The sequence below is a fragment of the Cupressus sempervirens genome, chromosome 3 (assembly GCF_028749045.1).
Source record: "Cupressus sempervirens isolate cs-2001-9-10 chromosome 3, ASM2874904v1, whole genome shotgun sequence".
Taxonomy (NCBI): domain Eukaryota; kingdom Viridiplantae; phylum Streptophyta; class Pinopsida; order Cupressales; family Cupressaceae; genus Cupressus; species Cupressus sempervirens.
Genome location: NC_143120.1, coordinates 593,797,390 through 594,085,747, shown reverse-complemented (window position 1 = coordinate 594,085,747; position 288,358 = coordinate 593,797,390). Strand labels below are relative to the sequence as shown.

General features: G+C 35.8%; 2 protein-coding genes across 2 annotated transcripts; one reads left to right on the top strand and one right to left on the bottom strand.

Moving 5' to 3' along the window:
* The first annotated feature begins 62,399 nt into the window (after positions 1-62,399).
* LOC149568067 (inner membrane protein PPF-1, chloroplastic-like) lies at positions 62,400-276,862 on the top strand. Its single transcript, XM_089821069.1, has 11 exons — positions 62,400-63,038; positions 87,452-87,562; positions 129,985-130,059; positions 152,862-152,922; positions 175,291-175,364; positions 175,511-175,615; positions 195,094-195,201; positions 226,086-226,189; positions 271,412-271,615; positions 271,700-271,934; positions 276,140-276,862. The coding sequence occupies exons 1-11, from the start codon at positions 62,721-62,723 to the stop codon at positions 276,245-276,247; spliced, it is 1,503 nt and encodes a 500-aa protein (XP_089677195.1). The 5' UTR covers positions 62,400-62,720; the 3' UTR covers positions 276,248-276,862.
* Positions 132,516-134,333, bottom strand: LOC149568068 (uncharacterized). The gene is made up of 5 exons (XM_089821070.1): positions 134,112-134,333; positions 133,844-133,996; positions 133,302-133,702; positions 132,800-133,205; positions 132,516-132,665 (listed from the first exon to the last, which is right to left on the bottom strand). The coding sequence occupies exons 1-4, from the start codon at positions 134,323-134,325 to the stop codon at positions 133,098-133,100; spliced, it is 876 nt and encodes a 291-aa protein (XP_089677196.1). The 5' UTR covers positions 134,326-134,333; the 3' UTR covers positions 132,516-132,665; positions 132,800-133,097.
* Positions 276,863-288,358: the final 11,496 nt, after the last annotated feature.

Sequence of the window (288,358 nt, the reverse complement as noted above, 5' to 3'; positions counted from 1 at the left end):
CTATAGTCTTTATATATATATATGAAAATAAAATGTAAAGATGATGTAGTGCAAGGTACAAGAATCCCCAAAGGAGATGTCCTAGCCCCTAGCAAATAACCATGCAGTAGAAACACAACAACAAGAAGCAATAAGGTAAGATCTGATACCAAATCACAAACATTTATTCATATATATAACTAATTACATGCAATATGTTTGGTTGTAAGGCCTTCTGGGTTAGGGCCAAATACAAACAATAATTACAAAACAATTAGTTCTACAAGATCCAACTTACAAACCCAATCCTAGCTAGTCCAAATTCACAACTAGATAAGAACACCAAGAAGAATCCACACTTGTACCCTCAAGTCCACCAAGGAATCCTTTGATTTCTAAGTTGCAGCCCTAGCTCTTCAAAACTTGCATCTCTACTTCATTCCCAAAATTGAATCACCAAAAGACTCAAGAAGACCCTTATTTATACTTGCCAAAATGGCTTATAGAACATTCTAGAACATAAAAAACAAGAAGGTCAACCCAACAATGGTCAAGACACATCCCAAGGCAAGATTCCATCATAAATGTCATGATTGAAATAAATCCTATAAGTTGGCTCACACCAAAAATTCAAAAATTACATCCAAAATGCTAACACTTAGCATAAATAGGAAAACTTGGAACATGAAAAGTCACTCGGCACATGAAGAGTCACTAAGCACATGAAGAATCACTCAACACACACTATAGAACTTCGCACACACTACAGAGCAAGATGGGATAACACACTAACCCAAGTGTTAACATGACGTGGGATAACCTGAACTCGGCTTAAACTACAAAATTACTAGCACTCAGTGATTGCAACAACTTGGTAGTAACTATAACTCAACAACAACTGCCAAAATGACCACAAATGAGTAGGATAACACATCAATCCAAGGATGCTCCTGCATCAGACACCCAAGGTTCAAGAAGATGTTCTAGGAGCTAGAAGAACATCTTCTAGGATTCAACACATAAATCATGAACTGGTTCTTCCCATACATGTCCTCTAGGTCTTCAACTTGCATACTCTTTCCCTTATTTTTCTTCCTTTTCACATCCACCATAGGGGTTCCATAGGTCTAGTTTCCATGCTGATCTCTAATCTCGGAATTTTCCAACTCAACTCAGCTACCAATACTTAGGTTCCTCCTATCAAGCTCTTCATTCTGCAAAGAAATCACAGAAAACTTCCTGGCACCTTTCTCAATAGTAAACACATTCTTGACACAATCATGCATAACCTTGTAATTATACTGCCAAGGTCCACCAAGTAACACATGAAAACTGTTCATATCCACAATATCACACAACACTTGATCCTTATACTACCCAATCTGGAAATTAGCAAGGCATTGCTCCTTCACTTCCAAAGCATGCTCACCTTGTAACCAATCAGTCCAGTAAGGATAAGGATGTTTCACTCTCTTCAAACCAAGTTTTTGAACCATCTCTTCAGCAACAAGGTTATCAATACTACCACCATCCATAATCACCTTGCAGATTTTGCCACTAGACTTACAAAAAATCCTCAGCAAACTAGTCCTTTGACAAGAATCCAATGTTCTTTGACCCACCAATACTCATTGAGCCAGTAAATTCTCTCCTTGCTCAGGTTGACTGTCTTGGACTTCAACCTCACTCACAAAAATAATTGCCTTACCAATTGGACATTCAAAAGATCTATACCCTTCTTTGCCACATTTGAAACAATTACCTTTGAATACACCTCCACTTATCCTCCCTTTTTGATCAACAAGTTTTGGTTCACCTTCTACACTTGGTTTTGTATGCGTGAAATGTGGTCTCAATTGTAACACACACACTTCAACATGGTCATGTATGTGGATTCATCCCAAGATGAACATGAGATTGTTCACTCAAAATAGATCCAGCAAGGTGACCTGTTGCCTTCTATCTAGAAGGATTTTACTTGTTTAATATCCTTAGGTTTGAGATGTAGGGAATGAAACCCTCTAAGAATGAAGGATTTAAGAATGTAACTAGTCTATATGAGAATGCAATGTAGTCTAAATGTGTTGTGCAATTAAGCTAAGAACTTGTAAAATAAACTAGATTAACCGTATGCATTTTTAAGAACTAAATGAGATTAAGCTAAGAATGTAAACATATGAGAATATGTGAGCTAAAACGAGTATGAAATGTAGCAAAAATTTGATATCAATAAAAAATCAACCCCTTTAATGAGGAATTGGGGGTTTCTTAAATAGAATTCCTAAAATCTTTCAATGGTTAAGATCAACTCAGATGGACGGTCAGGATTGAAGCACAGTTTTAGTTATAGTAGAAGATTCCAAATTTAGATGGAGTTAACTGCCTCATATCCTGAGTGTAAGAAATAGTTAACTTAGATAGACTTCAGTGTGAGAGTAAGTGATTTGGATCACTTCTAATTTGATCAGTAGTTAACTAGGGCTTTCCATTTTGAACTGAAGAGTAGAATTAGGAAATATATTTTATTTAATAAAGTGAGATATGACCTCATAAATACCTTTTCCATTTAATTAAATAATTTCATTCAATTAATTAGAATAGGCATATTTATTAAATTAAATAAATTCAATTCCTTAGTATATTAGCCTTAGGTGATAATTTAATTTAATAAAGTATAAATACTTTAGATTAAATTAAATTTAAATCAAATGGGTTCAATGCAACTAATATGAGTAAATGCTATAGGAATTAAATAATAAGTATAATGAATGTAGATTAGGGTTTTCTACATCTGACAATTAAGTCAAGTAGTGAATGTCAGAACAAGAATTTGCCTAATGAAATAAGACTTTAGCATTGATCAGATAGGCTGGAATTGGTATAATGGAAATGAGCCAATTTTGGAGTATTACATTTTGCCCCTCTTTGAATGAATGTGTGAGCAACATGTTCAATTCAAAGAAAATTAGAAAGTATGATGCGCAGATCAAGAAATGAGATTGGTTCTGAAATTGATTCCACAAAGACCAATTGATAAGCTTTTAAGGACCATCTCCAGAATGGAGCTTAATCCCAAGGAATCCAAGTAGAGCACCTAGATACCTATATTGATAAGCATTTTAAAGATTATCTCTAGAACAGAGCTTAACCTTTAAGAATCCAAACAAAACGTCTGGATACCCAAGATTTGATAGCATTTAAAAGATTATCTCCAAAATGGAGCTTAATCTTTAAGGATCCAGATAGAACACCTAGATACCTAAGAGTGATAAGTATTTAAAAGATTATCTCTAAAATGAAGCTTAACCTTTAAGGATCCAAATAGAATGTCTGGATACTCAAGATTTGATAGCATTTAAAAGATTATCTATAGAATAGAGCTTAATCTTTAAGGATCTAGATAGAACACCTAGATACCTGAGATTGATAAGAGATCAAGATCGAATTATAAGTCATAGAATCATCCCCAAAATGAGGCTTGATCCTTAGGAATCAAGGTTTAGATTGTTTCAATCCCTATAATCAACCAATGACACAATGAAATAGATGAAAAAGATGCCAAAAAGAGGGAAACAAGATGCCCCTAGTGATGAGATGCCCCAAGTGATGAGGACATAAGACGAGAACAAGATGCCCCAAGCAATGAGACTCAGAATGAGTTCAAGTTTAGTTCAATGATGTAATCATCCTACCCCCTCGAGAGTGAAATCGAAAGATGACACACTAGAAATATGATGTGAAGCAGTAGATAGAGCTATGAAGGAAATCGAAGATTTAGTAGAATATAGAAGAAATTAGAACGATCAGAAGAAAATTTTGTGTCAATCTAGCATGATTTCGAGGTCCAAAAGATGAAGTTTGACCAAAAAGTTGACCATAATTGACCTTGGTTGACTTGAGTTGACTATTTCCAAAATTAATTTCAAAAATATGAAAAGTTTCAAACTAAAAAAATTCCATGAATCTCAAAATATTAGAAAAATTTAGGTTGCACAAGCATTGAATCGCATCGAGCCTAAAAAATTTAAAACACAATTTTTAGGCACTTAGGTGTGTTAGATTTTGAATTTGATCCTAAAAATGGATCCAGAGTAGTCAAATTAGCAGGGGTGATTTTCACACAAATCAAAGCACTTTGATAAATTAAGTCAACACTTATATAAGGGCCCAAGGGGTCATTTTCAAATCACTTATGCATTTTGTCTTTTGTGACTAGGAGCTCTGAGAGGAAGATGGCAGTGAACATGCGAGATCATCATTTTGAGCACTCTCAATAACATAGTCGGCCGACGGACTACGGACCTCTAGTGAGTCATCAATATCCCAACTTTGTACTTTCATTTTTATGTAGTTTGAGGTCATTTTTTTCATTTTTTGCATTTTTTTCAACTTGGTCAATTAGTCTTTGTGTGAGACTATCCTTTCTCACACGAAGATTAGTTGCTTCTCACATGAAAAAACACACATCAAGTGTTTTCTCACACATGTCAGTGGAAGTGCTCATGCAAGAGGCACCCACTTCTTACATGAAGAATGAGAAATTCCTCTACATCTTCATTCACGAGATCTTTATTTCTCACATGAGATTTTGATTTCTTGCACGAAGAAGTTAATTCTTGTGCAAAGACATGAAATCTTGTGTGAGATCTTTCTATTTCATGCAAAATCCAGTGATAGAAAAATGCAAATTTTTTAATTTTTTGCATTTTAACTTGAAATTTGTAGTTGTTTCTTCATCATTTTGTTGTATTGACCGAGTACTAATTATTTTCTTGTCATTGGTGGTTGTGTATGCAGGAGACCTTTGACAATGTCTCATTTAGATCCCACTATTCACCATATGGAGCTTTGTTGTGAAGTCTCAATGATGCTAATAGGGCACATATCGCCTGATTGGGTCTATCTTCACCATGCCAGTTCCTAGAAGTGCTGGTGAATCATGGTCTGCTTACTGCCTTGGTCAAGCATTTCCATTCAGAGATGAACACCTTCCATCTACTAGTGGGAGAGATGACGATCACCCTAGAGGACATCTACCGGATACTACATATCCCATTCCATGGGGCAAGGGTGTTATATGATGTGGTGCCCCGAGCAAGAACAGAGGCATTATCTACCATTTTTGGGAGGCAATTAGCAAGTGGACAAGCCATCACTTGGGATGAGCTAGTACACACTTATGGGCTGACACACAGATTGTTGGTAGTGTTAGTAATCTTCCTTAGTTATTTTCTAATGCTAGACAAGGGATAGTATGGATTGGAGTGTGGTTGGGGGGTTATGTTACAACAAATGTTGGATGCCCTAGAGATATTTGGGTGGGGTCAGTGCATGCTTGCACACATGTTTCACAAGATGCATGAGATAGTCTTCCATGGGAAGAATATTATGGCCACTGGGGTGTATGTGCTATAGATTTGGGTATGAGAGCATTTACTAATGTGCAGACCCATTCATGAGAATGCTCATGAGCCGATGGAGCCATATATCTACAAATATCGAGGACACATTACCCATGTTGTCCTAGGCAAGAGTGAGCACTGGATGACTCATCTTGATGAAGTGGTCTCTGTTGTATAGCAGCCATAGCAAGAGATAGAGGATTGGGATGATGCTCCTAAGGAGCTAGGCTGGACGTTCTACTCACAACCACTGTTGGGAAAGATGTCACAGATTATTGAGAGGTTCACTATTTCATGGGTGTGGCGGCAGTACGGCCAACCATGGGATATCTTACAAGAATATTGTGCCTACACTAGACTAGCAAAGAACATAGAGTGGGAATGGCCACCATGACTAGATCCAAGTAGATCCATGATAGATGTGCACAACTTGATTGTGACATAGTGGGATATCTCCCAGAGATAGCAGATGCAAGGATGACACCTGCATATCAGGCTCATTTGATCAATCGCCCATTCCTAAGATTCATAGATCCCTTGGGGATGGCTGCACAAGCTCCCTAGTGACAGGCACCATAGCAAAAGGAGGCACCTCAACAATAGCAACAATCACAGCCACAACCGTAGATTTGACATAGGCCTCAGTAGGTGTAGATCCCCCCACAATAGATGGGATCTAACACAAGTGTTGGAAGTAGTGGGAGAAAGCAGGGTCAGCAATGGAGGCTGGGGACTGAAGAGCGGGCATCGTAATAGCAAGCACCTTAGCAATAGGCCCCTGATTTATTAGACGAGGAGATGTTAGACCAGCCTATGATGGGGACATAGGACATTGTGCAGTGCTACCAAGAGTGGATTCATTAGGCCTCCCATTAGTTTGGAGATTTGCAAGTATAGGTAGCTGTCAAAGATGCACAACTTGCAGAGTGGGATCAAGAGATCGACCAATGGAGAGAGTGAGATCAGACTGCTAAGATGCTATAGGATGAGGTCTATTTATAGGTGGCCCAAGTATCCTATTACTTCACAACATACTCAACAATGGTGCTCGATGAGGCTCTACAAGTGCCTTGATTCTCGTAGTATGCTCATGAGTCTGAGGGTGCACAACCTCCCGCCAGGCCTGACATGCCACCACCTCCTCCTCCACCTACTCCACCAAGGGGCAAGGGTATAGAACAAAGTTAGATGTTGTATTCATTACTCTCAATTTTGATATCTGGTTATGTATTGATTGGTGTGCTAGCACCATTTTGTATTACTTTGATCAGCAGTGCTCAAGTAGCACCCATTTTTTGTAGTGACACATTTTTTATATATATACAAGATTTTGAGTTGAGTATCACTATGTACGTGTCATTGTTTGTGTCTACTTTTCCTTCATGTACATGAGATATCAACACGATGATTATAGGATGCATGTGTTGTGTTATGGATGCATATGTACTTTGATGTGATGTGATGTGACTATGTAGTGTAGATAATATGAGTATATGGATGCAAAGCATATGGAAATGAACTAACATCTCATGTAGTATTGTGTGTTTTTCCTTAATAGTGATAGGTATTCCATCAAGGAGCATGAACAAATGAATCAAATGCTTGTGCAGCCATGGAGAATCAGAACACATTTGAAGAGACCCCCAATCCCCCATCATGAAGAATACAAATAGAATCGTAACTGAATTGCATGCTTATGAAAGTGAATTATGTAATGCAAGACTATATTAAATGCAACCCTAAGTCTAGTTACTGAGCCTCGACAATTTATCATCACTGGACATAAACGAAGCTCATATATCCTACAGTTACCATTGACTTTGCAATCATAGAAATATGAATAGGACATACATCATAAGTTTGTTGGGATTAAATATAAGCATTCGAGGCACAAGAAGCCAAAATGACTAGAACATTTTTCCCTTTTAATATAGCAAGTTAACATAAGCATCAAAGCATAAATGCTAGGATGACCAGAATGTTGCTTGCATGCAGACATGCCAAACACATGGAAAATCCTTTTTATGCTAAGTAATTGGTAAGTAGTATGTCCACAACAGCCTTTGCATCTGTAACCTAGGAAAAAAATGCATCATATATACTCGTAGTGACCTGTACATTCACTTAGTAGGATGAGTATTAGATATTACTGTAGGATAAAGAATTCACTTCAATAGACAAGGAGAAGCACCAAACTTATTGATTTGTCCAATTAAGAGGAGTCAAGGTACACATGGCCATCCAACACAAGATAAAGGCTCTTATAGTGGACACCCCTCTTTCATGAATGTTTCAGATGTTTTGGAACTAAACCACAAACAGAAAACAAAGAAAAGATCATTCCCCCAGTCCTTACTTCTCTAGTCGATAAGGACATCATCGAGTTGTTCCAGGGGACATGAGAAAGCAAAAGCAAAGAAAATAAAGAAAAGCTCAATATATCCAAAGAATTTCAGCATTATGAGTTCAATGTTTCATGCTATAGTAGTGTTACTGTCCAAAACATGAATGGAGTAAATCTCTTCAGTAAGGTTCACAATAGTAGGCAAACACAGTCAAAACGACTGGTGACTGAAGTCAAGGAGAAATCTTTGAGATGAAGATCCTAAAAAAAGGACTGAGTGACAGTAGCCACACATAGTCAAAATGACTAGTGACTGACATGAGAGATCTTCCATGAGAGGATCCAAAATGTAACATGAGCAATAGTAGGTAGACACAGCTGAAACAACTAGTGACTATTGCAAAAGAGATTCTACGAGGAGAATCTTAACAAAGGAGTGGCACCCACGACAGTAGGTAGACATAGTTGAGACAACTGGTGATTGTCGCACAAGGGATTCTATGAGGAGAATTTCGAAAAGAGTGACACTAGTGACAATAGGCAGACACAATTGAAACAACTGGTGGCTATTGTGAAAAAGACTCTATACCACTATAGGGTGTTGCCCCTAAGTCGTGACAAGATGTAATCTGTGGATACATGAGCAAATATAGGGACTAAAGCAAGAAAGCAAAAGCATGAAAGCGACTGTACAATAAGCTAGAAGATGCACTGCAAGATGGAGCATTGGGACCAAGAGGTGTCTATTAATTAGGTTTTCACCTTCTTGGTAGAGCTTCTCTTTTTTTGCTACCATGATGCATGTTTCCAAGTTTTCACCAATGGCACTTTTTTTGTTTTTCAATTTTTTTGTTTTTTTTTGGATTTTTCAATTTTTATGGTGTTACCAAGGCACCTATTGCTAGGTTTTCACTAGGGTAACCATTTTTTTCAGGACTTTTTTAGATTTTTATGATTTTTTTCAAGACATACAGATATGTAGGAAGAGCTACTTATATCAAATCAACTATAAAACTGCTTTAGGTGGAGAGTGTTGATAGGTTCCTTGAGCACTTCTCCTTCAGTTGTGGAAATTTGATAGGTGTTAGATCCATATATTGTAGTAATGATGTAAGGATCAAGCTAGTTTGGTTCAAACTTCCCTTTTTGAACTTGTTGCTATTGATTCTTAGGGTTCTCTCTCAAGACGAGATCACCCAGGTGGAAGTCACATGGCCTGACCTTCTGATTGTAGCTTCTTAACATTCATTGTTGATATGCTCAAAGATGATCACATGCCACTTGTCAACAATCATCCAATAACACTAGCTTTTGAAGCTGAGCTATCCTATAGTCATCATTAATAATAAGACCCTTCATAGAGATTCTCAAGGTAGGAATCTTAACTTCTATAGGGAGCACAACATCTGCTCCATACACCAAAGCAAAGGGAGTCATGCTCATTGGAGTTCTAATGCTTGTCTTTTATGCCCATAAGGTTGGATTAAGCTAGAGATGTTAGTCTCTCCCTAATTTGCTAACTATGTGATGAAGAATTTTGAGGATCGCCTTATTGGATGCCTCAGCCTAGCCATTACCCTAGGGGTAATAAACAGAAGACCAATGTTGTGTGATTTTGAATTTCTTGCATAATTCCTTGAGGTCTTTGTTCTTGAATTGTCCTCCATTGTCAGTAATGATTAAGGACGGTATACCATATCTACAGATGATGTAGTTTGTGATAAAAAGAGCTATAGTTTTTCCATTGGTGACTGTTAGAGGTACTACCTCTACCCACTTCATGAAGTAATCTGTAGCTGTGATAATGAACTTATGTCCACTAGAAGAGGTTGGGTGAATCTGACCCACCAAGTTGAAGGCCCAATGTTGAAATGGCCATGTTGTAGTAGAGGGAATTAGCTCTCTAGCTGGAGCATGGATTAGGTTCCCACATAGCTGACACTTCTTGCAGGATCTAGTGTACTTGATAGCTTCTTGCTCCATTTTAGAACAATAATAACTAGCTCTAAGGAGTTTGTGAGCTAGTGTTAGGCCATTTGAGTGAGATCTACAAATGCCCTTATAAACATCAATTAGTGCGTGTTTGAACTCTTCAAGTTCTAAACACCTAAGGAGTGTTCTATCTAGACCTCTCCTATACAGATCATCAACAATAATGGCATAATGTAAAGCATTATAGATTAGATAATGTTTCTCATTCTAGGTCAGACCTTTTTGAATGATTTTATTATGGAGATAGGAATAGATGTGATGGTAGTAGGATGACTCTTGTCCTACAATAGAATAGATCATCCTAGAATCAAGGGTGTCTTAGGCTGGGTAGTGTAACGCTTCCACCAAGAACTCATGTTAGAGATCATTTTTAGGCATCTGTAGCAGGGAGGCCAAAGTAGCTATGGCATTAGCCACTTTATTATCTACTTATGGAACCTGTTGGAAGGTAATGTGTGCAAAATACCTTCAAGTCATCAACCATGTGCTTGTACATAATTAGTTTCTCATCCTTTATTTGGTACACATGATTACCCTAATTGATGACAAGCTGAGAGTCACCAAAGATGTCTAATTGATCCACTCTCCATTTAGCTACAATTTTCATGCCATTGATCAAAGCCTCATATTCAGCAATGTTGTTTGTACAAGGAAATAGAATCTTGTATGCTTTGGGCAATGAATATCTCTATGGTGTTATAAAGAGTAATCTAGCACTAGATCCTTATTGTGTGAAGAACCCATCAAAGAACATGACCCATGTTTGGTGTGTGAATGTCAAGATTGACTAATCAGGGAAATCAATGTTTATTGGCAAGAGACTCTGCATAGAGGCATCAACTAGCTAATCTAAAATTGCCTATCCCTTGATAGCTTTGCGTTCAGCATATTGGATGTTAAACTCACTATCATAACCCATTTAGCCAATCTTCCTGTGAGAGCTGCCTTATTGAGGAGGTACTTTAGTGGATCTATTTTAGCTACAAGTCACGTAGTGTGGGAAAGCATGTAGTGTCTCAACATCTGGGAAGCAAAGACAACTACCAAGCAAGCTTTCTCAATGATGTTGTAGTTCCTCTCATAAGAGATCAGTGTGTGACTCAAGTAGTAGATAGCTCTCTCTTTGTTTTCATTGTCTTCTTGAGCCAATAGGATTCCCAGAGACATTTTAGTTGCTAAAATTTATAAAATCAAAGGCTTCTCATGGATAGGAGGCATCAGGATTTTTGAATTGACAAGATATTGTTTGATCTATGTTAAGCTTTGCTCACAATCTTGGCTCCAATTGAATTTCACACCCTTATGCAAGGTCTTTGTGAAGGGTTGTGATCTATCCACCAACTGTGAGATAAACTTACAAATAGATTGGAGCCTTCATTGTAGACCTCTCATCTAACTGATGTTCTGAGGTGGTTGCATGTCCATTATTGCTTGTACTTTCTCCAAATCCACCTCAATTCCTTTTGCAGAGATTATGTATCCCAAAAACTTTCCTAATGTGACACCATATGTGCATTTCTTAGGGTTGAGTTGCAAGCTGAATTTTTCCATGCAATCTAGGATGGGTCCTAAATCTTGCAGATGAGTATTTTTTTTGGTGCTTTTGACGAAGGTATCATCCACATAGTCCTCCATGGTCTTATGCATCATGTCATGGAAAATTGTAGTTACTGCTCATTGATAGGATGCTCCAGCATTTTTCAAGCCAAATGGCATTACATTCCAGAAAAAGGTCCCCCATGTACATGTGAAAGCAATTTTCTCCTGGTCTTTTGGTGTAATTTTTATCTGATTGTAACAAGAAAACCCATCCATAAGTGAGTACATCTCATAGGCTGTTGTTATGTCCACTATCATATCAATATTGGGAAGCAAAAAATCATCTTTAGGACATGCCATGTTGAGATCACAAAAGTTAGTACAAACCCTGATAGATTTATCATGCTTGGAGACTAGAATGATATTGGATATCCATTCAACATAATCAATTGCATGGATCAAACCAGCTTTTAGAAGCTTCTCTAGTTCTACTTTGACGAGCAATGTAACGTGAGGATGCATTTCTCGAAGTTTTTGTTTAACTAGTTTGATGCCTAGTGCTATGGACAAGTGATGCCTGATAAGATTAGGATCCAGTCCTAGCATGTCAAATTATGTCCAATCAAAATTTATCTTATTTTCTCTAAAAAAGACAATGAACTCTTCCTTTTCTTCAGGTGATAATGGCTATGCCAGATGTATCATATAAGGATTTTCTTCTGTACCCAGGTTAATTGGTTGTGTTGGCTCTATCAATACTAATGATCTCTCCTAAAAGTGACTTGGAAGTGCATCAAATATGTCATCCATAGGTGCCTCAGAGAGCTTTTCACCATTGGATACGTCTTTTATTTTTACTTTTTTGGGTTTTGACACTACCACAATGTAGTTTTCACCATCAAACCTTTTGCATTTTTTATTTTTAATGGTATGACTGAGATATTTGATGTTAGCTTCATTCATGTTGATGCTCTACTCATTGTTGGAAGACGTTACAAGTTCGATAGCATTTAGGTAGCAGGAAAGAGCATAATCATTTTGGAACTAGGACTTCACTAGATGTCTTAGGGTTCCAATCTATAAGCTCAGGATGTGTGAGTGAAAGAGTAGTGGCTGGTTCAATTGTGTTCATGGTATAGTCATTAAGTGCTTGGACCAGCAATTCAAGACCTACAATGACTTTTTCCATAGATGTGTTTGAATGCCTCTGAGTACTAATGTCAACAATTGACAACTCTAGGACACTAGTGGGATTAGGCCCATCTGACCTAACCTTAGACATTTCCCCCACTTCAATTTGGTTTTCATAGACATGCACTTGGTCAATGTCTATATTAGTAGTCACTTCTAAAAGAGATTCAAACTCATATTCCTTAGAATCAGTGCTACATGGTGAGAGACTATAGAACTCCCCAATAGTGATAGGGACATACTCGCCTTCATCATCTAAGTTCTTACACAAATAATCAATACATAATGACTAACTAGACTCTCCCTTTTCTGAATGATCTTTGGGTTGCTCAGTATTGTCCTTAGAAGAATCCTTAGTATCATCCATAGTGCTAAAACGTGACACAAAGTCATCTAGCTTAGCAAAGAATTTAGTGAGATCATGAGGAATAGGATAAGGATAGGGATCCTCATCATCAAATTGTTCCTCTTGAGTGTCTGACTCAGCTTGTGACTCATTTCTAGATGAACTTTCAAGCTCTGGTATGAATTTATTAGGTCCCAAATGAAAATGAACCTTCTTAAATCCTAAGCTAGTTGTATCGTTGTTGCTTGAAGTTGTTGCCTTGATAGGATCAATTAGACCATTGTTATTACGCCCAATAGGGCTAGTTCCCTTGTAACCAAAATGCTTCATAAGCATAAGACCAGGTCCATATTTCTTATGAGTGATTTCTTGAGCTTGCTCTATTAAGTCTATTAGAGCCTCTTGTCTATAAAGCCCTACAGTAATGGATCTATTTTCACTTTCATCCTCTAAGGGAACTATAGCCTTGACAAAAGTGTCATTATACTTAGTCTGAGGTGTCAACATGAATAACTTCTTTACCTCGAAGGGTCTCCCATAATGATGAGGAGACTCTAGAAGAGATGTTAATGATAGCACTAGTTCAATATGATACTCTCCCATGCCAATTTCATTCAATTTAAATAACTGCTCAATTTGATAATTAGTGGATTCTCGATTAGTAGGAACAAAAGTTTTAGCAACTTTGAGCATATTATAGGTATAGCTAGTAGTGGCAGGAATAGTAACTTCAGAGCCATGAAATGGGAATTTGATGCATTGGTGATATGTGGATGGCACAACACACATCTCATGTATCCATGGTCATCCTAACTAAATGTTGTAAGCCAAGGGAATGTCAAGCACCTGATAGGTGACATCCCTTTCTACATGACCGACACGAATGGGTAAGACCATAAGATCTAGACACTTTCATTCCACTTCATCATATGCTTTGATGATGATCTTGCATCAAGAATCAATAGAGTCCTTAGAATAATTCAATTGTCTAAGCATAGAAGTAAAGACAATGTTTAGGCCAGCATCATTATCGATGAGTACTTGACGAACACATGTCTAATGGATCATAACCTCGATGTGTAGAGGTTGATTGTGCGGGTGACTCAATGAGTTATCATCCTCCTTAGAGAAGGTCATAAGATAAGGTGAGGTCAGGTGACCTGCCATGGATTGAAATCACTCAAGATCAAGATCTTGAGAAACATTTTCCTCAGTGAGGGCTTTGTTTAGAGTCTACCTAAGAGCAAGTGAGATATCAAGCAGCTCATAGATAGGTATCTAAGCATTAGTTTGTCTTAGTTGATCAATAACACTATAACTAGTTACCATTGAGTTTGTTGTGAGTTTTGCACCTTTGCCAAATAGACCAGCAAGGGCTTTGTCTTTATGTCATTCAAGATCAGGAGTAGAAGGCACAGGGCCTTTGAGCACCAACTTGGCGCGAGAACAAGTAATAGCATTAGCATAGTGTTGTGAAGGTGTGTTATCTATTGTATTGGAAGTAGAGCCCCTCAAGACAAATGGTGTCTTGGGTTTGTCATTATCTTGTTTGCCCTTAATGGTAATGACATCATAGTATTTAGAATCCATAGGTTCAACCACGTTAATCACGTTTTCATCATTAGAATATGCATAATTGACCTTGTTGTTGGGTTTTGGTTTTGACGTCTCTCCTTTTTCATAGGCTAGGAAAGGCTCTTTGAATGCCTTGTGATCTAAGTTTTTGTCATGTCCATCTACCACAAGTTCACCAAGATCAATCATGTCCTAGAATTTAGGGCACAAGTTTATGCAGTTGGTAGTTTTGTGTCCCTTATTTTGGTGATACTTACAGAATTAGGTTTCATTCCACCATGGTGCATGTAGTTGTAGATCATAGGGACAAGGGTTGTCCATTGGTGAAATAAGCTTGTGTTGTAGAAATGTTTTGTAAACCACATCCAAAGGTTCACCCAAGGGTGTATACTCTCACTTAGGGAATTTGGCCCATGAGTTTCTCAATTTGTTCCCAGATATCTTGTTGTTAGGCAGAGGCTTTTCAACATTTTTGGCCACATTGAGGCCATCTGTGAGATTAAATGCTACCTTAGCAGGTTTGGGAGTGACATTATCAACAACTCCATCATGTACAATTTCTTGGTTCTTGTTGACATATTTGGTTTTATCCCTATTGGAGGTGGAACCTTATTTTGTGTCCTTCTGAAGAGTGAGTTCACCTTTCTTGACCATAAATTCCTTGATGCGGATAGCCTATGTGATCATGTCTTCAAAGGTACGTGGACCTTGAATTTGGACTCTATATTTGAAATCAAGTAGGAGATTATCAGTAAAGATGTCAAGCTTTTTTGTTTCTAAAATTTTGTGTAAATACTTAATGTAAAGTTTCTCCACCGTTGGAGGAATGTGAGAAAAGGTTCTCCAACTTTCTACTTAAGGTTGCATAGATCTTGAATGTTGATAGGGTGTTGAATGTTATGAGAATACTATTGGACAAATAAGTTTGAAATTTTATCAAACATCTTGATACTAGGAGGTAAGTGTGAGAATCAATCCAAAGCCTAACCACCTAGGCTTCTGGGGAATAAATGCATGAGCTATGTTTGATCGTGTATAAATTCCATAGGCAAGGTGCCAAATTCTCACAAGTGATCTTGGGGATAAGTGATGCCAAAGTACTTGTCATACTTAGGTATCTCTATGCCTCATGGGAAAGGAGGCATGTTTATACTCTTGTCAAATGGAAATGGACAAAGAGTGTCTAATGTGTACATTTTTGTAGGTTTCTCTTTCTCATGCATCATCTAAGCTAGTTGGTCTTGCATAATTTTCAATTGTTTTTGGAGTTTGGAATTCTTGGTTTCTTCTTTAGGCGTGATGATGGTTTCCACATTGAAATGAGAGGGTAGCTTAGCTCCCTCTTGGGCAAGTTTGAGAAAGTACTTTCCTTTCTCTTCATTGAGTAGGATTCCCATGAACTTTTGAAAGTTTTTGTCTCTTCAACATTTAATTATGTTTAGAGAGTATTTCCACCTCTTCCTATTCCTCATTGGTGTCATGGTCTTTCTCTTTCTCTTTGTCATTCCTAGGTGGTTCTTGATGTCTACTGTGACTACCATGTTCAGGTTCATGATTAGTCATTATAGGAACGTGTTCACTTTTAGTATGTTTTGTTTTGAAAGGTCCTTTAAAAAAGAAGTCAAACATTATGTTTGGAGATACATGACCTTTACCTATCTCAGGATCCTCTTGATACAAAGGATTCCTAGTTTGTTGCAAGTTTATGGAAAATGTTCATTGAACTCGAGGTGACCTGATAGGTGAGGGAGATTGTGAAGATGCCTCACTAGAAAAATAGGATGCAAGCTTTGCAATAAAATGTAAGCAACCTATATCATGATTACAACCCCTAGCATGACCTTTCCTAAGTCTAAGAGGATAAAACATGTTGCCGCTCCTTGTTGCAATAGTCATAGACAAGGACAAAAAGCAAGAACCTGGACAAGGACCGTATTAAAACTCACAATAGGACAAGACAAAAATGTTGTATACTAAGGCACAAGTAGTCTAATTTGAAGGCTAGAATAGCCAAAGGTTATGACTAATGTAATGTGAAGTATGAAAAGCACTAAAGAACAATAATCTAGAGAACTAAAGGACAAGACTAGTCAAAATGTGGATTACAAATCTTTAGTTAAGCTAAATGACACTGTTTGGGACTATGTACAAATAGAGAAGAGACAACTTAATGTAGGAAAAAGATTGAATGTAGGTCACAGATTGGTTGAATAAGCTAATTTGATAATTTTAGAGCAAGGTCTCGCGTGAAGATTCTCTGTGAGCTACGTGAGAAAGTTTACTAGGTTGTGCGAAGACTTAAAACAACAATTTAAATTCGCATGAATAGCTCATGCAAAGAAGTGATAGAACCAACAAAGATAGTTGGCAAGATCTTGTGTGGGCATATGCAAGTTCTCATGCAAAGACCTAAACTGGCTCACATGAAAATATGAATTCTCGCGCAAGGAAATGCAAGACTGTACACGCAAATTAGGACCAGATTAACAATAGCATTGGGTCTTGAAGAGATTTCTTGACTGTTTGGATAGATTGGACAAACTAGTTGGACTGATTTGTTGGATACACAACAAGGTTAACTATGAAAATTTCTTGGACATTGTTTAAGTTTCAACTAAGGAAAAGTGTTTTTAAACAAGACATTGGGAAGCAATTGGTAGTTGAATACAATCTAGCTGAAGGCAAAGTAACTCAGAGGGACAGGGGATTCTTGACTCTTTAGTTTGTTTTATCAGGTTTGGACATGTTGAAGACTTGATAACAAACACACTTTATCCCTAGAAATAGAAAATAGTACAGAAGGAAAAACCTTTGTCCCACATCTTATGAGCATGTGTGTACCTCACATAGCTGTGTCACCCCCTAGAGGGTGCTTTTGTTTTTGGTATATTCAAAGGATTCAATAGTATACGTTGAATGAGCACCCTTGTGGTAGGGGACAAGTGCATACCACTTTCCAACATCTGATAGCATGCCTATGGTGAGTTCTATAGGAGAGATTCTTCCCCCTCCTTGCACAAAGATTATGCCTCCTTTCAGAGGTGAACCGGGTGGCTTCTAACTACAAGGTTTTTACTTGGCTTCCATTCATATTAATTTTTGGTGGCTCCATAATCGAAGTTGAGACCAACAGCCCACACCAACATCTGAGAGTGCACACACTTGCTTAGCAAGATTGAGGCCGACGCTGGCCAGTGCAATAGACAAAGCTTCCCCTTGATATGCGATATCAAGAATCAAGGGAAAGAAATTAATCCAGCTTTAGAGTCTTTCACTCTACAAAGCATCTTGATTATAATGAGTTGGAATCTCCAACAAAAGGAGTGTGCTCACTTGGGTCGTTCTTAGAGGTTGGATCACTCCGATAGGCCCTCTAAAGGATTGACTCAGACTGGTGGTCTTGATTTAAGGGTCTAAGTTTCTGATTTCCCTCAAGGGGCAAGAGCATAATCCTCTACCTTATTTCCTCACCCAAACAGATAGAACAGATTAATTACCCACTTATCTTAATCAATCCACACTCATCCTTCCTAAAGATTTTGATTCCCTTAAAAAGGAAACCATCATCTCATCATAGAAAAGAATAAGCACTAGAGAACCACTAAGCCACTTGACTCCTCAGAATGTCATCTTTTAGAGGCATCTAGGTTGTTGATGCACCCTTGGTCATGACCTCCAAGTGGTGAAGAGCACAATCCCCTATTCTTTCATCTTGCACCCTAAGAAGTTCACAAGCTCTATTTAGAATAGTTTGAAAAATAGGAAAGAAAACACATTATTTTATGGGTTTCAAATGTATTCTTCAACAAATGTGCCTTCGATAATCATCCTACAAGCAAATAGTTAGTCCATGTTTGAGTGGGTTTTATAAGGAATCTTTGACAAATCGTCTTGCAAACAATAGTTAAGCTAAAAAAAATCAGAGGAACAAAACAACACAGATCCCAAGAAAAACACGTTAATGAAATGAGATAAACAACATGTTAAAAGTACTGAAATTGAAGCTGTTGTTTTAAGATCTCATGCAAAATTTTGCACAGAACTGTGCAAAATTCTTTTCTGACTAGTGTGAAGAAATGATGTGTCACACAAAGACTTGCACAATGGGGCACTTTCTAATGCAAAAAGGAAATAATCTTCATACGAGAACTCAAATCTTCAAATGAGAATGGATTATCTCACGTGAAAATCTGAAGAACTATATAGAACAATATGGATAGAGAGTTAAAATATCATTAAAAAAATGCAGAGGAGGCCAGAGAAATTGATTTTCTTGGCCCCACGGTGGGTGCCAAAAATGTATGTGTGGAATGTGGCCTCAATTGTAACATACACACTTCAACATGGTCATGTATGTGGATTCATCCCGAGATGAACATTAGATTGTTCACTTGAAATAGATCCAACAATGCAACTTGTTGCCTTCTATCTAGAAGGATTTTGCCTCTTTAATATCCTTAGATTTGAGGTGTAGGGAACCAGACCCTCTAAGAATGAAGGATTTAAAAATGTAACTAGTTTATATGAGAATGCAATGTAGTCTAAATGTGTTGTACAATTAAGCTAAGAACCTGTAAAATAAACTAGATTAACCATATGCATTTTTAAGAACTAGATGAGATTAAGCTAAGAATGTAATTATGAGAATATATGAGCTAAAACGAGTATGAAATGCAGCAACAATTCGATATCAATCAAATATCAACCCCTTTAATGAGGAATTGGGGGTTTCTTAAATAGAATTCTTGAAATCCTTCGACAGTTAAGATCAACTCAGATCGACAGTCAGGATTGAAACATAGTTTCAATTATAGTGGAAGATTCCAAAATTAGATGGAGTTAACTACCTCAGATCCTGAGTGCAAGAAACAGTTAACTCAGATAGACTTCAGTGTGAGAGCAAGTGATTTGGATCACTTCTAAATTGATCAGTAGTTAACTAGGACTTTCCATTTTGAACTGAAGAGTATAATTAGGAAAGATATTTAATTTAATAAACTAAGATATGACCTCATAAATACCTTTTCCATTTAATTAAATAATTTCATTCAATTAATTAGAATAGGCATATTTATTAAATTAAATAAATTCAATTCCTTAGTATATTAGCCTTAGGTGATAATTTAATTTAATAAAGTATAAATACTTTAGACTAAATTAAATTTAAATCAAATAGGTTCAATGCGACTAATATGAGTAAATACTATAGGAATTAAATAATAAGTATGATGAATGTAGATTAGGGTTTTCTACATCTAACAATTAAGTCAAGTAGCGAATGTCAGAACAAGAATTTGCCTAATGAAATAAGACTGTAGCATTGATCAGATAGGCCAGAATTGGTATAATGGAAATGAGCCAATTTTGGGGTATTACAGGTTTAGTTTGTGCTAAGCTATCTTGCTTCTCCTTTCCTCAAGGGTTACCTTGATTCTTCCTCTTGAGCTTCTCATCTGCTCTCAAAGTATACTGATAAGCATCCTTGACGAAAGAAATATTTAGCATACCAATCTCATCTTGAATATTGAATCTCAAACCATCAATGTACTACGCTACCTTTTCCTTTGACAATTCTCTATGCCCAGACCAAATAGTCAACTTGTAGAACTCCCCAGTATAATCCTTCACAGTCATATCTTTTTGCTTCAGATTCTACAACCTCTTAAATAACTCAAGTTCATAATCAAGAGGAATGAACTTAGCCTTTAACTTAGCCACCATCAAACTCCACCTACTGATCTTCATTTCACCTTCCTATTCTCTATCCCTTTATAGTTCCTTCCACCAAAGAGTAGCATGTCCCTTCAACTTAGTTTGTGCCAACCTCACTCTGACTAGATCCTAAATATCCTCAAGCTAAAAGTAGTCTTCCAATTCACCAATCCAATCAATCGGGTCTTTAGGATTCAAAGTACCTAAAAAATTAGAAACCTCCATCTTATCCTTCAACTTCAATTGAGATCAAAGTCAAGCAAATGACCAGCCCTAATTCCAATAGGTCTCTCCAAATGATCAGTTCTATCATCGCTACTCAATCTAGCAACTATAAAGTCTTCAGCAACTTCCTCGTAACTACCTTTAGTACCCACATGTCTAGGCATGCCACCTAAAGCACTCACGATTTTAGAAATCATGTCACTCTTCATATATGCTATTTGAGATTTGAAATTGGCTTTAGCCTCCTCCATCTCAAATCTAAAATATACTTCTTCTCTAAGATACATTCTTCTATAGCATCACTAAGACCATCAATCACCCTAGGGTCCAATCTTCTTGGAGGCATCTTCCAAGGTTTTCACAAACCCCAAGCAATAGATCCACAAATCTAGAAGATCAATCAGCTCTGCCAAATCAACCTTCTCTAACCCATGATCCTAGTGCAAACTACCTCAGCTTCAGTGATCTATCTACATGCTCAAGAATAACCTTCTATTGGAATTATGATGTATTTGTCATTAGTACAAACACTTATTCAATTTTGAATGATTATCTAGCTCATCACTTAGTCTATAGTGTATACTGAGCATTCAGTGGTTAACTTGTAAGTTTAGCAGGTAAACAATTCTCACCGAGCATTCTAGAGAATACTGAGTGAATGAGAAGTTCAGCAGTGATTACCGACTATGAAAGGTAAACGAAGGATGCAGTGTTTGCCAAGTGAAAAGGGTAAATGAAGGATGCAGTGTTTACTGAGTGAAAAAGGTAAACGAAGGACTCAGTGTTTATCGAGTGAAGAAGGTAAACGAAGGACTCAGTTTTTATCGAGTAAAGCAAGGTAAATGAAGAAGTTAGTTTCTACCGAGTGACACTATATCTACTATGTCACCAATGGTTACCGAGTTCCAAGTAATGTTGTGTGGCTAGTATGAACCGAGCCTCTACTTCTACCGAGTGCATGATGATGTCGAGTAACATAGTGGATGTCGTGTATTAGAAGGTCACCAAGTCAGCTTGAGGAACCCGAGTTTTCTACCATCTGGCCCATTCTAAAATATTTTGTTCACTTATTTTTGGCCGACCTTGCAATTGTAAATATTGGAATGGTATATATGTAATGTATGATATCATTTGTAGTATGGATGGATATGAATATGAAAAAAAAAGAGTAATGTTTGCATGTGAAGAAGGTATTGCTATATTTTGAGAATAGTGAAAGCGAATCAGCAGCAGAGTAAAAGGAATACAACAAGGTCAACATAGGAGCAGAAAAGTTATATCTATCACATCAGGTGATCAGTGCAAAAAGGGATCTTATCAACAAATAGTTGTAAGCAAATCCACTGCTTCATCCTAACAGGTGAATTAGTTTATAAATCCTTTAACAGGGTAGACTTAATAGTCCTTTTGTAAATCTCCTAACAGAGTGCATACTTCACTGTATGTTTGCAAATCCTCTAACAAGGTGGATCTAGCAGTCCTACTTGCTCCTAACAGGGCAGATCACCAGAAGTGATCATTGTAAGCCTTAATAGGCCAACTTTATGTTGCAGTATTGAAGTTCTGTGGGCACCATCAACACCCCAGTTTTACTTTCTAATTGGAAGGTTTATGGGTCACCAAATCATTGTGTTCATATGTTATGAATGTTTATCTTTCCATGCATACAGTAAATTAAATAAATAAATGGTTAATGCTTTCAGTGCTGAAATGATTTAAAGTTTTCAAAGTTACTGATTCACCCCTCCCCTCTCAGTAACTTAGCTAGTCTTGATTATTTACAACACCTTCACTCTGATACCATCTAATGTAGTGCAAGGCAGGAGAATCCCCAAAGGAGATGTGCTAGCCCCCAACAAATAACTACGAATCAGAAACATAACAACAAGAAGCAATAAGGTAAGATCTGATACCAAATCACAAATCTTTATTCATAGATATAACTAATTACATGCAATATGCCCAACTGTAAGGCCTTTTAGGTTAGGGCCAAATACAAACAACAATTACAAAGCAATCAGTTCTGCAAGATCCCACAAGATCCAACTTACAAATCCAATCCTAGCTTTTCCAAATACATAACTTGATAAGAACATCAAGAAGAATCCACACTTGTACCCTCAGGTCCACCAAGCAATCCTCTAGTTTCTAAGTTGTAGCCCTAGCTCTTCAAAATTTACATCTCTACTTCATTCCCAAATTTGAATCACCAAAAGACTAAGATCCTTATTTATACTTGCCAAAATGGCTTATAGAACATTCTAGAATGTAAAAAATAGGAAGGTTGACCCAAAAATGGTCAGTACATGTCAGAAGGTAAGATCTCATCATAAATGTTGCGATCGAAATAAATCATGTAAGTCAGTTCACAGCAAAAATGAAAAAATCATGTCCAAAATGCTGACACTCGGCATAAATAGGAAAACTCAACACATGAAGAGTCACTTGGCACATAAAGAGTCACTCAACACACACTATGGAACTTGACATACACTGCAAAGTGAGATGGGATAACATGCTAACTCAAGTGCTAACATGACATGGGATAACCTGAACTCGACTTAAACTACAAAATTACTAGCACATGGCAATTGCAGCAACTTGGCAATGATTGTAACTTGGCAACAACTACTAGAATAACCATAGATGAGCTAGATAACACGTCAATCCAAGGATGCTCCTACATCAAAAGTAGATGCAAAGAATATAATGCAAACTAAAATCCTTTTTTGTTGACATTTGATATTTCAATGGGCATGGTATTTTTTTGGGCTCTAGTTATTTTACTATAATCGTAAATTTACTTTCTAAATTTGTGTGAATCATAATTTCACTTTCTAGTAAGTACTTACTAGTTGGTAGTAGTACATAGTACAAACTACACATGCCACATGTGATAGGAATTAATGTATGTAGTAATGGATTTTTGGGAAATGTTTCTAAAATCATTTCATATCTCCAACATACATGTGTAACAAGCAACATCCATTTACAAACTATCCTCCATCAGACAATAATATATCAATGGCTCAAAATTTATTTTGGGCCAAACATCTGGAATGAAGCCTCGACCTTGTTCAAGTCTCCAGAATGGTGACACATTTCCTTCTAGCTTGTACCACTTGTAATGAATAGTACATACATGTCTTTGTCACTATTAGTGGCATTCCCTCTTCCATCAGCTTTGCACACATAACAACTTTTTTGGCACGAACTTGCATTTATGTTGAAGTTTTGTGAAGATTTAATTATTATTTTTTAAAAACTCAAAGCCAAACAGACAAATATGTAGGGAGTTAGGACCATTTCTCAACCACTTGACTTATTTATAGGCAATTAAGTTGCTTCTTTTGTGATTGCTCATCTTATTTTTGGTAGTCAATAGTATGGTAATAGGTATATACTTTTAGTGCTCATTCAATTCTAGTATACTTTACATAGTGAGTAGTCTAGTAGAGTGGTAGGCCTTGCTCTGTAGTCAAGATGGCCACTCCAATTTGCCTGACATGCAAATTGAAAGAGGAATAGAAGGCCTTTTTAGTAAATTCCCTGCTAAAAACCTCTTGTCAATCTACAATGAAGTTGTCCTTGCTACAACTACTACTGTGAACTTAATTATTAATGCTATGAAAATATTTCTAGGGTGTCAATTTTTGGAGAATTAGAATAGGTACTGTGTCAACACTAACATTACATCCCATTTTCTAGCCTCTCTGGTTGACCTCAAAGAAGCAAGGGTCAACATTTTGTTGCTCCTAAGGAAGACTTTTAAAGAAAAATACTTGAGTGATGACATTGATATTGTTGCTCATGTAAAATTAGGGGCGGGGATCCCTTGGGTGGGTGAATTCCATAAGCTTTTGGAACCTGGCCAAAATGTGGCCCTACAACCATTTCTGTTGGGCTTGACTACTACACAGTTGAAGCACCATAAGAAATGGGCATGAATTGGCTTGGATTTTCTTTGAAAATGGTATAACCCAGATCAAGTAGCATAAGACAACCCATGGCTAGAAGAATTCACAACCTTAGTTTGATCTTGTGCTTTCTACAATGACTAGTACAATAGTACTACGATTTTCCCCTAAAGTTTGGTTTCACTTTCCATTTTGTTTTATCAAATTACAATCACTATACATGCCTCTAGAGGCTCTAGGCTCTACTTCAAATTGTAATATTCAAGTAACAATGAATATCAATGAAATTTTTGGAGTTCCATATAAAATTCTATTTCAATCTTATGCTTACTTATGTAATATTTTTTCGTTTTCCAATTTTTCTATTAAATTGTTAAGAAACAAAATATAACATTTAACATTGAATTAAAATTAACTTATTGAGGTTTCACATTTAATAATCAATTTAATTGATAGTTACTTTTACAATTAGATTTAACAATTAAATTTAAAGTATCATTGAAAAACTATTTCATTTTTAAAATTAGAAATATTCTAATATATTTAAGAACTATGTTACTAATATTATAAAGTCAAAGGTCATGTCATGATGACTATTGGATGAACAAAGATCAATGAGTTCAGATGATTTTTAGGCTAAATTTGGCAACAGTCGACTAGCTTTTCCAAAAGCCCGAAAAGAAGACATATGACAAACATGATCAAGTGTAAAACCACTATACACATAGTAGCACAAGTTAGATCAATGACCAAAGATGTTTTCGAGAAAATATGGGGCATGCTCAACCTGTTTTATAAATGCAACCAAAAAAAGACACATGTCATCTCTAGTCTATAATAACTAATAAATATGCTATATAAATATATTTTCCTTACAATAGACAATAGTACACTAATATAAATATTTTTCTAAATTTCAATTAATTTAATTTAAAAAAATAATAATTATTGCTTTTATATTTGATAGAAAATTAATATAAATATAAATGATTCACATATTTGTAAAGAAAATTAATTTTAAAACTATGTAACAAATGCTTTTTATTTTTTATTTTTGTTAATTAGATGGTGATTTTAATATCTATTCCAAGTAATTATGTATAAATCTTAGTATTTGTAGTGCTATTTTTTTTTTTGGTCGATAATAAGAGTTTATTGAAAGATAAAATTGGGTTAACCATGGCCTGAACTAGTAACAAAGAGGGAATACATTCAACCGAGAAAAGCAAAACAACTAGAAGAACCATAAACTAAAACAAGGGTCTGGAACTATGTCTTTCCTTTACCCCAAGACTGAGACTGGAGAATCATCTCAAATGGCTCCTTAACCCCCCGCCTCTCCTTTTTGCCCTTTACAACCTGCCATCCATCCTCCACCATTTCAACTTTCTTCTACCATGTTGAGTCCATCTGTGAAGGAAAGGCACCTTCATTATCCTTTCTTAGTAATGTCTCTTGAGCATTAGCCTTTTCATAGTTCTTTCACTTCGCCCATCCTTCTAGTGTATCTGTGCCTACATAAGTGTATTGCATGCCCATTCCTCCCTCTGTTGATATGTTTCTATTCAATTTTGGAGGCTCATTCATGGTTGTTGTAAGTAACATTTTTGGAGATTCTGTAACAACTTGGGAAAAACTCTTTTGAATCTCACCTCCTCCCACATTCTTCACAACTGTGTAGTGTTGATCCTCGCTATCTTTCCACCAAGATGCTTCCCATTGAATTCTCATTTTTGAAGCCATATGTCCACTTAATGACATCTCCTACATCTAAATTGAATGCCTTCATAATCCAAGGGTTGATTCTAGCAACCATTTGAAGTTTTGACCTCAATTTTTGCTGGTAGCTCACTTGAAATACTCATTTCAACTAAAACCTGGGCATAGGTGGAATGTAAAAGGTTTGAGTAACCTTCATCAACCATTAAAAATTCATCTAACGTATTCCCAGTAACTTCCAAACATGAATTAAACCATAAATGTAAAGGAAAATAGGGAAGCCTTACCCATATTGGGACTTTATCAAAACCTTCTGTATCCGGCTAGAAATTTGGGTGCCATGGTTTTAGCATAAGGGAATTTTAATCTTCCCAACACCAAAAATGCTCACACAGAACCACTTTTCTATCTTGGATGTTCTCAAACACTACAATAAAAAACCCCTTAGCTGCAGGGTAAATCTGGACTATTGTTGTTGACAGGGGTCCCCAATTCTCTGAAATCCATTTGTGCAACTCACTCAAGCTTGGCCACAACCCATTTAACCTACCTATTAATTCATACTTAGAAAATATTGAAACATTGTGCATAACTTCCTCATCTGCATCTGTGTCTAAAACTACAGACAAACCTCCTTCTTTTTGTTGCATTGGTGGTCTTCTATGGCGATCATTGTTTTCCACTCCCACAAACCCTTCTCCCTCTTTGCTTCCTCTAGCTCTATCATCATTAAAACCACCCCTATCAGCATTAAAAAAGGTCACATTTCTGTCTTTACTACCTTTGCCACTGAAAAAATTGTTGTTTTTATTGCTACCGCCATTAAAAACCCCTGCCCTTCCTCGATCACCATTACCTCCATTGATGTTTCCCTTACCACTCTGATCATGGGTAATCTTAAAATCCTATACAACTTTTTTCCACCATGCACTCCAAAATTTGCATTGTAAAGCCTAGTCCCTCCATTGATTAAGGTCCTATGTCCACCATTTTGAAGAAGCGCCTGTTTTACGGTAGCATTTGTATCTCTATCCTTCGCAAGAGTAAAACCAGCCCCTATCTTTGCTTGTGAACCACTTACCAATCCATTGATGTCCTTTGCCTTGTTTAATTGCATTTTCTAGAATGTCTTTATCCATCACCATGCAACGCGTAGGTAGGAGAAACCCTAGGCACAGTAGTAGCAATAGAAATAGTTGGGAGCGCCTTTTTTTTGTAGTGCTATTATTTGTGACAATTAAAATTCTCCTATTTTTCTAGGTCAAATGCTAAATTTTATAAATGAACATTAATAATTATAATTTCAACTTTATAGAAAAATATTAATTCTATCAACCATACCTACGAAAAAATATGTCTATCAATTATATGTATTCACAAAAAATATATTATAATTTTGAAAATTAAAATTATTTTCTTTGCCGCCTTCTTTTATAAGAGCTTCATTTATGTATGGATTGTCATTATCAATAATTAAACTATGTATATATATTTAAGCTATGAGTATGTGGCAATTTGATTTTTATTTATTAGGATTGATAGGTAATTTACATTATATTTCCAATGTAGGATTTGATCATATATTTCTTGTTAATAGAATTTGTAAACTATTATATAATTTTCCAAGATTTAACAATTAAAAATATTTATATTCATTATTGGTATATAAAATCTAAAAAGTCTTAGTAGAAATCTTCTTCTTTCGCATTCATATGAACAAATGACTCCTATCAGCTAATCATTGAGTGTACATAAAAGCACAACTGCTAGTTATAATTTAATATGATGATGCAAGTGTTAATATAATAAAGGGGATGCCACCACTACCATTGGGTGAGCAAGGATCAATGGCTTAAGATATATTTTGGGCCGATTTGGGCAGCACTTAACTCGTTTTCCCAAATCACTCTGGAAAGAAGACACATGGCATACATGTAATACTAGTGACTATTCAATAATCATTTTGACATGGACGATGGATATCATACTAACATGGGAGATAGCGAATCAACTAACCACCTTTCAATCAACTTAGATCAACGACTCCAAATAAATTTCAAGATGATTTCAACAACAGTCGACTTTTATTCACATATTCCTCAAGAAGAGGACATGTGGCATATGTAACATAATATCTATTGCAGCATTTGCATCCTTTACAATGATACACATCATTTGATCAACAAAGATTAAATGTCCCTAGTCGTATTTTAGGCCAATTTTGGCTAGAGTAGTCTTGCTTTCTCAAAAATCATAGAAAGTTGACACAGGCCATAAAGAAGACACATGGCATTGACATAGACCATAGTGTAGTAATGGAACATGTAAAGATTGATAGCTAACACTGTTGGAGCATCAAAGATTGACAACTTAAAATTTATTTCAAGCCAAATTTGGCTACCTTCAATTTTGTTTCAAAATTTCCCCCAAAAAGAAGTCTTCAGAAAGAAGTCTTCATAAATTAGCGATAACTATTAGAGTTAATCCTAAATTATATTGTAACGGTCGTACATTTATGGTTTCACAAATAATTATAATAGCAATTGTCCACTATGCAATGTACGTTAGAATTAATATCAAACATTCTCAAGTAATTTTCTTTTGTGCATACAATAAGGTTTAGTTTTCATTATTCAAATTTGGATTTCTATTGTGTGCACAAATTACCAATCCAAGGACCAAGATTCAATAAAAGCATTGGAGTTGTGAGCATCAGAAACCTAGTCTTCTTTGACAACTCCTAACATCACATAAAATAGTTATCAATTATAATTTCAACTTTCCAAGTAAGAACTAAGATCCTGATTCCTAAACACATTTTTTACTAATAGTTTAGTAACTAGTATCGACTATAAAATTAAGGGTTTAATTTCCAATTTATCGTGCATTATAAGCCTAAATTGTTTACTTTTTAGCAGACATTTAACTTGAAAAGTCAAAAATTACAAATATAATTTAGGGTTTAATTGTTATTCATGTCTGTAAATTGTAATGTGTTTATGTATAGTTCTGTAAATTTTTCAATGATGAAAAAAACATACAAAAGGAGTGGCACTAACAGTGGAATTGTAACCCAAATGAAAATACAGGGGAACCAGAAACTAGTTTTTGGCATGTAGAAACTTGTTAAAATGTTAGGTTTTACTAATGAACTCCATGATATTTTGGATCCTATTATCTATGGAAGGAGTATTAAGGCAATCAGATATGCAATTGAAGATAAGTGGAATGATGCACAAAAAGAATCAAAATATATTAAATCAAACACCATGATAGGGACCTTTGTAAACAAAGTTACAATGTGGACTGGCGGAATTGCCTGCTTGGGGTTCCCTCAACTATTCCCTTGTCCAAAATTTATAATAGTTTGTGCTGAAAACTATGATGAAAACAAAAAGGCAATTGTGAATTGAAACACACGAGAGGTAAATTTGTCTATCACATAGAGTGAACTTGGTAGACTATTGGACCTAGGGTTTGAAGAACAAAACCCAACTCACATTGACCTAGAAAAATTGGTAGAAACAGATGACAAGTTAGGTTCAAATAAAAAATATTGTTATATCAGAGGGTTAGCAGACACATTCAATCTACCTCATGATCATAAAGCTCCTTACAAATTGGATATTTTTTCATAGCGGGTTCAAGATATTGTATCTTAGTTATCAATGTGTTTAGGTTTGGAAAGTAATGAGAAAGTAGGTGCCGATGTTTTTGAAATGATTTTTGATATTCATTGTCTAAAATAACTTGTAAGATATAATTATACTGGGCACATTGTACATTACATGAATAAAAAATTGTTAACGATTAAAAGAGGGGAAGACCACTATCACAGAAGAAATTTAGATACATGACCTACTTGTGTTATCTTTTGTTATCAAAGCATCATCAAATTTTTGAAACAAACAAGCTTCAACTTAATTTTGGTAAACCAATATTTGAATGGACAACTATGATTAGGATGGATGATCCCCAAGGGAACTACAACCATTTTATAGATTTCTTTTTGACACCACTTTAACATAAAATTATAGGCACTTCAATGCCTAAATTGTTTGTGTCTTCTAAACGATTAATTCAACTATGAAGTCAAATTCAATTGGTTGACTGGTACTTTATGGAAGATTGTATCGTATTAAGATTTTATGGTTGAGTTGTAGAACCCTACAAACTTCCTATACATGTGACAAAGAGGATATTTTCATTGGAATATGTATGGCAGATGAAAGAACAGATGTATTGGTTCATATTTAGCAAAAGAAAACCATTTTTCCTTCCTTTCCTGTTGGATGCAGAGGATTCACATTTGAGAGGAGAGCATTCAGTGTGGTAGAAGAATTTTTTGCAATTTTTAAATTCGATGTTGCCAGGCATTGATAGTATGACCCACTTAACATAATTGGTACAAAGCTTGTACAAAATGGGAACTTTACAAGAAAATGTTAACATGAGAGTGTGTCATTGATGGAAAAGTTTAAAATAATGAACTCATGGGAAGAGGTCAAAATAGAGATGGAAAAATGCTCGAGTGAAAAAAATATTTTAATATATGAATTTCTAGCACAAATTAAAGAATTGCATAGACAGAAAGAAAAAGTGCAGCCTATGACATCCTACAATTTCTACCAAAAAATGGATCATCCAAGTAAAAAACATCTTCTAGATGCCATAAATCATGATTGTGCTGCTGTAAAGTGGTGCTGATCAAAAATTAATGCATTTTGGGAGAATCTCAGCAAACCAAACACCTCTACAAATTTTGAAGACTTGCATGAGGATGAAACATTAGGAAATTATGGGATAATGAGCATCCAGATGCAGTAGCAGCACAACATGATGCAATTGATAAAGGCAATGAGTATGAGGATTGTAAGGATCCTTCATCCATGGTCATAAGCATTGCCACTGAATCAACTGCTCCAAGTAGTTGTACATTTGATTCAATAGCAATTGGACAATATGTTGTACTTAATTAGCAAACAAGGGGAAAATACGGTATAGGGCCAAATATGATAGAAAAAATGTGGTCATAAACCAAAAATTGGAGATGAATCAAATGACCCATCAAGTTCAAAAAAAGGTGAACCCAACAAATTTTTCATCCTAGTTGGATATATAGCCTCCCAAGTTGTTTCCTCTGTGGCTAAAATTTGACAAGATCGCTATCCCTAGAGTTGAAGGTCACTATGCAAAGAAGCAAAAGGTTTGAGATACTAATACTGGTACAATGCCAATCTCAACTCCCTCAACACAAAGCCTTCAAAATAGTACAAAAACTTGTCATGTCCTAATTTTAACAAGGCAAAACACAACCAACAAATTTTATTTTTTTAAGGTGAACTAAAGATAATATGGGTAAATCTATACTTGTTATGAACATTCTATCAAATTATAGAGTTTCTGAAAAATAATTCATGTTTCCTTGAGGGTATAAAAGATACTAATTCAATCATTGAGTTTAGAGATGATAAATTTAGTTGGTGTAAGGGAATTTTTTTTCATTTGAGATCATGTAAATCAAGTTTTCACAGGAGGTCGATCATTGACTGAATAACTAGGTATGACATAATAGCTAGGCAATGTTATCATAGCGGAATTCACATCCTATCCTCAAAGTGAGACATATGTAAGTATGAAACGCAAATTCTATGTCAATGTTATTATAATGGTTCCATAGTTGCTTTTGTGAAGATGTTTGATAATTGTCCCAGGGAAATGACCTTCACTTGTTACATTCTATATCCCATTTTGATCCTAAATTATTATGGTAGGACATTTTCGATGAAAGTCTTGCACTATGTCCTTTAACCACTCCAACCAACTAGGTGTATTTTTACCACTAAGTATTTTGAATTGTTTATCCTTTATTCATTTTCCAATTTCTATGTTGTGTTATGAATTACTAATCTTATTATTATCAAGAAAACATACCCTTTAAAAAAATAAGGTAATATGCAAATTCAATTAAGAATTACGATTCTTAGCTTATTCCTCCAAATAATAATTTTATCTTTCAAACTAGAAAACATTACTTAATTACCAACTACTTAATCATGACTAATACATATACCTACCAATCCATTAATATCTATATATAAAATAGTTACTTTATAATTACTAAATAAATCCTACAATTCAATGTATATTCACTACAAATCAATTAATATATATTTTTTACAATCTATGCCGACTTTTATTCTAGTTAATATGATATAGGTATAACTATTTAGTGAAATCCTTATGGTTATTCTTTATTAACTCCAACTAAATTGATGCCCTTTGACTAGGTAATTCCATCAACGGATAATTATTTTATATCCCAATTTTCTATAACATGTAACTCACAAATAATCTTAATAATTTGATACATGTATTAAATATCATCGAATGATATACATATTAATCAATAATTTTACATGTTTTATCTAATATATTATTTTTCATGTCATACTTTACCTTTACCTTTAAGATGTAATACACTTTTTTTGTATAGCATCCTATGCTCATTGACCTAGTTGGTGGGGGAAATTAATTATAATGTCTAAAAGTAAATAGATATATTATTTTTATTTTTATTTTTAATATCTATTCCAACATAATCGTTATACATACTACTCTTTTTTATTTTATTTTATTTTTTGTTATTTATATATTATTATTACTCTAAATTATTTTACCTATTAATTAATTATAGAAAGAAACTATCATAGGATACTAAATCTACTATCCCAAAGCCAAGTCTTTTCCCTACTAACACATGGGTTTAAAATAATAATTTGGCTTCAGCATTACCAACCACCTATTTCTTTATGTCATGTCTACTCCTAACTACTACTTACTAAATTCTACTTTACTTCCTAATAAACTTGTACTTAATCCATACATAATTAACTTAATTATCACCTAATCATAACTTTATTTGCTTAAGTTTAATACTTAACTATCCCTATGTCCTAACATCTACCCTTAACATAAACTACACATGCCCACAACCCAATTTAATCATTATTTTCAAATCTTTGCTTCCCCAATTTGAATTCCTATGTCATGGGGTCATGTGCCCACTTTATCCTCTCTCCAATAGTGTTTAGACATAGGTTTCATTAACTTCTCCAAATGCACCTAGTTGAAAAAGGTTTTGTCAACTATGTTCCCAAGGTATACATCTGACATGGACCACTTTCCATCATCAATCTACTCCTCCCACTTCCCCAAATTCCTATCTCCTCCTCCCAAGGCATGGTATGCTAGATAGAAGTCAAAACATAACCTTTGTGTTTTTCTTAATTTACTAGGTGCCTATATAATGGGTCTGTCTCATGTCAGAATAAACAAAAAGGGTCTCCATCATTCCTTTCACATGAGCCAAGGTGGGGCTAAAGAAATTTTCCTAGTGGGGACCACTGCTCCACCCCTTTTCATGTTAAACATGTTATCTCTTCCCTTGTGAAGGTGACAACTAGGTTTGTATATTTTCTTAGGTGGTTTTTTTATTTAGTTTCATTTTATTTTCATGATGGATTTAGGGAGTACTAATAAGTCTAGGGGTGAGTTCAAGGTTTTTATTTTTCTTTCATAATCTTTGATATGACATAGTTCTAATATATATATATATATATATTTGTGTTGTTTTCTAAAATAGTGACACAAGGGTCACAAGTCCTTTCTTACAAATGATTTAGGACTAGATGTTTATTATTGTTTGAGTCTTTCTCTAAGCTAAGATATTTTCCTCTTATTATTTTATGCACAAAGTTCTCAGTATATTCTCTTATTATTTTATTGGTCTATAATCTTGGGGAGGGAATTATTTTCTTTCCCCATACATTTTCCACAGGCATAATATACACCTACAGGATTGTTTCCTTATGCATTTGGACTATGTATTCTTTTCAAGCCAATTTTTCTTTTAATCCTACCATATAATTTTAGTGAATATGTTTGATGATGTGATGATGTTATCTAATGTAGGAATTAATTAGAATTTTGAATCCAATGGAACTAATTTTCATACACACAAAATGAACTATCAAATATGATAACTTTCTTCCATTGTATTGAATGTAAAACATATACACTTACAATGCAATCATCTATGTTTTGAATTAAATCTACTATATCAAAGAGAACATAACCACTATGAAATATTTCCACCAAATGATTTACAATTAACATAAGAATAAGGATCTCATTACATAACTTCTTCATAATACATCAAACCACATATTATGAAGCTCATAATGAATATTTCCTTGCAAAGGCTACTTTGTTCAATTTTCTCAACTTCACAACTTTAACAGCACACAATACTATGAAATTTTCATTTTTAAATCACGTTGAAACAAAATTGAGACGTAAAATCACCACACATTTTTTGATAACATGTGAAGATTGGTCCCTCTACACACTTGATTTTTCAACATTGTCAAGGGTGAAACCCTAATATCTTCAAGGAACCCGTCTTCACAAAACCTACAACCACACACAAAATTGGAACCATGGAGGCTCACCTCCCATCCTAGTAGGGGAAACAAGATTCAAACCGAGTTTCATTCCAATCTTACAATTATATGAACATCACATTACAAACTTGAACAATCTCATCCCAAGGGTATTTCACAAAGGTTTATGAATGGAACCTTGAACATAGGGTGAAGGTGTGCTTTCAAAAAGGAGACTTTCCATATCATACCATATCTGCAATAAATAAATTTTATTTTTTTATGCCCTCTCAAGGATTTTCACAAATCAACAAATCTCATGCCTTTTTAGGGCTTTCCACAACCTCCTCCAAACATACTACCCACAGCTATAGCTTCCTTGAAGCCCATACTCCTTTAACTTCCTTTCTACACCATCTTTCCCTTATCACCCCCAAAGCAAGATATGAATGAATATGGCATACAATGGAGCCCATACTCCAAGGTTCTCAACTATATTTCAAGCCCAATTAAGCCCTTCACCCTAGCCTTCTCTTCCCTTCCTAAGGGGTGAGTGAAGCCCTCACACCCATAAAAATACTTGACATTCAAATCCAAACAAGGAGATTCAAGAAATAAAATCAATAAATTTCATGAAAAAACAATGCACAATCACACCACCACAACACAATACAAAAATCCACAATTCAAGATTCACATCACATTGCATGAACCCATAAGAAATTCTCCATACTTGCAGATTCATTATGCAATACTAAAAGAAAAGAAAAGGTCATGGTTTGAACTCCAACCTTGGTCCAAGCTAAAGGCAATGATAGTTGTTGTAGAGCTCCCTTAATCTCCCTCCAAAACCCAAAATGTCTCTAAATTTAGAGAGTGGGTGAACAACCCACTAATTTGACCAAGACTCTCTAATAAGGCCTTCCCACTAACTATTTTAGCAAAGACATCAAGCCACTTCCTCTTAAAAACTTGTCTCCCTCTAAATTTGTTATATTTGACTTAGTGGAAGCATGGGAGAAAACACATGTGACAACTCCAATTTCGAACTGATGAAAGAATGCATGGGTAAAGGGGCCCCCTAGGTTGTCTAGGTAGTAGCATGGTCAATTTTGGGTCCCTAACATGTTATATTATCATATGAGTAACTTATTTTCACATAAAAGACACTTTGGAACCACCAAATGACCCCTTCAAACCCTAGCCAAGTCCAAATTCGAATTTCCTTTGATTGTGACCCATCCTACCCCTTGTCAAGTGGGTTTACTTACTCATTAATAAGGTAATCAATTTTAGGGTAAATTGCCACCATGACCAAAACCCTAAATGACATGCCATTACACACAAAATTCACAAGTGTCAAGTGACACATAAAAGCACATTCCACGTCACCACGACATGTTCCTCATGCATCTTTATGATTAAATATTTCCACATACAAGAAAACTTACATTTATGAAATAAAATACATCACAATGAGGCTTTTGAATCTTCCAAAGATTCACCTTGGTTAAACTATATTCACATAGGTTTGGATCTTGTTTCCCCAAAATTTTCATGGTTCCCCTTCTTGCACATTAAACTCAAGCATCAGTAGTCCAAGCAGGTCATATAAAATATATATATATATATATATATATATATATATATATATATATATATATATATATATATATATATATATATATATATATATATATATATATATATATATATATATATATATATATATATATATATATGTATGTATAATTTCAAATTTTACGTAATCCATATTAACATAATTCCATTAAATTTCCTTTCCTAATCATTTCAAATATGTAAGGCCCACACCCATACCCTATTATAAACCATAAGGAATGCATGTGATTAGGAGTTAAATTAGGTCATGATTGACATTTTTGATTTATGAGATTCTATTAGGGATGAATATAGATTTTGAATATTATAAGTTTAATACCTTATTCAATAATATGAGGTTAATGAGATAAGACCACATAAAATGAGACTCAATATGTTCAAGCTGAGAACTTGGTCAAGGAATTCAAGGTATGATCTACTAGAAAAATAGGAAAGAAGAATTAACATTTACTCTCATGAGAAACAACAAGGAATGTAGATTATAATGACAACAAAACCATAAAGGTTGTATTTGAGGATTGGTTCTAAACCATGATGACATAATTATGAAAGTATTCTAATAACCTGAGAAATTGACCCTAGGGACACACACCTCATAATGTGATAAAAGGATACTAGTTAATATGTTTGCATATTAGTGATTTTCACTTATGACATATTCCAGGATCCATTTAATTGTTTTAATGATTCAATAAATATGACTTTAGTGTTTCACTATTATGATAGAGAGGATTGTGATGATATTTAGAATGTTAATTTGGTTACGTTAAATTAAGATAAATGTTGATACACATATTTTGATATTTCAATGTTTGAATATTTATGGAAATTATTAGAAAGGGGAAACAATTATGTGGATTATTCTGCACCTATATACATGTACTTCTATGTTATTTTCATTGGACTACTGACGTTTAAGTTGAGTGTGTAGGAAAAGTTGAACCATGGAAATTATTTAGGAAAATTAGGTTCAAACCTTTGTGAACATGGTAAAGCCAAGGTGAATCTTTGGAAGATTCAAAACCTCATTGTATTGTGTTTATTTCATAATTTGATGATGCATGGGTGTAGTAAATTTAGAAATCATGAATAATTAGAGACATGTTATTTTGTAGTGCAAAGTATCTTATTGTGTGTCATTTGCATTCATGTTGTCTATGGGTACATGGCATGTCATATAGGTCTTTGGGCATGAAGTCACTTAACCTAAATCTAATCCCCATTATGAATTCAAGTGAACCCACTTGGGACAGTGCTAGGATGAGTCACCTTCATGATGGAATTCAAATTCAAATGTGATAGGAACTTTAGAGGGCCTAAAAGTGGTTCCCAAGCATTATTTTTTGTGAAAATAAGTCACCCACATGGTAGTATTATAGGTTGGGGGTCTAAATATAACCATGAGTTAGTCTAGGGGACTTAGAAGACCCTCTAAACTAGTCCATTTCAAGCCAATTCAAAAATCAAAGTGTCACATGACTTCTTTCCTCACCCCTCCACTTGGTTAAGTTCCTATTGGTAGAAAGGTACAAGGGGGTAGGAAGGGTAGGTGGAAATGAAGGTGGAGGTCTTTTTAGGGAGCTTGTGTCAAATTAGTTTTTTTTCACCCACTCTCTAATTGTAGAGACACTTAGGGTTTTTGGAGAAAAACTTAGAAGCCAAGGAGGGAAAAAGCTCTTCATCACCATTCATCAGCCATTAGCTTGGAAGGAGGTTAGTGTTTCATGCCAAGGTTTTTTTTTGTCTCATCTCATAGAAGTTGAAATATGGAACTTGTGATAGTGTTCTTGTAGGAATTATGTGATTTGCATATGGTGTATGTTGTAGATGTTTGTGCATGTAAATGAGCATGTTGGATTCACTTGCATTTGGTTTTGTTTTCTTTTAATTGTTGTGATGGATTGAATGTTGTGTTGGGTGTGAAGGCTTCACTCACCCTTGGGAGGGAAGATAAGCCTTGGGGTGAAGGGGTTAGTTGGGCTCAACATTGAAGTTGAGAAATCCTCCTCTTGGAGAGGGGAGAGTTTTCATGGAGTATGGGCTCCATTGAAGCCATATACCTTTCTATTGTTCCATGGGAGGTATAAGTGAGGATATGTGAAGAAGAGTAAGAGCTAATAGCCTTGTTGAGGCATGTGATTATTGATAGCCTTGTTGTGGCATGATTCTTGAAAGCCTTATTGGCATATTGTAATTACAAGATTTGTTGTTCATAAGGATACGTCATTCTCCTCCTTAAAGAGCCCACCTTCACCCAATGTTTATGATTCCATTTTTGAATTATTGTGCAAACCTTGGTTGGGGTTGTAAATGTGTTGTGAGATTCCTGTATCCATGTTGGTGCTTGGGTTATGATGTTGTTGGAATGTATCCCGACTGAGCCTTGTTTCCCCTAGCTCGATGGGTGGCCTCCTTGAGGCATAGGTTGGGAGGTGAGCCTCCATGGTTCTCCATTTTTATCTCTCAATTTTAGGTCTTATTTGATGTTCTTGGAAACTTGGATTTCTTTTAGTCTTTCCATTTGCATGGGAGAAGAAGACATTATTGTATTCGTGTTGAGATAGAGAGCAAATTTCATCTTGTTATGTGGATGTAATTGTAATTTAAGAGTAATATTGTTGTCTTATTTATTGTCAATGGAGAGGTTTGGAATCATCTAAATTTAGTTAAAAATATTTCCATTGTATAAATTTTGATATGGTGATTTCACCACCGTATGATCATGTTTGTTAAGTGTGTTGGATGGAAGCTTGAGAGTATCATGGAAGAGAAATTCATTGTATTGATGTTGTAGTTTCATTATCTTGGATATGAGTGTATTGAAGAGAAGAGTTAAGCATCATTATAGATATTAGTAAAATGTAAATATAACTACCTTTCTATTATTCCATTATTCTCCATTCTCATAGGAATAAGTCGATGCATTCTATGATCAATCTTGATTCATATATATAAGTGTAGAATATTCATTCGATAGATAATGGAATTGTATTTATTTATAGTCATGATATGGATATCCATCGTGGAATTAGAATACTTGATGTTTCTTGAGTTGCATGCAAAAGATTTCCAAGTTGAATTTAATATCATAGAAGAAATTGTAATGATAGGAAGTTTATCTTTGTTGAATGTTTTTATCATCTCAGCTCTATTGTATAGTAGTTGTATATGCATATTCAAAATTGAATCTTTGCATGAGAATACAATATTAATTCTTGAGTCAATAGTTTCTAAACTTCATTATTCATAGATAAGAATAATCAGTTAATTTCATATATGATCCTATCATGATATACACATATATATACATACACACACACACACACACACACACACACACATATATATCCTTGTATTGAGTCTATGGATCAATTGATTAAATAAATTCATCAGTCTAGACTATACATAGTATATTGAGTAACTCCAAATTATCATTGAAATAACATATCAAGAATACCTTAGACTATAGGGCTAGAAAATCAAATGGTTGACATAAATGCATAAGTGTATAAGAAATAAACTTGTTGTAGGTGCCCATTCAACTCTCTGGATTTTGTATGGGGATGCAGAATATAGTCCTAGGTCTATTGTAGACCAATAAAATATTCAAGGAATATCCTCATAATCCTTTGCAAGGCATTAATAAATTAAGTAAACTAAAGGAGACAAGACATAAGTCCAAATCCCCTTCAAAGGAAAGAGAAAAGTACTTAAACAATAATAAAAAGGAATTATATGGTCCTAGGTGCCCTCACCTCCTTGTCAACTTTTGGGTGCATGTACAAATGTTGTCATTGTTCTGACATTGGTCAAAACCTCCATCCCTAGGCATCCATCTTTTTAAAAGGTTAAAAATAATAATGTTACAGTAATGTTGAAGTGGTCCCCCTTCCTACCAAGCACCTTCATCTTGGGCAATGGAAATGCATGTTTCAAAATCCTAGGTGCCAAGAATGGAGGGAGACCCATGTAAAACAAAAAAAATTAACTTTGCAAAACATGAGGGACACATACCATGTTGGAGGAGACTTGGTTTATTTTTTCTACTAATGTCTTGTCCCTGCCACATGTCAAGGACCCTTCCCTAGACAAGCTTTCCCCTTTAACCCTTACTTGGCACCTATAAAGTGGAACATGGGAATGCACCCAACTTAGTGGGGACCACCTTGGGCTTGTAACGTCGCCTAGAAGAAGGAGGAAAATGTAGGGGGTAAATTTTAGTAAGATGTTTGAGATTGTATTTAGTATAGTTTAGATTTAGTATAAGCAATATTAATGTCATGTGTATGGGATCAAGGTTAGTGCATTAGGATAGGTAAAATGTAGGAAATTAGGGTGGGATTAGATATGATAGTTGCTTGGATTAGGAATATATAGATATTTTAATAGTTATTTTAATATATCTATATATACTTCATTTATGATGTTATGCATAGCAAAAGAAAAAAAAAAATTTATATATATATATATCAATTGTTATTTCCCACATAGTTTTTTTTTTTTAAATATATATATATATATATAATAAATAAGGTATATAACAAATATAAAAGTAAATTAAATGTTATTCTTATATTCATGTAAATTCTTGAGTTGGATACTTGGGATTTTAGAGATCTTTAAGAAGGTAATGTGATTTTATCATTTTAACAAAATGGATTCATAAGCAAAATTTAAATTAATTACATCAATACATATTGACTAGGGTTTTCATGCAATATTAGAGATTAAATAATAAAGATGTTTGATAATTAATACATGAGAATATATTTAATTGATTATTCCATATGAAACTTTGCATTGAACTCAATCTTATACATGGATGATGTCAAGTAAACTAGGGAGAGATTTCAGTGGGTAATGGGGGATAGCTATTAGGGAGATTGGAATTATATAATTTTTAAATACATGTATTTGACTAATAATAGGTTACATATATTGAGAAAATGTATGTATGGATCATGCTTTTTAATATGTATATACATATAGAAGCCTTATATCAATGATTCCTCCTACAATTTTAGCAAAACATGTCTTGTAGATCATATTGGAAGTTCCTTACCGACACTAATAATGATTAGTTATTTAATTTTTAATATTTAATATATGTTACATGATGTTGAATAAATTTAGAGAATTTATCGATAACACCTAGGGCTTAGTTCGCTTAGTGAGCATAAGCATGACATCAAGCTTGATTAGGTGTATTCAACTGCTAATTCAATCACTCTATATTCAATGTAATGCCAATTCAACTCATCATATCAATGTAATGTTCTGTTATACGTATTCATTTAAAAAAAAATTAGTTGTGTTTGGCTTGGAAATTGTGGGCATGACAAAATAAATCATTCAAAATGTTAAAATATCAAAATTCACATAACCTAAATCATCATAATCAAATTAATATTTATCTGCATATTACATTAAATCATAATCATTATAATCAAATTAACATTTATTTGCATATCACATTAAATCATAATCATCATAATCAAATTAACATTTATCTGCATATCACATTAAATCATAATCATCATAATCAAATTAACATTTATCTGCATATCACATTAAATCATAATCATCATAATCAAATTAACATTTTTTATCACAACATAATCTAATTCTATCCTATCATAAAGTTACATCCATATGTGTTTGATCATTCCACTCACAATATCAAGTTCATAATACATATAATAGATGCAGAACACTACTATAAATGTCAAATTTAATAGATAAAACAAGTCATTGTCCTTCTAAGTCTTGAATAATGTCAAAATATCCAAATCCTAAATATCAAGATGCAAGTAACATACCCCCAATTTAAACATTACATTACAATCATTTCTGCAAGTCAACTTCTATCAAAGCAATTGAAAAAGGATAGTATAGGAAGGAAATCATTAATTATATCATTTAGGTCTTAATGTGCAGACATAAGTGTGGATCATCAAAATGCAGATATTAAAATAACATAACCCCATAGTCTCAAAAGTATATTAAAACATCAAATTAGAAGTATCATAATGCAATTATGTCATCTATACTATGACAGACTAGGTGAGGCCTCACATCCTCCCCCCCTAGGCATGAACCTCCTCCTGGAGTTCATAAAAAAGATACAAGTATTGTGCCCTCCTATGTGGTGCGTACTCCCTTGAAGTTATCACCTTGTTAAATAAATCCCATCAAACCTAATCCAATTATATGATCCATAGTATGAGGTTCTATCAGGCTCAAATGAGGATGGTTTTCAATGCTAATTGCTAGTCTAACTCCACTCATGGCCCCAACAGTTGTGACCTAGTGCTCTACCTAGTCGTTATCAAATACTGTAAGTACTCTGTGGGGCCTACCCATATTCCTCCTTGCAACCCCATGCTAGTCACTTGTTGTCAGGCCTTGTGGGCACTCTCTTGCTATATGACCCATACCACCACAAGTATAACATGGTCCACGAGTCAGAATCTGAATTCCTTGCTATCTAGATTGTTGTTGACCTCCAATCCTACTGGATTCCCTAAGTCCACCCCCAAAGTATTTTTGAACCCTAATTGGGTGTGCATAGGGGACTTGTGTCCTCTAATATCACCTATAACCTTGTGACTACCTTTGTTTGGGCTTAGAGCCCTGGTAACCTTGTTCTGGCTACAATGCTACAGGTAGAAGTCTTTGTTGTATTATCCTAATAAGGTTTTGGATGGCATTAAGGAGGTCTTGGTTAAGATTCTGAGGCTGCTCTGGTAGAGGTGTTTAGATCTCTTGCTCTTCCTTAGTTTGTGCTACATGTGCAGCTCTAGGGCCTCTAGCCCTTCGTCAACCATTGTGATAAGCACAAGCATCCTACACAAAATAAAAGTTGCTTAAGTTGAAACGTAATGGGTTAGGTTCCTAGTGTTGTAACCAATTGCTCTAATACCATAATGTCATGCCCTAATTTTAACAAAGCAAAACATAACCAACAAATTTTTTTTTTTTGAAAGGTGAACTAAAGATAATATGTGTAGATCTATACTTGTTATGAACATTCTATCGAACTATGAAGTGTCTGGAAAATAATTCACGTTTCCTTGAGGGTGTAGAAGATACTACTTCGATCATCGAGTTAAGAGATGATAAAGTTAGTTGGTGTAAGGGAATTTATTTCCATTTGAAATCATGTACATCAAGTTTTCATGGGAGGCTGATCATTAACTAAATAACTAGGTATGACATGATAGCTAGGCAATGTTATCATATAATAATTCACATCCTATCCTTGAAGTGAGACATATGTAAGTATGAAACACAAATTCTGCATCAATGTTATTATAATGGTTCCATAGTTGCTTTTGTGAAGATGTTTGATAATTGCCCTAGGTAAATGACCTTCACTTGTTACATTCTATGTTCCATTTTGATCCTAGATTATTATGGTAGGACATTTTCGATGAAAGTCTTGCACTATGTCCTTTAACCACTCCAACCAACTAGATGTTTTTTTACCACTAAGTATTTTGAACTGTTTATCATTTATTCATTTTCCAATTTCTATGATGTGTTATGATTTACCAATCTTTTATTATTATCAGGAAAACATACCCTTTAAAAAAATAAGGTAATATGAAAATTCAATTAAGAATTACGATTATTAGCTTATTCCTCCAAATAATAATTTTATGTTTCAAACTAGAAAACATTACTTAATTACCAACTACTTAATCATGACTAATACATATACCTACCAATCCATTAATATCTATATATAAAATAGTTGCTTTATAATTACTAAATAAATCCTACAAATTAATTAATCTATATTTGTTACAATCTATGCCCGACTTTTGTTCTAGTTAATATGATATAGGTATAGCTATGTAGTGAAATCCTTATGGTTATTCTTTATTAACTCCAACTAAATTGATGTCCTTTGACTAGGTAATTCCATCAATGAATAATTATTTTATACCCCAATTTCTGTTACTCTCAAATAATCCTAATACTTTAATACATGTTTTAAATATCATCGAATGATATACATATTAATCAATAATTTTACATGTTCTATCTAATATATTATTTTTCATGTCATACTTTACCTTTACCTTTAAGACGTAATACACTTTTTTTTGTATAGCATGCTACACTCATTGACCTAGTTGGTGGAGAAAATTATTATAACATCTTAACATAAATAAAATGTTTTTTTTTTTGAATATTTATTCCAACATAATCATTATACGTACTACTCTTGTTTATTTATTCTTTTTTATTAGTATTTATATATTATTATTATTCTAAACTTTTTTACCTATTAATTATAAAAAGAAACCATCATAGGTTCCTAAATCTACTATCCCAAAGCCAAGTCTTTTCCCTACTAATGCATGGCTTTAAAATAATAATCTAACTTCAACATTACAAACCGCCTATTTATTTATGACATGTCTACTCCTGACTACTACTTACTAACTTCTAATTTACTTCCTAATAAACTTGTACTTAATCTATACATAATTGACTTAATTATCACCTAATCATAACTTTATTTGCTTAAGTTTAATACTTAACTATCCCTATGTCCTAACATCTACCCTTAACATAAACTCCACATGCCCACAACCCAATTTAATCATTATTTTCGAATCTCTGCTTCCCCAATTTGAATTCCTATGTCAGGGGGTCACGTGCCCACTTTATCCTCTCTCCAATGGTGTTTAGACATAGGTTTCATTAACTTCTCCAAATGCACCTAGTTGAAAAAGGTTTTGTCAACTATGATCCCAAGGTATACATTTGGCATGGACCACTTTCCATCATCAATCTACTCCTCCTACTTCCCCAAATGATTATCTCCTCTTCCCAAGGCGTGGTATGTTGGATAAAAATCAAAACATAATCTTTGCACTTTTCTCAATTTACTAGGTGCCTATATAATGGGTTTGTCTCATGTCAGAATGAACAAAAATGGTCTCCATCATTCCTTTCACATGATCCAAGGTGGGGCTAAAGAAATTTTCCTAGTGGGGACCACTGCTCCCCCCTTTTCACGTTAAACATGTTATCCCTTCCCTTGTGAAGGTGACGCCTAAATTTGTATATTTTCTTAGGTGTTTTTTTTTAATTTAGTTTTATTTTATTTTCATGATGGATCTAGGGAGTACTACTAGGTCTAGGGGTGAGTTCTAGGTTTATTTATTTTTCATAATCTTTGTGATGCAAGAGCATCCTGGGTGTAAGGGCAATCTTGCATCACCCAAAAAATATTTTATTTTCAGCCTTTTCTATTTTAATAAGGGCTAGTAGACAAGATGGTTGCTATTTATGGGAACTTACTTTCTTTAGTAAGTTTTTCATATGAGCTTAGAATGTTCTCATGTTCTACAGGAAGGTTCATTTTAGAGTTGTAAGCCTACCATTAAAATCTCATTGCTCAAGCATAAGTATCAAAGAAGTTATTGCAGATTTTTGGTGGAAAAATTTGTAGAAAAATCTTCAAGCTCACCATTCAAGGCCTTAGAGTTCCCGAATGAGGTCCACAAACTAAATAGAAGGGTGTTAGTGCCCTTCCAAGCCTGTAGATCAAGAGCTGGCATTTTTGAAAAGTGGTTATAATAGCCAATCGAAGCAATGGTTCATGAGTTATGACCTTCGGAAGTTGGGCTACTGAAATTTCTAAAATAATTTGTCAAAGTTGTATTTGGCTAACTCTGTGTATTGTTAGGGTCTGTCAACCCTAGGTATTAAGTTTAAGCATCTAGGACCTTCCCGAGCGGCATAAAATTGCCTATTTAAGAAAAGCTCGAAGATTGTCTAGGACAGCTCTGAGTGATAGTTCACAGCATTGTCTTGCAAATTATTGTAATGAAGGCACCCATTTGGGTTAGCATATTGTAATTGAGAATTCTATAATTCCACACTTGTGGCAATAATAAGAAGTTCATATTTTGTTCTTGCATTTGTTGTTGTTTCTTTGTTCCTGTTATGAGTTTATGGTATTAAGGGGAGTCCCCTACATCACTTTGATGTGACATAGTTCTAATATATATATATATATACACGCACGCACACACACACACACACATTTGTGTTGTTTTCTAAAATAGTGACACAAGGGTCACGAGATTAATAAGAGTCATTTGTTACAAATGATTTAGGACTAGATGTTTATTATTGTTTGAGTCTTTCTCTAAGCTAAGATAGTTTACTATTATTATTTTATGCATAAGATTCTTAGTATATTCTCTTATTATTTTTTTGGTCTATAATCTTGGGGAAGGAATTATTTTCTTTCCCCATACATTTTCTAGAGGCATAATATACACCTACAAGATTGTTTCCTTATGCATTTGGACTATGCATTCTTTTCAAGCCAATTTTTCTTTTAATACTACCATAGAATTTTAGTGAATGTGTTTGATGATGTGATGGTGTTATCTAACATAGGAATTCATTAGAATTTGGAATCCAAATGAACTAATTTTCATACACATAAAATGAACTATCAAATATGATAACTGTCTTCCATTATATTGAATGCATAACATATACACTTACAATGCAATCATCTATTATTTTGAATTAAATCTACTATATCAGAGAGAACATAACCGCTATGAAATATTTCCACCAAATGATTTACAATTAACATAAGAAGAAGGATACTCCAAACATCAAAAGGAGGCTTTCCACAACCTCCTCCAAACATACTACCCACAGCTATAGCTTCCTTGAAGCCCATACTTCTTTAACTTACTTTCTACATCATCTTTCCCTTATCACCCCCAAAGCATGATATGAATGAATATGGCATACAATGGGGCCCATACTCCAAGGTTCTCAACTATATTTCAAGCCTAATTAAGCGCTTCACCCTAGACTTCTCTTCCCTTCCTAAAGGGTGAGTGAAGCCCTCACATCCATAACAACACTTGACATTCAAATCCAAACAAGGAGATTCAAGAAAGAAAATCAAGAAATTTCATGAAAAAACAATACACAATCATACCACCACAACACAATACCAAAATCCACAATTCAAGATTCACATCACGTTACGTGAACCCATAAAAAATTCTCCATACTTGCAGATTCATTATGCAATACTAAAAGGAAAGGAAAGGTCATGGTTTGAACTCCAACCTTGGTCCAAGCTAAAGGCAATGATAGTTGTTGTAGAGCTCCCTTAATCTCCCTCCAAAACCCTAACTATCTCTAAACTTAGAGAGTGGGTGAGCAACCCACTAATTTGATGAAGGCTCTCTAATAAGGCCTTCCCACTAACTATTTTAGCAAGGACATCAAGCCACTTCCTCTTACAAACTTGTCTCCCCCTAAATTTTCTATATTTTACTTAGTGGAAACATGGGAGAAAACACATGTGACAACTCCAATTTCGAATTGATGGAAGAATGCATGGGTAAAGGGGGCCCCTAAGTTGTGTAGGCAGTAGCATGGTCAATTTTGGGTCCCTAACATGCTATATTATCATATGGGTAACTTATTTTCACATAAAATACATTTTGGGACCACCTAATGACCCCTCAAAACCCTAGACAAGTCCAAATTCGAATTTCCTTTGATTGTGACCCATCCTACCCCTTGTCAAGTGGGTTTACTTACTCATTAACAAGGTAATCAGTTTTACGATAAATTGCCACCATGACCAAAACCCTAAATGACATGCCATTACACACAAAATTCACAAGTGTCAAGTGATACATAAAATCACATTCCACATCACCATGACATGTTCCTAATGCATCTTTATGATTAAAAATTTCCACATACAAGTAAAGTTACATTTACAAAATAAAATACATCGCAACGAGGCTTTTGAATCTTCCAAAGATTTGCCTTGGTTAAATTGTATTCACATAGGTTTGGATTTTGTTTCCCCAAAATTTCCATGGTTCCCCTTCCTACACATTCAACTCGAGCATTAGTAGTCCAAGGAGGCCATATAAAATATATATGCATATAATTTCAAATGTTATGTAATCCATATTAACATAAATCCATTAAATTTCCTTTCCTAATCATTTCAAATAAATCATTCAAAATGTTAAAATATCAAAATCCACATATCCTAAATCATCATAATCAAATTAATATTTATTTGCATATTACATTAAATCATAATCATTATAATCAAATTAACATTTATCTACATATCACATTAAATCATAGTCATCATAATCAAATTAACATTTATCTGCATATCACATTAAAGCATAATTATCATAATCAAATTAATATTTTGCATCACAACATAATCTAATTCTATCCTATCATAAAGTTGCATCCATATGTGTTTGATCATTCCATTCACAATATCAGGTTCATAATACATATCATAGATGCTATACACTATTGTAAATGTCAAATTCAATAGATAAAATAAGCCATTGTCCTTCTAAGTCTTGAATAATGTCAAAATATCCAAATCCCAAATATCAAAATGCAAGTAACATACCCCCAATTTAAACATTACATTACAAGAATTTATACAATTTAGCTTCTATCAAAGCAATTGAAAAAGGTTAGTACAAGAATGAAATCATTAATTATATCATTTAGGTCTTAATGTGCAGACATAAGTGTGGATCATCAAAATGAAGATATTAAAATAACATAACCGAGACTATCAAAACATCAAATTAGAAGTATCATAATGCAATTATGTCATCGATACTATGACGGATCGAGTAAGGCCTCACAAAACTCTACTTGTTAGTGGCAGCAGGGTAAGATTAGGAAGGGGTGATGTCGTTGGTATTGGCAATCCTTAAAATGCAATTATTACGACCTCATGCATTGGTGGAGACAAGTACAATGTTGCAAGTGCTCTTTCTCCTTTCAAGCATCATATTACATCAGCAGATCCAAATTTTGAATTCAATAATTTTGTATCTAATTTTCAAAAAACCACAAAGATGAATAGAAAACATAATAAGGCATTCAAGAAGGATGTACTTAAGGTGGTTTGATCTCAAGAACCTCCATCAAGTAGAATATTTCCAACATATAACACCAATAAAGAAAAGATGGAGTTTATAATTTTGCTTGCCCCCCACAGCTAGATAATAATCCACTAGAGTGAGATAAATCCATCATATTTTCATGTTAGCACACTGCCTAAGGATTTCTCCAAAGTACAAAATGTGGAAAAAGTCAGTGTAGCAAAAAAAACCAATTATATGGTCTACAGTTCACTATTCAAGGTGAAGAGAGAGAAAAAAGGGCTAGAGAAGGCAATTGAAAAGTTAAAAGAAGACCTAGAAAATGCATAGGCAAAGGAGAAAGCAACAAATAGTAGGTGCAAAGAAATAGAGAAAAGGATTACAAGTTCTTCCTCTCAAGGACCAAGTGCACAACCTTAGCCAGAAAATATGGAGGTAGAAATAAAAAATTTGAAGGAAAAATTGAAAGAAAGCAATAAAAAACTATCTGATGTAAATGTAGAGAGAGAAGCAAAACTTGAGATGTTGAAGGAATAATTGGAATGGAGCAATAAGAAACTTAGTGATACTCTGAACCATGTTAATATGGAAGTCGATGAAAAACTCAAAGAACTCAGGGAGAAATTGTAATAAACAAATAAAAAACTTGAGGATGAAAGAGCATTTGTACTAGATATTTTCAAAAAGTTGGAGTCTAGTGGACATACGATCAGTAACATAAATAATGAATTGGACAATGAGAAGGAAAAATCAAAACAATGGTAAGAGAAAGTAGAGGAAATAAAGAAACAAACTAAAAATCAGTTGTCACAAATGGTGCAAGAGGTACAGAAGGCTAATAAAACAATCAAAACCTTGCAGAACAACTTGTCTAAGTCAAATGAAAAAATAAAAAAATTCAGTCAAGCTAACTAAAGAAAAAATGTGGGGGAAATTATGGAAAATACCGATAGGTTGTGTGATTGGTTTGAATTGCATCAAAGTTTTTGAGCTATTTGTGGGAGCATCAAAGAGAAAATTGAGAAGAACAATGGCCTTTTTTAGCTTGAGAAAACTACAAGATAGATTATACACATAATCAACACATATAGTGATAGGTATTTGGCCAGCCAAAGAGTTCATGACTGTGTTAGTGCATCAGTAAAGACATCAGCTATCATTCAAAAATGCTAGAGTATAAGGGAAGGAGAGGAATATTTGAACTCAATTGACAGAAACTCACCAAGATGGATGATAGAGCAAAATTAATGATAAGTCTTGGTTTGCCTACTTCTTTCTCTAGTAATTCATCAACAACATTCATTAGTAGGGAAGGTTACCAAAAAGAGTTGGAGGCCAAAATGATGTTTGAAGTAGTCAAGTTTCCTCAGGATTCAACTCTTGAAGGCATTTTGAATTACATCAAACCATTCGCAAATTTGAATGCACTATTGAATGTAGCATTGCTTTCAAGTAAATCTTCCAAATATGGAAGTCTAACGAAGTCTGAGCAAACCAAAGCCATATGTGTAGTCGAGTGGAATTGCAGTCACTCAATTTTGATCTCACTGTTGAAAGCTATTTATTTTTTATGATTCATGTAGTATACTTGCTTCCATCTCACTCCTTATCAATGTGTCAACCTCAAACAACTAGATTTTTTTCTTTTCTTTTTCCTAGTTCTATGAAAATATGTGCAACTACCTGAACTTGTTACTAACCTTAAATCTATTGGTTTTAATTATTTTCTTTTATCCATCTCAAACTTATTGACATTGAATTTGATTGTTTAAATACATGTAAGCATTTCTATTAGAATCATCCATAATTCATGTTTACTTGCATATGTTGCCGCCCACTACTATAGTTTATCACTTGTTGATTTGAAGTTGTAGGAATCATGTGCATTGGGTTGTTTAACACTTGTTTTATAAATTCACTTGCTAGATGAAATTTAGGTTTTATTTAAAGAACTGAACTCTGTGAATCAACGATTTTTGAACTTTGCAACTCAAAAAATCTTGAAGATAGATGGGGGAATCAATTTTGTTGCCATGTTGTGTGTGAAAATAATAATAAAAAAAAAATTTAACCACAAGGAAATTTTTGTACATGACAATTACAAGTTTTGTCTTATGGATATTCTACAAAAATATTATATTCAACTATACATGTGGTCAATTTGGCACAATTGATAAATAATTGTTTTGACTAGAAATAGTGGGTCATTGTTTGGACCATGATTATAGTTCTAACTAGCAATTTGGGGTCAGTAATTTAGAATAAATTTAGGAAAAACTTGCAGATGTGTTAAATAGGCATCACATTTCAAGTGTAATGTAAAAACATAATCATGCATCTATGATTTGATTTTCCATAAATCTATCATTTTATTTGGAAGTGAATCTAATTTTCTTTTCTTTTAATGTAGATGTGATTTCTATTGGTCCATTTTTTACAAAATTGATTACTTTTGTTGAAAAGTGTGAAGTATTATGCCACAAAAAGAACATGGAAAACCTACTTAAAAAGGCTCACTGAGTACCTTAGGGTTTTTATTGAGAAACTTAAAGGCATAATTTGGACCACCAAAAAGTTGTGTACATACAAAATGTTAGATGAAGTGTAGCTTGAATCATAAATTTTACTATTTAGTGGTGGATGTTTTTGGTAGCCCTGACATGAAAGATTACAGGTCTTGCTACTTTGGTGCATTGACATGCCAAATCTTCAATGGAAAAAGTAACAATCAACATGTGATGCACCATAAGTGGGATCAAGGAATAGGTTTGGACTAGGTGTCACAGGAATAACTTAATATTGGAAATTTAGTTTTGACTTATGGATTTTATCGAATGCAAGATTTTCAAGAATCTTGCTTCAAGATTTGTAAGACTAAAATATTCTATAGTAAAAAACTAAAAGAAAAGATGCAATGATTGAAAGTCATTGTCAAATTATAGGCATGAATATTATATGGGTTATCAGTATCACCTGTAAAAATCATAAGCAATGGATAAACAAAACTCGGACTCTAGGAAGACATTACAACTTGCAAAAACCTCATAAAAATATAATAGAGTTTATGAATAAATTGCACTAATGAAATATTAATGAGAAGCTTTCTGGGCCACTAGTGTCCTTGTTATAATGTCATGGTCTATTACGAAAATCACTCTAGACCATTTAAAATTTTCTTTTCAGACTAAACACTTTTAGAACTATTGATAGAGAAATAAGGGTGAGTGCTTTCCAAATGAAAGGATACAAATGAATATGATTGTAAGATATTGATTTCCATTGATGTAGATTTATACAGAGTTGTAAGGATATTAATTATAACTCATGCCAACTGTACAAATTAAAGATACTTAATTAACACTATAGGGTTTGTGTTATCATCCACATCATAAGAATTTAAATATTATTGAAAATTGAACTTCAAAAAAATATCAATTTAAATTTTTGTATAGCTATTTGAAATAATAAAAAATTACTAATCATTAACAAAATGAAACAAAAAAGAAGAATACTTGAGCACATGAATTATAATGTGAGACTTACAACATTCCTCCACAGTTCATTCTCAATGATGTAGGGCATCGAATGCAACCCCATTGTATCTGCACAAAAAGAAGTTGTGGCTAGTCACTGACCAACACATGGTCTCCATAATTTATTCATTTACATAAACACATTATCTACATAATTTTTCAATGTAGAAAATTTACTTCCATGCTTGAAACCCTAACTAGTAGGCCTTTAGAAGAAGAGTCCTTCAAGGCCATTGTATTATGCCCTATTGCATTTATAGCAATGGCTATTTTAATCTGCACATTTTCAAACAACAAATGTACAATAAAACATGTATTTTCAATAATCAATTAAATTGAAACTTCTATTAAACATTGCCCCATTACCATCACAATGTGGAGCCAATCGAGGCGAGAAATGTAACTTGTATGAACAAAAAATAAGAGGAAAAATTTCCAAAATCAATGTAGCTAAAAATTGTTTACAACTCTAAACCATCCATCAAAAAAAAAATTTGTTTACAAATCACCATAGTGAGAAATTCAGCAACACTTCCCATTAAATTCTCAAGGTCATCAAATGATGAACATAACAAGGGAAAGAGAATTCAACATCAATAGATTCGACAAGGTGGGAAAGTTTCATGTTGACTTCTTGGAGAACATATGATCCATCGGGTTGTCATGGGCACATCTTGGTGAAGTCAAATGTTGGCAAGCCATCTAGACAAAGGGCTAAGAGTTGCATTTGGTGATTGCATTATATAATTTAGATTATAGTCTATGATGTGAATCTAGGTCTGATCCTTGTGAAAATCAAAGAACTATTATGGATATAGAAGGGTTGATATTTTAGAACATGCTTTTATAGTATAATTGAGAAGAACAATAATTTAATTAATGAATATTTTATTACATAAAATGGAATAACTTTGATTATAATCAATGGTTTTTGAATGGAAAGATAAATTATTTTTAGTTTATTTTATAATATGATTATAAATAAATAAGAATCATTATAAAGATGAAAGGTTATATGGATTTTAGGATGGTTTAATCTTTTAATGTATAATCATAAGACTTTATGTTAAACTAAAGAAAAATAATGATATTATGAGAAAAATAGTGTTAGTCTAAGTGAGAAAGATGATATAATATATTAATTGCAATAAGTTCAAAACATTAAATATTTTTTGACATGATACATCACATGATGAATGACACTTCCCATGCAATTTTTAATTAGCTTGATCTCTTGGAACCCTCTATAAAAAAATTCAAACGTATTGTCTTGAGAAGTATAATTGGATAAGAGAATTTAAGGATAGTGCATGTGTGTGACAAAAAGATGAAACAATATTTGTTATGATAATGCCATCAATGTTGTATTTTTTGAGTTAAATTCGTTGAATCCTAGTTCATGGGTAGTTTTTCACAAGAATTTGTCTCTCATGATAATAGATAGAACACTTAAAACTCATTGGATCTAGGTAATGCTCACAAAGGTGAAGCACCGAGGCTTTCTAGAAGGTCATCCATCTCAATACTACTCCAAATCAAGTGTGCTAAACCCTAAAATCTCCCCAAAAATTAAGACAAATCTGTGTCAAAACACCAAATTTACAAAACCTTTACCAAGTGTTATGCCTTGCTGAATCAATTGTTATAAAGTTATTAGAATTTTTTTAATATATAATAATATTTATTTTATTATAATTTACATTTTTGTACAATAATTATATCTTAAATTGTTCTCCCCTTCTCCCTCTTCCTATTCTATCTTTTCCTCTTTTTCTAAGTTGCCATTATCTCTCCCTCTATACATCTTGATTTATCTATCTCTATTTTTTATTTGTTAGTCTCTTTATCTATTTGATCTTTATATTTGTTTCCCTTGACACCTCTCTTCTATCTATTTATATCTCATTTATATGTTTTAATGTATTCCCTTCTTTCGATCCCCTTTCTCTCCCCTTTTTAATCTTCCTTAACATGACTTTGATTATATATGTTTATTACATTTCTGTTCAACTAGATTATACCAAGATTGGCTAGTATGATCGAATCAATAATTCAATCTCTTTACATAAGTTGTAATTAAATTTTAAAAAAATATCTTAGCCTTTTATTCTAATTAATTTTACCAAGATAATGATTCAATTAATTTTAGTGGGGATTTAGAATACCAAATACATCCTAAATATAAAACAATTAAAAGTATAACATCAAAATCTTTTGATAAATCTCATAATAGGTTAGGATATTTACTACCTTTAATGTTCAATATACTTACGAAAAATACCTAGCATGTGATATAGTGAATGTTTGGAATTTAATTGTTAATTCTCAAATGCTTTAACTTTGAATATATATTTTGAGGTGTGGTTAAATCAATCTAGGAATGAATTGGAATTACTTCTTTAGAGCTTGGTTATGAAATGTTTAATAGTTTTTTGCTTGGTTTTATCCTTTCCTCTATTTCCCTTTTCATTTGGATATTAGTATCTTATCCCCTTTTGTAAGAAAGATGTTTATTGTCTTGCAAATGCTTGGTAGAGCTTTTCTTCATGGCTAGACTCTTGTTGCTCTTTGTTTGATCCTCACCTTCTCTATCACTCCATTTTCCTAGAACTTTCTATGTTACAAAAGTGTTTAAAATCATGTATAATTAGGATCATTAGAGGTCTATACACATTGGGGCATGCCCCTTTTATATCTATATAATATAGGACTTTGGTTTTGGGCTAGACTAGAGGTTTTCTTTCTCGTTCTTTCCTACTAGTGCCCATTTGAATAGAGTAATTTGTAACTTCTTATTTATTCATCTAATGTAATACAAAGGCTTTGACCATTTACTAATTTTTTTAAAAAATTAAAAAAATCACATCTCTTTAAATTGTAAGTTATAATTAAATTTAGTTCCAAATTCCTCTAATCTATTACAAAATGTAGTTATAATATTGTTGTTATATTTGAAAATGTATAGATTTCATAATTAATAATTGTTTGCATACATTTCAAAAATTTACATTTGACCTCCAAATTATAGTCGTTGTAGGACTTACATTATCCTTGAGATTATATAAATTAAAATATAAAATATTAACTAACTACAAAAAAATGTCATATATGGATCTAATTGATTCACTATACATTATATCAAAAGCTTCCAACAAAAAAATTAAATTTAAATGTTACACGCAAAACATTAAAGCAAAACTAATAGAAAAACTCACAGTCTTAAATCTATAAAAAGGTTACAGAATGTATTAATATGATAAAAAATGCATCGATCATTCATTTAGTTATTTGTTTGGGTGACTAATTATTAGTGACCAATTATTTACTCATTTATTTAGTCACTTATATTTGTCTAGCCCTTTGATTTTACCTGATAACCAAATTAGTCATTTATTTAGTCACCAATGCTGATAAATTATAAAATATTACTAGAATCTGATCACTTATCATCATGCGACTAAATTTTTTAGTCTTGTGACTAAAATTTTTAGTCACATAATCATTTACTTTCCAAAATTCTACTAGTGGTAGACCTATTAGAATAAATAATGTCATGAGAAATGAAATTATGCATTATAAGTGCAACAACTTTGACATATTGCAAGAGATTATACATGAATCAATTAGGACCTAGATATGGAAACAATGTGATAGCATGTCAAATTTGCAACAATTTGGGTCATAAAACTTGTGTAGGATGAACAAAATGAAAATCTCAAACAATGTGAGAAACAACATAAGAACACCAAATTTTAGAAGGAATATGAACAATGTCAGGAGGAACTAGAATGTAAATGATAGTCAAAAGAGAAATGTGAAAGAGCATGTAGAAAACTTCAATGAAACATTTGTTAAGAAAAAGTCACCAGCAAGCTCACAAGTTTGGGTAGAGAAGAAGACAAGTGACACACTTGAAAACAAGTTGGTGATTGTTGCTGACAAATTTGTATCTATTTGAGTAACTTATTTTATATCAAATAAAGGATAGTTATAATCACAACACTATTTACCCTCTGCATGATTGAGTTAAGGTTCATGCAATTAATATGAGGTAGATATGGATGTAAGGAAGCTATTATAAAGGTTATGATAGAGTTTCAAAAGACTTCAGAAGAAAAAATAAGGTTAGATAATTCTGAACCTAGATAAGAGGAAGGAAGACAAATGTTAGGGGGAGCTACTCCTACTACCTCAATAGTAACAACACAGAAGAAGGAAGCTACAATAATGGGAGAAGTAGAAGCCAACAAAAAATAGAAGCAACAACATCATAAACACCATAAATTAAAATTGGTATTAACACAATAAATATTGACAACACCAATATTATTGTTGATGCATTAGAAGATCCATTTTAGGATTATGGGGCTAGTGTTGGTAATTAGGTAGGATACATGATATCTGATGAAGATAAGAAGGATGTAAAAGAAGAAAAGAAGGTAGATTCAAAAGTTTGACTTGTCTATAGTTTTTGACTCACCTTTATCATTAATGTCAAAGGGGGAGTGTTTGTATGGAAAAATGCATATGTAATATGTAAAAGGAGATATAAGGTAGAGTATTGAGTAAGGGGGAGTAATATTGTAATTAGGAGATATAAGGATATAATGATGGTATAAATAGATAATGATCTACATTTTTGTTTTTAATAGCCATGCGAAGTACTTCACAAAATTTGGATTTTTGAGTTTTTGGGACTTAGCCAACTTTCCCATATGTTGCCATCAATGCCAAGGGGGGAGATTGTTGGCAACTTGGCTAGGTAGATAGTTTGGAGTTGCCATTTATAGAAACATATAGTCTATATTAAGTGGGTAGATCATGAAGTTTTGTTTTGAAGAAGTTATCTTTGAAAAGTGTCTAAGTATCATACAATTTATTTGTTAATACATACATAGTTTTGGTCAGCACGGTTCACACACAAAGTTTTTCCATGTGTGCAGTTAGCTGGTGATGATATAGAGTGCTAAGATTTTGTACCCAAGTGTGAGAGTCTTGATGAGTAGTAAGTACAAAGATATGGATGATTTAGTGATATTATGTATGCATAGGCAAAACAAAACAAAGTTAATAGAAGATGTATTTTATGTTAAGGAATTATTTTATTTAGCAAAACAATCACTGAACTAATTAGGGACAACATCCTAGACGTTAACCTAAGTGAGCAAAAACCATTTTAGCATTTTCAAACACATGTGAAGACATGAAAGCCAATAAAACAAAATAATATGGTATAAATGACAATTTTGAAATTGAAGTTTAGTGTGGTTATTGTGATAACTATGCTATCATTTTGTGATGCGAATTTGATGATTAAGAGGACTAAGAGGAAGTATATGAAAAAGATTGTATGGTGAGCTACAAAGGTCAAATCAGATATTGAGGATATCAACATTGGCAAGAGGTTTTTGTATCTATACCTTTTGTGTACAAGATATTATTGTATAACATGTTTGGGCAGTAGGCTTATCTTGCATACATTTTGTAATTGTAATAACAACTCCTAATAGGGTTGAGGCTTCTAACAAGCCCTAGTCCTCTAACAAGGATCAAGACATTATACATATGTAATAGACTTCTAATAGTGTAAATATCTTTCACAAGATACTTTTGATTAGTGGATCATTTTCTGGGTGCCATTCCTATCGAGGTTTTACCTTGGCCAAGGTTTCCCTAGTTGACAAATAATGGTGTTATGAGTTGAATTGTGAAATTTTTATGTTTACTTTTCAATCTATTCACATTTGCATGTTTTAAAGTTATAAAAGATATCCATAGTTGGGAAAAAGTTTGTAAAATATTGATTCACCCCCTCCCCCCTCTCAATATTTCCTATTTATAACATGGTCGATGGAAACACACCTTGTGGGGGTTTGGGGGAACTACCTCCAATGGAATCAATAGGTAGCTCCTCTTGTCAGGGTTTGGGTGTAAAGCACCCAATAGAATAGAGGGACATCTCCCTTGGCACGATCCTTGTCACAATATGATGGGGATGGGGGTGTTGAGGATGGTCCCCTATTATTAAGCACAAATAAGGGTTTTAAGACTTCCCAAAACTTTAATATGAATGTCATTTACATAATTTTACCACCTCTTTCTATTTTTTGTTGGAGATTCAACTATAAACAACTAGAGATTATTAGGCTTTCCTAAAATAATTTTGAGACTAAGTCTGTGGAACTTGCTGGGGTATTGCCAATGCTGATGTTTTTGACATCTTTGTAGTGTTTGGATAGAAGTGACGAGACACCCCCTACATCCCTATGGAACAATGGTATTTATTTAAATGAAAATTTAATGTGGGTTTTTAGATGTATTTTTTATGCTTTTTTTAAATAAAAAAATATTAGAACTTTTTGCTAGGAAATCATACTTCTTTTGTATGATATTTTGTATGTATATTTTTTACTATGAAATTGCGCAGAGTTTGAAACAAATTGAGCATTATTTTCTTTAGAAATGCACTAGAGATCTTGAAAGAACATCACACTAGTTTTGCAACATGTTTTGTAGGCTTGAAAGGGATTTTCTAGATTTTTTTTTGACAAAATTGTGGTTAAATTTTTTTTTTTTTGTTCTCTGCATGAAGGTACGTGATTGCTTTGTAAGCCATTTTATAGGGAATTTCATAAATAAAAAATGGGCATTTTTTTCTATTCGTTCTCCCGTACAATTTGAGTTTTTATAGCTAGTGACAAATTTCAAGTACTTTTTCTCTAATTTAACAAAGAAATAGTGAATGATAAATTTTTATAGACAAATTTGCATGCTTTTAGAGAATGGATATTTAGTTTGACAATAGGTATTTTTAGTGTGTGTATAACTTTATCTCTCATTTTATAAACAATTTTCCCAAAAAATTCAAGATGTTTGCTTTCAATTTTTTGACATTTTCCCAAACATGTGGGGGGCTAGGATTTATAAAGGTTTTTTTTAATTGATAAGAAGGCCCAAGCTAAACCTTTAATTAATTAATTATATGGTTCCTTTGATTAATCAGGGAGTTCTTAATCCATTTACTTAGTTCATGAATAATTTAGAGACATTCCCCTATTTGCATCATTAAGACTTCCTAGATTTCATTCTTGATTTGATAATGACCTTTGTAATGTTGATATATACTTTTTATGTTTTTGTCTTTCCTTTGTTACTACATATTTCCTTGTCCGTCTCCTTAAAATGGCTTGCAAACATTACTTCTTGACCAAGATTTTTTTTTTAGATTAACTAATTGAAAGATTTAATTGTATAAGGCCACCATCAAATTACTAGAGAAAGTATTTTAACAAGAAATCAAGACCATATATATTTAAGAAAAAAAGGACTATAACTATAATCTTCGTTGTATCCTTATTAAAACATTTTTGTTGTCCTTAATTATATCTTGCTATGTATGAGCTATCCTTGATTAATGTCTTAATTGGTGATTGCTTTAGAAAGAGTTACTGTCAAATGTATTCTTGTAGCTAGATAGTATATTTTTGAACTGATTAATAGAGGTATCTTTAAATTATTGTTTTAAGGTTATACATTTAGGATGACTTAATTATATTCTAGGAGAGAATCCTCACCATCTACTCCTTTGATGATTAATATATCTGATTCTTTATTTCCTTCTCGATATATATGTTTACTACTAATTTATTCAAATTGATCAACTATCTTTAACATGTCTTCAAGTTTAACATTTAATATCCAATTAGGAGTATTTCTTTTCCTTAATGCGTTTAGAATAATTTATGATTCCTCTTCAATGACTAAATTTCTAATGTCCATTTCCAACATAAGTTTTAGACCTTCGATCAAGGCCTCTAATTTCGATAGATTATTAGAGAGTACCCCTAAGGGCTTGGCTTGTTTAATCATCCAAGAACCTCTGTTAGAATGTATAATACATCCTAATCTAACAGGCCCTATATTTCCTCTTAAGGCCCCATCAAAATTAAGTTTTTCCCAACCTATTCGAGGGGGTTCCCATTTGCAATCCGCCTTGGCTTGATTATTTGCTTTTGAATAGATCAAAGGTGGGTTAGTAAGCTTAAACTAGTTTTTGCGCATTTTTCCATCCCATTAAGAGAAATAGCCTTCTTCCTTATGCAAATTTTTTAGGTTATTATTTTCTACCTCTATAATGCATGCTTCCACTTTACTAAGAATGGAGGTTAAATCCAAACTTTTGTTAGTGAAAATTCTTCTATTCCTCTCCATATTTCCCATATATTTTTTTCCAAAAAAGTTTTACCCTTTTAGAAAACTCCTCATTTTCTGTATTTTTTGATTGTGGGAGGGATGGCCAAGCTACCAACATATCACTCTGAGTATTTTTATGGTACATTTGTTCCAAAGTATCTAATTATTTTACACAGAAATTATATGTTCACTCATCATACAACTTGCTTATTTACACAAACAACCAGAGTTATACATAACAATATCAATTATATAAACAAAAAGAGAAACAAGACCAAAATGACTACTATCAACAATAATAGAGAAAATAAAAAGGGACCATACCCTAAGCCTCCTTCCTCTTGCATGTCTTTGTCAACATTATCCTTGCCTGATCTTCTAAAAGGAACTTAAAGAAGTTCCTCATAATTACCATCTTCATTGTCATTCACACTAAGCACATCCTTTCAGAGCAAACACATGGTGGTAGCTGAGCTATGCATCATGTTCAGAGCAAAATGAGAGACATCCTAGAAAGTTTTTTTGATATCATCAATATCTTTTGTAGTTCTTTCTATCTCCTCCCAAATAGTCTTAGAAATGTCACACTTTATAGCAAATATGCAACCTACCCTTATCCATATTGGTTGATATGGTCCTATCCTCCACAACCACATTTTGGGCAATATTGAGAGGTTCAGTTTTAAGGTTCTCCGATACATGGGAATAACCACTAGCATTAATTGAGCACATCTCTTCAATCATTTCCCCCCTTTTATCATTATTTCTCTCTCCCCCCTTTTGAGTTTGACTCCTCGTTTAGGTTGTTAGCCTTCTTAGCTTAAAACATATTTTAATGTTTATAAAATCTACAAGAGAAAATAAACAACTTACATATAAATTGGTAGGTCAAATAAATAATGTCACCAACATACACAATTAGTTTAGATAAATAATTTAGCGTTAAAAACAATACAATCAGAAAATGTCGCTCAAGAATGTTGAGAATTGATTCATCACAATGATAGAATTATATGCGTCAATCAAATAAGTACCTCAACATTTAGAAATCAATTATGTTTTATTTATATTTACACTTATAATCTTATTATTGAGCTTATAGTCTTAATATTGAGCTTGCATGCACACTTGGACTTGTGCTTATCAAAATGATTTGCTAACTATTTTATTGTTGGAATTTGCTTAACCAAAAGTAATGTTGTTTATTATACATATATTTCTATAACGTGTGATCATGTTCTCTCTAGTTAGATCCTCAATAGAATGAGTTAACAAATTTGAAATAAGAAGTACTCATGTAATGAACATAATATAATGTATATATGTAATGCTATTATAAAAACTTTTATAATACTCGTAAATTCTCTATAATAAATACTTTTCACTACATAGTTGTATCGGTATAGCAATATTACAATTTGATTTGCTGTAAAAAACATCTCTACTTATCAATTGATGGACTTTAGAGCCTTTCTAATGAATGGTTCATAAGGCAGAAAACTAAGTGAGTTTAGCCATAGAAGAAACTTGGTAGTCAAGCACACTCAAACTGGATAGTACTAAGATAGATGACCAACTGAAATAGTACTGTGCTGACTGTTGAAAAATATCTCGTATTTATCAATTAAAAAATTAATTATTTTAAAATATAATATCTTACAAAATATATCTATACAAATATACCGCTTGACCACTGCCTAATTATTCCAATTTATTTTTTTCGGAGAAGCCAGCAGGTCTCCTTTTTAATTTATTTTTATAGATTTTCTGAACAGCAATTGACAACCAACCATAGCTTGATAGCACGCACGCAGTCTCGTATGCAGTTAGGATCAAGAGAAATATAAAACCCCTGAAAGTAGCTACAAACAGAATTGCAGCACATTTTCCAAAGTAAGCTTCCAATTTGTCTATCCTCAGACCATTTCAAGGACATTTTCAATTGATTGTCTAAAGATATGCAGATACCATTGAAGACTCTGTAAGTTCCTGTATTTGAAGAGGGGGAAGAGTTGTAATCGAAGATGAATGCAGGCGTGTGTTCATACTGCTACACACATGGCCCTTCTATATCCAGAAGATGCATACTTCAATCTCACACTTGGAGCTCGAGGAAGTCGCGGGTTGTGAGAGTGAGTTCGAGTCTCCACCAGGTGCCTCAATTTGTGGCCTCTGCAGCGGTGCAGGGCTTCATCAACAGAGCAGAGGCCTTACTTTACACGCTCGCCGATTCAGCTGTAGCAACCTCCACCGACGCCTCCACTGCCACCGCTACTGAAGTTCAAAAGCAGAGCGGGGACTGGTTTACGGGGATTACGAATGTACTCGAAGGTTTCTTAAAGGTACCTTCTGTCCATTGTCCATGCTTTTCTTCTTCTTCTTAATATCTGCTTTTAGACTTGCTTGCTACGCCGAGGGAGTTTACCTTTTCCAGTCGCGGGATAACAACTTAAGCTACAACTTATTAGGAAGAGCTTTGGCAAATAGTTACACATTGAAATAATTTCGTTTTCAAAATTGAGGTTTCGAAGGGATTTGCCAAAGCTATTTTTGATTGCCAGACTAAGAGTCTATTTAGTTAATTTATACATTTTTAGTTTCGCTATTTCTAACGCGTTACTTTACTTAGCATCAGGGAATCCAAATTTCGTTTCCTTTATGAAGCATGACTTATGTTGGATAAATATGTCCAAGGCAGGTTTTTTAAGAAGAGCCTTTCATTTTTATTCTTTTTAATTTATCACACAACACACAACACCTCTGCGCAATGTGAGTACTGGTGAAAAGGGAGATCCTAACACATCAAACTGGAGTTTTCACTAAAATACCTGTTCTTGATTGACTGCGTTTATTTTTGTTCTTTTAATTTTTCAGATCACACAACACACAAACTCATCTGAGCAATTTTATTACTGGTGAGAAGGGAGATCCTAACGCATCAAACTGGAATTTTGCACTCAAATACCCCTTCCGATTGACTGTGTTTATTTTGTTCTTCCACCTTCGGTATCCTTACCAATCTTGAAATTTTGGCGCGTGGATTTTTTTAATGGAAGTTGTCTGCACTTCCCAATTTGAATGCGCTTTCTAGGTATCGGGGTTTTGATGCTGTAGACTATGTAGAAATATTTAACTTCGAAAAAAAGTCCCTGTTGCCTGGACCCAATGTAAGGCTTGTTGCATGTCAAGTCACCCTTTGACCTTTGGAGATGTTCCCCATTCCCGTTCATATGTCTTTTATGATGATGGTTGAAGTACCGTTGAACTATTGGTAATGTGCATGGTTGGTGGAAGCTTTAAATAAATTGTAAATCTCACGTGCGCAGGCATTTATTTATAAATACATATCTTGGGCCAAAAACTTTGATCCACTTTTTTGTGAGCTTGTCAATGCTTTCATGTTTTCTGTTTATTGTTTTATATAACAATTAGGGAATTGAAATTGAATAGTCACTCCTTGGAATTGATTTCAAGGCTATTGATGTAATGGTAAATTGGAACTTGAGGGGGGCCTACGGAATGTTTATGAGAACCTGAGTTCTTCTTATCTGTATCTTGTTCTACAATCAATCTAGAACTTCTCTAACTTGATACCTTATCAACTTAATTTCACTTTTTCATGTTTTATACTGGTAGATACCTGGGAGTTGCAATTGTGTGTTGTTCATCATTTCCTTTTTGTCATGAGCATCTGATCACTGTCTGAGCTCTGTGAGCTTAGTTATAGAATTCCTGCAAATAGGTATGGTTTCCTGGTCACTAGCCTAGACTGGCCTTTGGCAACTGTTGTGTGTTTTGTGCTTGAGAATGTTTCTGCAGCCAAGGTTTGAATGGGTATCCTATATGTGTGAATGAATTTTTTTGGCTTGAACCTCAACACCTTTAAATTGATGCTTCTACGTAGCCAAATTTTACGTGACTTTTAATATCTGCTGTTGCAGTGAAACTTGAATTGAAGTTCTAGCCCCTGTAATTTAGCTGCTTTCATGCCTGGGGTTATAACCAGGAGTTTCTGGTTTACATGCAGCCAAGAACTCAACATAGACACTTGGTTTTTTGAGGCTTTCTTGGAACACACATTTTCTGGTACTGTGGATAATTCATAACCAGGGCTTTCTGGAATAACATTTACTAGTCAGGAATAAATTGAAACAAGATGAATAGGTTTCTCTTCAATGAGGGAGTGAAAATATCCATTAGGAACACAAACAATATGATGTCTGTTTTTTTTTCTGATTCCCACAGCTTATTGTCTTTAAATGGCTGGTGACAAATGAAATCTGAAATGCAAACACATGCATCTACAAACTGTGTCATTGCCTGAACAATTATGCTACTTGTATAAAAAATATCAATATAAAGATGACAGTCTCCATATTATTATAAATTTTTTTTCCATTCATGAAGTACATTCTGTAATATTATTGACATCATCAGGAAATCTTGAGAATATTTATATAGCTGCAACAATTATAAATTTTTATCTGGAGAAATATTGGATTGGGTCCTAGGTAGATAATTGTGCAAACTGATCCTATTTTATATTAGCATTTAATTCCTACCTTTTAGTGTGGTATAAAATGTCACAATGTGTACCTACAATAGAATTGTACTTCAAATTTGAGGAGAAGCTTCCTTTCAAAAGAGTGAGGGAAAGGATTAAGTTCCCTTTCACACAACATAATTTTTATTTTATTTTGATGGAGGGTTCAGATCTGCAAGGCAACCCAGCGAAGCACGAAGCCTGCGAGGCAACCCAGCAAGGCAACACAACATAATTTTAAACATAGAACCTAAGGGGTTTTTAAGCTTTTAGATCAATTTAATGAAGGTAAAGGTTGCCTATAAATTGTATTTTTATTAACTGGGAAGAAAAATATTTGTCTTATTATCTAATATGCCATCTACTTCGTCCCAAAGCATGTCATGAAATTGATGGATAGTATAAGTGAATTTTTTTCTTTTGACCTCAAATTCATTTTCAGTCTGCCCAAATAATTGTCAACTTAAGAAGATACATGTTTGATTCCCAATCCTTCCTGCACGATACACTTCAAGTCACGTGGGCATTTGTTACAGAAGTTTTTCAAGTTAAATCTAGCTGTCTCACTACTGACGAATGTAGAGTCCATAGAACTCATGCATTTTTGTATGTCATTGTAACGACAACCAATGCACTTTATAAGCTTGTTGCAGATACTTCATAAAAATGACGTCATGGCTCAGTTACCTTGGCAATGTTCAGGATAATATGTGAAGCTCAAACATAGAGATATATGTGAAGGTTGGGAATTGAATGAACTAATTTTCCCAATGAAAAATTATAGTCTTGACCATAGTTGGAAAACTCTCACTTGACAACAACTCACCAAACCCCTAAAAGTTTTTTCGGGAAAAAATCGGCCAATTAAAAAAAAAACTCGGGAACCTAAAAAAATGGCTAAAATTTAATTAAAAAAACATTTTTTTTACAAATTTCAATGAAAAGATATATTTAACGATTTAATTAAAGAGAACACAAAAGAAACAAGCAGAGTTAAGATATATATAAATGCATAGTGGGTACAAAATCGCATTCTTATGCAGAATGCTGATGGCAGGAAGCAAAACAGTAAATAGTTTCTGTCAAAACAGAAGTAAATACTAAATAGTTTATGTTTCAAAGGCACAGTGGGGATGAGGCTACATGCTACAAAAGCTTAATGATTCAACCTGCACTGTTTCTATAATTATCTTTTGACTTTCTGAAGTCCCACTTAAGAAATTGTGTGTTTCAATCACAAAGAAATGACAACAGAGAAAACAAACAAGGCACAAATTTGCAATAGTTTGATCATAACTCCTTCCAAAACAAAACATCCAAGATGTCCTTGACTTCTTTCAATTGATGAAGTTATTTGCGTGTGGGTTAATTATCAACAGATTATGATTGCAGCTAAAAGTAGAAACATTTCTTGGCTGTGTTAATTTTTGCTTTCATGGAGTCCATCTACAATATAGGCAGCTTACACCATGAAATGGAAAACAACTGACTGCACATCAACCTGGTAGAATAATAACTCAGAGAATCATGCAGATGAGTTTTAATAAAAAAATCGTGAGTTTTCTATAAAAACCTGCCGAAAAATTGGTGAGTAATCTGCGATTTTTTGGGTGCAGCCGAGTTTTGAAATTGGTGATTAGTTTCGCCAAAAAATCACTGGGCTATAAAACTCGGCAATTTCTTACTAATCACAGATTTTTCTGTGAGTGTGCGAACTATGGTCTTGACATGCTATGACATATGCACATGATGGTCATCCACCTTGCTCACTGGACGCATAAGAAAAATACCATTTACTTTTCTATAATGTTTGAAAGACTTGATGTGTTCCAATTTTGGACATTTGTTGATATGACCATTTGGGTGAGGCTCAATAGTGGCCAACTCTATGAATATCTTGCTTTGTGCCGTAAGTTATTAACACAAGAGGTCATCTTGAGTTCATGAGTTCGCTCAAATTTTGTCAATTGCTGTGCAAGCACTTGCTGATTCATGTTGCCGAATTAGAGGGTTCTTTATCTTATTTAGTACCTATGATTGATAGTTGCATTTTTTGTCCTCCTTAAAATTAACATCAAAATTGACCCCTTTTGCTCAAGATATAGGACACATTAGTAACCCATAGATGGACGGATCTCCGTTAAATGGATGATTTTCCTTTGAATTATGGAGGTACTGTCTGGGGGGTGAATCAGTATTTCACAAACTTTTGCCCAAAATTGGATATCTTTAACAAACTTATAACTTGCTTAAGAAAGTAAACTAATTATGCTGAATAGTTACACCATATTTTGTTAACTAGGGAAACCTTGGCCAAGGGAAAACCCCAGTGGGGATGGTATCCACAAAACGATCCATTAATCAAAAGCATTTTGTGAAATATATTGACCTTGTTAGGAGTCTATTACATCTGTATAGTGTCTCGGTCCTTGTTAGAGGACTAGGCCTTGCTAGAAGCCTCAAACCTGTTAGGAGTTGTTATTACAAATTACAAATATATGCAAGATGAGCCACTGTCCAAACATGCAATACACTTAAGTTCTTCAATACTAGAGATAGATTTGGAAACTTCTTCACTGCTGCTGATATCTACAATATCTGATATTTGCCTTTGCTGCCCTTCACAATCTTTTATCACAATTTACACCGCTCTGATCATACACCATAATTTGCATCACAAGACATAATATTATACACTTACAAGTTTGCACTACTTCATATCCAAAATCTTCTCCTTTATACCTTATTTCTTTAACTGTTGGCCTTCATCTCTTTGCACACTTTCCAAAACACAAAATTAATTGGATATCGTCCCTAATTAGTTAAGTAATTATTTTGATGAACAAAATAATTGCTTAAGCCAAAATATTCATTTCCTTAAGTCTGCCCTTTTCTATCTTTTCAACATTGTTACTGTAAAATCGAAATATCTCTATCCGTACTGACCATATTGTACTGCACTCTTGTACGTGTCATCCTAACATACTGTACTTCCTCTAGGTAAGTGTGCACGTGCCAGAAATGCCTTCGTGAATTGTGCTGACCAAAAAGGTTCTTGTGCTATAAATGACGTCACATCTTGTTAACCTAGCCAAATTGCCAACAATCTCCCCCTTTGGCATTGATGGCAACATATGGGAAAATTGGCGAAGTTCCAAATCTTGTAACATTAATTATATGGCCATCACAAAATTTTCAAAAACTGTGGATCATCATTATTTATACCATCTTTTCCTTATATCTCCTAATTACAATATAACTTCCCCTTTGATTATAATCCTTCAGTCTATTACAATTTCTTTACTACTCCCCCAAGAGTTACCTCTACTGCATTTAAATCTGAATATACAAATTTCTCAAATGATGTCTTAGCTTTAAGACATTCTTCTAATTGCTTCTGTATATTATCGATCTTCAATGTCAAACGTTCTCTCAATAATGAGAACCTCTCGATGATTCTTTCTCTTTTCATCTCAGTAGACTTATATCATTATAACTCTTTGCAATTCTCATCTCTAAGACTTCAATCTTCTTCTGAGGCTACTAAAGCTCATTTGCTAGGTTCTGTAGCTCTTTTTGCTTCTCACATAGCTCATTCACATCTCTGATGAAATTTTATGATATGGTGCACTGTCCATACAATGCCCTCCCTTATATTGCACATCTTCTTAACTCTTATATGTAAGAGTCAAGTGCTGCAAAGTCATTTCTAATATTCTTGCACATTGTGTCAAACAACTGTGCACCATGCTTGACTTGTGCTTGTGTTGCTGCTATTTTTGATAACTGTATAACTTCATTATCGAAAGCCTTAATCAACTCCTTAGCTTTTTCTTGAGGATCTGCCTCTGTTATTCTCTTGGACACAATACTTAGTAGTTTCTCAAAGGCCTCTAAAGTGTCTTGAAGACTCTTAACCTTCTTATTCTTTTCAAATAATTTACTTAGGGATGATATCAGTCCAATCTTATCATCATCATCACTAGATAAACTTTCTAATGCTGATTCCAATGGGACTTGGATTTCATTTGGGTTTCTAATAGGATATCTGCCTCATGTCGAAATATGACTTTGGCAATCACAATTTGTGTGTGTTTTAGTTGTGGCAAAAACGTTGATTCCTGCATGATTATTTTCCAATAATTTTAAATTTTCTCTTCTTGCTTTTGTTTCTCTGTTTTCTCTTCCTCTTCTTCATGCTTATTTTCCTCCTCTTTCACATCTTTCTTTTCTTTTCTACTTTCTTTTTTTCTTCTTCTTCTTTCTTCTTTTTTTCATCCATCTTCAAAACTGGCATAGTCCACCAAATTGTCAACAATAGAAGGACCATAGTCCTTGAATGAATCTTCTGCTGTGTCCAAGGTGATGTTTGTACTATCTATTTGCATAGTATCTGTATAAATTGTTACTTGTAGAAATTGTGATCAGTAGAATGTTCTTTTTCCTAGAACCTTCTAAAGTTGGAGGAGAGGACTTCTGCTAAGAAGACTACTGTGAATGACACTTGCCTTTATCCTTCTGAAAGGATTTAGTAGCAAAGGCTTGCTCTGTGGAGGTGAAGGTGGACCCGCTACCGAACTATTTTTTGCACCGGTCTTGCTGAAGTAGAAGTGTGCAGAGATTTGTGAACTTCAGATGAACATTAGTAGAAATGATGTTGAGAGTCTCGATAAAATGCTCGTAGGACTTGGGTAAACTTCTGAGAGTTATGAACACAGTGTTCTCTTCCTCCATCTTGTGTTCAATAGCAAGCAACTGATCATAGATTTCCTGAATCCTATTCAGGTTTTCTTGGAGCGATGTTCACTCATCTATGATAATAGAAAATAGAGTGTTCATGAGAAAAAAGGCTATGTTTTTGTCAGAAGTCTCATGAAGTTTCTTGAGATGTGCCCATATCTTGGCAGCTCTTTTGTGGAATGGAATCTAAGGGAGAGCTGATCATCAACTATGGATAATTTGAGAAGCATCACCACCTCTTGATTATTTAGAGCCCATGTATTCTGATTAGTACCAACTACAGTCGGACGCTTTGAAACACCTAGATTAATCTGATTAGTATCTTGATATTCAAAGATTGCTAGTATATGCTACTTCCATGTGCTATGATTCCAACCACTGAATTTTGAATTGCCCTAAAGAAAAATGTTAGTCAGAGATGCCATAACACGTTTTTCAATGAAAAGTGTGAAAATTTGTGAAGGCATGTACTTTGAGACAAAAATTGGAAGACCCAGAAAAAATGAAGGGGTACCTAGTAGAGAGATTGAAAATCCCTGAAAGAATATGTTGTCGGATTTTGGGTTTGCTGGCTCAAAATCGAGGCAAGAAAATTGAGGCACCTAGAAAAATTTGACAACCTAGTTGAGTTTTTGAAAAACCCACCAAGGATCTATAACCAAACAAATTTTCGAGCCAAAAAATTAGGGTTTTCAAACAAAACACTAGTCGGCAGCCATGGAAGAAAAAGACTTGCAGAAAAATGGAGTTTTCTGGTAAAAGACAATCATTTTTTCCACAAAGGGGCGTTGATGTACATACACCATTGGATATGACAGATTCGACACCAAAAAACGGTGTTACAGGCATGTGCATAAGAAAAACGGCTACAACAATCATCTACAAAAAAGCGGCGCACAATCTTGTTGAGAGATGTTTGCAACCAAAACAGTGGGTCGTGGTTGCAAAATAATGATGGTAGAAGTCCGCGGTTGAAGACCAAATCACTGTAGTAGGTTGCGTTTTGAAGACCACTTCCAGATTTTGCAAAAACCGCAATTTTCTTCACAAACAAATTTCTCAAAATGGAAACCCTATACAAGTTGTAGAGAAAGTTGCTGAAATAATTTCAAATTTTTTTAGGAAATTATTTCGAAAGGAATTAAAAATTAAAACTTTAAAGTATTGGCTCTGATACCATATTACGAAGTAATTGGTAAAATACTTGCTTATTATTAACAATGATCAATAGATCAATATATCCAAAAAGAATGAACGATGTTTCCATAGGAAATGATCATAAATAATAGAAACATTCTATTCTAGCTGATGGAAAACTTACAGATAACTACAGGTTAACTAAATATTAGAAACATTTTAATATTTACAATAGACTACAAATAGATAACCATTAAATAGTAATAGAAGCTATCTATTATCATAATAAATACGGCTAGGCCTCAGAGTTAGTTGTTAATAGTATTCCCATACTTGCACTAGTGATTTGTCTGGAAAAGGCCTTAGTGACGCTGCTATGTATACCTAATAGGTTCTCATGTAGAATTTGAGTTGTAGGAACTTGTGAATGCTGCTCTCACAAGGCCTCACTAATTACCTTAGCCCAAGAGATTTGTTTGTGCTTCTATCTCAATATCATGATGTATCTATACATCTATGTCTCAAAAACAATAGACTCCCACAAACCTATGATTCAGCTGAAGAGGGTAATTATGTCACTACTTTCCTATTTGAAGTCATTGTGGAACATGGGCAATTGGGATTAACAAGTTCCCTTTTGTAGAAGCAACTTTTCACTGATGTGCTTTATGCATTCCTTAGTTTATTGGTTATAATGGTCAAGAGTCTTCTCCATTGTTATGTGTGCATATATTGGTGCACTAGGAACCTTGAAGATTTTGTCAATGGTTTCCGCATCCCATTGGATGACAAATTTACCATCAGCATCCTTGATGGTTCTCAATTTTTTGTCAAAGTGAGATACACAAGGACAAACTCAGGTTCTAGGGCAGCCCTTGGAAAGGTGGATACCAAATGTATGATTATTTATTAACAATTGTATATCATTATCTTTTGCATTTGTAACTAGCCTCACAAGAAATTTAGACATATTAACATGTTTCTACCTCCATATCCTTGATCTCATCAATGGGAGGGGTCACTTGAGTAGGTGCAATTGCATTTCTATATTTGTCATAGTTGAACTTAATCTACTTGTTGGTGGGAGAGTGGCTCTTTTGGCAATACGCAAGAAGTTGCAAACTCCAAAAAATTATAACATCTTCTATTATAGGGGAGGTCATGGAATGCTCTTCAAGATAAGAAAGATGCAAAGTAGAAGCCACACTCGGGCAAAACAAACTTGGAAGAACAATAATGGGAATGACTACAAAATGATACCAGTAATGAATTTCAGATCTTGGTAAGTACATTGCAAGTTGGGGAAAACATGGGTATTTCATTTGCAATGGGAAGATATTGTTGCACTTTACATATACATGGGAAGTATGCAACTTCCACTTGTATTCAGGTCTCAAAGACCCAATTTCAAGTGATTTTTTAATACATTTAAACCCAAATTCGGGTTTTTGGAAGATCATTTGCAAGTGAAGGGAAGTACCTTATTTTTGGCAAGTATAAAATATGCCTCAGAAGGCCAAATTTGGGTTTTGGAAGATCAATTACAAATTTGGGAAGAATCATTCGTATCACACCCAAAACCCGAAATCAATATGATTGCATAAATCGGGTCTTACAAGACATGTTACAAGTTTGGAATGCTAGATTTAGCCCAGAAATCAGATTAGCAATAGTAACAATAAAAGATGCAAGAGACACACAACATTATCCTAGGAAAATCCTTCTAGAGTGGAGTGAAAAACCGAGCCACACAACAAAATAATTCCCCATATTGATCATAAAATGTTCTAAGTGTACACCAACTTTTGCTTGAAGCGATATATATATATATATATATATATATATATATATATATATATATATATATATGTAACATAAAGAGAGACTCTTTACATACAATTGAAGGTCTCTTCAATAACACTTTATTGCAAACACAATTCCCATGCCTTAACGCATGATGAAAGACATGTCTTTATATTTAATATTATAATTATCATAAATGTCCTTTTCGGCCTAAAAGGTGTGACTATAGTGGAATTAACATGCAAAGATAAAGATTTCTATTGCAGCTTTAAACTCCAACACTCTTAGAAATCTTTAGATGAACAATTACTCAAAGCTGCAACCAAATGTTAATGATAAAACCTAATCACATAGATCCTATAAAATTTCATGGAATCACTCAACATAAAAAGCTGCAAGAAACACAACCAGCTTTCATGAAGTTGTCATCGAATCTCTCAATATGACACTAAGAGAATAATTTACTCATTGTTAATAATCATGGAATCACTCAACATGATAGATTTGTAAGAATCTCAGTTAAGCTTTTAATCATGGATTCTCTCCACAGGTATTGTGATGGACTCACTCCACATGATATCCAATTCCCATCACAGATTCTATCCATGTGATATCATCATGGATTCTCTCCACATGATTATCACTCCCAGAGAAAAAGAGTTATCATAGCCCATTCTTACAATCTCAATTATTCACAGAAGAATAGGCATAACATAACAAGACTTAGTTCCACTTAAGTCTCAAATTTTACAAATATTACAATCATATATGAGAAAGAAGGGGATTCCATAAGCACTCCCTTTTAATTATGAAGCCTCCCTCTTTATGGAGCCCAAAATTCTAGTCTCCATTTTTATCGTGAAGAGTGAGTAAATATAAATTTGGAGACAGAAGGGATTTAGAGATTTATGTTCATATGCAAGGGAAGTTGACAGAGGCTCCTATGCAACACTATCACTACAATTTGACAACAATTTTCATAAAATATATTGAGCATTGTAGACAAAAAGACAACTTTCAGATTGCTAAAGAAAATGGTATATACAATGATAATCATGATATGCATATCATGACTTTAATAGCAATTGATTATAGAAGAAACAATGTGGTACAAAGGACAAACTAATTCCTTTGTTAAGTTCCATAGATACAAGGAACAAAGAAAGTATACACAAAGTTCGAGTGGAGATTAGTGGCAGCATTAAGTTGTAATAAAAATGTAGTTTTCAAAGATAATAATACATACGATGACAGAGAGAGTGAAACCAGTAAGAATCGAATGTATCAAAGTAATAGTTGCCATGAGTTTGTGGCACAATATAATGAGAGCTAACACAAAATAGAAGAGGACTATGAATATAGGAAATTATTGATGGCGGTCCGCAACAACAAATCATTGTATGTGTCCAGATCGAAGCAAGCAATATAAGATAATATAAAAGGTTAAGTTTGTGCCTAGAGGCAACCAAATCGATGCAGGAGTATGGAAGACAATCAATTCATAAGCAGCTCCAGTATACATGAATTTTGTTTCATATACTACTAATCTGTATCTAATGATACTTCATACCTCTCGCAGGTATGAATAAAAATACGGAGGAGTTCCAGCTCAAATGCAAAGTGCAAACAGTATGGAGCGAAAGGCATAAATTTGATTGCTTTTGAGGGAAATGAACATCATGGAATATCTAGTGACAATGATAAAGAATTTTCAAAACACAAAAGGACACACGAATTTTGCACATCAAGGGTCTCTCGTCAACACCGGATACTCATAAGAGGTGTATACGCGTGGAAAATTGTTACAGTAGATAAGCTTGAAGAAATTAAAAGGACGGCAATGCATTTTCTTCACTGAGAAATTCGTGTTTTATTTTTGCCCATAAGAAAGAAATGATTAATTATTATTCAAATATATTAGTTGTGATTCATTTAGCAAGCAGCCGTTTGTATTATAAACAAGGCTTAAGGTATATTATTTCGTTATTTTTTATGAAGGGGTGTGATGTTTTGTAAAGACACTCGATATCCCTCCAAAAGCTATAAATATAGATGTCAAAACAATTGACAAGATATATACTATATTCAATATATTATGCATTTGATGTATTATATTCTTTCATTGGTAAAGAAATGATTTTTTGAACCAAGCCCGTGGATTGTGCATTATTAAATAAATTTTTATGCGATTTTGGAATTGAAATGCATTGGATGGATCATCCGTAAGTAGCGTCTCTATCTACAATTTTTATTTCGAGCACAATCTGTAATCTTGTCTATTTTTATTTGCATTAGGGTTTAAAATATAATTAAGTTGTGTCCTTTATAAATATTTTTATTAATTTCTATAAACATTTTAATATTCGAATAAGTGGATTGGGTCATTATTGCATTTTAAACTAGATAAACATAGATATTGTGAAATATTTAATTATTTTCGTATTTATGTCTAGTTTGTCTCCATATCACAAGAGCTAAAGTGCATCCTAGACTAGTTTAAAATTGCGTTCCTATAATTGATCTATTGCGTCTGAATTGTTAAAATTGTTTATAGTTTAAATACATTGAACATTATTAAGTTGTACATTTCAACTTGTAATATTGACTTTGATGACCCATTTAATTAAGCATTGGTCTTTATATTACTCTTGATTTATAATCCATATGTTGGCAATTGTTTCATTTCTTTCCATTGAGGAATTAATATATTCATTTGTTGTGTTCATTCTTTATTTAAAACATTATCACATTTATTTATTAATTCATAATTTTCAAGTTTAAAGTTTTTCTATAATTCTTTCCGTTAGGAAAACTTTTAATACATTCATGTTCTAATCAATCTGCTATAAGCGTCTTGAATCTAAGTGTTTTGTCTAGGATCAAGTACACCCACCTTGGTTTTGTAGAGCTAGAAGTGCAGGGGATTGAGATCACATTGATCAGTCTCTTCAAGTTGGCCATAACTGGTTGGATATCCCAGCATCAAGTTGGCAAGACTCGTAGGATTCCAATCTGCAGTTTTAGGAATCAACAGATTGGCGACTCTACTAGGGAAGAGTTGCAAAAAAAACCCTAAGAGTTTCTGATTGTAGACTAGTAAGAGTTAGGTTCTATTTAATTTGTTAAAATATTTGAAATTCTAAATTGATAATTTTTTACGGTGCATTTAATTTCCTTGAAGATTTCAAACTCTCGGAATTATTTTATAAATCTTAAATTGCTTTATAAAGATTTGATCATGTAGAAGCATTGTATGTTTTCTTTTAAGCTTTTTCTACGCATTCAATCTTTGGTGACATATACTCTACTGGAAGGAAGAACTCAGATTCTTGAAGATTATACATTTCCTCCATTTGGAGTTGGCGACTCTATTGTATTTTGATTGGTACTTTAACAAAAGGAGTGCTCAGGACATTAGTGACAATGCTGAGGGAGAGGATTTAGAAAGAAATGGTAGATGGTATTTCAAATGTATTGATCATTTCAAATAAAGCCTTTTGTTCTAGATGGCATTAGGCCATTGGATTTCAGCAATTTTGATTATGAACCTAGCAAGTTATCTCTAAAGCTTTCACAATTGTTACTAAAGTTCCATGGAGAATGGGATGAATCGACAATATGACATTTGGGTGCATTGTATAGATTTATAGAAGACTATGAGATTTCTGCGGAAGATCGGGTAATGAAATTGTTTGCCAGGACTTTGAAGGACAATGCAAGACAGGCATATGAATCATTACCCACACAATGCATCTCATCCTGGAAACAATTTGAACAATGGTTCCTATATGAATTTCATGATACAAGTGAGGAAGATGACGTGTGTTATAAACAAGATGAAAATCAAAGCTGCAACATAGAAGAGAATTCTGAACAAAATTGTCAAATTGAGAATCTCACCGAAGGACCTAGATGTAAAGCTTCTTCTTTAGATATGAGATCAAGCTATTAAAGATGAAGCAATAAAGATGAAGCAAAAGATACTAAGGTAATACAAGAACATAATGATGTTTCAGATCCAAAGGTAGAAGAAATCGAAGAACAATTCGATGAGACCAGTAAGGAATTAGATTGTGAAGAAAAATGGAAATGATGAAGAGGATTCTCTCAATGTGGATGAGATTTCGACCTTGTTAGACATGGAATATTAGAAGTATGTTGAAAAGGGTGGTCAAATTTTTCTTCCCGTACACAAAGAAAATCAGATTGATGAGACAGTAGATGTGTTCTACGAGACATTCAATGGACAAGAAAATCCAGTCATCTTGTCAAAAGCATATCACTTTCATGAGGAGGAAACCAATGAACCAGAAGGATCATACACTTCTCAAGAGTATGGCATATTTGTTGAAGATGTGCATTGTGGTCTAAGTATAGAAAGAGATTTATTTGGATACAATTTTAAAGAATTTTCAGATCCCATATATGATGAATTAGCAGAAAGGAATGAAGAATATAGCTCTTGTACACTTCTCCATCTTGAGGAAAATGTGAGCATTCATGAAGAGGCAGAAAGTGCATCCGAGAATGATTTCAAAATCATTTCAAGCCTGTCATGTGGTGAAGTGATAGAGAATCATGTCAAAGTATTTTGTGGAGATGAAATAGAACATCAGGAGAAAATGTCGGATGAAGGATCTCATGGAAATATTCCCAAGCACTCTATATTCTCGAGTCCATTGTTTGAAGAAGATTTTTTATATCAAATATATCAGCACTATGATAACATTTCTAAGGATGATTTAGAAATGAAAATCATAGCATAAATGGAGAAATATATTCAGAAGAAGACCCATTTTCCAATCCATTTAATGATCAATATTTGCATTTAGATTGTGAAGATGAGATGGAATCGAATGTACATAATGAGGACATGTTGGAAGTTAGTCCTGAAATTTTTTCAAATATCTCAATTGATTAGATTCTTGACAAAACAAAAGTAATAATGCTTAAATATGGGTTATATTCAAAATTTTCTTGTGAGGAGAATCGTTCGGAATGTGGAGCAAATTGTGTGCAAAAGGAAAATCAGACAAAGTTGACTTGTTCTAATGAAAGTATGACTGATTATATACATATGAACCTTCCATTCAGCAAGGATCACAACACACTTAATGACTTCTCAACAACAAAATAAAAGTCAAATACCAAGGATTGCATTCACGAAGCAGAGATGGTGAGTATTGTCCATGAAGATGATATATTTGATACAAGTAAGAAGTATGAGCAGCCTACTAAGGTAAGTATCCCTGAAGATTTTATGGTAATATTTGTTAAGAATATGCTTAGGGAAATGTGTTTAAATTTTCATCCTAATTCTTTTGAGGATTTTTCTTCCATGTGCATTGGTCAAATGAGAGAACCAAGAGACCATATGTTAGGATCAAATGACAATGAAATTTATTTCTTTTCAAATGATCTTGTTGATGAAGCAACGATAAGATTAAGATTTAATGTTACACAAGTGATGAAGGAAAAGCACATACTGTGCAATGATTTCTTTATAACATTTGTTAATGAATCAGATTTTACTAAGGAACAATGTGACACCCTGTTTAGGAGATCCACAGTGTTACATGATCAAAACTGAGTGTTCGATAGAGGAAAGGATTCATGTTCATTTTTTTGGGTCTTGGGGCCACCCAATTTCACTGTGCATCATGCTAAGCATGGATGTTCAGTCTACTCCTCTAGAGACAGCTGGAATTCTCACTATGCCCACAAGGGGCATATGTCCCCAACAAGAGCCACTGATGGAGCCCTAAATTCTAGTCTCCATTTTTTATCTTGAAGAGTGAGTAAATATAAATTTGGAGACAGAAGGGATTCAAAGATTTATGTTCATATGCAAGGGAAGATGATAGAGGCTCCTATGGAACGCTATCACTGCAATTTGACAATAATTTCCAGAAAATATATTGAGCATTGTAGACACAAAGACAACTTTCAGATTGCTAAAGAAAATGGTATATACAATGATAATCATGATATGCATATCATTGACTTTAATAGCAATTGATTATAGAAGAAACAATCTAGTACAGAGGACAAACTAATTCCTTCATTAAGCTCCATAGATATAAGGAACAAAGAAAGTATGCACAAAGTTCGAGTGGAGATTAGCGGCGACATTAAATTGTAATAAAAATGGAGTTTTCAAGGATAATAATACATATGATGACAGAGAGAGTGAAACTAGTAAGAATCGAATGTATCAAAGTAATAGTTGCCATCTAATTCATTGCATTGCTTCCTTGGTGAAAATGTGCTATAGTCATGAGTTTGACTTTTAACTTTTGTCCATTTTCTAAACTTCATATCTTCCTATTTATTATTATGAACTTTGACAGAAATATATATTGTTATTATGAGCTTCGATATTATCTGTATTTGGTAGGATACTAGTATAATTGTTAGGATACTAGTATAATCGTTCAAATGAATTAAATATCAAAGTATCGACCAATCAGCCTTAACAATTAATTAGTCACCTTTTTAAAAGTCAAAGCATCCACCAATAAGTATGAAAATATATTGGTTGATTTTTAAATAATAATACTTTAACAAATACTTAAAATAATATTTTTTGCCTTATTTATTTTTATTTTTAAAATGTGTGTATGATAAAACTACCTTTTTCCTTAAACTTATCCCTTCCACTTTAAATAAGACAAAGGATAAAATAAGATTAAACATTCACCACAAGGTTTAGAAATATCTTTTAAATTTTCTTCTAGAGTCTTCCAATTAGCACTATTTTGGAGCCTTTCAATTATTAACAATACATGCATACACTTTCTTTGCTCATTAATTCTCTATTTTATCAACAATTTTTTTTAGGCCCACTCTGAATAAGACAAAAATCTTTCACATATTCCTTTATAGTCTTCCAATTAACAATATTTTGGAGTCTTCCAATTATTAACAATATTTGCATATGCTTTTTCTCATTAATTCTCTATTTTTTCAACAAATATTTTGAGGCCTACTCTAAATAAGACAAAGGAAAATAAGATTATAAATGTACCACATGATTTAGAAAAATCTTTTACATATTCCTCTAGAGTCTTCCAATTAGCACTATTTCTGGAGTCCTCTAATTATTAACAATATATGCATACACTTTTTCTCTGCTCATTAGTTTTTTTTAATCAACAAGCATTTTTTAAGGCAATATGATTTCAGACGCATGCACTTCTTTTTGCTCATTAATTATCTATTTTATCAACAACCATTTTAGAGGCAGTGTGATTTTAGAGGCGATATGAGTTTAAAATGACAATTTTAGAGGTGATGTTGTAAACCTGCAACCATAGTTTTAATTAGCTTATTTCTATTAGTATTTTATGGCAAATGTAGCTTATTTATTCAGACAAATTAATAGGTGTTTCTGAAAACAAACCTAACTAAAATTGAGTAGATTGTAAATCATAGGTGATGATAAGAGTCTTCAACAAATATGGAATCCATGGACAGATTTTTGAACTGAAAATAAGAGACAAAATGCATTTAATTGGATTTGGGACTGTTTTTTCTAATCAATATGAGAAGATTATGTCAACGTGAGTCTTTGCTGGCTTGTTTCTAATAAATATTGCATTGTTTTGCTATTGTTGGATTCTGTGCTCTATAATAATTAATCTAAGTTATTTTGGTCTTTATTCCAAATTTTGGTGCTATTACGTTCTTGCAAGTGAATATTTGCCTCTTCCTTTAGAGTTGTGATTTGTTTTAAAATGTTATGTGATAATTTCAATGTATGAAGATTACCAATGAATTAAGGACAAAATCTGTTTTCAAATCTTTCTTTTAATTTCTTTTGGAAATTCTACATCGTAGTATTGTCTATTGATTGATAGACTCGTAATTAATATTATGCTCACAATTTGATCATTTATTTTCATGTTTGACATTTGCTTTAATAATATCTAACACTTTGACTAAAACCTAATTAAACATGGGCATGAACTTAGACGTTGTGTGTCCTTGTTCAATTTGCAACTTGAACTTGTAACATTGAGGGGGACAAACAAGATTGATGCAATTTACAAGTGAGGGGAAGAACTAGTGGTAATCACAACTGGCAATTTGTTAATAGGAAACTGAACTGCACTGCTTTTGGGAACATAATATGAGCACAAAGGGCACTAGAGAATTTTCATTATGGCTTTGAAACTTTGCAATATCATTTTTAAAACCCAAAATGGACATATCTTTTTAGTGAAGCACAAAGAGAAAATTCTCAACTGATTACAAGGGCAAAAACCATCCATATCTTTGCAGAATGAAAAACAATGAATTTTTAAAACTAGAAAATGCCAGCAAAAAAAACATTTCTGAATATCTTGCCAAAACCAGCTAAAAACAAAAAGATTAATGATTCAAAACCTAAAACAAGAAATCTGAAGAAAGACATAATGTTCTTCATTGCAGTGACATTACAAAACTCAAACAAATACATCCAAAATGTTTTTGAAGAAAATGCACCTGAATAAACAGGATTGCAGATTGTGATATTGCTATTAGGATTTAACTATGCAATTTTTGAGTCAAACTCGTTGACCCATGTTTCATGAACAGTGGTTCACACAAACCCATCTCTCATGAGAATGAATGAAACGCTTTGCAGTCAATGGATCTAGGTGATGCTCACAGAGGTGAGGCATCGAGACTCCCTGGGAGGTCACCTATCCTAGTACTACTCCAACTTGAGTATGCTTAACTACAGAGCAGATGTTAGAATACCCAAAAATGTATACAAAATACACGTCTTCTTTGAGAAACTCTCCCCACACATTTATAAAATGCCATAAAAGAGTTATAGACCAAATACAAATCAATTTCTAAATAAATGCATTCCTCCAGTTTGAATTGAGCCATGGAGAGAAGTGGGAAATCTCAGGCTGGAATACATGGAAAAAACTCCAGTTTGGGCTGTGAAAAGTAGATTGCAAGTGCTTGAAATCAGAAAGAAACACTCAATTTCATATTTTTTGGTTTTATAAAGTTCAATGCGAAGTACAAGTCTTTTTTTAGGGTAAACTTGCAATGCAGGGTTTCAAAGCTGTTTTTCCTTAAAAAAAAAATTTAGGACAAAGACATATGAAAGGGGATTTCTGGTTTTGCAAGACAACTTACAAGTTAAAAAGAAGTAAATAAAAAGATGGCAAACCTGTACTTCAGGCTTTATGAGCCAACTTACAATTTTTTAAACACAACAAAAGACTTAAAATACGAAATTCAAATTCTAAGGTTCTGTATACAAGTTTTATTTAAAAGCATATAAGTTTAAAACATGTGAACTTACATTTCGGGTTTCATGACCTGCTTTTGCATGTATATAATTTATATGACTTAATATCTTTGCTCATTATTTCGAACTTGTAATACCCCTTTGAAGACCCAAAGTAAGGTTACAAACTAAAGAAAACCAACATTTGAACTCAATATTTGACAAAGTAAAGTTGAAAGGTCAAGACCAAGATGCCATGCAACTTAATGCTTATGAGTTTTGAGCTCATAAAGCGTGTCTTAGAGATTAAAGCTACAATTTTAGCTCAAAATTCGTAGGGGCTGCTCTATTTTTTTGAAATCAAAATTGGAGACAACATATCTAACCTATATAAATCCTAAAACCCTACAAACAAATGGAGCACAAATGACCTAAGGAAACACAAATTTTGTAATCTGAAGAACTCTCCTGTTGATCTGCTGGACTTGTTAACTAGTCCTTGATTTTAATGGTCCTCGAGTGGTTTTCTATCTGGGCAACTCATCTTATTATGTAGTTGTGAAGTGTGAAGCACCACAACTGGTGCAAGTTGGAAAACATCTAGGGAAAATCCCATGGCATCGCCATTAGGATGCAGGTAGCCTAGCAGGGTAATACAATATCGGCCAAAAGTGGGCTATCCGAGAGCAAAAGCTCCCACAAATAGCCTATCTGGCCATTGGTGTAGACTGGTCCTAGGCTAACATTTTAACCAGTACTTCTATTACAAACTAAAGAACACCAACATTTGAACTCAATATTTGACAAAGTAAAGTTGAAAGGTCAAGACCAAGATGCCATGCAACTTAATGCTTATGAGTTTTGACCTCATACAGTGTGTCTTAGAGATTAAAGCACAATTTTAGCTCAAAATTCATAGGGGCTGCTCTATTTTTTTGAAATCAAAATTGGAGACACCATATCTAACCTATATAAACCCTAAAACCTTACAAACAAATGGGGCACAAATGATTGAAGGAAACACAAATTTTGTAATCCAAAGAACTCTCCTGTCGATCTCCTGGACTTGTCAACCAGTCCTTGATTTAAATGGTCCTCAAGTGGTTTTCTATCTGGGCAACTCATCTTATTATATAGCTGTGAAGAGTAAAGCACCACAACTGGTGCAAGCTGGAAAACATCTAGGGAAACTCCCATGACATCGCCATTAGGAAGTAGGTAGCCTAGCAGGGTAATACAATATCGCCAAAAGTGGGCTATTCGAGAGCAAAAGCTCCCACAAATAGCCGATCTGGCCATTGGTGTAGATTGGTCCTAAGCTAACATTTTAACCAGTACTTTATTGACTATACCAATAGTCAGAATTAAATGCAATATACAACAGATACAATACCATAATGTAGATGAAATGATTTCTTATATTGATTCCAAAATTGTCCGTCTGTTGCTTGGATCAGTCCATATATATTATTCCTGTTGGTTAAGTAAGCCAACAGACACACCCTTTCGCCACAACTAGCTACCAAACTCCCTTACTAACAAGTTTTAGCATTAAGTATACTAATGATTCATTATCGACCTACATTATCCCCCCTAAAAGTAGTCGTTGTATACTAATGATTTACTATTGACCTACATTATCCCCCCCCAGAAGAAGTCGTCTTCTAGACGACTACGACAAAAATGAGCTAATCAATTCCCAACTTCTGCTAAGAAGAAGGTTACATGGACATCCCTAGAATGGTGGCTTGTCGTTGCTACTGTCTCAGAGTCAGAATTTTTAGGTCCCTTTTAGTGGCTAGCTGCTTTGCTCGTTCTGTTTGTAGTAACTTGTGGGCATCCGTTCTATCTTTCTTTGCCTTGGCTAGTTTTTTTTTGCTTGTCCATCTTTCTCCAGTTCTCACTCTGTTGTTTAACTTTTGTATTTTTGTTTCTAGGAGAGCCCGTTCTTTGATCTCTGTTACCACCCTTTTTGCCTGCTATAGCTCCATGTAAGTGGTTTTCAATGTTCCCTCCATCTATGGTAATATATGTATGAGGAGTGGCTGTTTTGTGTATGTCTGTACTACCTAGGATATCTTCCATTTCTCTATCTCCCAGGCCCTTCCGGTTCCTCCTCCAAGAAGTGTGCTGAAATCCTCATTCACTCTACATAAATTTTAGTAATGATTGTGCTACCTTTATGACCACTCCCATGTCTAACTCCTTTTCCTTTTTGACTATCTCCTGGGTAGCCTATATTATGACATTTTCTTCCGCTAGGAATCTCTCTGTTGTATCTTCAAATGATAGTACCCTACTTACTATCGTTCCTTCTTCCCCACCTTCTGGATGTTTGCTTTCTGCTTCCATTTTGTCTTCCCCTTCGATTTGGTGATCTTGTTGCTCTTTCCGTACATCTCCCATCCTCATCAAAGTAGGTGAGGGTAGGGGTACTTCTTTTACTCCCATCTAGAATTTTTGTAATAGCTTGTTTGTTCCATCCATCCTACCCTCCTCCCCTCCTTGTCTAGGGCTATTCTCTTGATGGCTGGTTGGGATCTGCTCCTGCTGTGTCCTCGTTTTACTAGTCTCAGCAGGTGTAGGTGATTACTAGGGCAATCGATTGAGCCGTTACTTTTCCCTGTGAAGTGATGAACTTGATGGTGTGTGGTGCCTTTTTCTGTGATTTGATATCCACTACCTTGGTGCATAGTATCTGCTTTATTGGGACTAAGTGTGCTACTAAGGAAACCTATGATGTCTTAAATGTTATCCTTTTGGCTCCCCAATCAGAGAATGTTGGTCATCTTCCTGTCTTGTTAGATCCATTCTGTGTCGTATGACTGACCTTTGCTATCGTACAATCCACTTCCTCTATGGGTTTTGTTCGGATGCCGCTTTCTTCTGATGTAGTTTGAGTGCCTTCTTCCAATGCCATACGGGTATCACCTTCTTTCCTACAGATGCCTTCTTCATTATAGCTGTACGTATATCACCCTCTTTTGTAAGGATGCTAACCTCCCTCTGTCGTATGAGCATCCCTCCTATCTTCTGACATATGACTGTGCCCCTCATTGTAAATTGCACGACTGGCTTCTTCCTTTACCTTTGTGCTTTGGATTGCCTTCTCTCCATGGAGCTCAATTATTTGTTCTAGTACGGCTCTAGGCAGGGGTCTCTCTTCAATTGGTGGGAATGTGACATCTCTGGGTGTTCCTCTAAGAGTGTTTCTTGTTATATTTGGCAGCCGAAATTTGTTCTCTTGAGAGTTTGAAGACGTGTCTTCCATAATAGTATCTTTGGCCGATGTCTCTTCTTCATCAGAGCTTTCTTCTTCTTCCTCAGTACTCTGTGTATTGATGGAAACTTATCACCTTACTCTTTTGTTCCTTGGTTCACCAATTCCAGTGCTTAATGTGTTAAGGTGTAGCCAGCAGCTCATTGTAAGTCTATAGGGTTCCACATTGTTTGCTAGAACAAATGTCCACCAATGCTCTGGAGTTATTGATGTGCAGAGGGCCTTCAAGAACATGGCCATGGCATGGTGGGGCATGTAGAAGGTTTGGTGCCTTAGTTCTAGAAATTCTTTCATTCTTTTTCAAAGAATTTGAGCCCAATTATAATTTTTTTCCATATTCAGTCCATTTACCAAGAGTAGCATCCATATGGCTGTACCCAAGGTTTGATTCCCTCCTATGAGCTTGCTTTTGACCAAATCAACGATGCATCTCCATCATACATTAGCTGTAAAGGTGTTTTTCCAAATCCTTGCTGTTATTCTTACTCAATATGCTTTCCCATTCTTTTTTTGTAAGGTCATCTCTACGAATCAGCTCAAGCCATTTTTTTGTTTTCTTTTGTTGTCATTTTGGATGGAGTTGTTGCTAAGTCTTGCCCTTTGTTTGGGATTCCAAATTCTTTGCTCACTTCTTTTGGGGAATGAGAAATTGTAACAGTTTGCAGAAAGTATTGGATTACAGATTTGTGCCCTTTATTATCATACCCAACAATCATTGTTCTAAGCATGGGCTTAAACTCTTTTAAATCAAAAATAGGTATAAAGATAATCCTATCTACCTCTGCTTTTCATAATGCAGCCTTCAACACATGGTCATCTTCAACCTTCGCCCACCATGCTCCACACTCGCTTCTAGAAACATTTTCAAATACGATGCATGCCCTTTCCCTTCCCTTTCTTCTTGGTGGAAGCCATGTGTTTTATTTGCAACCTGTTATTCCCTCTTTCTAGAGTGGGAATTGGTCTCTGGCTTTGCCTACTGAGACTTTCTAACCAACTTAGCCTATGAGGACTATGGTAGGCTGATCTGAACCACCAACCATGGTGAGCTAAAATGGGGACATTACAATTTCAGGAATAATCATGTAAAGAGAAAGGGCTGTCCATTACTTTTTATGTCTTATAGGAAGGGCCTTTTGGCCAATACCATCTTTCAGGGAGACCTCTTATTTGAGCAGAGTCTTCCAATTGCTATATACACATTACATGCATATCCTTTTCTTTATACACTTTTTATGGAACTTCTATAGTCAAAAGGTCCCTTGGGTGGTTATTTATTCCTTAAATCATTAAGCGCTTTACTTTGGATTGATCTTTGTGACAACCTTGGGCTAGCTTAATGATGGATGGTAAGGTGGGAAATGTTTTGGACTCTGAGACTTCCAAGCCATAGCATCAAGAGGTGGATGATTAATATCTGGTATACTCCTGTTCGAAGGTTCATAAGAAAAAAACCAATTCAATGGTGTGTACAGTGTATAGTATATCTTTTGTGATGATCATGATTTTTTTAGGATTTTAATATTTAGTTATTGGAAAATGTCAAGTTGCCAACTACATGTTGTCACAGTCAAATTGCTTTCTTCCATTGAAGAGTATGTTTCCAGAAGAAATTGGACCCTCCAGAGCATTCTTTGGGGAGGGACTGGGTCCACAAATCTAATAGAGAAGGCAGCAACTTGGTCTGTGTGAAGACTTGTCTAAGTTGAATACCCTTTTGTATAGACTGACCATGATCAACTACTGTTAAGATTTTTACTCTTTTGCTCAGTGCTATTATCTTTATTTGTCAGTTGCTTTCTATCTACCTTGTTACAGAAAGGTTTTCTAATTTTCCCTTCACTAATGCTCTTCTTTGGGAGAGTTTTAATTTCTTTTCCAGGTATCTGAAGTAGTAATTATTTTGTTTCCAACACTTCACAGAAGTCTTGAATTATTTTGAACTTGATGCACACTTTTATGAGTCAGATATGTTGGTTCTTGTACTTGAGTATCTCTGAAATGTAGTTTGTTTTTGCAGGTTCTCAAGGATGGACTTGAATCTATTCATGTTCCTTATGCATATGGATTTGCAATTATTCTGCTTACTGTTCTTGTAAAAGCAGCTACGTTTCCTTTAAGTAAACAGCAGGTATGATCCTGGATAACTTGACATTTGAAGTCAGCACATTTTCCATTGCAACATGACATTCAGATAAATAGGTTGTTAAGTTCCTTAGAATCTCTACCAAAATTCCTTTGCACATGCTTTCAACTTTTTTTCTTTTTAATGCTGTCAATTTTATTAATCATAGTACGATATGGGAGCTAAATATTATATAATTTGATTGAGACTGCACTTCTTTTTTATAGATCTATGGAAGTATCTTGATCTTCCTCGTTAATTTAAGGTACTAGTATTGTTTATTATTTACTATTCTTGTCATACTGAATTTGTGATCACTGTGTCAGTAATTCTTTGTTCTTGAGGCTAGAGCCCTGGAGCAGTTTCAATATGAGAAAAAAATCGAAGATGGGCTTATTGTCATTTAGCATCTTGTTTTTCATGGATGATATGGCCAAAGCTTAATGATTCCAAGACAAGATTAAATTTTAATAGTTTGCACTTAGAAGTTATATCAGATGTACCCTAAAAAGCTAAGTCGCTAGTTTGGGGTTCAGGTTCAAGTTTGGGTTTTAAGAACCAGTTTGCTGGTACAACAAAATTTTGAAATATATTTTGGGTTTGTTATTGCAAAAGCATGTAATATGCACACACACACACACATGCATATATTATCAACACTGTCAAGAGGTTTTTTGTATCTAGATCTTTGTGTACAAAATATATCATTGTATACGCATATTTGAGTAGTGGGCTCATCTTGCTCCTTTAGTAATTGTAATACCAACTCCTAACAGGGTTGAGGCTTCTAACGAGGCGTAGTCCTCTAACAAGGACATATACACTATACGAATGTAATAGACTCCTACTAGGGTCAATATCTTTCACAAGATAATCTTGATTAGTGGATCATTTTGTGGGTACCATCCCCACCGGGGTTTTCCTTTGGCCAGGGTTCCCCCAGTTAACAAATAATGGTGTTATGAGTTGCTTTGTGGTACCATTATGTTTACTTTTGAGTTTGATTGCATATGCATGTTTAAAGATTGTTAAAGATATCCAGAGTTGGGCAAAAGTTTGTGAAATTCAGAAATACTGATTTAACCCCCTGCGGTCGCCTCCCTTGCCCCTCCCCCCCGACAACCTTCCCTTAAGATTTCCTATTTCTAACAAGATCACTATTACTTTGAAGATAAGTGAATAACTTTTACCAAATAGTTAGGCGATTCTTCAAATTAAGAAATTAATAGATCTTTCGACAAATGGAAAGTAGACTTTAAAATATTTGGTACCGTAAGAGCTAAAAAAATTCCTTTTTCTTGCAAGAGAATTTTAGGCAGCTAGTAGATTGCCATCTAAAATGAGTAGTCTTGGTCATAAAATTCTTTCAAGTAGTCATTTAAGATTTTGAACTTCCAATCAACAAGACAAGGTATTAAGGAAATCGATGCCATGTTATGTTCTAGAATTTGAATCAAATTTATATCTAAGAAGAGATGCTGAATGTAATCTGGGATGCAAAAGAGTAAACAAGCTTGAATGTTATGCACCCAATTTGATGGTAGAGCATTCTAAGAAGCTAATAGATCCTTTGTGATCAAAACTGGAAGATGATAGAGCACCTTGAGAAGCTAATAGATTCTTTGTGATATTGGAAGATCCATGTCCCGGGAATAATCTAAAGGACTGCAACAATTGTTTGCTTGATATGTTTTAGTAATGGTGTATTTCTTTTTGGTTTATGGTTTAGGTTTGTTGGTTTGTCAAATTTATATCTGATGATTGGTATGTTTATAAAATAAAAAATATTAAAAAATACCAGTGTACCTCGATGTTGCATTCCACCCCCTCAAATCTCTAGCATTCTCAGAATAGGGACACATCGAGGACATGGGGACGACGTTCAGGCGTCATCAATGCAGGGTTGTCCTGATGTCCCTAGAGCAGTCAAGAGGACACAACAACATCCCTCAACTCATATGGGGATGCACACGCATCCCTTGTCACGATAGAAATAAAAAATGCAATTTTCAAAAGAAACAAGACATTTTTAACATGTTTTTGAGTTTTGTTGTTAGTTGCACTTGTTTTGATATCATTCTACTCAATGTAATCATCCTTATGATTAGATACCCTGTAACGCCCTGCCAAGGGATCCAAAGAATTAACCTAAAGTTTCACTGAGTTTGGTAGCTTTTTTTTTTTTTTTTTAAACATGAAAGATAAACCATACACATAGTAACAGAAGCAATAACAAACATTCAACTGAGAGTAAACATAAACATACATAACAGGTTACATTCCTTAGGGATCCCTTAACATTGAATCACTGTTAAATTAACTAATATTAATTCCATCTAATACCACATCCACATGAAATAATAATGAAAAGTCCAACGTTTTTAAACAATATACTCTTGTTCCAAATGTCCCTTAGTAAATTACATATCAGAAAGCTCAATCATCCACTGTACATGCCACAGGGTATGAAGGCTTAAAAGAATATACATGCTAAAATAAAGTACATCATCCTATTTTAATCCATGACGCAAGTGCAATAAAGTAAATGAACCAAATACCATACATGATACATCATCATAGAAGATATAAACATCCATCGTAACAGATAACCATAATTCATAACACATAATTAACTAAGTGCACAGTTCCTTCCAACCGTAAATAGCATCATTAGACCATCGTGGGCCCTAGCCATCCCTCCGCGTGTAACATCCCAAATCACCGAAGAGATCATCGGTATTATCATAGTAGGAATGTCACTCCTAAAACATACAACATTATGTGTAGAAAGAAATCTAACATGCAAATTAAAAACATAAGATAAGTAAATAACATCATCTAACATATGGTAATCATCAATATAAGGATACGTGTCCACCATCATAATCCATGAACAGAATGAAGATAGATGCCAACAAAGAATGCATCAGCCACGGTGTCTCAGACGGATCTCAAATGGTAAGAGTGAAAAAGTACTACCACCCGACCGCGTGAAACCTAAATGGCCCACTCCCACCGTGCTGAGGAGATAATCTCAAGTCCCAAACAGGTTATCAAATCACATAGCACAAATACTTTCTAAGTCCAGGAATCCTAAAAGTATACTAACTCAAAGGTTCCAACACAAACTGACCTCTAATGCGACAGGCACAACAAAGACATGTAAGAAACCTACTATGCAAGCGAGAAAGTGTCATCGCACGGATCACACTAGAGTTACCTTGGTAGTCTCTCTATAGACCCCAGCCCCTTATCACCCTATGTGGCCACTAGTATCCTCTCATATTGACGAGGCATACTACAGAATGCAAGGTCGCAACCAACTGTTCTCTCTATTCTCATCCTAGTCTGTACTAGCACTCGAGGCATGGGCGAGAACAAACAATTATCTTATTAGGTTCATTTAAGTTAGTATTAAGTGTAATGTTTTCACTTATTAAAACAACCTACAATGAGTTACCCTGGCAGCCACTTAGGGCCCCGACCCCCATTGCAAGCCACTCCCCGACACTACAAGTAGATAACCTATCCTAAGCTCATGGAATCATAAATCACAAAATCACCACAGTCCTATACAAGCGACTGAAAAAATACCAAAAGATAATCCACAATAAGAGTATCAAATATCCATGAGCAATTGAAAAACATCCATAGATAATCATGACTATAACAGTTCTCTATTGGCAACTGAAGGTATCACTGATAATCACAATATCCATTGGTTCTCAACAAGCAACCAAAAAGTATCTCAAAGTCATACTGATCGAAGACTCCAAAAAGGTCGAGTCCAAACATGTCACAACATGACATCATCAAGATCAGATAAACAATTCAATCCCATAAAGTGACTGGAAAGTAATCCAAATACAATTGATCGATAACTCATAAAAAGGTTACATAAATCACAGCTTACACAAAAAGACTGAAGACAATATCAATCAGCATGCCATCACATAACCATGGTTGAGTTTAAAAGATCGAGATCAAAAGACATCATCATGACATCACAATCATAACCCCTGAGCCTCTGGTAGACATCTTAGAACTGGTCAACAATCTAGTCAACCCAAAAACCCAAAACAAATAGCATAGAGAAAACACAAAATGCAAGCACATGTTTTGGTTTGCTAAAATTACATAGTTGAATTAAGTGTGGAGGTCTCAGTTTTCGTTTTCAAATTTAGATCTCGAGTGGAGAAATTGTACATTGTTACCTAACCCATGTATAGGTTTTGATGGATTAAAGTTTTTCCCCCATAGCTCTTAGACTCAATTTTCTAATTGATATATTGTTTATACAAACGTTATTTGAAAATGACCCCCATCGAATTCCAATAGGACACATTGTAGATTTTAATATGAATAATTACCAATTCTTTTCATTAATATCTTTCCTTCATAATTCAAGTCAATTAAATAATTAAATTAAATCTACATCGTTAGACTATAATATTACAAAATAATTAATTATTAAAAGAAATAATCTATTAATACAATTCATTTATCAAATATAATAATTATTAATTATTAATAACATATATACATATATATATATATACATACATACATATATATATATATTTAAAAACTATTAATATTTAATAATAATAATAATAATATTTTAAAAACATTATAAAAATTGAAATGTAAAAATTCTATTTTGCAACACAATAATTTTTTCTTTTAAAACAAAACACATAACTCACAATATACATATGTTATAACCGCTGTCGCGGCACGCAGTACCCTGCGGTGACAGCGGGTACAGAGTACCTGCTGTCGACGTAGTACTTGCGACGCAGGTACTCTGCGTTCATTGCAGACGGGGTACGGGCTTGCCATCTCAATTTTATTTTGTTTAAATTTTTTTTTAATAAAAAAAAAAAGTTTTTCAATAAACATTTTTGAACAATTTCATTAAAACGCTTTTTCCAAAAGTGAACTCGCATTTTATAAATGTTTTCCATTCTGTGTTTTTTTAAAATAATATGTAGCGCGTTTTTTTCAATAAACATATATATATATATATATATATATATATATATATATATATGCAGATTTAAAAGCATATATGCATATTTTAAAAAGGAAACATTTACAATAACGCTTGCAAATATAACATAATTTTTAAACAAATAGGGCTTTTTCAATTTTATAAATAAAAAACTCTCCCTTTAATGATTGATCTCTAGATTTACCCATTAATCCTTCTAATAGGTTTGCCTATAAACTTTTAAACCCTAGTCCATAGAATTCTCAGATCTACGCATGTAGGGGTTTCTCATACGACAATTTAGATATCCAATGACAAAATTGCATATAACTAGAACATTCACGCATAGAATCCTAAGAAAGCATTCAGAAGACACGAAGTGCAAGAAGCAAAATATCACATGCAAAAATCACAAGTGTCTACCTGGACATTGATGCTAAATCACTTCTCCTCAGAATCCGCAGAGCAAGCTTCTTCCTTCTCCAACATTCTTGGGTACTCCAAACACGCTCCCCGAGCTTCTAGGAGTGCCTAAATATAAAGGACTCTTAGGAAGCACCTAGAATGTCTCTAGAAACAACCAGAAGATGAGATAAGCGTTGACAACTAAGCACAAGCTTTTTCCAACCTTCTAGATGTGTCACAAGGTTGTAGACACCATGTGCTTAATTTGTGCACTAACTCCTGTGTTGTAGACATATGTGCAATCAAGAGGTGTGTTTACTCCTAGGTAGACTTATAACTTTTATTTTAATTCTTTTATTATTATTTATTTATTATTTTATTATTATCTTTTTATTATTATTATTAATTTTAATTTCTTTTATTTAATTCTTTTTTCAATTAATTTCCCATTTAATTAATTAAAATCAAAATATCTAAAGATCATGATATTATATTAATTTTCCCCAAAATAATTAAATTATTAATTAAATCTTTTAATTTTAGACTTAATTAATAGAAAATTCACCATAGACCTCCAAGATAAAATATGAAAACCCATCATAGAACAATCCATACAAAATCAGTTTAAAGGGTTAAAATCACAAATTACATCATCCGACGCATTCGGAAGGTAAAACATCTCAGATACTTGTCCTACCTTTCTAGGACAAATGGTTTAAGGGCTTAGGATTTGGACTTGAGAATTTATCTCCCCTCTCTTACCATTGAGATAGTGCGATAGGGTACGCTCATCCTGGCAATTCAGGGAAGTCGATACCCGGTACTTGCAACCTGCATAAAAATTCATGCATGTACATACAATATATATATATATATATATATATATATATATATATATATATATGCTAAGTTAAACAGACAATGGCAGGAAGTGGTGCATCGTGTAGATCTCGACTAGCAGGTGACTACGACTCCCTTCCTTAACCACATCAGAAACGCCATACAATAAGAGAACAAACACGCACACGATACACATGCAAGTATGGGGTAAGTATCCATAAGAAAACACATATGATAATGAACCATCTAACTAATCATCATCAATAACTGGAAATAATGTAATAATCGTCATGCATATATGAAATGTAGAGTCTAAGTAATCTCATCAAATATCAACTGAATCCATAGCACAATATCTGATAGTATCAAAACAATGCTACTAACCATCAACATAAAACTAGTCTAACATAGTTCGACCATGATAGCAACAATGTATCTGGAAAAATGTAAATGAGGGCAGGCACTGAATACTCATATGAAATATCCTAGTAGGATTTTTCCCAATCTGTATCACAGTAATTCTCAGAATGTGAATAGATGACTCATGCAATAAACTTTCAGATTAAAACAACAAATTCTCATATAGAAGACCTCCAAAATAACTATTGTATTATGATTGTCAGCAATACAATATCATAACCAGTAAATCCATACAAATTTCTCAAAGATATGTTATTGCATTATATATCAACAATGCAGCAACAAACATCAAGTCCAATCTTAAATATAGAAACACAATCAGTTTGGAAATAAACAATAAAGTGCACTTGTAATCTCAAATGTGAATTCTGATTTGAATCCATCACAGATGATGAATTAGGGCTATGCCCAATCCAGTAGAGGTGGCCTGAAGGTTTGCGTCCTCAAGTCTGAAAATGGAAGATATAAACTCTCCCAATATTTCTCCAAGAGAATCTCAAAATCTCCAAACAAATAGTAATCCAAGCGTAGCTGGAAATGAATGAGACTTCCTCTTTTAAATCTCAACAGTAACTCTTCAACTGCCTTTTGTCTTTTTGTCTTATTCCCCCTTTTGTCACGTTGGCCTACTTTATAATATTAAATTGACATTGTTTTAATTATTTAAATTATATTCTCATAAGTCAACTTAATTTTACATGAACATGTCCTCAATTTCTTAATGTCCTAGAAAGGGGACATTAAAGTCCTCCCTTCTCGAGATTGCTTGCCCTCAAGTGATCATTAGTCCATGACCAATACTTGGATCCCATATCCATTTGTTAGCATCTCGGTAGCCCATACTGGTAACTTTGAAGTCAAGACCTGCAATGTTTTGATTCCAAAAATGAGAATGTAACCTGTCTATCACTATGATCCCTCAATCCCATGCCAATATATGAATCTCTGTTGTGACCGTAGGATGCACAATTGTGATCACAAATCTCCAACTTTTTAGCATTACATCATGATCCACAAAATGCAAAACATACATCTTGTTAACGCTTGGATGCCAAACCAACTTGTCAACTCAATCTTGGGAGTAGAACTAGGTGTCATTCAACCTAGAATCGTCCAGAATCAGCCAACTGAACGAGAAGATCATCCCTACAAAACCAAAAACATATCTAATATGTAGGAAGTTCAACTCATAAAACCCCCACAAGCTGCTGCTATAATATGAAACCTGAATAGAAACCAACTCATGAGGTATGCGCTTCAATAGGAAATCAAACTGGAACTCACTATTTTCTAAAAGTTGAGCCAAATCTGAAAATATAACAACAGATTGAGTGTAGAAACCACTGATAGTTGGAGTATGCATAAAGATAAAATCATTAGCTAATAAATAAATAGCAACCATATCATGAAGACTTGGTAATATGTCTCTCGATAATCGATAGGAACTATTAGTATACATGAAGGTTAATTCTGAATTTTCAGCATCTCCATGAGCACCATTATTCAAATCAGCACCTCCATCTGTGAAATGAACACCATCAAGTTAATTCTCTGAATCTTTTTTACTTGTTACATCCCTATCCACATGACATTGTGTAGATATATAACTGCTGTCATAAAAATCAAAGTTCTCGTTGTTCATTTCTTGCTGGTCCTTAAAGTCTTCCTCAACATAGTGAGCCTCATGTAGATAGGGTGAAGTTGGAATACTAAGTTTACCTTCATCCTCACCAAAGGTACTGATCCCTTCTACAATGTGTATGAGATCTGTGGTTCTATGATCATGTCCATCGTCTATGCGAGTGGCTGTTGTAGAATTCTGATTTTCAGCCTGTTGTAATGAGTATTGTATCATACATAGTTAAGAGGCATAACTCATCTATCTCCTCTCTATCTTCAACATGTTTGATTACCATGTCCCTGTCTTTGAGTAACTTCAAATAGTTTGATTTCATTCTTTCCGATGCCATCTTAAGACTGTGAAGGATTGCACTATTGGTTCCATGTGTTATTCTCTTCTCCTTTTCAATAACTTCCCACATGATTTCTTCAATGTTTTTATGAGAGTTATCAAAATGCACTAAGGTTGCAATGACCATATCATTTGTTACGTTCAACTTATTTTCCAAGTTATGCGCTCCAAAATCATCAACTGAAAATGGAATTTATGGTTGATCCTCCAAATCAGCCCCTATAGAAACTTCATCTTGCTCGACTTCTTCAATACTAGATTTAATTTCATTTTCAGCTGCACCATTTTCAAGATTTCCCTCTGTCATTATATGGAGCAACAAGAGCTGTTATTTTGAGGATTTCACTAAGACAAGTAGCAACCACTACCCTTATCTCTTCACAAGGATGCTCCATTAACCTGTGCTGGATTAAGGCAACCATTGACAACTGTAAGGCCCAAATTAATAGCCTCCTATCAGACTGATCCATTTTTTGGATAAATATGAATTGACTTCTTCCAACTTAGCAAGAAGCTCGTCCATGTGTTATTCTCTTCTCCTTTTCAATAACTTCCCACATGATTTCTTCAATGTTTTTATGAGAGTTATCAAAATGCACTAAGGTTGCAGTGACCATATCATTTGTTACGTTCAACTTATTTTCCAAATTATGCGCTCCAAAATCATCAACTGAAAATGGAATTTATGGTTGATCCTCCAAATCAGCCCCCATAGAAACTTCATCTTGCTCGACTTCTTCAATACTAGATTTAATTTCATTTTCAGCTGCACCATTTTCAAGATTTCCCTCTGTCATTATATGGAGCAACAAGAGCTGTTATTTTGAGGATTTCACTAAGACAAGTAGCAACCACTACCCTTACCTCTTCACAAGGATGCTCCATTAACCTGTGCTGGATTAAGGCAACCATTGACGACTGTAAGGCCCAAATTAATAGCCTCCAATCAGACTGATCCATTTTTGGATAAATATGAATTGACTTCTTCCAACTTAGCAAGAAGCTCGTCCATGTGTTATTCTCTTCTCCTTTTCAATAACTTGCCACATGATTTCTTCAATGTTTTTATGAGAGTTATCAAAATGCACTAAGGTTGCAATGACCATATCATTTGTTACGTTCAACTTATTTTCCAAATTATGCACTCCAAAATCATCAACTGAAAATGGAATTTATGGTTGATCCTCCAAATCAGCCCCTATAGAAACTTCATCTTGCTCGACTTCTTCAATACTAGATTTAATTTCATTTTCAGCTGCACAATTTTTAAGATTTTCCTCTGTCATTATATGGAGCAACAAGAGCTGTTATTTTGAGGATTTCACTAAGACAAGTAGCAACCACTACCCTTACCTCTTCACAAGGATGCTCCATTAACCTGTGCTGGATTAAGGCAACCATTGACGACTGTAAGGCCCAAATTAATAGCCTCCAATCAGACTCATCCATTTTGGATAAATATGAATTGACTTCTTCCAACTTAGCAAGAAGCTTGTCAAGTGATCTCATAGACTCCAATTGCAATCCACTGATATACAGACCATTCCCCAGTTCTTTTTCTCTGCAAATCTCTTAACTACTCATGATGAAAGTGTCATTAAACTTTCTGGAGAAAAAACCAGATTTTTGATTGTTTGAATTATCTATTTTTCAACTAAATTTTGATTCAACATAAATGATAAATTCAAGTTTCAGACATTTGATCAAACATTTAGCATGAAGTTAGCTTTCAGGATACCATCAACTTCTCTGAACATTTTGTCAAAAATTAAGGTACAAAGTCTGCTATATGATTTTTGATTGGCAGTACTGCTTCTTGAACCCAAATACTCAGTGAAGCACAGAGCAATGAAACAATGGTTCAAGCAAGTCTGAATATGGAGGAAGTTGATCATTAATACCTCAACATAATGCAGTTCTGAGGAAAAGTTTTAGACTTGTATATAGATTTGCATCAAGCCATAGATTGATTCTTGAGCTCAAACTCTAACAAGAGGACGCTTTCTTGCTGTTAAAACTCACCGTTGACCCAAATTTGCACCCCTGTTATTGAGCCTTTGCTTATCAATAGTCTTCTTAATGTTATATTTGAAACAATTCTAGTTTGTTCTTTCCATGACAAGTAAAAAGGAATTGCTTGTGCTGAGGAAGAGGGAGAGTCTTTCCAACTGCAGCGCAAGAATTTTTGGACTGGATATGTAGTTACTTGATACTCGCGGCTATCTCTCTTGTCACAAGTCAGACAACTCCTGTTCGGCAAAACAAAACGTTGAGACTGTGGGATATTCATCTTCCCACAATACCTATTATGCAGCTTGCTGAGTGACCGTGCAAGTACAATGATACATGTCGACTTCACTAATTAGCTTTAAACAGTTCCCCAAACAATCAACATTCTGTATAGATGCTAGAGATAGTCATCAGAGCTCCCTGGAGATCAACTCCTTAACACACACTAACTCTGATGTGTGAGACTTAAGCAAAATAGTAGATTGGCTTTCGTATAAATTATTTTGCTAGATTCTGATATCACCAAATAGAAGAATATGTGACCAAAGCTCTTATTGCTTCCCTATTACGAAAATTGGACTTTGTAATGTCCCCATCTTTTTAGCCTCTCACTAGAGTTCTTAGCCTTTACATTCTCCGAAGGCTAAGTGGAGAAATAAGGAGAAATTGATTAAATTAGTTTCTTATAAAGTCATTAAATAAATTAAAATTAAAAGATGACTTTATAATTAAGAATTTTAAGTAAAAGTGACTAAAGTTAATTAAATAAATTAAAAGAATCTTCTAGAAGGAGTAATTAAATATTATTTTATTTCTAGAAGGAGGTCCATCTATTGGAGGAAAAAAATAAATAGGGAGGGCAGCCTCATTGTTGAGCATCGAATGTGTTACCATCTACTCCTCTGAATAACTTGTGGAGCCAAGGGTTTCTGCAGTTGCTACATTGATCGTTGGGAACGAACACTCCCATTGATTTGCATAATTGAGGTGGTGAAATATCTTCCGAAGGGTTGTGACTGTTGGAGAAGACAAATCAGTCTTTTCATTGTGCCAAATTTGTGGCCTAGGGCCGGATTTGTGGAGTAAGGAATAAGTTGGATATTGCTACAGTAATTTTGCCACAATACCGCTGCTACAATATCGCTGGTACATACTGCTGCTACAGTGACGCTGCTACAGTGCCGTCGCTATAGTGGTTTGCTACAGGAAAATTCATATTTTTGGAGCAATTTCAAGTTTTTATCTACTACATTTTGCATTGTTTGAGAGTAGATATTTAGGGCATTGGTAGGGTTTGTAAAATCTGTTGTAATTTATATCAAAGTTTTATATCAGAATTTGTTGCCCTAATGGCTTATTGAAGTAGATGCATATTTTCCTATTTGTAATTAGTGTTATACAAAAACAATTGCATCTTCATTGTTAGATGTTTGGTGTGTTCTTTGCAAGCATATCTATTAAAGTTTGGCATTTAGAAAGCAATTAGAATTTAGAGATGCAATGTATCTCTTGCTTGCAAAGTGTTTGACGAAATGTCAAACAAGTGAATTAGAGAAGACTGTGTTTGATGAAGTTATAACCTGTTGGGGTTATTACATTGGTATCAGAGCTTGCTTGCAGAGTGTTTGACAAAATGTCAAACAACTGAATTATAAAAGAATTTGCTATTTGTTGAAGTTATAACTAGTTGGGGTTATTACAGTGGTATCAGAGTTGGCTTGCAAAGTGTTTGACGAAATGTCAAACAACTGAAGTATAAAAGAATTTGGTGTTTGAAGAAGTTATAACCGGTTGGGGTTATTACATTGGTATCAAAGCTGGCTTGCAAAGTGTTTGACAAAATGTCAAACAACTGAATTAGAGAAGAATTTGATATTTGATGAAGTTATAACCAGTTGGGGTTATTACAGATTTGCCAACTCACAGGGTCTCAATTGGATTTTTCATGATCTCGTATGAAAATTTTGTGCTTAGGACATGGAAGATAGATGTTTCCTTCTGCACAAGGGTAATGTAACCTCCAATCATTGATTGATTATTCTACTGCTTTCAACGGACAATTCTCTAAGAAACTTCTGTGTATATTCTGGGCGTTACCAACGACACTTGGCTCGAGCACTATAATATTCCTATCTTTGCCAAGTCTATCTATCAAAACTAAATTAATATTTTATCATAAATATTATCGCCACATTTTAGATAAGGCATCCAGTACACAATGACAATCTCTGTAGCTACCGAATTCCAATCTATCCACGACAATGAATAGCCTTAGGCAATTAGGGAAAATTGAATACTTTCTAGTAAGAACTTCACACCTCACAAGATCTTAGGCCCATTATTATGGAGGATCCCCCGTTGTTAACAATAGCTATGCCACTAGGCCATGGTTCAACCCAGAGTGTTCGTCCATTATATAAGTGTTCTTACATTATATTTAAAGATTGGTTCACTTAACTATGTCGCCTCCCTCATCAAATCTACTGCTCCAACTTGTGCAAAGGAATATCGAAGATTGCAAGGAGACATTTCAAGTAACGGTTTTTGTTTGTCACTACTCTCATATTGGAATTAACACTGCCCAATTATACCTTGGAATACACCAAATACGACAACTTAGATGTTGCTGTACCTCTTGTTGGAATACAATCTCCTTCGCATTTGTTTTTCAAATTATGCGACAACCACTACGTAATCTCCACTAATCTCCAGACTAAGATTGTATCATTTTGAATAACGTTTGCAAGCAATATAGATTTTTCAACATTGAAGAGACCTCCTTGTTTGCCTATTTAATGTAGAGGAGCTGTTATCATGTAGAGTATTGTGTGTTAACTGGATAAATAGTTCCCAAATGTTATTTATGAAAACTATTATGAATTCACCACAGTGTATATCATTCAATCCGATTTTAAGCTTTTTGCGGAACGGTTGCATATAGTCTCCGCAAATATTACAAAATTCTAATTTCTCCACAAATGTTTAAATTAGAAATTCAATGTGCACAAGACACAATATGATTTAGTTGCTTGCTAGTTTGTGACTTTATAATTTATAAAGTCAGATATATAAATATTTGAAGCAACCTAAACAACAAATCTGGAGTACTTTGCAAACTAAGTTGTATTTAATTTCTACCTTAGATTATCTAGTCCCATGCAAATATAATCTTAGGCCGGCTAGCCGTGAATGTTTTTCCCTTCAAAATATCCCCAGAGAATAGTGTTGCTCAAAACTTACTATTAAGATATATTGTACTTCTTCGATGGCTTATCTTATAAAATCTGCATTAACATTTTTATTTAGCTTCGAATGACATTCAGACATATAGTCACTTCAACTTAAGATATTATAAGTGAATTTCATTACCAATAATATTCACATGTTCTTGGCGCTTGGGTAGAGATGGGTCTTGCTATAAACTTGGAGCTTTTCCACCACAAATGAATCTTCCTCGCAAAATCATGACAAGCAATGAAACTCTGCCAATATAGTTCTGTATCAAATATTTGTTTCCACAAAAATTGACTTTTATAGCAATTTGCAAGACTCCGGAAAATAATCTATTCTGCAAAACAATGAAATCTACAACAGAAATGAAACTTTTGTTATGTTCATTATTTTTCTCTCCATAGTCCATGCAACTTTATCGTACTCAACCTCTATTTGCCTCTAATAAAGTTTTTCTGACTATACCCAACAGGATGGTAGGTTCGATGCTTACTACTGAAATATCCCAGTAGGATATTTTCCCCAATTTGTATTTCACAGTAATTCGCAGATTTTAAAACAAATGACTCATGCAATAAACTTTTAGATTAAAACAACAAATGCTCGTATAGAAGACCTCCAAAATTACTAATGCATTATGATTTTCAGCAATACAATATCATAACTAGTAAATCCATACAAATATCTCAAAGATATACTATTGCATTATACATCAGCAATGTAGTAACAAACATCAAGTCCAATCTTAAATATAGAAACATAGTCAAATTGGAAATAAACAATAAAGTGCACCTCTAGTCTGAAATGTGAATTCTGGTTTGAATCCACCATGGATGATGAATCGAGCCTATGTCTAATCCACCGGAGATGGTTTGAAGATTTACGTCCTCAAATCTGAAATTGGCAGATGTAAACTCTCCCCATGTTTCTCCAAGAGAAATCCAAATTCTCCAAACAAACAATAATCCAAGCATAGCTGAAATTGAGTGAGACTTCCTCTTTTAATGCTCAATAGTAACTCTTCAGCTGTCTTCTGTCTTTTTCTTTTATCACCGTTTTGTCCCTTTGACCCTGTTTTTAATAGTAAATTGACCCCTCTTTATTATGTTCTCATAAATCAACATAATATTACATGAACATGTCCTTAATTTCTTTTAGACCCAAAAAGGGGACATCACATCACATTTTTGATATCTATTATAGAATAAAACTCTTCTATTTGCTGATTCGACTATTTAAAATTATATTGTTCGCTATTCAGTGTTCAACATTCAATGCAATGCTCAAGTATTTAGTAATTCTAATTTACTAATTTACTATCATACATTGTTATACATCTTTTTATTACTAGCATTTTAAGCACCACACATATAGTATATAGTATGTATACCCACCAACCCCCCCTAGCGCGGCCATCTTGAAATGGAGGACCCCTCTATCCCCCCTACTTGGAAACTTGCCCCCCATTTTGACGTCCCCTTGTCCCTTAGGACAGTTTGACTATGAAAGATAACCAATTATACATGAAAAAAGTAAGGAGGATTGCAAATACATGGTAGTGGTCACAATCATAGTTTAAAAATTCGGTATCAACAATATCTCGACAGACCCAAATTTTTTAAAAATCTTGGAATTGGCAAAAATGCTGTGGAAATTTCGGCAATAAATCGAAACTTTTATCGAACATTTGAAAATGTACAAATTTTAAAAATATTCTTAAAAGCGCATACATACACCAATTTTTTCACGACCATATATCAATAATATATAAATGATTTGAGATATCCACCCACATCCTAGTCATTTGCCTCTATCTCAAACTCAACTAGCTGCTCATTTGTCAATAAAGGTTCACCCACATCTGCATCTGCATCTGCCTCCTCAACATTAGGAGGAGCAATCCAATCTACTGAATATGGATCAATGTCATCAAGTTGAGTGCTTCATATGAAGCTTGCCCTTTCACCTTCTTCTTGTGCAAGAGAAGGTTGTACTTCTATAGTCACTTTTGACTCAATCAATTGGATTTCTTTGTGTGTATGTTTTGAAAAGTACTCCAATTTCTCTCGTAGCCAAAAACACTACAAGGTGTGATAAAATTCAGATGACAAGCTATTGAAGATTAGGCATTGTGACACCATAATCTTCCCACCACAAATCTGCAAGGATTAAAAAAAACCATTTATGATGTGGTAAAACTTCCAATAAACTTCATGAGCGAAACAAATGGTATGATAATTAAACACATGTTCTTTTTTACCTGTCTACAAGGTGTATCTCCTATGTTTGCAATCAAGAGAAGAAAACAATGGCCCCTCTTCCCTCTTGTAGCTCTTCAACTCATCAAGTATGAGGTCTAGGAGGTCTGTATCAACAACCAATCTTCGAATACATGTGTCCAAACCTATTTGAACCTCTGCATCATATATCAAATATAATGTCAGATTACTATTTAGGGTATCAAATACTACTATATCATTATGACAAACACCATCTAGGGCATCAATTACCACTGTATTATCCCTTTCTTTCCTATTGCTAATTATGACAATAATATAAAGTTAAAAGATACGTTCATTTTCGTTATTCATGTAAAAGAAGGTTGGTTATAACATCCATCAAGTAGGCATATCTCAAGCATACAGATATATTTGATGTTCAATTCAAATATTAATTGATCTGACTTTTTTTTAAAATACATTAAAGAGGAACTGATTCTCTAAGCAGTGAAGGGAATAATTGATTAAAAGATACTAATCAATTTAACATATCCTCAACTTATAATTTCAAATATCATAAAAGTAAAATACGTATTACTGACTGATATTTGATTGCATAACCTATCTCTCTTTTGTGCATGTGTTGGCGTCTGGTGGAGAGGAGAAGCATTGTCAGGGGCTTAACCTCCCAAATGCCGACCCTTAATATCGTCACACAATCTCATCTGAGAAAGGCACTCCCTACCCGGAAATAGACATGGAACACCTTGTCTAGCCACTGAGTATCCTGGTACTAGAGTATCAATCCCATTGCTCGACTAGGCATCAAGATCTAAACATTGGACTACCATGAGTTGACTCTTGTTAATTAAATATCTTTTTCTTTTAAGCTTACGATTACTATTATTAATAGTTCCTTACTTTTCATGCATAAATGATTCCGTGGTTTAATGATTTCCAACTCATCATTCATCTCAACCAAGATGACCCGCCTGGATGAACTTTCTGGTTGTATGCATAAGTGTTCTTACTGAATTATAGTCACAGTCAATTTCATTTGCCCCTTCTGAACTCATCAGAGATTCATGAAGTATGTTCTATTGCATTTTATTATGCTTGTTACCCTTATCTCAGGGACATATGAGTAGACATCCCTGTATAAGGTGTATTTCACAGATTTGGCTAAACAAAATCAGAGTATCATTATGAGATTTATTATAAATGAAGATTGCTAGCATTTGGCTATAACTCATCATTTAAACTGATGGATGTATCTTTCCGTGGATGTTAGTTTGATATGAATCAAAGTTGCCATCAAATTAGCATTCAAATTCAATATCAGAGCTTTAAGAAAAGGGGTCATATTCATTTACACACTCACCCATCCGGTGGCTACCTTATTCTCATGATCATACCACTCAAGCCATGAAATAAGGGAGTAGCTTCAAATTTAGATGCATATATTTCAGACTTCACATCAAAAGATTCAAACATGAAAAATACAAAACATGACTTGGAAATGTGCTTTGCCTGGAGTTAGATTTTTATAGCTTGCTGCGTGTTTTGTCAATACAACTTTCCAATGGCCCTACATGGGGGTCTGTATGAACTCAAAATGGAAGGAGAATTCGTGTTTAAAAGATGTAAGAACTTAGGCTATGGCTCTGAGGAATAACAATGAAAAATAGAAGGTCATCCATGCTTGAGAAGGTTATCCCTTGCAAAAATATAAACTCAGTAAACACTTGCGAGAAGAAAAAGGGCGCTTTCTAGGTAGCGGAGAGAGGAATAAATAAAACATCTGCACACGTTCTTAGTTACAAGAAAGGGGTGGCGGTGAGAGTTGCAAAGAAAACAAGAAGTCATTGGCACAGATATTTAAAATGGCCATCTCAAATAATAAGGCCTGATGGAAAATAATAATATAGAAATATAAAAGGTGGCCACACATGAAATAATATTAAACCATAGCCAAGGTGAAAGAAATAATAATATTGTCTTAGCATATAACATCATGGTATCTATAGATACCTATATATGTATATATGTGTACATGCATAAACCCTAACCATATATTTCTTGCATATACGCTAAATATCAAGTATGCATATACATCCTTATATATAAAACTGGTTTATGTATATACACATATACATGTATGCCATATATAGATACTTAGATATCATGATGTTGATATGATAAGACATGCTTATACACCAGGAGGCTCCAACCAACAACACAATTACGAAGGTACAACTTGCTCAAATTTCGATTTATGCTTAGTTAACGTGTAATGTGTCATGTTAGTTAACCGTTCAGATGAATTTGGAAAAATGAATATCCTAGAAATTTAGAATGATTGTCATATTTTTATTATTTTAGATTATTGGAAATATGTTTTAGATTAAGGTAAAAACAGGTTTTGAGGGGACCTGAAACCCCTTACAGCTAGCAGAAAAGATATACGATAAAAGTTTCCTAGGTTTTACAAGGACTTGGAACCTAGAGGTCACAAACACATCAAAAAACCAGGTTTTACAAGGACCTAGAACCTACAAATTAACGAACAAAGTTCAAAGCTAGGTTTTACAAGGACGTGGAACCTAATAGAGTATCAGAAAAACAAAAGTTGGAAACGAAATAGAAACATGAAAACCATGACCAACAATCCAACCAACAATCAGAGCTTGCAACTAAGCTAACTCTTTGATCACCTTAGCTAATCCCTTACCAGCCACCATAGTACCTTGAAGGATATCCTCCATAGCTGAACCCAGAGCAACAACAATAATTTTCTTCGTACTTTGCCTAGTTCTCTTACTAGGGCCACCAGATAGCTTAACTGCAATAGGGGAAATGATTTCCTCATTACTTCTTTTACCAATGCTTGTAGTAACAACACACAAACTCGAGGTAACCATGTCCATCCTTTGATTGCTCTCCTTAACCAGATGGTGTAATTCCATTTCGTAGGCCTTTAACTTCTCAGGGATATTACCCACCTAATTCTCCAACTGGATTCTCTTTGTTTTTTCTTCATACAGTTCACTCTGGAGCTCTCCCATTTTTTTCTTGAGAACAATGATTTCATTATAGAGCCAAGAATCAACCTGGAGAGAGGCATCAACTTTCAATTTAGCCTTATGGAGGAAAGACAACTTCACCGTGTTATTGTTGTCTTCATTGGCCTCATCATCACACATTTTCTCCGAATTAATAGTCACATCCTGGGTATCATCTAGTAAACTGATTGACTTTGTTTAAACCCTCCTGAGCCATATTATCCTTCTGGTTCTCCTTGTTCGAATTCTGCTCTCTAATCACAAGGGCATCATCCTCAACATTCTTTTCCTTTTCCAAGTACACTAGGAGCTTAACCTCATTAGTATCCATTTGAGTAGGCATAGGCCCTTCACTTTGAGTTGTGACATTTTGGTCCTCATTTTGGCCTGAGGGTATTAAATGCAACCTAGTCTCCATTTTCCCCTCATTACTGCTTTCACCATCATCTTTCGCCAAAGAGACTCCCCAACTACTAGAATACTTGTCCAAGTCGGAGTTGAGATCACCAGTTTCTGTTTCGCCCTCATCTTCTTCACTTCTCTTAGAATCCATAGCTTCCTCATTAACCTTTCGAGTATTATCAGCCTTAATCTCCTTCTTTTTACCTTTACTATCACTAGGACCCTCCTTAGGTTTCACATTATAGCTTTAAATTTTTTTAGCACTTATTTTGTCAAGAGGCTCTTTCCCAAGAGAATTCCTCTTCTTTTCCACTGCAGGTGAAAGATTCACTGCATTTCTTCTACAATAATTTTCAATTAACAAAATAAGACCTTCATGGAGCACGGGCTTGGTTTCTTTCTTTCTATGGGCGTGGAGGCTATTTAGCAAAGAAAACTTCAAGTAAAAGGGAAAGGACAACCTAACCTTATACTGAAAATGGTTCAAAAACCCAAAATGGAATTTATGAACCCTTTTTGATCTTCCATCCATAATAAAATACTCACAAACACAAGATAAAACTTCTTGCCATATTACCTTAATCTGATCTAGCTCATAGAAGTCCCCGTCCTTCATAAGCTTTTTTTCCTCCTCTTCATTTTTGGGAAACTTCTTGAATGCCGCATTTGATATACTAGTTTCCTTCTTTAAATTTCAGACCCTCCATAGGTAGACCAATAATCTTAGCAATGAACTCCTCTGTTAATTCCATTGTAACACCATGAAGAGTAACCCTCTTTGTGAACCAGTTCTTGAAGAAATAATAAGTTATGTGGGGTTTAAAGCCATGCAACTTCTCAATATACGCAGTCACCTTACCCTTCTGGAGTATATCCCACACTGTGCTTTGAGCTTTCCATTCTTTACAGCCAGAAGGCTTTTGCTTCCTCGGCTCCCCACTCATAATGCACGTAGCTCTGATAATTCTGCAAAAAATGGTAAACAGTCACAGAAGATGAGTTATCTTTTTACTCAGAGAAACTTTCCGCCTAGATTACGTGCCCTGTCCTATTGGTAATTATGAAAAGGTACTCCTTCGAGAAACAATAATACTCCATATTAAAGCCACCACTTGCCATATTAATCCATAAAATCTCACATAATCTTTTCTTCAATTGCATTAGTTATGTCATAATTAATGATCGCCATTAGCTCCCTTTCCCTTGCTGAGGTTGTCACTCCACGTCAGCTTCTCATTTGCATTCACTGCTTCATTAGCAATCTAGTCAGCCGCTTTATTTCCCTCTTGGTAATTATGAGATATAATAACATTATCAAATTTACTAATCAGATTTTAAATTTCCAGAATACTCCCTTCAATATTTCATGTCACCATGTTCTTGTTATTCAACATATTAATAATATAAGAAATCCCCTTCCAGCCATAAATTCCACTAATCAGTTTCCAGGATTCCCTTCAGCTGATCCATCAAAGTTAGCTTTCATCCATCCCAAGGGAGGGAAACTCCATATCACACCCTCTCTGTGCTCTTTGTGTTTCATTTTTATTTCCTATTATTTTCTTAGGGTTACAAATATTCACATCATCAATTTTTTTAATTTTGAGATATAAAATTTTCTTTGATAGCTAAAAATTCTGTGGTTCCTTTCTTTCCAGACACCCCAACATAGATGAGGAAGAGAGATGCTCCACAGGAAGCCAATATTAGAGCTTTTAACAGGACATTTCCCATTCTGAAAGCATTCAACGAGATTACTAGGCTGAACCCACAATATATTCTAGTACTGGAGGAGGGATTCCCAAACATTTTGGCTGAAACTACAATTGATGAAAAGGTAGTTAATATCTTTAGTTTCCATCTTACATAAACTGCATCTGTTCACTAAATAAATAACCCTTTTTTGGAGATTATCTAGAGTAAGAATTTTATTCTGAAGGGTAGTCTAGAAGAAAATATTAATTTTAGGAAGAAGTCCTTTCATCCAAGCTTTGGCCCACAAGGGGGATTGTCCTTTACATCAGATCTAAACATAGAAGATATCTTGAATTACCACCAGATTCTATTCCCCAAATCACAGTATCCTCCATGTCAGGATAAAGATTACAGGAGTTGAGAGAAATTTGAATATTGTTAAAACTGTGACAAATCTCAGCAGTATTCACCCAACCATTATTTGTCCAGTGGTTACCCACAAAAACTCCAAAAGCCTGTTTACATCTTTCGATAGGAGTGTTATCATCAAAGTCATCCAGCAATGGATGATCCAATAACCATACATCTTCCCAAAAGCTAACCTTTCTTCCATTCCCAACTTTCCACTGACAACCTTTATTCATAATATGTTTAGTACCTTGAACTGCACCCCAAATAGCACAGAGGAATTAGAGATATTTGGGTAGGACAAAAAATTAGATATCAATGGAACATTATAAAGATACCTATATTTCTAGATAGAACTCAATTCTTTATCATTTTGGTACGCTCTTCATCCTTGTTTAGCCAAAAGGGCTTTATTCATACTTCTAATTGATCTGATACCCAGACCTCCTCCAATCTTAGGTTTACAAACCTTTTCCTAGGTTATCAAAGCCACTCTCTTTCTTTCTTCAGTACCTGACCATAAAGAGTTTCTTTGAATATTATCAATACCATCTGCAAATTTAGCTGGAATTTTGAAAAGGCTAGGAGCATAGGTAGGGAGACTTTGAAGACAAGCCTTTATTAAAGTCACCTTGCCTGCTTGACTCAACATGTTTCCTTTCCATCCAGCTAATTTCTTATTGAATTTCTCCACTAGATCCTCCCAAAAAGATTCAGAAGGGCTAAACCCCAATGGGAGACCAAGGTATGTGCTAGGAAAGGATCTTATAGACCATGCCAAGATGTTTGCAATTTTCCGTTGCCTATGAACATGAGTGTTAATAAAAAAGTAGAGAACTTTTAATTCCAGTTAACCAATTGCCTTGTGACTATAGAATATAAGTTAAGAGCCTTTTTAAGACTCTTGGCCTCCCTTACATCAGCTTTACCTATGAAATTAGTATCATCCACAAATTGTTCATGAGAACAGAATAGAAGTTGGGAAGTTGGCCTCACACCTTGAATTTCCGCTTTCAAAAAAAGCCTGCCAATATACCTACCAAGACAATCAGCCATAATCGTAAAAATAATAGGAGATATAGGATCACCTTGTCTCAATCCGCATGAACGTTTAAAAAAGTAAGAACTCCCATTAACTAAGAGATCCAGAGAAGAGGTAGTAACAAGCTGCATTATAATCTTCACACATTGTGCACTAAGACCAAAGGTTAGTAAAACCTTTTGGAGAAAACTCTAGTCAACTCTATCATATGCTTTCGCTATGTCCACCATCACAAAACCTTGAGAGTTAGACAGAGATAAAGAATGAATGTTTTCATGAACAACAATAATAGAATTCAGAATTTGCCTTCCAGGGATGAAGCCATTCTATTGATCAGAAATCAAATTAGGAAGGATAGTCAACAAACACAGGGTTAGAACTTTAGAAATAATTTTATAGATCAAATTACATAGGCTAATAGACCTGAAATGTTCAGGGGAATCAGCACCTTGCTTCTTTGGAATTAGACAAAGAAAAGTAGAATTGATCTTCTTTAGCATTCTTTTAGCCCCAAAGAATTCTTTCACTGCATCACAATCATCTTTACCAACAACTTCCCAAAGTTTTTGGAAGAAAAACATTGGAAAACTATCTGGACTAGGGGATTTGTCTCCATCAAAGGAATAGACAACTTTATAAATTTCATCCCCAGAAGGAATAGCTATCATCATTTTGTTTTGCTCATTAGTAATAACTTGAGGAATAGTTTCAAGGAGCTCCATCTGTTTAGTGTCATCAACATTTGAGTCAATAGAGAGGAGGGATGAGAAATAGGAAACCATCTCTCTAGTTATATCATTTTCATTTGTGATTTTATCCCTTCCCCTAGTAAGACTAGAAATTTGATTCTTAGCCCTATGTTTCATAGTAAGATGATTTTTTTTTGTATTTCAATCATCGTCTTCAAGCCAGATGGACCTTGATCTTTGCCTCCAAAAGGTTTCTTCTTTAGAAATAATATTATGGCAATTTGCCAACTTTTCATTCTCTTCCTTTACCAACTCCTTCGAGTAACCATCAGACTGGATTCTATCTTGGATAATCTGTAGCTCCACTTTCAGATTAGCTTTACTCTCAAAGATATCACCAAAAAAACTCTTGTTCCATTCTTTAACCCTTTTTTTCACGTTCTTAAGTTTATTAGCAACATCGAAAAGAGCAAAACCATCTATTTGGATATTCCACCAAGTTTTCAAAATAGAGACAAAGTTTGGATGCTGCATCCACATTTTCTCGAATCTAAAAGGGAAATTCTTCCTTGCTTGAATAGGCTCAGCTTTGAACAGAAGTAGGAAGTGGTCAGAAGCAATCTTCTGAATAGCAGAAAGGGCACAAACAAAATCATTTGTCTATTCTAGAGATAAAAAGACTTTGTCCAGATGGGTTTGAATACAATCATCGCTAATTCTTTTATTGCTCCAGGTAAAATCAATTCCTTGGAGGTCCATATCCATTAATCCTTCTCTATTAATGAAATCCATAAGATCTAATCTTCCTTCCAAATGGCCTAGATTAACTCCTTTTTTTCATGTTCATAGAGAGGAACATTAAAATCCCCAAGCAAAATCCATTTACCATTATAATCTAAACTCTTAAGCTTAGATAAAGAGTCCCAAAACTTTTTTCTCGCATTTTTATTGTTAGGAGCATATATATTAACCAAATATGAGTAGGTTCCTAGAGATAAATTCTTGATCTTGACCGCAATAAAGTGCTTATTAGCATCCATTAGAGTTCCGAAGAACATTGAGTTCTTCCACATGACCAAGGTGCCTCCTGAGGCTCCTTCAAAACTATTGGCTAGAAGACCATAGTTATTAAAAGATTTCAAACTTTCAGCTTTTCCTTTCTCCATTTTCGTTTCCTAGATCACCATAATATCAAGTTTGTGATCCTAGACAAAATTTCTAGCTACATCTAATTTATGGATGCTATTCACCACCCTTATGTTCCCTGATATAATCTTCATTGTTTTTTAGGGTTAAAGTCCAAAATAGTCGCTTGCTTTCCATCAACTATATTCTGCATGCTTTCTATTTCTCTCTTGTTTTTGGTAGTCTTCCTACCTGTTTTTCCTGGGGTTCCAACATCCGGCTTTAAGTTTGGTTACCCTATCTCCAATTTACTTCTTCGAGTAGGTACTCTTGACAACAAGACAAGTGTTGTTTTCTTCTCAACCTTCTTTCTTTGTCCCATCTTCTGTTTTGATTCTTCCTTACTAGCTTTCTGTTCCATATGGTTAGGAGAACTAGGTTCAAAAACAGTCAAGGAAATCTCTTCAAAAAGAGGTTTTGATAGAGGGAGATTTCCTCCATCTAGAGAGTCCTCCACATAGTTATTCAGAATATCTTCTATATCTCCTTTCCCTTCCTCTTGGATTTCTCTTTCCTCAAACTCTCCTTGCCCATCCACATTTCCCAGATCCTCATCATTATTCTAATAAATAACCATCTGGTTCTATATCCTTTCTGATTCCTCACGTTCCTGTGGAGAGGTTAAAATATCTTCTTCTTCATTCATTGTCTTACTTCCTTCATCATCCTGCATCCCCCTATTATCATCTTTAGGTTGATAGTTAAGGATTTCTTTAGTTTGTTTTCCTTTAGATAAAGACTCTTTAGTTAATTCTTTAGGTTTCCATACCCTTTTTGGAGCCTTCTTTTACATAGTCACCACCTTTTTCTTGGTTTTTAGTTTTAGTGTACCATTTTTTGCCCAATGACCCATCTTCTTACAGACAAAACAAGCATTAAGGAGATCTTCAAAAACAATCTCTTGTGCCCACTTCCCCAATTTTGAGTTAATCTCCACCTTTTGTGGTAGATTCTTTAGATGCGCAACTTTAACGTAGATCCTAGCAAACAAAAGTTTAGATCTAGATGCAGTCATATTATCAATAGCAATTAACTCTCCAAAGGATCTAGCTATCCCTTTATAAATATCTTCATGCTAGAACTCTAGAGGGAGTCCTGGGAGTCTTACCCACACAGGGCTGGTGGGAAAGAACGCATTTGAAAGATCCATATTAGGTTCCCATATTTTGATTGTTAGGGAACTGTTGCCAACTAACCATGGTCCACCACATAAAACCATATTCAGATCCTCCTTGCATGTAAATAAAAAGGAGAAAAAACCTTCACACATTATAACAATGTCAACCTGAACCCGAAGGGCCCATTTCCTTATAATCATATTTCTTAAGGTTTCAATATCTAGTCAGGTCCCCAGAAATTTCCCAACTAGGGTTAAATCCATAGAAGAAATAGAAAAATCAACTATCGGGAACAAAAATTTGGATCTCACCTTTTTCCCAACATGATTTTGAAGTAATAGGGGGAAAGGTTGACTTACCTCTTGGTCTTTTCCCAAAGAGAGAAGACCACTTTCTTTGTCCAAATTCATCTATATCCTTCTTTTTCTCCCCATCACGTGAACCCTCGATATCTTGACAAACCACAGGGGAAGGGCCCCCTTTTATGATATTCTCGAGTGGGTCCCTTTGAGGAGCTAGGATAGAGGACAGAGGATAAGACTGAAAAATGTCAATTTCCCCATGCCTTCTCGAACCAAAATCCGGCAGAACTTTGTCTTCTTCTTGCTCTTGGAATCCGCCCAAAGTATCATACCCAATATTTCCATTACTAGTATCCGCATCCACATGCCTTGCAATTCCATTGCCAATCCCTACAACCAAATTCCCACCCAAAACTTCTACCATTCTCGTGTTATGACCATTTATTGGAAATACTTTATTACCTGGAACCATTTCCATTTTGCAAGAGCATGGGGATGAGGGGAAGTGTTGCTAAAATGAGAGTTAGGAAAGGGACATCCAAATCCACCGACAGATCAATAGGTACGAATTTAACCACCTAGACCTAGACAATCAAGAAAGTATAGGGACTACCATGAACTAGGCAGATAAACAAATAAGAACATTATAGAGAACTTAAGTAAGAATATTACCTTCATTGTGTATTATCTCTATGTACCTTGCAACCTATCATATCTTAATATAGTAATATCTCACCTATACTCATACTTGAATGGGTATGAAATATGTACATATGTATGCATATTTGTCATTAGTGTATACATATATATATGTATATACTATATACCTACATATCATAATTACTCAAGCAAGCATGAATATACGTAGGAACGATATTATTATACTAAGGCATGGGTTAGGCGTGTGTTGCCACCTTTATTTTAAATATTCTCATGAGTTTGATTATTTAATTATTTTGATTGGAGCGACCACCTGTTGTGTATCCGCCACCTTATGGCATTGGGCCATGATATTCTTTTTGATATTTTGAAATTAAAAGTCTTTGACCGTTCTTGGCATAACTGAGCCACCGCGGATGGCGTATACTTGTTCCTTATGTGATCTGTTCTTGCCACAAGGGCACATATGGACAATACTCATTGCTTTTAGCATTTCTCAATGTTTCAATTTGTTGTTACACCTTTTGTGCTCTCAGTTCAAACTTCATTGGGAGTGATCAATAGTGAATATTATTTGCCAAGCAAAAGCTGCGAGTCAAGTTTGCGACTCACATTGAGCTCCATTGGCATCATGGGTGTTGGCTTTTTGAGATTGTTATACTATGGTCCGCACTGAATTTGTTAGGTCATGCCTTGTTTACCACCACATTTTCTCTACCGTATTTGTCTTTTTTTCTTAGTAGTGTTGTCCATTTATAAATTACAAATTTAGAATCAGATGTGATAAGTATTTTCCATCATGAACTTTCTGTTTCATCGATATGCTTTGTTTGAAATAATTGTTGTGTGCATTTGCATATGATTTGATTGAGCAAATACCATACAGAGATATAATCAATATATTCCCGAGATGTAATATTTCTCTTATGAATGAAATCAAAGAAAGAAAAGCATAACAACTTAAGATGCTATAGGCCATGAATTGGCATAAAGCATGGCAAAGGATTAAGTGCTCATAAAACCAGCAACTATATTATACATCTCCCAAGTAAAAAGGACCTTCAAGGTTGAGCCAAGGGGAGTGAATGGTGGGAAGAATCCCTGCGATGAAAAGGAGGATATAGTTAGTATAATTTTTAAATCAACATAAAGATAGCTCATGGAAGTTATTGTAATCTTTTTTTAGGCATATAAGTTGCCCATCCAAAATCCTTGACCAAGGTAGTTAATTGTGTGTTGCCAACATGATCACTAGAGGTCAGGATGCTAGTAGTTGTAAGATAGGCTATCTAGAATGTGTCCACAATCTCGACAATTGTCTAGTTGACACTCTCACCAAGATGCTCAGTGGCTAGATAAAGGTGCCTCAAGCCAAGTCCCAGAGTAGGGAGGGCCTTTTTCGTTGGAGATTGTGTGGGGATGCTAAGGGTCCGTGGTTGGGAGGTTGAGCCCATGGCAATGCTTCTGCTCTCTTCCAGATGCCAAGGTTTTTACAACTCAATGTCATCAACTAATTCCTTTTTGGTAATCGTTTATTTCATGTTCCATTTATAGTTCTTGTTAACATATGCTGGTTACCATATAACATTACAGAATGTAAATTGCAACGAAATGGTAGTTAATAATCAAATGTCATGTGAATGGATAGTTAGATGTTTGATAATGTCTAATTATTGAAATTAGAGAATATATTTAGCACATATTTTTCCTTTTCATGTGAAGAAGTTGAGTAACTGATTTAATTGTATTTCTTTCACGTGGTTCAGAATGGGATTGGATTTTGTTAAAAAGAATGATGCCAAAATGTTGTAATATTCCAGTTGGATATTTTCTCTAATTTTTCCTGTATACTAATTTTAAGAAAATAATGAATATCTTTTGCAAATAAACTCAGTTAAATAAATGAGAAATGGATCGTTAAATGCTTATTAAAGGACCTCAAAACACATAGTATTTTACATCAGCAATCAATAAGCAAATATCAAAACTCCAATTTTAAATATAGTTACACAATTAGATTCGAAAACAACAACAAAATGCACCTGTAGGCTTAGATGATGAATTCTGATGTGAATCCACCATAGATGATGAATTGGGGCTACGTCCAATCCACCTAGAAAATTCTGAAAGTTTCCATGCCCAGGCTTCAACAAAAGAAAGCCAATAGCTCCCCAAAGTTTTCCAAGAGAAACCAGAAAATCAATCTCAAATCCAAGTATACCCAAAATGATCTCCTCATCCTTTTTATATGCTCAACACAATGACCCTTTAGTTTCCTTCTCTTGTCCTTTCATCTTTTTCCTTCTTTGTCACCTTTGACCCACTTTATAATATTCATTTGACCAGTTTTATAAATTTGCATTAAGCTCCCTTAAGCCAAAATTAATATTTTATGAATTTGACTTTATAATTCCTAATGTTCCAAAAATGGAAGATTACAACCCTCCCTCCTCAAGATTGCTTGCCCTCAAGCAATCAGTACCAAAATTCCATTTAAATCTGCAAGTAGTTCTACAACCCAATCTGAAAACCCATCTTACCACACTTCATAGTTGGTAGATTAGCCCCCTTTTAGAATAGTAGGGGATTCTCAATGGCGCCTTACTATTCTATGGGCTAGGAAATGGGGTGAGGTCAGCACTATAATCTCCTTATTCTAGCTTATTCAATTATAGTTGGGGTAGCATTAGTGATTCTATGGAAGTTTAGCTGCCTACTATGAAGACAGGTGCTCAAATGCAACTTATCCATCAGCTAGATCCCCAAATCCCATATCAATCTATGAAGTGCTGCTGCATCTATAGGCTGTGCGACTCTGATCATAACTGCATCAAATTTCAAACTTTAGAGTATCACAATATAATCCATCCAATGCAAAACAAGCACTCTGCTATCACCTGGATCCAAAACCAACCTGTCAACACAATCCTAGGTGTAGGGGATTCTCAATGGCGCCTTACTATTCTATGGGCTAGGAAATGGGGTGAGGTCAGCACTATAATCTCCTTATTCTAGCTTATTCAATTATAGTTGGGGTAGCATTAGTGATTCTATGGAAGTTTAGCTGCCTACTATGAAGACAGGTGCTCAAATGCAACTTATCCATCAGCTAGATCCCCGAATCCCATATCAATCTATGAAGTGCTGCCTCATCTATAGGCTGTGCGACTCTGATCATAACTGCATCAAATTTCAAACTTTAGAGTATCACAATATAATCCATCCAATGCAAAACAAGCACTCTGCTATCACCTGGATCCAAAACCAACCTGTCAACACAATCCTAGGTGTAGGGGATTCTCAATGGCGCCTTACTATTCTATGGGCTAGGAAATGGGGTGAGGTCAGCACTATAATCTCCTTATTCTAGCTTATTCAATTATAGTTGGGGTAGCATTAGTGATTCTATGGAAGTTTAGCTGCCTACTATGAAGACAGGTGCTCAAATGCAACTTATCCATCAGCTAGATCCCCGAATCCCATATCAATCTATGAAGTGCTGCTGCATCTATAGGCTGTGCGACTCTGATCATAACTGCATCAAATTTCAAACTTTAGAGTATCACAATATAATCCATCCAATGCAAAACAAGCACTCTGCTATCACCTGGATCCAAAACCAACCTGTCAACACAATCCTAGGTGTAGAAATAGGTGTCTATCAACTTAGCATCATCCTGAATGAGCCATTTGGACAAAGAGTTTATCCCACCAAAACCAAAAACATCCAGTATGTAGGAAGCCCAACTCTAAGATCCCCACCCGCTGCTACTAAAATCGGAGTTGGGAATAGAAATGGTACGCCTATTGTCATTTTGCTTTTGTATCAGAAAGAAAATCGTCTCATGAGGGATGTGCCTCCAGAGGAGATCAATCTGCAACTCACTACCATCTGAAAGTTGGGCCTGATCTGAAACTGTAATAGCAGACCAAAGGTAGCAACCACTTATGGACAATTCTGAATTTTCAGTACCACCACCAGTATAATCACTCGAATCAACAACTCTATCAACAAAATGATCATCATCACTTATAGATTTCAAAGTAAAATTACTTGGTTCATCTTCATTCGCACCAAGAGTCCGAATCCCTTCTACCATTTTAAAGGTTTCCTTGGCTTTAGAATTAAGACTATCTTCCATAGGAGTGGCTATCACAGAAATCTGATTTTCAGCTTGGTATAAGGAGTAGTGTCATACTCAATTGAAGGCAAAGTTCATCTTTCTTTCTTTCTTTATCTTCTACATATTTGATGGCCATATCTCTATCTTTGAGTAGCTTCGAATAATATGTTCTCATTCTTCCCAATGCCCCCTCTAGAGTGTGAAGAAATGCACTTTTAATTCCATTCATTATTTCCTTCTCCTTTTGATCACTTTTAACTTCCCACATGTTTTCTTCGATGTTTTTGTGGGTGGTATCAAAATGCACTAAGGCTGTGATGATCATACAATTTGATACTTTCAGCTTGTCCTCCAAATTATATGCTCCAACATCATCATCTAGAAATGAAATTTCTGATTGGTCCTTTAAATCAACTCCTATTGTAACATCATCTTACTCTAGTTCTTGAATGCTAGATTCATCTACCTTTTCAGCTGCACCAACTTCATAATTTTCCTCCATCTCCAAATGTATTGTCTCAACTATTATGTCATTGTCTTCACATAATTCATTCTCATGGAGAGATTCAGTTTCAGCCTTATGATTACCATAATGGTTGTCAATAAAAACTTCCTATTTACCAAATAAGACACTAGTACAAATCTTACCATCATCCGTATCAGGTTCCCTCTCATGATCTTCATTATGTTGAAGCTGGACCAACAAATCCTCAACTTCTTCAATGCTGATTTGCACATCTTGAGCTGTCGCTTCTTGCTTGTTATCCCCACAAATATGACAAAGTGACCAAATACGCTTGCAAGTAAAATGGATCTTCTCTTTCCTCATTTGGTTCTTGCTCATTTTCAAAGATCCTTCAACCGGTATTTCTTTTAAATGTTAACTCACGTTCAGCGTAAATTTATTGAACATGTCAAACTCATTGTCAATTAGTTCCTTCACAAGCTCATAAGCAATAGGTGAGATTATGTTCTCCCTTCTCCACATAGCCGACAAATCTGATTTTAATTGCTTACATATGTTATCGTTCTCATCAAGGATTAATGACATGATGGTTTTAATGCAAGTCCTCACATTATCTGAATGATGTTTTCTAAATTCTTTTAAGAGACATAAAAATAATCGACGAATCATCTCCTCACAACCAAGATCCAACATGGGAATGAAGAATCTGATTTTTGCCATGAGTTCTAGAATCTTTACCTTCTTACCAGAAGTAATGCCTTTGTCATCATGTAACTCAGATAGGCTGTCCACAATCTGCTGTAATACCTTATGCAATGTGTTATCATTATAAGGAGTAGTAGGAGCTATAATTTAGATGATTTCACTAAGAGAACTAGCAACCATTACCCTCACCTCTTCACACAGATGCTCCATTAACCTGAGCTAGATTAAGGCAGCCATTGATGGTTGTAAGGCCCAATTTAGTAGCCTCCAATCAGACTGATCCATTTTTCGCTAAATACAAATCAACTTCTTCCATTTTAGCGAGAAGCCTGTCGAGTGATCTCATGGATTCCAATCACACTCCACTGATATACAGACCATTCCCTATTTCTTTTCCTTTTGCATATCTCTTAGTTATTCATCATCAAATGTTTCATTGAATTCTTGGGAGAAAACATTGTTCTTCAACTTTTTTATTGTCTTCTAATCGAACTCTACCAAATCTGATGTAGACTATAGGTAATTAAAACCTTACCTAGTTGTTGAATGCAACTAGATAAGATAAGATAATGATATTAATGTCCAACAAAAGACCAACAAAAGGTCTATGGGACTGCAGGAATACAACAATGAGGCTGACAGCAGTAAGAGCACACAAAGGTCTTCGAAAAATAAATACAAACAACAAGAGAAAGCAAACAGAGAACTAGAGAGGAGGCCAAGAGAGAGACTAGGAGTCCTTTTTAGGCGAAAATAAACCAGTCACTGAATGATAAGCATGCCGAAGAGTAAAGGCCCTGCTCTGTTTGTGGCCACTCATAGAGTGTCACTGGTGCAAATAATCGGTCCGGGATCTAACACATTTGGAATGCCTAGTAGATCTAGTGGAGCTAGAAGGCCTTTTCACACCACACAAAGGGGATAATGGCGTGAGAAAGACAGTAATGAGCTGAGTAGATGAGTGCCGATGCGGAAATAGTGACTGGATCGTGCTATCACGGAGCATAGTGGCCTCCCGAAGATAAAGTGCAAGACAATGCTGATCATGGTAGCTGAAGAAATCATAGAGCGAGAAGCATTCCTAGAACAGACAGAAAATCTCCCTCTAGTTTCATAATAAATGGGGCAACAAAAAATGAAGTGGGTCTCATTCTCCACCTCACCCAAAGTACAAAGCCCAGATCCACTCCCCACTGTCGATATGATGGTCAGTCTGAACCCGAAGATGGTGGGAACCAACTCTAAAAGACCCCAAAGAGATAGGCAAAGCGTGAGACCACCTTTGAGAAAGATAGCTAGGATGAACAATAATGCCATCAGATATCTCCAAAAATTGCTTCGTGCAAAAGGACATCTGTGGGCATAACCCACCAGGACGGTTAACCTAGGTAGTGGTAATGTACTGTCTATAGATGTCAAGTTTGACATGCTCATTGAACTCTTGCCTAAAGGGGAGAAGATGAATCGGGGCATCCAGTGAGAACTGAAAGGTGGGGAGGCGATCAATATCAATCCCAAGCGAACCGAGTAGAGAAGAGGCCTGTGCATGCCAACAATGTGTGCAAGAACCAGACTCAGCACTTGCAATAGACAGACGAACAATAAGCTAAATAGGAATACCGATCACAATCACTAGCATGATCCGCAAAACCATGAAGATGATGGAGGAACTAAACCAAATAAAAAATGGCCGCAAGACTGAAAGGATGAGCGCCGAACTCAACAAGAATGAGACTATGAGGATTGAATCTGTGACATCTAATAATGCGCCTCAAAAATAAAGTCTGAACCCGCTCAGTCAAGGCCCAATTAGAACCAAGAAGAGATGGGCCCCAAACCACAGAACCATAGAGAATAATAGGCCTCACAAGGGAGTCCAAGAGAGATAACTTAGACGAGGTATCCTGAAAGTGGCGCCTGAAACATTGTTTCTCAAGCAAAGCAAGAGAACCTATACCCTTATTAACTCTGGGGTGAATAGCTGGCCTCATATTGAATCGCGGTGCAGAAAACTTAACCCCCAGATAAGTATAGAATGTAGTGATCTTGATCTCCTGACCCTGAAAAAAAAAGTGGAGATGGAAAGTCTTTAAACAATTAAAGATCATGATTCGAGTCTTACTTAAGTTAACCACAAGCTATCGCAGATCATAGAAGGAAGCCAAGCCATCAAGAAGCCTCTGTAAACTATCTAGAGAGGAAGCAAGAAGAACCACATCATCGGCAAAAAGAAGGATGGAGATCAAAACTTGATGAAGATTACAACCATCACTAGGGAGCGAAGACCTCTATAGGAAATCCTTGAGCTCATTAATATATAACCCAAACAATGTAGGAGAGAGAGCCCTGCTTAACCCCAATGGTGCTATGGATCGGATCTGAGAAACCCTCGAGAGTCTTAAATCTGCCAACCACAGTCTCATATAGTCCCATAATAGCGGTGCGTAACATCTCAGATATGCCAATCTCCCTAAGCCTCTCAAACAAAGCCACCCTAAGAACAGAATCAAATGCTTTGTGAAAATCGACAAAGCAACAATAAATCTTCTCCGATCTATGTCTAGCCTCCTCAATAATAGCACGTAGAGTGAAGATGTGATCCATAGTCTGATAGTCTGCTCTGAAACCAGCTTGCCCTTTAGCCCTGCAACCAATCCTGTCTAGCTCACCAGATAGCATAGTATTAAGGGTTGTTGCATATAGTTTGGCAAATGTGTGTCCAATCATGATGGTTCTATAGTTCCTCGGATCAGAGACCGGGCTAGTCTTCTGAATAGGATAAATCAAATGCTAGGACTAGGAAGTCGAAAAACCAGTGTGAACCACTCTATTAAAAAGAATAGAGAGATAGGGTCCTAGAACTAAGGCACCAAACTTAAAAAGTTCAGCCTGAAAACCTTCCTCATCTGTAGCTCTTCTACACTTCATGGATTTGATGGCCTCAAAAATGTGGGAAGGGGTGAACAAGCGGTCAAAGGGAGGCGAAATGTGATGGATAGAAGGCTGCACTGAAATGTCAACCTGCGATAACCCACTCAAGAAAACCAACGACAGAACACGAGTACACTCCGACATCGGACGCCCGCAAAATCACTAGTTACAGGAGCCATAAAGAACGACAGATATAGTGGTGGACGAGGTCGCAGACGGAATGGTTGTCGCAGACGAGGTCATGGTATAGAAAGAGAAATTCTCAAGGAAAGGGTTCCCTACCAATTTTGGTTCAATGGCTTTCCTTTGTGACTGTAATTGAAGTAGTGATTGTTCAATGTTTAATCACTGTATTCTAATTTAGTCAATCAATAAGACTCCATATACTTCTATAGCATTGCTATAGATATGAATTTTAAACAAAAGTACTAAATAAGATTAATGATCTTGCCTCGCTATAACTTGTAAGAGATAGTCAAATCAGATTCTTTGCACCTTACTCCACAAGATAATTCCTAGTAAATAGGTTTAGTTTCTACCCACATCTTCCTTTGACTTCTTGTGGGCACTGTTTTTTTCTAAATTGAGGCTATCACTCTTTTCTTATGCCAAATATATCCTGTCTCTTTTAAGCCTACCAATTCCCAAGCGCTCTTATATTTGCTTTATTGTATGATTATGTGCCTTGAGTTGTTAGAGCTTAAACTTATTCCTGCCACTACCTGTAAGAGTTCATGGCATCAACCAACTCATAGAAACATTTACGGTGAATACAATAATTTATTGCTTCAAACATTTCTTACATGCTCCAAGACCTCCCAATTGCCTTGTCCCTTAATAATTTGTAAAACTTAATTATGTCAATGAGAAATTTGATAATTAACCATGATTGTATGATGTTGTGTTCTGACCATCACTGTCTAACTGACTCTTTTTGATTTTTGACAGACCACGTATGTGACAAAGGAAACTGTTGTTTCACGACTAAAGCTGTAATGTCAGACCACACCAATAGAAAAGCTCCATTCTCCCAAGGGACTATTATAGCATATTCATTTAATTTGCATCCACTACTAATCGAGCCATATAAATGTAATTTCCATAGCACTTTATTTTTATGTGATTACTTCACTACCTCCGCTATGTTTATAACTTAATTGATCCTCAATTTTAATGTTTACTCTTGCATCAAATGTTTTGCGGTAACATTAGATTTTGGAACAAATAATAACTTTCCATGAGAAACAAATATTAACCCACATTTGTGCTCCTAGAAATATTGGAAAGCAGTGCCAAATATATGAATACAACAATTTACCGATAGTCTACCCTCTAGAAATTTTGTAACGGCAAATGCGTTTTCTTAGGTGGTGTTTCAATACTCGACTTGACACTCTCGAAGGGAATTCCTATCACCGGCCTCTAGCTCATAAAAAGGTTCCAAGCTAGAGTTATTTGACTGATTATATTCTCTGTTATTCATTAGAGAACTACTCATGACAATTTTTAATAATGTTACCATTTATATGTCCTCATTCCTTAGTTGCAAAATAGAATTTGAGTGCTTCGAGTTTTGACAATGGGTTGTTCTCCCAACATATTAGATAGGGCTAGTTGTGTCTTTTAGTGATAATATTGAGACCATCTCTTCTCTCAAAACACTCCCTGCACCTTTTGTCTGTTCTACAATTTTCATCATAAGTGTTTATGCTGAGAATCACATGTCAATGCCTTCATTGTTTTCATCGGACACACTTTTGGTGTTAGTGTTATCTCTTTACACGACTCCTATGCCATTCCAACTACTCTAGTCATGATTCTCGACCATAACCAACAACATGATGATGTCTTACCCAGCTCCAACAATTAACTACCAACACCTTCTATTACGTAGTTTGTTAAGGAGGCTCGTTTAATGATTATTACTTGTTCTCTCTAGTTTTGTTATTAGTGTACGATGAACACTACAACAATTACTTGATGCCAATACATGCTTGGGAGAATGAAATAGTATACCATTCACGATACCAATTTGAATCTTTCTGAGAAAACTATTGATGTTAGCACTTATATAAAATGCTGTTATTATGCCTCATGGGCATCATCATCCCATCCAGAAGTCTTCTCCCACGAGCATGCAAATACTTGTATGCTTTAATTACAAATATTTCTGCCTTACTTTGTTAGAATGGCTGATTAAATATACTATAATCTGCCTGTGAAGGAAGAGCCCTTGAAATCTAAAAGCTCCAGACTAGATAAATAAAGGCCCACAAATTTATCACGAAGGCTTTGGCGTTGATAGTTTCAATATCCACCTTCCTCTCCTGCACTAATATTGGGTGAACCTTATTTTCTTGAATATTAATCACCGTAGCTTGAGCCTTAACAAGTTTGGCTAATTGATAACTGTAATAGACATCAAATTTTGGTAGTCCCCATACAGGTATCATTTCGATATATTAGTTTAGATTATGCTTACTCTTCATATTTTACCTTTAACACTCTGAGTGCAATATTGAAAAATTAAATCTCAAACCATAAACAATACTTAACTCTTAGTATGATTTCTGATGACTTCACCATTTGTAGATTCTGTAATTTTTATTTTTGCACAAACTCCATAGGCTAACAAGATCAATGTTCTGATACCACTGTAATATCCTAGTGGGATATTGTAATTTTTCCTCTCAAATAATATTCAGAAAATAACATGTATCTTTTGCAAATAAACCTAGTAAAATAAACGAGCAATGAACCAGTAAATACTCATTAAAAGACCTCAAAATACGTTATTGCATTTTACATCAGCAAACAATAACTAAATATAAAAAATCCAATCTTAAATATAGTTGGATTGTCAGATTGGAAAGAAACAATAAAGTGCACTTGTAGACTTAGATGTGAATTCTGATGTAAATTCACCACAGATGATGAATCAGGGCTACGTTCAATCCACCTAGAAAGTTCTAAAGGTTTCTGTACTCGGGCTTCAACAAGAGAAGCTTCCCAAACTTCTGCGAGAGAAACCAAGAAATTAATCTCAAATCCAAGCATACCCAAAATGAACTCCTCATCCTTCTTTTATGCTCAAAATGATGACCCTTCAATTTCCTTCTCTTGTCCTTTCATCTTTTTGTTTGTTTGTCTTCATTGATCCACTTTATAACATTAATCTGACCCATCTTATAAATTTGGATGAAGCTCCCTTAGGCCAAAATTAATATTTTGTGAATTTGACAATAGAATTCCTAATATCCCAAAAAGGGGACATTACAAATGTTTACTCCCTATAGTGAGTGAATTCATAGGATAAAGAATAATGTAAACATAACACAATAAATACAATAACTCAAGTAAGACAAACAATTGGCAGAAAGATATATCATTTTATTCTAAGTGTAAAGTTTGTACAATGCTAGTATGAACTGGTTTCAAGTCAGATATAATGTAATGTCCCTTCTTTGGGGACATTAGAATTATTAAGAAGGAACGAATTAACAATATTAAATTTGACTATGTAAGTTGGAGACTTATTATTAAAGGTCAAATTGATAATTCCATATGGTCACAAGAGGAGGAGGAGGAATAAGATGATTTATCAGAGAGAAGTTGAAGAGTCACAAGGAAAAGGACGAAGGCCAGAGGGTAGTCGAAGAGTCTTAGTTTGTGTATTAAAAGGGGAAAATGACTCAGGGTTGGGCATGCTTGATTTTATTATTCAGTTCAGTTTTCTCTCTTGTGGGAGTCTCAGAAAGCTACAGCTTTCAGCTGGTTGGAGGACATAGCCCCTCGTGCTAGCAGATAGTGGACGCAAACCCATTGTCCCAGGAAACATCATTTTAGGTGTTTCATTCGCGGTTACAGGTTCTTATTCCAACGTTCCAATCTGATTGTTAAATCTGTATTTAGGATTGGTTTTTTGTACTAGTTATTGTATTGCTGTTGTATAATGCAATAACGCGTTTAGGAGTGTTGGACTACTGGTTTTATCTTACTGATTTGTAATGTATTTTTATATGCTTGAATCATTAATATCATTTTGAGGCAGACAGATTTATTTAAGAAATACTGGTTTCCTATTGTTGTTCGTATTACATCTGCCTATGCATGCATTCTGAGTATTATATTCAAGAAAGAGGTGGTCAAATATCTACCTGGGTTATTGTTTGTACTTTACAATGCTGGTATGGGTCATTACACATAAATAATGTTCGACAGCAACTGACAACCTTTCAGAACTTGTTACACTGCCAATACTACTTAAATAACAAAGTATTATTTAATTACTTGCAGTAGATTTTCCGTCTACAAGTCCCATAAGGCATAGCTCAAAGTTGATGATTCGCCGAGAAGGAAACTCAAAAGATTGACACCAAATGTGCTTAATGGTGAAGCCATAATGGTCTCAATATCATGATATTAGCCTATAGAGACCTGAGCAATAGACTAATCATTGAAAGCACTGAAACCAAGGAAGGTGCGAAAATGGGGACATTACATCAACCCATTGCTCTTCTTTTGCATAGCTTCGGTTATTTGGGTGTTTCACCTTGATTATGTTCCAGACATTCCGAAACATTAGGATTGTAAATTTTGTTTCAATCTTGGGTATTTTGACATGTTTCTTTGTTGTCTATCTATGACCATGTTTACTGCCCTCTTTGTTCTTACTTTAATTTGACCGCTGAACTTGGTTCAAAATTTGAAAGCACTTTGATTTTAAAAGACAGGAAGGGTGCTAAAAGATAATTATTTATTTTAAGACAATGAATGTTCTCATCATTTAATTTGGTCAAATGGATCTTCCATTTAAAGTTTCTTGTTACTGGAACACTTTTTATGAATATCTTTGTCTGTGAAAAAGCATACATTGTTTTTTTCACATCCGCAATGGCTTGCTTAAAAAGAAAACTATTTTTCATTTTAGTTCATGGTGAATCACCTTACGGTATTCTCTCTGACTGTTACATGCCTTCCACAGTTTTGAATCATTCAATTATAAGGAGGTCATTGGCACCCTTTGCTCACAACTTTAAGAAATCTTGACAATATCTGTAGTGAGAGATCGAGAATTGTATGAAAGTGATGGCTGCAGGCCACAGTGCACGTATATCTCCTTAACTATATGGCGTTGCTATTTGCATGTTTCTCCCCTCAACGTCATAAATGTGATTAATAGAATGAAATGCCTGAAGTTTCATGTTAATACTGTCCTAGCCAAGAAAAATAATGGCAACAGATAGGGTCTTACTTCTCATGGGTGTTATCCACATTTGATCAAATCAGCTGGTCTGAAGGGCCATACACAATTCTCAAGTTTTTCAAGCAATCAACAACCAAAGTGATGAAGAAGAATCCCCTGTGAAAAATAATGGCAACAGATAGGGTCTTGCATCTCATGGGAGGGATCTATTCAGATGGTCTGAAGGGCCACACACAATTCTGAAGTTTTTCAAGTAATTGGCAGCCAAAGTGGTGGGGAATAGTCCCCTGCTAACAGGTAGTGAATAAGCCACATCGCTACTCTTTTTGGGATCTTCAAATGCCAAAAGTGCATGGAGTTGTTAGTGAGGAAATGGGCTTACCATTTTTTAGTAAGGGAAATGGCCTAGGACATCAAGACCGACCTATGCTTTCAGAACCATGTCTTCTTTGCAGGAAGTAATTCAGAACCATGGCTTCTTTGGTTGGATACTAAAATCTCATCAAGAGCATCTGCAAACCTAGAAAGGAATCTGGCCATAATTTCTGTCAAAAAAATTCTGCGGGCAGCTGCCCGAACAAGGATGTTTGGAGTTGCCAGATTGACAATAAAAGCAGCAGCTCTGTTACAGGTAGTGAGCACTTGTGTTCAATATTGCATTCTATTATGGTTCCTTATCTTCCCAAATGTATTTGTCGGCCAGAAAAGTTTCTGAGGTGACTTTTCTAAGTTCTTCATTGTCTTAAGTCCTATTCTTCTCACCCTCTTTCCACTTGCTTCATCTTCAACTGAACTACTCATTGCATTTTCATCTTCACCACTCTGTCATCTTTATCTTCAATGAATCAATGCCCTAGGAGGAGAGGTGACTCAGATACCACATGATGGACAATGGAAGAGAAAAATAATACTGTATTGTATAAACCAAGTTATCCCTAGAGGAGCATATTTATTCCACAGAACCTGTTAAACCAATGTAATGCAAGCACTTTTGATACCAATATTATAATTAGATATTAAAATTCTGATGTGTTTCTCGCTCTTGTTTACCATTGTAAGAACTTTAGTATGGTACATGTTTTCTTTTACAATGCAATACTATAAGTCTTCTGAGCTATCATTTGAGGCAAATTCAAGGACAACAGATGTGTGATTTTGTAAATCTGTTAGTAGACATACTTTAGAGTTTGCCGATCATCATGACATGATAGAAAGGTACACGACTATCTGACATACTATATAGAGATCCCAGAGAGAAGACACTACAAGTAGGATCAACTACCTCCACTTGAGCTTCCTGATTTACAGAGATTAAGATTACGTCAAGTACACCTTTATTCCATGACAATTATAAACTCTTACTAGCTTATATAACTTGTAGCAGAGACTTACAACTGTAAAAGGATGGAAACAGTGTCCAAAATTTAAAAACAGAAGGATGGAAAGAAGTAAGAATTGTATTTTCCTTACTTCAAGTGTAAACAGTGTAAATGGGTAAATTTCATGAAGTTAATGCTTGGTATAATATTTTGAAAGAACCATATGCTGTCCAAGATTTTTATTGAGCTAAAATGGATTCAATCAGAAACAAGCAATGTGCAAGAACCAATGAATGGGATATAATTCTTATACCCTGACATTGAGAAGGAGGCTGTCTGTGTACGGTTGTTTAAGGGTAGGATGATCATATTCCATTAAGAAATAAAAATTTATCAAACATGTGTGCCGTTTGGTAGTCATAGATATGTGTGTTATTTAGCATGCATTGCCATGTAGATACCAACTTCAGTTTGGTCAGTAGCACTGCAAGGTAGAGTGAAAGAGAATGATAGCTTATCCTGTTGGCCAGTGTGCATTTTTCATCACAGGAGTGTTTAGATCCTCCTGGGTTGACCTCCTTTTAGGATCAAGATGGTCATTTTAACTTATGATAAATGAGGAAATATAATTCTGGAAATTTGTGTCATATCTGTTTTCTACGTTATCTGTTCAAGTTGAAGCATCCAGTTTCGTATCTTTCAAGAGCCAGCATTCCTGAGGGTTTATATACCATATCACATGCTCATTTGCTGATTTTAAACCTTAGTTTGAATAAAATATGTTGTGTAACTATTTTCACTCTAACAAGTTTGTGCATGTATATGCATCTATTCTTTCTTTCTCTTGTTTTGTTTCTCCAACAAACTACAATTCTTATTTAAAATTGATGGAAACAATGTATGGATTTTTTCTTGATTTTTCTGGTCCTGTCCATTGGAATTGAACTTTCTCCTCATTTGTGTTGTAAAAACAAGACACCTTTTGATTTAACTTTGTGGAGTTGTGCATGTATTTGGATTTTAGGTTGAATCAACAATGGCGATTCAGAATCTGCAGCCCAAAATAAAAGCCATTCAACAGAAGTATGCTGGGAATCAGGTTTTTTTTTACACTTTCTAATCATTTGACTATTTACGTCGTAATATACTGACAACATGGAACAAACATACTTCGCTATTTTGTAAAAGCAATCCATGCATTCATTTTCAATAAAGAATTTATTAAAAAGATGTTAGAAATGAAGTAGCACATGACAGAAACCACTTGGTAAATTTATTGAGCCTGTGCATTTATTTTGTATTTTTAACATATTTTAGGTTTTGTGTTGTTGTCCTGCTTATTTTTTACTTGTCTTAAGAAGTTGCAGCCACTGCTTTGTCTAAGTACTCCCACAGATTGTGGATGTATGAAGAAAATAATGACTTTATGAACCAATATTTGTGTTGTCTATGTGTTTTATACTCATTTTTATTCGAGATGACAATTATTTACAATTTGAACTTTTGATTTGATGGTCATTTTACTATCAGATAAAGTGACTTCCTTTGATGGAAGTTAATTGTTGACAAGGAGATGCCTCTTTGAATTGCGCCATTATTTTTCTGGAAAAGAAATATTTCCAAATTTCTGATGATTGAAATTCATTTTAAAGTAATCCTTTCAGAGCTTGATGCTGCCGTCATTTTCTACAGATTGATGTCTTATAGTTCTATGGATATCCTGTGGTGAATGGGATAAACATCACTATAATTTTGTAATATTTTCCACAGATTTGTGATTAGTATTAGATGGATTGAAGAAGAGGTAGAAACTACATTGCAGAGTGGCTTACTATATATGCTAGAGAATTAAACTTTAACCCTTACAATTAACTGTCCCACAACAACATAACCGATGAACAAAAAATTGCAAATGATAGTATGAACAAAACAATGCTAACAACATTTAGACTGTATATGCATTATTACTAATCTGATAACGCCTGTTAAATTTTGAACTAGAATAGCATAACTTAAAGAACAGTTATCTAAAAAACACAATGAACAGATAGACGCAAATATTTACTCTGGGAAAACCCTCCACTTGAGGGTGAAAACCCCAGCCACACAATTCTTTATTGAATAATAACAGAGTCCAAAACAATGCTCACAATCTCTAGAGTCTGCACACTCTAAAAGTAATAATTAATACTCTCCTTACAAATTAATGAGTCCGCAACTGAAGAATTAACTGCTTAATGTATGCTACATACAGAAATAATCATGAACACATTCATACTATCTTCTGCGAACTATACTTAAACCTAAATGACTCAACATAAAACAATAGTAACCTCCTGCCAAAAACCGTGATCTCAGAATTGTTGCTTAGACTCCAAAGAACATTAATACATCTGCACAAAGAAGAATGACTCACACACCCTTTTTCTTGTACCCTTTTTCTTGCGTATGCCAAGAATACATGTCACCGAAAAGAAAAAGTGATGCTACAGGAAACACTTAAGCTCCAAAAGTGGTCATGCTTCATAGCATTAGTCACATACACATCACTTACAATATTGCTGGCTCTTCAATTACCAGCAGTTACAATATCACTGGCTCTTCAAAAACCAACAGTGACACACGCATAAGCCTTTTGACTGCTGATGGTGATGATTAATCAACGAAACGTGAATTGGAATCGGATCGGAATTGGCAAGGCCGAATCGAATCGTGAATCGGCAATGAATCGGCGATGAATCGGCAAATTTGAAAAAACCCTTTAAATTTAAAGATTTTAACAATTTAAAACTTATTTCATGCACCCTTTATTGAATATAACTTAAGCACACTATAACATCATCAAATAGAAGTTAAAACTTAACATACATAAACATGGAACATAAAATCCATCACATATGTAACTGTGTTATCTAAAATGTAAATTGTAGGCTAGCTGAAGTAAATAGAAATCAAATGATCATAATGATTTAAATAATAGAATGTATGTAAGATGATCCATAAGACATCAAATCATAAATTTATGTAAGAATCTAAGATGAAGATCCATGAAAGTTTGAAACATATGTCTATCAATGATTCAGTATCAATATCTGTAAACAAAATATAAAAACAAGGCTCCAGCTCAAGCCTCAGGCTCATAGTCATCATCATCCTCAACATCATCCTCAAGCTCGGCTACAGCCTCAGCCTCAGCCTCTGAGTATCCAGTTTGCCTAGTAGCAAGGCGTCTAATGTAGGTCCTAGAGGATTGTCGAGCCATATCTCCCGCATATAAGATGGGCTCACAAATGTCGCTAGGGCCTGTGTCTGTGCGTGCACGTGTGCGTCTACCAATGCTTGAAGAACGTGCTCTAGTTGCCTCAGCCTCTATATCCACCTGGTCAATCCACGCACGGTCTTCCTCAGTGAAGACTGGATCTACAACCTCTGTGAGCCACTCTGATTCTGGATCAATCTCCTCCAGAATGATCGGATAGGAGTCAGTGCCCAAAATCTGTCTGATCCTAAGACGAAGGTTGTAATGAACGAAGACAAGATCATTCAACCTCTGCACTGTCAACCTGTTTCTCCTCTTCGAGTGGATGTGCTCGAACATGGACCAACTGCGCTCACATCCAGAAGCACTGCTTGGCTGACTCAGAATACAAATGGCAATTTTTTGAAGTTTTGGGGTTGTGGCCCCAAACATTTGCCACCATCTATCTGAAATAAGGGAAAATAAAAATAATTAGTCTTATTTACAAATTACAAATTACAAGTTAACTCTAAAATTACATAATCAACTTTAAGTTTAGAATCTAGATTCATGAACATTGAATATATTATTTAATTTTTACCTAGCTGTATTGTTTCCCGAGCATCTATGGCTACCCTGCTAGAGAAAAGTGGCCCTTCTTTATTATTGAACTTATCAAGCTCAATAATTGCAGCACTGCTATCCTCATCAGTACTCAACCTCTGGATCACTGTATATAATCCGGTGAGAACCTCCTCATCCGCCTTGAAGTCAGGACGGAAACAAAATGCCGAATTCAAAAAGTAAGCTGCTGCATGGATGGGTTTGTGGAGCTGATTCTGCCATCTCCTATCAATGATGTCCCAAATAGGGGCATACTTCTCCTGCACTCCTGCATACTAAGCTCTAATGGCCTCCTTGGCCCTATCCATGCCCTCATATATGTAGCCCATAGAGGGCTTCTCCCCATCAGCAGTTCGTAGGAGAGATACAAGGGGCTTAGTGGCCTACATATAAAGTAAAACAAAAATTTGAGTCAAAACTTAAACATAGAATAATTCAATAATATAACTTAAGGTAATGTTAAATTGCAATAAAATTACCTTAAGGATTTCTCTAGCAGGTTTCCAAAAACCATCATCATCAAATATGCAATCCACCACATCTATCCCTGCAGTGGTCGTAGCATAGGAAGATGAAATCCACTCCCGCCCAACAAAAATGCTCCTCAAATCATCCTTTGATGTCAACAAGGACTGCAAGGTGATGAAATTCGAGGCAAACCTCGTGATCCCTGGACGAGCTAACTCTTTGTCTCCTGTGTACTTCCTCATTGTGCTAAGGACAAATGAATGATTATAAATAAACTTGCATATGTTTTTTGCCCTTTCCACACATGACTTGACCCACTCAAGTTTGCCAATTTCCTCCAACATGAGGTCAAGGCAGTGTGCTGCACAAGGGGACCAAAATATGGTGGGGTGCCTCTCCATCAAAAGTTTGCCTACAACAATTTCAAGATAATTAGAAATTCAAATTTCAAACATGTTAGAACTTAGGAAACTTAGAAATTCTAAGCTAGAATTAGAAAAAGTTCAAAATTCATATAAATTTATTTTCAAAACTTAAAAAGTTAAAAGTTTACCTGCAGCAACATAACTTGCTGCATTATCCGTCACCACTTGCACCACATGTTGTTCCCCCACCTCTGCTATAACTTCCTCAATAACCTCACATAAGTATGTGGCGTTTTTTACATGAGCAGAAGCATCAATGGATTTGAGGAACATGGTATATCCTACAAGTAACAAAACAACGAATTATAATTACTATTAGCAATCAACAAATCAAAATTTGAAATAGTCAATCACGATTCAAAATTATGTATGTAGGAAAGTAGAATGATCAATCACCTCCACAGGATACAAGAAAATTGAGGAGTGTTCTTCCCCTCCTATCTGTCCAACCATCAGTCATGATGGTGCAACCCTTTTCGATCCACTCCTTTCGGTTGTCCTCAAGCTCATGCCTCATATCCTCAACCATTTCCTCCAGGAGGTATCCACTCAACTCAGCCTCAGTTGGGGCTTTAAACCCCGGACCACAAATTGTAACTGCATCTATCATGTTCTGCCAATAAGGAGTCTTGTCACAAATAGATAATGATATTGATTAGAAATTTAGATGTCAAAAACTAAAATCATAAAACAAGTAGATATAATTAAAGTTTTACTTTTACTTTTAACTTTAACTTTGAAGATAACAAAGAAAAAAGAATCAATTACCTGGCTGCAATAAATGGAATGTTGCAAAAGTACCAGAATTTGCAAATCTCTTTTCTGGCAGCATCATGAATCTCCTTGTTCAAACCCATGCCCTCAAGCGTGGGTTGGGAGCCAGGAGTAGTGCGGGGCACAAAGTAACTATCCATTCTGTTTTTCCGCACTCTAGGCCGCAATAGGTTGGTGTTGGACTCTGTCTGAGTATGAGACCGACTACCACTAACACTCACATGAGCACTAGCACTAGGATGAAAAGGAGGCCTAGAAGAACCCTCTCCAACACAACCTACGGATGCGGAAGCTGATGCAGATGCACTTGCAGATGTAGATGCGGTTGCGGATGTGGGAGCACGGGAGCCAATACCTCTTAACCCTTCAAGTTGCATTTTCTTAGTCAACTTGTCTTGTTCAATTTTTTCTCATGCCACTAAACAAGAGCGTTTTGCCTCAGTGGTTTGATGAGTGCAAACTGTGACATCATGGCCAGGTATGCCAGCAATGTGGTATTTCAATCTATAGATACTTCCCGAATTTATTTTTTCTTTGCAAAATATACATTTTGTTTGATATTTGGTTCTCCCAGGAAACTCTTCATTATATTTCCAGCATTCATCTTTTTTACCCATTGTGGAAATTGGAAAATGAAAGCAAAGGGCTGCTGCAATAAAAAAATTCATGTAAAAAATCAAAGTTTGCAACTAATAAACAAAAACTACAAAACAACAAACCCTAGTTTGCAATTTAGTAAAAATAAAAAACATTCAAGATTTGCAAATGAACACTAAAAAAATTTAACAAAAAATGCATACTACACTAACATGCAAAAAAAAAACCAACACTTACCTCTTGCAAATGAGTTGAGGAGTGTTGATATTGACTCCTTAATGCTCCCAATGCAATTTATGGCCTCCCCAGATGGACTTCTGATCTCTTTGGTGCTCTTCCTTCTTGCCAGTTGGAAACCTATGGATTCTCTTTTCTCTTCTTCTCTCTCACTCTTCCTCTCTTCTACTCATACTAAGCAAATAGAAGGCTCTTTAGGGTTATAACAAAGAGGAAAGTCAACTTAGAAAGCAAATAAAACATGTGTTTTTTAAAAAAAATTGAACTTTCTATCCTTGTTGCCGCGGCCGATTTTTGGAGATTCACGATGGCGATTTTGGCGATTTTTGCCATGAATCGTCGATTTTGGCGATTCAAGCGATTCACAGGAAAAAATCGCCACCAGCGATTTCCGATTCCAAAAAAATCGTGAGCCATGAATCTTATCGTGATTTCGGCGATTTCATGGCGATTTTTGGAACTATGTGATTAATTATGGTCGACAATGAGCGGGACCTTTTATATAGAAAATGAATCAGGAAGGAAGACGCTTGGCTTACCAACATCCATGCAAGTCGAGTCCATCAGCCATGCACACACATGGTTTTCCAATGACTCCAAACTGATGTGACTTCAAGTTCATGTTTCATGGTCAGATTCTCTTTCCCCAATTTTGCAATCAAACTTGATTCGTTGTTTGATTTAGATTCCTTGATCTGTTCAGCTATGTCCTTCTTCTCAATCCTTGAGGCATTAATCTGATCTTTGAGTTTCTTGATGTAATCTTGTGCATCCTTCAGCTTCATCTTTAATCTTTCTTTTTCTTCATTATCTCTATCCAGATCTTGAAGTGATGCTTCAATGTCACCTTGAAAATTATCCGTATCCATGAGGATTCTCGTCAAGTTGTGAAACTACTTCTGAGGAACTAAGCTCTAATACCAATTGTTAGGAATAGGCAATACTGGGGGGAGACTGAATCAGTAGTGCAACACTTTTATACCAATTTATTATTTCAAAACTTAACCTTATGCATCCACAAAGAGCAATACTGAAAAGTAGAACACATAGCAGTAAAATGCTCATAACACCATGATTGTTTTCAAGGAAACCTTGGCCAAGGGAAAACCCTATTGGGGATGGTACCCACAACTGTGTACTTATATAAAAATACTCTGTTAGGAGTTTTGACCCTATTAGGAGTGGGTAAATACATTTAGTACATCAGTCCTTGTTAGAGGACTAGACGTTGTTAGAGGTCTCAATCCTATTAGCAGTTTTATTTCAATAGGAGCTCACCACTCAATACGGACTCACTGTCCAATATACAAGAGATAGTAATTACAATACTAAAATGACTGTCCTGACATCACAATATTGGATTAGTCCTTTATGTAGCTCGCATCTGATCTAATCAATCACCAAATCTCACATTTAATTACTTGTACAGCATCATTGCATCGTCATAACATCATATACAAAGTTTGCATATCATCATCATACCTAGCATCCAAAAACTAATTCTTTTATATACCTTTCCAACTTTTTTTCTCAATCGGCCTTCAAAATCGTTTTTTACAAAATGTGTAGCACATTAACCAAAACTGAATATTAGAAACTGCTATCCAAGGGTTAACATCTAGGATATCTTCCCTTCAATGCCAAGTAATTGAATTGACAAGGCAATTCAATTCCTAGGCTAATTTTCCCATTTACTAAGACTTATACAGAACTCTATGATATCAACCAGTTAACATATTATCCATCCAAAATGTGTGCCAACCACTGTCTGAACTCAAGCAAAGATACTTATATCATATACAGACTTTATCCTACCAATATTCAAAATTGTGGCCAAATAGAAGTAATATCCTGTGGTCGCTGATCAAAACTGTCCAACTGTACTGTCTTCCTGTATAATACTTAGTCATTTTCTTGATTATCCATAACCAAAACTGATCATTAAAGTGGGCGACTTTACCAATGAATATGTTGCTATCAATGACAACATCTATTCCTTGAATTCTGTTCACTTGCCAACAATACACACACACCCGCTTGTGTGTATTATTTCATTAATATCTGATTTTCTGTGTATTGTGCAACCCATTAGATTGGTTTGGAATAACTTCTTCTTGTCTTGTTGGAAAATCTGAATGTGCTATCATTTCAGTTGCTAGTTTATATGGTTCACTGTCACAACCTTTGGTTCATAATCAAACAAGTAAACCAAAAAAAAATGGAACAAGGGCAACCATTACAGTCTTTCTCCAAAATGCAATTACTACACCATTCTTTGACAATTCAAGTGTCCAAGTGTTCCTGACTGTTGAGAATGTTAGCTTCATGGAAATTGAATCGAATATAATATATGGAATTTGATGTCTGATGATAAATCTGTATATTAAAATCTGACTACACACACACACACACACACACACACACACACACACACACACACACACACACACACACACACATATATATATATACAAATCTTTATAACTTTATAATATTATTATATTCTGAAATTACCGATCACATGTTATATTCTTATCACTAATGCCAATCATTACTATCGGGCATTGTATGATTGCCAAGGATATTGTTAACTATCGGTGTTACTTATAATAACTCACTGATCATTTTGGGTATCATTGAATGTTAAATGAATTGGTGCCTTCATAAGTTATATGGTTTATGCATTGAAGCATGACCACGTAGGGTCATACCCCTACGTGATCATGTTCCAATGTATATATAAGATCACATGTTATATTCTTCTCACTAATGCCGATCATTAGTAACGGGCATTGCATGATTGCCAAGGATATTGTTAAGTATTGGTGTTACTTATAATAACTCTCCGATCATTTTGGGTATCATTGAATGTTAAATGAATTGTTGCCTTCATAAGTTATATGGTATATGCATTGAAGCATGACCACATAGGGTCATACCCCTACATGATCATGTTCCGATGTATATATAATATACATTTAATCTGCTGAGATAGATCAATCACAATCGGCAATATTATCTCAGTCAATAAATCAGAACTGCACACACACACACACACACACACACACACACACACACACACACACACACACACACTTGAATTAAATCTGCTCCAATACTATAGAAGGAAAGTCTGGACACATCTACAAAAAATAATTATCAGTACAAGATATATATAACAGAACTCAGAAACAAAGTTCTGGATTGTTCAGAATCTAGTTAGTCTCCTCCAATAAACGATCTTAAAATTTACATGGTATCAGAAACTAATTGGTAGATAGGCTGCTAAAGCTAAATTTAAATTAAAAGGGAAAATCATGTCAAACAATGTTATAGTCAAGGATAGACTTGAAGGAGCAACAAACTTTTTCTCATGGAAAATTCAAATTATAACAATCCTTGAAGAATTGGAATTAGAATCATTCATTGAATCATATATGAAAATGAGGCAAAAAAAGCCACTTGGAAAATATTAAATAATAAAGCCAGGAAAATCATTGTTGATTCAGTAAAATGTCATATTTTTTCCCCTATATCAAATCTCAAGAAAGCATTTGAAGTATTTAAAACAATTAAGGATACATTTGAGATCGACAACTCAAGTCGATTGCTTACATTAAAAAATCAATTGATAAATGCAAAAATGAATAAAGGAGAGTCAATCTCTTCCTACTTTGGAAGAATTTCCAAAATATAGAATCAACTATCTTCTATTAGAAATAAAGTAGAAGATCAAGAATTATCAATAATAGCACTTAGAGGATTACCTATATCTTGGGAAGCATTCATCTAGGTCGTTAGCAGACCTTCAATACTAGCTTTTGATCAACTGAAAAATGATTACACCTCAAAAGAATCAAGACTAATTTCTAGAGGGATCATTTCAAATCAAGAGAGAGAAAATCAAGAGGGAGAAAATTAAGCTCTTTCTTCAGTCTCTAATAACAAAGGAAAGAAGAGAAAAATGATAAAAGAAAAGGAAATAATAATTACAAAAGAAATGATATCTCCAAAGTTCAATATTATAAGTGTGAGAAATTTGGACATACCTTCAGAAATTGTCCAGAAAGGGAAAGAATTCTAGCTTCCTTAGTAAAAACAAAAAAGGATGAAAATCTGTTATTCTACTTAGCCAAGGTCACCGAGAGACGGGGAGACTTTGAGGTCTCCGGTACTGGTACTGGTACCGGTACGGCAATTTTTCAAATAGGAGACGGGGGTACTTGGAGACGGCAATTTTTTTTTTTTTTTAAATAAATTTTTAATAGTTTAAACTTAAAGAGTCTAATACTAAAAGTAAATACAAAATTTCAAAATTTCAAAATAGTAATACCGTAAGACTAAAAGACCAAAGTAAATAATAAATTAATAATACTAGTGTTGTAACTTGTCACATTAAAAATTAAAATAGATTCATAGAGTCAAACTGTCAAAGATTATAATAATAATAAGCGGTCAGTTACAGAAGTACATTACTGAAATAGATTTTAAAACCTGACAAATTGGCATTGCTACAAAAAATTTGTGAAAATTATTGAATTATTCAACATCAATGCATGCATAGAGACACACTTAGGACTTCTATTTTCTAACTAAGAGTTAGGATTGCTTAGTTTAAAAGGGAGTAAATCATTTTGTAATAGTGTTTTTTTTCCAGTTACACAGATTCAACTAACAAAGATTCCTATATTGGTACTAGGATATTGCCAACAACAGATAAACAGGTACGAATAACAAATACGACTTATACATCAAACTGAAACATGATATCCTCTTTAATAAAAAAAAAAGAAAAAAAAGAAAAAAAAAAAGAAACATGATATCCTCTTGAAAAAATAGAAATATGGGACCAAATACATTCATGTTAACATACATAAAACCTCTAGTCTATCACTGTTATCGCTAAGTCTTTATCAGCAAATAGATGCTTGGTTTTCATGAGGAATAATACTATTATCAAGCATTTGCATATCAGATTTCTGTAACATACGTAATACTATCTTCTAATGCACTAACAACAGTTTTTGCACCCTAATTCCTCAGCCGCATAAATTTATGTGATTTGGGATCTTTACTGCAATCCTATACAGCTTCCAATATGTTGTCTTAGACTTGTATCGTGTTCCTGTAGGTCACGTACATCATGAAGCAGTTGTTATGGAATTCATATAGTACCTTAGATTTTTGCATTAAAAACATTTAAATGAGGGCTAAAATATATAAAATTATATAATATTATATTTAAAATTTATATTTTATCAGGAGACTTCGGGGAGACTTCACTTTTTGGATTAGGAGACGGGGAGACTTCAGGAGACTTCGTCATGAAGTCTCCAACCTTTTTTGAGGTCTTCGGAGATGCGAAAAGTCTCCGAGACACGTCTCGGTCTCCGAGACACGTCTCGGTCTCCGAGACGCCACTTTTAGGGGGGAGACGGGTCTCTTGGTAACCATGTACTTAGCTCTACCGAGATGAAATCCAATGAAAATGTGTGGATAATAGATAGCGGTGCTTCCCGCCACATAACAAGATTTAGAGATAAGTTTGAAACTTTTGGAAATTATGTCGTTGAATGAGTCACCATTGGAGATAACTCTACTAATCCAGTAAAAGAAATTGGGACTTGTTCTATACAACTAAGAACTGGGGTTATTCTAAAATTGAAACATGTTCTTTTCCTATGTTACCCAGGGACACGTTTCCAGCCCTAAGCCTTGAGGTTTGGAAACCATCCCCGTTTCGGGGACTTGGGGACGACTGAAAATGTTTCCAAGCTGTCCCCACCCAAGTAAGAAAATCAGAAACCCGTCCCTGAAACTTCAGAAATGGTCAACGTGTTTCCAGAGGGTGTTGACTATCTCGGGGACTCCGTAGCTGTTTCCCATCCATCCTGGGACCACTTGAAGTTTCTGATTTTAAAATAAAATTCAACTTAAAAAAAAATATTAATAAATGGTGATTTTCTGCCCATTCGCTGGCACCATATTAAAATAATAAAATATGTTAGTATAACCCATATTGCAAGATTTTTTTTTTTTGGAAGCCATTACAAACTTAGCATCCAACTATGACTGAAAATTAAAGCTTCAACTTTTGTTCAACAAACCAAACTTGAAAATGATTGTAAATCAGACTTCTATTTGATATTCATATTGCAGACCTGGAAATGATTGGTGCTGGGTTGAGGAATACTTAGATTGTTTTCACCTTTGATAATGCTCTAATAGTAGCAATAATTGCCCGAAAATGAATTGTTGTAGCTGATTACTGCCCAAACAAGATGGTTTCTACCTGTCTAGGAAAATTTTGCACAACAAATTCGGTTTTCCTCCAAAACCCACAAGAAAGGGCTCTAAAGTGTAATCTATGGCTGATTGATTTTCTCATTTGATGTCATCCTATGTTCCAATTCTTAGATGATGATTCAATTTTATGCTATGTTCAATGCTGATTTGATGAATGAAAATGATAATTTTAAACTATGTTGCTATGATGAATGTGACAATGTTATGTAATTCTGAAATTCATGAATATATATATATATGTATGTATGTATGTATGTATGTATGTATATAGCCGTCCCCTGTCGTCCCTTATTTCAGCCAAAAAGAACTGTCTCGAAAACCTGTTTCCTCGTCCCCTCATCCTAGAAACTCGGGGGTAACATAGTTCTTTTCATACCTGACATAAAAAGGAATCTGGTATCCATCTATGGACTTGTTGACGAAGGGTTCCAAGTCACCTTTAATGAAGACAAAGTGTTGTACTGTACTAATCTCAAGAATGCTATCACCATAGGGACTAGCAATGGATTCTTATATAAATTATATAACATTCAAAAGAAAGCCTTAAGTCTCGAAGTGACAAATCCTAATGAAATATGGTATAGAAGGCTTAGACATAGTGGATTCAATGCACTACCAAATGTAGAAAAAAATCACCATAGGGACACCTAACTTAAATTCAAACCATATAGGCATTTGTAAAGGATGTGCTCTAAGAAAGAATGTAAAAAGACCGTTTCCTATTAGCTAACACAAGTCTAAATCAGTTCTGGAACTAGTTCACACTGATTTACGTGGACCTATGACAACACTTTCTCTAGGAGTATTCTCATACTGCATAATATTTATTGATGATTTCTCTAGGAAAATCCGGATATACTTTCTAAAGGTCAAAGAGTCAAATGAGGTTCTTTTAAAATTTAAAGAGTTCAAAGCATTTGTGGAAAATCAAACGTCAAAAAGAATAAAAACTCTAAGGTCAAACAATGGAGGTGAATATACCTATGAAAATTTCAAAGATTTTTGCACCTCTGTTTGGATTAAGAGGGATTACCTTGTACCTTATAATCCTCAATAGAATGGGGTAGCAGAAAGAAAAATAGAACCATTGTTGAAGCAGCAAAAGCCGTGCTTCATGATCATAATTTACACTTCTCATTCTAGGTAGAGGCTACTAATACTATTGTATATATTCAAAATAGATGCCTGCACTCTATCCGAGAAAATATAACTCCTGAAGAAGTTTTTATAGGAATCAAACCCGACTTAAGTCATCTCAGAATGTTTGGTTGCCCTGTTTACATTCACATACCTAAAGAAAAGGCAATCAAGTTAGAACCATCCGAGAAGAAAGGGATATTTGTTGGGTAACTGAGAACTCCAAAGGTTATAGAGTCTATGCACTTGGGCAGAGATCAGTTGAAACCAATAGAGATGTGAAATTTGAAGAAAACATTGCTTTAAAACTATCAACAAGTACAGAAGATGAGCCCATCACAAACTTGATGAAGATTTACAAATTGAAAATTAGAGGGAGAACATATCAGAGGAGATGTAAAAATAGAGACATCTCTAATATCAAGAAAAGGCCTTTACGAGCAAGGAAAATAATTGAAGAAAATGATGTTGAGCCAGATGAAATTTGCAGGGAGAGCAGGAAAACCATAAATAAATCTTGTTATACTATACTAGTAATCGAGCTTACTAAATTTAAACCATCAACTATCGAAGAAGCCCTAACTTTTCAAGCTTGGAAAGATGCCATGGTCGAAGAATATCAATCCATATTACAAAATGATGTTTGAGATATTATACCTAGGCCTAAAGACAAATTAGTTGTTTCATCCAAGTGGTTATACAAAATCAAATATGCTTCAGATGGTAGTATTCAAAATCATAAAACAAGATTTGTTGCTCGAGGTTTCTCTGAAAAGGTAGGCATTGATTATGAGGAAACTTTTTCTTCAGTTGCTTGATACACTTTTGTAAGAACAATTATTGCAATTGCAGCATCCAAAGGATGAAAGATACATCAAATGGATGTCAAAACCACATTCCTGAATGTTGTCATTAATGAGGAAGTATATATTGAACAAGTTGAAAGTTTTGTTACAAAAGATAAGAATCTATATGTATGTAACCTAAAGAAATCTCTTTATGGCCTTAAATAAGCACCACGAGCTTGGTATGAAATGATAGATAGCTACCTCTCTAAACTAGGATACTCCAAAAATGAAGCTGATCCTAACATATATTTCAAAATATCTAATGGTGATATGTTAATGCTTGTTTTATATGTTGATGATCTTTTGATAGTAGGTGAAGATCACTTATTTGAAAGATGCAAACAAGATCTTATAGCCGAATTTGAAATGAAGGATCTATACCTACGACACTATTTTTTGGGTCCAGAAGTATGTCAAAAGAAAGATTATATTTTTCTAAACCAAGGGCAAGTACACCCTTGACATCTTGGCTAGATTTGGAATGATGGACAACAAACCTTTAGCAACTCGATGGAAACAAATCTACACAAGCTAAAAGAAGCTGTAAATTCACGTGGCACTATTGGTCTTGGGTTGAAGTACATAAATGTTGAGAACAAACTTGAAGGTTATACTGATTTTGATTGGGTTGGTTGCTCCATAAACCGCAAGAGTACTATAGGATGTTGCTTTAGTCTTCGATCAATGATGATATCATGGTTCAGTAGAAAACAACCTATAGTTGCCTTGAGTTCCACCGAAGCTGAATATATGGCAGCCTCCATGGGAGCTTGCGAAGTAGTATGACTGAGAAAGCTATTATTTGGACTCTTTGGAAAGCAACTAGATCCCACAGTGATTCATTGTGATAACCAATGCTGCATCAAACTTTCTGCTAATCCGGTTTTCCACAATCGCTCAAAGCACATCGAGACTCCATACCATTACATAAGAGACATGGTTGACATAAATGTTATCAAGCTGATTTATATCAGCACTAATGAGCAAAATGCTAACATTTTCACCAAGCCTCTTGCAAGGTTGAAAATAGAGTACTTCAGAGGTAAACTTGGTATGACAAATTTGTAAATTGTAAATACTTTTGTAATTTATTATATTTATGAATAATTGAAAATTAGATTGTTTTCAAATTTGTTCTATGAAAGGTGACAATCTTTCATATGTGTGAGTTCACTATAGTAGGGTGATGACCTTATCAATAGTTGATCTATCTCCTAACACCAAAATGTGTTGGAGCACAGTGTTATCATTGTTCTTCGGGCCGGATTTTGCCAGATACCATATCTTGATTGACCACATTTAAGTGGTGTTTAATCTTGTATTATTTCTTCGTCAATTTCCCTCCTTGCTAAAGAGGGAGTGTTGAGAATGTTAGCTTCATAGAAATTGAAGTGAATATAATATATGGAATTTTATATGTTTGATGATAAATCTGTTTATTAAAATCTGGCTATACACACATAGATATATCCATCTACATACTTATATATACAAATCTTTATAATATTATTATATTTTGAAGTTACTGATCACATGTTATATTCTTATCACTAATGTTGATCATTAGGATCGGGCATTGTATGATTGCCAAGGATATTGTTAAATATCAGTGTTACTTATAATAACTCACCGATCATTTTGGGTATCATCGAATGTTAAATGAATTGGTGCCTTCATAAGTTATATGGTATATGCATTGACGCATGACCATGTAGGGTCACACCCCTACGTGATCATGTTACAATGTATATATAATATACATTGAATCTGCTGAGATAGATCAATCACAATTGACAATATTATCTCAGTCAATAAATCAAAACTTCACCAATATATATACTTGAATTAAATTTGCTCCAATACTATAGAAGGAAAGTCTGGACACATCTACAAATTATTATAAGTAGTACAAGATATATATAAAAGAACTTAGAAGCAAAGTTGTGGATTGTTCAAAATCTAGTTAGTCTCCTCCAATAAACATTCTTAAAATTTACATTGATAAATCTAGTTCATCACGCTTTCACCTATCACAGTGAGATTTTAGTGACCTCTATTGTCCTACAATTTTTCACCACAAAATGTTGGTAACAACATGAAACTTTTTCAAGCTAGTTTCACGTCTCTCTAAGTTGAATTTGATATTTAATTACTTAATAGTGATTGATCAATCAACTTCAATTCGTATATCAAATTGTTTTACTGAAGGATTTTGTCAAGTCTTTTTCATTTTGCTTTTTGTCAAACCTTTGCTTGATTTTTGAGACCTTCATTGTCCTTTTCTATGCTTTTGAGTCCGCGTTTGTTGGTTTTTAGTTCTTTGGTTTTGCTCAAGTTATGGCTTTCGATTTTCCCTTCGATTTGATCTAAGCTAGAGTGTAATTGGAGTTGTCAGTCAAGAGATATGGTTGTTTTAGTGCCTCAAAAATGGACCTTTTTGATGCAACAACCTGAATTAAAAATATTTGATTTAAACACAAGAAATAAATAGCTATAGTAATTTTTTTTCATTTTTCCAAGAAATGTGAATTGGGTACCAAATGTAACAAAATAATTATACTTGTTTATTTTAAGAAAATATTTTAATTTTCTTTTGTTATTACCTTGGACTTGTTAGCAAAGACTTCATCTCTTGTTGCCCTACCCTATTAGCAAGGGTATTTTGAAGTTTGAAATGACTATGTTGAATTAAAATTAAATTAAATTTGGCATTCACTTTTTGAAAAATATAACTTAAATTCACTTTATGTTATGTTTTTAAGTTACTTTATCATTAAAATTTTCACTTAAAGTAACTATAATGCACCTTTTGTTATAATATTAAGTTGAGTTACTTTTTGATTTTCACTTAAAGTGACTATATTAACTATATAGTTCAGTTTAATTTTTGATATTTAAATCAAATGCTCATTTAGATGTTACTTTTGAAATGATATTTATATGTTATATTTTTAATATGATATATAAATATGGTTTATGTCCCATTAAAGTAACATTGTAATGAAATTAAATTGATATATGTTCATTTAACCACTTTAAGTTATCAAAAGTGGACATTTTACATGTCACTGCATATAAAGTTCAATTTAAAGCATAAGGTCATCAAAAGTTGACCTTTTTGGTGTCAGTACACCAAAAATGCAAGCGTTCACTTGAAATGTGTCATTGCATCAAAAACATGAGCTTTCACTTAAAATATGCAGTCCACTGCAAAAGGTGTGATTTTAACCAAATGCATATTTTGAAATGTGTCATACCTCCCAAAAAGTGCGATTTTCCTTATGGGGAGTTTTTAAAATATGCATTCCATCATAAAAGGTGCGATTTTAATCAAAAACATATTTTAAAACATGTTATGCCTCCTAAAAGGTTCGATATACACTAAAACTCATGTATTTGCTCCCAAGAAACCCAATTTTGGAAGAACACATGCAATAACCCCCCAAGAACCTGATTTTGAAGATTGTGAGAGATTTATTTGATTGTTTTTCATGAGATCTTCTCTAATAGGGTCATTTTTGCCCATCAGTGGATTTTCTAACATAAAAAATGGATTCATCTTGCTTAAAAATGTTTTTCTAAGTTCTATCGAAGGGCACGTTTTTGGTGAAAACTCCAAATAAATCCATTTTTGGCCACGTTTTTGCTCAAGGAGGAATCAATTTAGCATATTTTGGAGTTTGCATTACATCTTGGTACATGTTTTGGTGTTAAACAATCAAAACATTTGATCTCATACCTTGGAGAAAAACATTTTTTTTAACCAAAAACGTGCCATATGCATGCAACCCAAAAATGTTGGATTTTGGACTAAGAATAGGGCACGTTTTGGCATCTTCCACCTAAAATGCCTTGTTTGCTAGCTTCTCCCATTCGAATTTGCAAGGTTTGAAAGAGTCCAAGTGCTTTTGAAGAAATTTTCAACATTGGAGCATCTTTTCCCACCATTTTTGGCACTTAATCTTCATGTAAGTGGGCTTATTCTTTCTTGCTATTTAACTTGTGTTTATCTTACTGATTTTATGAATTTATTGCTTGATGATTGCCACTTGTTGAAATTGATACCATGGAAAGTGCATTTTTCCTATAAAAATGAAGAAATTGTTGATTTTCATGTTTTTGGTTTTCCCCAAACTCCAAATTCGAAATTTTGTGTTGAAGTGTTTTGCATATTGACATGTTTGAGTCACTTTCCAAAGTTATGTTTTTCTTTGAAGTTTTTGTGTTTTGTGCGCTTGCTTTCCAGTTTTCTCTACTTTGGAGAAGTTACAAGTTGTTACAAGTTCTTTCCCAAGAACTTCTTGTTGTTTCACTTTATGCAAAAGCATTATCACATTTCACTTCCATCTTCCATGTCACAACACTTCACATCTCATTCAACAAATGCGATTACATATTTTCCATCTCATTCACCATCTGCACATGTATGTAATCACATTTTCCGCTTCCATTTTTACTCATCTCACTTTCTGCATCCACTTGCTCAACATGATTAAATGAAAAGCCTTATGTGTAATTGCATCTCAAAACCCCGATTTTGGCTTAAAGTCACTTTTTGAAAAGTCAAAAAGATGTCATTTTCATCGTCCATGTACTTTGGCTTCACATTTTCACCAAGGATGACTATAAAGTTCATTATCCCTTTTCCATTTTCCATTTTCGTCTCTCCATATGCATTCGTTCTTTCATGAGCAAATACATGTTTTTGCATCCTTCCATGCTTTGCATCTTATATTCCATTCGCAGTTACATGTAAAGCGTATCCTCCATTTGCATTCGCATCTCATCTCACTTTCCATTCTCTGTTGCACATTGCATTTACATGTAATCATTTTTCATGCAATAACGTCTTGAAGATCCTGAATTGCGTTTGAAAATCAACAATCTTCATTCACACGCATTCCCATGCATTCCACCTTCACACATTTTCATTTCATTTCATTTCATTCTATCTTCCATTTTCCATCTTCATAACACTTCATTCCGCATTCTATTCACATTTCATCTTCATTCACTGCATATGCATATGATTTTTTTTTGAGATCATTTCATCGGATCTACAAAGTCTCAATCTGTTTTTGAATCTTTGTTGCTGATCGCAAATCAACTTGTATGGCAATTCCTTCTGATGATGTGTTTATGTTTTGGGATTTGTGTGTTGCAGCGTAAGCACAAGAAATGTCCTCACCATCAAAATCAAAATCCAAATGAAAGATGAAATATCAATACGATAAAGAGTTGGCTTATGCAACTCCATCATCAGTCATATTTGTTCTTGATAATGTAATGACATGATGATCGGTCATGTGGACGTGGCTAACTTTCTACGGAGAGTTGAAACTCTTGTTGGCCACGAGATGAAGCGCATCAAAAGAAGTCACATTCACTTCGTGTCTGCATTTCCTATGGCTGCCATGGAACTTGATTTCGTTCTTGGATGTGCAAGACGCTTTAGTCCAAAATCAAAGATTATTAAGGATGCTGACGGTAAGGTCGTCATTGGCCTTGATATAGAGGTCATTAAACAGAATTTTAAGTTACCACATAAAGCAGAATGTGCAGATCTAACTAAAAAATCATCTTTGGCAAGCTAGAATGAGAAGAAAGGTGATTATCAGAAGTATGTTAACCAATATTGGTTAGACAATAAAAGGAATAACTTCTCAAGATGGCCAAAGACAGTTTATCGGTCTAACTTCAAACAAGAATACAAAAACCTCATCAATCTACTCAACAGAGTTTGTGGTCTGAAAGATTCTAGTGATTTCGAGCCATGGATGTACAAGTTCATCCTCGAAATCATGGAAAACAAAGAACACATCTTTTGGGGAGAGTTGATTAGCACTGCACTTTGCTAGCAGTTGCTCAACATAGGAACTTCAATGCCCGTTTACATGAACTCCTACCTTGTCTACGTTGCTGCTTCCATGAGATCTTTCTTTGGTCTCTCAACCAAAGGAGATCGTCTTCAGATTCCAGTTTGGGATTACTATGGCTAGATCACTTTGGCTAATAGTAAATTCCATTACAGAAGAGTCCAAGATGCTTTCTTTGGACATTTCCAGTGCTTATTCAATAGACAATTGTCCATCAAGAGGGTATTTGATGTAGAGGTGAATCAATACGGTTGTATTTTCATTTAGTTTCCAACTTTTACATACTTGAGGGTACCTGCTTCTGTGGATGAAAGTTTTAGCTTGTTTGCATGGTTGAGCAGAATAACAAGAAAGAGAAGAAAAATGGTTGTACCTTTGAATAATCTCCTTGTCAAGAAAACCAAATCCAAATCTTTGAAAGATAAGATTGTTTCAAGGGTTTTGGTTGATTCAGATAAATCCAAATTTGTTGAAGTTGCTGAGCCCTTGGTGGACAAACCTATGGAAGAACTTACTTGTTTCGATTACAAGTTCACTAAGGTTGAAATTGGAAAACAATCACATTTGAGTTGTTTACAAGATGGTCAAGATGCATTGACTAATGTATCAAAGAGCGATCATGAGCTATGGGAGAAGAAAAATCAACTCAAATAGGAGGTTTCTTGCTTAAATGAGGTCATTTGGCAACAATCTTCTTAGAGTGCAGTTGTTATGTCTCAGACATCCAAGGAAAGAAAGTTGATTGAAACCACCAAGTCTTGGATAGGGGAAATCATCTGTGAAGTTGTTTGAGCCATCACAGAGACATTTGCAGTTCTTAGGTGTGTCAAAGAGATGAATGAAATGGAGCGAAACTTGATCTCTTCTTTGACTCGAGAAGTAGATGATTTGAAGGAAGTCCTAAATGATTGGGATGGGATGGTAAGATTTGATCTAGATGCCTTGATCTCATGTGACATTCTTTCGTCATGTGAAATTTCTTTAGATTTCAAGGACTTATTGGCTACAAAGAATAAACATTGAGGAAGCTGATTACAAAGTTGCAGGCAGCCCATGGAGATGGTCAAGCAGTTGAAACAGGTGTTACTTGTGATTTGGAATAGATGGGATGCCAAGGTATTGATGAATCCAGTAATCTCATTGTAGTTGAAAAGGTAAGTTCAGAATATACAATCAGGATCAATTCTGATGTAGAGTCTGAAGACTTTGGTTCACACACAATGAACAAGTTTGTCTTGTATAAATCCTCAACAAAACACTTGTTAGATTCTCTAGCAACAAATTCCAAGGTTGTACAATCAGCGTATGCCGATGTAGTGAGAATCAAAGCCATATCAAAAACAATGGAAATTGCTGATCTTCCCATAGTGCGTGATATCATCATCAAATTCAAGGCATTGAGAAACAATATTTAATATTGCTGTTTTTGTTTTTATTTTTGTTTGTAGGTCTAAGAGGATGCATTACATAAAAAATCTAATTACATGTAATGCGAGTTACATGTGCATGAAAAGACATAATGTGAGTTGCATGTGTAGTTGCATGTAACCCTATAGTTTCTCTTTTACTTAGACTAGGTCAAAATTGGTTGAGTTGCTCCCACTTTTTCCTCCATCTTTTTCTCAACTCCTGTGCCTATATGAGTGCCCCCTCATTGTAAAAATCATATATATTTTTATGCAAGAGAGCTCTGGATAAATTATGCCAGTAGAACTATGTTTGTGTAAGCACTATTTTGAGAGAAAATGAACACAAAGGAGTATTTGAGACTTAACTTTGATTAAGTGAGATTGTTACTTGTGTGAATTGTAAGCTTTGTCTATAATTCATCTAAGTTATCTTTGATTCATGTTATCTTGTGTTCTTGGTAATTATATCTTGTGAATTGAATATAAAAGAGTTGAGAAGCAATTGGACCGAAGCTTTGACTAGGAGCAATTGTGGAAATACATAGCTAGAAGCTTTGTCTGTAGCTTATACTTCTCTTTTAATTCACAAAATAGTTATTTTTACTTTTAGGAGTCTTTGTGCCCTAATTGTAAAGCATTTTCATACAAAAGTACTTAGAGCCAAACTAGTACGCTTTCAGCTAGCCTTTGAGTTAGTGTTAGTTTATTGGTATCACTCTTTCTAGCTCTTGATAGAAGTGTAGTTAGAGATTCACCTTGCCCATTACTCGCTCCATAAGTAAGTGGATTCTTTCTTGAAAGATAAGAAGAAAGGATACTGATAACACCCATCTTATAAAATCTCTCGACTTCTTGCTTACCTTGAGTTGATCTAAGGAATGGTGATAAGGGGGAGACTTCCCTTTAAGGTAGGAGACACTCCATCTCACATGCTGTGGCTGTTCATCCTATTTTGTGACTGGATTTTTACCCAAAACTGTCGGTTGCAAAATATCCACCCAACAACTACACTCAAGAAGTCTAAGCTTGGAGAAATTTATCTCATTTACTTTACATCTTAGGAGCTATTTTTAAATCTATTGACTCTAATCTTATTAAATTTTAGGAGTTGTGTGGGGTTAGTTATTAAGAGGGATATGATATGTATTAATATTGGACTGTCTTTGTGCATAGATAATTATTGCATATAGTGATGATGTAATAACAACAAATTAGTTATGTCTAAATGGCTAATTACAAAATGTTAGTTAAACACACCACCAAGCATCCCTTTACGTTAATAATTGTAAGTATACACATCGGAGTGTGTGCTACATAATCTTTGGATGTCCATTCATTCTGCTTACATGTTAAAGATGCAATTGTTGATTTTATACCAATTTTACAAAGAAATTATGTTTATGTCAACTATTGTTCAATGAGGTTCAAAGCTGATAGAAAGTGCCAGCAATTGGTTCCAATAGTTAATGATTTGGGAAACTATATCAGCTCTCTGGGCTCAGTATGACCTTGTGTTTTGCATAAACTTCCTGTACTATTATAATGTTATTGTCTACATGCTGATATAAATTAACATTTTTTATATTAAAGGCCTTTTTGGCTATACCAACGAACAATTGATTGGTTTTTTGGTATACCTATTGTGTGCTGCATTTCCAAATTAGTGTTAGTTGTTATTCTTCCACAAAATGAAATCTCTATGCTTTTCTTCAAATTGACTGCATTGTTTGTAGAGTTCAATTCTTATGGATGTATGAAAGATTGCTCTATAACTTGTAAGTGAAGAAAGTTTTATAACAATGGTCAGCTCCTAATCTGTACCTGTTTAGTTATGATTTGGTTTTTCAATTTAACATTTGTATGACATTGGTGGGTGCTGAAATTTAATGTTTGGTGGTTTTATCCTCAAGGAATGAATCAGGAGTTCACTTGCATAATTTGACCAAGTTTTTAATCATGTAGGAAATGATTCAACTTGAGACTGCCAAACTATACAAGCAAGCTGGTGTAAATCCGCTAGCAGGTTATTTACTTTCTAGAATGCTTAATTATTTCGATGTAGATGAAAGGTAGACATGCCCATTTATTATTGTTTATTGATGTTATATTGTTGGGGTAATTGCTTCCTTCTTTCCTTTGAGTATTAGTGTGCTCACATTAGTCTAGATGGGTCTTTTGCTTGTCTATTTTTTACTATCTAGTATCCTGTTTAGACTTAGCATATATAATTTACCCAAGATATTTGTACTTTAGCTGTTTGATTATATACTACAAATGTGATTGAATCTCCTCTTGTTCCATATTGGTTGTAGAATTGTATCTCCTAGTAGTTTATGGTATATATTGTATTAACTCCTACCTATTTTTTCCACAAACGTGCATCAGCTTAAACTTACAGACATTTCGTCAAACAGTTTGTGAGCAGCCGAGTCTTCAAGTGGACACTTGTTGAATAGTTCTAATTGAAGATTGACCAGACAATGCCCATATATCACGCAAATCAGAAATTTCTACCCAAATTGATCATTTTGGAGTTGTATGGCACCCAATTTATTTCTATGGAGCAGCAAACACCTTCAAAAGTAAGGGTTATCCTTCAAGAATCTGGCAGCTAGTGCAAATGCAACTGAAATTCATCAAAATGTGCATCAGCTCCCTTTTCTCATGCTCATCCATTCTCAAGACTTGTATGGCAGATTAGAAGGTGATGGTATGGTTCAAGCAAGGAGGTTGTAAACTGTCTTCAAGTGCCAAGGTTATGTCTAGGCTTTAAAAAAGATTTTGCAAAGTAGAAATTGCTACCCAAATTGATCATTTTGGAGTTGTATGGCACCCAAGTTATTTATATGGAGCAGCAAACTCCTTGAAAAGTAAGGGTTGACCTTCAAGAATCTGGCAGCTAGTGCAAATGCAATCAAAAGCCATCAAAATGCACATCAACTCCCTTTTCTCGCGCTCATCCATTCTCAAGACTCGTATAGCAGATTAGAAGGTGATGCTATGGTTCAAGCAGGGAGGTTGTAAGACTGTCTTCAAGTGCGTAGGTTATGTCTAGTTTATAAAAACTCTTAGGATTCACCCCTTTACTTAAATGACCCATCTATGAATATAGTACGGCCTGCAATCAATTCCCCACTATGGAGGGTATGATGCGAAGGAAACACAGTACTACAATAAAATCTGATTTTTATGTTTTAATTTCCAGTTCACACACAACACTATTAATAACTTCTGATAATTTTTAGAAATATTGATAGTGAAATTTGTCAAAATTCTGCTATAATACAAATATCTTTTTATTCAGTATATAGCCAGAAACTGATAATATTTACTTGTAAAAATAAAGATTTCTTCACTCCAACTACTGCAAATGTAAATGAAACTAGAAATACATAATCTCTTTCAAAAGTTAATTACAAATGTGTATCTATTCAGCACAGTCCATGACTTTGGATGAATCACACTGTATTGTCTAGGTAAGATCTTTCACTTCTAAATCCAATCTTTGCCTTAGGGTGGTAGGAATTCACTCAGCTCCACAAATGGGGTTTCAGATAAAATATCAAATGCCAAAAATGAATCAATTGTGTCTTCTCAAGCTCCTATTGTAATGCCCTACTAACTTTTTGGAAAACCACTTTTAAATAATAATCCTCTTGACTTCATATAGTTAACATGAGTTATCTTTGAATTTTTTTGTTTTTTAAGAGCTTAATGTTTAATCAATAAATATTTTTACATATCCAGCCAAAGTTTTTCTATCTCTGATTTTTTTTCTTTTTTTGACAGCTTAACATTTAATTTCTAAGTATTTTTGGCATATCTAGCCAAAGTTCTGTAAAAGATTAGAATGGACCAAAAATGTATTCTGATCATGTCTAAAATATTCTTAGGTGCTCAGAATTGAACTTCATGAAAATTGGCCATTTCCATAAGTAGCAAGCTTCTTGTTAGTCAATGTCTTGTAGAGACAGTATATACTAATGGTTGTTAATAACATATGCACATGTAAAGAGGGATACACCTCACTGGGTATCCATAACTTATAAGGATGGATATACTAAACGAGGGTTATCTTGGAGGCCTTAGGAGAGACAAGTCGTAATAAGATGGTAGTATAGCTGAGGACTGTTCTAGATTAGCCATGAGGCAACTAGAGCCACAGGAGGTCCTCCCTAGAGAATTAGGAGCCTGATTATGAACTCTCCCCAAGGATTAAGTGGGAATTAGAATGTGGCTTAGATATATTTTCTTTCATATATGCGTGTGTGTCTATAGGTATATGTATATACTATGTGTATCCACATGTGTGTCAATGTCCATATGTATATGTACACACATTTATATTTGTATAGAATCTATCAATGTTTACCGTACAGGGTAAAAGGATACTTATCGCATTCAGTAGATTAAGATGTAACACAGAACATAGACTTTATTCATATACGCAATATGCACTCCAAGTATAATGCTTATAATGATAATGATGATCCAAAAGTCCCTTCGGATGATGAACATATACTTTCTCGAAGGGGTCAACCGTTACGTGCTCTTTCAGATACAATTCTACTTGTTGGCTACAATATAGAATTTACTAACATCATCCCCCCCAAAAAGTAAAGTTGTCTCTAGACGACAAAATAGAGACAACACTTACATCAAAACTTAACTATAACCAAAACAACTAATTACATCAAGATTAGACAACTAGGAAGAGGGACACGTCTGTGGTGTAGTAGATGTTCGTGCTCTAAGCTCGTCCAACTCTGCTCATAGCTCCCGCACTTGTCCTGTCTGTACTTTCAGATCTGCTTTAGCCTCCATCCAAATCTCTAAGGCTGATTGCATAATTTCAGCAATCTCTCCAACTTCCTTCTCTTTCTCTATTGCCACCTACTCCTCCATTGCTACCTGTTGTAGTTGACTCTGTTGGGCCAGAAATACTGTCCTCTCGGACTCCTAGGCTGCTCTCTCTAACTCCCAAGGTGCCTTCTATGTAGCTAGTTCCGCCTTCATTGCTATTACCTTGGTAGCTGACTCCTCTTGAGCCCTTTCTACCGCTACCCCCTCTGCCTGGCTCCTCTGAAGGGCATAATAATCATTCCTATATATCCGGACTATCTTCTCAATCAGAGTCTCAATGTGTCTCTCCATACTCATCTCCCTCGTAGTGGCCCAATCTTGGCACATTTCTGCGATCTCTATACTCGACCATCCGTGCTCCTCAAAACGAATTGTAAAGGCCGCTGGACATCCCACCCTCATGAAGGATATGATGCTCTCCAACTCCTTTACCATTGAGTCCAGGGCAAGTGTCTGTACAGAGGCCATCGCTTGGCGAGCACGAGTTGCTACATCAGTGAGAGATGTCTCTACAATCTCTCCCATCACTGTCTCTCGCCCTATTGTAGGTTGCTATTGGCACCCATGGTCGTCTCCACTGCTTCCGTCATTCACTCAACAGTGCTATGTGATACCCCATCAGTTTGTGTCAGGTGGCTTCCCTTCACCTATCTGTAGAGGATCTCCTTTTGGGGCTACTTCCCATGCAGGTGTGAGAATGCCTGTTGCTCGTGGTGCTGGGATATGAGTAAACCTCGTACTCAAGTGCGTGCTCAACCTTTGAGCTCTCCTCTCTCTGTTTGACTCCCTAGGCAGTGCTAGTAATGTTGCATCTACCGTAACCACTACATCTAAGCCCACTACATCTAAATGGACATCGGATGTCCTCAAACCCTCGCCTGCCAGTATCTCCATCACTACCTCCTGAGTGTCCATGTCCTCATCTGGAATAAATATATCAGCCCTTGCCTTCGATATGGCTAGCAAATCCTTTCAAACAGGTTCAGTGTTACCTCCGAAACGACTGTCGTTGTCGGTGATGGATGTGACTTTGTCCCCCCTACGGCTACGGCCTCCGGAATGGGTAGTGCCTCTGTAGCTAGCTAAATTGGAACTGTAGCCGAAGTCATCACCACTCGCGGTCTGAACTAACCAAACCCTGGAATGCCGTGTGTACCCACTGGAACCAAGTGTGCTGTCATTGAGAGTGTAGGTTGTGGAAATCTTAATGGTGTCGTTGCAATTACTTCGACCTCATCCTCTTCTTTATCCTCCCCGTCGGTCTCACTCTCATTTGAAGAAATCTCCTGACGACCACTATCCGTATCTCCTCCATCCAATCTTAGTTGTTTTTGTCCGATTGTGGTCTTGCTCCCAAGTGTGTCGAGGTGCCTCCACTGCATGATAGGGGGTTTGCTTGGCACGAGTGGTTCTAGCTTGGCCTAGAGCGCGTTGTGGGGAATCATTAGCATCGTTGCCTCCAAGAATAGCCCAATTGCATAGTGTGGCACGTAGAACGTCTTATGCTGCAATGTTATAAATTTGTACATCCTTTTTGCCAACAGTGCAGCCGAATCGTACACTCGTCCATGTAGGATCTCATTCATCATTACCACCTGAGGGAATGAAATGTCTGAAGTGCAATTGGATCCTGTGAGGCGACTTTTTACTACGTCCATAAGACAACACTAGTGCCCTTCCTGAACGTTGGATTTCTTTAGTCCTCTACCCTTTGATGTGTTTGTGAGGGCTTCTTTCTCCATCTGTGTCAAATCCCCACATACCAACTGTATAGTTGTGCCTTTACCTCTCGACTCAATTTTTTTGGTTTGTTATTGATTTTCCTTCCACCCTAAGCATGATCGGGTATTCCAAATACGCGTGTGAAATTTGGTTGTCTGAATGATATTATTAGGTTGTATCCAAGATAGGCGAGCAAATTGGTTTGAGAGAACCTGTTGTATGTCTCTATCATTGTGCGCAGGAACCTTTCATAGTCTCGAATGCAAAATACAGGCATTTGTATTGCCCATTCAACCTATGCCTTCCAAATGCTGGTTTTCATGAGATGATTATCAAGTGCCTCTTGCCACCATCTCCTACATTCTGCTCCATTTAGACCCTCAAATGAGAAATTCTCTGTTGTGAGATTATCAATGGTAGCCACCTGTGTGGTTTGTTTGCCTTTCTTTTTGCTTGCTCTTGTACTTGTGCCACCTGCAACATGTACTCTGGATGGTAAGGTCTTTACATTCTTATTCATGGTTGCAGTCGTTGTTGTATCTACCTTCGACTTCTTTTTCCAAGCCCTCTTTCTGGCTGAATGCATAACTGTCACTTCCCTTGTCGTTTTGCTTGAAGAAGACAAAAAAAGTTAGGTTCGTTGCTTCCCTCCGTACAACTTATTTTGTAGGTTTCTTTTACTATCTTTGGCATCTGTACAGATCCATACTTCTCTCTTTAATGCGCTTGTTCGGCCATTGCTAAGCTTGTCCTTGCTCCAACTGTTGTACGGCTAGATGTCTTCTAGGCCTTAATGAAATATGTTGCTCGACTCATGTGATATATATTTTATAACCCCTCACATACACTTTAACAAGACCGTTCGATTATGTTCTTTTAATGAATTATGTTGCAACTCGTGTGATATATGTTTTATAACCCTTCACATACACTTTAACATGACTGTATGACCATGTTCTTTACTTCTCGAGCTGTATGATGGTAGTCTTTATTTTCTTATAGCACATGTTCCTTATAACCCCTTAGCTGTACGGTGTACGATGCTACTCTCCTGTTAGATGTTCTCCTTTCCTTCTTATCGTACAGTGTTTGCTCGTGTGGTTACTATAGTTACAAGTCCATACGATGATCTTGGACTTTTGTGATTTATAGCTGTCTATGTCTATGTTGTACAATAGGCATCATACCCATACTCAATGTTTGTACGATGTCTTATTTGTCCGTACGGGGTCACTCTTCCTCTTATAGCCGTACAGTGTCTGTGTTAGCCTCCTTTATGCAATTTCTTATTTTCGTATGGCTGTACAGTTGCATTTGGTGATTTGTTGACACTTTATATCTTTTATTTCCTAGACCGTATGGTCTCTTTAAACGAGCCGTACGGTATCTATTTCATCTCTTTTGGGCTGTATGGTATCTATTCTTTGTCTATGAGTGATCTCCTTTTTTGTACATTGTTCTCTACTCTTCTCAGCCTTCCGTTCGATGGTCTTCTCACCTTATTCTGTCTTCACATCCGTACAGAGTGCCGTACGGTATCAACTTCTATGTTATCCTCCTTTCGTACGGTGATCTCATCTCTTCTCTGTTTGTATGAAGACTGTATGGTGAGTACTTGTTTCTTATATCATGTTTCTCTTATGCCGTGCGGTTGTAAGGTAGTCCCTTTCCTTCCAAATAATGTCCCTATGGTGTCCTTATATTTGCTTGATGTCCGTATGGTGCCTTTTCCTTCTACTGCTAGCTGTACATTGGTTATATAACCTTCAATTTATTTTGTTGTTGCTCATATAATTTTAATTTCCTCTTTTGTATTTACTTATTTGTTAAGGGCTGCACCATGACCATGTGCTTAACTTACACCTTGTTTTATTATTATTTACATTTATTTTACATATATACATTAATATTTCTTATTACTTTTATACTGTCTCTTCGTTGCTTGTTTGCGGAGGTACATTATTTCTGTCATTATAGACTTTTAGCTTCGACTTGTTCACTGCATCAGGCGCCTCCTTCCCGTCGAGCGTCCATAATTTGATTGCCCTATTATCACCAACTTTGAGAATCTTGTATGGCTCAACCCATGTCACTTTAAATTTGCCTAGTCTGATCTTGTTGCGCGCATTATATTTCAACACTAGTTGGCCTGGTTGAAACTTGTTCAAGTGTTTGTCATGCCATTCCTTACACCCGTTTTGTGTAACCTCCGTGGCCCATTGTGCCTGTTGTCGTCGCTCATCAAGTTTATTTAAATTATACAATCTTTCCCTCAGGCTTCCCATATCTCCCAGCTTGTTTTCGATCGCGATCCTCAAACTTGGTACCATAAATTTTGTCAGTACCATGACTTCTTTTCCATACATCAACTGAAACGGAGTGTGCCCCGTGGTTACCTTGTATGAAGTATGGTATGCCCATAACGTTGATGGTAGCTTTTCTTTCCAATCTTCTCCTTCGATTGTGGAAGATTTATATATTACTCTGACTAAGATCTTATTTTTAGCTTCTGCTTGTCCATTGGCTCTCAGATAATAAGGCTCGATAGGGAATGGTATATCTTGAATTTTGTGGTCAGTAGTCGGATGACGTGATTGACGAAGTGTCCCCCATAGTCGCTTGTCAACTGTAGTGGGATCTCGTACCTTGTGATAATTTGCTTGTAAATAAATTTCGCCGTGCTTACTATAGATTTGTCAGGTAGGGCCCGTGCCTCTAGCCACTTGGTAAAGTACTCTGTCGCTCCTATGATGTACCTACATCTTATAGTTTTACTTACGTTGAGGGGTCTGACAAAATCCAACCCCCATCGTTCAAATAACTCCTCTGCATGTGAAAAATTCAGGGGCATGAAGTTCCTCTTCAGTGGTTTCCCAACTCTCTGACATGTATCGCACACAACGACCCACTCCCTGGCATCGTTGTGCATGGTTGGCCACCATAAACCTGCCAGAAGTATCTTCCGCATAGTAGCATCCGGTCTCATGTGTCCTCCTGCTAGTCCTTCATGTGCTTCCTTCAACATGTTTGGAATTTCCTCTACTAGAACACACCGTCTTAAAATTTGGTCAGGTCCCATCTTATACAACTTGTTGATCAACTAAAATGTCCGACTCCTTAGCACCAGTTTCCTCCTTTCGTTCGGCGGCATTTTTCTAAGCAATTGTTCCATTGAAAGATATTCCCTAATATGCGTGTACTAGGATTTCAGTACGGCAATCTGAAATAGTTGTGCGTCAAGAAAATCGTCGTTGACCACCTCTGGTGGCTCTCTTGATTTTATCCTTGATAAGTGATCTGTGCTTACATGACTCTTTCCTGGGCGTATCACAATCTTGAATGTAAACTTTTGCAACAGTAATAGCCATTTGCTTATCCTTCCCTGAATGATTGGCTTGTTTATGAGATATAATAGTGCTTGATGATCTACATAAAATACAAATGGCGTTTCTAGTAGATAATGTCTAAATTTTTGTACTGCGAACACCATTCTGAGTGCCTCTCACTCTGTTGTATTGTAATTTTTCTCTACTTTAAGATAACAATCTGCTCGCAAAGTATACTGGATGATCCAGTCTATGATTACCTATCTGTGCCAATGTTGCTCCAAGCAAATAGTTCGATGCATCAACATGAACATGAAACTCCTTATCCTAGTTCGAATAAGCCAGGATAGGCATTGTGGCTAGTCTTGTTTTTAGTCCTTCGAAGGCTTCATTCTGCTCTGTATCCCATTTGTATGGTTGTCCTTTTAAGGTTAGTTTGTCGAGCAGGTAGGATATTTTTGCAAAGCCTTTAATGAACCCTTAGTAATATCTAATATGTCCGAGGAACGATTTTACCTCTGTTACATTCATCAATGATGGCATTTCCAAGATTACCCAAACTTTATCAGGATTTGTCTTTAATTGTGCTTTGCATACTATGTGCCCTAATAGCTTCCCTTGTAGAACCATGAATCTGCACTTTTTCGGATTCAGTATCAGTCCTGCTTGTTTGCATCTTTCCATGCATTCTCTGAGTGTAGTTATATGCTTGTCCTCTGCGCTAAAAATTGACCAATCATCTAGAAATGACTTAAAATTCCCTACTGACATTTTATCAAATATGTGCAAGATAATTCTCTGGAATGTTGTTGGAGCATTACACAGTCCAAATGACATCCTATTGTAGGCATATGCTCCATCTTCAACGATGATCGTTGTTTTAAGCCTATCTTCTTCGGCAATGGATATCTGGTTGTATCTAGAGAATCCATCCATAAATGAATAGATTTCATGCCCCGCAACTTCTTCTAGAATGCTATCGGTGAATGGTATTTGGAAAGGATCTTTAATTGTTATTGCATTTAGGCATTGAAAGTCCACGCATATTCTTATCTAAGTGGTGTCCTTTAGAGATATCACAATCGGTGATACCCACTCGCTCGTTTGCACCTTGAAAATAATTCCTGCTTCTAGCATTCAGTCGATCTCATCAGTGACCCGTGGGGCATAATTTTTGTTCATATTTTATGGCTGTTTTCGTACAAGTACTGCAGCTTCTATCAGTGGCATCCTGTGGACACATAACTCCGGTAGTACCCCTTTGAGGTTGTTATATGTCCACGGGAATACATCCTTATATTCCATGAATATTTTGAATGCTGTTGCCTTCAGGAGGATCCCAGTTATCTCCCACAAATATTTTTTTTGGATTGGCTTCATCTCATAAGTACATTATTTTTATTGTAGGCTCTATGTACTTAATTGGTTTGTCTTCAGTAAACTTATGCGAAGGTGTTTCATCAATTTGTGCTTCTCCCTCCACTTCTCTATATTCCTTCGGAAATTCATTCTCTTCTTTTCCATCTTCGACCCCTAACATGTTACAGCTCCGAAAGAGCTCGTAGTCCTCCATCTACCAATGGAGTAGGCCATTCTCTGAGTCCAGGTCATCATTGGTAGACCCTCCTTCCAATCTCAATATGCCCTCTTCGTCAAGTTCCATTCTCTTCTTCCCCTCGTCTTCGCCTTTGCCTTCAGAATCCGACGATGCTTCCTCGCCTACCATCTGTGTGTAAGTAGATTACAAATCTTTGACCTCCGCCTTCTATGGACAAAATATTCCACTTCCAATCATGTTTCACCTTCGCCTGTACCAGCCATCCCCGTCTGAGGATGGCATCATACCCTTTTCTCTTTATTGGGATGACCATGAAATCTAACAAGAATGGCTGTGTCTTGATGGTTACAGGTTGCACCATTAGGGACCCTAAAGGCTTGATCCCGTGCTGATCGGCAATGAATAGTTGAAATGTAGGTGGCCATCACGTAGGTTGTCCCAACTTCTTCCTTATATCTTTCGGTAATACGTTCACGCCTGACCCTCCATCGACGATTGTGTCTATGAGTATGGTTCCGTAGATACCCACCTCTACTACTGCAAGATGTCTTCCTGTAGTGAGTGCCAGTAGCATTGGGTTTGTCGCAGTCGTTTCATTTAACATCTTTTCCTATCTGTTTCATTGCTTTTGGGAGTGGTGTCATGTTCAGTATCGTAGTTCGTAGTTGAGGCATTGTAAGAAGGTCATTTAGTTTCATAAGAACTTCCATTTGCATTACTTGTCGTATAATATTTTGTTCTGCTAGGTTCCTCCTTGAGATGCCGACAGTGCCTTTTTTTTGTGATTTCTCGGCTTCCATTTGTTTTTCCAATTCCACTCGTGCTTGTTGCAACCTTTTCTTTTCCTCTTCTGCATCTGGATACGTTGTCTTCTTTGCTTGCTCATGAGTGATGGCTAATGTCTCCTCACATGTTTCAATGCTTAAGTTCACCCCTTGTTTAGAGTATTTCGAATCCTCGTGGTCTCCTAGACCACACCATCTACACAACAAATGTGGTGTTTCCTTGATGTTACAGTCTCTGGTGAAGTGTCCCCAGAGGTTGCACGCATGGCATTGAATCATCGACCGTTCACTTGAGTCGCACTGTATCCAACTTCGGCCTTCATTATTGTTATTATTATTATTGTTACCGCCTCGTCTACACCGGTTATTGTTCCGGTACCCTCCTAAGGTTGCATCATTATTCATGTTCATTCTTGCTCCTATGATGGACACTTCCAGCATTAGTTACACTTGTTGATGTCCTAAGGAATGCCCCGCAATTTGGCAGATATTGCAAAATTGTTTCTTTGGGCAGGAGCCCTTTGTGTGGCCCTCCTCCTTACAGTCCGTACACCACAATTCCCCTTTCACCGAGTTAGGGTTCTTTTTTAGATTTTTGAACTCCATCATCCGTAACATATCCTTCTGCAATGTTCGAATCTTCTTACTCGACTCTTCGTCACTACTGTTGCTTTTGGAAGATGAATCGTTTGAGTTTGATGATTTGTTTTTCTTCTTTTTTCTCATTTTCTGCTCACTCTCTAGATCCATCGCCCAATTATATGCATCTATGTACGATGCTGGGGGTACGATTTTCATCTTTTTCTTCAATGCTGGTCGTAACCCTTCCACAAACCACCTTTTCTTTAACCCATCAACTGGTTGGCTTTCCATTTTCCCCACTAGCTCCTTTAGCCTTCTTGCATATACATAGATTGTTTTGTTCTTTACCTATTTCGGATTGTATATTTCTACTACTATTTCGTTATCATCCCTTAGTAGTTGGAACTCTGCCATGAATTCCTTCTCGACTTCTGTCCATGTAGTTAATTTCTGCGGACCGACATCAAAAAACCAATCAATTGCTACACCTCGTAGGGTTACCGAAAATTGTTGAACCCAATCATCTTTGTCCTTACACCTTTCGCTGTCTAGATTGTTTCGCATGTCTTATAGTGTCTGATTGGATAGGCCGTACCATCGCCATTCAACTTCGGCAATTTTCCCTTCGGTCCTGTCATTGCTACTTTCTTCTAAATATGTGGTGCTTGCTATGCAACCGCGCTGTTCTGAGTACCCGCGCTATTCTGAGCACCCACACTGTTCTAAGTGCCTGCATTGTTTTGAGTGCCTGCATTGTTTTGAGTGCCTGCATTGTTCTGAGTACTTGCATTGTTCTGCACATCCGTGTTACTTCAGACAACTACCCTACTTTGGACAATTGCATTACTCGGTGTGAACAGATCTTCAAGTGAAGTTGTTCGATTCTCTACTTGTATCCATTCGTCGGGTGTATCGGTAACGAAAAGTTCACTCTACGCTCGTGCTCCTTCAACACTTCGAGCTGTGCATGTTACTTCTCTTCCATTCAGATTCTCTACCCTTGGCGTGTATAGGCTTAGGAACTCCTACCTTGTCTCTTCTACCAGATTTAATCTCTGTCGCATCTCCTCAGGCAACTCCTTGACACTCCTCGGTCTGCTAGGTGAATGCACTCCCTCGGTCAATGCTCCTTCACCTCCTCGGTGCCCCTCGGTATGCTGTTGAAACTTCTGCTTTTGCTCTTCCTGTTGTGTTAGGATTAGTGCTTCCCGTGCTGTACATATGTCATCTTTATCCTTTACTTTATTCCTATCTTTATTAAGCAGATTCAACATTAATCTTCATAACACCTCTTGTATACCAGGTTCGACTGGCAGCAACGCCAAATGTTTACCGTATTGGGTAAAAGGATACTTATCGCATTCAGTGGATTAAGATGTAACACAGAACACATACTTTATTCATATACGCAATATGACTCCAAGTATAATGCTTACAATGATAATGATGATCCAATAGTCCCTTTGGATGATGTACATATACTTTCCCGAAGGGGTGACTCAATCGTCACGTGCCCTTTCAGATACAATTCTACCCATTGGCTACAATATAGAATTTACCGATAGCAATCAACACGTGTAGGTTTATCCATTAATGATCAAGCATACTCAATATCGGAAGCAGGGACATTGCATGTGACGACACACAATATGCTCAAAATCTTGCCCAAAACCAAAGAACTCAACAACTAGTTTTTGGCATTGAGGCAATTCCATTTGGCTTATTCATTTTCATGCACTATCACGTTGAAACTCTAGCTCCAAACATAGAACTTTGCAACTCAATGTGAGCTTTGAGGGAATGTTATTTATCTCATTCATTATTCAGTATTCCCATACTAAGGCACAAGGTTCAAATTCAGATTCAAGTTCATTGATCATAAAATTTGGATTTAGTTCAAAAAGGGTAAAAACTCACTGAAATTTGAATCTCACGAATGGAATTTGATCTATCTTGTAACTTAGCTACCATTATACAATATTGTCACACTTATCTATGGGTACCCACATGTAATCTGAACAGAAAAAGCATGACAAAATTAGTTTGAATTTGTAATGCCCCCTTCTCCGCGCTGGCCCTTACTGGTGCCTTCTTGGTCTATCTTTCCATATGGATAGGCTAACGACATTAATCTTGAGGATGTCGGCCAGTCACAAGAATATATTTGGTTTCATTGGGGAAGTATTTAAGTTGTGGAGCTTTTCTATAGTTAGGTCAATTTATTTTATAAAGTTGATTTATAAAGTTACTTTATGACTTAAAGTTATTTTATAACAAAAGTAACTTTAGTGACTAAAAGATGAAAATGGCTTTTATCCCACATTGCCTAGTTGTCTGTACTTCCCCTCATATTGAGGTTATAAAAGCAATGAGCTTACTTGGGACTCAGGGCATGAAATATAATATTATTAAAAAAATGTTAAGGTTGCTTAAATGTGACTGGTTACTCTCTTGGACGAAACCCTTTGAGACAGTTTGAGAAGTTGGATGTAGCCCCAACATCTCATTGAAAGTTTCGCTTAGATCCAAGCAGGGAGTTGGCAAGATGAAACGAGTTTCAGTTGGCTCCATATCCAGAAGTAAGTCTGCTAGCAATTTTTAAGCATTTGTGAGCCTTGGTCATAGCTGGAAAATCACGTTATCTATCCTCAAGCACTTTTGGAGACTTGGGATCAGTTACCGATTAGTGTGAGCAAACTAAGATGTAACTGGAGGAATGTATTTACTGCTGTATCAGTCCAAGGTTGGTGGTAAACGTAGGGTCATTGAGGTAGCATTGGGGATGTGAATATCGGATATATTAGTTCCATATTGGATCATGACCTCCAGTTATATCAGACATCCGTGCTTTTCCCTTACTGCAGACAAGCTAGTTGGTCGAGAGGGGCACATTGAGAAGAATAAGTCTGCAGAATATGTTGAATCCCTATCAACCACAGATAGTATAATAGGGTTGTAGGGGGACTGACATCAACAATAGGTTGCAAATGCAGTAGGGGTCTCGACAGGGGCATTCCAGACCTCATCTCAACTTAAGAATCGATCAAGCTCTTCCAGGGAGGTCGGGTCGTTTATTGTGTGCAAGAGTAGTTGGCACACTGGTCGCCAGGAATGGGTTGCATAGATAGCAGACTCCCTCACGCCCAAATCCACGTTCCATCATTAATGTTAATCCCCATTCTGTTATATTGAAGATATATCTATTGTTAGCATTTTCTAGTATCATCGTGTGTAGTTTACAAATATTCAATAGTATATGCACTCACTTGGCTTAAACACATGATTCGATGCACCTTGGGAGTATTTTGTGATTTCTGAACTATCATTCCAAATTTTGACACCATTGATGTGATAGACTGATTGCAGTATTTGTCTAATGATTGGTTACCAATACTAGGTAGCCATATGGAATGAGCTTTAGAATGGCCGTATGGTTGAATGTATGGGCTCTACGGTCACTGAGAGTATTGTACGGTGAAATAAGGTGTGAATAGGGCTGTATGGTGATAGCTATGGGAGCCGTACGGTGGTAGTAATGGAGGCCATACAATAGGAGGCCGTACGTATAAGTCTAAGATGTTGCCGAATGGGGGGGTGGGCATACGGAATGAAGTACGGAGCTTGGAGAGAATGGAAGTGCAGACAAAAAAATGTACGGAATATGCAAGAGAAACACAAAACATTCTATAAAAGATCTTATTCATTCAACACAGAGAGTACTTGATCAAATTAAACATAATGACTTCTCTAATTCGCAATATGATAGTGCTCCGATTTGCCAGATCCAAGATAAGTATTGCAGGGGACGGAATAGGGTGAGGGTTAAATCCCACCTAAAGCGAAATAGCCCAGTAGGGAAGATCTTTCACTTTTGAAATGGTGAACAATAGAGAACTCCAACAGGAATTTGTAGTACAAAAGAAATAATTAGAATGTATACCTAAGACTACTTACAAGCCGTGCTTAAATACTCGTCGGGAAAACTTTCCGAGCGTGTACGAAGATAACCCACGGCTTCACTTACCTACAAAAACAAAACTAAAATGGGTTTGAGATATTTTACATTAGTCGACCCATGAACAAAGATTTGATCAATAATCAATTTTATGACGGGGATATTACAGTCCTCCCATCCAAAAATTTGCTCGTCGTCAAGAAAATGCAATGTCAAATGCTGTAGAATGTGCTCGCCTTCCCAAGTTGTGTCGTCTCGCGGCAAGTGTTTCCAGCGTACCAAATTTTCTTTCACCGTTCGGTTTTGCAGGGTCTTCTCATGTACTTCAATAATCTCTGCTGGTTCCAATATGAACTTTCCTTCTTCATTGAGTGGTGGAAGGTTTGTAGCTATTGTGATGTTTTGTCCCACAACTTTCTTCAGGCAAAAACATGAAAAACGTTATGAATACGGCTCCCCTCTGGAAGTTTCAGCTCGTAGGCAACTTCACTGATGCGACAAACTATACGATAAGGGCCATAAAGTCGTGGCTTTAGTTTTTCTTTTCCCTTTTCTTTCAATGAGGATTGTCGATATGGCTAGAGCTTGAGGTAGACCATGTCTCCTACTTCGAAACTCCTCTCTGTTTAGTGTTTGTCAGCATATATCTTTTGTTGATTTTGTGGTCATTGTAAGTTTTCCTTCAAGTATCTTAGGATGTCATGTCCCTCCTGAAGCTAGTCCCTTGCTCTCGGTGCGCGATTGTCTCCCAGAATTGTGTTGATGAAGGAAAGGGGTTCGTACTTGTATAGAGCTTTGAATGGTACCATCTTGATAGACATGTGGTACGTGGTATTATAACAATATTCCCCTAGGTGTATCCATTTGACCCACACCCGTTGTGCTGAAATGTAGTTCTGAAGGTAACCTTCAAACCACTTATCTCTATTTATTTGTTTGTTTGAGGGTGGTAACTATTACTTGGTGACAATTCTGTCCCTACCAACTAAAATAGTTTTGTCCAGAAGATACTAATAAATTGCCCATCCCGATTATTGGCAATGTTCCGGGGTAACCCATGCAGACGAAAGAGTTCCCTAAAAAACAGATTGACGACTTGTGTGGCATGAAAATTTGAGGGGATGGCAAAGAAATGTGCGCACTTTGTCAGTCTGTCAACCATCACAAACATACAATCCTTTCCGTTCACCTTGGGAAGTCCAGGTATGAAATCCATCGAGATACTTTACCATTTCTGTTTTGGAATTAGCAGAGGTTGCAGTAACCCGACAGGTAGAGTATGTTTGGATTTGTTCTACTGGCAGATCGTACACTCTCTTACGCACTGCAAGACATCTTCTTTAAGACCTTTCCATGAAAACCTCTCCTTGAGACGTTTGTAAGTTTTGAGGAAGCCCGAGTGTCCGACCAAGGGTGAGTCGTGTACCTCTTTCAAGATTTTTTGCTTCAATTTGGATTCCGACACTAAATATATCTAATTCTTATAGTAAATGATGTCATCCACCACTTTGTACCGATCATCCTGGGTGTTGCCATCCATTAGCTCACAGGCAAATGTGTTTTTGGAGTATTCTATCAATAAATGTGCTTTCCAGTCAACTGAAATTTGGGTCAGTAAGCAGATGGTGGGTTTTCTAGACAAAGCATCTGCAACTACATTGTTTTTTCCTTTCACATATTCAATGTCAAAATCAAAAGCCTGAACTTTGCTTACCCATTTTTGTTGCCTCTTGTTCAAGTCCCGTTGTTATAGAAAATATCTCAAACTATTGTGATCCGTACAAAAGATAAACTTGGCACCCACCAGATACTGCCAAAACTTGGTTAGAGCATATATGATGGCCAACATCTCTTTGTCGTAGATGGAATATAAGCATTATGTTTGTGTAAGCTTCCTGCTCTCATAGGCTATGGGGTGTCTATTTTGCATCAGTACCGTGCCAATGCTTTCTCCGGATGCGTCACACTCCATAATGAACAGTCGAGTGAAATCAGGTAAAGCAAGCATGGGACAAGTACTTATTGCTTCCTTCAGCTTATCAAAAGTGAGTTGCGCCTTTTCATTCCATTGGAAGAACCCCTTTCTTGTCAGATCTATTAATGGTGCGCTGAGCTGAGAGAACCTTTTTACAAATCTCCAGTAATAACTGCACTGTCCAGAAAATCCTTGCAACTCCATGAGTGATTTTGGGGGAGGGCAATCAAGGATAGCCTGAATCTTCTCATGATGAACTTGAACTCCATATTTACTGACATGTCCCAAGTACAATATTTCTGTCATACTAAATTTACACTTGGATTGCTTGGCAAACAAGGACTGATCCTTCATGATCCTTAGGACTTCATCTAGATGCTTTAGGTGCTCTTCCCATGTCCTGCTATAAATAAGAATATTATCAAAAAAAACCAATAAGTACTTACACAATTGTTTGTTGAAGATGCGATTCATTCATGATTGGAATGTAACAGGTGCATTCATTAATCCGAACGACATGACTAGGAACTCATAATGCCCCTAGTGACAACTGAAGGCCATCTTTTCCATGTCTTCCTCCCTCATGCGGATTTGATGGTATCCAGAATGGAGATCTATTTTCGAAAAATAGACTGTACCATGTAATTCATCTAGCAACTCATCTATCCTTGGAAATGGATATCTATTCTTTATTGTTTTTTTGTTCAACGCACGGTAGTCCACACACATGCGCATCGTCGCATCCTTTTTGACGAATACCACTGATGATGCGAAGGGGCTAGAACTGGGATGGATCCATCCTTTCTCCAGTAGTTCTTGAATTGTCATTCCAATCTCATCTTTGAATTTCTTGCAATGGCAGTAGGGTGTGGTTATGAAAGGCTTGGATCTTGCTTCCAATTCGATAGTATGTTCAAAGCCTCGATGAGGCGGTATGCCAGGAGGAATGTCTATAAAAACTTTATCATGTTCACTCAAAATATTCCAGAGATCATCATCCTAGGGAGGTGTCCATTGCCCTTTTATAGGTTCTACCATGACAAAACAATTGCAGCCCAAGCAACGTCATCATGCCGAAATTTCGCCTCCATCCGATGTGCAGAAACTTCCTTCAGACTCTCATATGCTATTTCGCAGAGAACAACCTTCTTTTCATCGATAACAAAAGTGAAGTCCATCCATTTGAAACTCTGAGTGTATTCATCAAATGTCTCCATCCACTGTATGCCCAAAATAACTTCCATATCATCAAGGTCCACAATGAAAAATCCTCGGTCATTGTGTGATTCGCCATTGTGATACTTAGCTGAGGAACAAGGTGTGTGCAGGGCAGAGGAATCCCTCTGACAACCTTGACCTGGAATTTTGCGTGCATCTTCGTAGGTAGGCCTCTTCACTTTACTAGAGATGAGTTTATGAAGTTTAGAGTGGCTCCACTATCGAGCATCACCATAACCCTTTGTCCTTAAAGCGTTTCCTGTACATGAAATACTGTGCACCTTGGGCTACCGGCTAGGGCGATAGTTCCTCCGTGCCACACCAATGCTGCAATTCTTTCCGCATGGTTCAAGCTACTAACTATTTTGGTGTCTTTGTGGGGTTGGTTGTCTTCGGAGGGTATATCTTCTTGTTCGTCCTCATTATCAGACACGACCTCAATGTAGTGGATTTTTCCTTTCCCAAGGCATCTGTGCCCAGGTTCCCATGGTCCTTTGCAGTTGAAACATAGTTTCTTCCTTTGGAGCTCCTGTCTAGTCACTTTGTCCAACGACGACTTTCTTGGTGGAGGTTTGTTATCTTTGTCCCTTGGAAACACCACGGTCTAGAATGTGAGTAACTTCATGAGGATGACGCTGATGATGATGCCATACTCTTTGCCTTCTTAATGGCCTTCGACAAGGTGGCAGGATTGAACCCTTTTACCCAACCCTTCAGTGTTCAGTTAGTTTGTCTGTGAAGGGCACTATTTGTCTTCTTTCAAAAATGTCCATGACCAAAACAGAGAGTTTTTGAAATTCTGCAATGTACTGGTCAACCGATCCAATTTGCCTTAGTTGTGGCAAATCTTTGAAATTGAGTTCTGGATCTTTACCATCAAATCATCTATCAATCTCTTAGTGAATTTCGCATAGGTATTTATTTGATCATGCCCTTGTGTGATGGTGTTGTGATGCCACCATTCACGCGCATCTCCCTCCAAGTGTAAGACCGTAAATTTAATTGCTTCTTCTTCTAGCATGGGATTAAGTTGGAAGTAGGTATCTGCCTTTGTTACCCACGCTTGCGCAGATATAGATCTAGATCTATCAAATGGTGATAGATTTACTTTACTCAACTTTCACTTGATATCATCGTTAAAATATTCTCTGTTTCTGCCTCCTGAATAGCTCATTCTCAAATTTGTATAATCTTTGTAGGATATATCTTCCTCCAAATTCGCATTCTTCCAGTCTTTTCTTAGCTGTTCTTGCATTTCTTCAAAAGTCGGTTGCTTCCCCCCGAGTGGTGCCTCTATCCATGGGGGAAAAGACGACATGGAAGGTCAAGAGCGTGCTGGATGAGAGTTTGCTTTACTCGACACTGTGTCCGCCCTGTGACCATTTTGTTCTTTGGATATTTTATTGTCTACCAACTTCTTGAGAGTCTCTTCCAACAGTTGCTGAGTATCATTGATCTGTGCCTGATTCCTCGCGAGTTCTCTCAGTAGTGCCACGAGTTCGGTAGCCATTCTATCAACCGAATGGGTTCTTCTTCTTTTTCGGCTATACACTCATTCACTGTCCACAGGCTGGCAGGATCGAAGCTCTAATACCACTGTGATAGACCGATTGCAGTATATGTCTGATGACTGGCTACCAATATTGGGCGGCCATACAGAATGAGCTTTAGAATGGCAATATAGTTGAATGTATGGGCTGTACGGTCACTGAGAGTATTGTACGGTGAAACAAGAGGTGTGAATAGGGCCGTACGTGGATGTGGGGTGGCCGTATGGTGGGTGTAGACAGTGAAATAGGAAGGTTGTATGGTAGAATGAAGGAGGGCTGTACGGTGATAGCTACGGGAGCCGTACAATGGCAGTAATGGAGGCCATACAATAGGAGGGTGGACGCCGTATTGTATAGTCTAAGATTTTGCCGAAGGGGGGGCGGGGCATGTATGAAATGAAGTACGAAGCTTGGAGAGAACGGAAGTGTAGACAACAGAATGTACGAAATATGCAAGAGAAACATAGAACATTCTATAAAAGATCTTATTCATTCAACACAAAGAGAACTTGATCAAATTAAACATAATAACTTCTCTAGTTCGCAATATGATGGTGCTCCGATATGCCAAATTTGAGCGAAGTATTATAGGCGACGGAATAGGTTGAGGGTTGAATCCCACCGAAACCGGAATAGCCAAGTAGGAAAGATCTTTCACTTCCAAAATGACGAACAATAGAGAACTCCAATAGGAATTCGCAGTACAAAAGAAATAATTAGAATGCATACCTACGACTACCTACAAGCTGTGCTTAAATACCCATTGGGAAAACTTTCCGAGGGTGTACAAAGATGGCTGATGGCTACACTTACCTATGGAATCAAAACTAAAATGGGTCTGAGATATTTTACATCAACAGGCCAATTAACAAAGATTTGATTAATAATCTATTTTATGATGGAGATATTACAATTGACTCCACTCTCTACATTTATTTCGCATTTGATCGGGTGCTTCTATTACTCCTTAGGTTTGGGTTCTTACAGAATTGAAAAAATAAAGCACAAACAAACAAATGAACCTTGGTAATCACTATAGCATCTAATGAATTATTGCAAAGAATACTAATAGGGATTGGGCTTATGAGGAACTATATAATAGGGAAATGACATTCACTGCTATCTCTGGCCAAACTTACTTTGTAAAAATAAACATTGCCGAGCTATAGTGAAACAAATTTCAAACTGCCATAAATATCATAATTGCATGTCAGGCATTTATAGAGAATTGTAGTGAATATGTCAATATATGTACCTTAAAAGAAAAAAATGTAAAATATAGCATCTAAAGTGAGTTTTCAGGAATTATAAGCTTTCATCTAGAGATTTCTAGCTTGGAACGTCTGCCAGTTTGTGCAATTGTAGAAGGGATTATATTTGACTTTTGTATATGTTATTTTTTGGTCTGCAAGCTGTTTATAGGCTTCTGTATGTTATATTTGCTTTACCAATGAAATCCAATCTATCTTGTTCTGTTTGATGTTCATATATAGAAATGTTTTGTATATTTGAATGTTGTGAGAGAAAGTCAGAAAACAACATGGGAAGGATAGAACTATAATTATTTAGTTTTGTTGGAGCTCATTTAAAGAAATATACTTTTTGCTTCCTTTTCTCTTGGTCTTCGATTTTGGAAAGAAATATGTATATTATTTCTGTGACATGAGAATGTGCATTGTTGTAAAAAAGAAAAATATTATCATTTTATAACATTGCCATTTAAACGGCTTTTTCAGATTTTTAAACTTGCTTAGTATGTTGAGAAGAAAAGTTTGAATCACTAAACATAATAAATACGGATTGCAAATACAACACGAGATACAGCCTCTTTTTGGCTTTCTTGTGGGATTATAAAGGTATCTCTGGTAGATCATTTTTTCATATAGATGAAATGCTAATAGTGGGATCTTGTATAACAACAAACAGCAGGCATCATATCTTGTCTGGGTGTCTGCAAAGTTTATATGATCTCCAGTTATCTATCCTTATGCATTCTTTTTATGGGTGATTTTTTTCTGTCTGTTTTAGGCTTGTAATGTGCCTACCTGATAAGCAGCAACATCTAGAAATCTCGTTCATGGTAGGCAGGTCAAGTTATAGATGTTTAGCAAGGTGATCGATGATTTTCCTAAAAATACAACTGGCAGTAACCAAATAATTTGAGTGTCCTTTTCCCCTAGTGATGATTTGACTTCACACTTTATAGGGGAATATATGGGCTTAGTTAGATAAGATCCTTACAGATATATTTGGAATTGTATGCAAAGAGAATAGCTTAGTTAGATAAGATCCTTATAGAAAATCACCTTTTATCTCATTGCTTGCATTACAGCCATGAACTTTGGCTGTAAGAGAATAGCTAACCTAGATTTTGATAAGCTTCTTGCCTTCTTTCTATTTTATAACTGATCCAACATATGCTATTTTGGTAGATGACATAATTTGCTCACTATGAGGCTGTCGGCACTTCTATATTGCCAGCCTTTTTTATGATTTTGTGCCAATCTTTCTTGTTTTTTAGCCTTGGCAATGCACTTTATTGGAGATGTGACATGTATTTGATCACATATGCCTAACTTATACATAATATCCAGTGTTGTTGACCACTTCTTGGTGATTTTTTTGAAGCATAGTGTATTCTCTCTCTCTCTCTCTCTCTAGTTTGTCAGTGTTATTTATCGTTTTTTCTATGCCTTGCACGTAGACCTTTGAATAAACAAATATGAGCTATTTACTCATCAATCTTCCAAATAATCGGGTTTATTTAAATCTCAAGGGGAAGTGCATTTGATTGCTTTCTTTGACAGTTTTAACAAGTCAATTTTTTATTTTAACTAATATTATTTTATGATTATAGGATGCTTACCAACACTAGCAACCATACCTGTTTGGATTGGTTTGTATCGGGCTCTCTCAAATGTGGCAAACGAGGTAAAGAGGGACATGTTTAATCATGAAGGTCAACTATTGTTATCTTCTAAATTAGTTCATGAAAATGATATTTGATATTTAATTTTTTTCTATCATTCCTTCTAAGATAATTACTTCTTTTTTGTATGGACATTGCTTGGTTGAAGGGTCTGTTGACAGAAGGTTTCTTTTGGATCCCCTCTCTGGCTGGTCCTACCACTGTTGCAGCTCGGACAAATGGGAGTGGGATCTCATGGCTCTTCCCATTTGTGGTGATTATAATCTTCCCTTGTAATGCAGAGATGAGTCTTGTCAATTTTGTTTGTATCATAGCTTAACAGTTGCATTTTTGTGTTCTACTTAGCACCATGTTTATGATTTTTGTATGATGGATGCTGTCATTGTCAAATGCTTTGGTATACAAAGTTAGCTTCATTTAGAAACAGTTATAATATATATTATGAAGATGAATTCTGTCAACATTATTTGTATCTAAGCCCAAGAGGTTGCTTTTTTCTGGTCATCTCAGCACAAAAGTTTGATTTTTTATGATTGCTTAGTGTGCATTTCACATACACAGGTGTGGGAAAGGTTAGCCTCTTGAGGTTAGTAATCTGCATACATACAAAAAATTGCTCGCTTGTCTTTATTTATACACTTGACATTATTTGTACTGAATAAGATCTCTCATTAGTTGTTTGTAGGAGAGTAGAATACAAATTCAGTTCTCTCTATATTTCACAAGGTGAATTTTCTATGTAATTATATAGCTGAGAATTGTAACATGTTTGCATTCATTCATCATACAAGTAGATAAAAGTGGAAAGAAAAAAATTATATCCTTGTTCATAGAAGACTAAGACTAGGTCAATCAGACTAGAGTCTACATCAATTGAGAATAAGAAGTTATTTGTAGAGAGAAACCCTAGAACCAAAACAAAAAAGGTACGTATTAGAGACAAAAGAAAGAAATCATATTTATGTTCAAAGACGACCAAAGAAGGTCAATGAGACCATTGGTTACATCTGTTAACAGTAGAAGTTCTTTAAAGAGAACCCTAGAACCAAAACAATGAAATTACATATATCGAGATAGAGCACTATACCACAAACCAATAGTAATGGAGGATGATTAAGAGACCCGAAAGCATGTGTTGGTGAAGAATTAAAGGTAATCTCATCAAACATCCTTGTCCGCACTTGAATAGAGTTGTCTAAGCCATTGTAAGATAAGGACATATTTTTCTAGAGAAAGTCAAATTATGATATTGCTATTAGGATTTAAATGTGTAATTTTTGAGTCAAACTCATTGACTTATGTTTCATGAGTAGTGATTCTCATGAATACATCTCTCATGAGAATAATTGGAACACTTAGTTTTTATTGGATCTAGGTGATGCTCATAGAGGTGAAGCACCAGGAATTCGTGGGATGTCACCCATCCTAGTATCTAGGTGATGCTCATAGAGGTGAAGCACCGTGACTTCCCAAGAGGCCACCCATCCCAATTTTGTGAGCATCACCTAGATCCAATGAGTGCTAAGTGTTCCAATTATTCTCATGCGAGATGGATTCGTGTGAATCACTACTCATAAAACATGAGTCAATGAGCTTGACTCAAAAAATACACAGTTAAATTCTGATAGCAATATCATAATAAGCCATTGTTAGTTATTGTAAGAGATAATGCTTGCTGAGGAGTATTTAAGGTTGAAAGGTGATTTTGGGATACCTAGGGAGCAATCAAAGCACTTCCTCTAGAGACATCCCCAATATCCAAGGCTAGTGTAGCTCTCCTATTAGAAAATAATCTTATAATATGAGTTTGCGCCTATAGGGTTGGGGTCAATGGAGACCTAGTTAGCTTTTAGTTTATCTAGGAGGGCCCTAGTCATACTATGCTTGAGCTCACTTGGGAGACATCTCAATTTTTGTCTCATCTCATGTGAACTTACCAAGTGTCACGACATGTCTACAGAACTCTACATGTGTTGCTTTTGGAGGGCTAGTTAGAGCATCACTCCTACCCGCTCACCTACTTATCCTTGCTTTTATGTGCAAGGCTCTTTTGTACATTTCAAATGTTTTGTGCAAGTTCCTTCCATCTTGAATATTCTTGTTTTGTGGTAAGTGCTTTTGTTTTTGTAAATGTTTGGCTGAATATTTCATGTATAATATAAAAGGAAGATAAAATTAGTATTTAACATAAAAATAAATTATAATGTTATACAATAATAATATTAATATAAAAATAAATTATAATGTTATACTATAATAATGAAAATTTTAAAAAATAATCTGATAATTTCCACTGAATTGGCCTATATACATTCATTTTTTAAAATATAAGTAATAAAAAAAAAAATAACAATATTCTATAAAATTTGAATACATTACATAAAATTAAAAAATACTTTGATATGAATATATATATATATATATATATATATATATATATATATATATATATATATATATTTGAATTGAATGGCCTATTTAAATTTAAATATAAGTAATGAATAAAAAATAAGAGAATATTTTACAAATATAAATATGTTTAAAAACTTAATTTAAATACTATCAATATAAAAAAAAAAATATTATATAAGAAATACATTATGAATAACATTTATTTAAAATATTAACTTTAATACTGAATTAAAAATTTAAAACTAATTAAGAAACAAATAGTTTGAGAAACCGAATATAAATATATTAAATTTTATTAGTGTATATAAAAACAAAAGCTAAAGTTTACAACCTAAATATTAAAATTTAAATAATAAATTGCTTGGAAGGTTTTGACTAAGCATCACAAATACGTCATGGGTAGCAAAAAACTAGTTTCATAGGCCTTGAATGTAATGTTTGTAGACTGAGAAATTCTGCAGCATGTCGACTTTGTGACATCTTCCCTTCCAATGTTTGCCACATGATCCTTGTTACCCATATGTGGTGTTATCTTACGCTTCATTGCTCTCCTTCATACCATTTCAATTGGTAACACTAATATTTGAAGCTATATTTGTCACAAATACATTGTGTGCAGCAAGAAATGTTCTGAATTTCATGAAAAATTCATCTAGTCGCATTCCTTGTAAACCCACAAAGATTTTGTAGTACCTGGGTAAAACCTCTTGCAAACCTTTTGCAGATCCAGACCCATTTGGAACAGGACTAGGACTTGGGGGGTCTAAGAGAAGAACTTGGCAATTTAGTTTTTCCTAATGAGCAACCATAGTAAAAACTTGAGGGGAAAGGAAAATAAAATGCAGAGAGATTGACCTCCTCAACTAAGCCCAAAAGCACTGAAAAATATGAAAATTTTGATGGTTTATATTTTCTCAAGCCATACATGGTTGCCCTCTCTGTTAGAATAGAAATTTACTTGCTTTCATAGATTAGAAATGCATTTGCCTATTTGGATTAAACTACAATAGATTATATTTTCTTGCATCATTCTTTAACCCTCCATGTCAAAATCAAGTGTTAAAATTGAAACATAAAATTAAATGTAGAAATTGCATAATGTAAAAAAGCAAGCCATATTTTAAACAAATTCTCTTATTAAGCAAAATTTGAATTTTCAAAGAAAAGGTAAAAAATTGAGAGTTTGCATCCACATTAGGTTACATCATCATTATGAATAGAAAAAATTTAATATGCATTGAATTCGACAAGGCACTGATTTTTTTTTTCTAAAATAGAAAAACAATTCTTTCCTCTCTTTCTCAACTATTCCTCTCCCTTTACTTGGCTTTCATGTCTACCATATCCTTAGGTGAAAGAAGGTTGGATTTAAGTAATCTTAAGAGGAATCTAGAAGAATTTACTTGAGGGTGATTACATCAAAGAGAAAGCCAATGAAAAACCAAATTTTGCAAGAAACAGAGTAAACTAGGGTGATGGAAAACATAAATAATTTTTTATATTCAAGGTTAGGTCATAAGAAACACCCCCGTAGAAACTAAATGATTATTCAAAATCATTCACGAATTAGGAAATGCAAACCAGAACTTACTATAATAATTCACTACACAACTACATCAAATCAACATCACAGAACCTCATCTTGAAAATACAATAGACTACAACTTTACTACCATCCATGACATTTTAATTATGCATGAATCATAAACAATCCCTCGATGCAACTCCCATTTGGCTAGCTCTTTCCACGAGCGAAACTATGGGGGTACCTCTTGGCAAGAGTTCCACGTGTGTGTTTGTTCAGATTATGACCCATTTGCATGGTGTTCAGGTTAGTACTGCCCATTACATAACTTAGAATACCCAACATGAATTGTAAATCCCTCTTGTTGACCTAGTTCACATTTTGTATTTCATTTCCTTTTGCCTTTATTTATCTTTCATTTCCTTTTGCCTTTATTTATCTCTATTCACATTTATTCTATTATTCTATAATACTTTTTTGCATCCCTAAAATATCATAAGATCAAATAAGTCTCAAGGAAAGGTCACCTCTTGTTGGACTATCACCCATTTATATAGAACTATCTTCTAGAAAGAAATAAATTTACATGAGGTTCAAGAGGCTTAGGAAGTTCTCTAGTAGCCTACCAGGTTGAGTGATCTACAACACTCCATCCATGTCTTACCAAAAACCTTTCTAGAGGAGAAAAATTATAGGGCCACTCAGCCTCCATTGAAGAACAACACACCTCAAGGTAGTGAGATGAAAGACAAAGATAGCGAGACTACAACACCTGCAAACCTTATAGCCACTTTGGTATAATGGATACTATAATTGAACAAATTATTCAAGAAAACTTTGAAGAAAGGCCCAGATCATCAAGGTGATAGCTGCTGCTAGAATTTATTAAAGATGTGGTAAAAACAATTATCTCCTTGACTTTATGTTCTTAGAATGTGAGTAATGAGGTATATGTGCCTCCCTATATTAGAAGTTTTATGACATACGTCTTAGTGAGATTCCAACAGTGCAAAATTTCGCAACACCAATAAGATCTCAGCGACATGTTGTAGAGTGGAAATATCTCTCAAATTCACAGAGATATGCTATGCTAACCATACAAAATAACCCAATTAAGGTACATATGAAGTAAAACACAGAATATACCATTCATACCACTATACCAATAGGCGAGGAAATGATTTCTTTTTTAATACCAAAATCAACATGAGTACATTGATAATATTCCAAGTACTTATAGAAGGGTCGGTTGGTTGGGAACCAACCGACACATTCCCTCACCTCCTAACTGCCCAGCTCGACTAGCTTTAACAAGTACTAAACATAATAGTTACATTATTCCGACTACATCTATCCCCCCCAAAAAAAGAAGTCGTCTTCCAGATGACTGCTGAACATGAAAACAATAAAAAGAACTTTGACTTCAAGAAGGATGGGAGGACACCCTTGTGCTTGGAGCTCCCCGTAGCCATTGCAAATCCCTTTTAGCTGTCTTTTGTTTTGCTCGAACACCTTGTTGTACCCTTAAAGTGTCCATCTTCTTGGCTTCACATGTGGTGATCTTGCCTTCCAATTCAGCTTTCTCTATTTTCTAGGCTTCCTGCATTGCAACTTTCTCGGTTTCGCATTGATGTTGAAGATTCTGCCTTTCTAGCCCCCATGCTTTAGCTAGACTTTTTTTTTGTTGAAGTTCCAAGAAGGTTCCTCGAAAGGCAACTTCCATAACTGCAAGAGCCTCCATAAGCGGTGGTGAGTGTTCCTGTCCACTAGAAATGATAGAACTACTTGACCACGTAGTGGCTATGTCCTCTTTTGAATATCCACCCTGCTCTAATAGTCCCCAATCTGTATGGCAACTAGATTGCATATTTACGGCCAATGCTTTTGCTGCTATTATGACAGCCTCCAGATTCCAAGACCTAGCCTGCTACATAAGCTCTCGAGTAGAATGTTCCATGGCTTGCAACTTGGTGAGAAACAAGTCTGTCTTGGCTGCAAAAGAAGCCATGTCCTGAAGTTCCCCACACTCGCTTTGTATCTCTACTTGTTCCTCAACAACTGCCTGTAAAGGGGAAGACACCATGCCTTCTTCCTCAAGTAACCTATCAGCTTCCTCTAGGACCGTATCTGCCATGGCCCCAGCCGTCATACTTTTCTGAGTATGGATTTCCCTTTTTTGTTTATCCCCAGCTCCTACTGGTTGTACCACAAGAGCAACTGGATGTACTACCTCCAAGCCGAGAGGTGTTTGCAACCTCACTTTATGCACACACTTTGGCTGGCATCTCAAATTTATTACTTTAGTACAGGACTATTGTTCCAAATAGATTAATGGCGCCATCCTTGGAAGTGATAATCTGGAAGCTCCCCATGTCAGAACTTGTTGCCTGTCGCCTGCTCCTTAAATTTTGCCTGATTTGGTCTAGAAATATCTGCCGTAGCAGTTCTTATTGGATCATTGGTCATGGCATGGTAAATCTCTAGGGATTCTGATATTCTAGTTGGACGTGGCCCCTTTGCAGGTGGTAAAAAAGTAACTTCTTGTGGAGTCCCTTGTAGGTGACTTAGGCATATTTCTGCCTCTTGTGAGTCTCAGGAAGATGCATCCGTATCGCTGCCCTCCTATCTTGAGCTCCCTTCCTCCTCTTCATCCTCTTTGATCAACACTATTTGTTTCAGTTTCTTTTTCTTTGGTTCGCCTCCATTGTGAGATCCTACACCCATGGTATCCAGATGGAGCCAATATGCCATAGCCGGCTTGTAGGGTTCTACTCTATTAGCTGGTACCAGTGTCCCTTGGTGCTCACTGCTCACCTGAGTGCGTACTGCTTCTAAGAATAAGGCCACAACATTATGAGGCATGTAAAAGGCTTTGTGTTTCAACTCCATGAATTCTCGAAGTTTGCTAGAAAGAAATTGAGCTTAGTTATACGCCTGTCCTTTATATAGTCCATCCACTACAAACAACATCCAAAGGGCAATATCAGAAGTGCGGCTGCCCGCTGTGAGCTTGCTTTTCACCAAATCTACAATACATCACCATTCATTATTTGTAATAAATTTTTTCTTGAGACCCCTACTGTTCTTCAAAATTCCTTCCCATTCCAGACTTGTAAGATCCTTTTGACACTTTAGTTTCAGCCACTTCTTGTCTTCTATAGTCATAGGGGTTTTTTCCAGTTCCTACCCTCTATTGGGAATTTCAAAAACCCTACTTATGTGTTTTGCTGATAAGAAATTGTCACCTATTGCTGGAAATATTGTACTATATATTTATAACATGATTTCTCATAACCTGTGATTAAATTCCGTAGAATAGGTTCAAATTGTTTTAATTCAAAAATTGGCATGAAAATTATTTTGTCTACCTTTGCTATGCACAATGCCTTTTTCAGAGGATGATCCGCTTCCGCTTTTTCCCACTAAGTGCTGCATTCGCTTCTCATCACACTTTCAAACGTAATATTCTCAGCCGTGATTGTGATTTTCTATGCCATTTTCCCTTTTCTTTTTGTCATCTTCCTTATCCTTCTCTGCTTTCAGTACCACAGGTTTGTTCTTTTTGGAATCAACAATGTATCCTCTTCTTGAGATTCCTATGTAGTGTCCCTACGTGAGACCTTAAGGATTTGCAACTTCACTCCTCAGCTCAATGTTTTCTTCTGTAATATTACTCTTGTTCAATTATTTGATTTCTTGAGGAAGGTGGAATAATTACACTTTGAGCAATAATAGATGGGTATATGTTTGTAATGATCTTTGGTCTAAATAACTAATTTAGATCTTTGTTGCAAGAGTTTCCTCCTCCATTATAAATCTTCTCTGTTGTTTCTAATTGCAAATAGATATGGATGGAATGAAGAGATACTACATCTGATGATTCTTCTTATTTAATGTTTAATAGATGAATATTTGCCATAGTTGTGACATTTCTTATCAATCATTGGATATTTAGAAATTATGTTTGATAGGTAATAGATTCAAGTGTCTATCGACTATACAAGCTGTGATTACATTTATGTTTTCCCTCCCATATATAACTTTCACCAACAAAGACTTCTTAGCCTATACATGGCTCTAAGGCTACGAATGTTTTAAGATTGACTTGATTTCTGTAATTATACAACATATTGTCCCATGACTCTCGAATGTTGATTTAGATTATTGTGTTCATACATTTGTAGATATTGGAGCCATTCCTGAATATTATCATTATGGTAGATCGTTTTATTAATAATATTGGTTTTCCTTTGTTTGATATTCATCAATGTTGACGTGTTTGCCCAGATATTTCCGATTATTTTTCTCATTGGTTGGAAGTTAACTGTTATTACTGTTCTGATTCTCCGTAGATGTCTTCCTGATATAGAATATAGAGATATTCATATGTAAAAATGCTGGATATGCTGATTCCATTCATCCCTTCATAGTCACCGTGAATTCTCTGTTTTGTATCTTATTTTGGGTATAAGGGAATATTAAAATATGTTGTGTCGATGCTCTCTAATCAAAATAATTTGAAATCGATAGTCCTCCCTAGCTATGTTTGACGAACTGTTTGTCGTGATGGAGTGTAAATCACTTTTTCCGTTTGTAATGTGTGCTTGTGATGGATGTTGATGTCTGATATAGTGGTCTGTCACAATGGAAAGTGAACTTCTCATATAGATTCAAATCCTCCATTTTCGTATGCTCTCCCGTCATTTCTTCCTCCATTATCCTATCTCCTTTTCTTTGTTCCCTCCCCCCCTTTGTTCTGTGGAAGTAATCCATATATATCCGCTCAGGATGGAAATGGAAGTCACGACCCTTCGATTATGGTCATGAATTCTTAGTCGCAAAAATTTAATTTAAGTTTCTATTTTCAATAAAATAAGTTTGTAGTATGCGTTATTGTCTATCATTTATCCATTTATTTATATATTCCTAATCATTATTACTTCTTACTTATACTATAATTTCATTCTATTATTACTTAAAAGTATTATATGAATATTATGTTATTAATAATTTTTTTATTATATTATCAATATATATCAATTGATATAACAATAAAAATAGAATACATATTGATTTATCTATTAATATTGTTCTTCATTAAATAGTATTTTACTATTTAATCATTATTAATTATGATTATTTTTGTAAAATCATATTTATTGTTATTATCATAATATAATAATAATATATTATAATGTTTAATTTCTCAAAATAAAGTATTCTTTATCAATTTTATTATTATTTTATTATATTTATTATTAAATTCCATTAGAGGAAAATAGAGGACATGACATCCTATGCTTAATTTCACCATTGTGTCTTGGTGAGTCGATTCAAAATTTCTTTATTTGTTTGTATATGCCACTTGTACCAACCGTTCCTGTTGTTGGTTCTCAAAACTGCAGATTGGAATCCTACGAGCCTTGCCTGCTCGATGCTGGGATATCCAACCGGTTAAGGCCAATTTGACGAAACTGAACAACACGGTCCGAGTTCCTTGCACTTCCGGCTCTGCAAAACCAAGGTAGGTGTACCTAATCCTGGACGAAATACCTTAAATCCAAGATGCTTATAGCAGATAAATTAAAACGCGAATGCAACTAAAGCTTTTCAAAACAGCAAGAATTATGGAAAGTTTTAAGATTCCAAATTACAAATTAAGAATAGTAAATGATTGTATGAATGTTTTAAAAAAAATAAAAGTGATTATTATAGATAATTGCAACAAATAAATATATTAATTCTTCAATGGAAAGAAAATGAAACAATTGCCAGCATATGGATTATGAATTATGAGTAAAAGACCAGTGCTTAATTAAATGGGCAATAGAGTCAATATTATTAGTTGAAACGTACAACTTTATAAAGTTCAATATATTAAACTATAAATAATTTTAATAATTTAGATGCAACGGATCAATTATATAAACGCAATTTAAACTAGTCTAAAATGCGCTTTAACTCCTATGGAGACAAATTAGACATAAATACAAAAACAATAAAATATTTCATAATATCTATGTTTATCAAATTGAAAATGCAATAATGACCCAGTCCACTTATCGGAATATTAAAATATTTATAGAAAATAAATTAAAAAAAACATTTAGAAAGGACACAACTTAATAATAATTTAACTCCAATGCAAATAAAAATAAATACACTTACAGATTGTGCTGGAGATAAAAATTACACGTAGAAATTTAGCAAGTGTCCTCCTTTCGTCAAGTTTGAGTGGAGTATAAAGTCTTTCCTTGAGGCTCTCCTCATCACCTAATTTGTTTTGAATTGCCACCCATAGACTTGGTACTATATGTTCCATTGGCATCACGACCTCCTGTTCGTACATAAGATGAAAGGGAGTGTGTTCAGTAGTGGCCTTATACGTAGTCCTATATGCTTAGACCACCGCCGAAATTTGTTCTTCCCAGTCCTGCCCTTCTACTCCACAAGTTTTATACAGGATTGCTACTATTACTTTGTTAGCAGCCTTTGCTTGGCCATTTGCCCTTGGATAATAAGGACTTGAGAAGGAATGAAAAAAATCTACTCACTTGTCATCATCCTGATGGTGTTATTCACAAAATGTACTCTTCTGTCACTTGTTAGCTGAAGTGGAATCCCGAATCTCGTGACTATTTGCTCATATAGAAATCTGACCGTGCTGAGAGCCGTGTTGTCTAGAAGGGCCCGTACTTTAGCCCATTTTGTTATGTACTCTATTTCCACCACTGTGTACTTACATTGATGATTTTTGCTTATCGGACCCAAAAAGTCCAGTCCTCACCATTCAAATAATTCTTGAGGTTGAGACGAGAATAGTGGCATGAAGTCCCTTTTTAGTGGTTTGCCTGCCCTTTGACAAGTGTCGCAGCTCAATACCCATTCCCTTGTGTCTGTGTACAATGTCGGCCACCAGAGTCCTGCCAAGAATGCCTTCATTGCTGTGGTATTCGGTCCCATGTGACCTCCAACCAGTCCTTCATGGGATTCTTTTAGAACTCCTGGAATTTCTTCCTCCACCACACACCTCCTCAGTATTCCATCCGGTCCCATTTTGTACAATAACCCTTCAATTAGTTGAAATTTGTTACTTTTTAAAGCAATTTTCCTCCTCTTTGTTGCAGGCATTTCTCTTGGGAAGGTTGCTGTTGATAAGTACTGTCCGATTTTTTCATACCATTGAGGTAACACAACAATCTAAAATAAGTGTGCATTTGGAAAATCCTCACACACCCCACTGCCCGAGGCTTCTCCTGACTTGATACTTGACAATTGATCAGCAATTACTTGAGTTTTTCCTGGCCAAACCATGATTTTAAATGGAAACTCTTGTAGTAGAATTAGCCATCTACTTACTCTCCCTTGGATCACTGGTTTGTTTACTAAGTACATTAGTGCTTGGTGGTCAACAAAGAATGTAAAGGGTGAAGCAAGTAATTTCTAAATTTTTGTATTGCATACACCATTCCTAGTGCTTCCTACTCCGTGGTACTATAGTTATGCTCTGCTTTAGATAGAAGCCTAGTTGCAAAATATATAGGATGATCTAGCCCTTCTTTCCTTGTTTGTGCCAAGGTGGCACCTATTGCATAATTGGAGGAGTCCACATAGACACGGAATTCTTTGTCCCAATTGGGATATATGAGAATAGGGGACCCGACTAATCTTTTCTTCAGCTCTTGGAAGGCGTCTTCTTGCTCTTCTTTTCACCCAAACCGCTCTCCTTTCCTGGTTAATTTCTCCAGTGGCATTGATACTTCGGCAAATGCTTTTATAAACCTTCTATAGTATCCTACATGACCCAGGAATGATTTGATACTTGTTATATTGGACGAAGCTTCCATTTCTAAAATCACCTTGATCTTATCAGGATCTGTCTTCAATCCTTCTTTGCACACAATATGCCCAGGAAATCTCCCGTGTGAAACCATGAACTTGCATTTGTTTGGATTTAGGGCTAATCTTGCTCTTTGACATTTCTTCATGCATCCTCTAAGAATTTTGAGGTGTTGCTCCTGCCCACTGTAACCGACCAGTCATCTAAGAAGGCTTTGAAATTCCCCATAGACATACCATCGAAGATATGTAGTATGATCCTCTGGAACGTGGCGAGTGCATTGCATAATTTGAAGGGCATCCTATTATAGGAATATACCTTGTCTTCAACTACAAATGTAGTTTTTAGCTTATCTTCCTCCGCAATGCTAATCCGATTGTATCCTGAAAATTCGCCCATGAAGGAATACATCTCATGGTTGGCTACCTCCTCCAAAATGCTATCAGTAAATGGATGGGGAATTGGTCTTTTATTGTCATCGCATTCAAACATCTGAAATCTACACATCCGAATTTGAATGACATCCTTCTTGAGTGATATGACTATAGGAGATACCCATTCACTTGTTTGTACTTTGAATATGATCTCTGCTTCTAACATCTTTGTGATTTCTTCCCTGACCCTTTTTGCATAGTTTTTATTCATTCTATAAGGCCCATTTTGCCCTGGTCTTGCTCCTGGTACCAATGGAATTTGATGGACACATAGTTCATGGGGTACTCCCTTCAAGTCTTTGTACGTCCAAGCAAAGATGTCCTTATACTCTAGGAAGATTCTAAGGGCTGCCGCCTTCAACACTGGGTCCCAATCATCTCCTATCCAGATTTCTTTAGGTTGATCTGCTTCTCCCTGGTTTAAAGTCTGGAGTTTGGCCTCTTCGTATTCCACTTTTTTTTCAAAAATGTGTGTAGGTGTCTTGTTGAGAGTTACCACCTTTTCCTTATACTCTGTGTACCCTTCTGCGTACTGTTCTTTCGACTCAGATTCCTGTATTTCTAGCATATTACATTCCGCATGGAAAACTTCACAGTCTCCCATTTGTCAGTGAAATAATCCATTAAGGGAATTTGTGTCATCTTCTGAGCATTCCCTAATTTAAGTACTCCTTCCTCATTTGGTTCCATCCCTCCACAGTCTTCTCCTTCGGAGTCTGATGCCATGTTCTGACTTACTGATTGGTTCTTGAGATCTATGATGTACTTTCTACCTTCAGACTCAATAGATAGAGTGTTCCATTTCCAGTTATGGGTAGCTTTTGCTGCAACCAACCATCCTCTTCCTAATAGAGCATCCTACCCTTTCTTTTCTAAGGTGATAACCACAAAATTGAGAAAAAATTGTTGCGTACCAACTATGACATTTTGTCCCATTAGCATTCCTATACTCTTGATTCCATGTTGGTCTGCTTCCACTAGTTGAAATGCCGGTGGCCAGAGTGTAGGTTTCCCTATTTCCTTCCATGTTTCTTTTGATAAGACATTTACACTGGAACCTCCATCAACAATAGTATTTGAGAGCTTGCACCCTAGTATCTCCATCTCTACTACCGCTAGTGGTCTCCCCATTCCTATGGTGAACAAGGTATTGTCTTCTGTTTGTACTTCTTCTTTTGTCTCTTTCTTTGAGGTTATCCCTTTCGGGTTTGCCCCCTGTGTTAGTGCTACTTGCAATTGGGGTAATGTTTCTAATAAATCACCTATTTTCACTGGGATAGTAGTTTCTAGTACTTGTTGCACAATATTCGTTACACCCCTACTGGAAGTAGGCTTTTCCGGCTTTGTCGTTCCTTCCTCTCCCTTGCTATCTTGAATGTCTTTCTTTGCTTTCTAAAATCTTTCAGTCTCCATAGTAGCATCTGGATAGGTTAATTTTCTGGTTTGCGCCCTAGTGACTGCAAGAATCTCGCCTTCTGGATCTTCAATGTCTAGCTTATTTACTCTCTTCTATCTCGGGCAATTTGCATCCTCATGATTGCCTGGCCCACACCATTTATAGAGCATTCCTCCATTTTGTCCGCTTTCGCTTTGACGATCTCGTGCAAAATGTCCCCAGTTATTGCATCTCCTACAATGGATCATTGACCTCCCCTTGCAATCATACTAGAGTGGCTGTCGTGGTGTGTTGTTATTGCTATTGTTGTTGCCATTATTATTACTTCCTCTCTTGTTATTTCTATCTCTTCCTAGTGAGGCTTCTATAGTTGTGTTCTTCGGCGGAGTGGAGGGGGGTGTAGATTGCTCCCCTTGTGTCAGGAATACTTGAGTGCTCCTTGTTTTTAAATTGTAGGGGCAACCTTTACTTGCGTGCCCTAGTACTTGACAAATCTCACAAAATACTTTCTTTCGGCATGCTCCTTTTGTATGGCCTTCTTTTTCACACTCAGCACACCAAAATTCTCTCCCTTCTTTCTTTTCTTTTTTACTCCTTGCCACTTACTTCATCAATTGCCTTAGGTCTTTTCTCAGGGCTTGAATGGTTTTGGATTCTTCTTTGCTCTCCTCTGAACTTTCATTCGCGCTTCTATGCCTTCTTGCCTTGGAAGTTTTACTCTTACTTTCTATGTCCATGGCCCGGGTACATGCATCCTCAAAGGTCGATGGTGGGACTATCTTCATCTTTTTCCTAAGGGATGGTGTTAATCCTTCGATGAACCATTGTTTCTTTAGTCCATCTTGTTGATTCCCAAAACCGCAGATTGGAATTCTACGAGCCTTGCCTGCTTGATGCTAGGATATCCAAACAGTTAAGGCCAACTTGACAGGATTAATCGGTGGCATCCAAATCCCCTACACTTCTAGCTCTGCAAAACCAAGGCGGGTGCACCTGATACTGGATAACAACCTTAAATCCAAAAGGCTTATAACAAATTGATTAGGATGCGAATGCAATAAAAGTTTTCCAAACGACAAGGATATCATAAAACTTAAAAAAAAAACTTGCAAATTATGAACTGAGAATAATAAATGAATATATGGATGTTTTTAAAATAAAATGAGTATAGATTAATGCAACAAATGAATATATTAATTCTTCAGAGGAAAAATATGAAATAATTGCGAGCATATGGATTACGAATCATGGAAAATATAAAGACTAGTGCCGAAGGTCGATAGAGTTAGTATTATAAGTTTAAAACATACAACTTTATAAAATTCTACGCACATTAATTATAAACAATTTAGTAATCAAGATGTGATAGATCAAATATATGGACGCAAATTTTAAAACAGTCTGGAATGTATTTTAACTCCTGTGATTCGGAGACAAACCAAACATAGATTTGGAAACAATTAAATATTTCTCAATATCTATGATGTTCGATTTCAAAATGCTATAATTGATCTTGTCCACTTATCTATCATATAAATTATTTATAAAATTAAAATAATAATTATAAAGGACGAAACTATATAATATCTTAACTCTAAAGCTTTAAGCAAATAAAATAAATATTTCTTACTGATCATGCCAGAAATTAAATTGCACCGGAGACACTCAGTACAGATGATCCATCCAATGCAGTTTGACTCTAGAATCGCATAAATATATTTACTCAATAATCCAAATTCACAAGCTTAGTTAAAAAAAATCATTTCTTTACCAATGAAAAAATAAAATATATCATAGAGCATATATATATATAACTTGGGTATGTAAATTTTTTGATATGAATATGAATTGTAGGAATTATCTTTCATTTGATTTACATTTCCTATATATAGATGAGTAAATGGTTATACGGTTGTCACCGAACCATTGTGTCTTTTCAATATAAAACTAATTGCTTATTCTTAGCTATAGAGTTTTGTAAATAGATATTTTGCCAGTCGATAACTATTATGAAACAAATAGGGACCTAGATTAATGAGGTGTCACCCAGTCTTCATTAGGAATAAAACGAGCAATCTGCATTGATATTGCAACGAGCAATATTTTCCATGCTCGATACCCACATGAGCTCCTTTACACACTCTTGCTTCCCTTATGTGTCTACACTTAGGCTTCTAGGTGACTCTCGTGAAGTGCCATATATTATTCTGCAAAGATAATTTATGCTTTTTGAAGGTGACCCGTGTCCTTATTCTCCAAATTCGCATGTTCTTCTCATTTCAACATGCACCTTCATTGGACCTGCAACAAAAACAGAGTAATGTTAGAAATATGTGTGGTATATGACATAGAACTCCTGTCCGCACGTGTAGGCCTTGAGAATTTGGAGCAAATATCAAATGATAATCGACGGTTCTCTGCATGAAGAATTACATCGGTCCCTTATTATTTGTGAAGTGGTGTCTTTCATATTGCCGTCTCAGTGAAATTCCATTCTGTAGGTTTCCTTCATCGATTTGTGTCTAGAAATTCATCGTTACCTTCCATACTTATCCAACATTGTTCATTTTCTATATTGAATTTGTTTGCTCGGAGATTGCTGCTACTTTTACCTTTGTGTTGACGTATGAAGGATTGCCGCTTCAGTAGATTGCTTCACGAGTATGGAGAATTTAAATAGTATTTCAATATTTGTTCTACAACCCTCTATAAATTATAGTAATTACTTTCAGACAGGGATGGTAAGGATGTTGCTTTTCACTATCTATGGGTTCCCACATGCCGTATTTCTTCGATCTCTAGGCCTTTCTCTATTTGAAATCTTCTCTATAGATAAAAATCTTTGAACCATATCTGGTAAGATCTCCAAAAGAGGGACAATTGTTTTGATGCAGGGACAATATGTTATCGCTCCATACGCGTGCGTCAAAACATTATCTAAAGTATGTGGAATGCATGCTCTTTTCCATATAAGAGTTCCTGTCCAATCTTCTCATCAGAATTCATATTCCTTCAATACCTGTTGTTCCATCGATTGCTAATGATTACTTTCAAATCTAAAACTCTCTGTTATAATGAGATAGTCCTGACATTTTCTGATGGTTCAACATCCTCTTTCTGCTATATGATGATGTTTTTAGAACTATTTGCTAATGGAAACATTGACTGGGAGTCCTTTGTTGATTGTCATGTCTGCTGTAAAAACTGTATGCAGAAGGGATCATCACTGCTCTTTTTATTTTACTATTATACTATTCAATTTTCACAGATGAATATTTCTTATTTAGATTTGCAGTTTCCAATTTCAGAGCTTAGAATTCAGGCTTACAGGCATCTAGTTCATCTTCATACAGAATTGTCAAGGATTTGCCCTTATAACTATCCCATCCTGAAAATTTCTCCAACTGCAATTTACATGATATGATTTTGGATCTGCAGACATTGGTTTCCATTTGTGCAAGCTCCAACAAGTCTTCAAATTTTGGATCTGAATCTCTTTGCCTTCTAAATCGTTTGAGCAGATCAAAATGACCTTCTCAAAGCTCTTATTTGAGAATCTGCCTGCTCCTTGCTTTTATGCATAGCCTCCTCATCCTTTTGGTGTGAATTGCTATTCCACGATCATATATCTCCTTTTTATTCTGATGTAAGTCGATATAATGTTGGACATCCTCTATCAAGAGTGTATTATATCCATTCATCGTGAAGGATGCAGTGGCACATTAAAACAGTTTCAGATCCTTGGCATTGACTCGTGGCATTTCTTGTAAGTTCTTTTCCTTCAGCATTGCCAGACATTGCTAGAACATAATCTGATCCGGGATCAAAAGCTTAATGTCCTCCCCAAACTCAGCATTATCGAGGTAGAGAAATGTTCCAATATGCACAATACAACTGTAACTGAATAATTGTAAGTATAGCACTAGCATATTTGAAAACAAGGATTACACCTAGTGAATATGAAGATTCTCCCCTTGGCGTGGCATTTTGGACTCTAAATTTTGCAAAAATTTAGAGTTCCATCACATCTGCCGGCTGCTTGTCTAGTTTCCCTATCAACTCTTTCATTCCTCTGCTGTAGGCTTTGTCGGATACACTCTTCCCTTGTCTTGTGTTATAAATCTCGGTTACTATTTCATCGTCATTCCTCAGGAGTCTGAATTCTTCCTCAAAGGCTATACGGATATTATTCCATTGTTTTTCTTTGCTACCTCCAAATTGGTATACCAATCAATGGCAATATCCCTTGGTGTGGTCGGGAAGGCTTTTAACCATTCCACTATGTCATTTTGTCCATTCGCTTTCCATATGGTTATACATGTTTTACAGTGACAAGCAGGGTCCCCCGAGCCATCCCTTGTGAACCTTGGTCATTTTTGTTTGTCTATTGCCATTATGTGAAGCTTTGTCCCTCCTGTCGAAACACTTCTTTCAGATGGAGCACCTCCTCCTGATGGAACACTTCCTCCTGATTGGAAGTTCGTTCTAGAGGAGAAATTACCAAAAGTATCCTCTTCTTCTTGGCTTTTCTCCTGTTGAAGATCTCTCCCTGTAGGTGTCTCTGGATTTCTGTATCCCAACTTCCTTGTTGGTGTCTCTGAGATGACCAAATTTGCTATACCTTCTATTGTATGCTCGATCAACCCTTCTTGGATTCTCGTGGAATCCTCTTGTCCTCCCTTCAAGTTATGACATCTCTCCTCTTGCTGCTAGAGATGTAGCATCCTCAAGACGACTTCTTCCTCAGTTTCTTCTCCTTGTACCCACCTAGGATATATGTTTGGGATTAGGGGCATGAATAGTTTTATTGTTTGTTTTCCTTTTTGGAATTTTCACGTTCTTCGTGTTCTCTGGTCCTTTCCGCAAATTGCTATAGTACTTGTTGTCTCCTCCGTTCCCTTTATGTCTCAGCTCTTTCCTCTTCCACTTGTAACAAATTGTGTGCTAATAGGCGAGGAATCTCTCCCAGGAGATCGTACACCGTTGGTAGCACCGAAAGTTTGTCTCATACTATACCTTCAGGGACCGTTCTCTCACATGCTTCCCTTTGTACGTACTAATCAACCGCAACTTCCTAGGCCGTTACCAGATCACATGTCAACTGATCTTCCCGTGTTATTTCCTCCTATTCCTCGTCGCTATTTGTTACTTGGATGAGTGGTACAAAGGGCCTTCCCATTACTCCATCCTATTGACCTTCAGATTCGGACTTGGGCAACGACACCAAAAGTGTAGAGTGGAAATATCACTCAAGCTCATAGAGATATGCTATGCTAACCATACAGAATAACCCAATTAAGGTACATATGAAGTAAAACATAGAATATACCATTCATACCACAATACTAGTAGGCAAGGAAATGATTTCTTTATTAATACCAAAATCAACACGAGTACATTGACAATATTCCAAGTACTTATAGAAGGGTTGGTTGGTTCCCAACCAACCGGTGCATTCCCTCACCTCCTAACTACCTAGCCCAACTAGCTTTAACAAGTACTAAACATAATAGTTACTTTATTCCGACTACACATGTCCTTGGACCCCAATAAGATATGAAATTATGATCCTCTTCTTTTTGCAACATTTTGCCTATTTCCTCCTTGATATGGTTTTATGACATAGGTCGTAAAACCATGTCAAATTTATGCTTTTTACCAGTGTAAAAAAGCAAAATTTGATATCTCATGGTTGAGGGAGTTGCAATTTATAATTTCATTCCTTTTGACTGTTCATTGAACTTAATTAAATTTTAATTATTTTTTATTTTTAAATTTTATCATAGTTGTTTATTGTTAAATCCTATTTCAAAATGGGGACATTAAATCAAGGTATATGGTTATAAATTCTCTAACCAAGAAACCTACTAATGATATTTGTGGGCAAGAATAATATATCCTTTCTTCTTGCTTTCTATGCAAATGTAGGTCATATACTAAGTTCTTCTTCTCTCATATGCATTCCTTTTGGTTTCTAAAGAGTATTAATAATTTTCATTTTGTTCCATTTCTAAATATTAGTGGATTAAGTCAATGCATATTTAAAATCAAACATTCACTTCAAACATACGTATAAAAAACTAAAACAATGGGACTGATGCTTACGCTCTGTTTTGTTTGGCAGGATGGGCATCCACCTCTAGGATGGTCAGACACTCTGGCTTATCTTGTTCTGCCAGTGTTATTAATTGTTTCTCAATACATATCAACACAGATCATGCAGCCTTCACAAGTAATTTAAATTCCTTTTTCATTGTGTTATATTTTCCCATATGTTTATTGTTTGATGTGTATGCTGTTTTAGTCTGGTGTATTGATACTTTGTTCAGAGTGGAAACATGTCTAAGAGTAAGGAGCACTGAGTCTGATTTGTTCAAAATTATCTTGAAACTAATTCAATGTGTTTGTTAGATGTAATACTTTCAAGGATCTTATGCTTTTATCCCATTGTCTCACAACTCTTCCTGCACTTCTTCGAACTCAAAAAAAACCTCTTTTCTAAAGCCATAATCATCCACATACCCTCTTTTCTTGCTTTCAATCTTGCACATAGCAGTTTTCCACGATATCAACCTTTTTCTGCAATGGCAAAATGCTTGAAACCCACCCACCACAGTCGCATAAGATTGCAAATGCGCCTTTCAATTTTCCTCATCTACATTTGTTTTAATAATCTCCACATCGATAATTCATTGCACCTTCCAAAGCATTGTTGCATGGAGTTTGATGCATTTTTTCTGGAATTCTCATCACTTTCTGTTTCCTCACCCCTAAAAGTCCAGTGATTGCCTTTGAGTTTTACCCCTTTGCTTGAGGCTTTTCCCTGCTTCAGAACTGATACTGTTCATTGTGATATATGCTAAATACTGCAACAATGTCTACTTGGTTAGGGTTATAAGTTTGAATGGGCAACACAGCAACACCCAATTTCATCCATTATCCAACATAGCAGTTTCAAATAGTAGATTTTTTAATGATTTTTAAATTAGACTTTTTTCAAGGGCAGAGTCCTCTAGCCATCCAAAAGATGGTACAGGGACCATATATGCCCCTTGCTGGAAGCATTATCCCTGAGAGATTTCTCCAGCAGTTCAAGCTTTTGATGAGGACCATCCTGACACATGGCACTTATGGAACACCCGGGAAAAGTCATATTCTGCCCCGCTATTTCTGAACACACATTTTTATGGGCAAAGTGTTCCCATAGATAATTCGTTTTAGTCCCATCTAGTGTATATTATTGGCAATTGATGCCAAGAGCACAAGGTTTTGTTTTCCATACATTTCAAAAGTGCTTGTATGGAAGACACTAAGGTCAAATTTTATATCAAGCAAAAATAATAAACTGTTGATTAACCCTTTGAGCTAGATACCATTGAAAGTTTTGTGCTAAGGGGTTTAAAAGTAAAATCTGACAATTTTCTATCTTTATAAATATGTAATATATGCGAAGATTATTGTGGGAAGTAATTGGTAAAATAGTTGCTTGATATTAATAGAGATCAATAGATCAATATATACAAAAAAATAAATGATGTTTACTTAGGAAATGATCGTCAAGAATAGAAACATTCTATTCTAGCTATACGTAACAGCTAACTAAAAGCTAACTAAATATTAGAAAGATTCTAATACTTACAATAGATTACAAATGATAACCATTAAAAACAAGAGCTCCGTTCAAGCATAAGTCCCTGCCTATTGCAAGTAGGAGAAAATAAATTATTGAAATGACTAACCTGCATAGATTGGGTAAGTGGTAACACATTCTAGAGTAAGAATGTTTGCTAAGGATTATGTTGTTTTTATTTTTAACAAGCTTTTAAAACCTCAATCATTAAAATTTACATAAATTCTTATAATAGATCAAACTTCAAATGTGAGAAACACAACTATTTATAAAAACATATTTACTAGTTTAAAAAAAAAAGAAAAAACATGTATAAATTTATAATTATCTAAATATAATAAATTAGAAATATCTAAATATATAGCACTATACAAATTTAAATATACCAAATAGAAAATAATTGAAAATTTCTCAATGGAATATAAAATTAAAATTGTTTAATTTTCATTTTATTTGAAGATTTTATAGCTTTAAAGGTTTGCTCTCGAATATAAATTTGAACATTTAATCAATAGTCTTAGAAGATTTAAAAATATAAAAATCTTAAATATATCATTTAAAAAAATTTGAAAACCAATAAAAAATGTCTAAACAAATGTTAAATCTTATCAATTAATCAATATAAGTTACCTGAAATAAATAGATATAGAGTAAAACACTATAAAAGACAAATAAAAATACTTTTTGAAACAAAAATTTCAAATTACAGGTAAACTTTTTAGATTTTTAAATTTAAAATATAAGTTGGTGTTTTGTTGAGCCTATTTGAACTCCCCCTTGCACCCTTGGCAATCTCACCTCTTATTGGGATTTTGTATGAACAAACATTATATTGGAATTTTCTCACCAGTGAGGCATTCTCATGTAGTCTCATCATGTTAATTACTGTACCATATGCTAGATTTTTTTCACTCTGTTCGCCCCTTCCACATCTGAAAGAGATAGGTTGGGACTGATCAAGATAATGAAATAAAATTTAAAATTAAAAACCCTAGTGAGATGTGTATGGGCATTGCAATCACTGTGCACCCTTACAAATTAGAAACACTCATGTTAATAATATGGCAGGAAAGAGTGACTAGGACAGAGCAGGTAGGAGAAAGAGCAAGTACTTGGCAAATCCCTCGTTCTATCTTTGGTTGCGGCATGCCATGACTATCTGCCCATGTATTCATTATTAGCACTCCTACAGATGAAAATATGGGATTAATCTCCTAACACAGAAAGGTAAGAGAAATACTAGAGATAATAAACACATCCTCTTGCATAATTGGACTGCCCAGAGCTTTTATGCTTACCATGAATGACACACACATAATTGCTACTGCCCATAGAGAAAACCAGTCTGCAGAGTCATCCATGCTTGCAAATGAACGAAAGCAGTAGAAAGAAAATTCCAGAGTTTCCACTGAAAACAACATGATAGAAGTTTCTAGAACATCTCTGTTGCTTAATAAATGACATCATAGTTATAACAGCTGTCCTCAATGAAGCTAATTTCCCACTAATTTCCTTTTCCACAAAAATAATAAAAGCCCAGGTAAATGAGCCCCAGCCAATCAGAAAATCAAAAATACCATTTTATAATTGCATTTTTAAAATATAACATTACAAGCTTTGGTCACAGCGCATGCTTAGGGGCAAAAAAAGAAATAGAGAGGGGGTCAAATGAAAACTATAGTTCCCTGCCTCATATAAGGCAGGGACTAATAATAGAAACTATCTATTATCATAATACCCTCACTTAATGGTTAATCTATCCATGACACCAAGCTGTTCTCTGAATATGACAAAACTTATCTAAACCAAGAGGCTTTGAGAGAATGTCTGCACTTGCAGTCTGATCCACTGTAGGAGCATACTGCAAGTCTATTGTCCTGTCTTCAACCAGTTGCCAAATGTAATGATAGTGAACATCCACATGCTTGGTTTATTCACGGAAGACTGAATTCCCTGCTAACTTGATAACACCTTCTGTAATGTCCCCTATGGGATCTGTACTATTTCTCTAAAATTTCCAATCGTGGTAATAGTGTGTCCTTAGAAATGACTATTAATATTGTTCTGAATTAGGAAAATGCTGAGGTCATCTTTAGATTTCTGTGATTGCAATCTATGCAAAGATTACCATCCTCTCTCTATATAATCTATCTTACTAATGCTCTTAATTGAAAATAATATCATCTGTTGTCTACTGTGATTGACAGTAACTTTTATTTTCTATAAGATTTTTACCCATTTATAATAATCATCTATGATCCCTTTTTGTAGAGCATTAAATATGTCCATACGTGCTCATATGTTTCGATATATAAATATTCCATTATTTCACTTCTTTATATCTGCTCTCATCTTATTCGAATGATTCTCCATATTGTTATAACAATGTTGCACCCGTTATATTGGTGTGGTAGTTATAATAGCTCTTTTATTCGTAGGTCATTCGTGGTATAATTGATCATTTGTTAATAAAAATCTTTCATTTCTCTTCCCTCAATACAAGATTAGCATTATTGATTATCTTGAATAACGCATTCTCAAATATAATATTTTACATATGATTTAATTCCCATTCTTTGATGCTTCCTATCAAAGGATTAGTTATGACGTGCCTTACATAGAGCTTCCCTCAGTCTATCAATACACGTGATAGATAATACCTTGGTCATGGTTTTGCCTGATCAGTTATCTCAGATATTTACCAAGATTGTCTATGATGCCACTATGAATACAAAAATGGTGATTGGATGTCCCAGTCTACATGCATATGACTGCAAACTTCTCAGTCCTGGAGATTACATTCGATTCTTGTAATAAATCTTTCTATTGGTGTAAGTGCTTCTTTATCACCCATTGAGTTTACATTCCTTGCCTATTACCTGGTGCAGACCATATACTGTTGGTAGTGCTCTTGAAAATACGCTCATCATTTCTCTCAAAGATGGATTGTTTAAATGCTACTATGTGTTCTGCTTATTTCTATTCATTCCAATGTGATAAGCTTATTATTGCAAACTCCCTTTATTTCTTATATCACTGTTTTATTTCTCTATGATCTTCCATATTCGATGACTGCCTATTATCCTGACAGAGCATTAATAGTTCTTGCGTTGATTGTAGTATCACCCATTTTTGGAATTAATCGTTTGGTATGAAGTCTTATATTATAAGACTTTCATATTGTGCTTCCTTTTCCATTCGATGCCTTCTTCCATGTGTCAGTGATAGCAATTCTAATCGCAGATGGCTTCCTTATGTGTTTTGCTCGATGATACTGGTGGCCCTGAAGTTTTTGTTTTTTTTGATCCCCGGCAATGTTCGCTGTGATGGTTTTCTTATATGTATTTTTGTGACTGTGATGAGTCATGACTCTACCCAGCCAGACACTTTAGTTCTTTTAATATGTATTTGTTGATCTTATTATGCTTTGATATGCTTACTTTATTCAAATTATAATATTAATACTTTATCATATATGATCATATTAATGTATGACCATGTATTTATTTATAGTTGCCTATAGAATATTTATTTAAATCTATTCAATTTTGAGCTTTATAGAATATAGCTTATTTATATTTCAATAGTTACTCATTTAATATATTTTAATTAATTATTAATTTATTCTGTTTTTCCATTATATTTATAATATATAATAATAAATCATATCATAATTTATTATTATTTATTCTATTATTTATTTATTTACTATTAAATCTTATAAATATATGGACATGACACCTTCATTATCAACAAACGAAGTGGTTAGTCTTGCTGGTGAGATTTGCATATCCCCAAGCATCGAGGCCAAATAGCTTCACAACCTGCCTTAAGTGCCCCTCTATATTTAGCCTCTTTAGAGGAAAGAGAAATTGCTTCCTACTGCTTACTAGTCCATGTGACGACACCGGATCCTAAATTTAACACATATCTAGGAGTTGATTTTTTATTGTCAACATAGGCCGCTCAATCTGAATTTGTGAACCCACTCAATTTAGGATTAGAACTCTAAGAGTAAAGAAGTCCATATTCTTTAGCGCCCTTAATAACAAAGTACACACTTTTTTGCCATCCAATGACCAGCCTTGTAAGCTATCATAAAGCGTGAGATATAGTTGGATGCGAAGCTGATATCAGGTCTAGTAGCAGAGATGTAGATGAGGCTACCTACTAGTTGCTTGTATGTGGTATCATCAATTGGAGAAGAAAGAAACTTGACTTCGTACCTTTCTCCATGGGTGTAGATGCAAGCTTGCAATCGTGCATATGAAACATGTCTAACAGAGCTCGGACATATTTGGACCGAGAATGGAACATACTAGGAGACTACTGCCAAACTTCAAAGCTAGGCAATAATACATGAGCCCAAGGTTAGTCATATCAAAAGACTGGCATAAACTTTGTTTGATTCCTTGAATCAAAGATGCCAAATTGCCAATGATGATCATCATCCACAAATGATCAGAAGGGTGATGTCAATGTCAATAGTCTTGATGTGCAAATTGAGTCTGAAGAATTCCTCTGGAAGCCTTAGTGACAGAGGTCCTTATCGATTTTCATGTACCATGCCGTAGGGGCCTGCTTCAAACCATTTAGAGCATTCACTAGTATAAGAACCTAGTGTTTTTACTAGCAACCTTGAAACCAAGAGGTAGCATCATGTAGATCTCTTCTTGCAGGTCACCATTTAGGAAAACACTCTTGAAATCCCTCTGGTGGAGCTTCCAATCAACTTTGCTACCATGGATAGGATTATTCTGATAATTCTTATCTTTGTTGTAGGAACAAAGGTCTCCTTGTAATCAATGCCTCAATGCTAGGAAAAGCGCTTTGCAACTAAACGAGCTTTGTACTTGTCCAAAATACCATCAAACTTGTATTTTATTTTGTAGACCCATTTCTAACTAAGGGGTTTCTTCCTTGGTGGAAGATCAAAAAGAACCTAGTTGTGATTCTTTAGCAGGCTTTGGTGTTCTGATTTCATGGCCTATTCCCACTTTGGAATTCCTCTAGCCGAATATGTTTGAGGTTCAAACACACTATGAATGTTGGCCATAAGAGAAAAATTAACTGACTCTGTAGGTTTTCTCCTTTTGCAATTTTCCCATCAATGAGCTCATCATCTCAAAGATCAGTAAGTATCTTAGCCCACCACTTAGGCCAGAGAGGAGGAACAACTTAGCATCAATAGATGCTCTATAATCAGGTTCCTCATAGAAGAATTTCGATCAAAATCAGATGAATCATTTGCATATCTAGGTGATCTTGTAGGAGAAGCTAGAGGTGTTTGTACAGGAATCACTGGAGCTTTTGGAGCCCTCCCATCAGGTGGACCTATTGGAAGCTGTACTCCCAAATCATGAGCCTTCATAGGCTGATCCGTTGGATTAGGAATAGGAGAAACATGCATGAATGTTTCTCTTTGCTCATCAAAGACTACATCATGATTGTATAGGAAATGTGATGTCGCAGTGTCGATCACATAGTAGGCTTTGTGAAGACTACTGTATCCAGCAAGCATGAGTTTCTGACTCGTGGCATATAACTTGGTGCATGATGCATCTGGGATCCAAACATAGGCAAGAAAGCCAAAAACCTTTAGGTGACTGATTTTGGGCTTGTGACATGACCATGCCTCTTTTGGAGTCTTACCTTTGACCACTACAGTAGGTGACTGATTCAAAGGGTAAATTGCAGTGTTAACTACTTTAGTCCAAAACTTCTTTGGAACATGTTTGTGGTCGAGCATGGATTGAGCCATCTTAGTGATTATTTAGTTATGACTTTCAACTACACTATTTTGTTGTGGTGTGTGGGGTGGTTAATTGGCGCTTGATGCCATGAATATTACAGAAGCTAAAGAATTCATTAGAACAAAATTCCCCCCATCTGACTTAAGAGCAATAATAGATTTTCCAGATACTTTTTCAACTAGAGGTTTAAACTTCAGAAATACAGTAAATGCATCTGATTTCTTTTTAAGAAAATAGACCCATATTTTTCTACTGAAATCATCAACAAACAACATACTTGGACCCAAGAACAGAAGGAGTGGCCATAGGGCCGCAAATATCAGCAAGCTGAAGTACTTGACAAGTTCGCCATGAATCACCACTTTTGAAAGGTGTGCAATGTTGCTTCTCAACTTTACATGCATCCCAAACTCCAAGTTGTTGAGTCTGAATCTCTGGCAATCCAAGGGCAAACTCTTCCCTAGAAAGATGAGAGAGATAATGCACATTTAAGTGCCCATATTGTTGGTGCCAAAGTGTACTAACAGAAGATTACTGAGAAGCTATAGTTAAGTCTTGAGAATCACTAGAATCAACAAGTCTTAAAAGACCATGATCCTCAAGACAAACTGCAACAACAGACCAAGTCTCCATATCAGTGACGGTGCACTGATTTTAATTGAAGGTGACGTCCAAATGTTGAGAGTGTCGTAGCAACTCATTGACTGAGATTAGATTTATTTCCATCCCTGGAACGTAGTACACATCGAGGAAAATGAGATTCCTCCTAGCAAATTGAATTTTAATGTTACCTTTGTTGACAATAGTGTATTCTTCTACTCCACCAAAAATAATTAAATCTAAAGAAGGCTGGTAGTCATTGAACTAGTCTTTGCGATGGATGAAATGACAAGAGGCACTAGAATCAATGTACCAAGCAGACGACTTGACATGATTTGCAAGTCTTTTAGCCATGAAGGCATAAAAGGTAGATTTTATCTGCTTAGTGTGCTTTTCTCTGTTAGCTTTTGGCTGCGAATTGGATTGCTTAGATGGTGAAGCTAAGCATTTCCAACATTAAACCTTCATTTGATCATACTTGTGGTAGTAGTTGCATTGAATGTTCCTTTTCCTAGAGCCTTTTGATGCTGGAGTAGAGGACTTTGCTCAAAAGACTGCTGTGAATGAGAGTGATCCTTATCCTTTTGAAAGGATCTAGTAGCAAAGGCAACTTGCCATCTTGTTGAAGCAGAAGTGTGCAAAGATTTGTGATACTCAAATCAACATCGGTAGAAGTGATGTTGAGAGTAGCATTACAAGACTTGGCAAGTTGAGCAAAACGAAGCAAAATACCTCAGGATTTGGACTCGACTGACATCCTGGCTGAGCCTTGGCTGACTTGTCGAGGCAACTGACTCAGTTGACTCGCCAAGTCCCCTTAGGTTGACTCGGTTGGCGGGCAAAGTCCAAAACACACATAAAAACAACATTTTAATGTTTTTTTTTTGGTATGTAAAGCATGAGTAAGAGCTAAAAGGGTCATTCTATCACTTGCAAACACAAAGAATAGAGAGAGAAGAGTTGAGGGAAGAGTTGTAATATACCCTTCCGAATATTATCTCGTTTCTGCCTTTTCAGTATACTTTAAACTGAATAATTATAGATGTATTACGAATAAAACCGGAAACAGTAGAAGACAAACCATCATATATCTAGCGTCTTTATGAATATAATATTCATATGTAATTATAAGAACATGCAATACGAGACAACAATAAAACTAGAGACTTCCCCACAAGATAACAGTTCGTTATTTCCAAGATAATTTTCAAGATGTCAAACATATAACCATGAATTACAAACTAATGAGATGAAACCAGCAACTCATAATTCCTTAAACAACAATATTGCTTTATATAGAAACAATATAATGACCAACAACTAAAATGTTATTGTATTATATAACAGCAATACAATAACTAGTACACAGAAACCAATCCTAAAATGCAGATTTAACAGTCGGATTGGAATGATAGGATAAGAACCTATAGGGGCAAATGAAACACCTGAAGTGATGTTTCCCGGACAATGGGTTTGCGTCCACTATTTGCTAGCACGAGAGGCTACTTCCTCCAACTAGCTAAAAGTTGAAGCTTTCTGAGACTCTCACAAGAGAGGAGACTGAACTGAATAATAAAATCAAGCATATCAACAATTAGCCTCTTTCTCCTTTTAATACACAAAACCAAGACTCTTTGGCTTCTCTTCAGTTACGTCTTATTCTCTTGTGGCTCTGACTTCCCTAAGGCATTTCATCTTGTTCCTCTTCGCCCCTTTGCCCTTAATAAAACATTAAATCGACCCCTTTTTAATATTTTGAGCCTAAGTATCAGAGTCAATTTAATATTACATGAAATAAGACTTCAATATTTCTAATGTTCGAAAAGGGAACATTACAAATCTCCCCTCCTTAAAAATTGCTTGTCCCCAAGCAATCAGTACCAAGATCCCATACGAGTTTGCAAGTAGCTTTGCAATCCAAACTGAAAATGACTTCGGCCATGCAGCGAAGCCAGATGTCTCTCTGCAATCTATCTCTCAACTGGATCCTTGGATCCCAAATAACTCTTGAAAAAACTCAGCACCTGCACCTGTCAACTGATCAGCACTGATCAACACCATGACCGCAATTAAATCCTCGTCCAACCATAGATACAATTTGCCAACACCTGGATCCCAAACTCTGTTATGCTTCCATGCTGCTATGATGGTATAGAAGTATATCCAAGGTCCATCTATAATCCAGTAGAATGTGAAAACCTGACCTAAGTGGACGATGTAAGAAATGAACTACTCGAAAACTGAAAGTAGCACTTTGGGTGCATCAAATACCATACTGTCATCATCAATCTGGATAACCTCTGAATACATAGGTACTATGAATAAGAATGAAGCTGAAAGAGTATTACTTATGATCAACACATAACTCTCCTCAAAACTATACCAAAATCTGTCCAAAGGCTGATGTAAATAATCCAACCAACTTCGGTATGGTGTGAAATCAGGAACCCAAAATGGACTGGTCCTGTGATGCATAACCGTAGTCAATTTGCCACTTCCATCTTGTGACCCATATTCATTGCTAGGAATCGTACCAGGATTCTATATCCTGAACTCAGAATCATCTTCATCATGATAATCAAAAGGAGAGTCTTTGTTTATTTCAAAAAAAGGATTATTGGAAATCTAATCAGCATCAACTTCAAACACGGGGTTATCGATAAGCTGAAAGTGATCTGAAACTTGGGTACTTGATCGCTTGGGACAATTGTCCAAGGCATACATTTGCTGAATACTATCGAGTTCATCAATCACTTCTAGAAAAAACTCCTGCTCTCTTTATCCTCCTGCTCTTGAGAGTGATTCATGATCCTAATCTGATTTTCTACTTACTGAAGAGAAAATTAGGCCTCATGAGTATCCTTAAGCTCCCTTTTGAGCTCCATAATCTCATTCCTTTCTTTGTCTAGCTGATCAATATGAATTTCTGCAACATTAAGAATGTTATCCCTGTTAGAAAGCAAGTACAAATATTCTGATTTCATGGATTCAAGAGCTGTTTTGATCACCTACAGATCAACAACAAGCCAATCTTCTTTTCCTTCCCTTCGTGCCTTCCTATAGAGCTCCTCAACCAACTCATGGGTACTGTCAAACTGCACCAAGGATGCCACGACCATGTCTTTACTAACATTCAATTGATCCTGTAAGGCATGTATATCATTATCTCCCTGTTGAATCTGTTGATTGTCTTGCAGTGTCATCCTGGGTTGTTCTTCTACATTCACGTTTTGAGTATAATGAATATAAGGTTCATGATACTGAGGTCCCAAACTATTATTTCCTTGTGTGCAATCTACTTCATTATTCTGCTTGGCAAAGCTCACCTCCAAGTCACCAACGAAGAAACCTGTACCTCGTGTAATATCTTCTATGTGATCGCAAGAAGGCTACTTATTTCTGGTAGTTATCTGCTCTTCTATTTCAAGATCATCCAAAAGATAATTCTGGTCTATCTGAAATTCTTCGTACACCCCTATGTGTTGTTCGTTTGTAAAGAGAACCTGGACCAACTCTAGATACTTTTGTTTTGCCATATTAGTCATATTTAGTTGCCCTAGATAAAAATCCAAGTAGTCATTGAATGGTAAATCATTCTAGATTCGGGTAGGAAGTCCTTCATACTCTCCATAAATGTCGAGTATTTCAGATTTTTATAATGAAGGCTGAATTCTGGACTAATTGCTCTTGTAGCTTCATAGTAGCTTTCTTGATATTACCCCAAATCCTATAATTTCCCAAATTACCAAAATGGATACTCTTTCATGATGTAGGCCCGATGCGTAGAGATTCTATCAATTCTGTTTAAGGCTGACCTCTTTTGGCTACAATATCAGATCTTCTAGCATCCAACCCTTCCAATGTCACTTTGCTGAATAATCTTTAGGAATAGATGTTGATTGTCATTAATTCCAACCATGTGTCTTAATTAAATACCAGAAACAATTCTGTTCCATTTGAGCTCATCAATTTGCCTCCCTCCATTTTAGAAGTCAATTATTGATTTGTACATATAACTCAGAGTGTTCCATTAATCCCATCCGTCTTGTTACCAGATTTTACAAGGTACAAAGTAATAAATGTCGAACATTATGCAATGTATTATTCGCCTTTGTTTTTCTAGCACTGTTATTCGGTTTGTGGGAATGAGACCAATTTTCAGGCCAATTGTGGACCTGTACTCACACTAAATAGCCTATAGGCTAATTAGAATAATCTGATAAAGACTTACATTTAAGATTACCACACATCTCTTGCATGAGACAAAAAGTTACGCTACAGATCTTTGCCAACTCCTTAGTAATGGATCAATTTGTACCAGCCCTCTAAACTCCCCCACTTCTAGAATAGATGAAGCTTCTATTAGCTATTTTCTGAACCACACTAAGACTCAATCTTAATACCAATTTGCTATTGGTAAGCACTTGTTAGACAAAACTTCTCAGATAGATTAGTAGCAAAATTACTTTTCTGTGAACCTTGAGTATTAAAATCGACTAAACTCCAAAGTCCTCTTTCGAAATTGTATATTTCTCCACGTCAAATCTGCGATAGGAGTAGTAATGTGAAGCTTCTGACAAATCGGCAATCACCAAAAATTAATACGGTCTTAGTCAAACTGAAGATACTTGCTTTCGTGGTGCTTTGCTATTCCCTTCTTGGTTGCGGTTACCTTTATTACTATGCATTGTTCGCATAGAGATTGTCTGCCAATGTTCTGCTATAAACATCGACTTTCCCCTAATTGATTTCTCACGACTTTTAGTGGCAGACGACGGGTATTAGACCAAGTTCCAATTGTTACGTTTCATGATTACGTAACTCCACTGCATTTGTGGTTACGTCCAGACTGGACCCGACACCTCACCGGTTACAGTACTAAGGATCCTCACACGATAGATAAATGCTTTGTAATGACTTTCGACTGTCCCACACCTATGTCGCTAGCTCCAAGGTTTGTATTCCACGCTGCGAATAGGTAACGACAAAAACATACCACGTTAAGGTTCTAAAACCCTGGCAAGCATCTAACCAACTTGATGAAAACTATTATGAGCCTTTTCATATCGCTCAAAGACGTTGCTTTATATTTCACGGGAATTTCAAAAACCGGTCACAGTGTCTAAAATTTCTGATTGTATTTCATGTAATTATCTGGCTTCTTGTCGATATGTCTTCCTTGCGTTATTTCTGGTTTGAATTGTGCTTCTCGTAGCATTTCCAACCTTTGGCCACACACAGGTTATACTATCGGAATTTACTAAATACCCATCCTTATCTTCTTTTGTTTAGGCGTGATTTGATACTTAGACTGTTGAATAAGATCTAACGAGATTGGAACGAACGAATAGATATTCACAATAGTAGAGCGTTGGAATTTAAACAACACTCGTACTGATCAATGAGGAAATTCAAAGACAGACCGGAGCAAATGGCGGGGCAGAAACCGATTTGAACTGATCCCTTCAAATAATAAAAATACGAGAATCTGGCTTTTCGCAGTGGGCTTGTCTTGGCCTGAATCACACGCACTTGTGCTAGTTACAATTATCGGTTGCAAGAGTTTCTTGTTTGGACCTTAATTATCTCTGAATCTTGAATGCTTTTCTGTTTTTTTCTCTTGGGCAGATTTTCAAAGTACTTATTGCATACAAAATGAAAAGCATCAACTATTGCCATATTTGTGCATGGCGTATCCACCCAAAGTTTTGCACCACAATTTGCCAACCTTTCTACTTCTAAAAGAAGACTTTCATAAGACCCTACTGTCACGTTGGAGTTTTTGAGATGAAGTACGACTTTAGGAGTGGTCTTTGATGGATCAATGAATAGAATTGTTGAATCAAGCTCCAAGACTAGTTTGAAGGGGTACCTTCACTCACAGTCTGCATACACATCTCAAAGAAGAAAAACTCACCTTACACTTCTGCACTCTCGCTTTCTTGTGCTGAACTTTATAGCATATCCACACTCTTTACAAACCTCCTCCAATCGCCTCTTCACCTAGAACACAGATCCTTGGATACATGTATTCAATTAGGTACACTGCTATAGAATTACTCTTGCCAGAGCTAGATGTAGGGTTTACCACCGTTCCAAAAACAAAGTGTTCAACACCTTCAAGTTGAGACATGTGTGCCCCAAAAAATCAGAAAATGCAGATTAATCAAACACTAGTTTGGGTCTTCCTAGATGCCCAGAATATTGAGATGTTGACGCCCTAACTTAGAAATTGATCCACAATACTTCGGCTGTGGGATCAATGAACAATTCGAAACTCCTGATCCTTATACCTCTGATTCAAACACTTTGAGAATACCCACTAGGATGGCAGGTTCAAAGGCTTTGATACTACTGTAATATCCCCTTCCGGATATTATCTAGTTTCTGCCTTTCCAGTATACTTTAAATTGAATGATTGTAGATGCATTACGAATAAAACCGGAAATAGTAGAAGACCAACCAGCATATATCCAACGTCTTTATGAATATAATATTCATATGTAATTATAAGAACATGCAGTACGAGACAACAATAAAACTAGAGACTTCTCCACAAGATAACAGTTTGTTATGTCCAAGATAATATTCAAGATGTCAAACATATAACCATGAATTACAAACCAATGAGATGAAACCAGCAACTCATAATTCCTTAAACAACAATATTGCCTTATATAGCAACAATATAACGACCAACAACTAAAACGTTGTTGTATTATACAACAGCAATACAATAACCAGTACTCAGAAACCAATCCTAAAATACAGATTTAACAGTCGGATTGGAATGATAGGATAAGAACCTGTAGGCACAAATGAAACACCTGAAGTGATGTTTTCCGGACAATGCGTTTGCATCCACTGTCTACTAGCACAAGGGGCTACGTCCTCCAACTAGCTGAAAGCTGAAGCTTTCTGAGACTCTCACAAGAGAGGAGACTGAACTGAATAATAAAATCAAGCATATCAACAATTAGCCTCTTTCTCCTTTTAATACACAAAACCAAGACTCTTTGGCTTCTCTTCAGTTATGTCTTATTTTCTTGTGGCTCTTTGACTTTCCTAAGGCATTTCGTCTTGTTCCTCTTCACCCCTTTGTCCTTAATAAAACATTAAATCGACTCCCGTTTAATATTTTGAGCCTAAGTATCAGAGTCGATTTAATATTACATGAAATAAGACTTAAATGTTTCTAATGTTCCAAAAAGGAACATTACAAGAGTATTGGTGTTTTGGGAGAGAGATTAGCAAATTAGTTGGCTCTCATCTATTGGTTGCTGATTGTTTGTGCCACTCTGTATCTTGCATCTAGGCATTGAGAGGAGTTAAAGAAGCCTTTGGAGGGGGCTTTTTCAAACTTGGGTTACATTTCCATTTCTAGAGCAAATTTGAAGAGGTAAGGTACATATCTATTCTTTCAATATGAATGAAAAGCCCCTATCTGTATTATATTGATAATGTCCTATCTATTGATACATATTCCTACTTTACCAAAATAAATAACATGAAAGAAGTAGAAAGAGTGGAAAGGTCATGAGCACCAGTCATTGCCTGTAATGACTGGTTGAGTTGCATCCACTTGCTTCCGTCCCATCCATTGCCTCGAACCGTGTCCCTTCCATGCATCCGAACCCTGCATTCACAGAAAAAGGTTGTTAGATCCAATGGATCTAAGCAATATCAGCGCCTTACCTCACCTCACATTCATATTCCTATCATGCTACTTATCTCAGCAAAAAATAAAAACATATATCAGCAGAAAGGGAAAAAAATCACAACAAATGCTTTATTACTAATATGTTTGTTTCCTATCTGGCATGATCATAACAAATTGAATCATTTGTGTGTGGCTGATTCATAATAGTACAACAAAAGTATTAAAGGGACAAGTCATTTTGATTTGAAATGTTTTGCTGTCAATACCATAAAAACAAACATTAATGGGACAAGCCTTTATAGGCTTGAAACCTTTTGTTTCAAATGGAGTAATAGAGCTGAAAGCGTCAAATGCAGCAAAGAACAATACAAGTGTGCTGAAAAGGAAAAGCTACAGTCAGTTAAAGAAATGAAACCTTATTTTCAGAATCTACAGTATGATTTGCTATATGCATCAGCAAGTGGAAAATCTATGAGAAAGAGCAGTAAGAGGAGGGAAAAAATCAAAAAAATGGTATGACAGAATGGAAAATGCAGACATTAGAGAAATAACAAAAGTCTGCAATTGTTCAACAAAAAATACATCTTTTTATGATATATCATTCTATGCTGACACACGAAGGAAGAACGGAAAAATGAGATATGTTTCGGATTTGCAATAAGATTCAGCAATCTAGATTCAACATTGAAAAAGGATACATTTTTTTGTGTTTTATGCAAATCTTCCTTTTATCCACTATTGGCAGAGACCAAGGCTGAAAACAAGCTCATTCATAAAGATGATATTAGGAAAGTATGTGCAGGGTGTTTTAACAACACATAAATATACCTTAAGTTCATTATGGTTTACCAATGGGGTTTAAGAAAAAAACTCTTTGTTAAAATATTTATGGCTTCACATTCTGGTCTGAGAGTAATTTATCAGCTGTAATGACATTCTTTTCTGAAACTTCAAAGAACCCAGATCAAATTTTTTTGTTATTCATCAAAATATGAAAAACCTGTATGGTATGGTCAAGAAAGCAATCACTTATGACCCAGAAATGGTTGTTGGAGGAGAAACGTTAGGAAAAGCAAAGAGAGAAGCTGCTCTAGAAGCCATTTTATCAGAGAAGAATCAGACCTAGTCACAGATATAAGTCCCAATGCGGCTTTAGAATAATTTCAAAGACAAAGTAAAAAGGTAAAGAAATTCCAGGATGGTCCTCGAAAATGACAGTAAGCTCAACACCATGTTTACAGTGAAAGACAAACAGTCAAAACTCATGGTTCTAGCCTTCAGAAATTACAAATACAATAAATTCCAGATCCGACCAATTCAAAAAAAATACAAAGTATTATCAAAGTTCACATCCAGGAAAGAGATCTCTGACAAATGAAAGCAAATGAAGCCATGGGTCATCAAATGATTGAAAAATGAACCTTCGAATACTAGCCTTAGTGTTTGAAAAAGAAAAAATTTGGCTTATCTAGTCCAAGCAATGGTGGCCAAGTAAGATGACAGCAGACCCTAGCCTCATTTGCCTTTCAAACTCATCATAATTACCCCAGAACTCCACTACTCATAGCTGTAGATAAGGAATTCACCACAACTCAAAGAGCAGACATCATAACAGGAGAAAAAGCAATCATGGCATGCAGAAAATAAGGCAAGAAATCACAAAAAGTCTCCATATCTTACCATCATGGTGTGGCTAGGGTTTCTTCAAACCTGGGGTTCTTTTCCTTTCCAGCTACCCACACAAAGTGAAATAAGATGTTTTGTTTTGACTTCTTTCTTTAAAAACCTAATTTTATGTTGATTTCGGGTCCACTCCTTAAAAGTGTTGCATGATTATATTAATTAAAATGGTAATGTATAACTCACTTAAATTATATGATGTGTTACCATTTTAATTGATTTATTATTTTGTTGAGTTTTTAATGTAATTATTATTTAAATAATTGATGCCTAATAAATCAATTATTAGATAATAAATTTACTGCAACAAAATAATAAGTTAGAGGGGAATTTGAATTAATTTCAAATAGAAGATTGATGAGTCATAAGTTGACTGGGTGTTTGAATGGAATAAGGTGACAATCTAAATGCCTAGTCATGGGAGTTAGGTTCAGTTCGAATTTTTGAACTGAAATGACTTGTAGTGCTGGCGTTTTGCTTTGCCAAGTGTCTTAGTGATTGCATTTTGATTAAAAGTCCCAACTGATGATTGTGGAGACATTCTTGGGAGATTTTTGGAGATTCTTGAGTTATTATTGAGTGGTCATCATAGACCTATGGTTGAGGCACAAATTGAGGGATAGTTGGCATGATTTTTCAGATCGGGGACTCCTTTTTTGAGGAGATTTCTCTGATATCCGACCCTCGCTTCCTGATTTTGTGGGAAGATGATTGGGAGTCTAGTTTTGTTATATACTTCTCTTTTTGATAGAGAAGGGTTTTAGATTTCGAGAGGAGAGCGATGCATATGTGATTTTATGTCCTTGGCATCTTTTTTTCAAATTTTTTGAGCCATTCATGTAGATGTATTGTTCTTTGGGCTTTCAATTGTAATATAGTTTTCATTGGACTCAGCTTTTGGGAATAAAGATTTGGTTGTATGTCTTTGGTGATTGATGTTATCTAACTGTGTTTTATTCATAAACCTTTCTGGTAATGTCTCATTTTACATCTTCCATGTTTGATATTTGTTATTCATAGGTCTTGAGCTGTGTTTCCTTGGTGATATATTTGATTGTGATTTATTTCCTTTCATAATTTTATTTTTTAGCCTTCTCATGAAATATTTATATGAATTAACAATTCCTTCAAGGTGTGTTTTGTGGTTATTTGTTGAAAGCATTCATTGTGTCACATAATATAATAGTAATCTACATTTCTTTTCTGATGTATCACCTTAGTTTTCATCATTTAGGTTTTCCATTTTACAAGACTACCTCTTTACCCCTTTTCCCCTTTTTCATGCAAATTTCACATCTTTTGTTAGTATAGGTGAGTTCATCAGATATCAAATAGGAACTGGCCTAGAGTCCGGAGGTTCAATCAGGTCATAGGTTACCCACAACCTCTAGTTGATCCAATGTTGCTCCAAAATTGCTGAAGGTTTTAGGACTTAAGTATTAGGGTGCAAATTTTGGAGATAATAGTGATTGCACTAAATTCCTTTATTTTTTCTCAGGTTCCATAATGTTTTTGAAATCAATTGATGGCTCGGGGAAGACCAAAAATGCTAAGTAACTTTGTGAGGTAATGAAGTGTTGAAGGAGGTGAGTAAGGAGAATGTGGTGCAAATTGTGACAGATAATGGAGAAAATTATGTTGTTGTAGTAAACATCTTATGCAGAGCCACCGACACTTGTTTTGGATCCCTTGTGCTGCACATTGCATTGACCTCATGTTGGAGGATCTAGGTAAAATTGCTTCAATAAAAAAATGTGTAGAGCAAGGAATATTTGCAAATTCATATATAATCTTGCGTGGTTCCTTAATCTTATGAGGCAACACAAAAAGAAATAAAAAGGTTGTCTCGTCCAGTGATCACTAGATTTGCAACAAATTTTTTCATGTTGAAAGCTGTTCTTAATGTAAGGTTTGAAAGGTATTTTTGTATGTGAGGAATGGAAAAATTCATCATATGCAAAGCTCAATGCAAATGTTGAGGTGGTTGATCGGGTTATTGACAAGAGTGGCTTTTGGAAACCCACAAAAGAGATTCTTAAGGTAATTTTCCTTTTTATGCTCGTTTCCATTTCATTTCACTATTTTTGTTAATGTTTTAAACACTTGTTTATGTTCATTGACATTGTCATTGTTCATTTTTAAAAGGAAAACTTAAAGCTTAATGCTTTGTTTTTCACAATGAATGTAGTTCATAGAGCCTCTTATTGTTTTCCTATGGATTGTTGATGGAGAGAAGCCCTCAATGAGTTACATTTACAAGGGCATGGATTGTGCGAAAGAGACAATTCAAGCCTTTTATGCAAGGAATCAGGATAAATATGGCCCCATATGGGATGCCATTGATAGGTGATGACACAATCTACTTCATAGGCCGATACATACAACTGCCCACTTTCTTAATCGAACATACCAATTTAGCCCAAATTTTAAGGTTGATGAAGAGGTCTTGAGTGGCCTCTATGATGTTATAGAGAGAATGTCACCTGATGAAACAATTATAGTCCGTGAGATAGAGATGTATAAGAAAGCACCAGGAGACCTATTGTCACGAGACTTACGCAAGAAAAATCGGATCCCACCTAATGCTTGGAAAATTTCTGTGATTCCAAATTTTAATTTCTATTTTATTACCGCTTTAGAATCTAGAATCTAGATTGATAAAGTCAAAAGTTAAAAAAACTGATTTAAAATTTTCTTACTTCAGATGTATGGTGGGAGATGTTTGGTAGTAAGGTGCCAAATCTACAGAGGATTGCAGTTCGTATCTTGAGCCAACCATCTAGTGCTTCAGGGTGCAAATGCAATTGGATTATGTTGGAGCATATAAACTCGAAGAGGTGCAACAAGTTGGCAGCAAAAAAGTTGAATGATCTTGTTTTTGTTCATTACAACCTTCGCTTCTATTACAGACAATTTTTTTGCACCGACACATCTCCCATCGTATTAGAGAAGTTTGATATACAAGCAAGGTGGAACAAGAGGTTAATGATCCTATCTTTAGTGATGAAGACTTGGAGTGGGTTGATCAGGTGGATTGAGAGGCAGAGGCAGTGGTGATGGTAGTGGAGGAAGCTAGAGCGTGAGGAGACCCAATACAGGACCCTGAGGCCAAGAGTGATGGATCCAACTTTGATGATTAGGATTATGAGGATGAGGATGAGCTTGTCACTAAGGTTTAATCTCAAACATAGGGAGAGGGGATGGCTCTAGAGTTTTCCATGACCTATCTTAGGCATACTCGTAGGAAGACATAGGTTACTATGAGCCTTTCTTTTGATATATGTTTTGAACTTTTGATTCCATGGATATTGTAGTGGACATTTGACAATTACAGTATATTTTAGATTTGTATTATGTTATTGAGTTAAACTTTAAGTAATTTATTTCAAAAGATTGCATTTGTTCTTACACAATCTATGAAAAGTTGTGTATGTGTGCAAAGTAGCTTTTATTTATCTCAATTATTGTGTATTTGATATTAATTGGCTAAATGATGCATTAAAAAAACTTAAAATCTTTTAAAAATCTTTGAATTTCATGGGTTTATTAATTTGCCCTCCTTGTCGATTCCTTGCCGAGTCTGGCTATCGAGTTCGAGTTCAAGCCCAATTTGGGTCTGACCAAGTCCGAGGCTAGTAGTATTAGTTGAGAGTCTCGATAAAATGTTCATAGGACTTGGGTAAACTTTTGAGGGTTATTACCACAATGTCCTCTTCCTCCATCTTGTGTTCGATGGCAAGCAATTGATCACGGATTTCCTGAATCTTATTCAAGTGTTTTAGGAGTGATTCTGCTCATCCATGACAATAGAAACCAAAGTGTTCTTGAGAAAAAGGCTCGGATTTTGTTTGAAGTCTTATGAAGTTTCTTGAAATGCTCCCATATCTCGACAACTGTCTTGCGGGATGGAATCTAAGGGAGCTAATTCCCTCCTGATTATTTTGATCATATGTATCTTGATCAGTACCAGTTGTAGTCAAATGTTTCTACTGCTTCCACGTGCCATAATTGTGACCATTGAACTTTTGATTTCCCTTGAGCAAAATATTTTTCAAAGATGTCATAGCACATTTTTCAGCCAAATAGCATGAAAATTTGTGAAGGCACATACTTTGAGGCAAAAACTGAAAGACCTAGAAAAATAAGAGGTACCCAGAAGAGAGCTTAGAAAACTCGACAGGAATATGCCGGATTTTGAATCCATTGGTAGGAAAGTTGAGGCACCCATAAAAATAGAGGACAACTCAGTTGAGCTCTCGAAAAACCCACCATGAATTAAAAAAATTATTTTGGATCTAGTACAAAAATTTAGGATTTTGAAACAAATGTACTCGGCTCCAAGAAAGCTTAAAAAATGGTTGATTTTACAATTTGAACAAGAAAAATGGCAGATCCTAGGTACGGATCAAATACAAAGGCATATAGGAACCCTAGACGACGTCCAAGGAGCGGAAAAATGTCCAGGATCTGTAGGAAAAAATGGTGTTTTTTGCAGGTCAACGTCCAACCACCAGCAACAAAACGTTGTGTGGGTTGCAGAAATGCGCCCAAACAGAGCCACAAAATTGTGTAGAGGACTAGAAATTGTGTCTTAGCAGGGCCAAAACTCAGATGGAGCCCAAACAAGTTGCAATCATAGAAAAAAGCTCTCAAATGCAACTAAAAATATGTCCGTAGTAGGAGGAAAAACGCGTTCAAATAGACAAAAAATGGAGGGGAAAATGAATTTCTTTTTGGAAAATGGGTTTTGAAAAAACATGAAATTTTCTTGAAGATTTGCAAATCGAGAAACTAATGAGTTTTCTTGAAAAATTAATTTCGGAAATTTTTTAGACAAATAATTTCAAAAGAGAAATTATAAATTTTTCGATTGTTTTTTGAACTTGCTCCAATACCATATTAGGGGAAGTAATTGGTAAAATACTTGCTTGATAGTAATAGAGATCAATAGATCAATATATACAAAAGAGTAAATGATGTTTCCTTAGGAAACGATCGTCAAGAATAGAAACATTCTATTCTAGTTAGCAGATAACTACTGACTAACTAAAAGTTAACTAAATATTAGAAAGATTCTAATATTTACAATGGATTACAATAGATAACCATTAAATAGAAATAGAAACTTTATATTATCCTAATAGAGATCGAATGTCATGTCCCCTTCTCAATTTTAGCTTTGGGCATCAGGATTAATCTATCTCCACATCCGGTTAGATTAATAACGATTTATAACAGGATGCCTTCCAGTCACATTTGGGATTTAATTTTATTTATTCTAGAACTTTATTAAAAGGAGCAAAGCTAAGTCATTTTTAATGTTTTAAAGTTATTTATTTTATAAATAGCTTTAAGTGACTACAAGACGAAAATGACATTTAATCCCACATTCCTTGCTCTTTGTACTTTCCCTCATTCCGAGGCTATATATACGGGTTGCATTGGGATTATCAAAACACAAGAAGAATTTATGAAGAGAGCTCTTAAATTCTGATTACTTACTATGACTGGATTTTAGACTGGGAGGACGAAAACCCTCTAAGTCTAGAAATATTCTAAGGAGTTGGACGTTACCCCAACCTCCTTTCTTCAGTATTTGCAGTGGAACTGGGTAGAAGTCGGCAAGTTCAATAAGTTGCAGCTTAAACATGAAGTAAGTGTAGTTGTTATCAAATGCAGTCGATTTATCAGCTAGTGTGTTAGCAAATATCAGTAGCAACAAGTCCCTTATCAATTTATGGAAGCAGTTCAGGTTTTGACATTTGCAAAGACTCCCTATTTGGAAAGATTGTTATACAGGCAGTTTTTGACGTGAGAAGGCAGAAATTCGGGTGACTAGAAACAGACTTGTATCTACGCATTTTCCCCAGGTGTATGGAAACTCCCAACAGGTTGAGGTAATTGGAGTGCAGGCGTATTGGTAGTCTTGCCAGACATGGTGTGCCATTCGAATGTCATTTCAATAGATTGAAGCTGAGAGCCCATTCGGGTTAAGATCCCCTGCCAGACGTTTATATGTGGAGATGGTCATTCACACGGGATAGAGCACAGACTGAATGCCGAGTTTGGAAATCTCGAGTTGCCCTTGACATGTCCAGTAATGGGTATCGAAGGTGTATAGGTTGAGGTCATTGGTGGATAGTTAGATCATTTACGCCAGGATAAACGCAGCTTCTTTGACGGGTCAGGTTTCTTTAAAATCGTGAGGAAGGTTGCCATGCAGCAGGTCCACGTCATTGGAAGAGATAGGAATCAGACATGGAGTGGGAACCAAACTAGTTGTTGGGTCTACGGCACTAGGGAAGGTTAGCACATGACGTCTCCATATGGCAAGTATTACTTCCAGCAGTTCTAGTTTAACAAGAGGTTTGTAACATCAGGCTCTTAAATCCATTTTGTGCTTGTATTGAACGGAATTTATATTCCTTAATTTTTTTTTTTGAATCTCAATATATATTTGGAGCCTCATTCAAATTCGAAAAGCCTGAAGATATACTGTTCTTGAATTGAGGTTACATTTGAAGGTTCTGATATAAAATTTTACAGTACAAAAGTAAGTTGTTCATTCTATGGTTGTGCCTTCAAACTGTTTTATATCATGATTGTATGCATTTCTTCATAGGCCTCAGAATCTCACATAACAGTAATCAATATAAAGAATTTTAAGGTTACTCCAAGTGGTCTGCAAATTGTTTGACGAAATTAACACTCCAAATTGCATAAGAATTGATCAAAAAATTAAGGACAGTTCATTACAGTGTTATCAGAGCCACAAGTCCTGCCAGCTTGTGGGAGAAAACTATTATTTGCAGATTCATTAAGCAAAATGACAGTTGGGAATGAGTAAAAAGCAGTATACATTCCGTCATCTTCAGTTGGAATAGACAGAATCTTTAGAACATCTTGTAGTGGAAGATAGTTATTCAGTAGATGAGGACATAAGTTTTGGGCCAGAAGTATAGGTTGAACAAACTACTAGAAGTGAACAGGTTCATGAACAAGCACCAGCTTCTCCAATAGCATGAAATGATGAAACAGTGGATAGGGAAGTAATGGAAACCTTGCGGGCTATTAGAGAGGGGCAAAACAACCTTGCTACAACATTAGAGTAGAGGAGCACCGAGCCACCACAGTGGGGTTGGTAGCATAGCAGGATCACCCTATGCAGCAAGAGCTTCTACTCGGAATACAGATAGATCCTTGATGCCCATTTTTGTGGGAAATAATGTTGAAGAAGAAGTGGCTCAACCCGCAACCCCAACCTTGTTACTTGATAATGTTATGGCACTATATGATGAGTGGGACTTATTTCCGGATCCAATCAAGCAAAATTTGACTTTTGTTCAATATATGAACCAAAAGAGGGAAGCTGAGAGACCTCATCATGATAGGAGGCCCAGGATGCAGAACAGGGATCTTAAACATGCTATGAACAAATTAACCCTTCCCACTTTTGATGGCAGCAATAAAACTTCAGCCAGGGCATGGATTCATAAGTTGGATACTTACCTAACACTCAAGCCCATGACGGAAACATAAGCTATTAGATTTGCCACAATGCATCTTGAGGGAGCAGCCTATAATTGGTGGCATCATGGATTGGTCACCCAGGATCACAGACTCATCACTTCATAGGAGATTTTCAGCTCAAAGCTGATTACTTGTTTTGACAGGAAGGATATCGAGGTTTATTATAGGGATTTGGCTCAGTTACGGTAGAGTGGGACTTTGGATCACTATATGGATGAGTTTTAGCAGATATCAGTGATGGTACTGAATATGTTCGAACAACGCAAGGTGATGTTATTCACAGAAGGATTACAGGACAGATTTAGGGGTTTGGTTAAAGTCCTAAAACCAAACACCTTGGATGACGCCATTAAGATTGCTCACGATTTGGACTCACCTACCTCATTGTTATAGCCTCCTAAGAAAACCTATAAAGGATCCACTTCTTTTTAGGGAAATAAAAAATAGCAAAAGACAAACACCTCCAGATTGGATTTTGAGACATGCAATGAACTTAGGAGGAAGAAGTTATCTTTTACTTGTAGGGAGCCTTGGACTCCTGACCACAGATGCCTGGGTAAAGGCAAAATTCACTACGTTGAGGTCCATTCTGAGGAAGAGGAAGAGGTAGAAGAGCCACAGGAAGGTGATAACAGTGCGGACAGCGAGGAGGAGGAAGTTGAGGGGCAGCCCAGTAAAGATAAGAAGAAACAAACTCCTACCGAGTAGCCTCCTGTTTTAGCTACCCCTTCGAGTGATCCAGCATATCATCCTTTCAGGGTGAAAGGGGTTGTTAGAGGCCAGCGTATTATTTTCCTTTTGGATACAGGAGCCTCACATAATTTTATTAGTACACAAATGGTATCGAGGAGGGTTTTACAAACAATGGCCATGCCTGAGTTTGATGTTAAGGTAGCTGGTGGAGAAGTTTTGAGATGCACAGAGAAGGTAGCCGGTCTTCAGATTCAGCTTGATGGTTATCTTCTAGAGTTTGATTTTTACGTGGTTGATTTGGATGGACTGGATGCTATTTTGGGAAGACAATGGTTGAGTACTCTCCGTAGGTATACATTTGATCATGAGACTATGCAACTGGAGTTCTTACAGGATGATAGATTGGTGATCCTTAGAGCTATATCAGATAGTAGTCCCAGGGTGATTTAAGCTCATAGGATGGAGGTTATTTTGAGGCATGATGATATAGAGTGGGCTACAGAGTGTTTCATCTCGTCAAAGGAGACACAGGGCAGCAATATCACTGTGACATTCAAATAGTTATAGATAAGCACAGGAGAGTGTTCGAGGATATTCCTCCAGGGATTCTTCCAGATAGAGGATTTGAGCATATTATTGAGCTTGAGGAGGGAGCCAAACTTGTTATTGCTACGCCTTATTGTCATCCTAGGCATTACAAGGAGGAAATAGAGAAGACGATAAAGGAGCTTTTGGATATGGGGCATATCAAACCTAGCTCTAGTCCCTTTGCATGTTCAGTAGTGCTGGTTAAGAAGGATGGCACCCTTTGGATGTGCATAGACTACCGCACACTAAACAAGAGGACCATAAAGAACAGGTATCCACTTCCCTGCATTGATGAGTTGTTGGATGAGCTTCACGGGGCAGTTTACTTCTCCAAGATAGATCTCCGCTCAGGGTACCACCATATATGGGTCTGGAAAGAAGATGTGCATAAGATAACCTTCAGATGCCATTACGGACACTACGAGTTCTTGGTGATGTCATTTGGGCTCACTAACGCACCAGCCACCATCCAGTCATGCATGAACCATATTTTAAAAAAACAGCTAAGGAAATGTGTGTTTTGGTTTTCTTTGATGACTTGGGAGGAACATTTACAGCATCTGGATGAGGTTCTCAGGCTATTAGAGGAAAACTTTTTATTCGCAAAGGAATCCAAGTGCGAATTTGGGTTGACTGAGATTCTTTACTTGGGTCATGTGATTGGTGCTGAGGGAGTTAAGGTGCACTAGGAGAAGATCCAGGCAATTTTGGATTGGCCACCACCGAAGGATGTATCGGAGTTACGAGGTTTTCTTGGTCTATGTTCCTATTATCGGCGGTTTGCCAAGGGTTTTTCACAAGTAGCCGCACCCCTCACCGATTTGACATGGAAAGGGGCTTTTTCTTGGACAGAGGATGCCATGGTAGCATTTGATAAGCTGAAACAGGTGATGAGTCCATGTCTAGTGTTAGCACTTCTTGATTTCTCTAAGCCCTTTGTTTTAGAGTGTGATGCGTTGGGAAGCAAAATAGGGGCTGTTTTGATGCAAGACCGTTACCCCATTGCTTTTGAGAGTAGGAAACTTCGGGGCAGCGAGGTATTGTATACCACATATGACAAGGAGATGTTGGCCGTAATGCATGCCTTAGCAAAATTTAGGCAGTACTTGGTGGGAAGTAAATTCACAGTTAAAACTGATCATAATAGCTTGCGTTACTTCCTAGAACAAAAGGAATTGAATGAAAGACAGCAGAAATGGGTCAGCAAGATTCAAGCGTATGATTTTGACATTGAGTATGTCAAGGAGAAGAATAACATTGTTGCTGATGCTCTTTCTTGTAGACCCCCAGTGCTGGATTGCTACGTCACTTCTGAGATTTCAATGGATTGGAGATCACAACTACTAGTGGAGTATTCCAAAAATGCACAAGCATGTCATATCATAGATGGCATACTTTAGGATGAGCGATACAAGGTGCTAAATGACATTATATATTATAAGGACAGAATTTACCTAGTACCAAATTCTAAATTGAAGGAAGACATTATGCGCAACATACATGATGCACCAGCAGCAGGGCACCCAGGTTTTTTCAAAACCTACAGGTAGATCAAAGGGACATTCTCGTGGAAGGCGCTTAAGGATGATGTTTTACAGCATGTTAGAGAGTGCCAGACTTGTCAACAGAACAAGTCAGAACAGGGTTTTCCTGCAGGATTACTTCAACCCTTCCCTATTCTAGCTCAGAGATGGGAGAGCATTTCTATGGACTTTATCACTGGGTTGCCGAGGGTCCAGGGCAAGGATTGCATCTTTGCAGTGGTGGACAGATTGACCAAATATGCCCATTTCTTCGCGATAGTTGCAGACTGGTCAGTGTCCTAGGTAGCTGAATTGTTTTTTTGAGAGGTTTTCCGGCTCCACGGATTACCCAAAACTATTGTGAGTGACAGAGACAACAGGTTTCTCAGTACCTTTTGGCAGGGGATTTTTAGATTGACAGGTACAGAATTGACTCCTAGCACGAGTTATCATCCATAGACTGATGGCCAGAGCGAGATAGTGAATAAGTGGGTGGAAGGTTATTTGAGGAACTACATTGCAGGACAGCAGAGGGCCTGGGTCAAGTGGCTGTATTTGGGAGAGTATTGCTATAACACCACCTATCATATGTCCATTTGGATGACACCCTTCCATGCTCTGTATGGTTATGAGGCTCTCTTTTATTGATTTGGCATTACCGGACAGTCGGGCACCCCTAGCCAAAGATTGGATAATGGACCAACAGGATATCCTCAGAGCTCTCAAGGATAATATTTAGCAGGCACAAAATCAGCAGAAGCTATATGCTGATCGACATCGCACCAAACGGAGTTTTGAGGTGGGCGATAGAGTTTTTCTTCGTCTCCAACCCTATCGACAGAGTTCCTTGAAGAAAAGTGGGTCCGAGAAACTCAAGCCCCGATTTTATGGACCTTATTATATCACTAGGAGGGTAGGAGAAGTTGCTTATGAGCTGGATTTGCCGGGTGACAGCTGAATTCACAATGTTTTTCATGTCTCGTGTCTCAAGAAGGCTGTGGGTCAGTAGGTTATACCTTCAGTGAGTTTGCCCCCGCTTGATGAAGTCAGTAAGCTTATTTTGGTGCCAGAAGAAGTGATTGAAACCCGAGAGAGGAGGCTGCGAAACAGAACCGTCAGGGAATATTTGATCCATTGGAAAGACTTACCTTATGAAGATGCCACTTGGGAAGGTGAGTCTATATTGCAGCAGCTAGCATTGAGATTGCTTGAGGGCAAGCATTCTCTGGAAGGGAGGACTGTCATGTCCCCTTCTCAATTTTAGCTCCGGGCGTTAGGATTAATCTATCTCCACATCCAGATAGATTAATAACGATTTATAAGAGGATGCCATCCAATCACATTTGGGATTTAATTTTATTTATTCCAGAACTTTATTAAAAGGAGCAGAGCTAAGTCATTTTTAATGTTTTAAAGTTATTTATTTTATAAACAACTTTAAGTGACTACAGGACGAAAATGACATTTAATCCCACATTCCTTGCTCTTTGTACTTTCCCTCATTCCGAGGCCATATATGCGGGTTGCATTGGGATTATCAAAACACAAGAAGAATTTATGAAGAGAGCTCTTAAATTCAGGTTACTATGACTGGATTTTAGACTAGGAGGACGAAAACCCTCTAAGTCTGGAAATACTCTAAGGAGTTGGATGTTACCCCAACCTCCTTTCTTCAGTATTTGCAGTGGAACTGGGTAGAAGTCGGCAAGTTCAATGAGTTGCAGCTTAAACATGAAGTAAGTGTAGTTGTTATCAAATGCAGTCGATTTATCAGCTAGTGTGTTAGCAAATATCAGTAGCAACAAGCCCCTTATCGGTTTATGGAAGCAGTTCAGGTTTTGACATTTGCAAAGACTCCCTATTTGGAAAGATTGTTATAGAGGCAGTTTTTGATGTGAGAAGGTAGAAATTTGGGCGACTGGAAATAGACTTGTATCTATGCATTTTCCCCAGGTGTATGGAAACTCCCAGCAGGTCGAGGTAACTGGAGTGCAGGCATATTGGTAGTCTTGCCAGACATGGTGTGCCATTCAAATGTCATTTCAATAGATTGAAGCTAAGAGCCCATTCAGGTTAAGATCCCCTGCTAGACATTTATATGTGGAGATGGTCATTCATACGGGATAAAGCATAGATTGAATGTCGAGTTTGGAAATCCCGAGTTGCCCTTGACATGCCCAGTAACGGGTATCAAAGGTGTATAGGCTGAGGTCATTGGCGGACAGTTAGATCATTCACGCTAGGATAAACACATAGCTTCTTTGACGGGTCGGGTTTCTTTAAAATCGTGAGGAGGGTTGCCGTGCAGCAAGTCCACATCATTGGAAGAGATACGAATCAGACATGGAGTGGGAACCAAACCAGTTGTTGGGTCTACGGCACTAGGGAAGGTTAGCACATGACGTCTCCATACGGCAAGTATGACTTCCAGCAGTTCCAGCTTAACAAGAGGTCTGTAACGTCAGGCTCTTAAATCCATTCTGTGCTTGTATTGAACAGAATTAATATTCCTTAATTTTTTTTTTTTGAATCTCAATATATATTTGGAGCCTCATTCAAATTCGAAAAGCCTGGAGATATACTGTTCTTGAACTGAGGTTACATTTGAAGGTTCTGATATAAAATTTTACAGTACAGAAATAAGTTGTTCATTCTATGGTTGTGCCTTCAAACTGTTTTACATCATGATTGTATGCATTTCTTCATAGACCTCAGAATCTCACGTAACAGTAATGAGTACAAAGAATTTTAGGGTTACTCCAAGTGGTCTGCAAACTGTTTGACGAAATTAACACTCCAAATTGCATAAGCATTGATCAAAAAATTAAGGACAGTTCATTACATCCGATTAACTAAAAGCTAACTAAATATTAGAAAGATTCTAATATTTACAATAGATTACAATAGATAACCATTAAATATAAATAGAAACTTTCTATTAACCTAATAGAGATCATATAATTATCAATCATGCATCGAATGGACGGTTTAATAGTTTTTTTCATGACAATACATTGTCTTTATATGTATGCAATATATGTAGGGATCCATTAATTATCAATCATGCATAGAATGAACAGAAAATCTTACGATACTGGAAATGAAGTTTTGCACTTTTAACTCGTATTAAAACTTTTCTTTTGTAACTGTTTCATGATTATTTCATAAGGACATAGCCTTGAATATTGTACAAATTTAGCTTACTATAAGCATATAGTACTTGAAATTAATCTTAGACCCAAGGAAAAAACTTCGTAAAATTGCCAAAGCCAACCTGGCTTTGTTAAGAAAATTGCTTGCTGATTACCAACTTTTTTGCTTTAATAAGTGAGGCTACTGTATTTTGTATATTTTGAAAGTGTTGTGACATAAACTAACTTTAAAATGCTTGAAAGTATACACAGTTTTCAATATATCATTCGTTTTGGCAGGGAATTTAATTCATTTTTCCATTTTCAGGCTAATGATCCGAACCAGAAAAATACTCAGGCTATATTAAAGTTTCTTCCACTTATGATTGGTTATTTTTCCCTTTCTGTGCCGTCAGGACTAAGTCTTTACTGGTGAGTGCCCCTGATATTCAGTACTACTCGTGGTTACAAGCATATTCAATTGCTTGTAATTAGTCATAGTGTTCATATTTACCTTGTACATTAAAGCATATGTTATGCATATGGTATGTTTGACTAATGTATTCTGTTATTTTGACATATTTCTATGCACACTGTATTATGATTCAAAAGTCAGGAACCTGCCTCATATGTCTTATTTGGGTACATGAGCTTAGTTGGGCTTGGTGGAGATTGAAATTATATTAATGTTCACAGATGAACCTAAACTGGTAGAAGTGACTGAACTGCATTAATTGTCACAAGAACTCGGGCAACCTCTAATAAAGAAAATAAATAAATATGAAGTCATGGAGGAAATTTAATTCAAAATTATGTGTACGTACATCTTCCCTTACAAGTGGAGATGTACAAAGAGGAAGGAAAGAACCAGTTATTGTGTTACGGTGAAGTGATTTTTGATTTAGCAAAGTGATTGCTAAATAAAATGTCTCTGAGAACAGCTTGGACCAGGGTCAAAGAGAAAAGACTTTTGAAAGAATTCAAATTTCAATTTATTGGCTCTTAAATTGTAGAAAAAAATTACAATTATCTAAGGATGTCTCGTTCTATAAATTAGTGCTGTAGGCTTCCTTATTTAATAAGCTAGAATTAAATCTAGAACCATAGGAGTTTATTTTAGCATACAATGCAAACAAACTTCAGGTAGAGCCTATCTTGTTTTTCTCAAGTGAAGGCACAAGGCCACATGTACATGCAGAAGGTTATTCAGCACTTCCACACAATACAAGAAAAAATAGACTATTTACAGACTCCATGACTGTGATAAAGCATGCTTTTGGATGTAACTGTGTAGTAATTTTTAGTGCAAACATTGAGTGTGATTCAAGACCTTGATGTAAACCTTCTGCAGTTCTGTCATCTGAAATTTTGGTGCTAAAACCTACTACACAATTAAATCTGCGAGCATTATTAATCAGACATGAGATTTATGGTTTTAGTTTAAGATGGAATGCCTAATCCGATGAAACATGAACATGCTCACCTCTTGTAGTTAAAGCAAACACTAGAAAATATACACAAATTAAAATTGAATAAAAAACAACAAATAAGCAAATTGGAACAAATGAATTGCTATAAAGTAGAATCTACCTAGCTCAATGAAAACAAAAATAAAAGCTTTCTATACTCTGGAAAGGATATTCACAATTTAGTAAATGCAAGATAACACAAGGATATTCAATTCACTGACTCCTCTTATTAGATAAAATATCTATTCTGGCCTTATTAGTCTCTTTTAGCAGCTCCTGAAGGGGTTGAACAATGTAATGAACAAGCGCCAGTGATGGATACCTTTGATGACTTTATTTACAAGAGACATGACTGAGAGTCATGGACATACATAAAATGACATGTTCTATGGAAAGATTACAAATTGATTGTAAAAGAAAGTATGGTACTCAGTCTCTAACAAGCATGCATTTTTTTCCTTTAAACGTAGTTTAGCATGAATTAATGAGATCCCTATTGATGAGAAGGTCAAAACTCCCAACCATAAAAGAGTCAATAAAGAGATTTGAAAAATCATCTATTATTGTACTATTTTTTTCAATCTGGTATATGTTTGTTTGAATTTCATCCAGATTCGAAGGTTTGATTTCATTTCTATTGAGTTACTAGTTGAGTTAAAAGAAAATAACATTTTACAAGGAATTTCGTTAGGCATCTAGATAGCCTTCTCACAAATAATTTCTGTTCTTGTAAATTTGGTTATCGGAATTGCATGGAGTTGATATATCCTTTTTAGGGGGTCTTTAAATTCTAATATTATCAGTCACTGTCCACTGTTTATTATAAAAGAAATGCATCAAGTTGTTACCTTCTTTTTAGCAGCTAAGGGCACCTTGGGGTGGTAAGGGTTTCCCTTTTCATAATTGACTTTAACAATACTGGATCAAGTCATTAGTCTCTTTATATTAGAGTTAAATCTCTCTATTTTTTAACATTATCAGATTTCCACAATCCATTAATAATGAGAGCAATGTTTCTGGATTAGATTGTGTGAGTTTTTTTAGCTTCAACGTTTCGGATCATACTACATGATCCATCATCAGGATGAGAGACTACCAGAATATGAAATATGATAGTCTGGTAGTCTCTCATCCTAATGATGGATCATGTAGTATGATCCGAAAAGTTGATGCTAAAAAAACTCTCTATTTTTGTTTCTCTCTCTTGCGTGGATTTATTTCTATTTGTAACGGTCACTCTTTTTCTATGTTTCCATATTCTCTCTATTCAATATGGAAACTTCCTCTTTCTCTCTTCAGAATGTTTCTATTTCTCTCTCTTTGTTCATTATAGAAACATTATTGTGTATAGTTGTATATACAGATCATTTATGATCTTTGTTTAATAACACATTCATTATTTTAACATAATATGACATTAGAGGTATTTTTTCCAAAAAATTATAATTTCATCATTGAAATTTTTTTTTAGTTATTTTTCGGAATAAGTTTTGAAAATCTTTAATTTTTTCATAAAATTTTAGACTCCAGATTTTCAACATCCTTTGCCTGGCTGGGCTCAAAAATTTGTTTGCGGGGATATTTTCTAAAATCTGTCTAGGCCATAGTTATGAGACTCTACAAGTCCGAGCAGGACTCTGTGAGTCCGAGCCAGAGTCCACATTTCCTAGGCAAATGGCGTCTGGACTCGGACTCAGCAGAGTCCTGGCAAAGTCAGCATGGACTCATCAAGTCCAAGGACTCTCCTGACTCGCAGAGTCCCGAGCTCTGGACTCTCTCTAGTAGGATGACTGATAAGTGCAAAAAATAATAAAATATAGGGCTAAGTGAATTGTTTGTGCTTTGTATAACATCTATTTTACCTAAAAAGGTTATTCCATCCTTTGCTAATGCTTGTGATAGAGAGAAAAGAGTTAGAGAAGAGTATTGGGGTTTTGAGAGAGAAATTAGCAAACTAGTTGGCTCTCCCATTTCAATTGTTGATTGTTTGTGCAACTTTGTAGCTTGCCCTTAAGTAATGAGAGAAGCTAAAGGAAGCATTGGAGGAGGCTTCTACAAACTTACTTGCATTTCCATTGTTTGTGCAAAAATTGAATGATCATCTCTTTGTAGTTTGTTCACTACAACCTTCGCCTTCTCCATAGACAGATCCAAGGCACTGATATATCACCGATTGTATTAGAGATTGTTGATCCATGTGCAGAGTGGAACACAAAGATTATTGACCTTGTCTTTAGTGATGAAGACGTGGAGTGGGTTGATTAGGTGGATTGGGAGGCATAGGTAGTAGCGATGGTAGTCGAGGAGGTTATAGTGCAAGGAGACCTAGTGTTGGACCCTGAGGCTAGGAGTGATGGATCCGAGTCTGATAATGAAGATTATGTGGGTGTGGATGAGGATGAGGATGCCCCTGAGGTTCAGCCTCAAACACAAAAAGAGAGGATAGCTCTAGAGTCTTTCATGACTTATCTTAGGTGTATTTGTAGGAGGGCATAGGCTACTATGACCCTTAGTCTTCTACACTTTAGTTGATATTTTGATATATGTTTTGACCTTTTGATTCCATGGATTTCATATATTGTAGATATTTGATAGTGACACTCTTTAATTTTATATTATGTTATTCAGTTTTTTTCCTTCAAAAATTCGCTTTTATACTTCTGTGATCTATGCAAAATTGTGCGAATGTTAAGTAGCTTCTATTTATCTCAATTATTGTGCATTTGATGTTAATTGACAAAATGATGCATGAAAAAACCTAAAAATCCTTTAAAATCTTTGAATTTCATGAGTTTTTTGATTTTTCGATTCCTTATCGAGCCCTGGCCGAGTCTAGTTGCCGAGTTTGAGTCCGAACCCAATTTTGACTTTTCGAGTTAGAGGCGAGTTCGAGTCCTGTAACAATGGTCTAGGGGTTCTGCATATTTTTTCCTCTGGGCGACTTTTCTCTTGCAACTTGTGCATCATATATCTTTCCCTTGCTTGCGTGACCATCTTCGTCTAAAAAGCCACTAGCTTTTTGGCATTTTTGGGCCTACATTTGACATTTTTTTGTGAGCCTATTTCTCTACTAAATTGTGACTACTTTTTTGGGCATTTTGACCTTTGTTTTCTACATATTTGCTATTATTGGGCCGTCTAGGGTTTCCATTCAACCCTCTATGTTTGATTTGTGGACAATAGTTTCATTTCCACAATTTTTTTCCAGTCAATTTGCCATTTTTTGGTTTTCTCAAAAATGGCTAGGGTTTCTTTTGAAACTCTCTTTTTATGTGTAGGTTCTAAAAACATTTTGCAAATTCTTGGTGGGTTTTTGCAGATCTCAACTGGGTTGATTTCCTTTTTCTCTAGGTACATCATTTTCATGCCTCAATTTTCGAGCTAGCAGGTTCACAATCTAATTTCAGATTCTTTCTAGGATTTTTGAGATCACTTCTAGGCGTCCTTTCATTTTTTCTGGGTCCTCTTTCAATTTGCCTCAAAGTTTGTGCCTTTTCAGATATTCACGTTTTTAAAAATCAAAACATGTCATGGCATCTATCACCAATCTTCTCTTGGAAGGCATTCAATGATTCAAAGGAAAGAACTACTACACTTGGAATGTAATGTCCCCACTTTAGCAGTCGACCAAGTCCTGAGGGCTAACGAAGGGTTTGAAGGGATCTTAGAGTGTTTTGGCCTAGTCATCTCTAGTTTGGGCCAAAACAGAGTTGATTTACTCAATTTCAGGCATACTTACTAGTTTTTGTAAGTCAGCAAGACACAAGTTAGGCTAGTTTTGGTGATTGAATTTGATACTCCGCAGCAAGAGCTTTCCGATGAGCTATCACTCATGCTATTTGGAGTCTGATAGCTAATATTTTTTTATGCTTGAAGTATTATTCAAGTAACAATTAATTTAGTTGTAAAATATTAAAGTGATACTTTAATATTAAATTTTATGGGAATGTGTGCAAATCAAAAGAGGCGCCTAAGGGAGACATAAGTGATTATTTTAATATGTTTTATATTGCACATCTTTTATCCCACATTGCTCATGTGATTGGATTGGACCCTTGGAGAAAGAATAGAAGGGAGCATTAGTGGCTTCATTTGGGAGGTTGAATATGAGAAGAAAATTGATGTGTGAGTTGCAGATCCGTTCTTGGCATTAGAGGACGTCCATCCTCTTGTGACATTCTAGATGTCATTCCCTTGGGGTTTGGCCTTTGGAATTCATTGCTATCAACTTCATTAATAGGCAGATTGGGTGCATTTCTAGCTACAAGCAAATTGGGTGTTTGCTCATATCATTCTCGCTTCTTGTTTGATGCTTATACCATTATGAAGGGATGATTTTATGAGGATCTTGGACTGATTGAAGGCAGATTTTACTGTAGCAACACTGTAGCATGACACTATTCATATTACTGCAACAGCAAAATGGGAAGTCATTATTGGAATATTATGTTATAATGCTGAAGTAATTAGTGAGTTGAAATGTCTGCTATGTATTTGGTTTTATTAGTTTGAAAATAAATATTATTTCAGCAGTAGTTCAATCTTCAATTTGCATATTATTATAAATTCCTTCTTGTTCATGTTATGTGGTTTCAAATCTATGCAAAGACATAAAAACAAACAAACATTTTATTTTTGGATCTAGAAAGGGGTTTAAACATTTAACTTAGAAATTAAGAGTTGGATGCAAATTATTTGACTACATTCCTATCAGCAGTTGGTTCATTTTTTGGCCATTTTCAATTCTAGGGTGTCTATTACAGTGGTATCAAAGCTTTAAGTCCTGCAATCCTATGGAAGTCTTACAGGGAATTTGGAACAGCCGGATAAAGGGAAAAGTGTTTGACGAAATGTTAAAACACTAAAGTCAGAAATAAAAGAAGTTTAGAATGTATCTTTGAGCATGTGACAGAGGCCATTAACTTTTTCCATACCAGAGGAAGACAACAAAGATTAAGACTCACAGAGCGAGCAATCTAGTTCATTTTTGCCGGTGGACATAGAATCTAGTGATACAAACACAGAATGGAAATTCTTTGAACAAGACAGCAGTATGGGTGACCAAGATGACAGGAATATAGGACTAGGTAGAGACAGGAATGTCGGTCCAGATTAAGAGGAGGTGATGTTCAGATGGTTACTGGGTACGTTAGAGGAGGGCCAGCGTATGCAATATGAGACGAATAGACAAATGAATATGATGTTGCAGCTTATAGCTAGACAGATGGGCGCCAATATTAATCCAGGTGATGCAACAATGGAAATGGGGGCAATGATAACAATAGAGGCCAAGGCAACAACAATTGTTTTGAGAATAACATTAATGGTAATAATAATGGACATGGCAACAATGGTAATGAGGCTGATAACTTTAGACATGTTGCACGCCTAGCTCGGACAAAGGGCTCGAGACCTCTTCTACCCACCTTCCCACCCAGAGATCCGGTTCAACCAGTAAACGAACTCTAAATTACCGAGTTATAGGATCTGTTCAGAAGGGATTGGGAAGCTAGTGGACAGGAGTTGCAGGAAGATATTTCGCTCCGAGATTATATGGACTTGAGGATGAGACACATGCCTAGAGCAAGAGGGAGAAATCAAAACTTTGAGCTGAGAAAGAAAGTTTCCAAGAAAGTTGGGAAACTTTCTTTACCTTATTATGATGGCTCAGGGAAGATGACTGCATGAGCTTGGGTGTAGAAGGTAGATACATACTTCCAACTGAATCCGATGCTTGAGGAGGAGGCTATCAAGTATGTAGCTATTCATTTGGATGACCCAGCACATGAGTGGTGGCACCATGGTATGGTAACCTTCGAGCATAATCAGATCACATCTTACGAGGAGTTAACTAAGGGACTCATAGAGAGATTTGATACCAAAGATCCTGAGTTAAAGAGTTGGCACAACTCAAGCGGTGGGGATTAGTTGAGAGATACATCAGTGAATTTCAGAGGTTAGTTGTGTTGGTTACATATATTTCAGAGTGGAAATTAGTAGTGCTATTTATGAATGGACTCTTAGATCCCTTGAAGGGTTGGGTCAAAGGGCATGACCCGGATACATTACAAGAGGCCACTAAGAAGGCTCGTGACTTAGCACCTTCTTTTAAGAGCAGATTTCAGCCTAAGGATTCACATATGAAGAAGGATAAGGATAAGGACAAAAAACCTTTTTACCAGGATGCACAACCAAAAGAGGATAATAGGAAGTTGGATAATGACACCCTAAATGAGTTGAGGAGGAAGAAGTTGTGTTTTCATTGTAGAGAGCCTTGGGACTTATCTCATAAGTACCCTCTCAAGGCTAAGGAAAATCAAATGGAGTATTTTTCAGTGGAGGAGTCACAGTTAGAGGGGGAGGATCAACACTCTGATTCGGATGAGAGTATCACACCAGAGGAGAACATCATTCTTAAGGAGGATAGGTCGTTGGCACGATTGATAGGGGCTCAAAAGGTGATCACATTTAGGGTCAGGGGTACTATCCAGGGGCATAAAGTGATCTCTCTCATCGACATTGGGGCGACACATAAATTCATAGGTGCATAGTTAGTAGCCACGAGACGTTTACAGACTGAGGAGCATGTTGGGTTTAGAGTCATGGTAGCTAATGGTGACAAATTATTATGCACTCGGAAGATATCTAATCTTCGCATCAGGTTTGGAGATGGCTATGAGTTGGAGGATGAGTTCTATGTAGTGGACATGGGAGACTATGATGTCATCCTTAGCATGACATGGATGGCCTCACTAGTTGAGTTCACACTCAACCTAGCAAAACTAGAGATGAAATTCCACTATGAGGGAAGAATTGTTGTAGTCAGAGGACTTTCGAATGGGAGTTGCAGAGTAGTCTCCCTAAGGAGAATGCATAGACTTTTCCGGCATAATGACATAGAGTGGGCAGCAAAGTGTTTCATCATGTTAGCTCTACAGGAGCCACAGGTTAAAGAGTCATCCACTAGATATCAATGAGATACTTGATAGGCATGCCAAAGTATTTGGCAATATTCCACAAGGGGTTCCTCCTAACAAAGGAATAGAGCATGTTATTGAGCTTGAGGAGGGAGCCAAACTGGTCATGATTACCCCCTATCGTCATCCTAAGAAACACAAGGATGAGATAGAGAAGACAATTAAGGAGCTATTGGAGATGGAGCACATTAGGTCTAGCAAAAGCCCTTTTGCTTCAACAGTAGTTCTAGTGAAGAAGAAGGATGGGACGATGTACATGTGCATCGATTACAGGGCACTAAATAAATTAAAATTAAAAACAGGCATCCCATTCCTAAGATTGATAAGCTGATTGATGAGTTGCATCATGCACTCTTCACCAAAATCAATTTACAATCTGGATACCACAAGATCAAGATGAGAGCAGAGGACAACTTCTGATGTCACTATGGTCACTTCGAGTTTATGGTTATGCCATTTGGGCTAACCAATGCGCCTACCACATTTCAAAGTTGTATGAACCAGGTGTTCAGGGGGCAATTGAGGAGATTCGTCTTGGACTTCTGTGATGATATCTTGGTCTTCAGTAAGACCTGTGAGGAGCACTTGCAGCATTTGGAGGAGGTGTCATCAATTCTAGATAGAGTCATTGTATGCCAAGGAATCAAAATGCGATTTTGGCATGACCGAGCTCCTTTACCTTGGGCATATCATTAGTGCCGATGGTGTTCAAGTTGATCCTGAAAAGATTAGAGCTATTGTGGATTGGCCTACTCCCCCACAAACCTCACACAGCTTAAGGGGTTCTTTGGTTTATGTGGTTTTTATAGGAGGTTTGTTAGGGGATTCTCATAGATTGCTGAACCTTTGACAAATCTTACCAAGAAAGGAGCCTTCACATGGACAGAGGCAGCGCATAAATGTTTTGACCACTTCAAAAAGGTGATGTCATCTTGTCTAGTTCTAGCTCTACCTGATTTCATGAAGCCATTTGAGCTTCACTTTGATGCTTTAGGAGACAGGATAGGAGCAGTATTGATACAGGAGAGACACCCCATTGCATTCAAGAGTAGGAAGCTCCAAGGAGTTGAGAGGAGTTATTCTATCTATGATAGTGAAATATTGGCCATAATGCATGCATTGGACAAATTCCGATCATATTTAGTAGGGCGTTTTGTGATCAAAACTGATCACAATAGTATTAAATACTTCATGAGCCAGCATGATCTTAATGATTGGTAGTAGAAATGAGTTACTAAATTGCGGGCTTATGATTTTGATATAGATTTTGTCAAAGGTAAGAAAAATGTGGTGGCTGATGCTTTATCTTGGAGACCTCACTTATGTGATCTGACAGAGGACTATGCAGGAGATGATTGGGCTTCTGGGATAGTTACGGGCACTACTTAGGATGACAGGTATGCGGTGTTGGATGGGTTGATCAAATTTCATGACAAGGTTTATTTGATCTCTACATCACAGTTTAGAGAGGAGATTCTAAGAGCATTTCATGGTGCACCTACAATTAGGCATCCAGGGGTCTTCAAGACTTATAGACAGATCTGACAGCGGTTCTCATGGAGAGGGCTCAAGGATGATGTTCAAAAGTATGTCAGGGAGTGTGCAGTTTGTCAGCAGAATAAGGGAGAGCACACATTTCCTGCAGGTTTACTACAGCCCTTGCCCATCCTGGATAGGAAATGGGAAAGTATTTTTATGGACTTCATCACTAGTTTACCACGAGTACAGGGAAGAGATTGTATTTATGTGGTGGTAGACAGATTAACAAAGTTTGCTCACTTCTTTACTATTCCTTCTACTTATACAGCAGCACAGGTAGCAGATTTATTCTTCAGAGAGGTCTTTAGGTTGCATGGGATACCGAGATTTATTGTTAGTGATAGGGATAGCAAGTTCATAAGCACCTTTTGGTAGGAGTTGTTCATGCTATGTGGTACAGATCTTACACCTAGTACAAGTTACCACCCTCAGATAGGTAGATGGAAATAGTAAATAAATGGGTGGAAGGCTATATGTGGAACTATGTGACTGTGCAACAGAGAGCATGGGTCAAGTGGTTATACATGGGGGAGTATTGTTACAATACCACATATCACATGACCATCAGGATGACTCCATTTATGGCATTGTATGGGTACGAAGCACCCAACTTCATGGATTTAGTTTTAGGGAACAACAGAGTGCCCAAAGCCAAAGACCTATTGCAGGATAGTTAGGATATCCTTAGAGCACTCAAGGAGAACATACAATAGGCTCAAAATCAGTAGAAGTTGTATACTGATCAGCATAGGGTAGTGCGCAGTTTCGAGGTAGGGGATATGGTGTATTTGAGGCTACAACTTGTTAGTGAATAGATTGTCTTTTCTCACTACACAAAACTTACTCTATACCCAAGATTGGAAAACACAATAATGTTCACAAAGTTGAGAAAAATTCATGTTATTTGTTTTCTCTCTGCATTTATAAGTACAGCTCCCTTCACAAAATTTATCAATAGATTCAAGGAAACTAACAAGAACCGATTGCGTGCTTTTACCAGAAAGTGCATAAGGAACTCTCACACACTCTTAGGCGGTGAGGTAACAATCAACTTATTTATTTTACAAAAATGAATGAAAAGCCCATGGTCTTTTCATCGAAGACAAATTAATTGAAAGGGAGTAAATGCTAAAGTAGCCTTAAAACAATCATGCAAAGGAATTGATGAACATAAATTGCAAAGAAACAACAACAGATATTACATACAATAAATCATTAGTGTTCACAAAGTATCAATGACTAAATTGCTTTAAACACCAAGTTTTAAAGCACGATCAAAGATGATATATATATATATATATATTCAAAAACTTTCTTCAACACACAGTCATCCAAAAGAGTGTTTATATATATTCTATCTGTCTATTGCTATTTTGATTATATCAAAAGAACTAACTTTATCATAGTATATTCTAACTTATTGAATTCTAACCCTTAGCTAGTTCAATGCTCCAGCATTTATAGTTTTTTAACATATCCGAAAAGGCCTCCATTAAAGTCCAGCCTTTCGTTTAAAACAGTTATAGTAAATAAAAACAGTTTTGAAATAGTTTCAAAAAGAAACAACGGAAAGTAACTGTTCGATCAGACTTCATCGCCGGTCTTCTCCGCTTCACCCACGGTTTGCCTCACTAGCTTCTAGCTCCTGAAGTTGTTTGTGAACTCTTGCATCGCATGAGAGTGTGGGTTCTTTAAACTTAGCAGCTTAGATCTACAAGCATCTTTTTGCCACTTGAATTCTTTGATCTTTAGACTTTGCCGCGGCATGAGGTTCTCGTTCAAATACAACATGGATTCAATGTTTGCTAGCATGGTGAAATCGCTAGCAGTGGGTGTGTCAGTGTCTTTAATCTTCATAATTGCATCATTGAAGCTTTTTGTTAGTGTCTCAAGATCCATATTGCCATCGTCGAACTGCAGAATTCCTGTAGGATTTACCACGTTCATATCCTATAAAAGCTCTTCATGCATCTCAACAATCTTATTTTCAATGGATTGCATTTCTTTAATAGCCTCCATGTAGATTGATTCTTTTCAGCCCATATTATTTTTAGGATAAATAACATATAGGAATCTACGGTTTTCATAGGTTCCTGCCCAGAAATTTGATTACCCCATATTTCTCAACTTCAGTAATCTGAAACACAATGGCCTGACATCAGTTTCGGTCGGACTCCCATCCTAGTGTAATAGGTTGAATTTCACCCAAGACTGTCTCCCCTTCAGCATATGTAGTAGTGAAATCTAGAATAAATTTGTTGCCCTCTTTAAGGATGGAAGTTATCCAGCCCTGCATTGCATCCGAAAGCTGTTTCCCTTTTTGAATTTGTTTAACCAATTGTTGGCTGTCTACGGAATTAGGATCAAAGGACTCTGGGTTCTGAACCACTGGAAGAGCCCCAAGATTCATCAATGAATCTATGTAGGCAGCCATGGTCACTACCAATGCCTTGAGTTCCTTCTTTTCTTTATTGTCCTTTTCTGACTGGGTTAGCATGTGATCTGCAGAGAACTTGAAAAATTGGTTACCTATGCTCCTGTTAATAGTTCCTAATTCGATGGAAGTAACCTTAAGACCTTCAGTGTCAATATTGCCAGATTCAGTTTTCTGCTTATAGGTGGCTACTTCTGCTGTTATTTTTCCAGTCACGAGATCTTTAATCAAATGAGCATCGGTTTTTTGTAATATCCTCCCCTGATTTGAACTTCGACTTGCAGAAATTTAACTTAAGGAATATTGTCAAACACTTTGTATGCAAACTCATAAAGCTGATTTCCTCAATAAATTGCTTTCCAATGAGTAGATTTACGAACAACTATGAAGTGACATTAAAATGCATAATACACATCATAACATTTTCACAAACACTTGGTACACATTCAATAGTATATGAAAAATCTGGAAACTCTTTCAATCTGCTAATAAAGGGTGATTTTTAAATGTAGATGTGCACTTACAGCTGCCTTAAAGGCTGCAACAACTATTCAGACTTGTATTCAACAATTATTATGCAAAATATCAAAATTTGACAGAAGAAACCTGGAATTAGTGGCCGTAGTATTTTGTAGATGTAGTCGGCCAGCCCTCCAAACTTCTAATCAGCCGGAAAAACAAGTAAACTTGATACCAACACTGTTCACACTGTACTGTAGCAAAATATTGTTCATGCCGACTGTAGCAAAAACTAACTTCAGATCTGCACCTCAAACCCTTGTAAATTTCTTTATGCAAACGCCCCAAATGAAACCCAGTGTGTTTCCTGAAGTGAAAACACCCTTGATCCTCCTGACTGTGTCTTCCAACAGCGAAGAGAATGCTAGCAAAGAGGGATTCCGTCCTCCAAGCCCGATAATCAAATATCTAGCAACATAACATTAATCTTCATCCAAGCATACAAAAAAAAAGCTCTTCCATTTCTTTTATAGTGTTCTCACAAGAGCTCAATCCTTCGTTTTCTCAATGTGGGATAAAACATAACTCCCTTTATGTACCTTATGTCTCCAATGTGTTATAAAAATAAAGGGAACTCTTTTAATTTAAATATTTCCCACAAACTATAGTCTATGCATTAATAAAGTTAAATATTTAAATTTAACTTTATAAAATGGCTTTATCAATGCATAACAAATCTTATCAATGATAAATAAATCTTCTTGTCGATTTTAAACAATTACCATCGACATACCACTGTGACTGAATGTCCGGCCATGTCCAAGATGACTTACTATAAATAGTAAGTATGCCCAAAGTTGCCTCAGAACCCCTCAGAAAGACCTGCAACTGAAACTGTCTAGGCCAAATGGCCTCTAAGCCCCTTTAATGTCCTAGTTAGCCTACGGGACTATGGGGAAATAGGCTAACGACAACATCATGCTATGAATGCTAGAAAGGGGACATTACATTTTTAGCTTCTTAACTTTGGAGACACGAGCCACATACTTGGTTACAATGTCCTTCACTGGTGTAGACATCGGCTGCAGATTCCTTTTCTTGCTAATTGAGTTGGATAGCTAAGATGGAATAATAGGATTACTAGAGATTCCTTGAGTATCTCTAGTAGGAGTCATGAACCTAGGTTGGTTTGTCTTGGGGGCTTTAATCAAATGCACATCACCATCAGGATTATTTGAGAAACTGAGACCATCGCCTAGATCTTGTCCTTGGGTCATCATCTTATCCTTTTGAACTTCTTGTTGCACAAGAGCCTTAGACTTGGTTTTAGATCTAGTTCTAGGAGCCGTATTCTGTGCAGGGGAAGGTGTTCTTTTCTGCCTACTAGGAGTTGATACATTACTTGCAACAGGGGATGAAACCTGAATGTCAGAAGTTAGTGGTTCAGAAAAATAAACTATTTTTGGAGATTTTCCAGATGGTGGTTCATTGACTATTTTTCATGCTTTGTCTCCTTAGCCAGTTGTCCATATGGGTGAGGATGGATCTAGTTCTTAGATTTATGTCATCCTCCTCTTCTTGATTCCAATCCACTTCTAGCTGTTTCGACTCACTGGCCTCCTCCCATCTTGGTTTAACAATGTCTGAACCATCTTCAACTACTCCTAATTGAAATTTCAGTTTGAGGGAATTAATTTGTTGAAGTGTTAGCCTTGAAGGGTCTCTCTTTAACACTTCTTCATTTTTGCAATCCTGCCACAAGTCTTCTAAATGTGGGACTATAGATGAGTGACCTTTTAAGCCAAGAACTTGAGCTGCAAATCTTTTACTGTCAAAATCTCTTCTTCCTTGATAAGATACAAAACCAAAACCAAGCAAATTACTCCCTATGACTAAGGTGTTAATCATGCTGCTATAGGTTAAAGAATTGAGTTTGATAGGAAACACTGACTCTCAATTTTCTTGAGGTAGATTATCTTTAATTACAGAAAACAATTGTTTGCAAACTTCAGCCAAAACAAAACAATCAAGTGCATAATGTGGCAGCTTCATTGATTCATCCTCAAACCCACCTACTCTCAAATAAGTGAATTTAGGAAACTAGATGAAATAGCTTTCATAGTTCTGAATCAATTTTAGGGCTTCTGAAGACAATCTAGGTATTGGGGCCTTTTTCAGAGCCAAATGCACACTTTCTATCAACACATCATGTACCTTTCTAAAATTTTCTATCACCCTGTCTTTTTGAAGTAAAGGGCAGTATTGATAGACTGTTATTTCTTCACTCCAAGTTTCATGTGGGAGGAAGGTGATGTTATTGACACAAGCAACACAATATGTGAGGTAAGAGGCCATGTAAAAATTTTGCTTAGACTCCTTAGCGGGTTTGAGCTAGCTTCTTAATGAATTAACAACTACTTCAGCCCAATCCATCCACTGCTCCCCTTTTAAAATGATCTCCACATAACGAAACATCCATTCTTCAAAAAGGAAAACATCAACTGAACCCTTAACCCAATGCAACAGCACTATAAGATCATGAATATAGGGTTTCATATTATCTTTAGTAACTATCTTGGGCAGCTTTGAACCTCTACCATAATTGGTTTCTGTCAACTTCCTGGCTAGGATGTTACGATATTTACTTGGACTTTCTTGATACTCAACTGGGGACTAGATAGGAGAAAATGCAGCAAATGTGTATTCAGGAAGGCGTAAAATTGAGGCAATGGTTTCCCTAGAAATAGACAACATAGATTCTCCATCCTTGTTTAAGATACTTTTACTTCTCACATCATAGTGATCAATACAAAGTTGAAGCAATTCAAGGCTTAACAGAGCAGGAGGAAAAGCTGCAGCTTCAATTAGGCCACTAGTCAAGATTTCCATACAACCATTCATTTCATCAGCTCGCTCAAGGAAATTGGATTGCAATTTTTCTACTCTAACACCTTCTAAATTGGTATCACTAATGATGGGTCTCTTACATTCTAGACTTGAAACATTCCCAAAGAAATGCAGTACAGATTTCATCTCAAACAAAGAAAGTAAAGCCCAAAACTGATTTTATCTTGAAAAGAACACAGATGGTAGAACAAAGAGGAGGTTTTTCTATGTTCTCACCTATAACTCGCTGAGAAAAATGACCTCTTTTCCTTGTCTCTTAGTCACTCCTTCAAATCTTTCCTTCACATAATAAACAAAGAGGAAACTTATGTTCTTTTTAAAGGAAAAAGAGAACATACAAGCGAATGTATGGCCTCATAATGAGGCATTCATGGCAAATCAGTTGTGGCTGGGTTCACACGTTTGAAATCCTTTGACAAGACCCTTTATTAAATAACTTCCCTTTGCAGCTGTTCTGACAATAATTACTTTCATTTGACACCCAATTTTCTTTTCAGGCGAAAGATTTCCCATTTTAAGTCATGATGATGACTTTCCTCATGGTTAAAATTAAGGCACACCTTTAAATTATTACCTTCTGACTTGTCAATTAATGCCTTGGGAATTGGGATTTTTTAGCCAACCATAATCACTTTTTGCCAAAAAGCCTTAGTTATAGAACCACTTCGAACTGCTTCAAATCGAGATTCAAAGGGGTTCGAAGTAGTTAAAAGGAACACTTTGTAGTCCTTGGCACGCATTACCTACAAGAAAATGGTTAGTATAAATCCCTTTGGTTGAACTTCTTTGAACTACTTCGAACTGAGGTTCAAAGGGGTTCAAAGAGGTTCAGAATACACAAGATGTGACGGATAGCACAGGTAATTTTGTACAATGTTTTTCGGTGACCGGGGAAACATTAAATAAAGGCAGGAAACTTCAATAACTGAATTGAGCATGTTTAGGGAAAGCTTAGAAAAATCAAGAATAATGGCGACTCAGAATAGGGCTAACACAAACATATAGGTAGTCATCGCTCAAGAGGAGTGACGCAGAAAAGCTAAAGCCTAGATTTTATGGTCCTTTCAGGGTGATTCACAGAGTGGGAGAAGTCGCCTATGAGCTTGAGCTTCTAGAGGGCAGTTGGGTGCACAATGTATTTTAAGTGTTAAGGCTTAAGAAAGCCATTGGTCAGAGTGTAGTTCCTTCAATAGATTTACCCCCTTTGGATGAGGAGGGGAAGCTTGTGTTAGTACTTGAGGCTATTTTGAACACCTGAGAGAGGAAACTCAGAACTAGGATAGTGAAGGAGTATTTGATCAGATCGAAATTCTTGCCGGAGGAGGATGCTACATGGGAGAGTGAGCAGGTTATTCAGTAGGCTGGATTGAGATTGCTTGAGGACAAGCAATTTCAAGGGGGGGCGGACTGTAATGTCCCCACTTTAGCAGTTGACCAAGTGTGAGTGTGTTAGCCTAGTTCTATATGGTCTCGAGGGCTAACAAAGGGTTTAAAGGGATCTTAGAGTGTTTTGGCCTAGTCATCTCCAATTTGGGCCAAAACAAAGTTGATTTACTCAGTTTCAGGCATATTATTTATAGTAAGTCAGCAGGACACAGGGGAGGCTAGTTTTGGTGATTGAATTTGTGATGCAGGAGCATCCAGAGGTATAAGGGCAATCCTGTGTCACCCAAAAAATGTACTTAGACTTAGTTTTTGTTTCATGTGTTTTCATTTCTGGATACCCATTTGGGTCAAATAAAGGTTCCAACTCTCACAGTTCCACTATCAGTGTTCTAAGATAGAGTATTTGAACACCTTGGGATACGTATAAATACCGAAAAAATTGGAGTATGTAATTGAGCCATCATTTTGGTGAACTAGGAGGTGTAAATTGGCCAGATGAATGTAATTGTAATTTAGAGCATTCCAGAAAAAGAATCAAGTCAAAAGAACCCACGGTTTGAAAGTTATCACAATTTTTCGAGTTTTGGAGACCTCCTAAGAATGCTTCAAAGTCAGGTTAGGGGCATTAAATGACTTTGAAAAGGGCCGAAAAATGGGGGACGAGTGAAGCTGGTCCATAGGGCTGTAGAACGCTTCGAGAGCTTTCCGAAAATGTAAACGGTTCGTCAATCGGAGCTACGGTTCAAAAGTTATGCCTCCCGGAAGTTCGGTTACCATTTTTGGATTCTTCTAGATTTGCACCAACTTCTAACGCAGCTTCTGGAGCCTTCTACTTGGTCGGTGGATGCCTACTAGCACTTTCTAGAATGTATTCCTAGTCCTTAACCCTCCGGGGTCTATTTAAGGACATTTCTGGCATTGTAAAAGGTAGTTCGGAGTGGAGTTTGAGAGGAGGTACTGAAAGGAGAAATTATCTCCAGATTTATGTTATTGTAAGCCCTTAGGGCATGTTTTGAAGTCTATTTTCTCTGTACTAAATGTACTAGCTTATTTTCACAGTTAATACAATTTCCCTTTTCCTGTTGTGTCCATTTTGTGCGTGGGTTGTGTTCCCATCAAGTGGTATCAGAGCAGGTTTTCCTGAGTGTGTAGATAGAACGCCGACTGTGAGGCAGTTTGCACCAGGACTGTGTAGTTGTGGGTTTGAGTTAAGAAGATACCTCCATGAAGAGAGCGTGGTGGAAGGGCCAGAGCTCTTAATCCTAAGGAGGTTAGAGCCCTCCAAAGGCAGGTACAAGCATTGCAGGAGGAGCTCCGTAGAGGAACAAATGTTGCCGCAGGTGACGACAGTGAGGATGACAATGAAGAAGAAGAAATTGGACCAGAAGGGGAATTTGACAGGGAAGTTCTGAATCAGGCAGAGGAAAGGCTTTTTAGGGCCATTACTAAATTTGGGAGAAGACTTACAATTGATGTGGGTGTATTTTTAGGAAATCTGAAACCAGATGAGTTGATCGACTGGATCAATGAACTGGAAGAATACTTTGAGTATGAGGATATCAGGGACCCAGATAGGGTTAAGTTTGCAAAGGCCAAGCTGAAAGGCCATGCCAAAATCTGGTATCAAGAGGTTCAATTGGAAAGAAATAGAAGAGGAAAGGAGAAGATCACAAGGTGGGATCGCATGGTGGACAAATTAAAGAAGCAGTTCATTCCGGACTACGAGCTTGATTTGTTTAAGAAGATGCATGGGCTAAAGCAAGCAGGAAGATCAGTCCAAGAATATACAGAGGAGTTTTATTGACTTTTGATTAGAGCAGGGCATGCAGAAGCAAATAAGTAGAAGGTTGCTCGTTATATCAGTGGATTGCGACCTAGCATCCAGGAGGAATTAAGTTTGGTAAGAATGATCAGCGTTGAAGAGGCATACCAGTTTGCCCTACGAGTTAAAGAGAAGCTGAACAAGAGGTTTGAAGGGAGACAAAGAGGGCGTGGTCAAGGAGGAAGGGGAAGCGGTAGGTCATTTGGAGGTCGAAATGAAACCCAAAAGAAAAATGAAGATGTGGGTACTAGCAGGAACTAGAGGAATGAGGGTTTCAACCGCTCCCGTCATCAAGACTTTGGAAATCAGAGAGGAAAAGGTAAAGGACGTGGACAAGGAAGAGGAGGCTTTCGTGGTACCTGTTTCCATTGCAATAAAGAAGGTCATCGTGCCTTTGAATGCCCTCAACGACAAGGAAGGACAGATAGAAGAGCTGAGGGTCAAGCTAGGGTTGCTCATGTGGATGAGGATGCACAGTCATCACATTCAGAAGATGCAGAAAGAGGAGAGACCTTGGTAAATGAAAGGGTCTTATTAAGTGGTGAGATTGAACCAGGACAAAGGAGGAGTTTGTTTCGTACCAGGTGCAAATGCGAGGAAAAATGTTGTGATATGATCATTGATGGTGGTAGCACTGACAACTTGGTGTCAGAGGAGATGGTCTCTAAGCTGAAGCTCAAGAGGGAGAAACATCCCCAGCCCTATCAGATTGCTTGGGTGAAAGATGATCATAAGGTCCTGGTAAGTGAACAATGTCTCGTGAAATTCAAAATTGGGAGTTACCATGATGAAGTTCTCTGTGATGTTATTCCAATGGATGTTTGCCATCTATTGTTGGGTAGACCATGGCAGTTTGATAGACATGCAGTACATGATGGTCATGCAAACACATACTCTCTAACAAAGGATGGAGTTCGCCACAAACTAAAGCCCATGAAAAAGGAAGGTGAAAAGGTATGTAGCAGTGCTAGGATTTGTCTTGTTAATGGAAGAAAGTTTTTAGATGGAATGAAACATCAGCGTATGTGCTATGTTTTGATTCTTAGGAAAGAAAAAGAAGGTAGTAGTGAAATACCACTTGAAGTCTGAGATTTACTAGGTGAGTTTGGAGATATTATCTCTGATAATGTTCCAGAAGGATTGCCACCAGTAAGGCAAATCAGTCATCAGATAGATCTAATTCCAGGAGCTAGTTTGCCTAACAAGGCTGCTCACAGGATGACTCCTACTGAAACAGAGGAGCTAAATAGATAGGCTCAGGAGCTATTGAGGAAGGGCTTGATTCGGGAGAGCCTGAGTCCATGTGCAGTACCTGCAGTATTGGCACCAAAGAAGTATGGAGAGTGGAGGATATGTACAGACTCTCGAGCTATAAATAGTATAACCATCAAATATCGGTTTCCTTTGCCAAGAATGGATGATCTTATGGACTACTTGAGTGGAGCTCAGTACTTCAAAAAGATAGATCTCAAGAGTGGTTATCAACAAATACGGATTCGAGAAGGAGATGAGTGGAAAACGGCCTTCAAGACCAAGAAGGTTCTTTATGAGTGGTTAGTCATGCCCTTTGGATTGACAAACGCCCCAAGCACCTTCATGTGGCTTATGAATGAGGTACTTAAGAAGTTCTTGGGAAAATTTGTTATTGTCTATTTGGATGATATTTTAATTTTCAGCAAGACTTTAAAAGAACATTTATTGCATATTCGTAGTGTCCTGGAAAGGTTAAGGGAAGAGAAACTGTTAATTAATTTGAAGAAGTGTATCTTTGCAAAAAGGGAGTTAGTCTATTTGGGGTTTGTTATATCACCTGAAGGTCTCAAAATGGATCCAGAGAAGGCAAAAGCCATCTTGGAATGGCCTACTCCAAGGTCTGCTACTGAGGTAAGATCATTTCATGGTCTGGTTAGTTTTTACAGGAAGTTTATTAAGAATTTTAGTGGCATATGTGCACCCCTAACTGACACAATAAGAGGGGATAGAAAAGAGTTCAAATGGACTACAGTAGCTGTGAGAAGTTTTGAATTGCTAAAAAAGAAGGTGACAAAAACAACCTGTGTTGGCACTTCCAGATTTTAGAAAGGTGTTCCAGGTGGATTGTGATGCTAGTGGCAGCGCTATTGGGGCTGTATTGAGCCAAGAAGGTAAGCCTATTGCATATTTTATTGAAAAATTGAATGATGCAAAGAAGAAGTATTCTGTTTATGATCAAGAGTTCTATGCAATAGTTTAGGCCTTAAAGAAATGGAGGCATTATTTATTGCCAAAGGAATTTGTTTTGTATACTGATCACTAGGCATTACAATACCTAAATAGCCAAGGTAAATTGAATCAGAGGCATATGAAGTGGGTAGAGTTCTTGCAGAGCTATACATTTGTGTTGAAACATAGAAGTGGAAAATCTAACAGGGTTGCAGATGCACTAAGAAGGAGACAGTTGTTGCTTACAGTAATGCAGGTTGGAGTAGTTGGGTTTGATAAACTCAAGAATCTGTACCCTAAAGATCCTGATTTTGCTGAAGCGTGGAAGGCTTGTAAAGAGCCTGTTGCTGTAGATAGAACTAGGTGGTCAGACTATCTGATTCAGGATGGTATGTTATTAAAGGGCAGCCAATTGTGCATTCCAAGGAGTTCCATGAGGGAAAATCTGATTAAAGAGAAACACAGTGGAGGGATGGTAGGACATTTTGGTCGAGATAAGACCATTGCCATTCTTAGAGAACATTATTTTTGGCCTCAGATTTCACAAGATGTGAAGAAGTTTGTACAGAGTTGCCAGGTTTGTCAAGTTGCCAAGGGATTTAGCCACAATACTGGGCTATATCAGCCATTGCCCATTCCATCAAAGCCATGGGAGGACATAAGTATGGATTTTGTTCTTGGATTGCCAAGGACACCAAGGGGTAATGACTTAGTATTTGTGGTGGTTGATAGGTTCTCCAAAATGGCACATTTCATTCCATGCCACAAAACTCATGATGTTGTCCATATTGCAGACTTGTTTTTCAGAGAAGTGGTAAGACTACATGGTCTTCCAAGAAGTATAGTTTCTAACAGAGACACTAAATTTGTGGGGTATTTCTGGAGAACATTGTGGAAAAAGTTGAGAACAGACTTGAAATTCAGTTCCACACATCACCCACAGACTGATGGCCAAACAGAAGTGGTAAACAGAAGTCTGGGCAATTTGCTGAGATGTTTAGTTGGGGATAAGCCCAAGGGGTGGGATTTGATTCTACCACAAACCGAGTTTGCTTGCAATAACTCTATAAATAGGAGTACTGGTAGATCACCATTCCACATTGTATATGGAAGTAGCCCAAGGACTGCGCCAGAATTGAGGAAGATAGAGCAAGGGGAAAGGACAAGTGCTGAAGCTGAAGAATTTGCTAAACATATCAAGTGTCTACATGAGGAGGTTCAAGCACACATTACCAAGAGGAATCAAGAGTATAAAGCTAGGGCTGATCAAAGGAGAAGACAAAAGGAATTCCAAGTAGGGGATCTAGTCATGGTACACTTACGAAAAGAAAGATTTCCAGCCGGTACTTACAATAAGCTGAAAATGAAAAAATTTGGCCCCTGCAAAATTCTGAAGAAACATGACTCAGGAAATGCATATGAGTTGGAGTTGCCAGATGGTATTCATATTTCTCCTATTTTCAACATTGTAGACTTAACAGAGTATCATGATGATGGTGCAGACGAGGAACTGATGTTAGAGCCATGTCCAATTCCTGCTTCTAAGAAGGAGGAGATAGAAGACATTCTAGATCATCGTGTGGGTAGGAGCACCAGAAATAGGTAGTATGAAGAGTATTTGGTCAAGTGGAAAGGACGGCCAATAGAGGACTCATCCTGGATTTCAGCTACTGAGGTTTCCCATTTGGGATTTCCTCTACCATTCATAAAGTGATAGAGTCACTTTTCAATCTACCCTGGGTGTCTGATGCAGGAGGATCCAGAGGTATAAGGGCAATCCTGTGTCACCCAAAAAAATGTACTTAGACTTAGTTTCTATTTCATGTGTTTGGAGTCTGATAGCTAATATATTTTTATGCCTGAAGTATTATTAAAGTAACAATTAATTTAGTTGTAAAATATTAAAGTGTTACTTTAATATTAAATTTTAAGGGGACGTGTGCAAATCAAAAGTGGCGCCTAAAGGAGACATAAGTGATTATTTTAATATGTTTTATATCGCACATCTTTTATCCCATCTTGCTCATGTGAGTGGAATGGACCCTTGGAGAAAGAATAAAAGGGAGTGTTAGTGGCTTCATTCGGGAGGTTGAATATAAGAAGAAAATTGATGTGTGAGTTGCAAATCCGTTCTTGGCACTAGAGGATGTCTATTCTTTTGTGACATTCTAGATGTCATTCCCTTGGGGTTTGGTCTTTGGAATTCATTGCTATCAGCTTCATTAGCAGGCAGATTGGGCGCATTTCCAGCTACAGTCGAATTGGGTGTTTGCTCATATCATTCTCACTTCTTGTCTGATGCTTATGCCATTATGAAGGGATGATTTTATGAGGATCTTGGACTAATTGAAGGCAGATTTTACTATAGTAGCACTGTAGCATGACACTGTTCATATTATTGCAGCAGCAAGATGGGAAGTCATTACTAGATTATTATGTTATAATGCTGCAATAATTAGTGAGTTGAAACGTCTGCTATGTATTTGGTTTTATTAGTTTGAAAATAAATATTATTTCAGTAGTAGTTCAATCTTCAGTTTGCATTTAGTATAAATTCCTTCTTCTTCATGTTATGTGGTTTCAAAATCTATGCAAAGACGTAAAAACAAACATTTTATTTCCGGATCCATAAAGGGGTTTAAACATTTAACAGAGAAATTAAGAGTTGGATGCAAATTATTTGACTAAATTCCTTTCAGCAGTTGGCTCAGTTTTCGTGCATTTTCAATTCTAGGGTGTCCATTACATTGAAGTAGAGACGACAATCTTCGAGTATTGTCACCTTGAGGCGCTTGTTCTAGGTATTGGCACTTGTCCTACCACAGTCAATGCTACCACAAACCATTATTGCACAACATACAGAGTGGATTCCCCTGCAAATGTTTGTTTTGAAGTTAGATTGACCAAAAAAGGAGGGTATTAAATCTCTCTATTTCAGTTTCTCTCTTTTCTGTAGATTTACTTCTATTTCTAATCTTCACTCTTCTTCTATGTTCCCATATTCTCTCTCTGTTCAATAAGTAAACTTTCTCTTTCTCTCTTCAGAATGTTTCTATTTATCTCTCTTTGTTCATTGTGGAAATGTTCCCGTGTATACTTGTATGTATAGGTAATTTATCTGTTTAATAACACATTGATTATTTTACCATAATGCTTTATCTCTAATCCAGTTCATTGGTTCCTTGACACAACCATAGCTTCTTGAGATTTATATGGAAGATATGTCCTAACCTTTGTACTTGATCAATGCATTCAACTTCTCTAAATTGGTTGGATCAACTCAAAGCTTTTCTTTACAAACTATTAGAGTTTTCCTGGGAAGATTTAATGGTGTTTTTGGCAATAGATCATGTTCTCCATATTGCTGTAAACAACATGTTTTCTTGACATGTAGAATGCATTTAATGTATTATTACGATGAATTGCCTCTTTGGCTCATCCTAAAAAGTATATGTATTTCAAAGCAATATAATTTCCTCATTGGATGACATTAAATGATTGTGAGTGGTTGTATAACCGTAATTAGGGTTTACTTCAAATTATCTGGCCATTGATTTCAAAACAATCTAGGCCCTTTGTTGTATTTGGGACATGTATAGAAGGCAAGGCCTCTTCATTTGTAATGGAGGAGCTAGAGTAGAGTAGGAAACAATAAATTGTTGTCAAGACTATGATGAAGTTAATGTACAATTGTCATTGAAGATATGGTACATTTTTGTGTGTTGATTCTACATTTGCATGGTTTCTACTTCTCTTAGTTAAAGTGTATTGATTGAAATTGAGAAATGTAAAGATGAATGATGAATTCCATGTTTATACTTTTTGTTACTTGTTGATTGCAAGTCGTAGTGTAAGGGTAGTATGAACTTGATTATATACTAAGCTCAATTTAGATATTCATTTGGATTGTGCTAGTATTGGGTATTAGGATGAATGATTACAATATGAAAATTCTTTTGAGTTCCCTTTGGAAATTGCATCATCTTTGTGTAGATGTTTCATTTGGCGAAGCAAAGTTTGGTAAAGAACTCGCTTATCAAAGCATCATCCATTGACATCACTATCCCTAGGAATAGAGTAGATTTCCTAACGCTTTATCCCTTTTTGTCATTTTTTTGAAGTCAAGTTAGTACAAGTTCCAAACACTTTGATGAGAAGAATTGGTAAAATTCGGGAAGTATAGTGTATGTAACTGGGTGATTACTTCACCTCATTAAATTGAATCATATCCAACATAAAATTGCATGTACATGTTGCAAACCTTGGGATTGCATCATATGATCACACATTTGTTACATTTTTTGGCATTTGAAGTTTCCTTGTTCAAGAGTGGATAGGATACTTAGTATTTTATTTTGCATGTTGGAGTGGTCACAAAACTCACGTCAACTCCTTGCATAAGCAAATATATTCATTCAAGAATCAAATCAAAGATCACAAGCATTGATCCATAAGAGCAGATCAGTTCATTGGACATCATCAATCATCAAAAGCACAATTTCACACTTAGAAATAGCATTAATCCATTGAATAAGAGATAAATAGAACGGAGGAAGTAGTGGTGAAGAATCAAGTGTCAATCAATCGTCTTTAATATATATTTATGATTTGATATAATACATGTATCAATAATTTGTGATGTTCCCATTCTTCTCTGTCAAAAATCAAATGAGGGAATAATAGTGTACGGTCCACTAGAGAAGGCAGCATGGATAGGTAAAAAATGTCGTATGGTATTAAGGAGACAAATTGTTCAGGAAAGATGGTCGTACAGTATAGACTGTACGGTGTGGTGTTGGATGAAGAGTCCGTATGGTAGGCCACAGAAGGTCATACGGTAGCGGGGGTAGTGGCGTATGTTGACCCAGTCTTGGCCATACAGTGAAGGAGGCTGGACAGTTGTGAAAGGAGGCCATACAGGTTGATGATACAATGGTTGTACGACTAATGGAGTAGTGGCCGTACGGTGGGATGAGGACAGCTGTACGGTTATGCAGCTGTCTAAGCCGTATGGTAAGTATGATGAAGCCACAATAATTGCAGAGTTCGTTCAGTGAGTGTAACGTTGTAGTAAGGAATGATGCGCTTCGTGTTGTGGGGAATGCTTGGTGTACAGTTGGAAGGGAAATGCTCAATCATGCAATCATAAACTTGTAGACCTGAATTCATTAGACAAAACCAAACAAGAATAGAGATTGAACACATATAACCCTCAATTAATATTTGCCACAAGATGGTGCTCCGATTTGCTAGACCCGAGCGAAGTATTACAGGTGACGGAATAGGGTGAGGGTTGAATCCTACCGAAACTGAAATAGCCAAGTAGGGAAGATTTTTCACTTCCGAAATGGTGAACAATAGAGAATCCCAACTGGAATTCACAATACAAAGAAATAATCCAAATTGCATACCAACAACTACCTACAAGCCATACTTAAATATCTGTTAGGGAAACCTTTTTGAGGGTGTAGAAAAATAGTCCACAACTACACTTATCTATGGAAACTAAAACAAAAATGGGTTTGAGATATACTAAATCAATCGGCCCATTGACAAAAGTTTGATTAATAATTTATTTTATGACAATATTACATAATCTGTTTGTAAACTTCCATCATCATAGAAGGGAGGAAGTTTTAGGGAAAAAGGAGTCATGAGGATTGCCATCTACGTAGGGGCCTCAGGTGGGTGTCCATGTTGATTACCACCAAGGCCAAGAGGGCCAGAGATCCACTCTTGGGCTTAGGACCATCAAGGAACCTTCATTTTGACCTCTTCCTTTTTCTACAATGATGGCCATTAATTTTTTAGAGATGGAACATGGATAGGGGATGCAAGTACAAGCATCCCACTATGTAGGGATCCTAGATGGATGTCCATGTTGCTTGCCACTAGGGTCATGAAGGACCATACTTTCTTTCTTGGGCTTAGTGTGAGATGGCTCTGGGCTGACCTATCATGCTTGTTCTCTGATGTTTTTAAAGGATGCTATAGATATTATTATTATATGAATGTCATGTGTTATGGAATAACCTTAATAATATATATATATATATTTCTTATGTTTTGATTGCAGGATTCAAATCCAGGACCACACTATTTGAAGAGATGTTTTAGATGGTAAGATGTAACCCTAACCAATTTGTTACAATTGTGATTGTAGAGCAGATTCAAGGGCAAATTAGGAAGGCGATATCACATCTTGTGTCCCTTGGAGAAGACTGTAGAAGCAATTCAAATTGCTATGAAGTGATGGTCAAAAAAATGCAACTAATTGAAAATGGAAGCCCGAGGAATTGTAAGTACTTTTTCATAGACATTGCAATCAAAAAACTATCAAAGCTCTTCAAGAATGTACCATCCTGGCACCAAGGCAGTTATGTACAATGCAATCAACAATTTGAAAATTAATTGAAAAACTATATTCCAAAATTTATGGTATAAACCATTGTTTCATTTCACTCTCTATATTTGTGTGCAATTAAATAGCCTCCAAATATAAAAAATACAGTTTTTTCACTTTTCTTTTTCTATTTTTTTTCCTGGATTCATGATTTATGTTTTGATTTGCTGAATTTTCCCCAAGAAATTTTTGTTCTACAGTAGCACTCTGTCCAGTTACAGTCAAATTGGTGTTCAAAGAAGAAGCTAGTCTTAAAAGGAGAACAAATCTGCTTCAGAGTCTGGGAAACTTGCTGTCCAAGAAGAAACATTGTGGTACTTGTTAAGATTATAGCTACAGTTGGATTGATTTAATCTTAAGATGCAATGCTGATATATATATCATATATATATAATATTATAATTATACTACATGTGTATATATATATATATATATATATATTATATTATACATATGTATTATATATAATACATACGTTATATTGTGATTTATATTGTTAATATACATTAACTAGTAATGATTAATCATAGAGACATGTCTCCTACTCTTACATTTATAAGAGATTGGGATCTGAATTTGGAACACACCAATAACAATGGCAGTGCTATTTACATTTGCAGAAAATGGTCCTTGTTAATGTGGTATCAGAGCTGGGCTGGAAATGTAACAGAGAAATCAAAAGTTTTTTTTTAATACTAAAGTTTATATCATCACCAGAGATGAAATATATATTCATGTACAAATAACGATATCAAATGCGGAACTTCCATTCACACAATAATATATGAATATGGTGATTCATTCTTTCCTTACAAAATCACTTCTATATCATATACACAGACGAGAAGATGATTATATAGAACATTCACTATATAAAGATGGGAGAAAAACTACTAGTCAGTGGAACACGTCAAATATAGGCAACAATGAATACACAAAGCATGTAGAGAAGGTCAGGCAACATATGAACATCAAATTGGTCCACGTGCCAAGTCTTTTCTAATAGAAGCACGGAAACTGAAATGGTAGGAGAGAATATAGATCGATGGAGGAATTTTAGACTTCTGGCAACGAATTTCCAAACTGTAAATATCTATAGATGAGGATAAAGAATCGAAAAGGGGACACATGGACCGGCAGAACAAGTGGTTAACATTCCAAGCACACTCAGAGTAGATAGTCGACAAGTAAGAGGAGGAAAAGTGAAAATACAATTCATAGGAAAGTATGTAACAACGGTAAGGAAAGAAGAAAACTATATATCCACGGTATAAGACAAGAGAAGACAACGATTAATCATCCTAATCATCAATTGCATCAGAATATAGTAGTTTGAAAACTGATGCTCTATGCTCTTCAAAATCGAAGAAATGTTAGAGTTTGTAATTGAAATAAATATCACCCCTTGTATGATTGGCAGACACACTAAAGGAAAACAAAGCCAAATCTGAAATAGAAATTGTCATGGTTGTGGGGAGATGTGCCATTTTGCAAGAAATTGGCCAACGAAGAAGAAGAGTAATGATGTACAGTTCAATCCCAAGATCCAAGAAAAATGCAATTGAGGCCAGCGACCTATAACAGGCATATGGACAGATAGCTCAATTGTGTCCAATTTTAAAGCCTCCGAAATCTCATCAGCCTTATGTTCCTCTGAAGTTTATTCCTCATCAGTTTCAGATTCATCTAAGTATTCTTCCTTCTCAGCCACAGATAAATCTGAAGCTCATTATATGAAAGAAATACACCACGTGCCTTAGTCTGATGAAATGATTATTATATAATAATAACGTATGGATGGGATATAATGGGATATAGCGTTGGAAGAGAGTACGCTGGGTTGGTGAAGAAAACAATAAATGAGGAAAAGAGGACCCACAGTTCCAGTCGGCAAGCAAAACAACCAATCTCCAGCAGTGAATACAGAAATAAATACATATCAGGATTGGGTTTTGAATAGGGACTAAAGTGGCACTTAACAGCCAACATGAAAGACTACATGTTAATCTTACTTAAAACGTCACTGCAACTCTCTTCAAATAAATAAAATGGTTTCACTTGGCAAATGTTATGGCCCTTTCACTGATATAAGGGAGCATGAGGAGTTTAATCATAAATAAATAAATAAAAACATTGAGCATCAAATAATTAACATCATGAGTAAGCAGATATAACCAGCCAGAGTTATCGAATTGTAATGATATCAATTATAGAGGCATCTAGTAGAAGATTATTCACTTAATCATCATAATTAATATCTCTACCATCAATTCAATTGCAAATATTGGGTAGATCAAATACAAGAAATAGAAGAATACCTCAATTTCTTTTTTATCCACGAGATCTGCGAATTTGAACAACTGGCATAAGAATAAAAAGAAAATCAGAAGTGTCTCAGACAGAATATAAGGAATGAACAATAGTGAAGTTCACATTATAATATAAAACAAATACAATTAGACATCGCATAATATATTAGCGGGAGAAATCTTATGCAGCTGTAATGTTCCTGAACAGAAATAAATATATTTAATTATTTTTGTGTAACGGGCCGATTGTTTAATTTAACTTGGACCCAAATTAAATTTTATTCATAGTAGAGTGTGTCGTCGTCGGCTAATTTGGTACACCCTCGGAAAGCTTTTCCGATGGGTATTTAAGCACGGCTCGTAGTAGTTGATAGGTATGCTTTTGGGATTTCATTTATCTGTACTGCAGATTCCTGTTGGAGTTCGGCATTGTTCGCCATTTCGGAAGTGAAAGACCTTCACTATTTGGTTTGTGCGGTTTCGGTGGGAATCAACCCTCACCCTATGCCGTTGATGTTCCACTGTTCCGTATCCGGCAATTGGAGTGCTCATACTATTTGCAAATTTTGTGTCTAAATCAATCTGGGGAATTTTCTTCCATACTCGTTCAAGCATTATTTCATGTTTAGTGTTATTAATGTTCTTGTGTGAATGCATCATTGTACTTTAATACATTGTACGGCTTCCCTCTCATCTTTTTTGTATACGGCATCCTATTCACATAATTGACACTATACGGGCTTAAGTTTCTACCACACGTCACCCTCAATTCCATTCACTTTCGTACACCACCAGCAGTTATCCCATTCACCGTACGGCATATTGCCTTCTATCCCTTCCACCGTATGGCCTAGTGTGTTTCCCCATTCCATCCATACGGCCATTGATACCTATGCGACTGAAAGCTTCCAATTTCACACTCCGTATGGCTAGTGGAAGTCACTGTATGACCCAATAATAACATAGTACGATATCCTTAATCACCGTACGGTCCTACCTCACACCTCCGTACGGCATCCTAGTCCACAATACATAACGTACGACTCATACTATATACTCGTATAGACATATGTTCACCGTACGACCTGCTTCTTGTGCTTGCTCCTTCCGTACGACCATTATTCAGTACGGACCTGCCTTCATATCAGCCATACGGCCAAAATTCTTGCCCTCCTATACGCCGAACAACCACACTCAGGCAATCACTTGCAAAGTTTTCAAGTTTTTCTGGATCTAGAGAGGTTCGGGACATCACAGTGGTATCAGAGCACTCGATCCTGCCAGCCTGTGATCGGTGAATGCGAGTTTATAGCTGGAAGAGAAGGACACATTCTATTGATCGAATGGTTGAAGAACAAAAACGGGAACGGGAACCGACAGGTGCCGAACTCATTGCACTTCTGAGGGATCTTGCACGGAACCAGGCACAAATCACTGATACTCAACAGCTTATTGAAGAAACTCTCAAAAAGTTGGCGGAAAACAAAATTTCTGGAGAACCGAATGGACATAGCGCAGATTCAGTGGCAGGCAGATCACACCCTCACACTGCACACTCTCAACCATCCATGCTGACTTTCCCACCACGAGTTGAGACACATCACGGAGAGAGACTTCCAACCTTCGAGGAAATACAGGAGGATTGGCAGAATGCAAATCTTAAAGAAGACATCTCCTACAAAGATTACGCAGATCTAAGAATGAGATACGCAGGAGGTGGAAATAGAGGAGGATATTTTAACGTTGACCTGAGGATAAAATTGAGTAAGGTGAACTTGTCTCCATTTGACGGTTCAGGCTCCATTTCAGCGCAGGCATGGGTAATGAAAGCCGACACCTACTTCCAGCTAAATCCTATGCCCGAAGAAGAAGCGATTAAATTTGCCGCGTTACACTTGGAGGGCATTGCGCACGAATGGTGGCACCACGACACTATCACTCTTGGGCATGATCAAATAAAGACTTATGCTGAGTTCACGGAAAGACTAATTGAACGATTTGATGGAAAAGACCTCGAGCTCAATTTCAAAGATCTGGCATAGCTGAGGCAAACAGGATCAGTAGATCAGTTCATCGCAGAGTTTCAGAGACTTTCTATGTTGGTGACAGACATTTCTGAACGAAGGCGGGTCGTTCTCTTTATGGATGGATTGGCAGAACCACTGAAAGGTTGGGTAAAAGGATTCAACCCATCAACCTTGACGGAAGCAATCAGTAAGGCACGAAGCATGGCGTCGTCGTCAGCATCATCCTCATCCTCTCGGATTCATTCACATCTGAAACTGCTGACATTCCTGAGGGACAAACCTCCACCCAAGAAGCCATCACTGGATGAAGCATCCTGACAAGAACTCCGAAGAAAGAAGTTATGTTTTAATTGCAAGGGGCCTTGGGAACCTAGCTTCCGATGTCTCGGGAAAGGGAAAATTCATTACATCGAAGTGATGTCCGATGAAGAAGATGAGCAGGATCGAGAGGAAATGCCAGTGGAAGACATTCAACCTAGTGGTGACATTGACATGGCCAACTTGAACCATATGGAGAGGATTGCCGCTTTAATAAAACTTGGAGGATCCATTGCCTTGGTTGACAGTCCGAGGTGCACAGTTTTCCGTGTGCGAGGTAGCCTTCAGGGACAAAGGATCACAGTGATGTTGGATAGTGGAGCTACATTGAATTTCATAAATTCATCTTTAGTACAACGAAGAAATCTTCTTGCCGAAGGGACTTTCCTACCCTGCACGCACCTAGTTCCTCAATTGAGTACCACGATGGTAGATCACACGGTGACAGAGGACTTTTTTATAGTGGATCTAGCCGACATGGAGGTCATCCTCGGCATACAGTGGATGGAGACGCTTGATGAATACACTCAGAGTTTCAAGCGAATGGACTTCACTTTCGTGGCTGATGGGAAGAAGGTGGTCCTCCGAGGGATGGCAAATGAAGGACCAAAGGAAGCGTCTGCGCATCAGATAGAGGCAATCCTACGGCATGATGATGTTGCGTGGGTTGCACAATGTTTCATCTCAGCGGAACCTATTAAGGAGCACCGAACACCTCCACAGGATAAAGAGCTTCAGGATGTTTTAAGTAAGCATGAAAGGGTTTTCATAGATATTCCTCTTGGCATACCGCTGCATCGAGGATTTGAACATACAATAGAGTTGGAACCAGGAGCGAAACTTGTTATAACCACACCGTACCGCCACCCGAAGAAGTTCAAAGATGAAATTGAACGAATGATGCAGGAGTTACTTGATAAGGGATGGATCTGTCCCAGTTCTAGCCCATTCGCATCATCAGTAGTATTGGTCAAGAAGAAGGATAGAACATTGCGTATGTGTGTGGACTATCGCGCACTGAACAAGAGGACAATAAAGAACAGGTACCCCATTCCGAGGATAGATGAGTTGCTGGATGAATTATATGGTGCGGTCTATTTCTCAAAAATAGATCTCCGTTCTGGATACCATCAGATCCGAATGAGGGAAGAGGATGTGGAGAAAACGGCCTTCCGTTGCCATTACCGACACTATGAGTTCTTGGTCATGCCGTTTGGGCTGACCAATGCACCTGCTACATTCCAGTCATGCATGAACCGCATCTTTAACAAGCAGTTGCGTAAGTATTTTTTGGTGTTCTTTGATGATCTTCTCATTTATAGCAGGACGTGGGAGGAGCACCCGAAACATTTGAACGAGGTTCTAAGTATCATGGAAGAACAGTCCTTGTTTGCCAAACAATCCAAATGTGAGTTCGGAATGACGGACATATTGTACTTGGGGCATGTTGTCAGTCAATATGGGGTTCAAGTGCATCAGGAGAAAGTCCAGGCCATCCTCAATTGGCCTCCCCTGAAATCACTCACGAATCTGCGAGGGTTCTTCGGATTGTGCAACTACTACAGGAGATTTGTCAAGGGTTTTTCTCAGCTCAGCGCATCTTTAACAGAATTGACGAAGAAAGGGGCTTTCCAGTAGAATGAAGAAGCGCAACTCACATTTGATAGGTTAAAAGAGGCCATGAGCACTTGTCTGGTATTGGCATTGCCCGACTTCACCCGACCATTCATTTTGGAATGCAACGCGTCAGGGGAAGGCATTGGAGCAGTTTTGATGCAGGACAGACACCCCATCACCTATGAGAGCAGGATCTTACACCAGCTGAGCGCCTATATTCCATCTATGATAAGGAAATGTTGGCCATTGTTCACGCACTGACCAAGTTTCGGCAGTACTTGGTTGGTGCCAAGTTTGTTGTCCGTACGGATCACAACAGTCTGAAATATTTCGTGGAGCAGCGGGATCTGAACGAACAACAACAAAAATGGGTAAGCAACGTTCAATCTTTTGATTTTGATATTGAATTTGTAAAGGGGAAAAACAATGTTGTTGCAGATGCCTTGTCTCGAAGACCCACCATCTGCTCACTAGAGCAGATCTCAGCCGACTGGAAGGCACAATTGCTGGTGGAATATTCCAAGAATACTTTTGCTTGTGAGATAATGGATGGTCACATCCACAATGATCGTTATAAGGTGGTGAATGATATCATTTATTATAAGGATCAGATCTACCTAGTGCTTGAATCAAAGTTGAAGAAAAAGATCCTGAAGCACGTGCACGACTCCCCTCTGGCTGGTCATCCTAGCTTCCTAAAAACTTACAGAAGTATGAGGTTCTCATGGAAGGGATTGAAAGGGGATGTATTGCAGCATGTCAGAGCATGTACTGTTTGCCAACAGGACAAATCCGAACACACTCTTCCTGCTGGACTGCTACAACCTCTGCCGATTCCCAAACATAAGTGGGAAAGTATATCCATGGATTTCATAACAAGTCTTCCCAAGGTGAATGGAAGGGATTGCATATTCGTGGTAGTTGACCGATTGACAAAGTACGCTCACTTCGCCATCCCTTCGGACCTTCAAGCTACACAGATCGCCGATCTGTTTTTCAAAGAAGTCTTCCGCCTACACGGGTTACCCTGAAACATCGTTAGCGACCGCGATAGACGCTTCATCAGTATCTTCTGGACAGAACTGTTTCGGATGGCAGGAACTAAACTATCACCGAGCACAAGTTACCACCCACAGACAGATGGCCAAACTGAAATTGTGAACAAATGGCTTGAAGGTTATCTACGGAACTATGTCTCGGCACAACAACGCGCATGGGTGAAATGGATCCACCTCGGAGAATACTGCTACAATACCACTTATCACATGTCGATTGGAATGATGCCGTTCAAGGCTCTATACGGGCAAGAACCACTCTCCTTCCTTGATATAGTGTTGAGTGACAGTTGCGCTCCAAAGGCGAAGGATTGGTTTCAGGAAGGACAGGACATTCTGAAGAGTTTGAAAGAAAACTTGCAGCAGGCACAAAACCGACAAAAGGTATATGCCGACAGACATCGATTAGAGAGGAGTTTTGAAGTGGGGGATTTGGTCTATCTCTGACTACAGCCTTATTGACAGTCCTCACTGAAGGGAATAGGGAGGGAGAAACTAAAGCCTCGGTTTTATGGTCGCTACTGTGTGATCTGTCACATTGGTGAGGTAGCGTACGAACTGGAGCTTCCCGAAGGTAGTCGCATTCATAATGTCTTCCACGTTTCTTGTCTGAAGAAGGCTATCGGTCAAAACATCTCCGTCACTACAGATCTTCCACCACTCAATGAGGAGGGGAAACTCATCTTGGAACCTGCTGAGATTCTCGAAGTACGCAAAAAAGTCTTGTGTAACCAAACGGTGAGAGAATACCTGGTACGTTGGCGACATCTATCGCTGGACGATGCAACATGGGAAGGCGAACACATCCTTCAGCATCCGACACTGCATTTGCTTGAGGACAAGCAAATTTCGGGACGGGAGGACTGTAATGTTCTTGAACAGAAATAAATATATTTAATTATTTTTGTGTAACGGGCCGATTGTTTAATTTAACTCGGACCCAAATTTAATTTTTGTCATAGTAGAGTGTGTCACCATCGGCTAATTTTTTACACCCTCGAAAAGCTTTTCCGATGGGTATTTAAGCACGGCTCGTAGTAGTTGATAGGTATGCTTTTGAGATTTCATTTATCTGTACTGCGGATTCCTGTTGGAGTTCGGCATTGTTCGCCATTTCGGAAGTGAAAGACCTTCCCTATTTGGTTCGTGCGGTTTCGATGGGAATCAACCCTCACCCTATTCCGTTGATGTTCCACTGTTCTGTATCTGGCAATTGGAGTGCTCATACTGTTTGCAAATTGTGTCTAAATCAATCTGGGGAATTTCCTTCCATACTCGTTCAGGCATTATTTCATGTTCAGTGTTATTAATGTTCTTGTGTGAATGCATCATTGTACTTTAATACATTGTACAACTTCCCTCTCATCTTTTCTGTATACGACATCCTATTCACATAATTGACACTATACGGGCTTAAGTTTCTACCACACGTCACCCTCAATTACATTCACTTTCGTACACCACTTGCAGTTATCCCATTCACCGTACGGCATATTGCCTTCTATCCCTTCCACCGTACGGCCTAGTGTGTTTCCCTATTCCATCCATACGGCCATTGATACCTATGCGACTGAAAGCTTCCAATTTCACACTCCGTACGGCTAGTGGAAGTCACCGTACGGCCCAATAATAACACAGTACGATATCCTTAATCACTATACGGTCCTCCTACCTCACACCTCCGTACGGCATCCTAGTCCACAATACATATCGTACGGTTCATATTATATACTCTCGTATAGACATATCTTCACCGTACGACCTGCTTCTTGTGCCTACTCCTGCCGTACGACCATTATTCTGTACGGACCTGCCTTCATATCAGCCGTACGGCCAAAATTCTTGCCCTCCTATACGCCGAACAACCAAACTCAGGAAATCACTTGCAGAGTTTTCAAGTTTTTATGGATCCGGAGAGGTTCAGGACATCACAGCAGCGTATGAGGATTTGAATTATGAAGATAACAGAAAATCACTACACAACTATCACTATATTATGTTTAATAATTAATTAAGGGAACACTACTAAGGAGAGGGTCAACACAAAATCACAGTGAAGATTGGCATAAGGAATACTAAGGAAGATGTCTATGAAGAATACTCTCATGCTTCTGTTTATAACTGAGAAGATTGATTACTTTAGGATATCAATGCAGTCTCTTAAAGCTAACTCATCTTAATATAAGATATATTGCTTAAATAGCCAATATTATATTATAAAGAGATGTGATCCTTTGAGAAGAGATGGAAGTAGGAATAGACATGCCTATTGGAAACATTAGCAAATTAGAGATAACATCTCAGGATTGTAGAGACCAAAAATGAAATGATGACAGACCAAATTACTTATAATGGAACATTGGGGGATGTATTCCTTTTGAGATCAATTCAGTTTGGTGGGAGCAACAATTTCTTAATTGAAGGCATTCATTAAGGGGTTCATGGTGCATCTCATGATGATCATTAGACACTTTATTATTATGCTCTTGTTCTTTTCATTGACCCCAAGGATGATTCTTTGCAAACAAGGACAGAATGAAGTTTTCCATACTTGAATATGATGCAGAATAGATTGACAATATAAGAATGTGAACTTCACATTGTGGGGGGAATAATAGTCAATGTTCCATTCCCACTTTTAGAGGGGAGATGTTCCATTCTCAAATAATCTAAGAAGACAATTCTGAATCTTCATGTGCAGATAAGTAGTCTTTTTTTTTTACATTTATCTCTCTCTTATTTGTAATTTCTATATATACGATAAAGGTTATTTGCCTTGATCTTTCCTTTATGTTTGAGGATGTTCTTACAGGAAAAGAAAGTTGGTACTTTACACATGCTACCAGATATTGTGTAGATTCAACCTAATGATGGTAGCTCCAAAGACCTTGATGATCAAGATGGATAAAATGAGGTTCTTGAAGAAAACATCTTTGATGATTGAGATTATGAAATTATTCTACATTAAGAGGGAGTATGACACTTCTTCAAAGACAACATAGGAGTTTAGAAGATTGATACTTAGAGGGGGTCTTGAAATACATTTGTGTGACTGCATGATTTTTATGGGCCTACTCTTGAGTGCATCATGAGGAAGTATCTAGAGGACTTGACTTCCCAGGATCGATGTACAGAGGGAGAATTTTTAGGTGCAATCCTTGGTAAATGATATCTTCTCTATGAGGAGAAGTTCTAAGTAGAATTTATTGTAATGTATTCTACTCTACGAGATAGAATTAAGGTGAAAGCCTTTGTACCACCCTCTGACCTGGTTTATGGTGGTTACTATTTCACATATGATATGTAAATGAAAGGTGATGATCTTTCATTGACATATATAAATAGAAGGTAACCATTCTAAGGTGACGACCTTATAAATGGTAGACCTGTTATCATGACAAACTTCATTAAGTTCTTGTCCTAGAGTGCTAGAAGTCATAATAACGAACATAAGGTAACTATTGTAAGGTGACGACTTTATCAATAGTTGATCTATCTCCTAACACCAAAATGTGTTGGAGCAAGTGTTATCATGGTTCTTCGGGCCGGATTTTGCCGGACACCTTGGTAACCAACTTATCATGGTTCTTTGGGCCATATTTTGCCGAACACCTTGATTATTAACTCATCATGGTTCTTCGGGCCGGATTTTACTAGACACCATGAAAATTAATTTGTTGTGGTTCTTCGGGCCAGGTCTTGCCAGACACCATAACTTAAATCTATCATACATTGCACTTAAGGTGGTGATTAAATCTTGTATTATAATTGCTTTAATTCTCTCTTTGTTAAAGAGAGAGTGTTGAGAAATTTAGCCTCATAGTGAATTGAAGCAAATTTTATATGTAATAAATGTTAATACCAAGGTCACCGGGAGATGGGGAGACTTCGAGGTCTCTAGTACTGGTACTGGTACCGGTACGGCAATTTTTTCAAATAGGAGACAGAGATTCTTTCCCAACAATTCTAGAAAGGGCCAAAGCTAGCAACTGATCGAACACAAACACTGTGCATGCAGACTGCCTATAGAATAATGGGCGGAGGTGCATCCGTTCACCCCTCTAGATACATACATGTGGGTCCACCAGTGGTTCAATCAAAAGATGCGTCACTTCACTGCCCATTCTAATATAGGCGATTCATTGGGGGGTACTTGGAGACGGCAATTTAAAAAAAAAAAAATTCTTTTTTAATAGTTTAAAGAGTCTAATACTAAAAGTAAATACAAAATTTGAAAATAGTAATACTGTAAGACTAAAGTAAATAATAATAGTAATGTCACATTAAAAATTAAAATAGACTCATAGATTCAAAGATTTCAAAACTCACATGATCACAATATTGTATCTCATAGACATATATGTTTTTCGAATATTGCATATGATCACCATCATATCAAATTGATAATCGCTGAGATTATCTTTACATATTCAAATTTTAAATTCAAAAAAGTATAGTTTGATGCTGAATTGCTGATATGCAAACAAAAATGAACACTTTGTACAATAAACAAAAAACAGAAATATATCTAGTATTAGTATGTCGATGGTACTATCATCTACTCCACAAGGTTGTGATCATCCATCTCAAGGTCTTTAGCTATCATACTCTCCAAAAAATCATCACTCTCCAAAAATATTATAAATGATTTAATCATTTAAATTGTTGGTAGTCTTAATTTTTGTATTAAAAACATTAAAATGAGGGCTAAAATATATAAAATTATTTAATATTATATTTTACAATTATATTTTACCAGGAGACTTCGGGGAGAGTTCACTTTTTGGGTTAGGAGACGGGGAGACTTCAAGAGACTTCATCATGAAGTCTCCAACCTTTTTTGAGGTCTCTGGAGACGCGAAAAGTCTCTGAGATGCGACTTTTAGGGGGGAGACAGGTCTCCCGGTAACCATGGTTAATACACACACACACACACACCCATATATATACACACACATATTGTATATATACGTGTGTGTGTGTGTGTGTGTGTGTGTGTGTGTGTTGATGGATTCATGTTGATATCTGTTAATATGTCATTCCAGGAATATCACATTGAGATGATATATCTCCATATTCTTGAGAGCATATTGTGTTCCATAACAAATCCTCCCTAGCTAAGAGGGAGTGTTAAGATTATAGCTACAGTCGGATTGATTTAATCTTAAGATGCAATGTTGATATATATTATATATAATACATATGTTATATTGTGATTTATATTGTTAATATATATTAAGTAATAATGATTAATCATAGAGACGTGTCTCTTCATGAGATATGTCTCTTACTCTTACGTTTATAAGAGATTGCGATCTGCATTTGGAACATACCAATAACAATGGTAGTGCTATTTACATTTGTAGAAAACGATCCATGTTACTCAACAGTACTAAGGTGAACACTACATATATATGAATAGAACCTTATGGATAAACATTGACAGAAAAAATTGATAAGCATGCATGAATGAACAATGATGGAGTATGAATATTGGTGCCATAGATCATTGATGTACAGTGATCTAGTGGAAATTTTCTGATTTTCAAATATGCTTTTTAGCTTATCCTAGTTGAATTCCAATTGTAATTTGCTATTATGGGCTCATTTCTTTCTATTGACGGTCGATTGAAGAAAAAGGGATTTCAATCAATGATTAAGTTTTTTAAAGATGTACATTTTTACACAGCTCCTTTGTGATTCTTTTATTGGAAATGTAAAAATTTGGTTCTAGTTGTTGCGAAAAATCTTGCATTTGTCTACAATTTTTGGTTGTGAAGTTTTTCTACAAGTCGTGTCCAATAAACGTAATCTTCTTTTATTGTTGGACAAAATTTGAGAGGCCTAAACTTCTACATTTGGAGTCAAAAGATACACACCATTTTTGGGCATAGGAATGGAAATTTTCTAGAAGTCAAAACTGAAACACATTCAAATTTTGGCATAATTTGATAATAATAAATAAGGCTTGTTAATTTTTTTTATATGATTTGATTCTAAAATTTGAGTATGCCTCTTCTGTTGTCAATCTTTGGAAATGTAAATATTAAACTTTTGATAGAAGGTATTCTTTTATTTGAGAGGTCTGTTGTTTTACATGAAGCTGAATGAGTGTGGGTCATTGTTAGAGCATTTACTTAGGATGTACGACTTGAGGGATCAACTGTCTTCTATCAACAATCTAATTGATGAATACAATATGGTTGCTTTGGCCATCAATAACTCATTTCTATTTTAACTAAGAAAGTGGTTTCATTAGGATGTTGATGTAAAAGAAAGATTTTTTTTTATCTAGTTGTCACCCTACTTAGTGGTTGGTGACTAGTCTATAAATAGTGTTATGGTTTCTTGGAAAAAATAAAGACTGGTTCTTGTTGGTCTGTCACTGATGTGTCTCTTGCGCTACTGTTATATTGGACACACATACCTGTGTAGGGTGTGTACCAATGTAATTTATTCAGTATGTATTATGATTGATGCATATTCAAATCTATGCAATGTGAGAATCATTCCAATTATTTTGTGGATGTGGAAGTTCTGAAGGGTGTACAATTTCGGAGCAAGTTGTGTAATTGTTTGGAGGTTCAGATTTATATCTTTTGTATTCCGGTGGGATTGATGTCTCACCTGCTGAGTTGGGGCTTAGATCTTGGCGTTGGGGAGTAGTGTCTCCTGTAGCTTGGTACCTTCAAACACAATTGGGGATTGATGTCTCTTGTAAGCTGGTGCCTACTTCATATTGTAAGTGATCTATTATTTGTAAGTTTCAATTTGGGTAGGTTTTTCCGATCTTGGGTTTCCACATATATTTGGTGTTCATTTTGTATGTGCTATTTATGTGTTTAAAGACACTATCATTGAGAAGATTTGTTAGTTGTGCTTTGACGTTTTAAGGTTCATGCTTGAAGAAGTTATTAATGGTTATTAATGTTTGTTAGCCGCATCTTAGTTAATAGGGATATTACTATATGTTTTGATTAGTCATGGCAATGCAATTACAATTGGTATGCTCAACTAACTATTGGGGTGCTTTATACATTTAAGTTGGCACTGAGAATATGTTACTTTGATACGAGATTACATGGAATAAAAGCTTATCATTCTGTCAATATCTTGTATGTTGTTTATTCTTGATCATTAAGTTCCTTATGTTATTGCGTAAACTTTCCTGTTTATTCTGGGTGCAAAAAAAATAACTCCAACTACTCGAGAATCAATTGTAACTGCATCACCACGACTAATCAAAACATAAAGTACTATTCCTCTCAACTAAATTGTGGCCAATGATGTTTAACTAAGATGAAATTAATAGGTATACTGTGTGCCCTTCAGTTCCCCTTTCCTCTATTCTCACTTGTTCAAATTGCTTGATCGATAATAATATTAAAAAAAGGGATAACTATGAAGGAAGGTTGCCATGTAAGTTGGAAATGATGCCTCAACTAAAAATTGTATGTGGGAGTTGAATTTCGCCAAGCAGAGATCTCGTTAGATGCAAATCGTTCTATAAGATTAAATATAAAGTTGGTGATATTTTGATTAGTACAAATCTCATCTTGTAACAAAGGCTATTGCAATAGGTGGGAATATGTTTAAGCGTGACTCTGCTTCTATGACAAAGATCATTGCATTTCTATTGCTTCTATCCTTTGTAACTTAGTTTGGTTGGAAGTTGTATGAAATGGATGTGAAAGGTACATTCTCGAATGGAGATTTGGACAAGGTGGTCTACTATTGCATTTTGAAGAAATTTTAAGTACTTGGTAGTGATGATCTAGTTTGTTAGCTTCAAGTCTTTTATGGGCTTAAGCACCAAAATTAGTTAGCATGTTCAAGATTTTGGATTTGGATTTTTTTTTCAGAAAAATTCTCCACATAAAAAATGATGGCAACGACATGATTCTTGTTCCCAACGTTGCTGAGCTTGCCATCATGTGTAGCATGGCCTCTTAATTTCAGCTTTGAATTTTGAATGATGTAACATTGGTAGTTAGGTCAGCTACAATGTTACTATGTGTAGAGTTTTGATATGACCATTTTTTTAATAGCTCAAGTCAAGTGTGTTATGGATCTTTTGAACTATTGTTTCCAAATGATTGCAAACCTTCCACTACATCAATTGTTAGTCCGATGATTCATCGCTAGTTGACGAGTGACTCTATATAGAATTGGCAGGAATTTTGATGTAACTTACATCCAAATGATTGGATATTTGTTTTTCCATTAGTTATCTCTCTTGTTTCTTAGCCCAACAGAACTTGTTTATTGGCATGCAACAAAATGAGTGTTGTTATATGACAAGCGTATGCTTTCATTTGGCACACTATATCATAGCACATAATATTTCAAAAATTACAAAGGTGGACATACATTAATTGGGCTAGTTTAGTTGATACCATAGTACAAGACTCGGACTTGCTTCAGACTCAACAAAGCTGGTTTTAGGGTCAGACTTGAACTCGGCATCCAAACATGGCAAGAACGTGACAAATTGAAAAACCCAAGAAATTCAAAGAATCTTAAGAATTTAAAATTGTTTTCATGCATCATTTAGTCAATTAAGATCAAAGACACAACAATTGAGATAGATAGAAGCTACTTCTCACCAATACATGAGTTTACATCAATCACATAAGTATAAATGCAAATTTCTAAAGGAAAGAAGTTAAACTAATTTTATATAGAAGGTATATGTTATTTATTATCATCAAATTGAGCACTATGTTCATGTTGAAGACTGCTAGTGCTATCTCCCCTGAAGTGGACTACGAGGTTGCTCCCTTGAAGTGGCATACTATTATCAAGTGTTTACAACATATTTCATATTATATTCTTCTATCATGCAAATTATTTCATAAGAACTTAATTTTTTTGTTCATTATGAATTTTTGGAATGATATGAAGTATATAATTGCTCAAATATTATCTTCTTTTAACTTCATCAAATGACTGCTTTAACATACTTTTTTTTTTTCCAATCTTTCACAAACCTTAAAACTGTTCTTTTGTTGTTTTGGAGATGTCCAATTCTTTAAAAGGAAAGCATTTTCTTTTGTTGCAATGCTTTCAAAATTGATACCACTGTTTTAATCTCTTAATACTTGGTCCCAAGACTTAGTGATTGCAGTCTATGATATGACATTGCTTTTTGGCAAAAAATTTAGTGTAATCCTATCTGTAATCTGTTTTATAGACAAATTGTTATGTTATATACCTTCTACATGGAAGACATTTTTTAGTACTCCATGTTGGTTGCCTTTTTGGGAATCACCATTAATTTTTTTTGGAACTTGCTATCGTAATATGATCATATAAGCCAAAAACAACATTAAAACAATTAAAAAATATTCATTTTTTATGTTAAGGCTCAGCTGGCTGCAACAGAGTCCTGGCCATGGGACTCGCCAAGTCAAGAGAGTCGATGGACTCTGCGAGTCCTTGCATGACTTTGCAGGACTCAACCAAGTCAGAGTCTACAGGCCAAAAAACTCTGGAGCCCTGACTCGGCTCAGGACTGGCAGAGTCCTGCCAGGACTTAACACTGGTTGATACTTGAAAATCAACAATGAAAAAATATTTTCCTTGGCATTGGGAGTTTATTTGTTGAGTAGACTCCAACATATTTAGCTAGCGTAGTAGACTCCAACATATTTAGCTAGTGAACATGGCGACTTTCATTGAAACAGAATACAAAGTGACTTTCAGTATTAGTTGTCAAGCAATATAGTGATGTCTTGATGTACAATTTCCTTAGATCATACGAACTCATCTTTTCTATGAAAATCAAGGAGTATTGAAGCTAGCAAAGAACTCTGTTTATCATGGTTACACAAGCATATTGAGGTTCATATCACCGCATTGAGCGATTGGTTGACATTGGTGATACATCTCTCTGCCACTACAGTATTGAGGAACAGTTTGCTGAACAAATGACTAAATCTCTCTCTTTGTCTTCACTTCGTCAGAGACTCTAGTACAAACATGATGCCAACTGCAGAACTTTTCTTTCCTTAATACCATTTTGAGACTATCTTTTATTTATATTTTTAATTTGCAAATGAGAAAAGATTTCCATTGATTTCTGTGCCAGATATATATTGTCACTCTTTAGCTGGCCATAGAATTAAAACATGATTTTATGTTTATTTTCACTTTGGATATAGTACCTAAAATATGTCTATCGAGGAAACATTACTTCCTCCATTTCTGTCAGATAATTTGTTCCCCATTGCTAGTAACACTGTAAGCATGAAAATTACTTAAATTGTTGGATGGATTCATTGTTTGCAGTTTTCTGTTTAGAGTTTGATTCATTTTGGTTAACTCCTTCAAATTCTTGTCTAACAGAAAAATAAAATAAAATTTCAGTTTAAAATTTATACTTTTGAATCATAATGCCATCTTTTATCTTTTGAAAAGTTTACTGGAAGCACCGTGTGAGACATAAATTCACTATTGTATGGCAGTTAAAGTTCACATGTGATTGATTTGCAGTATTTGTGAATCGGTAAAGCAGCTATTTCAATTGAACATTTGAACAAGTTTCATGTGAAATTGTGTTTTAGTTCCAATTTGGTTGTCATTGGTTCCACATGACAAGAGGTCTCTGTATTTGCATTTGTATGGTCTTGTTTCAAATATTTTACATCTACCAGTCACTAGATACACTGGATAGTTCAGAGTATTGGTTATTCAGAAAGAAATTAAACTTTTGTTTTGGTTTCTTTCAGGCTTACAAATAACATTTTAAGCACAGGACAGCAAGTGTGGCTACGAAAGTTGGGTGGTGCAAAACCTGTTGTCGAGAAAGATTTTGATGTAATAAAAAACATGGAAAAGTTGACAACCCCCAAATCCCAGCTTGTAGCTAATACAAATAAGCCAGCCAAAGCTGAAGTTGTTGCTGATTCAAATAAACCTCGTCGTGGTGACAGGTTGATAAATATATTTTAAAAATTGTTTTGTAGTTTTAAAGAATGACACATGTTTTAACTTCATGGACTATGATCTAAATGTAGATTTAAGCAGCTGAAGGAAGAGGAGTTGAGAAGAAAGAGAGAGAGCAAAGAGGCAGCACAAAAGCAGGCAGAGCCGACTTCTAAAACTTTGGATGTAGTAAACACTGACATTATGCATAGCTCGAAAGCAGGAGAGAAACCACAGATTCCAGATTCCTTACCAGAGACTGATAATGCATACATTGAAGATAAAGCCAAGAAGATAGAACAAATATCAAATTCCTCTGTTGAAAAGGTAGTTATTTTGGGTGTGGGTTTTCTCTTTGAGAGTATAACATCTAGGTGGTTCTCTTGAATTTAAATTATTGATTCAAGCCTCCATATTTTCTTCAAGGTTTGAACTTTGAACAATGAAATTAGAAACAGGAAGTGTTATGCCTGAGAGATTTGCTAACATTTGAATTATGCTTATCTCATTTGTTTTTAAATTTGGAAGATGATGCTAATTTTACTTCAATAGTTCTCATCTTTTATTTTTTATTCTTTTTGCCTTGTAGTGCTGTTCTGTTGTTTCCATTCCATAGGCTGCACTGTCTAATTTCCCTATGTTCACTACTTAATGCATCTGCCACACTTGAGCTTTGTTGCTACAATAGTCTATAAAGCTGGAACACAACTAAGCTTATGTCCCAATATCTGGGGATTTGATCTGAAAGTATGACATGTACTGTCCCGGGTGAATATCTGTGTAATATTCTCAAAGTTGTTTCCCAAAATGAGAGAATAATAGATACCAAATAAACTCATTTTCATCCACCTCTGAGAGGCAGTAAACCTAAGCAGTAATTAATTGATGTCAAATATGGGATTTGCCCATTGTTTATTCTTAACTACTTAAGCTGAACATGAATACGGCAATACACATTGGATGCCACCTGTTCATGATAGTCCATGAAAGTAATGAGAAAATTGCTACATACTTAGTGAGTTACTTATCTGTTAAGTCATCTCATGCTATCATGTTGCTATATTCAGCTATATTAGTCATATAATAGCTGTGATATTGCTATCAGGAAGTCCTGGTGCTTCACCTCTATGTGCATCACCTAGATCGAATGAATACTAAGCTTTCCATTCATTCTCATGAGAGATAGGTTCATGTAAACTATTGCTCATGAAACATGGGTCAATGAGTTTTGTTGGGTGGATATTTTGCAAATAACAATTATACAAACTCCCTTGCAAAATAGGGTTACCAGCCACAGTGTGTGAGATAGTCTCTCTCCTACCTTAAAGGGAAGGTTCCCCCTTCTCACTGTTCCTTGGATCAACTCAAGTTAAGTAAAAAGTGTAGAGGTACTTTTAAAGGGTGTTACTAAGATTCTTTCCTCTCATTTCAAGAAAGAATCCACTTACTTGCGGAGCGGGTAATGGGCAAGATGGGTCTCTTAAACTACACTTCTATCTCAAAATTGTAAAGAGTGATACTGATAAACCCACACCAACTCACATGCTGATTGAAAGTGTATTGGCTTAGATCTACGTCTATTTTTATACTATAAGAATAACTATGAAGCTCACAAACTCCTATGCAATTCTTCAAAGGTAAATCTCTACTACTGGGGTACACAAACTTCTAGAAGTAGATGATTTCTAAACTATAATCCTATAAGTTATTCCACTTCACAGGCATGAAAGTAATTATATCTGAATTTTCAAGTATATTAACCGTGTAAGGATTTGTGTCAAGGTTGATCTAGAAAAACTGTTACCTGATTATATTATTTTAGATATTGGAGGGACTGAATGAGTATAGTAGATTACGAGACTATTATCCTTAGTGTTGAATTTTTCATAGACTTGGTCATTTGGTTAGTGTCTTCCCTGACAATCAAATACAAGAACAGAAAATTTACCCTCAGAAATCAGAGGCAACAATCTCTCAACCTCAACAACAATCAACTACCTGAATTAAATAGGAACAACTGTCTGGATCCTAATAGTACATCATCACATATCAAGGACAATTTCTAGGAAGCATATGCATTCAAAGAGAAACTTGACAAAAGGATGGAACCATTCAAAATAAAAATAAAAACTCTTTGAATGCTTTGGCCTTGCAAGAAGATGATTATATCAAATACTAAGTTACTGGTGCTAGTTTTGATGCTGATGCAGGTGCAAGGTGCTGATGTGTGGATTTCTTTTGGGGGATTTTGGTTGCATCCATATATATATATATATATATATACACACACACACACACACACACTCTATAATTTATGTACGTAAAGAGATGCAAGAAATATACAAAAATAAACCATTCTATAGCATGATACTTCACCATTGATAGTTCAAATTGAAGGTAACAGTAATAGTCTAATTAGTAAGTTACTCAAGTTCAAGATTCCAATGCTATTTGAATTACAAAATCAAAACATAGTTCATGGTTCAATGTTAATCAATCAATTAAGCACATGTTTTTTAAAGTCACTTAAGTGACCGGGCAGTCAAAAAGTCCGGATGCTCTCTAGATGCACTTGGAAGCTGTCTGGATTCTCTCCGGATGCTCTCAGACGCATCCGTAGGCACTGAAACAGCTTCCTGCCAGCATTGGTGCAGCACCCAAATGCATCTGAGCATCCAAAAGCATCAGCACCCACATCTGAGGTTTTCCTGAGCGCATCGGTATCTTAGATGAATACATAAAAAATGAACTCATAAATAAGTTATCAAAATAAATGTGAAACCAGGATGGGGACCTGACTCAATTGGCAAGAGTTTGTCATGTAGCACAAGGTCACGAGTCCCAGTCTCCCTCTTGCCCAAGTGATACCGGAGGACATGTCGTGCTAGCATCACTGGTCACGTTAAAATGTTTACCTGGCATACAACAGTTTATAGGGGGGCTGCTATACCCGATTCTTGCCATCTAAAAAATAAATTAAAAAATACATGTGAAACCAATATGGAACCAAAGAAATTAATGCTCCAACTCAATCATGTAATATCTTCGGACCAAGCTATGAACAAATTCTTCTGAAATAAAAGAAATCAATGCTTCAAATTAATCTACAGATCTAGAACATATAAAGAAAATCCCTGTCCAAATTTGAAGCCTCAAATTTCCAGCCTATATTATTTGTAAATTGATGAAATACCATCAAGAAAAGTCTCTTAAGAAAGTTCAGAGCACAATCAGATGGACCGAAGTTGAGATTAGATGTCTCACTGAGCTTTTGAATTGTCACTACCAGTGCTAAACTGAAGACCAAATGCATTGCAGGTTGGTACTATGTTGAAATCTAGTAGAGGTATGTGTTTCTTAATTCTGGGAGATCATTTACTATTTTTTCTCAATTGGAAGCTGAAATCTGGTTTATAACACCTCTCAATATTTGCTATGGGCATTTGGTGAGACGCAAACATGAAAAAAATTGCTTTGATACCAAAATATTAGATAAGCAGTTTGGTGGACACCTCTTGGAATCAGAGACTTGATGCATTTTAAAAGCATTGAGCTCAAGGAAAGGAATGTGAACCCAATAAGCACAGATGAATCTTTTACACAAATCAAACTCTTATTGAAAATGATAATTGTTAAAATAAGTTAACTAAAATTTTGCTACGAAGGTACTTTAATTCTTTTTTCTAAATAGACTTTTGGGGAGAAGATGAAGTGAAGCCCTTTATGAAATGAAGAGCTCATCAAATACAGATAATTAAGGAAAAACTAGGTTGGTAGACAATGAGCGATGGATTTGGTTTGTACCCAAATTTGCATCAAAATTGTCTTTTATGATTGCATTTCTTCTGGAGTCCTGTGTATGAACATCACTTTTTTAATACAGAACTTTTCTTCACAGAAAGAAAATCTGAGAAACTGTTAAAAATTCTGAGTGTTTAAACACTTTGGAAGTGTTTTCAACAAATGACAACCATTCAACAGAAGTCATAAGTCTTTTGCATTCAGTGCTTTTGAAATTTAATTTTTTTAACATATTATTTCCAGGGATTTCTGATATCATTTCTAAGAGTTTCCAAATGTTTCCATAAACCTCGACACATAATACCCTTTCACACTGTCTCATTTCCCACATTTTCCTGAAGAACTATTTTATAATTTGTATGCTACTTCCTGATCGAACTCTATATTTCCTATGCTTTCTATCCTGTGTTTCCATATAACCATCTGATTCTTGTTACAACCTTTTTCAAGGATGGGGTGAATGTGACTCTTTCCTGTGCTTCTGAATGTCAAAACTCTCATTTGTTCATCTCGCATTTTCGCACTGCAATTTTTAACCAACCAATGATGGCATATGGATTGATTCTGCTGGCTTGAGACTTGAAAACTTAAAAACATTATTGTAAGTGTAACGTTATTCTCCTGGACTTCATTTAATAACTTCTGATTTTTTTCCTTTGAAAACTGTTTTTATTTTTCCAAATTTGAGATTGAGATAAAGGTAATTAATTTGTATCTCTTTACATTTGCAGGAAGGTTTGGAAGACTTGTTTATTGACAATGGAAATGGAAAAGGAGCAACACCAGTAAATTCAACCCAAAATAAAAACGAAGAGTCAAAGCAAAAGGGTGCAGCCTAATACTGTTTAACTTGGCCATCACTTCCTGTCTATTAACTGTTGAGCTCAGAAATTTGACCATACCTTTTAGAGAAATTGATATCAGTTAAAAGGCTGTATTGTAGCGTAACGATTTGATATCATCTTAGCTAGAATTGGTAAGATTTTTCCCCACAAACTGGGGATATGTAATTTATAGGATGACAGATCATAAATTATTGAACATCAGTTGCGGATTCTCTAAATTCTTGTTGAAAAAGTCCAAATCCACATTGTGAGGTTAGCCCAATAAGTTTAGTTTGGGAGTTTTTTTTTTTTATGCACATGTGAGTTTTTCTTGTAATCTGAATGCTTCCAGCATTAGAGATTTCTTTGAATATCTGGAATCAACCAACCCTGAAGATGGACAACAAAGGGCAAAGCAAATAGATACCAGAATGCAATTCTCTGTATTCCAGAAGCGTAAAATGCTGAAATAAATAAGTCAGCATACAATGAGCTGACATCACATTATATGTGGGATAAGATGTTCATCCTGCACATATGAGGAAAAAACCAACAAAATTTATTTCTTTTGTTGTAATGTAAAATTCCCTAGAGCTCTTAATATAAGCGCAGGCGGACATTAAAAGGACATTCTGGTGACACTTTCATAGTATATTTATCATTTTACAGAGGTGTTATCATCAACAATTATCTTTTTCTTCCTTGGGAATTTATTTTATTGCAGATGCTACTCTGGAATAATGGTGTTCTTACCAGTGATTATTCCATAAATACATGTATGTAATATCACTCAAACAGAAATATTAAAACATGAATTACTTTGACCATTCATGTTTTCTGATGTTATCGTACAATAAAACATCAATGCTAGCTTTTAAAATGCATAGAAGGGAGATCTAACCAATTTCCTGCCCCAACTCTGTTAGTGGAGAGTCATTTGGATTTACCACCTTCTTTTACATTGCTACCTTCTCCCAAGGTTCGAAATTCTTTAGCTAGCTTAATTTTTTCATAAGATCTAAATCCATCCCAGCCTTCCAAATCAATAGCTAAATGGGATTACCAGCATATCTGTAGTAAGGATCTGCTGAATTCTGATCCTCCTTTCCTGCAAAACTTTTGAGTGCATGCCATCAGAATTTTGAAATAGTTACCTGAAACATTTTAGTCCAGCCAAATTTGTTTGATTTGGTCCTTTTTACCTTTCTTTTGAGAATTTCGGATTTAAATTTTTTTTTGAACCTCCCACAAAAATTGAATTATTTGAACCTGGTAACTATGGCTGAACATCAGTTTCACTTTGAAGAAATTGAGCTACATTTATTTAGAATTTAGACCAACGAAAGACGTGGTTTGAAAGTGTGCTATAACAACTTGGGAAAAGCACTCAGGGCATTGTTTCTCACAGATGGAAATTCAGTCCCAGCCAAATATGTTTCATGACAATGTTTTCTTTCACGTAGTAGAGAAACTATTCTCAAGGACATTTGTTTATGATCAGTGCTAATCCATTCATGTAAACTTTGGTTATCACACAAAAATAAGAGTCAAATAGGAAAAAAATTCAAGTAGAGAGGTTAAAAACTTAGGCAAAATGGTCTTGTTATAAAGAGATGAAATACAATGAGATAGTGACCAAGTTGTAAAGGGAAATGGATGAGGTCTATAGCCCCACATCAACACACTTACCCTTATCAACGCATTTATATGTGCAAGAGTTACAAGCTTTCTTTCAAAAGCATATTAGTGTTGAACAAATTAGGATACTAAGGGGGAGGGGTGAATTAGTATACTTTTGAATAATTTAACACATTTAACCAATTATCCACAAATATAATATAAACTCGATGTAAAAGAAAGAACTGAAAGCAAATAATGCAACATCACATAACAATTTTTTTTAAAAATCATGGAAGCCTAGGATGGAACACCATATCTTTTATTGTGGAAACCTAAGATGAGAAAACTACAAAGAGGGCTAACTTTCAAGTATTAGGTAACTGATTACTAAATACAAAGGTGGGTGATTGTTAGTTGGGCTCATTTCTCGAATTACAAAAACAACAAATATAGCTGATATTAATATATAATTTTTGAACTGTAATGAATGCATTTGCATATGCACATTAATATAGTTCTCGTTCTCGTTGAGGCACATATATCCTTGTATAGCATCTCTATAATATGTACCACAATTTGTTATATATAGCAGTAGATTACATATACGAGTAACATTACATTTATCAAATCAACATAAACCTATATTTTCATATGCTGAAGTTGCATCCAATATATATTGGCATCAATATATCATCCTTCCATGTTAATAGTAGCTTTTGATGCTGGTTGGGACCAAATACACAACTTGAGAACACACCACCAAAACATTTTGGACCAAAACAATTGTATGACACAATGGGATACCTCTGTTAGCGAAACCATTGACTAGACCCAAATATGTAACCAAAGAAGCATTGTACCAAAGCATCTGGAATAATAATATCAATGACAACAAAATATGCTTGGAATGACCAAAATTGCAAAATCTCTAAGAAGCCCCTGAATGAGGGTCAACCTTGTTTTTATTCACCAAAAATTATGTATACCTTCAAAAACAAAGAAACTTTCAGGAACTCAAAACATATAAGGTTTTACAAGACTTTGTTGCCTCAAAGTTCTTCAATTCATGAAGTTCTTTGACCCGTTTGTCCTTCTTGGAGTTTTATTGCTAAATTGCTTGTGTCAAAAGATAAAATGTGCACAAGAATTGGTGCATGTAATTTTTTTCCATTTGAAATGGAGTTGGGTTTGGTCAAGATGATTTGTTGGGTTAGAATAAATTATATTTTGTTTGCAAAAACGTCCCAAAGATTTCCTAGAGGCATGTTAATGTTTTCACCTTGTTGCAATGTGAATAACTTTTCATACGACTTCTCATTAACAATCCTACTAGTGCTAGTTAAGTCTTTTGATATCTTGAGATGTGCTTATTTGATAGAAAACTCAATAGCTTTAATCTCTTGTTGAATTTGTCAAGGATGAAAAATCCAACAATTACATGCAAATATAACCAATAATACAAAGGAATGAAGCACATGAAAGTATAAGAAAGGACACAAAGATTTAGTGAGGTTCACCCAATCTTGGGCTATGTCCACCAAATAGAGAGTCTAGTCTTATTATCTAGTAACTTCATTCTATTGCAATATGCAATCTCTTGCAACTCAATACCGTTGCAAGAAGCTATGAAATTCTAGTTTGAAATCCTTAACCCTAAGCTATTTCAACAAGACTTATGTTGGCTAACAAGTTAACCTTAAAAAACATTGAAGATTCAACCTAGTGAATAGCTTGATGAGTGTGCAATACTTGCTTAATTAGTCAGCAAAAAACCAATAATATCCCACTTGGGGATGGATCATGGTTCCCACTAAATAATCTCCCACTTGGATATTGATCCTGTAGCAACACTGCTACCCTTGAAGCTCCCACTAAGATTTTTCTTAAAGACCAAATAAAGCTAAAGAGGATATATATATATATATATATTCCAACTTAAGTTGTTCATAATCCAAAACCAACCGAATGAAGTGATAGTTCAATTGCATGTGTTTGGCCTTCAAATGTAAGGTACAACTCTTTGCAAGATGAGTGTCACTTTAGGTGCTAGTAAACAAGATTTTATTAGTCAGTGAGTGTCCTAACTCTTCCATGAAAAACCACAACCATGTGATCTCTTTAGCTGCCTCTATTGCAACAACATACTCTACCTCTATAGTGAATAAAATAATCACCTTCCGCAATTTCAAAATCAAGCTCACTATTCTCCTATTAATAGTAAATACATACCATGTAGTACTCTTCCTTGTATATAAATCCCTTGCTAAATTTGAGCCAAGATGGCCTTATAAATCAATATTAAAACCCCCAAAATGCAAACATTTGCTAGATGTACCTCCCAAATATTTGAGTATCTATTTTACTACATTCCAATGTTTGATTCCAAGATGACTAATATGCCTATTAATAACTCCAACAACATGTGCAATATCTGGTCTAGTGCATACCATGCCATACATTAAACTACTTACAACTAAAGCATAATGAACCTTTGGCATTTTAGCTTTATTCTCTTTTGTCTTTGGATATAATTCCATAGTCGATTTCAAATGACTAGATAAATATGAGTTAGCATTTTTTGCATTTTACATACGGAATCTTTGCAATGCCTTTTCAACATAATCAACTTGAGATAGACCCAATTTTTTGTTTTTCCTATCTTTGCAAGTTTTCATACCAAGGATTTGCTTTATAGCCCCCAAATTCTTCATAGAAAAATATTATGCTAATTGTTGTTTCAAACCCCTTAATGTGATCCATGTTAGACCCTGCTAAAAGCATATCATCAACATATACATATACACATAAAATAATGTAGTAGTCATCACTCAACCTTAAAAAATAAACAAAATGGTTTGAATGACATTGACTATATACATGGTTAGTCATAAAGCGATCAAAATTAATACATCATTGTCGAGGTGCTTGCTTTAAGCCATAAAAACTTTTCTTTAATTTGCACACTAAATTTCTCGTCATCTTTGACCCCAAATCCACTTGGTTGTTTTATACATAGTTTTTCTTGCAAAATATTATGAAGAAAAAATGTTTTAATATCAAGTTATTCTAGATGAGGTTTTTCATTGGCCATAACACTTGAAACAATACAATAGAAGTGATCTTACCAATTGGAGAAAAAATCTCATCAAAATCAATGTCATTTTTGTATGCAAATCCCTTTATAACTAATTTGACTTTAAATCTTTTCTTACCTTCGTCTTCCTCTTTCAATCTATAAACCCATTTATTTTGTAATACCCCTTTATCTACAGATGAATTACACAATGTCCAAGTTTTATTTTTTAGCAAGTAGGTCATTTATTCTATCATTGCAAGCTTCTACTGAACAAGGATAACTTTAAGAAACCCCTCCCGAAAAAAGAGAGCCTAAAATACTGGTGAATCCAATATTTTATGGGTGGCAAATTTTTCTTGTCGAGGGCATTTTTTAGTTCCATGCAGGGAAATCAAATATTATATGTTGGTGATTTTTTTCTTACTCTAACAAAAATTATTTTAAATGTGGCGAATTAATTTGTCTTCTTACTGACAGATAAATAACTTATGGCTATTTTTTTCTTGCCAAAAATGAGTTTGTAATGTTAGAGGTGAATTACTCATTTTGTAGGAAAATGAATAATAATGTTCTTGGCTAATCTTTAGTGGTAAACTGAAAAATTGTTTAATTTGAAAGCAAATTTGCAAGTGTATTGGCTAGTGACCTTTAAGGCTTTATGGTTGCCAAGTGTACTGAATAGTGTATTGTCTATTATTAATAATGTCAGTGTCATCATTACCAACTTGGCTACCATCACATTGGTATCGTTAATACATCAGTTTTATCGATCATTGATTAATTAGAGATCAATGACAGAAGATGCATTTCACAACCAATTGCTTGAAAAGACCTAGAGCCGAATGAAATCTTTTGGAATGGAGACATATGGAAAGTTTTTCATAGAAACCATTAACTGGAATGTAGTGAACATCATATCAAGATTAAAATCATAAATGTGGTACTGACAGTTACAATTATTACATTCCATTTACAACCAACTTGGCAGGCACTCCGATTGTTTGATATTAATGCGAGTACATTTCCCACACTTGCAAATTTATAGGAATACGAAAATAAAAGATATGAAAGATCGCAAACAATTTAATGCAACTGTGATCAGAGTCTCTTCAATTCCTCTTTCACTATCATTTCTCAAATTCACAATTTGGTTTGCAAAGTTTCTTAGGTTTGTAATTGTCATGGATACACCAATTCGGTTGAAATGCACCACAATGGGTCTGCAAAAGCCCTTTTTGGGCATGATATCTAAGGATGTCCTAGCAATGGTTTGCAAGGAAGATGCCACAGGTCCTTTTTTTCTGCTATGCTTTGTTCATGGTCCTTGGCCATGAATTCTTAAGAAATGAGAAGAGGTACTGCATGTCCATAGATATTACCTCCTGTTTCCTCGCGTCTCTTCTTGAATTTTGAGGCAATCAAGTAGACATTTTGATGCTTCTGCATAATATTTTTAAGGAAATGTTTTAGAAGAGGAGGTTAAAATTTTTGTATTGTCCGAGTAGGTACTAGGGCTGAGCATTGACATCCTTTTTGCAAACGTAGCAAATAAGTGTTGCGAGCAAGGCATAGGGAGCATTATACAAAAGCATCCCTTCTTGGTTGGCATGAACACCAACTGACTCACCATCAGAAGTGGGCACAACTCGAGAGGAATTTTCTATGGAAGTGGTTGTTGTTGGATGACATCAGTGACATCGACTTCACATGGTTGCACGAGTTCAATGACATTATCATCTCCAAGAGATTCTTCATGGAAGGGCTTGAAGACCTTTCCGGATTGAAGGCTTCATGCCCTCAGCCTGTTGATGCTCCCTATTCCTTGTTCCCTGTTTCCTTAACCCTTGCTCGTTGGGCAAAAAAATATTTTTAAGATATCTGATTTTGATAAAAATGATAAGTAGTTAATTTGGATTGAGCCTTGCCCTTGAATATAAATTACAAAATAGTAAAATCACATTGATTTAATTATCTATTTTGAATATCTATGCTATGAATTTGCACATTGTACAATCTCAAATATAATCAATGAAAACAATAGTTTTTGGCTTCTCAATTCATTGTTCCTATTAGTCCATGACTCTGTTTTTGACTTCTCAATGCATTGTTCAAATGTTAGTCTCTATGTTATAAAAAAATTAACTGTTACAAAGTAATAAACAAAAAAATGGTTTCAACAATTCCTTTTTATGGTTTCATATTTGATTAATAATTTATAGTAAAAAAATTATTTAATTGAAAATTATCAAATGAAAAAATGTAATATGTATATGTATGGCCTATAAATCTTAAAACCTATAAATTTTGGTAATATAGGAACCTTTGACATTTTAGCTTCATTCTCTTCTGTCTTTGGATAGAATTTCATAGTCGATTTCAAATGACTAGGTAAATATGAGTTAGACTTTTTTACATTTTACATATGGAATCTTTGCAATGCCTTTTCAACATAATCAACTTGAGATAGACCCAACTTTTTGTTTTTCCTATCTCTGCAAGTTTTCATAGCAAGGATTTGTTTTACAGCCTTCAAATTCTTCATAGAAAAATATTACACTAATTGTTGTTTCAAACCCCTTAATGTGATCCATGTTAGACCCTGCTAAAAGCATATCATCAACATATACATGTACGCATAAAATAATGTAGTGGTCATCATTCAACCTTAAAATATAAAAAAAATGTCTAAATGACATTGACTATAGACATAGTTAGTTGTAAAGCTATTGAAATTAATACATCATTGCCGAGGTACTTGCTTTAAGCCATAGAAACTTTTCTTTATTTGCACACTAAATTCTCGTTATCTTTGACCCCAAATCCACTTGGTTGTTTTATACATATTTTTTCTTGCAAAATATTATGAAGAAAAAATGTTTTAATATCAAGTTATTCTAGATGAGGTTTTTCATTGGCCACAACACTTGAAACAATACAATAGAAGTGATCTTAACAATTGGAGAAAATATCTCATCAAAATCAATGCCCTTTTTGTATGCAAATCCCTTTATAACTAATTTAGTATTAAATCTTTTCTTACCTTCATCTACCTCTTTCAATCTATAAACCCATTTATTTTGGAATACCCCTCTATCTGCAGATGAATTACATAGTGTCCAAGTTTTATTTTTTAGCAAGTAAGTTATTTATTCTATCATTACAAGCTTCTACTAAACAAGGATGACTTTAAGAAACTCCTCCCCAAAAAAAAGCCTAAAATACTAGTGAATCCAATATTTTATGGGTGGGAAAATTTTCCTATCGAGGGCATTTTTTAGTTCCATGTAGGGAAATCAAATATTATATGTTGGCAATTTTTTTCTTGCTCTAACAAAAATCATTTTAAATGTGGCGAATTAATTTGTTTTCTTGCTGATAGATAAATAAACTATGGCTATATTTTTCTTTCCAAAAATGAGTTTGTAATGTTAGAGGCGAATTACTTGTTTTGTAGGAAAACAAATAATAATGGTCTTGGCTAATCTTTAGTGGTAAGCTAAAAAATTATTGAATCTAAAAGCAAATTTGCAAGTGTATTGGCTAGTGACCTTTAAGGCTTTATGGTTGCCAAGTGTACTGACTAGTGTATTGTCTATTATTAATAATGTCAGTGTCATCATTACCAACTTGGCTACCATCGCATTGGTATTGTTAATACATTAGTTTTATCGATCTTTGATTAATTAGAGATCAACGACATAAGATGCATTTCAGGGCCAGTTGCTTGAAAAGACCTGGAGCTACATGAAATTTTTCAGAATGGAGACACATGGAAAGTTTTCCACGGAAACCATTAACTAAAATTTAGCGAACATCATATCAAGATTAAAATCATAAATGTGGTATTGACAGTTACAATTATTACATTCCATTTACACCAACTTGGCATGCACTCTAATTGTCCAATATTAATGTGAGTACATTTCCCACACTTGCAAATTTATAGGAATACGAACATAAAAGATATGAAAGATCACGAGCAATTTAATGCAACTACTATTAGAGTCTCTTCAGTTCCTCTTTCACTAGCATTTCTCAAATTCACAATTCGGTTTGCAAAGTTTCTTAGTTTGCAGAGTTTCTTAGGTTTGTAATTGTCATGGATACACCAATTCGATTGAAATACACCACAATGGGTCTGCAAAAGCCCTTTTTGGGCATGATATCTAAGGATGTCCTAGCAATGGTTTGCAAGGAAGATGTCACAGGTCCTTTTTTTCACTATGCTTTGTTAATGATCCCCGGCCATGAATCTTAAGAAATAAGAAGAGGTACCATGTGTCCACAGACATTACCTCCCACTTCCTCCCATCTCTTCTCGACTGTTGAGGCAATCAAGTAGACATTTTGATGGTTCTGCGTAACATTTTTAAGGCAACATTTTAGAAGAGGATGTTAAAATTCTTGTATTGTCTGAGCAGGTCCTAGGGCCGACCATTGGCATCCTTTTTGTAAATGTAGCAAACAAGTGTTGGGAGCAAGACATAGGGAGCATTATACAGAAGCATCCCTTCCTACTTGGCATGAATGAACACCGACTGACCATTAGGAGAGGGCATAGCTTGGGAGGGATTTTCTATGGAAGCAATTGTTGTTGGATGACATTAGCAACACTGACTTCACATGGTTGCACGAGTTCAATAGCGTTAACATCTCCAAGAGATTCCTTGTAGAGGGGCTTGAAGACCTTATAGATTGAATGCTTCATGTCCTCAACCTGTTGATGCTCTCTATTCCCTGTTTCCTTGTCCCTTGCCCTTTAGGTGAAAAATATTTTTAAGATACTTTTTTTTTGATAAAAACGATAAGTAGTTACTTCAAATTGAGCCTTTCCCTTGAATGTAAATTACAAAATAGTAAAATCACGTTGATTTAATCAACTATTTTGAATATCTATGCTATGAATTTGCACATTGTACAATCTCAAATATAATCAATGAAAACAATAGTTATTGGCTTCTCAATTCATTGCTCCTATTAGTCTGTGACTCTGTTTTTGACTTCTCAATGCACTATTCAAATTTTAGTCTTTGTGTTATAAAAATTAACTATTACAAAGTTAGAAACAAAAAAAAGAGTTTTAACAATCCTTTTTTATGGTTTCATATTTGATTAATAATTTATAGTAAAAAAAAATCTAATTGAAACTTATCCAATGAAAATTTGTAATATGTATATGTATGGCCTATAAATCTCAAAACCTGTAAATTTTGGTAATATATGAATGCAGGGACAAGGGCATGCAAGTTATATAATCATAATTACAAATTATTATAATTTGTAATTTTGTGCCAATAGTGGCATGTTGTGATGGTTAAGTTGTTGTGTTGTTATCCTTGCCATCAAGGTTCAAATCTCATGGGGATGAGGTCCCCTGTTTGTGGCCTCACTGGTTCATAGCTCCAGGTCAAAGCGTTTACCCCTCTTTAAAAAAAAATTGTAATTTTGTAATTAATAGTTAAAATAGTTTTAACCACTAATAATTTATTTAAAAATATTAAATAAATAAAAAATAGTTTGTTAAAGTTAAACTTATGACACACGTAACATCATAATTCATGATCATGCAATTTAAATTGTATAATAATATTGAAATTTGATTTGCAAATAAAAAGTTCAAATTATAACTAATGTATAAATATTTACATAGAATATTGAATATTAATTTATTAATTCATTACTTCCTATTTTCAAATCTAAATTTATTTAAATATCATCATCATAATATTTTTAATTTTTTTAAATCATATTTTGAATTAAATGAAAAATGCCATGGTTATTAAAATTTAAATTATCATTATCAAGTTGAAGCAATTTAGCAAATATTGATTATAATCTAAATTATTTTTAATTAAGTAAAAATGCTACGATTATTAAATTAAGTTATCATTATCAAGCAATTATTGATCGATGAATGATTACAATTTACAAATTATAATTTTATATTTTCAAAAATTCAATGTTTCATTCATTTTACATATTTAATTTTATTCTAATCCAAATCAGGGATTTTGGAAATTGTCAAGAAATTCAAATAATTTGTAATTTTTAACTAAATTATTTAGTTAAAATGTGTGCAACTGGTTATTGCACTTTGTGATTTCAATTTCATTTTACATTGTGCAACAATAAGATAAATTATAATTTAATATTTGTTATGGGAAAGGTTTAACGAATTGATCTAGACTATTCAATGAATGATAGATCAATGAGCATGGCTTTATTTTGAGCCAAATTTTAATAGATCTAAGTTAAATTCTATTTCTACCTGAAATCAGGACACGTGTAGTCCAAGATTCTTTCTTATAGTTATGTTTGACCATTGATCAAAAGAAAGATCGATGACCTAAGATGAATTTTAGATCGATTTTGAGAATTTTTTCTATGTGCCTAGATTCATCCAGAATCATGACACATGTCTGATCATTGCAATGCTCGATTAAGTGTCAATTATTATGTTTATTCTTTGTAATTAGTTAATCCTGATTGTTAAGTAAAAGAAAGATCAATGACTCGAGATGAATTTTGGGTAAATTTTGGAAATGATATTGTTGTTGTCAAGAATCATATAGAATTGTGACAAATGTCAACAACATGTGTCCATGACAAGTGTCATGATTCTAGATGAGTCTTGACAACAACGATAACATTCCACAAATCGACCCGAAAATCATATTGGACGCGGGTCATCAATTATTAAGTTTATTTTTATTATTTAATTTATTTAAAATGTACAAAATACAAATGTATTATGTAATTAATTATTACTTATTACTATTATAATTATGTACATTATTGACGATAGTAAGTTACATGTACATTGTATAAAGTATAGTACTTTAAACCATTAATTACTTACGTTTTAACTGTTAACTATTTTTTTTTTTTTTTACTTTTATGTTTGCAGACTATGAAGTTCAGAGTTATCAAGAGTCTGATACTGTAGGGTTTTCAAATTTTAACTTTTTAAAGACTATGACTAAATTCCATTTTCTGCTTTGACAATTGACAGTTTGAAACTTGAGTATCACAAGACATCACCAATTATCTGATATATGGTAGCACTGGTATTATCGAATTTTGAATCTTGATTTCAGGTATTTAAAATTTTTTATTTTTTTTTGCAGTGCAATTGTTCCAATAGAAATCTTACCATCTTAGGTTTATACTTTACAATTTTTTAAATTAAGGCTTGAAGAAGAATTTTGTGTAATAACTAGTAGTAGGCATGGACAAAACAAAGTCAAAAACTTTCAATACGAGTGCAAGAAAAAAGGAAAAGAAAGACATTGTAAAACTTAGACAAGTGTTACAAACCCTAGGTTTCATTGATGAATATCATGATTTTTTTTCTCCTATTACCCATGGAGATTTCGAAATCATGAGAATTAGACATTCATTGTTTAATAAGTGGAAAGATCCACATAAGG

Excerpts from the sequence above, each read along its gene's own strand:
- LOC149568067 (XM_089821069.1), top strand. The coding sequence starts at position 62,721 with ATGAATGCAGGCGTGTGTTCATACTGCTACACACATGGCCCTTCTATA. Across the intron at positions 152,923-175,290 it reads TGGTGTAAATCCGCTAGCAG|GATGCTTACCAACACTAGCA; the intron begins GTTATTTACTTT and ends TTATGATTATAG. Across the intron at positions 271,616-271,699 it reads AAACCTCGTCGTGGTGACAG|ATTTAAGCAGCTGAAGGAAG; the intron begins GTTGATAAATAT and ends ATCTAAATGTAG.
- LOC149568068 (XM_089821070.1), bottom strand. The coding sequence starts at position 134,325 with ATGATAGATGCAGTTACAATTTGTGGTCCGGGGTTTAAAGCCCCAACT. Across the intron at positions 133,703-133,843 it reads AGCAAGTTATGTTGCTGCAG|GCAAACTTTTGATGGAGAGG; the intron begins GTAAACTTTTAA and ends AAATTGTTGTAG. Across the intron at positions 133,206-133,301 it reads CTGCTAGAGAAATCCTTAAG|GCCACTAAGCCCCTTGTATC; the intron begins GTAATTTTATTG and ends CTTTATATGTAG.